The following is a 280758-nucleotide window of genomic DNA, read 5'->3' as shown; positions in this document are numbered from 1 at the left end:
ACTTCACTAATGGACTGACTTCCAGTTGGATTTCAGCCTGCAGACCGGACATTAAATGTCCTGCACAACTGGACAGCCACAACTGGACAGCCCTGATGGGCATGATCATTCTTTCAAAAGCAAGATAAAAACTGATAAATAAATAGAGGCTAGCAAGCTGGAGAAAGCTAGAAGCAAATAGCAAAGCCCTTACTCAAAAGTTTATAAAAATTTACTCAATTAGAAATTGCACTAAAAGCTCTTCATGCATTAATTGTTCAGGGACCACAAAAGAGCCATGATAATGATGAAAGTGTATAATGAATTTTACCTTTAGGGTCCCAGAAGATTCTGGACCTCCCCCCAAAGTCAAGGTGGAATGGCCGTCAAGGTGCTGGTTTTATTCTCCATCCCCCGAACCAGTATCCACACCACCTGTCCACTGCACACTCACGCTCCAAACATACCCTTGCAGGATCCTACTCCAATTCTCTATAATAAGTTAAAATTACAGTGTAGAAAAATCCTCTACTCTTTTAAAAATTTGTTCAGGAGAATTTAGGAAAAGCGTGTGTTAGTTACTCTCCTAGGCACTGCCTTTCCTCAAACTCAAGCCAAAGTCCTGAGAGTTCCAGGCCAAAATGGCAAGCTGAGAGGCTCCTGAACTCACCTCCTCCCATGGACACACCACATCAATAGCTGCACACAGTGCAATTCCCTCTGAAACCCCCCAAGCTCCCAGATGAGAGGAAGTGAGAAGAAGACTACAACGAGGAGGAACTGGATCAAGGGTGAAAGTGAAAGGAATGGACATTAGAGACAACAAGATGAGCAGGACCGTGCACCCCTGCCCTAGCCCAACAAGACAGGAGCATCCAGTTCTACATGTTTTCCCACTTCAAGGGGATCCCGCAAAGCTTTGAATAATGTTTGTTGCATGATACTATGGGCAAAGCCTGTGCTAAACTTCACATATTGTATCTTATTTAATCCTCCTGCCAATTCTCTGAAGTATGCATATTATCCCCACTTCTCAGAAGAAAAAACTGAGTCTTCAAAATGGATGAAAGAATTCTATACAACTGTCTAAAACAAATGAGGCACTATATATATATATATATATATATATATATATATATACACATATATATATATGGAAAGATCTCCAAAATATATTAAGTAAAAAAAAAAAATCAAGGTGCAAAATAACATGCATAATTTGATTCCTTTGTATATGTGTATTTCCTTGTAATTGCCTAAAGAAACACTGGGAGGATTGAAAAATGAATAATAAAAAAAAAATTCACACCTAAACAGGATGGGGGAACAGAGTAGAAACAGAAGTAGAAGCACTGATATCTTTTGCATCACTTTGATTTTTTGATTATATGAGTAGTTTACCTAGTTTTTTAAAATTAATTTAAAAAGGAATTAGTTGCACGGTCCTGCTAAGTCTTCTCTTGTCCAAGCTAAACCTCTCCAGCTCATCCAGTCTTTCCTCTTAGATAATAACTTCCAAGTCTTTCATCACACCATTCCCTCATCTTTTGGCCTCCTACAAACATTTCAATGTTCCCTGAACTAAAAACAGAACTCTAGATGAAGTGTAGTCAGGCTGGAGCACAATATGATTGTCGTTTCCTTATTCTGGATCATTAATGTAGGTCTCTATTAATGTAGGCAAGCTTGTATTAGGTTGTCATTGTGAGGGGTTTTTTGATAGTCAATAACATGCCTAAATTCTTTTCACAGAAAATGTTAAGTCTAGTCTCTCCATGATATGCCCTAGTAGCCCCATTTTAGCCCCCTCCACCACCAATACCAACCACCCAATAATGATCACCACAAATATTTTTAAACTTAAATGTAAAGTAAAAGTAAATAAGCACTCTCTACTATCTTCGCTATAATTCTGGAACTCTAAAACTAGGGGTTTTTTAAAGGGTTATTTTTAAAAAGCAGACAAACAATCCACCCTATCGTTATTAAAGTTTATTTAGTAGAAAATAACCTATTCTTCTGGCCTGGAAGATTGTTTTAAATATTAATTGCACTTTCCAACACGTATGCTGTCCACACATTTCCTAAATATAGCTTCCGTGTCTTTATTTTAGTTTTTGATAACAAATATAGAAACATTTTATCCATAACCTCCAATTTCAACGGCAATATTTCATAGGCTAGATGAAGCCTAGAGATTATCTAATCTAATAAACTCATTTCACAGCTGTGGCAACTGAAGCCCAAGGGGGTGAAGTAATTTCTGCAAGGTCACACAGTTACATTGTAACAAAGCAGAATTAGACGAGAGATGACCTGATTCCCAGGCTCAGAGTTTTTCTGGTCCTTTTGGAAGCAGATGACTCCATTGAAAACAAATTGGCTGGAGATCAAAATCAAAATGTTCCAAAGGACAGAATGATCAGAAATAGGTATAGCCAGTTACTGATTTTTTACTTTTCAGTCAAGTGATGAGTACTTTGCCTTTAGAAAAGTGACAAATAAGACTAAAAGAACAGCATTATACAATCTAATAGTGTATTTAGATTGCTTATGATTATTAGAATGCTAAATAATGATAAATGATATTTAACTCCTTTCACATTCTCTAATTCAAATAATATTAGAGCCTTAGCAGACATTTGAGGAATATCCAGCAACAAATGTTATACATTATTAATCTCTGTTGGAATCTTTTCCCATATGAAGATTTTATCAAACTGCTTTAATATAAAAGAAATTTACAGTAAAATGTTTGTTTTTTATTAAACTGGCTAAATATATCAAGTAGACATCAGTGGCAACCATAGAGATATCCCATCCCATGGCCCTTCAAGAGAACCAGCTGATTGACAGCCTCCAGCTGCCATATCCTGGGATGCACCACCTCATCCACGCAATCCATGATCCACATTGAACCTGGGCTGCTCCTGGCCCGTGACTGAGCACGACAGGGACTGGACCCAAGCAATGACCACTTCGTGCAAGATTACACTAATGGGCAAGTTTTGTTTGAGTATTTCCCATTGCCCCGCCCCACCATGAGTCTTTCACATCTGCACCAGGATCTGAAACTCTTCCTACCTGATCTTTCTGTTGTCACCTCTGCCTTTCACAGGTATGAGACCTGCATTGCAGTAGGAAGGCTCCCTCCCGCCTATTCCTTCAGGCATTTCCTCCAACACATCTTTTGTTCTACCTTGCTGTCTGCTTCTTGGAGGATCTAACTGACAAAGCATCAGTGACTGAAAAGCCACAAAATCAATTATTTTCATTATAATGCATCTTAAAACTCATAACATGTATTGTGTCCTTCATTGAAATAGTGAAACTAATTTCACTAACTCATATATTAGGAGAAGATAGGCATAAATAAGACACACGTAACAGAGCATGTTGGGAAAGTGCTACTGGAGGTGGCATCGACTCTCCCAAGCTCCAATCTCTTCCCCATAAAACAGAAGATAACATGTGTTCCTAAAGATTTAAAGACATAAAATATCCTGCAAAACACATAAAGGAAAAATATGTATTTCTATTTCACCAAAAAATATTAAACTGATGGTCTCAGAGAGGGGCTAAATGTGCTGAGGGGGTAGCGAAGGGAAGAAGCTTAGGCAACAGAAGTTGAAAATGTTCAAATCTAAGTGAAAAGTATGAGTTTAGCCCCTCTTCTGCCCAGAGACTGAGGCAGCTGGAGGAATGAGGGTTGCAGAATGAAGCATCCCAAGAGACAAGATATGCCTTACTGAGTCTTAGTAAGACACAAAGGTTTTTGTAAGAATCTTCTGACAATGCAATGAAGTGCTCTAAGAAACATCTCTAAGGACCCTCCAAGCAAAGAGCCTAAATCAAACCAATTCTTAACAGCACTACCATGTAGCCAGAGGAATGAGAATAAAGATGCCAACCACCATGGGCACAGGAGTAGACTCCTCCCCATCTTCTAGCCACAAGCAATGATCAGATTCTGCTTTGATAAAAAAGTGAGGGAGCATAAGCCACAAAGAGTTACTTAGATCGAAAATTCTATTGGCTAGTTGAGTGGTAGCTCCATGAAGAGTTATTCCAATTTAAAGAATTAAAGAATTGCGGATTCCTTATACCCAGGAGTCGTGCATCAAAAGTTATGGAAAGATAGAAAATGACAATTGACTAATGTCAAAAAGGAATTGGGAAAAAAGAGCAAAAAATGAGAAATAAAAACTAAATTAAAAAGAACACATGAATAGATGCCATAAATGCATAGAAAGGGAAAAGTGAAGGAACTCAAAGATAAAGTTGTTGTGTTAAGATTTAGGAGAAAGTACTAGAAATAGCCAGCAAACAAAGGAGATCTAGTATAAATGCAACTGGAGAACTGTAAGATAACATCTAAGGATTGTAACAAATAAAATATGACTGTAATTCAAGGAAAGTTTCCTGAAAATAAAAAGAAAAAAAGTTTTCCCGAATTTAAAAGTTCTTGGATCTAGATCAAGGAGAAATGCTGTATTAATCTATAAATGATATATTTTATTGGACATATCTTAGTAAAATTATTAAACTTCAAAGATAAGGAAAAAATTCTTTAGGTAGTCAGGAACAATGAAAATCAGATTGTCATCCCTTTTTTTTTTAAGATTTTATTCATTTGACAGAGAGAGAGTACAGTGCGGGGGGGCAGAGGGAGAGGGAGAAGCAGGCTCCTCGCTGAGCAGCGAGCCCGATGTGGGGCTCGATCCCGGGACCCTGAGATCATGACCTGAACAGAGGCAGACACTTAACCGACTGAGCCACCCCAGTTCCCCTGTCATCCATTTTCCAAGCAGCAATATTTTAAGGTAGAAAATAATTGGATCAACATCTTTAAGATACTCAGTGAAAGAAAATGTGAGCTAAGGATTTATATCTAGTCAAACTGCTCTTCAAATATAAAGACCACAGAGGTGCCTGAATAGCTCAGTTGGTTAAGCAGTTAAGCGTGGGACTCTTGATTTCAGCTCAGGTCATGATCTCAGGGTCATGATCCAGCATGCCTCGGGCTCCACCCTGGGCATGGAGTGGAGCCTCTTAAGATTCTCTCTCCCTGGCACCCGGGTGGCTCAGATGGTTAAGCGTCTGCCTTCGGCTCAGGTCATGATCCCAGGGTTCTGGGATCGAGTCCCGCATCGGGCTCCCTGCTCCTTGGGGAGCCTGCTTCTCCCTCTGCCTCTCTCTCTCTGTCTCTCATAAATAAATAAATAAATAAAATCTTCAAAAAAAAAAAAAAAAGATTCTCTCTCTCTCTGCTCCTCCCCACCCCTCTCACTCTCTCCCTCTCTCTCTCTCTCAAAATAAAAAACAAAAACAAAACAAACAAAAAAACCTAAAGGCCACAGACAAAGAGCTGTAAACACACTAAAGCTCTTCCTGAAGAAGGTACTAGAAAACAATCCAACCCAAGAGGATTGCAGAAGCTTGAGCATAAGACTGACAGATTAAGCAGTGAAAATATTCACCTGTAGAACAAAAACTAAAAGAAAGGGATAAGGGTGACAAAGTAGTATATAAATTCCAAATGTTCTGACAGCGTGTAAATAATCCATACAAAGAGCAAAAATGGGAAGGGAGAAAAGAATATAAGGAAAGTAGAGCAGAAATTAGGTATGCACTTCCCAGCTATACCTTTTAAGACACCCAATGAAAGAAAATGTGAGCTAAGGATATCTCCCGAAGCTGATAAGCCAAATAGGAGTCATTTAATTGTACTTCAGAATATACGGACTAAAATTAGATAAAGCTACCATGTTTTGTCTTTTTAACATTAAAGATCAAAATTAAGACAAAAAATGAAATTGAATGGTGAGAGGAAGAGCAGAGGAGAGGTAGCAGTAACCAACGATTTTAAGTACTGATTCTCACAGGAAGTCACCGGAGAGGATCTAAGTCAGAGAAGACTAAGGACAGTAGCAAAGAAGTAATAATAGAATAAAAATGAAAAGTATTCCTAATTACCACCAGACATTAAGATATATTTTACAGCCACTATAATTAAAACAGTGTGGTTCAGACAGACACATAGAACAAAAAAGAGAGTGTACAAATAGGCTCAAGTGTGCATAGAAACCCAATATCTGATAAAGGTGGCATCGCAGATTTTTGAGGAAAAAGATGAACTATAATAAACTGTGTTAGGAAAACCAGACATAAATTTGGAAAATAGAATAAAATCAGGTCCGTACTTCACACCCAGAAAAAATCAAGATAAATCAAAGTTTAAATGTGAAAAACTGAGAACATGGGAGAATTGCCTTATCACCTGAGTTGAGGGAAACCTTACTAATTCACAATCTAGAAGCTACGAGAGAAAACACGGATAGATCTAATCATGTTCCTGTTCCTTAAAATGTTGGCATGACACAACACAACATAAGGTAAAAGCTAAAGGTCAATGACAAATGGTAAAATGAGAAAACATATTTAGCCACTTAGATGGCTAATATGCTTAATATATTAAGAGTTCTTATAAACTGAGAAGAAACAGACTAATGACCTGATGGAAAAGTGGCCAAACATATCAGCAGCCATTCCGAAAAGAAGAAATGGAAATGGTGCCTAAACATATGAAAAGATGCCCAAACTCACTCTTATTCAGGAAATGCAAATGAAAACGACAATGAGCTACTATTTCTCATATATCAGATTGGCAAACATCCCAAAGTCTGCCATTGTGCTCTATTGGCAAGGTTCTAGCAAACAGCTGAACTCCCAGGCAAAGGAATTTGATAAGATCTAAAAAAAAAAAAAAAAAAAAAAGACTAGCAATCTATGTAGCGGTTTCACTTCTAGGAATCTACCTCCAAAATATTCCCACAAAAATAAAAAATGACATATAAAGAAACGAATATAACACTGTATCTTAACTAACTGGACTTAAAAACTTAAAAAAATGACTTATATGAAAAGTATATTCTTTCAATGGCAAGATACAGATAATCATATATAGTATGATATCATCTGGATAAGAAAAGAGCAGATAATTAATATATACATAATTTTGTTGTATTTGCAAAAAGAGAAACTGATCAAAATGGTTATTACCAGATCAGTGGTCCTCAAATATTACATAAAATTCACCTTCAGAGCCTGACTCCCAAAATTTCTGATTTAGAAGATCTAAGATGGGGCCGAGAATTGGTATTTCTAACAAGTTGTTAAGTGATGCTGAAGCAGCTGTTCTAAAACCACACTTTGCCTCCAAACTTAAAACAAATGACAACAAACTTATCAAATATCAAAATAATGACATTATAATACAGGCAATAGATTTATTTTAAGTGGTTTTTGAGGACTTCCAGTGTACATCTTAAGTGGAATGTGTTCTAATTAAAAACAGAGTACCAATTAATCTTAAACTTAATTCAGTATCTTTTAGTATCAGTAGTATTAATTTGGAACTAGTATACATACAAATACACACATACATTTAGGCATGAAGATAAATCAAATAGTTCAATGTTGCTAAGAACCAAAATTGTTAGTGTAAAAGAGTTTAAAGGAACTAAATGAAAATTCTATGATGTTAAATTTGAATGGAATATTGATATTCAATATGAGTATTATTTCATTATTTTTCTTTTCAAACTATGTATTCCTTAGCTCTACAACTGCAAAGATCTTGAGGACAGTGACCACCCAACAACAAAATAGCCCCCAGTGCCCACATTCTGGTGTCCAAGTAGAATTTCCCACTAAAAGCAACCACAGCTCTATGGCAGAATTTTGATTCTAGGTTTGGAGAAGAAAATGCATTAAATGAGTTTGTAGCAAGTTATGCCAGAAAACAAGCAGACAATCAAAGACTAATGGGACATATCAGAAGCAAACATAAACAAGCAGGAGCAAATATAAGGGAAGAATCCCATTGGCAAAAATATGCTAACAATGAAAAAAAAAATAGTAACTGAAATTAATTAATTAGAATTTATGATTTCATTCCATCACTTAAAAAAAAAAAAACCCAATGCATACACATACAAAAATCTAGTTGGTCACCATTGTGTTTAAAATATTTCCTTACTTTGAAAATTGACAGTAGAAAGAAAAGAATTAGGCATTTATCCTGCCTTCTCTGTTCTACGCAGTAACTAAATAGCCCTAGTTGAGTGACATAAAGTTCTTTTCCACAGAAAAAAATCCAGTTAAAGAAAGTGGGGGAAAAAAATTAGAAAATCACCATTTTGTCTAATGAAATAATTTGGGCAGTTTTCATCAGTAGATGAAATTTCTAGACGCAAAGTTGACAGGTAATTGTAGCATGTTAGCATCACAAAAGTGTGATGACTAAACACTAGCACCATGTGCTTTCTACGAAGCACCAGCACCACAAATGTTTGCCAATAGAGTTGAACCTGCATCTCATCAAGCACTGAGTGCCAGCCAACTTCAGTTAACAAGAAATACAAGGGATAGAGCAACAAGTTACATGTCACCAACAGAAAGCACAGAGACAAATCCAAAATATGAAACATTCTACAGGACACATAATCCAATCTTTTCAATAAATCAACAAGGAGGATGTGAAACCAGATCAAGAAATTTAACCAAATGCAGAGTGTGATACCTTGTGTGAACAAATCAAATGTAAAAAGATATTTTTGAAACATTTGGAGAACTATAAATATATTAGAATATATGAAGAAATGTTCATTTTGTTGGGGTGATAATGGTTTCATGACTTTTTTAAAGTCCATTTTTAAGCAGCACATACTAATATACGTCAGAGTAAAATAACACGATGTTCGGGATTTGCTTTAAAATATTTCAGCAAAAATTGGGGCGCCTGGGTGGCTCAGTCGGTTAAGTGTCTGCCTTCGGCTCAGGTCATGATCCCAGGGTCCTGGGATTGAGCCCCGCATCGGGATCCTTGCTCAGCGGGGAGCCTGCTTCTCCCTCTCCCTCTGCTTGCCACTCTGCCTACTTGTGCTCTCTCTCTCTCTGTCAAATAAATAAATAAAATCTTTAAAAAAAATATTTCAGCAAAAAAGAATGAATGAAACCAGTTATGCAAAATGTTGACAGCTATTGAATCTAGCATATGGGTATTCGCTATGCTATCCTTTTTTATGTATATTTTTATACATAAAAAATTATGTATATTTTTATGTATATTCAAAAATTTTTGTATATTCAAAAATTTTTATGTATATTTTTATGTCTATTCAGCACTCCAAAATACATTTGAGATAGTGGAATTGAAAAAGTGGACCCAAAGAACTCTGTCAGTTTTCTTAAAAGTATTTCATGTTACTTTTACAAAGTACAGAGAATCTAGATAACTAATAATTACTGCTTTCTAATCATTTAAGAATTTAATCTAGGGGCGCCTGGGTGGCTCAGACAGTTAAGCATCTGCCTTCGGCTCAGGTCATGATCCCAGGGTCCTGGGATGGAGCCCCACATAGGGCTCCCTGCTGAACAGAGAGCCTGCTTCTCCCTCTCCCTCTCCCTCTGCCTGCCGCTACACTTGCTGTGCTCTCTCTCTCTCTCTCTCTGTGTCAAATAAAAAAGTAAAAAAACTTAAAAAAAAAAGAATTTAATCTAAATTCCAGTGTAATAGAAAATGTCCTAGAATAAAAGTCCAGAGTGAAACCTGGGGCCAGTCCCTGACATTAATCTTTTGAATTTGGACAAGTCATTTAATCTTTTCAGATCTGGTGATATATAAACTTAGGAAATTAGACAAAATAACTTTAAGTCTTATTTTTTACCTCCAATCACCAGAAAGTAACATGAATGTACCTTTATGGGTAAGCAGAGGGCACAGAATGAGGTAGCCAAAAAAGCAGGAAAAAGCAGTTAACCAGAATAACTTCCTTGAGTTACCCTATGTGAAGTTAAGTGCGTTAGATTATATTTTTCTAAGATGTCTCCTAGTTCTAAAATTCTATGAAATGTAATAGCTGTAGCCATAGTCCAGAAAAAAAAAAAATGGAGAGTTTTGTATCAAATCCTAGTAGCTTATGTTAGCACTCAGTTTCAGCAAGCCTGTTCTGTACTCTAGATAACATGCTTATTTATCAATAGGATAGGAAAACAGGAATTGACCAGTTGGTTTCCAACTTTCTTAGCCCTAGATCAAAAAAAAAAGAAAGAAAGAAAGAAAAACGAGAGCCTATTAATGATGAAGAGGGAGGAAGTTAAGTTTTTTAGTTTTGTATGACAATATCTCAAGAGACACCTAGGTGCTCAGTACCCCAGATGAACATCCTTAAACATGGGCTCTCTTGGGACGCCTGGGTGGCTCACTTTGTTAAGTGTCTGCCTTCGGCTGGGGTTGTGATCCCAGGTTCCTGGGATGGAGTCCTGCATCGGGCTCCTTGCTCAGCGGGGATCCTGCTTCTCCCTCTGCCTGCTGCTCCCCCTGCTTGTGCTCTGTCTCTTTCTCCGACAAATAAATAAATAAAATCTTAAAAACAACAACAACAACAACAAACATGGGCTCTCTTGGACAAACAAAAGTTAGAATTAAGACAGAGATTGAGGGGCGCCTGGGTGGCTCAGTCAGTTAAGCGCTGGACTCTTGATTTCGGCTCAGGTCATGATCTCAGGGTCATGAAATCAAGCCCTGTATAAGGCTCCTTGCAGGGCATGGAGCCTGCTTATGATTCTCTCTCTCCATCTCCCACTGCCCTTTCCCTGCTCACATGCTCTCTCAAAAAAAAAAAAAAAAAAAAAAAAAAGACAGATTGATACTGAACTGGAGAGTGTAGAGTATCAGCACTCCAAACAGAAGATCAAAATTAAAGCGATCTTGGGGTGCCTGGGTGGCTCAGTTAAGCATCTGCCTTTGGCTCAGGTCATGATCCCAGGGTCCTGGGATCGAGCCCCGAGTTAGGTGCTGCACTCACAGGAAGCCTGTTTCTCCCTCTGCCTGTCGCTCCCCTTGCTTGTGCTCTCTCTCTCTCTGTCAAATAAATAAAATCTTTAAAAAAAAAAAAAAAGCAATCTTGGTAAATGATTGAATCTTAAAATATTACATTTGATGAGTTGTCCTAGTAGGTGGAAGGGGTGAGAGTAAGCTGTTGGCCATAACTGAGACTGTAAAGTTATAGGAGACACTATTCATTTTAAAGATTTTATTTGAGAGAGAGAGAGAGAATACAGCAGGGGCAGGAGCAGTGGGAGGGGGAGAAGCATACTTCCTGCTGAGTGTAGCACCCCACTCCAGGCTTGATCCATGACCCTGAGATCATGACTTGAGCTGAAGTCAGATGCTTAACCAACTGAGCCACCCAAGCACCCCTAAATTCACAAATTTTATAAATTGAATGATTCAGGCAATCATTCAACAAAGAGTTTTTGAAAGAAAACTATGAGCCAGACATTGGTAAATTTCTTGTTTTCATGGTGTTTGTATTCTACCAGTAGGAGTCAGTTAATAAACGATTTTTAAAATTACATGTCACATGATCATTATGTTGTACACCCGAAAATAATATAATGTTATATGTCAACTATAACTCAATAAAAAAAATAGGTCAGGTGGTAAGTTTTATGAAGAAAAGTAAGTGAATAGGGTGAAGAGGCAGCTATTTTAGATGGGGTTTCCAGGAAAGCATGTGTCATAAGGTGACACTTGGGCAGGAGCCTGAAGGAATTTGAGGAAGGGAACCACATGGATATCTAAGGAGAATGAAGATGGAGGATGGAAGAGCACACACAAAGACCCTGAGGCAGGATAGGGTTTGGTACTCAAGGACGGACAAGGACCCAGGTGTGGCAGGAGTAGAATGAACCTGAAGGAGAACAGGTGGAGACACGTCAGACAGGTAACAGAGCCACTCGGTGAGCCCAGGAACCCAGGGCAAGGACTCGGGCTTTTTACTATCTCTGCAAGGGAAGTCATTGTAAGGTTTTAAATGGAGGAGTGCCTTGTTTCAAAAGGATCTCTCACTTTGCTGAGGGGGGATCAGATACAGACTTATTAGGGTTATTAGAATCACCCATGATTTCCATATTGCCAAATCCAATTATCAGCCTCTCTTATGTTGGGCATATCAGAAGCCCTTAACATAGTCATCAGTCCCTCCTACTTGACACACTTTCTTCATGTGGCCTCCAGTTTTCCACTCTTTCAAGATGGTCAGCCTACCTCAATCTCCTTTACTGAATCTTGCTCATCTTCCCACTGTCTAAAGTTAGGATGCATCATGTATCAGTCATTAGACCTGATTTCTTCTCACTCACATCTCAGATGATTCATTTAATCCCATTTCACATTTGACATGTCCAAAATGGAATTTCCTCCCTTCAAACCTGTTCCTCCCACTCCTGACCGTGCCTGACTGAATTCCCCGCTACCCGCCCCCCCCAGTCCAAACCGCCATAATTTCATTCCTGGATTATTATCTTCCAATTTCCTCCTTCATTATTCCCTCGCCCCTTCACAGTCTACTCTACACTCAGCAAAGTGAGAGATCCTTTTGAAACAAGGCACTCCTCCATTTAAAACTTCTCAGAAGTTAGATATATGTTGCATGGGGAATTGCAGAACAGCAGAACAGGGGCACCTGGGTTGGGTGGCTCAGTCGTTAATCATCTGCCTTTGGCTCAGGTCATGATCCCAGGGTCCTGGGATCGAGCCCTGGATCGGGCTCCCTGCTCAGCAGAAGCCTGCTTCTCCCTCTCCCACTCCCCCTGCTTGTGTTCCCTCTCTCGCTGTGTCTTTCTCTGTCAAATAAATAAAATCTTAAAAAAAAAAAAGCTTTAAATAAAAAAATAAATACAGGATAAAATAAGTTATTTCTCTGATTTAGCAAGACAAAAGTACAAAAGAAATAAACTCTATACAAACAGGTTGCCCAAATGCTAGAGGTGGACCAGTGAAATTCTTGACATATGATTTAAAATAATTTTTTTAAAGATTTTATGTATTTATTTGACAGAGAGAGACACAGTGAAAGAGGGAACACAAGCAGGGGGAGTGGGAGAGGGAGAAGCAGGCTTCCCGCGGAGCAGGGAGCCCGATGCGGGGCTCGATCCCAGGACCCTGAGATCATGACCTGAGCCGAAGGCAGATGCTTAACGACTAAGCCACCCAGGTGCCCCTTAAAATAATTTTTAATGCTGACTGTTGTGTTTATTTTGATGAATAATTTTTTTCATTAAAAATATATAAAAGCAAAACTCACTAGATAGCCTGCGGGAGGAGACAGTAATGTGTATGATTAACATAAAAACATTAACTTCTGAGAGATAGCTACAGAAAGAAGTACCCTGCCTCCAGGGTGACCAATCAACCAGAGATCTCAGGGTAGACTTTCCAAATACCTGCTTAGAAACTGGCTGATTTTCCCAGATCTATTCCTGTGGTTTTAATTAAGTGAAAGATCATATGGCTTACTTTATGTCATTTCATCCTGGGAAGAGGTTTCACACCAATACTGAGACAACGGGGAAATGGGAGAAGTGAGGGAATGAGTACAAAAAACTGGATCTGAAAACCTGTGAAGATTTTTCTAAAATATCTTCACATGTGACTAAGTATGCTGAGTACTCTGAAAATCAGAATTTATATTTTGGCAGCATCAATCAATTAACAAGTATTTGAATGACATACTATAGGAGATACCGAGAAATATAAAAAATGATCAACTTATAATCACCTGATTGACAACAAATTGTACAGCTCACGTGTAAGTTGAATATAACTAACACCTGAGCATCTTACATAGGCTAGAAAGGAAAACAGAAATGCATAAGACCTTCCTACATCACCACTTTATGAAGTAGTGATTATTTTTTCCCTTACTCCAAGGTAAGAGCAGGTTAGTTGAAATTGCTGATTAAGGTGAAGGGAAGTTGAGCAATTAGGCAGCAAGTCAATTTTGAGGGTTAGGAAAGGCCTTTCTTGATACCCTGGAGAGAGGACAAGGAAGCAGCATTAGGTTTTGTGATTGACAGAATTAAGATAATAAAAGGGAAATGCAATGCATAAGGAATAATTAGTCTAATTTGAATACAAACTGGGTGTATAATTATTAGGAAATTGTTAATGTTGTTAATTGTTAATGTTAATAGGAAATGTTAATTTTGTCATACAAGACAATGATATTGTATTTATATAGAAAATTTATCTAAACCACTTCAGAAAATTAAAACAGAAGAAGTAAAATGTAAGTGTATCAGATACTTTTGCCTATTATAAATATTCGTTGGGGCGCCTGGGTGGCACAGTTGGTTAAGCATCCAAATCTTGATTTGGGCTCAGGTCATGTTCTCAGGGTTGTGAGTTCGAGCCCCACGTCAGGCTCTGTGCTCAGTGCAGAGTCTGCTTCAGATTCACTCTCCATCTCCCTCTGCCCCTGCTGCTCCTGCTCGCTCTCTCAAATAAATAAATAAACCGTAAAAAAAAAAATATTTGTCTGCTTCAATCCATGAAAATTGGAGGAATTTTGTCCCTGTTTCGCCATGCAACACATATCTAACTTCTGAGAACCAGTGTGGCAGGATACAATCACAGTTCAGCTGAGAATTAAATGTGTTTTTAGGCTGCTACTCACACTGACAAAACATGTCATATAAGCATATTTTTCTCTCATATTCAATATTAGTCTTTATGATGAAATAGACCTCACATTAAAAAATATATTTAACTTTTGGGGTACCTCGGTGGTTCAGTCGATTAAGCTTCTGACTCTTGATTTCAGCTCCCGTCATGATCTCAGGGTCGTGAGGTGGAGCCCTGCATGGAGCGTGGTTGGGTTGGGATTCTCTCCCTCCCTATCTTAAAATACATGTATATTATATGTTTAGTATTTATTTTATATTTTATATACTTATATTATTATATTTGGAATGTCCCTATTTTGAACATTATATGTCTCTCCTCTATATTTATATTTAGGCCTTGCTTTAATACCTTTTTATAATGTTTTATAATTCTCTACAAAATGGCCTTATGCTTCATTTGTTATATTTATTTCTAGGCATGTTAACTTTGTTGATATTGTTGGTGGTAATAATTTTTATTTTTTAATATTCAATTTGATGCCAACATATAAATAGCAATCTACACATAGATCTAGATCTATACATGTACCCAATATATTATATTTATCTTACATCTGGGAACAAGGCTAAGCTCTATTATCTTTAGATTCTTTTGAGTTTCTACATAAATGATCACAGAAACTGTGGATCTAATTCTTTTTTTATAAAGATTTTATTTATTATATAAAATAAGGACATCTTTTAACCTGTTGTACTTCACTTTCTTTAGATATCCTTTACAGACTAAGGAACAACCTTCTATATTTAATGTTAGATAGAGCCTGTATCACAAATAAATTATAGTGATAATGAAACTGTTCTCCTTTAATCTACTATATTACTATGGTGACTTACATCAATAATACTGAATTCCTAGAATACTCCCAATTTGGTCAAATTGTATTATTTCTGCTATACCTTGATGAATTTGATTTGCTAATATTTTATTTAGGATTATTGTATTGATGTCATGCATGAAATTGGTCGAACGTTCCTTTCTCATATTATCTTTATCCAGTTTTGTCTTCAAAATTATACCAGCCTCATCAAATGAGGTAGAGAATGTTTCCTTTTTTATTTTTTATTGTTATGTTAGTCACCATACATTACATCATTAGTTTTTGATGTAGTGTTCCATGATTCATTGTTTGCGTATAACACCCAGTGCTCCACGCAGAATGTGCCCTCTTTAATACCCATCACCAGGCTAACCCATCCCCCCACCCCCCTCCCCTCTAGAACCCTCAGTTTGTTTTTCAGAGTCCATTGTCTCTCATGGTTCATCTCCCCCTCCGATGTCTCCCCCTTCATCCTTTTTATAAGTGGTTGTAAGATTGGAATTTTCTGTTCCTGATGTGTTTGTAGAACTTGACAATAAAACCCACTGAGTATTTATGAAAGGATAATATTTGACTACTGATTCAACCTTTTAATGCCTTAGCTGCATCCTATAAGTTTTCAGATGTAATGTTTTTCACAGTGTTAAGTATCTTCTAAGTTCTTCTATAATCTCTCCTGTGAGCAAAAAGTCGGTTTAAAATGCTTTTAACTGGGCGCCTGGGTGGCTCAGTCGTTAAGCGTCTGCCTTCGGCTCAAGTCATGATCCCGGGGTCCTGGGATCGAGCCCCACATCGGGCTCCCTGCTCTGCGGGAAGCCTGCTTCTCCCTCTCCCACTCACCCCTGCTTGTGTTCCTGCTCTCGCTTGTCTCTCTCTGTCAAATAAATAAATAAAATCTTTACAAGATAAATAAATAAATAAATAAAATGCTTTTAACTTCTAAACATACATTAGTTATCTGTTTTGTTATAGACTTGTAATTCAATTATATTGGTCAGAGAATGTGGTCTCCACACCAGCTCTTAAATACTTGTTGAAACTTGCTTTATGGATGGACATATTTTCTACTTTTATAAAAGTTCAATGTGTGCTTAAAAAGAGTTCTCCTGTGGTTGACAGCAATGTTCTGCTTATGTCCGTTAAATTAAGCTTGTTGATTCTGTTTTTATTTTGTTCTTTTAAGTCTTCTATTTCCTTAATCATGTTTTGTCCACTTGATCCATCAAATGCTGAGAGAAGTGTGTTAAATTTTTCAAATATGATGGTGGATTTGTCTTGTTTCTTGTATAATTTTTTGGTTTTTACTTTACATAACTTGAAACAATGTTCATAGGGCATATACACTTGCAATTATATTGCAATTATACATATTATATATTACATATACATCAGTCCATTTAAATGGATTGTGACTAATAATATATTTGCATTTATTTCAAATATTTTTTGTTCTTTTTATTTATATTGTTTTACAATAATTCTTTCTCCCCTTTCTTGCCTCCCCCCGGAGTGATGGAGTATTTCCCTTCATTCCATATTTTCATTTTTCCTGCTTTGAAAGTTATAGTCTATTGTAGCCTTACAGTAAGAACCCAAAAGATGGCAACATGCTTATTTAACTTTTTTTTTTAAGATTTTATTTATCTATTTGAAGAAGAGAGATATAGCGAGAGCAGGAACATAAGCAAGGGGAGTGGGAGAGGGAGAAGCAGGCTTCCCGCCAAGCAGGGAACCTGATGCGGGGCTTGATCGCAGGACCCTGGGACCATGACCTGAGCCGAAGGCAGATGCTTAACAAATGAGGCACCCAGGCTCCCCCATATTTAACTTTTAAAAAAGTTAAAGTTTTCACTCTCCTTCTGAATAATACAAGTACCAAAAATGTTTTCACTCCAACCACCATCCCCCTCTACTTATATGGTCTTGTTGCTTGACTTATTCATGCTATTTATTTATTTACTGTGTCTCAGCACCAATGCCACTCTTTTCTACTCTGCTCTGTGCTGAGACTCCACAAACTGTATTTCCCAGACTTTCTTGCCTGCTGACTTCCTACTGGGATGTTAAAAGAAAGGCGAAAGATCAGGAGAGAAGAGAAAATCATTCCTTCCAATTTTTCAGTTCTGGGTGGCATCACCCATCAGCAACTTTGTTGGTCCAGCCCTCGGCTCTTCCCAGAAGTCCCAATACCAGCCTTGGCAGTCTCCCTCTAGCAGCATCCAGAGGGACTCCCTCTGAGAAGCCCAGCTTAATACAAATGGAAAAATTAGTAAGGGTGAAAATAAAAGGCAGGTTCCAAAATAAATCCGATGTTACACTGACACCTTGTGGATACTGGCAGTATAGCACTGACTTATCCGAAAAGTAGCATTAGATCTACAAAGATACTAGGTATTTTGTTGTGGTTTTTTTTTAAAGATTTTATTTATTTGAGAGAGAGAGAATGAGAGATAGAGAGCACGAGAGGGAAGAGGGTCAGAGGGAGAAGCAGACTCCCTGCTGAGCAGGGAGCCCGATGTGGGACTCGATCCCGGGACTCCAGGGTCATGACCTGAGCTAAAGGCAGTCGCTTAACCTACTGAGCCACCCAGGCGCCCAGATACTAGGTATTTTGGAACTTAAAAAACAAACAAACAAAAAAACATGTTTTAGTTAAACTAGAACAATGAAAAACAAAAATAGGACAATATAAAGTACAAGATTGTGAAATCATGTTTCTCTTCCTCATGCTGCACAACACTCCTTTAAAAGACCAGATGGCTTCAGTTTAGTTTACTGTCATTTTTAATTTCTCAAGTTTAAAGATCTAATTTTTTTCTTCAAATAAATCAATGATCCTCACCCTTTTCTCATAATTAATTTTTCCTATTTATTATATATTTTTTCTAGTTGTGTTCTGCAAATTTCTACTTTTTTCATTGAAATTTTCACCTTGTCCACAATAGCCAAACTATGGAAAGAGCCTAGATGTCCATCAGCAGATGAATGGATAAAGAAGTGGTATATATACACAATGGAATATTATGCAGCCATCAAAAAATTGAAATATTGCCATTTGCAACAAACGACGTGGATGGAACTAGAGGGTATTATGCTAAGCAAAGTAAGTCAGAGAAAGACAATTATCATATGATCTCACTGATATGTGGAATTTAAGAAATAAGACAGAGGATCACAGGGGAAGGGAGGGAAAAATGAAACAAGACGAAACCAGAGAGGGAGACAAACCATAAGGGACTCTTAATCTCAGGAAACAAACTGAGGGCTGCTGGAGTGGTGGGGGGTGGGAGGGATGGGGTGGCTGGGTGATGGACACTGGGGAGAGTATGTACTATGGTGAGCGCTGTGAATTGTGCAGGATTGATGAATCACAGATCTGTACCCCTGAAACAAAAAATACATTATATGTTAATGAAAATTTTTCAACTTGTCAAATAGAAAAACTAAACTTTTTAAAATCTATTCTAGAAAACTGTGTTTTTGTGTGAGATGAAGATATTACCCCTAATATAATCATTGTTCATCCATGAATTTTTCTAATTTTTCTAAATTTTCCCTTTCTTAAGTAACTTTCTGGTTTTTAAAACCATCTGGGGATGCCTGGGTGGCTCAGCCATTAAGAGTCTGCCTTCAGCTCAGGTCATGATCCCAGGGTCCTAGGATCGAGCCCCGCCATCGGGCTCCCTGCTCAGGGGGAAGCCTGCTTCTCCCTCTCCCACTCCCCCTGCTTGTGTTCCTGCTCTCGCTAACTCTCACTCTGTCAAATAAATAAATAAAATCTTAAAAAAAAAAAGAAACCATCTGTTACTGGGATATGTATGCCAGCTATCATTTCAACAGAATATAATCACTTTCATGTATTAAAATTAAATTAGAATGGAAAGAAGTTTAGTAGGCCATATTACATATTAGAAAGCAAGATACTGGGTTTGAGAAGACCTCAATTCAAGGCTAGCCTTTCCATTTATTAATCAGACCAGGGCAAGTTACCTAACTTCATTAGCCTCAGTATAATCATTTGTAAAATGGGGATTACAACATGACTCACAAATTTAACACTACTAAATAGGAAAATGTACATAAAATATTTATATATTGTAAACTGTTCTGCAGATTCCAGTAGTTGAGGTAATATGCATTATGCTCAGTATTTTTATTCACAAGAGTCTAATTATTTTAGAATTTTGTCTGGAAGAAATTTTAAGTAGCCCATTACATGCATCTGGCAAATAATCACCACATAATTACTGAGAGTCTATTTTTTGCAAGATACTCTGAGAGAGGGGAGGGGGAAAAGGTGGCGGAGAAGTAGGGGACCCTATTCCAACTGGTTCCCGGAATTGAGCTGGATATCTACCAGACCACTCTGAAAACGCACAAAATCAGCCTGAGATGTAAGAAGATCTGGATCTCTACAAACAGAATATTGCAGGCGGTTGGTTCCGAGGTACAGGCGGGGAGCTGTGATTCTGGGAGCAGATATTGGAGGATAAACGGCAGGGGGAGGGAACCTGGCTATGGGGATCCTACACTGCCGGTGAGTGAGAGCCTCCCGCGCTGGGGACCAGGGCACAGACTCGCAGACTAGTAGCAGTGGGGAAAGGATTTTAGACGGAAACCAGAGTGGCAGGGCTGCGTGTGCAAACTGGGGGCAGCTGGCGGTTTTAGAAGCACAAAGGGCAGAGATATGCCCCGATCTGGAGGTGAGGACTGGGAGCACTGCTGAGGGGTGCACAACCCAGGATGCTGCAGTTTAAAGCAGCACAGACAGAAACAGAGACAATGTGGCCTGGAGAGCTCACTGAAGAACAGACTGTGATGTCTCTGCTCTGAGGCAGAGGATTGGAAACAGTCTCTTCTGCTCTGACTCTTGGAAAAGACGTGGAAAGCCGCCAGGGAAAGCCACCAGAGAACAAAAGCCCCCCAAAAACAGTTCCCACCGAGCCCATCCCCTGCCACAGGGAGCAGGGCAACTCTGCCCAAACAGGGTTGCCTGAGTAACAGCACGGCAGGCCCCTCCCCCAGAAGACAGGCTGGGAGAACAAGAGGCCAGCAACCCTAAGGTCCCAAGAAAACAGGTGCATCTTCCTTGGGTTGTGGTCAATAATTTGGACTCTGTACATTCCCTCAACTACCCCTCAACAGAATAACTAGGAGGAGGAACACCCCAAATAGGAAAGGCTCAGAGATTATGACTTATGCCACAGATTTACAAAGGGATTCAGATATAACCAAGATGTCGGAGACGGAATTCAGGCTAGCAACTGTGAAGACAATAGCTAGAATAGAGAAATAAATAATGGCAACATAGAGTCTCTAAGGGCAGAAATGAAAGCTGAATCAGCAGAATTTAAAAATGCTATCAATGAGATCCAATCTAATCTAGATAATCTAACAGCTGGGGTAAGCAAGGCAGAAAGAACGAATTAGTGACCTGGAAGACTATTTAATAGATAAAAAGGGAAAAGAAGAGGCTAGGGAAAAACAACTCAGAATCCATGAAAATAGAATCAGAGAAATAAGTGACACCATGAAATGTTTCAATGTCAGAATTATTGGAATCACTGAGGGGGTGGAGAGAGAGAGAGGACTAGAAGATATATTTGAGTATATCGTAGCTGAGAACTTCCCTAATCTGAGGAATGTAACAAACATTCGTGTCCTAGAGGCAGAGAGGACCCCTCCCAAGATCAAGGAAAACAGGCCAATGCCCCAGCCTGTAATAGTAAGACTCGCAAATCTTAGAACCAAGGAAACCATCTTAAGGGCAGTTAGGGGGAAGAGATTCCTTACATACAGAAGGAGGAACATCAGAATAACATCAGACCTATCCACAGAGACCTGGCAAGCCAGAAAGGCCTGGCAAGACATATCAGGGTATTAAACAAGAAGAACATGCAGCAAGAATACTTTATCCAGCAAGGCTGTCATTTAGAATGGATGAAGAGATGCAGAGCTTCCAAGACCAGCAGAAACTGAAAGAATATGTGACCACTAAGCCGGACCTGCAAGAAATATTAAGGGGGGGTTCTATAAAAGGAGAAAGACCCCAAGAGAGATACAGAAAAGAAATTTACAGGGACAATCTATAAAAACAAGGTCTTCACAGGCAACATGATGACAATCAATTCATATCTTTCAATAATCACTCTCAACATGAACGGCCTAAATGCTCCCATAAAACAGCATAGGGTTGCAGATTGGATAAAAAGACAGGACCTGTCCATATGCTATCTACAAGAGCCTCATTTTGGAACCTAAAGATACATCTAGACTGAAAGTGAAGGGATGGAGATCCACCTTCCATGCCAGCGGACCTCAAAAGAAAGCTGGGGTAGCAATCCTTATATCAGACAAATTAGATTTTAAGCTAAAGACTGTAGTTAGAGACACAGAAGGACACTATAACATTCTTAAAGGGTCTATCCAACAAGAAGATCTAACAATTGTAAATATCTATGCCCCCAACATGGGCACAGCCATCTACATAAGCCAACTGTTAACCAAAATAAAGAGTCATATTGATAACAATACATTAATTGTAGGAGACCTCAATACTCCACTCTCAGCAATAGACAGATCACCTAAGCAGAAAATCAACAAAGAAACAAGAGCTTTGAAGGGCACACTGGACCACATGGACCTCATAGATATATACAGAACATTCCACCCTAAAACAAAAGGATACTCATTCTTCTCGAGCACACATGGAACTTTCTCCAGAATAGACCACAAACTGGGTCACAAATCAGGTCTCAACCGATACCAAAAGATTGAGATTATTCCCTGCCTATTCTCAGACCATAATGCTTTAAAACTGGAACTCAATCACAAGAAAAAATTTGGAATAAATTCAAACACTTGGAAGCTAAAGACCACTTTGCTCAAGAATGTTTGGGTCAACCAGGAAATTAAAGAAGAACTTAAACAATTCATGGAAACCAATGAGAACGAAAACACAACAGTCCAAAACCTATGGGATACTGCAAAGGCAGTCCTAAGGGGGAAATACATAGCCATCCAAGCCTCACTCAAAAAAATAGAAAAATCCTGCATTCACTAACTAACTCTACACCTTAAAGAACTAGAAAAAAAGCAACAAACGAAGCCTAAACTATGCATTAGAAGAGAATTAAGATTAGAGCAGAGATCAATGAATTAGAAACGAGAAATACAGTAGATCAGGTCAACGAAACTAGAAGCTGGTTCTCTGAAAGAATTAATAAGATTGATAAACCACTGGCCAGACTTATCCAAAAGAAAAGATAAAGAACTCAAATTAATAAAATTATGAATGAAAGGGGAGAGATCACCACTAACATGAAGGAAATAGAAACAATTATTAGAAATTATTATCAACAACTATATTCCAATAAACTGAGCAATCTGAATGAAATGGATGCCTTCCTGGGAACCTATAAACTCCCAAGACTGAAACAGGAAGAAATTGACAACCTGAATAGGCCAATAACCAGCAACAAAATTGAAGCAGTGATCAAAAACCTCACCAAAAACAAAAGTCCAGGGCCTGATGGATTCCCTGGGGAATTCTAACAAACATTCAAAGAAGAAATAATAGCTAGTCTCCTGAAGCTGTTTCAGAAAACAGAAACAGAAGGTAAGCTTCCAGACTCATCCTATGAGGCCAGCATTACCTTAATTCCCAAACTAGGCAGAGACCCCATCAAAAAGGAGAATTTCAGACAGATATCCCTGATGAATATGGGTTCCAAAAGTCTCAACAAAATCCTAGCTAATAAGATCCAACAATACATTAAAAGGATCATCCACCACGACCAAGTGTGATTTACCCCCGGGATGCAAGGGTGGTTCAACATTCGCAAATCAATCAATGTGATAGAACACATTAATAAGAGGAGGGAGAAGAACCATATGGTTCTCTCAGTTGATGCAGAAAAAGCATTTGACAAAATACAGCATCTCCTGATTAAAACTCTTCAGAGTATAGGGATAGAGAGAACATTCCTCTAGTTCATAAAAATCCATCTATAAAAAACCCACAGTGAATATCATCCTCAATGGGGAAAAGATGAGAGTCTTTCCCTTAAGATCAGGAACACATCAAGGATGCCCACTCTCGCCACTATTGTTCAACATAGTAATAGAAGTCCTAGCAACAGCAATCAGACAACAAAAAGAAATAAAGGGTATTCAAATTGGCAAAGAAGAAGTCAAACTCTCTCTCTTCGCATATGACATGATACTTTATGTGGAAAATCCAAAAGACTCCACCCCCAAATTACTAGGACTCATACAGCAATTCAGTAATGTGGCAGGATACAAAATCAATGCTCAGAGATCAGTTGCTTTCTTTTACACTAACAATGCAACTGTAGAAAGAAAAATTAGAGAAACAATTGCATTTATAATAGCACCAAAAACCATAAGATGCCTCGGAATAAACCTAACCAAAGAGGTAAAGGATCTATACTCTAGGAACTACAGAACACTCATGAAAGAAACTGAAGAAGACAAAAAAGATGGAAAAACATTCCATGCACATGGATCAGAAGAATAAACATTTAAAAAGATCTATGCCACCCAGAGCAATCTACAACTTCAATGCCATCCCAATCAAAATTCCAATGACATTTTTCAGAGTGTTGGAATAAACAATCCTAAAATTTGTACAGAATCAGAAAAGACCCCGAATCACCAAGGAAATGTTGAAAAAGAAAAACAAAGCTGGGGGCATCACATTGCCTGATTTCAAGCTATATTACAAAGCAGTGATCACCAAGACAGCATGATACTGGCACAAAAACAGACACATAGATCAATGGAACAGAATACAGAGCCCAGATATGGACCCTCAACTCTACAGTCAGATAATCTTCGACAAAGCAGGAAAGAATATGCAATGGAAAAAAGACAGTCTCTTCAATAAATGGTGCTGGGACAATTGGACAGCTATATAGAGAAGAATGAAACTCAACCATTCTCTAACACCATACACAAAGATAAGCTCAAAATGGATGAAAGACCTCAATGTGAGATGGGAATCCATCAAAATCCTAGAGAAGAACATAGGCAGTAACCTCTTTGACATCGGCCACAGCAACTTCTTTCAAGATACATCTCCAAAGGCTAGTGAAGCAAAAGCAAAAATGAACTTTTGGGACTTCATCAAGATAAAACGCTTCTGCACAGTAAAGGAAACAGTCAACAAAACAAAGAGGCAACCCACAGAATGGAAGAAGATATTGGCAAATGACACTATAGACAAAGCACGATTTCCAAGATCTATAAAGAACTTCTCAAACTCAACACCCAAAAAACAAATAATCCAGTCAAGAAATGGGCAGAAAACATGAACAGACACTTCTCCAAAGAAGACATACAAATGGCTAACAGAAACATGAAAAAATGCTCATCATCATTAGCCATCAGGGAAATTCAAATCAAAACCACACTGAGATACCACCTTACACCAGTTAGAATGGCAAAAACTGACAAGGCAAGAAACAACAAATGTTGGAGAGGTTGTGGAGAAAGGGGAACCCTCTTACCCTGTTGGTGGGAATGCAAGTTGGTGCAGCCACTTTGGAAAACAGTGTGGGGGTGCCTCAAGAAATTAAAACTAGAGCTACCCTATGACCCAGCAATTGCACTACTGGGTATTTACCACAAAGACACAGAGGTAGTGAAAAGAAGGGCCATATGCACCCCAAAGTTCATAGCAGCAATGTCCACAATAGCCAAAGTGTGGAAAGAGCCGAGATGCCCTTCAACAGATGAATGGGTAAAGAAGATGTGGTCCATATATACAATGGAATATTACTCAGCCATCAGAAATGATGAATACCCAAGTTTTACATCAACATGGATGGGACTGGAGGAGATTATGCTAAGTGAAGTAAGCCAAGCAGAGAAAGTCAATTATCATATAGTTTCTCTTATTTGTGGAACATAAGGAACAGCATGGAGGACATTAGGAGAAGGAAGGGAGAAATGGGGGTGGGGAATCGGAGGGAGAGATGAACCATAAGAGACTATGGACTCTGAGAAACAAACAGGGTTTTAGAGGGGAGGAGGGGGATGGGTTAGCCTGGTGACGGGTATTAAGGAGGGCACGTACTGCATGGAGCACTGGGTGTTATATGAAAACAATGAATCGTGGAACACTACATCAAAAACTAATGATGTATTGTAGGGTGACTAACATAATAATTTTTTTTAAAAAGTATCTATTTGTACATAAGTAAACTGCTGAAAGGGAAGATAGAAAAAATTTTTTTAAAAAAAGATAATCTGAGAGATATAAAGGCAAATAATACCCAGTGACTGGCTTTAAAGTTTTATAATTTTTTGAGGATTTATGTGCACCTGATACACTAAATTACAGAAAGAGATTTAACTATTCTTAAGCTGACATCACAAAAAATGTGTTCAGCTGGGTTTGGTAGAACATAGATGAAGAAGGAAATTTAATGATGGAAAAAAATGTTGTGAACAAAAGAATACTTTGATTTTTTCTATCTTAGCACTGCTCCAATATTTACTGTTAATAAATGCTATTATTAACTTTTGGCTCTTAACTATATGTTTCTTTAACATACAGTTTTGGTTCCTAATTATAACTTTGGCTCCTGTTTAATTTAGGATTTCTGCATGGGTGTTCAATTAACCTTGGTCAATGATTTCTTTCACTGTTCTAATACTGCATTGTTACCAATGTCACATTACCTTTCTTAAAAATGAATTAGTGTCTCATCTTTTTCCGTGTTCTCTAAAGTTTGTATAAAATGGGAATAATCAGTTATTTCAAGATTTAGTATCGCATGCCATTTGACAGTGGCAAAACTTTGCAATATCCACTTTCCTTTTGTGACAATTTCTCTATTCAGATTTTCTATTTCTTCTTAGGCCTATTTTGTCCAAATATATTTCAAGAAAATTTGTCTGTATTTTCTAGTTTTTCAAATTTATCAGTCACATAATATGCGAGTCAGCATACCTGCAATAATGCCAGGTAATAAACCACCCCAAATGTAGGGGTATAAAGCAACATTTAATTGAGCTCACACGCCTGCAAGACAGTTGGGCATTGGCTGATCTCTGGTTTGGCTGAGCTTGGCTCCATATCTGAGGTTATACCTCACATCTTTCTTGGACCAACTGGCTACCTAAGACATGTTCTTCTCACAATAATGGCAAAAGTACAGGGGGGATGTATAGAAATGTGTGATACCTCTTAAGACCTAGGTTCAGAACTGGCACATTGTTATTTCTGCCAAAGTAAGGCACATGGCCCAGCCCTGTATCAGGTGGTGGGTCTACTCTACCTTTACTAGAAGGAACTGCAAATTTATGTGACAAAGAGCAGTGATATAGGGAAGGATAAAGTGACAACAATTATGCAAAATACCATAGATCGTATTGTGTTTTGTGTTAAGCTGTACTTTTAAATTTCCTGTGCTTTTTTATTTTTTCTGCTCCTGTTCCTCTTCTTGATAAATCATACCAAAGATTCTTCTACATTATCAGACTCCATAAAGAATTAGCTTTTAATTTTGTTTATAAACTCATATTGGGGGCACCTGGGTGGCTCAGTCAGTTAAGTATCTTCAGTTAAGCATCTGCCTTCAGCTCAGGTCATAATCTCAGGGTCCTGGGATCGAGTCCCATGTCAGTCTTCCCACTCAGCGGGGAGTCTGCTTCTCCCTCTGCCTGCTGCCCCCCTGCTTGTGCTCGCTCTCTCTCTCTCTCTGTCAAATAAATAAATAAAATCTTTAAAAAATATATCTTTTGTTGTTGATTCCTTTTTAATTCCATTGAGGTCAGTGAAAAAGATATATATATATATTATGTTTGGGGTTTTTTTGGGCATTTGTGGAAAACTTCCTCTGTGGCTGATTTTCAAAGAAATTCTATGTTGAAAAGAACATGCATCCCCTTTTGCTGGGTGCAGAGTTACACATGTATATTACACTCTGCTTGCTAATTATCCTAGTTTTCTCTATTCTTATTTTCCACCTACCTAATCTTTCAGTGTTGGAGAGATGTGTAAAAACTCCCAGAAGGCTGTATTACACCATCTTTCTTCATACTTCTATCAGTTTTGTTTTATTAAGTCTCACACCATGCTGCTCCTGCATAAAGGTTAATGACTATTATGCATTCTTGGTAGCCTGTTGGATTTTTTTCCATATAAAATAACATCCTTCAGCCTTTTTATCTTGGGAGATTAAGAGTCCAGAAGCTGGTTGTTACTGAGAGGAGCAAATCCTGGTGCTCCTGGGCATCTGTACTGAAAGCTGTGTAGAATAAGGGAGACTAGAAGATGCCAAATAGTGACCTACAAAGTCAAGTAAGAAACCTTTCAAACAAATGGCAAAAAAATAAGTAAATAAAGATAAACCACCAAAGAGATTCAAGAGGGAAACAATTAAAAAAAGAGGGAAGAGGGAAACAACTGGAGAATTAGAGGATAAATCTAAAAATCTAATATGCAAACCAAATGTTCCAGGAATAAAAAAAGATACAGAAGGAACAGGTTATAATTAAAGAAATAATAGAAGAACTTTTCCCAGAGCTGAAGAAAGACCTTAAGTTCCCAGAAGGACTGATAAATACACACACGCACACACACACGCGCACGCACACACATGCACACACACACATGCAAACACGCACACACACATGCATGCGTGCGCACACATGCACACACATGCACACACACATGCACACACACACATACAGCCAAAGGTAAATTCTAGAAATTCCTAAACTCCAAGGATAAGGTGAAAACCTTGCAAGCATTCAGACAGAAGAAAAAGTTGCCTAATGAGACTGGAAATGAATGTCTCACTGCAATATTAGAAGACAAAATGGAGGGAAGATAGAGGGGTGGGAGGACCATATATTCACCTTGTCCCATGCATACACCTAGATAATACCCACATCAGTGTAAATAACCCAGAAAATGACCCAAAAACTGGCAGAACAGGCTCTCCACACCTGACTGTAGAGGAGAGGCCACATCAAAGAGGGTAGAAAGGGCAGGGACACTGTTGGGAACCAGGGTGATCTATAAGACCATCCATGAGAGGGAGGGACAGGACAAGCACAGAGGAGGGAGAGGAGCAGATCCCATGTCGGTCATCCCAGGCATGGGGGACCCAAACGCAGAAGACCAATCCCCACAACATTTGGCTTTGAAAACCAGAGGGGCTTAACTTCACCAGTTCTTACAACCAATGGGGCTTAATATCTGGAACTTTAATATCAGTGGCTTGGCTCTGGGAGAGCAGGGAGGAAGACAGGAAATAGAGTCCTCTCCCTTAAAGAGACCACACAAGAAACAGCCCTGTTAACATACAGTATAAGAGCAGTTTGAAAATTGTCTGGGGTATACAGGAGGGAGATTTGTTTACTAATCTCAGAGGATGTGCTAAAGGGGCAGAGATCTTTAGGAGACTTCTCCAAGAAAAAACAGAGCTGGTGGGCACCATTCACCTCCCCCACCCCCCTGCCTAGACACATGGACACCTACAGGAAATAGTGCAGCCCTGACACTCTCCACCTAGCTTGCTAACAATATGCCCAGGCCCCACGCCCTTCTCTGGACAGCCCAATCCAACCCACCCTCAGCAGGAGTTTTCCCAAGTGGCTCCAAGTCCCTCCCACAACAGACCTGTGCAAACCTTGCTTACACCCCAAGCCCTGTTCCCTTACTCTCCTGCAGACCCACCTCTCCAACCCACCCTCTTTGGGACTCCAAAGTGGGCACCTCAAGCATGGTAGTATACAAGCAGCCCCAACAGGTGCCAGCACCACTTCAAAGTGACTCCTGCCCTGGGGACAGGGAAAGATAGCCACACCTACCAGCTTGACAGCAGCCCCAGCAGTGGGCTTGGGGCAGACATTTGGTCTGACTGCAGGCTTCACTCATCAAGGAAAGCTTCTCAGGGGACAACACAGGGAGAACACTCTGCAGTTTGGTGCTACTGCAGCTCTGACAAACACCCGGTGTGACACAATTCAAACCCAAGTTGGCCCCATCCTGGCCTATTAACTGGACCAAACCCTGACCACAACAGGCAAAGAGAGCCACTGCGGACAACTAGACTGAAGGAAAATGCAGCTCAGCCACAACAGCATGGTGCAGGTAACACAAATAGGAAAAGTACCAAGTGCTGGTGAACAGGGGACATGCCACAACAGGACCTCTTCTTCACTACTTTCAAGAGCAGGAGACATAGCTGACTTTCCTAACACAAAGAAAAAGACACAAAGAGTTAGACAAAATGAAGAGACAGAAGAATATGTCCCAAATGAAAGAAGAGGACAAAATCATAGCAAGAGAGCTAAATGAAAAAGAGTTAAGTAATATGCCAGATAGAGAATTTAAAGTAATGGTCATAAAGATACTCAGTGGACTTGAGAAATGAGTGGAGGATCTCAGCAAGATGTTCAACAAAGAGATAGGAAACATAAAAAAGAACCAATCAGAGATGAAGAACTCAATAACTGAAACCAAAAGTACACTAGATGGAATACATAGTAGACTAAAGGAAGAAGGATGGATGACCAACCTGGAGGAGAGAGTAATGGAAAAAAACCAAGCTGAACAGGAGAAAAAAAAAAAAATAATAAAAAATGAGAATAGACTAAGGGAACTCAGTGATACTACCAAGCATAATAACATTTACATTACAGAGTCCCAGAAGAAGAAGAGAAGAGAAAAGAGGGCACAAAATGTATTTGAAGATAAAATAGCTGAAAACTTCCTGAACCTGGGTAAGGAAACAGAAATTCAGATCCAGGAGGCACAGAGTCCCCAGTAAAATCAACCCAAGGAGGCCCACAACAAGACACATAGTAATTAAAATGGCAAAAAGTAGTGATAGAGATTTTAAAAACAGCAAGACAAAAGAAACTAGTTATATACAAGGGAAATCCCATAAGGCTATCAGCTGACTTTTTAGCAGAAACTTTGCAAGCCAGAAGAGAATACATGACATATTCAAAGTGCTGAAAACTAAAATCTGTAGCCAAGAATATTCTATCTAGCAAGGCTATCATTCAGAATAGAAGGAGAGATGAAGAGTTTCTCAGACAAACAAAAGTTAAAGGAATTCAGTGCCACGAAACCAGCCTTACAAGAAGTGTTAAAGGGGATTCTTTGAGTGGAAAGGAAAGACCATAAGCAGGAGTAAGCACAAAAGCAATAATGCAGTAAAATTAAATATAGCTATAACAACAAAGGGATTTATATAGTCAAGGGATTCACAAAACAAAGGGATTTAAAGTATGACACCATATACCTAAAACATGTGGAGGAGAGGAGCAAAAGTTTAGTGCTTTTAGAATGGATTCAAACTTAAGCGACCCTGAACTTAATATAGACGGCTATATGTATAAGATGTTATATATAAACCTAATGGCATCACAAATCAAAAACCAATAATAGATGTGTCAAAAATAAAGAGAAAGGAATCCAAGTATATCACTGAAGCAAGCCAGCAAACCATGAAAGAGAGCAAGAGAAGAAGCAACTCAGAAGAACTACAGAACAACCAAACAGCAAGTATCAGAATGGCAATAAGTACACACCCATCAATAATTACTTTGAATGTAAATGATTAGGATCGAGCCCTGGGCTGGGCTCTGTGCTTAGCGCAGAGTCTGCTCAGGAGTCTCTCTCTCTCACAAACAAAACCCCAATCCAGTAGAAGGGAGGAAATAAAAACATTAGAGCAGAAATAAACAAAATAGAAAATGAAAAAACAATAGGACAGTGAAATCAGGTGCTGGTTCTTTGAAAAGATCAACAAAATTGATAAATTTTTAGCCAAATTTATCAAAAGAGATAAAGAAAGAGAATGGACTCACAAAAACAAAATCAGAAATGAAAGAGAAGTAACAACCGACATCACAGAAATACAAAGGATTATAAGAGAATATTATGAAAAATTATGTTCCAAAAAACTGAACAACCTAGAAGAAATGGATAAATTCCTAGAAACATATAACCTCCCAAAACTAAGTCAGGAAGAAATAGAAAATTTGAACAGACTGATTATCGCAATGAAAATGAATCAGTAATCAAAATACTCCCAATTAACAAAAGTCCTTGACTTCACAGGTAAATTCTACCAAACATTTAAAGAAGAGTTAATGCCTATTCTTCTCAAACTACTCCAAAGAATAGAAGACAAAGGAAAACTTCCAAATTCATTTTATGAGGCCAGTATTACCCTGATACCAAAACCACATAAAGACACCACAAAAACAGAAGAACTACAGGCCAATATCTCTGATGAGTAGAGACGTAAAACTCCTCAACAAAATACTAGCATAACCAAACCCAGCAATACATTAAAAAGTTATTTACCATGATCAAGTCGGATTTACTCCCGGGTTACAAGAGTACTTCAATATTCACAAATCAATCAGCGTGATGCACAACATTTATAAAAGAAAGGATAAGAACCATATGATCATTTCAAAAGATGCAGAAAAAGCATTTGACAAACGACAATACCCATCCATGATAAAAACCCTCAACAAAGTAGATTTAGAGGGAAAATATCTCAACATAATAAAGGCCATATATGAAAAATCCACAGTGAACATTATACTCAATGGTGAAAAGTGGAAAGCTTTTCCCCTAAGATTAGGAGCATGAGAAAAAGCTTCTGCACAGCAGAGGAAACAATCAACAAAACTAAAAGTCAACTTACCGAATGGGAGAAGATATTTTCAAATGACTTATCTGATAAACGGTTAGTATCCAAAATATATAGAGAACTTATAAAACTCAACACCCAAAAAATAAATAATTCAATTAAAAAATGAGCAGAAGGTGTGAACAGACATCTCTCTGTAGAAGACATACAGATGGTCAACAGACACATGAAAAGATACTAACCATCACTCACCATCAGGGAAATGCAAATCAAAATTACAATGAGATATCACCTCACACCTGTCAGATGGCTGAAATCAAAAGCACAAGGAGAAAAAAAACCACAAGAAATAACAGGTGTTGGTAAGGATATGGAGAAAAAGGAAGCTTCTTGCAGTGTTGGTAGGAAGGCAAACTGGTGCAGCCACTGTGGAAAACAGTATGGAGGTTCCTCAAAAAGTTAAAAATAGAACTACCACATGATCCAGTAATTCTACTACTGGGTATTTACCCAAAGAATACAAAAACACAAATTTGGAAAGATATCTGCACCCCTATGTTTACTGCACCATTATTTATGATAGCCAAGATATGGAAGCAGCCCAAGTGTCCACTGATTGATGAATGGGTAAAAATAGATAGATACACACACACACACGTACATATACATGTATGTATATTACTCAGAGTTGGTTAAGCGTCTGCCTTCAGCTCAGGTCATGATGCCAGGGTCCTGGGATGGAGTCCCATGTCGGGCTCCCTACTCAGCGGGGAGTCTGCTTCTACCTCTCCACTCCCCCTGCTTGTGTTCCCTCTCTCACTGTCTCTCTCTCTGTCAAAAAATAAATAAAATCTTTAAAAAGAAAAATGGGCCACCTGGGTGGCTCAGTTGGTTAAACATCTGCCTTTGGCTCAGGTCATGATCCCCAGGTCCTGGGAATTGAGCCCTGCATTGGGCTCCCTGCTCAGGGGAGAGTCTGCTTCTCCCTCTCCTTCTGCCTCTCCCCCTGGTTTGTGCTCTCTCTCTCTCACTCACTCTCTCTCTCAAATAAATAAATAAAGTCTAAAAAAAAAAAGAATGAAATCTTGTCAGATAGCTGAAGAGTATAATGCTAAGTGAAATAAGTCAGTCATATGTGAAATTTAAGAGACAAAACAAACGAACAAAGAAAAAGAGACAAACCAAAAGAGAGTCTTAACTATAGAGAATAAACTGATGGTTACCTGAGGGGAGGTGGGTGGGGGGATGGGTGAAATAGGTGACGGGGAGGAACAGTACAGTTATCGTGATGAGCACTGAGTAATGTACAGAAGTGCCGAATCACTATATTGTACACCTGAAACTAATATAACATTGTACATTCATTATACTGGAATTTAAAAAAATAAAATTTTAAAAGTTTTTTTTAATTTTAAAATGACGATAGAATGATATCATACACAGACCAGCGAGAAAAAAGAGCTATATTCCAATTATTCCATTATAACCATAGATTGATGGATATGCAAAATTTTAGAAAATACATCTGATTTAAGGAAAGATTTCCAACAACAAAAGAATGTGAACAGAGTAATCAAGATAAGAGCCTATGAAGAAGAGAGGAAAAGAGTAATGTGCAATAAATCTTCCAAGTAACTATCTTTAAATACAGTTAAATTTAAATCAATAATGATAAACTGAGGATATAGAAAATAAATAAAAACAAGGAGCACTGAAAAAGAAGAGACACAATGCCAGAGATATTTTAACAACAGTCGTGAACAGAAAGTACTAAACGTGCTCAGCAATTCCTCGTACCTGATGGTTGGGATAGGAAAGAAGTAAAGGCATTATAAATAGGACCAGAGGAGGCTGGTTGCAGAGCAAGGATGACAAATGATTCCAAAGATCTCATCGTACTGGGTAGAACAGTGAGGAAAGTGAGCATTCTGGTGGGAGAAAGATTGGTTATCATGTTTCAAATAATAGAAGAGAAACAGATGTCTAATTATAAGTGCTGAAAATTGAAAAGTGGAGTGGCGTTTACAAATTAATCAGGGGAAAAGAAACAGTAAAAATAAATCATAAGAATGATAGAAGGGATATCAAGAATATTGGTCAAAACATAATGCTCCTACAAATACTGGGGCACCTGGTGGCTCAGTCGATTAAGCATTTGCCTTCCACTCAGGTCATGATCCCAGGGTTCTGGGATAAAGCCCCACATCGGGCTCCCTGCTGGGGGGCGGGGGGAGTCTGCTTCTCCCTCCCCCTCTGCTGCTCCTCCGCCCCAGCTTGTGCTCTCTCACTCTCGCTCTTTCTCAAATAAATAAATAAATAAAAAATTCTTAAAAAAAATACTCCTACAAATACTATCAGGAAAGACACTCAGCCAGATTCAGTTGAAACAAAACCTGGCTGCAGGCTGTTGATAAGACAAAAACTAGAAAACAGGTAAAAAGAGGCTGAAAATAAGAGGCAGAAAGACACGAGAAAAATACAAATTAAGTAAAACAGGGGCAGGGCAGTCAATATTACTATTAGGAAAGATTAAAGTTAAAAGTGATACAGTGGTAGGTTATGTGTTCATATGTAAATATAGATATAAATATACATACGGGGCACCTGGGTGGCTCAGTCGGTTAAGTGGCTGCCTTCGGCTCAAGTCATGATCCCAGGGTCCTGGGATCGAGTCCCGCGTCGGGCTCCCTGCTCAGTGGGGAACCAGTTTCTCCCTCTCCCTTTGCCTGTCTCTCTGCCTACTTGTACTCTCCATCTCTCTGTCAAATAAATGAATAAAATCTTTAAATAAATAAATATACAGACAGAGACATACACAAATTCTTACAACTTGTAAAAAAAATTTCCAGTGGGAAAAATGTCAAAGGGTAGAAGTTGAAATTTTCACAAAGCAGCAAATGGAAACAGACTACAAACATTAAACAGTGTTTAAACTCTCCTAGTCGGGGAAATACAAAGTAAACTATCAACAAAACATCAATTCACTCCCATCAGATTCACAAAATGTAAACAGAACAATAGCACATTTCTATCAGGGATCTATGAAAACAGGTTTTTGGTTTTGCAGGTTTTTTTCCTAACAGAATGAGTAGAAACTACAACTTTTCTCGAAATCTGTCCAGCAAATCTCTTAAAATCTGAAATAGCCTTTGATCCTACAATCCTACTTGTGGGAATCTTTCTGTAGAAAGAAGAGTATTATAAGGTAAGGATATATGTACACAAATTGTTTATCATCACATCACATGTTAAGGCCAAGAAAGTTAATAAAGGAATGGTGCATTAAATATAGTATATCCACACCATGGAATATTATACACTTATTTTATTTTTGTTTTTTAAAAAGATTTTATTTATTTGACAGAAAGTGAGCGAGCACAAGCAGGGGGAGTGGTAGGCAAAGGGAGAGGGAGAAGCAGGCTCCCCTGCTGAGCAGGGAACCCAATGTGGGGCTTGATCCCAGGATCATGACCTGAGCCCAAGGCAGACGCCTAACTGACTGAGCCACCCAGGCGCCCCTCAAAGTATAAATTAAAGCTGTACTCATTTTGGTTTTCTTTCAAGGTAGTGTTGTTAATGAGAAAGGCAAAAAGCAGAAAAGTGTGCAAAATTCGATCCCACTAAAACACATGAACATTTAATCCTGTAAGTATGTGTACAAATATGATTATATGTATGATTATGCAAGCACGGATGAATTAGAAATAACAAAGAAACAAAAGAACTTTGAGTCCAGAGAATTAGATGGACATAACCCACACAGGCAGCTTCCCAGAACCTACAGGGGAGAAGCATCTAGAATAATCGCTTAGGTCAGGTCATTTGCAATGTTAAAAACGTGTGTGTTTGGGCTGGGGGTGGTAGGGGTGGTGGTGGTGAATCTCCCAAAGAGAAAGAAATCTAGAAGCAATCTCTCAGACTTTTTAAGTCCCGGGTAAAAATAGCAGAATCAACTTGTTTCTGCTTCACAACAGCAACAAAGAATAAGATTTTGAATTTCAAATTTGTGGGCTTGTAAGGGCATTTGCGTCTGGGTCAGTGGTTCTTATCTTGGGTGATTTTGCCCCCAAGGTACATTTGGCAAGGTCCGGAGACATTTTTGATTGTGACTACTGGAAGGTGGGGAGTGTTAACTGGTATCTAGTGGGTAGAGGCCATGGATGCTGCAAACATCCTACAAAACAGGACAGTCCCCCAAAATAACAAATTTTTTGACCCACCATGTCAGTAGTTCCAAAGTTGAGAAGCCTTCCTAGAGTGACCAACTATCCTGGTCTGCCCAGGACTGTAGAGTTTCTCAGAACTGAGGATTTTCAGCTCAAAAACCAGGGAAGTCCCAGGTTATTGCAAATAAAAATGACAGGCAAAATAAGATACACTTTTGGACACTCAAGATACTGATCTAAGTTGGACTCATCTCTATCTCTACAGATTGCTTCACAGCTCTTTTAAAGTAAATTTGTAGCTACAAATATAAAGAGTTTTTCTCCATTTAGAGGAAAATTTTCTTCTCAAATAAAAGCTGAAATCAAAACAAGGTCCTTATGATTTTTTTACATGGTAAACAGGCATAGAGACTAATCCATAAAGAAGTATACATTTGTCAAAATAAAAACTATATATTTAAAAAGTGGGGTTTTACTGTTTGTAAATTAAACCTCAATAAACCTGACTTTATAAAACGGAAGTCTTCTCTATATTTTTAAAATAAGTAATCCTAATTTACAGATTAATTCTTAGGTCTAATGTAGGTTTATTTTTTTAACAGATATATATAAGATAACTTGCCAATACCTAAAAAATAAAATTATGGTTTAGAAATATTCTGTTTCTTATGGAGGATGTTTCTATGCTGTAAGTAACATTTAATACTGACTCTGAAGTGTGACAACTTTATAGATGCAGTAACTCAGTGGTCTCCTTATGTGCCCTGAGAGTCTGTTGGTGGATTTATCTTCAAAATAATAAAATAGATGTAACAATTACAGACAACCATTTCTACTTATATCACCTTCTTAAAAGCAAGCAAACACTTTCTAGATGCCCCCCACATAATTTCCCTTTCAATCTTATTGCCAGAATTAGGTCATATGCTCATTTTTTAATTGTGGTTAAAAAAAAAATGCATACAGGGAAAAGACAAGGGTGCCCAGTCTCAACATTCCTATTGAATTAACATGGTACTGGAAGTCCTAGCTAGAGCAATCAGGCAAGAAAAAGAAATACAATGTATTAGAATTGGAAAAGGAGAAGTAAAATTGTCTCTATTTGCAGATGACATGATTTTAAATATATAAAATCCTAAAGACTCAACCAAAAAAAACTGTTAGATCTAAGCAATGAATTCGGTAAAGTTGCATGATACAAAATTAACATACAAAAGTCAGTAGCATTTCTGTACACTAACAACAGATTTTCTAAAAAAATAAATAAATAAATCTATACTATTTGCAATAGCATCAAAACAATAAAACACCTAGGATAAATTTAACTACAGAGGTGAAAGATTACTCTGAAGACAAAACATTGATGAAGGAAATTGAAGGAGACACAAATAAATGGGAAAGAATCCCATGTTCATGGATTGGAAGAATTAATGCTGTTAAAATGTCAATATTATCAAAATCCATGTGTAGATTCAATGCAATCCCTATCAAGACTCCAATGGCATTTTTTAGTAGAAAAAACACTCCTAAAATTTATACAGAACCACAAAAGACCTTGAATAGCCAAAGAAATCCTGAGAAAGAAGAACAAAGCAGGAAGCATCACATTTGCTGATTTCAGCAAATCTGAACTATATATATACATATATATGAAGCTTTAATCATCAAAACAGTATGGTGCTGCTATAAAACACACAAATCGACCAATGGAACAGAAATAAACCCAGGCATATACTAGTCAACTAATATTTGACAAGGGAGCCAAGAATACTCAAAGGAGAAAAGATCGTCTCTTCAATAAATAGTGCTGAGATGATTGTATATTCACATGTAACAGAATGAAACTGGACCCAGATCTTACACTATTCACAAAAATTAATTCAAAATGGATTAAAGATTTACATGTAGAGACCTGAGACCATGAAACTCTTAGAAGAAAACACTGAAATAAAGCTCCTGACATGGGTTTTGGTAATGAATTTTTTGATATGACACCTAAAACAGCACAGGTATGGTTCATGACTCATCACCTACACTGTGCCAGGAAGGCATTAAACACTTTTCAAGCAAGACTAAAACATTAACGATGGAAACTTTATTATCCCTTAAAAAGACTTACATAATTACATGATTAATTGAGCTCTTATTCTGGGCAGTGAGAGAAAAAGGGTGTCTTTTATTCTCAAGTGAAGATCCTAGTCTTCACATTTTTTCCCAACAATCTTAAGAAAATGTAGATAGTATTTATTGGCGCCCCATGTTGCTATCAAACAATCATTTCCACATTTTTTGAGATCTGAGTTCTGTCTAAGGCAGAGGTCTTTAAATCATGAGGTAATACACCCAGATTAGAGTTAAAAGAAAGTTGAGACCTTAACCCGGCAAATGTTATTGCTCATTTCTTCCTGATATGTTAGACGTGGGCTTAATCCAACTGCAGGAAACGGGGAAACAAGTGCATTTACTGAGCTGAAGTGTTTCTTTCACCCCTTATCTGAGCAAAGAAGTACCCCCTGGATGCTCTATGGAGTACTTTATTTTCTTATTAAAGTAGTTGACACACAATGTTACATTAGTTTCAGGTGTACAACTCAGCAACTGGAGTACTCTATGCATTATGCTGTGCTCACCACAAGCGTAGCTAAACACTGTTACAGTACCACTGACCCTGTTCCCTATGCTGTGCCTTTCATCCCTGTGACATATTCATTCCATAACTGGAATCTACACATGTACTTTATATTAAATTTTTTCCAGAAACAAAGAGAGAGTCCACACTGCCTTTTGTCTTGAAAACAGAATAAAGAAGCATCTTGGGCCAGTCCTTTACCTTTTCCCACCTTCTCCTACCCCTTCATCTTTTTCATGAAACAGCATGGTTGGAGATGATGATGGCAAAGGTATCTGTGATTGCAGTGACTTGCCAAAATGACGATGACCCATATTATCTATAAACGTCACATAGCTCTCTCCCTAACCCATGTTGCTGTCACTCCCCTCAACCATTGTGGTATAGCTGCCTAATTCCCACAGTCTTTTTCTAGCACTTAGTAAATTAAGCCCAGTAACAGTATTCTAGTTCCCCACACTGCCCATAGCAGTCAGGAACCCCTCTCCTTAAAGGAAAAAAAAAATACATATATATATATATATATATCTAGAGAGAGAGCATGAGCAGGGCAGGTGGGGCACAGGGAGAGGGAGAGAAAATCCCAAGCAGACTCTTCACTGAGTGCAGAGCCCAACTCAGGGTTCCAGAGATCATGACCTGACCTGAACTGAAATCAAGAGTCGGTAGCTCAATGGACTGAGCCACCCAGGTGCCCCAGGAACCCCTCTTCTAACTATATAGCTTGGGTGTTCTGTTGCTGAGTTTCTCTAAATAGCTTGGGGTTGCAGTGTCCATACCTAGGACTCTGTGATATGAAGGTATAAGGATGAGTTCTTATTCCACTGAGGTTTTTATTGGGTTCAAAATCAAAGTAGACACAAGGAACAGACTCGATTTCTCCAGGTTATATTTAGAAATGAAGGAAATAAGTTAAGCATAACTCTGATGATTTGTGTGGTTGTGCCCAAGGCTGACACTTATGACCTTTGGAGGGGTTTTCTACCTCTAAAAATTCTTTTCCTACAGTCCCTCCTCTACCCTAATTCCTCAGGAAGCAGTACAATGAGGGAAAAAATTGTGTTTGGTTTAATATCTTTGTAATTTTTCATATCTTAAAAGGCCCATGATTTTGAGTTAGGTAGATCAGAGGTCAGAGACGTGATATGTAACCTTGGGAAAGCTACTTATGCCTCAATTTCCTTGTCCATAAAATGTGAGTAATTGCATCTCCTTCTGAAGGTGATGTTCTTTAAGTGCAATACCAGAAGGAAGTATCTAGTACAACATTTAGCAAGAACTTCAAAAAGTTGCTTATTTCTCCCTCCACCTTCACCCCTTCCTTTGGACTGAGTGTCAAAACCATAAAAGTAAATTGCCTGTATTCACTTCTATTTTTGTAGAGTTCCTATTGAATAATTTTTCCTGATTTCTGGGGATATCTGACAATTCTCAGCCTATGAATAAAGGAACTCATGTTGCATGTAGAAACATTTAAAAGGTGGCTTTCCATCCAGTTTTGTCCTTGAACAGACCCACTAACTACTACTACACAGGGTGAGATTGACAAGTTGGGGTTTCACAGTGTTCCTTTTGGTCCTCTTGCTGGTCTACAGGGAAGACTCTGAAGAAGCCATTTTATACATCGGATCCTATCCCAGGGAGGTCATCATTCCTCAGTGTGACTCTGCCACTGCTACCCAAAGCTCTATCTTAAAAGCAGCAAATCATTTGCTAAGGTGCTATTCTCCTAGAGAAATAGCCAGAATCCTAGAGGGGTTCTTAGCAGTGGTTGGCAAACTACTACCCAAGGGCCAAATCTGGCCCACTTCCTGTTTTTGTATAACAGGAAGCTAAAAATGATATGTACATATTTTAAGAGTTAAAAAAAATAAAATGAAGAATAATGTTTCATGATACATGAAATTCAAATTTCAGTGTCTATAAATAAAATTGCATCGAAACACACCCATTCATTTGTGTATTGTCTCTGGATGCTCACATGCTACAATGCCAGCAGTGAGCAGTTGCTACGGAGACTCTACGGCCCACAAAGCCTATTCTGTTTACTGTCTGGCCCTTGACAAAGTTCGCTCTCCCCTAGTGTGGGGTACAGACTCCAGAGCCAAGATGGCCTGGCAGCCTAGCTCAGCTCTGTGTTCCTTCCACTTGGGCAAATTGTCTCATCTACTCTGTTTCCTCAACTGTATAATAAGGATGACGATACCATTTATTTCACGGGATTCCATGAGGATTAAGCAAATATATAAAGTGTTAGAAGAGGGTCTGGCACATATTAAGTACTATATGGGTCTGTTGTTATTATTAGTTGCCACAATTTTTTTCATAAATGAAAGCAGGAGCAGCTTACCAATTTGTTACAGTAATTTAGAGAATTTTAAGGATTTCACCTCCAGCACTCCATTAAATTTAATTCTTTAGCAGTAGAGTAGTAGGAAGAAGTCTAAAGATGACTAAAATGACAATTAGCATAGTTACTTAACCATAAAGCTCATCCTGCATACTTACAGATATTTTATATGCTATATGCTCTTTCAAACTTGAGTCTTGAGAGAGTTTACACTCAACTTTGAGTTCAGTCCTCCCTATCTATTCTTTCAAAACAGAGGTCAAATAACAGAGAGCCCCCAAATAAATCAATGCATATACAACTAACTGCTCTCCCATGAGAATGCCAAAAATACACAACTGAGAAAGGATGGTCTCTTCAACAAATGGTGTTGGGAAAACCAGATATCCCCGCACAAAAGAATAAATTTGGACTCTTATCTTACAGTATACATAAAAATCAACTTAAAATGGATTAGACTTAATATAAGACTAAAACTATAAAACTCCTAGAAGAAAACAGGGGAAAATCTTCATGACATTGGTCTTGGCAAAGACTTCATGGCTATGACACCAAAGGCATAGCCAAAAAAACAAAAACAAGTAGGACTACAGCATACTAAAAAGCTTCGCACAGCAAAGGAAACAACATGGAATGGGAGAAAAAAATTGCAAACCATATACCTGATTAGGAGTTAGTATGCAAAATATATAAGGAACTCCGACAACTCGATAGCAAAAAAATGACCCAATTTAAAAAATGGGCTAAAAAAGCCAACAGAAACATGAAAAGATACTCAACATCACTGATCATCAGGGAAATGCAAATCAAAACCACAATGAGTTATCACCTCACAGCTGTCAGAATGGCTAAAATCAAAATGGAAGAAACAGGAGCACCTGAGTGGCTCAGCTCGTTAAGTGTCCAGCTCTTGATTTTGGCTCAGCTCATGATCTCAGGGTCATGATATGGAGCTCTGTGTCAGGCTCCATGCTTAAGATTCTCACTCTCCCTCTGCCCTTCCTCCCCTGTTTGCGCGTGTTCTCTCTCAAAACAAAAACACAAGAAACAACAAGTGTTAGTAAGGATGTGGAGGAAAAGGAACCCTCTTGCGCTACTGGTGGGAATGTAAACTGGTGCAGCCACTATGAAAAACAGTATGGAGTTTCCTCAAAAACTTAAAAATAGAATTACCATCTGATCCAATAACTCCACTACTGGGTATTTATCCAAAGAATACAAAAACACTAATTTGAAAAGATACTTGCACCCTCTGCATTATTTACGATAGCCAAATTATGGAAGCAGCCCAAGTGTCCATAGAAGGATGAATGGATAAAGAAGAAGTGGTATATATATATATATACAATGGAATATCACTCAGCCATAAAATAAAATGAAATCTTGCCATTTGCAATGACATAGATGAAGCTACAGAGTATTATAACAAGCAAAATAAGTCAGTCAGAGAAAGACAAATACCATATGGTATTCACTCATATGTGGAATTTAAGAAACAAAGCAAATGAACAAAGAAAAAAGAGACAAACCAAAAAACAGACTCTTGAGTATAGAGAACAAACTGATGGTTACCAGAGGGGAGGTGGGCGGGGGGAATGGCTGAAATAGGTGAAGGTGATTAAGAGTACACTTACCTTGGGCGCCTGGGTGGCTCAGTTGGTTAAGCGACTGCCTTCGGCTCAGGTCAGGACCCTGGAGTCCCGGGATCAAGCCCCGCATTGGCCTCCCTGCTGAGCGGGGAATCAGCTTCTCCCTCTGACCCTACCCCCTCTCATGTACTGGTTGCTAGGGGCTGGAGGGAGGAGTAAATGGGGAGTAGTTGTTCAAGGGGTATAGATTTCAGTCACTCAAGATAAAAAGTCCTAGAGAACTGTTGTACCACACTGTGCATATAGTCAACAATACCATATTGTACTCTTAAAAATTTGTTAAGAGGGTAGACCTCATGTTTGTTGTTCTTATCACAAAAAAGAAAATAATAAGTAGGAAGAAAAAAAAAAACCCACAGAGGCCAAAGGGCTCATAAAATGTCTAATCTACCTTGATAATTGCTTTGGTATTTGAAAACAATAATCTACTTCCTAAATAAAATATAAGACAGGTAATCTATAGCTTTTTGATATGTAACAACAGGAACTATTAAAATTGTTCTCACAATCCAGGACTCTCATTTTTGGAGTCTGATTATCCAAAATGAGGACTTGGAAGGGAGTTACAATGCCCTTAGTGGGAACACAGCCCAGGAACGTGGAACGGAAGAACCGTGTCCCCCATGGTGAACAAGCGCATCACCACACTCTGCAGGTGCTCCAATATTTGTTAGATGTTGATGACTTTCAATTTTTCTGTGCAACCGCCATAGCAAAAACTGTGAATGTTGCTCCTCAGTGCATTTCTTAAAACGAAAAAATTCAGAAACAAACATCCTTTATGACTGAAATGACATGAGAGAAAACCAAACGAAAATCTCACACCTGAATTGCTCTCATCAGACTGTTCAACGAGGTGAAAAAGAAAAATGAAGAGAACCATTTTCTGAATCTAAGGGAATAGTTCTAACCTCTCACCTTCCTGAATAAATACTGAGCAGCACACTCTTAGCAATAAACTTTTCTTGTATAAAAAGGAGCCGAGTAATTTTGGAGAGAGCGATGGTTTCGCCTGAATCATCGAGATAATTCAAACAGCTCATTTTCTAAGAATCTGGACGGGGATGCCCTGCCAGGAAATGCCCTCTGTCTTCCCCAGGCCACATCACGCCCAGCTTAACCAGGAGCTGACCGTGTCGCCTAGCGAGGAAACACCCCGGTGCCGTTCAGTGAAATGTGCAACCGCAAGCCAAACGCTCTTCTGCACACAGTTCCTGAAGTATATTCCTGTTTTCCAAGGGCGTTTTCATATTTTGATTTTTCAACGTCTCCTTTCCTCAAAGGCATCTAAAAACGGCCCTACTACATTCGGCCCCCTTCCTCACAAAACCGCACCCAACTTAGAGCCGGGCGGCCCTGACTAATAAAGTTGTTTAAAATGTTTAAAAGTATCAGAATAGAGCGGAGTAGGAAGCGATAAAGAATCCCCGGGGCACCGTACCGGTGTTGGAATGTGCCATTCGTGTCGCGGGGAGGAAAGTCACCGGTGAGCACTGCGTCGCTGGTCCCAGGCGCTTGCGGCAGCCGGGCTTGCGCACCACCTGAGCCCAGAAGGCGCAGAGGCACGCCGAGCGCACGCAGGGGGCCGGGGTCCGAGCGCAGCGCGGTGCGGGGGGCGGCTCGGGCGCTCGTCCCCCGCCGCCCGCGTGGTGCGCTCCGGGGCGGCCCCGGCGGGAGGGCGGCGGCGGCAGCGGCGGCGGCGCAGTCTGCACCATGGCGTACCCGGGGCACCCTGGCGCCGGCGGCGGGTACTACCCAGGCGGGGTAAGTGCAGCCCGCGCGGGCTCGCGGCCCGGGCGCGACCCTGGGACACCGAGGATGCCGAGAGGCCACACTGGGCCGCCCCGCCGGGGCGGCTCCCCGGGCGCCTCCCGCCCCCGGCTTCTCTCTGCCAGCTGCCTCGCCCCTGGCCCCTGCCCTTCGGCCTCATCCTCGGGCTCCCTCTTCTTAGTCCTTTCGCCCTGCGGGTGGCTGCGTGGGGCCAAGGCGCGGGTGGGTTTTGACCCGAGAAGCCCACCCTGTGCCTGGGATGTGCGGCGTGAAATTGTGCGAATTGGGGATTGGCTTCCTCCCCCTCCCGGTTTCCCCTGAGAGCAACAGCCATTTTAATCTCGAATGGTCCGGAGATCCACCTCCCCTCTTTAAAAGCAAGTGAGAGGAAAAAACAAAAAAAAGTCGGGGAAAGACCGCGGGGTAGGGAGGGGGCGAAGCCCTCCGGGAGGAAGTCCACCTCTCCAGGAGCCTGGGATACGCGTCGTCGTGGGAACTGTTTCCGAGACGGAATGGTCCTTCTGCGCGCCTCCCCACCCAGGTGCTCGCCGCCGCATAGTCCAACCGAGACACCTAAGCCCGGCCTGGGCTACACCTGTCTCAGAACGCTTTGAAAAATACCATAAGTGCTGTGAAAGTAAAAGGAAAACAATTCCGAGCCCTGCGCTTAAGTTGCTTGCCTAGGTTTCATTTAATCAGTAACCTGCAGGCTAATAAGGATTTTTAAAGTTGCTTCACTTATGTAGATGTCACTTTCAGGACAACTCATTTTGGTCCAAGCTGCCAGTTAAATTCTGCTGGGGTGGGAATGGAAGAGAAGGGGAGGAATGATTGCAGTTAAAGCGTGCCCGGTGGTGGGGAGGTGAACCATCCGTGTGAAGGACGGGCAGTTGCCTATCTTTGCACAAAAGCATGCAGTGGTGAAAGAATAAAACTGGATTCAGCGAAATGATGCTTTTGTGTTTGTTTTACAGTATGGAGGGGCCCCCGGAGGACCTACGTTTCCCGGACAGACTCAGGATCCGCTCTATGGTTACTTTGCTGCTGTAGCTGGACAGGTTAGCTTTTCCCCTTAATATTAAAGAATTGTCAGAGTCTACGTTTGTGTTAGCTACTGTTAGAGTGGGATGGAAAAAAGCACTTTTCCTCTGGAAAAAAAATGCCTTTGCTTCTGTAAAAGAAAAAGGAGAGAAGGAAATGTATAGTCAGTTATTTATTTCTGAATATTCAGAACAAATTAGGACTGTTACCTGTATTTATGTAGGTCCACTTCAAAACTAAATTTGTGATTGAATTAGGGTCTGGTTAAATAGGAATAGGGGGCTTTAAATATACTGTAAAGATCTGTAAAGTAGAAAGATGTTTTTAGAACTATGAATTGTCAGGGTCTGTGGTGGTTTCCAGAGAAGAAATTCCAGATCTGGTGAACACCTCAGCTGTTGTTTGTGCAACTTAAAGACACCTACCAGTAATTATGTAGTCAAATTCTAATGGACACTTTCTTTGGGTTGAATCTGATTGTTAATCACTTACCCCCTAGGAAATAGGTACTTAAGTTAAAAACTTACCAGCTTCATAATAAGGAAGTTACTGCTCCTTTAGTATCAGGAAGTTAATCTTGTGAACAGTTTAGTTCTCTTTGATGCTGATGCTGTTCTGGGTCAGCTCTTCGTGTCCTTACAAGGTGTGGTGGCCTGCTGTCCGAGAGAGAATGAAAGTTCCCTCCCTCTCGAGACCTTTCAGTTCTCCACCTTGAGTTGTCGGACAGGTAGGTGGTGGTGTGCATTGCTGTACACTTCCCTAGCTCCCCAGGCCACTGTGTATGGTAAATCCACTGCTGGTATGACCCAGAGCTGTCCAGAAGCGATGTTTGCCCTTATGAATTCGAGTTAGCTTTGTGTTGAACAAAAGCAAGAAATAACACAGTCTTCAAGTGAAGATGTTGTCCACTATTACAGGATAAAAACCCAAGACCGCCTTTCAGAATAGCATTCTAAGAAATGTAGTTCAAGAAATTGAGTGGAAGGGTGCCTGGGTGGCTCAGTTGGTTGGGCGACTGCCTCCGGCTCAGGTCATGATCCTGGAGTCCCGGGATCGAGTCCCGCATTGGGCTCCACTCCCGCATCGGGCTCCCTGCTCGGCGGGGAGTCTGCTTCTCCCTCTGACCCTCTTCCCTCTCGTGCTCTCTCTCTCTCTCAAATAAATAAATAAAATCTTTAAAAAAAAAAAAGAAATTGAGTGGAAAATTGAGGCTAAAACTGAAAGAGCTTCCCTTTTAAGTATCTGCTTCATCTGCGAATGATCTGTATCTTTGAAACCACAAGACAGGGCAAAGCTCAAGACTTGAGTTCTTAGATTTCTTTGCCTCCCGCCCTGTAAGTGACCCCACCTGCTTGGCTTGCAGCGGTCCCGGCCTACATCAACATATCCATTGTCTTTCAAATTATCGATCCTGCTCCTCACTTAGAATTGAGGATTTGGGTGTTTTATTTTTAAGTCCCTAAAAATAACGTCTATCTGGTTCTGAACTTGGTCAGCCAATGAGTAGACCCTGGGAACCTGTATCTTCCAGATATAAGTGGTTCTGGAAAAACCATTCACCACAGGTGATCATGAAGGCCTCTCTTTGTTTCATCCAAGCGTATTATTTACGAATGTCAGCTCTGTACCCTGTTCTGCCCTCCCTCCCACCCCCCCCGCACAACCAAAAGCTAGAAAGAGGAATAAGACTTTTAAGCAACTATATAAATAATTTTAAGTGCTTAACGGGCAGTTTCCTAGCTCAGACTAAAAGAAGAGTAAGTTCAAGACAGAAACTAGGGGCGCCTGGGTGGCTCAGTCGTTAAGCGTCTGCCTTCAGCTCAGGTCATGATGCCGGGGTCCTGGGATCGAGTCCCACATCGGGCTCCCTCCTCGGGGGGAAGCCTGCTTCTCCCTCTGCCACTCCTGCTTGTGTTCCTGCTCTCGCTGTCTCTGTTTCTGTCAGATGAATAAATAAAAAAACCTTTAAAAAAAAAAAAGAAACTAATTTTATTCATACATTAAAAAATATGTATTATTGAAAGAAACTGAATTCACCTGTGTTTTATTGAAAAGAGGAACCTTGTACTCGAACATTTAATGCCAAATCTAATTGAGGAATTTAGAGGAAATGATGACAAGATATTGGTAATACTAAAGTATGGTGTAAGTGGCTTTCCGACCTTGTGAATTCTTATGTAATAATTATTTAAAATAGAGTCTGAAATTGCCGACTTTACTTAGGTATCGAGAAATGTATTTTTTGTTTATGGCTCTAATTATGCATTTGTGGAAGAGGACTTAACGATTTGTTTTTCTTTCATTAAATTATTTTTGAAAGTAGAACTGGGAAAGGAATACCTGTTTTTGGAAGGCATTCCTTTAAAAAAAAAAAGAATCATGCATGAAAATGCTCATTTTCTTTGTCATTATTGCTGAAATAATATACTGAAAGTAAACAAACAACTAGAAGGCACAAAGCACTATTAATGATTCTTCTCTTTTTTGTCCACCCCCCCCTCCGCCCCCGCAAAAGGATGGGCAAATAGATGCTGATGAATTGCAGAGATGCCTGACCCAGTCAGGCATTGCTGGAGGATACAAACGTGAGTTGACAGTCCCAAAGTTTCTCTAGAAGTACTCTTGTGTTTCATATTTTAACTGTTACTTAGGATGATAGCCTTCAAGGACACTGGGCTTTTCTGATCTAGCAAAAATTAGAATTTCCAAAGCTAATTTCGGTTGTTTATTATTATAAAATGTTAATTTGAAAACAGTTGTTAGTAAGTCGTGCCACACTACCTGCCCGCCAGTTGAGTGGGTCTCTTGGATTGGGGACGCGTGGAAGCCATGAGATGGTCTCTGTGGCCTCCCTCACAGAGGACGAGGTAAGGCGCTGAAATGAAATCCGCCAGGTCAGGTGTCATCAATGACAGGAGCTGTCATTTACGGCTATTTGCCAAAAGTTGACTCTGTCCTGAGCCTCCTGGCACTTAGGGTTTTGGGTGGCTGGTCCTGTGCAGCTGGTCCCTGAGTGATCTGCCCTGCACGCCTAGTTCTGAGTGTTTGGTCCTGACCCCCTTCCCCGCAGTGGCTGGTCCCCACCCCTGGTCCTCAGGGAGCCACTTTGCACTCCTGCTCTCTGAGTATTCTGCTGGCAACGTGAATGCTTGTCATGACACCGCCCCCCCCCAGGACTTGCTTCATTTCTCTTTCCACTTCAGAGAACGTGTGCGGGCTAAGTCGGAAGTACCCTTCCTAATTTCCAAACTCTTCGCACTAGTCTTCCTTCTCCTTTCCTCCTCAGTTCCTCACAGCCTGGATCTGCTGCACTTACACCACCTTCCTGCCTTTTGAAAGAGCTCTTTGCCCTGAGTTGCAGAGGCACTGTATCCGGACGGGGCTTCTCATCGTCCCACACACCACCACATGCTTCTTTCCAAATCAGATCTTGACCATGACAAACACGCAAGGTAGAGGATAGTGTTTTGACTTGCCAGCTTAGCCGTTGGTTAATTGAGACAGAACATCAAATCAAAGCCTTAGCTGTTGGTAAACTGTGGATTAAAATGCTCAGACCAGAAGTCACACCTGAAGATTTATAGTGGAATTTTTTAACTGTGTGACACGGCATACTTACTAGATGGCTCTCTTTTTAAGATTTTTTTTTTTTTTTTTTTTTATTTGACAGAGACACAGCGAGAGAGAGGGAACACAAGCAGGATGATGGGGGAGAGAGAGGCAGGCTCCCCGCCGAGAGGGAGCCCGATGCGGGGCTCGATCCCAGGACCTGGGATCATGACCTGAGCCGAAGGCAGACACTTAACCGACTGAGAGCCACTCAGGTGCCCCGATGGCTCTCTTTTTAAACTGTTTGCATTTCTATTTCAATCATCCTTTCTTTTATGTGACTTCAGTATCCTATTAATATTTCCTAGCTGGAGAAATTAATATGAAAGAGGAACTTTATCATTTCTCATTTAATTTGGTCCTTTAAAAAAGAAGCCCTTTCTAGATAGGGGATTTTTTTTTTCGTGTTGTAGGAAATAGATCTAAATTGTTCATTGTTAACCTCAAGCAGTTGGGGCTAGTGAACAAAGAATTCTGGTTTAATAGCAGCGTTTATGAAAATGAGCTATGTCCCAACATAAACTATTATTTTGTACCCTTTTGGTAGAAGAGGTGTGGCAGGTTTTAAAATCTGACTAACAAATGGGTTGTATATCCTTGGAGAATAGTCCTTTTAAACATTTCATATGAGGAAATCATGGTTAGTGATGGTCTTAGATCACTGAGTTCTAGGGAAGACATTTCCTGAGTCATCAGAACCATGGGATTAAATTTATTTGCTTATTGTTATCTGGTTGTGGAGGCGGTAATGAATCACAAAACCATCCTGCTTGTGAGGAGTCATGGTGAGTTTTATGATACAGAAGTTACACAACCATTGGTGTTTTTTAAACCCAGCTTCCAAACTAAAAAGCACAGATAGAGGTGAGGTGAGGGCGGAGGGATATTCCAACCTAGTACCTACAGGCAGCTTCTCCAGGTTGAAAGGAAGCAGTCGTACCCAGAGGTGGAGTTGATAAGAGAAGTTGCTCTAGTCTGTAAGAAAGTCATTCAGCTTCTTTTTTTCCCCTTGAGTGTAGTTGTTACTCTGGTAAGGTTGAGAGAAAAACTGAAGGTAGGGTTTTCCTGCTGGGTCCATTACACTGTGGATTTCTACTAGAAGAAAAGATGTATCGGGGCGCCTGGGTGGCTCAGTTGTTGAGCGTCTGCCTTCGGCTCAGGTCATGATCCCAGGGTCCTGGGATCGAGCCCCGCATCGGGCTCCCTGCTCCGCAGGAAGCCTGCTTCTCCCTCTCCCACTCCCCCTGCTTGTGTTCCTGCTCTCGCTGTGTCTCTCTCTGTCAAATAAATAAAATCGTTAAAAAAAAAAAAAAAGATGTATGAGCATTTTAGGAGAATGAACAGGAGAAGGGAGAGAGTAAAAGTAAAATTATAGCAAAGATTTTTCTAAAATTATTTAAAATAGAATTAGCATTAATAAAAGCTATTTCTGGGGGAAAAATTCAGCTAAAATTGAGCAGGAGTTTTCCCTATCCAAACTTATTAGACATCAGTGTTCTAGTTCATCAGAACTGTCTGGAATAGTGAATTTTCTGTTCATTCACTTTTGTTCACTGTGCATCTCATTCCCTCTCTTAAATCCTTCTCACAAAAGATGACCAGATTCCTGGGCTTCCTGGCACCACTGGGTGTGGTGCCGTGCATAGCCCTGGGACACAGGGAAGGTGTTTGCTTCATGGCCCCTCAGAACCGATGATTTAAAGTCAAACACAGGTGGGTCTGCCTAGTGGCTCTCAGGCCCTCTCAAGCACTGGTTCCTAAACTTTAGTGGCATCAGCATCACTGGATTGCTGACCCCTGTCCTAGAATTTTTTATTCAGAAGGTGTGAGGGAAGACCTGAGAATTTGCATCTCTGACAAGCTTCCAGATGATGGTGGTCCCGATTGACTAGCTTGTTTGTATGTGAATATAAATCACCTGGGGATCGTATTAAAATGCAGATTCTGATTTTGTTGGTTAAGGGCTAAGATTATGCAGCTCTAAAAGCTCCTAGATGATATTAACATGGCTGGTCCAGGAATCACACTTTCGGAAGCATCCTTGGCTGCTCACTGGAATCTTTTGAGAGCTTTAAAACTTTTGAGAAGCTTTAAAAAAATAGTCACACCTGGGTTCCATGCTCAGATATTTTGATTTAATTGTTCTGTGATGATGATGACTATATGGAATACTGTGTTGTGTACTGAAAATGTCTACGAGAGTTGATCTTAAAAGTTATCACACACGTGAAAAAGTTAACTGTGTGGGGTGATGGATGTGTTAACCAACCTAATTGTGGTTATCATTTTGCAGTATATATTTATATGAAATCATTACATTGTATACCTTAAACTTACACAATGTTATTTGTCAATTATGTCTCAGTAAAGTTGGAAAAAAAAAATTGTTCCGAGGTGCAGCCACGGTTATCAGAATCTTTTAAAGCTTCTGGGTGATTCTGATAAGTATTTCAGGGCTGAGAACCATTGGTCTGGATTAAAGAGACTTCATACCTCCACACAACTTAAAAGTCAGAATGAAGAATCAACCAGCTCTTTCTCAAAAGTGTGGAAAAGTGTTGGCTCCTGTCACTTCAGAGAACTGTATCTGTGGGTTAGATGGAGTCTGAAGGGCCAAAATAGAAATAGTTCCCCACCTTTTATTTCAGGTTCCAGGATATGTGAAACACAGGAACCTGTTAAAAGTGGAAAACCTATAGTTTGTACAGTCTGGAGACATTACAGTAAGAAGAGCTCAGGTGTGTCTTAAATTCAGTTTGGTTGGAGATATATAGGAAGCTAGTAAGAGCCATAAAATTGTTCTGTGTGCCTTTTCACACACCTGCAGAATTTATGCCAGCTTCGCCCACGTGACTCTGGTCACTTCTGCCTTCTAGCCTTACATCTTCTTTGTGCCTAAATATTTCCCCAGTCATCAGTTCCCATGAACACAATGTAAGCTGCAAGGAATTCTTTATTTGGAATTTGCTAATGCTTAGGTAGATCACCAGTAGGCCTATTAACCAATAAGTATATTCTACTTTAGTTTTCTAAGTGAGCTATAGAAATTCCTTTGGAATATGCTCGAGCTGTACATAAACTCAAAAGGCTTCTGGACAGTGGCCACCCCTGAATTGGTCATCGTATCTTCCTCCAGAGTGCTCTTATTTAGCACAGTTCTGGCAAGCATATCTGTCTGGTTTCATATATAAACTTACTGTATGTGAAAACAGGTCATAGGCTCTTCAGGGTAGGAGGTTACCATTCAGTGTGTGACATTAAAGGGGAAAGAAAGATACATGAACTAATGTAATAGAATTAGCAAAACCAGCTATTTATAGCCTGTTAGGAGTAGGAACAAAGTAGCCCTATCTTCTGACTCACCATGGTGAATTGAACTCAGTATATTACAGTTTCAACGGCAAGAAAGTATATAAAACTTTAAATAAAGATTATATTATAGAAAATGTTATGCATATCCAGGAACAGAGATAATGATGCGGTGAACTTCGATGCACCTGTCACCCAGCTTCACCAGTTAGCAGTGTGTTGCCATTCTTAGTTATCTGTAATCCTGTCCGTTTTCTTTTGGAGCAAACTCTAGATACCCCCCACCCCCGCCAACTTCAAAACCATTATCTACCTAAAAATATTAACAATACAATGTAGTACTTTTTAAAAAGATTTCTATTAAAGCTGTTAAAATCAAATTTGGGTTCTACAAGGAATTCTCTCTATCTGGAAAAAATCTTCAAAGCTCCATGTAATTTAGTTCCACATAAATTGAATAGCATATAAAAGTAGGAGTGTATAGTTACTTTTCTAATTAATTTGAATATATGCAATGTAATGTGAATTTTTGAAACTTGTATTGATATGCATGTACTTTTCTTAACAGCTTTTAACCTGGAGACTTGTCGGCTTATGGTTTCAATGCTGGATGTATCCTTTACCTTGATTGCTGACTGGAGGGTATTTTCCTGATCAAAAAAAAAAAAAAAAAATTCCTAAAAGAATCCGTCTAAGAATTAATACCCAGTAAACACAAGGTGACAAATGACCACAAAAAAAGTTTTCTGAAATCATTAGGTTTTAAGATGTAACTTGGTGTGAAAAAGGAAGGGAGCTTAGTAAATAGAGCATTTGGTTATTCAAGAATTCATGGAAGCATCGAAGGAGGGCAAGTACAGAAATCAGGGTGGTCAGGAAAGTTTTTTTGCCTTGTTGTTGTGACCTTCAAGCAATGGAATTTTTCACATCACAGTTCTTAGACTTGGTTTAGCTGGTGCTGACCCTGCACTGCCTTCCATCCCATCTCTTTTCCAAAAGTGAAAACCCTGGGTCTGGAAGGGCCTACCAAAAGGGAGTGTTGGGGTGAAGACCCCCCCAGCCCCCAGCAGCATAGCCCGGGGCCCCCAGAAAGTACAGCCCAGTTCCAGAAACAAGATTGCTTTTCACGGGTGGCTCACCCGCGGCCACCTTCCTTCCTTGTAATCACGTCACATCGATTCTCTTCCCACAGCGAAAATACGTCCCCAGAGCTTTTTCTCCATGGGCCCTTTTCATTACATCACACTAAGAAGAACATACAACATTTTTAACGTTTTTAGCCAAAAGAACATTAAATTCCTTTATCCTTCATCTTTGATTTATTCGTTAGAAAATGTTGCAAAATAAAGAAGTTCTAATCCTTGATGACAGTTCAGAGAGATATGTCAGGCACAATGGGTTTCAATGAATTTAAAGAACTGTGGGCTGTGCTGAATGGCTGGAGACAGCACTTCATCAGTTTCGACAGCGACAGGAGCGGCACGGTGGACCCTCAGGAGCTGCAGAAGGCCCTCACCACGATGGGTGGGTACGGCCGACTCCAGCCACCTGGCCGAGCTGGTCCTTTTTTCATTTCTGAAACTGTTAGGTGAAGGCAGTTTCTGTTGTCTAGAAGCAGTGTATATTCCTAACTAAACACATAATATATAATGCCTAGTGCATAGTCACAATTAAAATGAGTACTCCCAGGCTGAAAGAATTGTGATTATTTTTAATGGTCTTTTTGTTATCCTTTAACTGTTTCTTTTCTCAGGCTTTCGATTGAGTCCCCAGGCTGTGAATTCAATTGCAAAACGCTACAGCACCAATGGCAAGATCACCTTCGATGACTACATTGCCTGCTGTGTCAAACTTCGAGCCCTGACAGGTGTGTTCTTCGAGGTGGTGTCGTCAGGGCCAGGAACACACAGTTCGTGTGACATTTCATTTTCAGTGTTTCTGAACTTCTGTTGTCCGCAATTTCTCTTGTTTCCCCTAACTTCAGGGGCTTTCTAAACACTTCTATTAAACGTATCTAGCAGAATAATTGTGTTTTTTCCCAGAAATCCTTTCAGATTAGTGGTAAGTTGCTTTTAAAATAATCTTAACTAGGGGCGCCTGGGTGGCTCAGTCGTTAAGTGTCTGCCTTGGGCTCAGGTCATGATCCCAGGGTCCTGGGATTGATCCCCGCATCGGGCTCCCTGCTCCGCGGGAGGCCTGCTTCTCCCTCTCCCACTCCCCCTGCTTGTGCTCTCTCTCTCTTTCTCACTCTCTTGCTGTGTCTCGTCAAATAAGTAAATAAAATCTTCAAAAAAAAAATCTTAATTTCACAAGAACGTTCCAAAACGTGATCACCTAATTTGTGCACTTTTGGTCAGAGCATGAGCGGTTCTGTGATTTCTCCCTAGAATGTAAACTATTTGAAGAAAGCGAAATTACTCATTTGTAGCTCGCTCTCCTAAGTCCTCCTGTTGGAAAGTAATTTAAAATGGTCATCTGTTTCAGAGGTATGGACTTCTTAGATGAGGGTATATGAGTAATCTCTATTTTTCTATGCCCTCTTTTCTTTTTCTTTCTTTTGTATATTTTTCTTGTTCCATCCCTCTCTTTAGTCTTTTTCTGTCTCTTTGTTTTTTAAAGTAGGCTCCATGCTATGTGTGGAGCGAGGCTTGAATTCATGACCCTGAGATCAAGACCTGAGCTGAGATGAAGAGTCAGACGCTTAACCGACTGAGCCACCCAGGCGCCCCAATCTTTTACTCTTTTTAATACCTGGGTTTGTAATTTTTTTGCATTCTAACAAAAATATGAGGGCAGATTTTTTGTTGTTTTTATTTAAGTAAATCCTTTTCAGTAGCACAGAGCTCAGACAGGTGGAATATTTGATTACAGCCCATTTGCCATATTAGGGACTCCGTTCATCCATTTCCTAATTAAACACTATGTTATAAAGAAGTTTGAATTCTTCATTTCAACTAAGTAATGGCCTCAGAAGTCACATGGCTTTTACTGACTTTGGGATCAGGTGCTTTCTTCCAGTTGTACATTGAAAAAGACAGCTGTCTGTCTTTTGCATTGGTGTATTACTTTGTTGTATATTAAGTCTATTCACATTCATCTAGTTGCCTTCTTTGCTGTGGGCTTTTGTTTATGTTGGCTGGTTTTACAAGTTTTACAACTCAGATGTTAATGTGATTTGAACCCAATGCCAAAATAATTACCTGTTGTGAATTCAGGTGTTAAAAAATAACCATAAATTTTACTGTGGTGTTTTACAGATAGCTTTCGAAGACGGGATACTGCTCAGCAAGGTGTTGTGAATTTCCCATATGATGATGTAAGTCTCTGTAAATTCAGAACTGAGTAGATGAATAAGATGTGTGCCAACTGGGGATTCCCTTTTGAAGTTAGCCATTAAGAGCATTCTTAAGGATGCTATAATGAAGAATTAAATGATCAGGAGTTACCATTCAGAATTTATTAATTTCATTTATTACTAGTCTTATTCATAAACCACTGTTTGATTTGCATTGAAAGACTTGGTTCAAAGCCCAGCTGGTCCCATTTCCTGGCTGGGTCACAGAGGCAAGTTTCTTCATTGCTCCAAGACTGTTTGAGGAGAGGAAGTAGTAATGCCTTCTTCCCTGGGCTCTTGGGAGATGTCAGTCAGAAATGTCCTTGGAAAACACCATGCAGATGTTGTGTCTGTTTTTGCCTTCGTTGAACAAATACCCCTGTCACTTAGAAGTCAGTTGAAAAGCTCAAAGCTGTACTTGACACACCCATGTTCTTCATTGAGGATGTAAGGCAGAGACTTCAGCCACAGTTTAAAACAATGTATTTACTAAACCGTCACACTACATGAGATTGGACAAGGCCACATGACCAATGTGAATGTAGCCAGGTGCCATCTTGGATAGCCTTAGTTGGATATACACAAGAAAGCTGGGGAGAGGTTTAGTTGTTTTTCTGTTCTTTGCTCAGCCATGGATTTAAAAAAAAAAAACACGTTCAGAATGGAAAGCACTGCGGTAACTGAATGCACTAAAAGGTTTCTCTATTACAAACTGCAAGGGTGAACATATTTTCATTTTGGCAGCTGCCACAGTTCTGGTAATTTTAAAAGGGCGTGTGTGTAAATATGTTTATTTCTTCTGCTTAAAGGTGTGTTTTCATTAGTGTGCGTTAGCATCTCTGGTGACAGTCCTGGCACTGTTTCCAAAGATGGAGAGGCGGCCTGTGGAGTGGAAAGTGCCCGGGCTTTGGCCTCCCACGGGGTCCCGTAAGAAATTTTAAATGTCTTGATCCTCAATTCCCCTCTACCTGAAAGGGATGATCAGCTTGGCTTTGTAGGAGTGCTGTGGGCATTAGCACACAGTGCCTCCCTCGGGTCAGAAGAATGACAAAGAAAATTGATAGAAAAGCAGAGCCTATTGGAGCTTAGAGTGAAGCAGACAGTTCACAGCAGAATACTGATGCGTCTAAACCTGGGTTTCTGAATTGCCAAGAAAAGGTCATATATTCTGTTTCTGTGCATACATAGAGTTGCATGCTTAGGATTTATTTTAATAAAGCAGATTTTAAGGGAATAAACTGTTGAGGGTGCTTTGTGAGTGGTGGGATAATACTGTGTCGTCTGGAGGCCCCCGTGTGATGGAACTGTTAGTTCTGAGTAGGAACCTTTCACCGTGGCCATTTCTCGAGTCTGAGATATTTGGAATTTAAATAATTCTTTATCCACTGAAGTAAGATCTGCTTCCTGTAAGAAGAGGAATCCACTGGGTTTTATATTAGACGGCTTCCCCTACAAAATGAACCTTTCCGCCCATCATGTACTCTGGATTTTAGAAAGGGATCTCTCGTGATCCGAAATTCAAATTAGAGAAGCAAAACGTAAACAGCCTAAAAAGAAGCTACAGTTTGTTGCAATGTTTGCCGGATAACGTGGACCTTTCTTTCTTTCAGTTCATTCAGTGTGTCATGAGTGTTTAAATCAAGAGGAAGCTGTATAAACATAACCAACATTCCGACTGGAGTTCTCCTCTGCTCTTACCCTTTGCCTTCAGTAACGTGTAAACTTGCAGCGCTGTTTTTCCTTCATAGCTGTCATAAAGGTTTACTCCTTGATGTACAATGGAAGTTTTTAGTATTGATAATAAATTCTTTGGGATTTTTACGAATAGAAGATCAGGTCTCTTAACACCATTTGGAACTTCCTTGAGCCTTTGTCGGTGATGCCTTATCTTCTGGCTAAGCCTCTTTTATGTAAATTTCAGTGTGCAAAATGTTTAAGTCACGTGGTATATTTTTCACTGTAAGATTCGTAAAAATCTTTTCATCAGACTACAGCTCCTGTCTACCTAGAAGAGCTTTTATATGGTATTAAAAGCTTTATGCATGGAGTGTTCTTATCATGTAAATGATTTATACTCACTTGGATGTAGACAGAAACAAAAACCCATGGTAATCCACATCGGGGTTCGCTTTAGCAGAAACTTAGCACCGGCATTTTCAGGCTTACACATTTTTGATGGCCACGTCATTGTACAGGGAGCATAAGTGATTATCTTCTAAAAACCCACTGAATCAGTTGTGTGGCAAATACGATCTGTCACCAAGTTCTTCTTTGTCATCATCCACCTAGACCTTTGTTAACTCTACTTAAAAATCTTATAAATTATGAGCTTTGCTATGTAAAGAAAACTGATTTAAAAAAAAAAAACCTAAGGGAATATAGGAAAATATTAACTATGGTCATTTTTAGCTTATGAGATTCCAGGTGACTGTAATTTCCTTTATGGTTTTCAGTAGTCTCCAAGTTTTCTATGCTGTTTGTGCTTTCCTGTTAAAATCAGAAGATAATGTTTAAAATACTGATCTGTCCATTTCGATATGCCATGTGTTCACACTCACATTAAAAAATACTACAGAGCAAAAGGACCAGACTGAGAGGACCACGATGTTGGTGCCGCCACCACTGGGAGTCAGGGTCAGGGATTGATTTTCTTCCTTCCTCCTACTCTTCCAAATACTCTCTGATAAACGTATTACACTTGTAGTGGAAGACTTTTTCTTTTTTCTTTCAATTTATAAGCCATGTGCTTTTAAGATCTGGATTCTCATCCTGGCTGTGCCTCTTCCTGAATAATGTGATTTAATGATCTCAGATATTCTCAGAGCCTCGGCTTCCCCATCTTCGAGGAGGTTAATGCTTGCTTCATGGGGTAGTTCTCAATATGAAAAAATGTGTTGGTATAATAAGCACCAGTAATGTTTCTGTTTGTTAAATTTAAAACTGGCCTGATTTGCTCTTTTTTGCAAGAGCGTAACAGATGAAACCATGAAATTCACCTCTTTTCTCCCTGCCAGCAGATTGTGTGTCTTACTTCAGGACACAGTGTGAGCGTTACCGTTCAGATGATCATTTCGTTGTCAACCAGTGAAAAAATAAAACATTTCTGAACATCTTCTGCCTCGTTTCACTTGGTTACTTTTTTTCAAATATTGCTAAAATATATTAATTTCGTAAGTATTCAACTTTAGCGTATGTATCTGTTTCAAGTATTCACACCTGGGCTGCATTATCAGACCATGAGGCAGCCTGCTTTCTATTAGTGATGACTCTAGGTTTCATTCCAGATACACTGTTTGTGAGGCCACAAAACTTGCTTGAGCCTGAGAGCTGTCCCACAAAGGTCCAGAGAGGACTCGGGACAAGGAGGGAGGGAACTCACCCTCAGAGTTTTTGGTAAGGAAGAAGGCCCTTGCTAGCCCAATGTTATGGACCATATTTGAAATACCCTACCGCTTTGGTAAGTCCCAAGGTACGCTGCTGCATCAGTCTCGGTTCTGAATTGGCTTTTGGATAAATGCTGAAGTATCAACAAAACCGTGTCCCTGGAAATATTCAATTAATTCCATTTTAATTACTGATACCTCATAGCAAGGCTCCTTATCTCCTCCACTTCTGCTTTCACGGTTTCTTTCTCAAAGCATAGAGCCTAGTTTTCAGTATGTCCCTGCCCTTAGAAAGTTTCCCCCTTGACAAACTTGACATACCCATCCCCTTTTTTAATTACGGCCAAAGTCTTCATTCGGGTTGCCCCATTTCTATTTTATGTTGGGCTCTGTGTTTCATTCATTATATACTTTCAGTGCAGGCTCACCCAATTCTTAAAACTGTTTCTTGGTCTATTCTTAAAGCATCTAGCTGAAGCATGGTCAAGCTGTGAGCCCAAGCTGGACTACTTCGGTTATTTGGAGTTTTGAGTTCCTCAAAAATTGCCAACTCAAAGCTTTAATTTTGGAAATGTGTGCTTTTAGTCCTGTGTTGCAAGAGATAAAGAACCTATATGTAACCCTTTTCAAGCACTCCATAGGGATGTGGCTACAGGAAGCCAGGTGCTTCCTTGAGGACAACTGGCATAGATTTGCACCACAGCAGTCCTATAGGATTCATCACAGCCTGCACTCCCACTTAGCCAAAGTGGAGGGGGACTCCCTTTTCAGCATGTTCCAGGTAGTGCCTTTGGTCCAAGAGAGGCAACGTGAGCTAAAACTTCTATCCCATCTAGACTTCGCTTTTCTTAGCTGAGTGTCTTACTGTTTCAGTGTTTACCTGCATTATTCTATGCCTAAAATCTTATAAGAAATGCAGCTATATGTAATCATAAATTTTTTTAATCTCAAACATAAACCCTTAGTCAATGACTTCTTTTTCTCACGTTAAAACAAACAGTACTTTGATGACCTATAACTACTTTTGTCCTCAGCAGGCTGTGAGCTGAAGACAAGGAAACTAAGGGCCAAGATAAAGACCAGAGGATGAAACGGCTGTGTGAGAGGCAGACAGCTAGGTGGACCAGTTTTTTAGGCAGTGGACTCATGAAGCTAGGCAGAGTCCGCCCAAGGCCCGATGCTTTAGAGTCTGACACGGGTTGAGCCGCCGCCGGAGCTCTCGGTCAGGAAACGGATCCATCGGGGGCCCGGGAGGAAGTGCCTATGAGGCAAGGCAGGTGGCTAATGGGAGACTCCGCCTGCCACCCAGCTGAGGAAATTGTCCAACGGAGTGAGCGGCCAGCCTTTGCTAAAGGGTCTCTTGTTTCTCATCGTGCTGATGGGCCCCTGAGGGCAGTATGGACAAGAAAAAGAAGAAACAACCCCCTCACAGTACCTGACAGGCTTCCTAAAGACAAACAGTGACAGGGAGAACAACAGGATTGAAGGGAGCCTGGCATCAAAATAACATAAAATCTTTTATTGAAAGTCACTTTATTGGTGTTACAATGACAGTAACATAGAAAACTGGTATCTTTTCAGCTTCAGAAGTGAGTTGCTAATAAAATGGTGCCAGAAATCTGAACAAGTTACAGCGACCTTTAAAAACAGTAAGATTTTGTTTACCTACAATATAAGAACAACTTGATAACTTGAACAGCCATAAAACATATCACGCCTGCTCAGGAAAGCAGTTGCCATATACATTTCAGTTGGTGATTGCCAAAACCCAGTTACTTTTAAAATAGCTTAAGAACCTGAAGTGCAGAGGAGCAGAGAGAATATATTAAAATGAAGCCAATCTTAAGTATATATGCACAGGATCACCTGGTTACCAAAAGTGAAATCAGGCTGCTATTAACACTTGCCCACGAAGTGGCTTCCACTCTGTAAATGGCTATCACCCCTTAGAGATGACGGTTGTGGGCAACACTAGCGCAGACCTACCTTGGCTAACCTATAAACTGCTATGTTTAGGTAGAATGCCCAGTTTCTAAAAGAAGTTGTCTTTTTGGGGATGCTAGATTGGAGGGGCACATCTCTTCCAGCAGGTTAAAAAAGGACATACATACTTAGTTATCCTGAATAAGCCTTTTGTTAAGCACTTTTGAAGTTAGTGTTAAAAAAAAAAAAGTTTTCCATATAAAACAAAGGTGTTGGGTCGTTTTTGCCCATTAAAAAGACCAGCTATAGAATCACAGTTGGATATTGTGCTGCATTAGAAAAGAAAAGTGGGGTTTCTAATCAGGCAGTGACATACATGTATAATTTAGCAGGAACTCTTGTATTATTACTGAATAAATTATTAATTCATATCAGCACTTTCCATAATGTGTTATCTGGTATAACTTAGCACCGCTGTGTTTAAAGATTTGGGGGAAGTCACATTATTTTAGAACTTGAACATTAGAACACAAAAATCCACCTCTGAAACTTTTTAACTGGAGAGGAAAATGTCCTTCATAAACTCTTTGAAAACTTTATTGATTATTTTGTAAGTGCCTTACCTTAAGATCGCTCGTCTCATTGTATGCCTTTTTGTAAAAAACAAAAACACCCTACATTTTCCCTGGTTTTGATCTCTGAAAACATGAAATAATGATGCCGTGGAGCAAAACTCTGCCAGCCTTGCTTGAAGCACCTCTCAGTACAATACAGGTTTTATGAATAATGCAGCAGGGACGCACCAGGCAAGAATGACTGGCGCATCTTGGACCGGCCCGTTAAGTATTTATAGAGCCAACCACTCAGGAAAACTGCAAAGCTCACGGGTCTATTGCAGGCACTCGAGTAGCCCCTCTGTCCCCACCGCACCCCCAGTGACCACCTTCTGCACACCTGACTTCCGAGTTCATGCACGTCTCCATTCTGCTGCTATGCCAGGACTAAATGCCCCGTGACCTCCCAAGGCTTGCTTCCTATCCCCTCCCCATCCTGAAACACACCTGAGGACCAATCTCTCTGTGACTTCTGAAGTTGCATAATCCATGCCCAGTTGCCAAAGGGAGGAGACTAAAGGTGCCTCTCTCCCCGCTATTCTGCACCCCTGTGGTTCTCCCCAGTGTCAGTTTAGCTGGGAAAAAAGGGGACGTACCTCCATGACAGTGACAGTTCCTAGTCAGAAGAAAAGGGCTAACAAGCTACTGGTGGGGAGCAACTTGGGAAGTAGGAAGGGTCTCAAATTCCATAGGGAGGATGCTTACTGTTCGTCAGGCCCTGGATATAAAGGACAAAAATACTAGGCAGGTTCTTGTTTTTCAATGTTTTGTTTTTCTACTTATAAACTGAACCAGATGGCACTCCATTTTGGGGACTCTGACAAAGCCATGAATAAAATGTGAACAGAAATATTATGCCCTGATTTCTAAAGTCTGCATCCAAAATCAGAGTAGTTTTATCCATTCAGAAAACACCTGAGGGGAAAAGCAAAAAAACTGAACCTCAAATTAAGCTCTATTCCATACAGATGTTTGCTTCTTATATATATTTAAGCTAGCAGAATGAGAAATTCACCTTGACTTCACTGAACAACAAAAACGTGGGTGACGGTTTTAGGGGATCACCTAAGAAGTGAAAGGAAAAAGACCATTAGGACCCTGAAACGTAGACGGTACACCTGCCAATGCAAGTCAGAGCATTTCCTGGAAAACATGGGAACTTACTCACTGGTAGGGTGGCATTTCTAATACACTGCACATGGGGGCACCCTTGGCGGTGGCTAGCAGGGGTGTCCTGGTCAGGCTGTGGCTGCAATGGGCTGGCCATTCTTCGTCCCTTCACTCCCATCATGCGGTGACACATCTCTGTGCCCCCGGGCCACTTGGCATCCTCCCAATGAACTACCCTTCCTTCACGTAGAGGGAGAATAAAGTAAAAGAGTCTTCTCTTCAGGTAAGGATTTATTATCATGTTGAACAACACAAGGGAATATTTAAAAACACTAAATATATAGGTTAAAACAGAACTACATGACAACAGGAAATGAAGGATGGATGAAATAAATAAACAAGCTTGATTTCAAAACACTTAAAGTGAGTAAAAATACCGTATTTCCTCTGGTCCACAGGTAACTATAAGAAGTAAAGAACAAAATCTAAAAAAGCAAAAGGTAAAGTAGCCACAAGAGATCTGGGACAATGGGCGGGAATAAATTATGCAAATCTGCAAGGGAATCAACGGAAGGAAAAAAAAAAGGAATGTAAGGCTGTTATGAAATTCAAATATAAATAGTCCCTTTTTGGAAGTGCACAAAAGATCTAATTTTATCAGCAACTTCTTTTAGAAACCCTCTCAATCTTATGTTCAGAAATCTATACCAGACTGACCTTATATATAAAGACAATTCTAAAAGCCTTTTTAAAGCAAGGGGAAAATGAGAGAAACTGTAGTACCACTTCATAAAGCACCTATCTCAAACTAAAAAGTATGTTTGACAATTTAACCCTACATTTACTTTATTAGTCAATTTTTTTTTTTTTTTTTTTTTTTAAGGAACATCACTGGGTTTCTTATAGAGCAACGACACTAAATTGAAAACTCTCACTATGCTGCACTGAGTTTACTCCTTTCCACAGATTTGCAGGTGACCAGGGGATCACTTTCCAGTTGGGAGACTCCAGAGGAGGATGCCACTTCCTGACTAAAGAAAGAGTTGGCTGGACACAGACCAGTCAGTTGGACCCGTCTGTTCCTTCAGGGGCTCCCTCTTCCCCCGCATCCCCCTTGTTGGCATTCTTAATAAAGGGATTTCAATGTTGCTTTAAATCTGAGTTTGCTCTTCTGCAATGTCTATGGACAAATGGAACATCTCAGGCAGCAGGTTGTTAATCTGAAGTTTTTCTCTACGCACACAACTTTAGAAAGAGAAGAAAAAGGCATACAATGGGACAGAAAGGCCAAATAACTGCTCTCCTCTGTTTAGTAGAATGGTCCTATAGTTGTCTGGGGGCTATAAATATTAGTTGCATAATACAAACTGCTATGGTGACCGCAAAGTTCCTCTCCAAAAGAGATAATAAAAAAATAATATGCTGTGCTTCTGTTTGGTGCCTTAGGTCCATTTTCCCTGCCTCCATGGATGTAAAGTCACAACTATTTAGATTTAATACATCTAAATGCCAACCATGACTACACTTGGAAGTATTTCTCAAAACTACCCACTGAGATTATGAACTTGTCAAAGAATTCTGCAAATGGCTGTAAGAATGTTCAAACATTCTTCGACAGATACCCAGAACATTAAAGCTACTCTAAAACCATACTCTCCCTGCAAGTAAAACAAATGCTTTTCATTCAGTTCCATAGGAATGTTATTATCAAGGAGGATGACTATAAACACCCATGTCTCTCAAAAGGCATGTAACAATAATTTTCACTCGGAACAATAATTTTCATGTAAAAATAACTGAGAAAGCGAGGAAGGGGGGGAGGTGAGGGGATCTGTGCACAAGTGGCTCACCATTTGTGAATTCTGTCAAATGAGGGTTTGTGTAACCATAACTAAGAAGCATATTTACACAAAGTACCTTACATTCAAATCTATAAACTCTTTTATAGTCAAAATAAACCTTATAACATTAGCATTTTATACACTCAATACCAGAAAACATTCAGTGCACATGAAAGTGATCTTGGTCAAAAGCCACTTTATTTGCTACATTTTCAAATCTGTCTGCCCTCCTGTCCTTCACTTGAGCTATGTGGCATGGTCACCCAACACTCACCCAAATCTTAATCTGATGGATCATCTTATTGTAGAATTGACGATCACATCCCCTCCTGCCATGAAAAATGCTGTTTATACTTTACAGTTTCGAATGATTAAATTGCTTGTCAAACGTTTTTAAAGACTTTCAGAAGAGAGGTCCATTACAGAAGACATAAATAAAGGATCAAACGCTGCCTCTAACATGGCCCTTCAGTTCGGGCATCTAAGATGACTACACATGGAGATGAAGTGGATTTTGACCGTGGACACGACTGGGAGAGATCCAATTTAGAGGATATTTCTGAAATCTTGTCTGCAGATTCCATTCCTCTCAAGGAAAAAGGAGAGAAAATGAGGAAATTCAGAAGTACTCTTCACATCAAAGCGTCGGATTGATTCCCAGCAATTTCTGAGTTCACTAGAGTAGCCTCCCCAGGGAAGTTTTCTTTTAAAATGACAGAGCTGCATTATAACAGCTTATCGAACTTTGGCTTTAAAGAAGGGACTTGAACTTAGATTTCTTACTTTTCTAGGAATTAAAAAAAAATAAGAGTTCAAAACCTCGGATTCTTTTCCCTGCCAACTGTCGGGGTAACTTCACAGTTGCCGCACACTTATGTGTTAGGTTTCTTCAAACCCTCAGTGGCCCGGAGAGGCTTCCCAGCCCAGCCGGTAGAACTCTCCACCATCTTGCTTCCCCATCAGGGTGGAATGACCTGCCAGACTCCCACCCTACTGATGAAAAGTCTCCTTAATAAACAGTGTAAAAGTTGGTTGTATTAAAACAAGTCATTCATTTTACAGGTAAGGGTGGCTAAAAAGTTTTGTCAAAGAACAAAAATTTAGGCCACAAAGGGCTGGAGTATTGGCAAGTTGGAAGCTACCAAGGTATCAGCGGCCCATGGTCTCATGTGTCTTTGGTGCACTTGCTTCATCTCAGCAGGATGTGCTGCCGAGGGGCTCACAGGCCTCCAGGGTGAAACTAGCAGGGCTCTGGTGCTGCAAGCTAACAGCTGCTGAGGCAGGCACTGTAGCTCCCAGAAGGAGAACGGGGGCAGACTGCAGGAGTCCCGGGGAGAGGCCATCAGCATCGGAGTGCCTGGAGGCGGGCAGGAGAGGAGCCTCACCCCTCAACCCCTGCCCCAGCCAGCTGTGCAGGCTGGGCATTTTGTTCTCTGGTTCAATTAATTACTCAATAACACTGCCTCCAGACCGTGCACAGTTTAAAGGGATATCACATGGTTTGGATGCATACCAATGAGGGAGAGACACATTTACAGCACTGACCACTATATTTACAACATCATCTGCTTATCATTTTTAGAGACCATTTGGTGGATGATGATGATGTGGCTGTGACTATTTTTAGGCATTTGGCAAAATATACTTGTGTGTAACAGCTGCTTTCTTTTATTTTAAAAATGTTTACATATGTACAATTCTCCTTGTATGCTGATATAAATATGAGAAGTAAAAAAAAATAATAATAAAGATACATGTTCAGAGTTAGCATATGGGATATTGGCCTCTCAAAGCTTTAAAGTCCTGCAGACAAATCCTAGATGCCTTAGCCCTGCATGCTAGTTTCTATTACGGGATGTTGTTTCCTTAAATGTGGAAATTGCAATAAACAGAAGCTTCATGCACATAGCATTACTGTCTACAATGAGGATGTGCTTCAGAATGTCAGTTCTGAATCCACTATTGTCCCTTAGGAAACTTGCTACATTTGGGTCATGTGAGTTAACTTTAGTGATATTTCTACATATATCTGTCATGCGGATTATCCAGGAGCATACCAGTACCTTATTGTTCCCATGTTATAGTGTAACATTTCAGTAGTTCTTTTCAGGGTTCACTTAGATCCTAAGCCAATGACAAAAAGAAAATGGTATCCAGATGTGAGACTCGGCTTCCTCTCCTCTGGGGCATCTCAGAGGGTCTCTGTATTGTCTGAAGAGCAGATAGATTTGCAGTGATTCCGTGAGGCTGGGTTTCTATAAAAGTTGAAGTAAACAGTTTTGATGTATCACATGTAAACAGTGGATCTTAAATGGAGGTCTCCCATAGCTGCACAACAGAGAAAAGCAAAATTGCACACCGTGAAAGCAGGAAACAGGTATATTCTGAGCTATGAAGATGAAAAAGAGTTGGTGATTCCATCCATACTTACATGGTTATGGAAGCACACTCTTGTCAAGTCGAGTAAGTGGATACAATAAACACTCATTAAAGCTTTAGCTTTCTCTTTCCTCTAAACCTGTGTCTCAACCTTTTTAGCAACTGCCACCTTTTAATATAAAACCCCTCACATCTTCATTTAATGTTACTCAAGAATTTGAATAAATTAAATATTACATCACCAATGAAATAATTTAAAATATTATTTTTTAAAACCACACATGTTCTTCTCTTCCCCAGGATCCTGATAAAGCTCACTAGCGCAGTGGGTCTCAACCCCGCTGCACATTTCAATGATCTGGGGAGCTTTTTAAAAAATCCTACAGTCCAGACAGCACACCGGACCAGCTAAATCAAAATCTCTTTGGGTGGGACTCCGGCATTAGCATAGTTTAAAAGCCCTTCAGACAATTCCCATGTGCAGCCAACACTGAGAAGTACGACCTTGGGGAAGTGTGATTCTGTCAATTCCACCCCCAACCACTTAGAGAAATCTCTGCTGTGTGCCTACGGCCAGGCCATCCGCTCTCCAAATCCATCACTACCTCCTAGAAGACTCTCCTCTCTCGGGAGACCCATGAGAGTAGAATGATGCACCCAAGGCAGGGTGTCCATTCTTTAATTCCCTCACCTCTTGCCTCTGCCACCAGGTCTGTACCCTGGTCCTGTTCATATCTAATTTCTACAAGGTTCAGTTATCGCTTTAATGCACGGTAAACGACCTTGGCATGATCAAATATGAATGCAACTGCGTTCACCAGAGGACGGCCAATTTAAAAAAAAAGGGGGGGTGGGGGAGATCGAGCTGATAAAATTGTGTTTCCAGGCAATATGGTTTGGGTATACTTTTATAAACATGAACAAAGAAAGTCTACGACGGGTGTGACTTAAATTACATCCAAATTCCATTTTTACTGAAAATCTGGGGCATGTCATTGTATATCTGAGTTTCTGGGAAAGAAAAGGCAGAAAGAGCTAAGTGACTCTGTGGATGTTTCTGTAGAGGTTCCCTTAATAGGTTCTCTTGAACCTTCATGGAAATCCTGTTCTGCGTACCCATGTTGGCTACCCCACAAAGACTGTGGGAAAGCCGCCTGCGTTCTCACCCTTTGGAGACCGAACCCCTCAACGGTAAGGATGTTTGTGTGTGAGTGACCCCTGTTGGTGGAGACTAGTGAAGACGAATGGTTAAACAGGGCGTCTGCAAGGTGCCTCAGGGAAAGAGCATCTGGATCGATGCTCAGACGATGGTGCGGAGTAGTAAAGGGTTCAGACTTCAGGTTCAGTGAGCCCAGTGTTCTTACAAATGATTATAAAAATCAGTGACAGCTTGCAGAAAGGAGAAGAAAAGAATAGCACCCGGGGAACCAGAAGACCACCCTTATCCCAGGGCGGAAGAAGGAGCAAAGAACTGCCCAGCCATCACTTTCAGAAACGGACATGCCTGGCCATTTCTAGATGGAGGGGTTGCTCATTCAAAGATCTGCTTGTTTGCTTCTCCACAGCCCACAAAGACAGCCCAGAGACAGGGGCTGCCTACTCGGCAGGATTCTGCTACATGCTCCTGGGGATGTTCCATGGTGGATGGATCCACCTGACCTTTCCCACCACTGTCCCAGGGAAGAGGCCATGGGCCAGCCACTACGTCTGGGAGCTTACATTTTCATGGGCTTTCACGTGGGAACATTAATAACCTGCAGTCTGGCATGACATCGGCTGAGAGAACATCCCCCATTAGATAGAGCAATACAGCAATGTAGACAATTTATCAGAGGTCAAAACTGGGCTGTTACACTCTGACCGTTCCCTGAGGAATGCCATCAGCCTTGGATTTCATTACAACATACTCACGTCACGGACAACTGGACGCCAATTAACAATTGTGTTTTTTAAAACCAGAAAGCTGAGTGCTGGGAATCAGAATTTTCTTCTTCCTTTCCGTCTTTTACCATTACCCGTGTTAACACAGGAAGGTGTTTCTTCATATAATTAACAAAACACCACTGACTGGTTTTCAAGTCTTTTTGATTATAGTAATCTAGTCTGCTTTTAACAAGTTGTGTTTTCTTACTGACTAGGAGTTGATCGAGGTAAAATTTGAATGATATATGTTTACCTTGAACCCCATTATTTAAGTTCAGGATCAAAGAGTCACTGAAATATCTTTCAAAACCAAAAATCCTAGGAACCCAAGACCCACTAGCAGATAAATCTGCCCAGGCTTTTAAAGCTTTATTTTATCTTATTGCAAAATTATTTCCAAGAAGAACCACATTACACTGTAACTGACCACAACAGAGTCTGGATATCAACAAAAGTAATTATTCTTTAGTTATATCTTTCACTTAAGCCTCTGAGGGCTGGTCTGCCTCTCTAAACTCAACTGTATCTCAAATTTCACATAATGGATGTGTTCCGGGGACACTGTGAGGCCAAGTAGATCCATAATTAAAGTATAAAAGAGGACTCAGTATTTAAAGAAACTTCTGGCACACCTGAAACTAATACAACACTGTGTATAACATATGCTAAATTATATTACTATATTATACTAATATAATTCCTCAATAAGAAAATAAAATAAAAAGGAATTGGTTCTTCTATGTGAAGGCCCAATGACAAACTAAAAAAAGTAAGTAAATAAATTTCTGATGAACCATATTTTTATATAAATAACAAACTTTTACGTGTTTATAAATCTGGCTTTTTAAAATATAAAAGGTTGCTAAATTTTACCATACACTTTACCATATTTTTTTCAATATTATAGATTTTCATATGTATCCAAATTCATTGTATCCACATTCCATCCCATCTCCAAGACACTAGTCTAAATTTCTATCATAGGTTCTGGTTTCTAAAGTCCTATTGGGTGTTATTAGCCAGTGAGAGGAAACAAATCAGACATGGAAATGAGGCTAGTTTATTTAATTTCTGGCATTTCCAGGTATATTAAAAAACTGATAAAGCAAAATACATTCTCTGCTTTATTTATTTCAGACTGTAATATATTAGCTACAATGTATAATAAAATATATATAGCAATGAATGATTAAAACATACCAAATATCTCTAGCATTTCTCAATGCAGTAATTAAGCTCATTTGCAAAAATAAATCTGAGCCCCCCAAATCTTCCATTTTTCAATGGAATCTTGCAAATCTTCCTTTTTTTTCATTTTTTTATAAACAAAAAAGGAAAAATGGCTCTTTTAAACTATGAACTCAAAAATGAACAATAATGATCGAGGCTGTTAGCATACAGCAGTTTCCACGTACCCTGGCACTTTGTCGGTTCACTTTCTTCTCTTCATCAGGAAGTGGAGGCATTGGGTATGGGTATTTTCTGCTGGAGGCAATAGACCCAGTTGATGAAGAGGGAGACTTGGCAGGAGACAGAGTCCTGAGACGTTGAGAACACATGACATAAATATTATGTGATTGCCTAACATCTTTTTCATATATCTGAAAAGTGGGTTCAGAACAAACTCTCTGATTCCTATTTCCACAGGCCACTAGTGCAAAGGTTTGGCTACGGGGAGATTCTCTGCCCTTCACAACACAGGAATGCTGGAATTTTACTTTCCTAATGTCATAACTGCAATGGATTGTTCACATGTTAGCACACAGAATCAGACTCTTCAACTAGAAAGCCAATAATGAAGTTTCCTATACAAATAGATAAAAAGCTAAAATGGAGAAGGGATAAAATGATTCTAAGAGCTCATAATGGTAAATTAAGTGTACAACATATTCATATTCTGCCTTATTTTTATCACTTAATGTAAAAAATGTTTTAGTACAGTAATTCCAGTTATATTTTTAAGATCTGAAAATATAATACAACTGATATATTTATTAGTTGCTAAGTCACACACCAGTTCACACAAAACTCATGCATTCAGAGGCCAGTGTGTTAGTTGTGAAAGAACAAAGGCAAATATGGGGGTTTTAATAATAAATTAGTAAACATGCAAGCAGTAAGGAGTGCAGAGTTCCAGCCAAACAAAGAGTCTGATGAAAACATACAAAAATGGTCTGATTAGTCCCTACAACCACCATTTCTGTACAGGGGAGGATTCTGTGCCATCAAAGTAGATCTTAATAATGCATGGAGGGTATGCTCGTTTGTCCTGTCAATAAGGTAGCTACACCTTATTGACTGGAATGTTACTGAAACTAAAACAAAACACAACAAAAACCCTCCCTATTTAGATAACATCTCCGTCGTGAAGATATCACATATGAAAGATATGTGCAAGCTATGCTGTATTATGCTGTTCTTGTTTGATTCTGCACATGTAGCGGCAATATTTGTGACTAGGCTGAGCTCACAGGAAGAGCCCACATCTGTTACCTTGTCCTCGAGGTGGAAAAAGAAAAAAAAAAAAAAAACAGCCGGGAGCTTTTCACTCGCATCGTATCAATGGGAAATAGATGTGCTGGTTTTGGCAGTACCTACCCATTCACAAATGTTACCACTACACATCCATGACTGCTCCATTCTGCAGCAAGGTGGCTGTGAGCCAAATCGAGGAAGTGGTTACTTCCTAAAGTGGTCCTTATTGCAGGGGGATGCAGCTCATCCGCTGGGAGTTTAGGCAGGGGGTGCGCTGGGCAGGGGCAGAGCTACCGCGCTGCATGCAACAGCATCAAGAGGTCTCTTCTTGTTCCCCCTTATTTTAAATTTTGGTTCCCAACCATATGTTATGTTTTGCTCTAGTTCTGTAGTTTTCAAATCAGTTCCCACCTTATGGACATCAAATTCAAGCTAAGGTTTAAAAATATTTTTTCCTACAAGCCCTGAGATCCAAGTGAACGTTCTTGCTCAATTTTAAAAATCAATAGTGGCTTAACTGGCTTTTAATCTGTAACTCCTAACATTTCCTCTGATTTTGGAAAATGTCTAGGATGACTTCTTCGCATGGACTGTTAGAATATTACAGATATTTGACTTCTCTTGTGATAGTGCTCTCCAGCACAGAGCCGAGGGGTGAAACTAAGAATCTCAGTGCTTCAGGTCCTCCAAAGGGCTATTAAAGCAGTGTACTACTGCAGATTTTCCTAATTCAGAAATTAAGGATGTTTTTAATTTTAAGAAAACATTTCCAATATGACTGTGACCTTTAGGAAACAAATTCAGTATGTGTAGAATGAGGATAAACTTTTGTACTTAGATAGTTAAATACATCTTTCTAAAACAAGGGGTAGTAACCTGGCTTCAGATTTTTAGCCTCATCACTACTGGTTAAGATGTCCAAGTTCAGGAAAGCTCGTCGGGTACACCAACAAAGAACTAAATCTTGTTTACTTTAGGGGATCATGCAAAATGGGTCTTCTTTTTAATTTGCTACAGTGTGTATGTGTCCCTAGCACAGGCCGTAGTTGGCTTATAGCTTCCCAGACACGCCAGCCATTCACTTGGCCATGAGTCCAAATGACCAGCTTTGCACACATACCAGGCCATTCCAATGAGAGGTGCCGAGTTTGGTCTTTCCTCCAAATATTTTTTGCATGGCCAAATCCAATAATGAGTGAAAACAAAAGCAGGAGATATTCTCCAGACCTCCCCAAGAAATTTGCACATATACTACCTCTCACATGAATACACCGGTTAGCTGACACTTTGGACTGAGCCTGAGAGGAAGAGAAGGTAAGCAGGATGGTTTTGGTAGGGGTGAGAGGCATTGTGTCCTGGAGGTTGGGTGGTGTGTGACAGCATAACAGGGGTTATCTTGAGGGAATGTTCAGCCTCAGAATGAGAGTCAGAGCAGAGAAGAAAATAGAGTAAATCAGTTGAGGGAGATACAAACTAAAATTTGGTCCCAAATGTCTAAGAGAGTCATTTCTTGAAAACTGCCTCCAGGCTCTCTTCTGGCCCTGCCTACTTGCCTGCTAGTTCCAATCTGGCTTTCACTGAAAACCAGGCAAAGGCCCAGCTCATTCACTCACAGAGTAATCTTTGAACAAATGTTAACCATTGTCATTACACCACTTTTAAAAAAACCATAATAAGTATAGTGGGTGCCATTTAAGGTTACACAATGAAGGTGTGCCTGTGTGCCAAAGGATTGTGGCCTGTCCTGGGGCTACAACAGCCTTGCTGGGCCGGCCTTTTGCAGACATGCCTGGAAGGCCAAGCTCAGCTCCCTTCTGTCCCCCAGACGTGGCTGAAACCAGGCCCGTCACACGTGAGAGGCACAGGTCCCCCTTCCTCACTTGTCTGGGTTCAGGTGCAAATTTTACAGTAGCCTAATGCAGAAGGATTTATAAAGTGTCCCAGGATAGGATTTAAGTAGTCCATATCCACCCCGCTATTCTTAAGTATTACAGCGAAGCGGAAAGGGAATAGATTTTGGAGTCAGAGCCAAGCTGTTAATTCTGGTTCTGACACTTACTAGCTGTGCTACCCTGAGTTACTCTGTGTGCCTCAGTTTCCTCCATCCATAGACAGGGAGTAAGAATGCCTACATCTCATGAGGTGGTGAGAAATAAAGGTACGTAGTAGGCACTCAGTACGGGATAATAATTATTAGTTTCTTTTCAGAGTTACTGCATTTTCCATAAGATCATGGAAGTGGGACTCAACAACTTGATGAAGAGAGTAATCAAATGCATAATACTCAAGAGAAAGTTGAGTACTGAGCTGGTAAAGCACTGTCACCAACTGCTCCCAAGATCTAGGTGTGGGGAGATAATGCTCTTGCCTAGCTTGATGCGAATATATGCTGGCAGTCCTTTGAGCAACCGCTGTCTGATACAGAACTAGGCAAGGGAGCGAAGCTGAGGCACTATGATCACTCAAAACCTTTCGGCATTTGCTTTGCTCTTCATGTGGATATAATATTTTAAATGCTGGGCTGTACATTGGACCAGTTTACTGCAGTCACTATGTCGCCACTGCATTCTGATAAGGAGGCCACAAACCCCACACAATAGGGACAATTAATAAAATGGCCTTTGCCCTCATTGGTGGTTTTGGCAGGAGAGGTAATCCTGAACAACCTCGTGGCTGATGAAGCAGATCTGAGCTTAAGCAGAGGGTTGGCAAAGCATAAGCCAAGGTGCGGATACACTTCGGGCCTCCCTATGTAAGGACTGGCTTGGATGAAGGGTGGATGAAATTCTGTTGTGTGAGAATCACTGTTAAAAGCTCTGGGGTATCTTAATGATTCACGACTTTCACAGAAATTGTGTGTTGGTTTTCAAGTCTTACCAACATAACCCTGATTAATCCTAAAATGACAGTTCCCTTACAAACCTCCAGCAAATTCTATCTAGCCTTCAAATACAAATATGGATTTTAATAATTAATTCTTAATGTGATTATCCACTGTGGGAACTGACATCTCATATTAAAAGAGGAGATAAAGGAACCCTCTAAAACTGCCCTTGCAGCCTTGCACGTGCAACCAGGGGGGCTAAAGCATTTCCCCATCCAAATTGCGTTTAGTCATGCAGCTTCTGGGCAGACCTGGGTGCTGATTTTAAGAAATGTGAACTCTTCTCTGGGAGCCACATAAACTACTCAGCTGACCCAGGGGACGTGAAACAACTCTTCCGGGGTACCATTTCACAAATTACTGGTGCAAATTACTGGTCCATTGAGGTATAAAAGCCCTAGCCCCTATGGGGCCAAAGTCATTCTGTTTTGGTGCCATGGCTGATACAAATTACAATCTGCCCACAAGCCTGAGGAAGATAGACAGGAGAAACAGGGCGGCAGGTGAGCCAAGGTTCCAAGTAACATTCAAAATAATCTTACCTGTCTTCCTGACGCTGGCCATCTTGAGAGCTACAGGTGAGGGTGGGATGTTTGCATGTGAGTGTATGTGTGTGAGGTTCCGCGTGGGGAAGTGACAGAAGCAGGGGAACAGGGCAGGAGGGAAAGATGGGGTATAAAAGCAGGATATACTGTTGTGAGCAGGCAGGGTTATGCTTTCCTTGGGATATATGCAAATGTATGGATCAAATTAAAATGCAAATAGGTCTAATCATTTTCTCAAACTATACATGTCTAAACTAAATGGTACACTGGAAGAGAAAGTCCACCTTAAATGGGTGCTGAGAGTTAAGTACACATACATATTTTGGTATCTGTTGAATCCTGACCCAAGTCATGGCAAAAAGTAATCTGAAAGCTTATTCTGTTCAGAAGAGGTAGCAACTGAGTCCATATTTCTTCTTTACATTAGTTGTCCACAAAGTAGTCATATATAAACTGGACATTTGCCTCTAGGAAATCACTGGTATTACAGAGAGTGAAAAAATGCCATAAGAGCTCTTGGGAATGCTCTCTGACCTCTGAAGTTAGACTGAGCTACAGTGGATTGAGTAAATTCTAGAGTTTCTAAAATATAGGGATACTCGGTCTGCTCTTTTGTGAATCGAGAACATGTTTTCTCTCTGCTTCCTGCTCTGTGTCAAATGTGAGACAACAACCATCTTCCTGGCACAAAAAGTTCCTCAGATGTTTTGTTGAGAATCTGTAAAACACTTCTCAGCATAGCCCTTGTCTGGTGGCGCATGCTTGTACTGAATAAATAAAACCTAAACTCATTCGATCCCACTCTCTTGTGGTCAAGATTCTTTCAGTAATTTTAAGTTCCATTAAGTCACTGTTTTTACTCGAAGTGAGATCCTGCTACATTTCATTTGGTTTCTTTTCATGTTTTCCCTTAAGTTTTTTTTGTATTCACTATGCACTCTTAAGGCAGGAAGTAGGAAAAATGCACTATAAAACTGCTAAATTCTAGAAATTAAATTGTTCAGGTTAATAATGCTTCTTTATTAGTGGAAAGTATGTTTCATGCCCATAGAACACTACATAGCATAAAATGAAGAGAAAGCTACTAAAAAGCTCAAGATGGTGATGGGGGCATGCACTAAATGGTAACCCTTTCAAATGGCTTCATTTGAAACATTCAGAAAAGAACTAGACTTGCTCATGAAGCCAGAAACAGAGATCAAAAGGCAGCAAATAAACAAGGACCCTTTCCACTTATGGGAACTTGTATTTGGGAGATACAAGCTAGAGAGCCAGTCACACTACAGTATTTGTATGTGCTGGGAGAGTTTGAAAAGGATATAAAATTAATGTATAAAATACCTAAAGTATGGTCCTTCAGTGTTTTTATTCACATCTTCTACCCACTTAGCTACATTATAGTCTCTTTTGAACCATGGGTTTAAATACCTGCAGAAAGCAATGGAAGGAACAAAGAAAGCAGAACAAGATAGAAAATCTGAAAATACACAGCACAAGCTTAGCAAGGATGTTCTTCACCCTCCAAATGCAAGTGACTATGGCAAATAAACCAGGATGGATGCTGGGGGTTATGAGGCAGTCTGTACGATGACATGAGAATAAACTCAGCTACAACGAGGCTCGAGGCATTCTAGAATGTATTCAACATTTCAGGGAAAGCCTTGGCAGGGGTTTCCCCAAGGGAATCAGAAGCTGTCTTCCAATCATAGCACTGTCAGAGGTCCCATTCACCCACCTCCAAAGTGGCTTTTTCCAGGCCACCTCTCATTTGGCTCCTTGGTTTTCAAATGATAACGATGCTTTTTGAGAATATTCAGATGGCTGCAATTCCAACCTGGTGTTTGGGTATATAACACCCCAAGAACAATTAAAAGGAGCAATGTTCTCTTTCCAATATGAAAAAAAAAAAAAAAAAAAAAAGACTTTACATGGCTTCCGTCTCACTCCAGATAGCAGACCCTAGGCTGGAGTTAACAAGAAAGGTGCTCCGGTTGGCTATAGAGAGAGCAGAAAGGCTCCCGCTCTTCTGATCCCGGAGCCCCCAGACACATTAAGTGTGAGCCAAATAGGTCTCCAGGATCTTTAGGTTGGGTTCAGCAATTTAGTGTAGCTGCAATATTCCTTCTTCCTTTTATGCACTCCAGACTAACGTGTTTGTGTTTCCATTAGGAAATGGGCCTCAGAAGTTGCCTTCTGAATGTCTGATCATGAATTGTGTGAGTGACTGCCAGAAGATACAAATGACCTTCCTCAGCGTTTCCCTAATGGATCTGGCAAAGTCTCCATCGGAATTACTGCGCAAAGGAAAATTTAAAAGACGGTAAATTGGGAGTGCAAGTTGTTGTTGTTGTTGTTTTTCCCCTTTGATTTGAACCCAGGGAGCCAAGCAAAAACACATCCCCTTTCAGAATGTGCTCTTGTAAAATAAATACAGATTCAACAAATCCAATGGTGGAACAATTTGTAGGTTGTACTGAATTTTCTCATTTAAAAAAAGTAACTTCTAGAAACACTACAGATAACGAAGATGCAAGCTCTATCAAACTTTGCAAGTTATTTGGAAAGAAACCAGGGGAAAGATAAAATACACTATTCGTTTGGGGTTAAACTTTACTTCTTTCCACCATATTTGGTTTTAGTTTATAAATACATTTAAATCATGACCACATTTCTGGTTATATAAACAAAATTAGACTACTTTTTCCATAGCCCTTTCCCTCATTTTTAGCTATAACCAATGCAGCTCCCTCCTAAGAGAAGGGTTTAGATGCTTTTTATGTCTGTGAGACCATTTTTGCTAAGACAGTGTCCCCTGCCTCGGGAACAACTCGAGCTAGTTTTGCCTTTAGCCACAATCATTGCCAACTTGCACTTTTCACAGAGATAGCCAATTAAAACTTGCGTAAAAATCCCCACTGAGACTTTGAACAAAAAGAAAAAGTCAAAACGCAAGTGCAGCCAGAGATGAAGGCCAGTGAATGCTCCGGCCTGGGGAAAACCCAAGAAAAAGCCCATGCAGCTGTTATCAGGTGAAACATAGCCACACAGCAAACTGAGTCACCCACAGGCAGCTTCCAGGAGGAGACGTGTGTTCCTTTCACTGACAATCTTAGAAGCTCAAAGCACGGACGCCATGGCTGTTCCATGAAACCTACAGCTGCATGGCTTGGCTTGCATGTGTTGGACCTTTCCTTCTGTTTCGGGGAGCATCTCAGAATGCTGTGATCACTTCACTAGAGGTCACTGAAGAGAGCTCTCAATGGTGGTTCCTTCTGGGGATCTGCCCCTAAAAGTGTCTTCACGGTGGGCTTCCTAGCATCTCTAGGTGGTGGGGGCAGAAGTGATAGGATTTTTATCGAACCGCTCTAAACCTGCCTACATGGCTTGAGTTGGCTGGTAGCGCAACATGCAAAAAAAAAATGCGTTAGACAGGGGAGGAGAGCTCTTTCTGTTCTCCAGAATGGATAAGGCAGAGGAAAATTAGCTGGTGCTGGCTGGACCAGGACCATGTCCAAGCAGACGTTGGGGGTCAGTCAAAGATCAAATGACCCTGTTCTCAGCCAAGGAAGGGACTAGGAGGGAGATTAAGTGGCAGCCCAGAATGAAGGGGCAGGTGGAGACTGACCTGTGATCCAGACTCCCTGTCTGGGGGCTGTCAGAGCCCCCTGGGCTTATGCCTTGGGATGGGACTGTCTGGGCGAGGGAGTGCCCAGGCTCAGGTGCTTGGGGCTCCCTCCTGTAAAAACACAATATATAACACAAAGTCTAAGCCAAAACCTTTTTTTACATCATGTACAACAGTGAGGAAGATGCAAAAACTTTGAGTGGAAAAAACAATACAATAAACAAGGACACTGTAGGTTGTTAATTAGCAGAGTATGCATTTGTGGTGAACGTTTTAATTCATGTCCTGATGTTTCATCATCCTTTGGGATGATGGGTACTAAAGGGGATGTTGAAATAATGGACTCGATGATATCTTTTAATCTAAAAAATAAAAAAAGGGTCATTCTGCTTCTCTTATAGTCCCACAAATTATAATGTCCATATCTGAAGCAAAAGGGATTATTTAGCAAATATGGAAAGTATAAGAAAAGACTGTCAACATAACTCCTGATATGCTATATATTAGGATTCTTTTCAAGGAAAAACAAAAATATATAGATAGGTATATAGTGCCAATACAATAAGGTACGTGACAATAGTGGTCAACCTCACAGACTTGGTTCCATTTAATTAACATGAGTCATGTAACCCAAATCTGAAAAGTCTGAAAAATCTGAGGGAGTCCTTAATACTTCTTCCTCACAAAGACGATTCCACCATGACATCTTATTAAATACTATAGTGTTATCTCATAGGCAAGAAATTCCTTAAGGGCTATCTAGTATTATAATTTTTATCGTATGATATGAGTGGGAATTTTACATTAGAGTTTTAAAAAGTAAGTGACCGTGCTAGAAAATACTGTATGAATCTTGCTAAACACCAAGTGTTGTTTGGGTCCTAAATACATAGCTTTAATATAACACTGGTTTATTTTCACTCAGGAGTTTTCAAAGCCCTATTATATAGGAAATGCTGTTAAAATGCTAACCAGTACACCAAGGAAGTTCTGAAGAACATTTCGCAGTTTTATCTGTATTCTTGTGAGCAACTGAGATGACCTAAGGCGCTCTTTACCAGGTGACCTCATGCAAAACAAATCAAACAACATTCCAAGAGTTTATCCACAATGAGCCCTAAAGCATCCAAGCACTTTGGGAATGTAGAAGATAAACTCAAACAGATTAGTTATTTATGATGGAGTTCTATGATGTCATTCTGGACCATGCAATGGTTATCACTGAAACCTATCTATTGTTTCTAAAATAAAGTATCCTCTAGCAAACTTTTGACAAGCCACTTACAAGACAATACCATCAGCAGGAAGGTCCAAATTTCAGGGCACTGTTTTTATTCCTGGACTGAAAAAGGCAGGGTATACGATGGAAAAGCTAACATAAGTTTCGGACAAGCAGTTAACAAACACCTGCTATTCAGATTCTTTTTTTTTTTTTTAAGTATTAAGGCATGAAGAGGCAAAGGTGATCCTGAAAACAACAGCTAGCAATGTAGTGAGAAAAAAGTTAAAAAAAAAGTTTAGGTAGGTCCAAAAAGTATGGTTAATTAAAACCTGGTAGCAAGGTCCAGAAGGATACTGAGGGTGTGTTTGATTCCTCGACGTGGGATAAAGGTTTGAGGAAGCTTGGTTTTGCTGTACTTTCTTGAGTGAAGAAACAATAATAAAAAAAAAAAATGCATGGTGTTTACCTCATTAGAAATAACTTTAAATGTAATTTCTGATCCTACACCCCCCCCTTAAAAAAAAAAGTGTGGCTATCATTTAAAACAGATAGTGTTGCAATTAGTGACAATGATTCCGTTAAAGAGCAAGTTTTGGTTAGTGCCCTTTTAAATGTCCTCAGAAGGAAGATTTAAAAGGGAATACGTATTCCATTAGTCTGAGAGAATGCTTAGATTGCAGCCATGAAGCCCTCCGGGCGGTGGTTTCACACTGTGAGCAGTCTCATGCTCTAGGACGGCGGGAATTTTTGCCTGATGCTTCTAGGCTGTGTGAATACTGGGAAGAGGAAGGGTGACCCCTCTGAAATGGCTGGACCCCGGGTGATGAGAAGAAAGGAATGTTATCAAAATTCCCTTCGAAAGGAACCAAGACACCACAACGGCAGGTTACTGGAGGAAAAAGCCTGCAGCGAGGGTGGGACCCCCCACTATCAGTGAATATTGGTTTGGGCACAGTTGCGGAGATGCCTATGTAAAAGAGAAAAGCCATGGTTAATTTTTAAACGGCAAAAAGGAATTAAAAAGACAAAACCAAGACCAGAGGCATGGTTTACAGTTCTTTGATGATCTCTCGTTACTTAACCCTGCACACTAACTGCACAGGACCTTGAAATGCCTTTTTCCATTAGAGGTTTAGACTTACTCAGTTGAATTAGACCGAGGTCTAAATCGTTTGCCTCTGATTTTCTTTCTGTTGCCTCCCAGGTTACCTGAAAAAGACAGTTTATGGCTAGATTTGAATGTAAACAAACAACTGTCACATGGGTAATTACAGGGTATTTCAAGTGGTGTAATTCACAGCCAGCCCCTCCCAGAACCTAGGGCTACAAGTAGAGTACTCCGTATAGCCTTCTCTCACATTGGTGCTACCGAATCCCATCTTTCCCCACCCAAGAAATAAAGAAAGAAATAATAAATGCCCTCTTCTCTGTTGGGAGAAGAACTAAAGAGCATACATGAAGGAACAAATCTTTACAACCAAGAACCACAAAATAGAATTGGGGTTCTGCAAACAGATGCACTAGCTGTTCAGAAGTCTGCTGTATACCTTGCCAAGAGTTGCTTCGAGGTCGTCCGTTTTCACAGATGTCTGAAATGTGTTTTGTGTCCGGGATCCTTTCACTCCAAGAATGAGAAAGCCCATTCGACCTGAAATTGAAAAGGTGTGTATACTGTTCAAAACTACAATCAAGTGAACTTAGTTTTAAAATCAGTAAGCAAAATTTGTAAGCATTACTGTGCATTAAATAAATCAAGAAAGAAAAAAATCTGAAATGAAAGAATGAAGAGACCATGAAAGTCTTCATGAAGAAGGCAGAATTACACAACATTCAATTTAAGAAAAGTCAAATACAATGGAACCCCATTACAATAGTGTACAATGGAAAAGTATCAGCATACCGTGCAAGCCAATTACATTCCCAACAACCACATACAGCAAATTCACGTCATAGTTCAGTTATATAACCCGAGCAGAAGAGTTATAATGGGGTCCCACTATAGATGTTTCTTAATTGTAAAGCAATGGTTTTCATTCAGATATTATGAGAACATGGACTTCCAAGAGATTTCATTAAGATCTGTTCAATTGAACCGGTCAACCTTTATCAAAGTAATATTTAGGTTTTCTTAAACAATAAAACTATTTTCTGAGAATTGGCATTTTCTCCACAAATATGCCCCCCCAAAAAATGTAGTACTGTTAGTTAATTGCCCAGTAACCAAACTGAATCAAATGTGTATCATGGAAGTGTCTCTCACAAAGCCCATGTACCATTAAGCCCTTGTCCTGTGTCTGGCCATCTTAAATAGTCTACAAGAAGCAAAACTTACACACCTACCTGTACCACATAAGAAAAGTGTTTTGACAAACTACATGTATCTAGGAGGAGTCACATAATTTGATACCATTTTTAACTACTTAAAAGTCATAACCCACTCTTCTAATATCTGGGAATTATTCAAATCAGTATTTTAAGCTCTTCTTGAGGTACTTTAGACAAGAGCACTATATTTAAAATCTTTTCCACACATCATTCCAGTTAATCACTAATAATGTCTATTTTAAAAGGAGGCTTCTATTGATGAATGAAAATAAATGGAACTCAGCACAACTATTACACATTAATTCCCCAGATTAGGAGTTTTACAACATAATTTGCTAATTATAGAATGAATCCTATTTTGTCCAGAAGGACAACAGAAATTCTGCTGGAATCCATTGATTTCTCTATCTATTTACCATGTTATTTAATTTAAAATTAAATATTTGACCAAGAAAATATTTATATACAGAATTTAGATAAACCTTATTATCTTAGCCAAAAATACCCCAATAAAAAGAAAAAAAATTTTGAACATCCGTCTATAGATCTGTACTCCTTGTGCAAAAACTAATATTTTTATTTTTCTCTAAGCTATGTTATCTGAGTAAAAACAATCCCTCATACTTAAGACAGTTCCACATAAAGAAGAGTTCCCAGATATACTGATTCTTTCTTTTCTCCTTTGTGATTATTTACAGAGTGAGATCCATTGCAGAATTTTTACAGGTGATTCACTCTGTATAGAATTCCAGAAGAGATCACGTTTCTTCTAAATAAACTAGAAATTCCCCTTCAGTCTCCAAAGTGCCCACTGTGCCCAAAGCAATGTACTGGGCTATCAAATCTTTTTTTTCTGTACATTACACCCCTATCACCAATTTTAAAGAAACTTTTCCACAGGAACATTTTAGCTTTCTTCAATGTGAATGTAGGTCTCATTTCCTAAAACATTCCAACTATTTATTTCTTCTACCAGTTTATTTTATTAAGCAATTATAAAGCATGCAGAATTTTAAATGGTCTTATACACCCTAAGATCCTGGAGCAAGAATATAACATCAAAGTTTAAGACATATAAATAATATATTAACCCCACTTGTCCTATTATAAAATTCAGGCAAATATTAAATATATTTAATTTGGCAACCAAATTCTAAATTAGAAAGTCTAGAAATAATCATTCCAGGAAAAGGCAAAATCATAATATTCAAATATATGATTCACAGAGAAGCGATCTTTTTTTCACAGCAAGCTTAGCTTTGGTATATTTAAAATTTAAAAATATTCAACGCAGCATTTATAGTACCAATTTAACAACTGCTTTACTGAAGCATGACAGTAACCTTTTTCTTTGACTACCCAACATGACATAAAGCTCACCATTTAAAATGTTATAAGTTACTATGTATAGTTTCTTAAGCCATATAAGAGCAAGATTGAAAAACCCTAGGATTTCTATGTAGATTTAGGATTGTTATTGGTTTGGTTTAGTTTTGGTTCAATTTCTGGCCTGATTTGCTTAACAAGTGGTTCTGAGCATATGGCATTTGGAAGCGCAGTAATCAAAGAACAAAGGATACTATTTTTTAACATTCAAGAAAGAAGGAAGAAGTAATCAAACCTGCTGCAAAATAATGAAATGTTCTGACTAATGGAATAATGTGTGATGGAACAGGTAGAAATCTGAAAATGCGACAGAAAAGCAGACCTCTTCTTAGAACTAGATGCTGAGTTTGTGCTGACTCCAGGAGGAATGTCGCTATAAAAAGAGTCGCCATCTCCAGGCTTTTTTACATAATCTCCCTGGGGTAACTGTCTAAGGCATAATAAACATTTCAGAGTCAGAAAACAAGACACACACATGAACACAGACATATACAAATATTCTTTTAGGAAAAAAGAGGTAGGGATAATGATCTACATGAATCAAATCTATAACAACATGTAAGATTATATTTAATAAATGTGACAAGTTAAGTCATTCTAACTGTAGAGGTCAGAAATGCAATCAGTGAAGTCTATACAGCCTGGATGAATAAAGCCTTGCTTCAGGAGAAAAATATGGAAAGATGAAGTTTTTCATTGTAACTTTATAATACTTGGAGATGTTGACTGAAGTTTTGTCTTTAAAAAAAAAAAATGGTGCTGAAGGAAACATACTGGGACAGACCATCCTTGCCCCAGATAAGGCACAGTTTTTTTCACTGTGGTCAATAAACTATTCATGTTTTCCAAACATTATATAATGTAACCTCAAGACCAATTAAATCTTAAAATAACGGAGGGATTTCTAAGCCATTTTCTATAATTTAATCCAAATAAATTCTTATTAATCTGTTCAATCTGGAGCTTCACTGTTCATTTAGGAGAAATAGGAAGAAACTGAAAGAGATTCCAACACCAATCAATAATGTAATTCTATAACTACACAGTAGAATATGTAAAGGGAGATAATTCCGCAAGAGGAAGAAAGGGTTGAAAAATAAATGAATTCTTACTGAGACTATAGGAAGATATTTATAGGTAGTTGGTGGGTGACCTCGGTTCTCTATCTCTACTGTAGAAGGAACACAACAAAGGAAGATCCATTTAATCTGTACTATTATTGACCCCACTTGCTCTGATTTTGAATTAACTAAGGTTGGAACAGATTTTTATTGCTTTTCCTAAGGGAGGAGGGTAGAAAACTCTAGAATGGACCACCTAGTCAACCTCAATAGCTAATCTGATCACCTGCCAATGCCTGGCCCCCCAAAAAGCCACCTGCATCCAAAACTTGATTCAGTTCCATTCGGTACCCTTGAGGGAGGCACTGGATTGAGAATTTTAAAGAGAGTTACGCTTCAATAGGTCTCCAACAAAGGCCAAATTTGCTAACTCCTTTTTCTACTTGGTTTTTCCTTAGTAAGGATGCTTACCTTGGTTACTTGCTGATGCTAAATTCTATCTTAAAAAATGCCACTTTCAGATGTTTGCTTGCTTGTACCAATTCCTATTCTATTTGAAACGTTGACAACACTTGGTCATTTGTTCTTTTGAATTACTTGAATACCTCCCTCATATTATTTCAATCCTATATACTCACACATTTCCACAAATCTAAAAAATTTTTCAACCCATAGGAAGCACATAGATTAATTTGTGTGATCCTCCCCTTTGAAGAAAGTCAAATTTCTCATTAGATTTGTAAGACTAATTTTAGAACTCTGTGATACATATTCTTTTGAAATATTTTTAACCCCTTAAGTGGCTTCAGCTCATCATTGTAACTTTTTTCTTTTTCCCAGTATATTATGAAACATTAATTTTATACAAAAAATAGTACAATTTCCCCATATTCACAGTGTTAATAATACAGGACAGATGATACATATTGTTATGCAAGAGATCTTTAATCTCTGGAATCACATTTTCTGCCTTGCCTCCTATGAGTAAAACATTCTGTCATGCTTGAAAAAAAAAATGATCTCAAGAAACTCAGAGCTCTGTATGTCACCTCAGGGTGGAAACTTTCCTTTTGGATCATATTAATATTTATAAAAGAATGCCTTCAACATCATTTCCAACAAAAATCTTTATGGTTAACAAATCCTTTTTCTCATCATCACCTTTAATAATAATCTGTATAAGCTGATAAGATGTGTCTCACTGAATTCAAGTTAAATGAAGACAAATTCCAACTACATCTGGCCTTTCCCATTAATCTATCCCCCCCAAACCATTACGTGGTTCTGGCATTCAGGCATTTACCAAGGGCTTCCTTGGCTGAGGCTGCAGGTTTAAATGGACTACCTCTCACAAGAGATGGGCCTTGTTTTGCTGCTGGTTTTGTTTTGTTTTTGTTTTTTTTAACTTTGCACATTTTACCACTCCTTCAGTGTAATTTCTCTGCAGGGCATGGTCATCTTTCACACAATGCACAAAAATTCTAAACACCAAACATATCATAAACCACGGGCTTCAGTCAAGGGGTTGGAAGGGAGTTTAAGCTTAATGAACTTCTGGGGTGTGGCCTTATTTTTATTGTGATGAGCAGATTAGATTCTTAGCTATCCCTATTAAGAAGACTCCAAAATACAGAAACTACTCTGTATTCCCCTTAAAATCACATAAGAAATGCATGTAACTTTCTTCACATAGTAAATGAATAACAATGTTAATGACAGATTAAGAATTTTGTTAAAGATCTCTTAAGAATAATATTTAACATTCTTCACTGTCCAGTGAAGAATCATGTATCCATTGCAGATTACAACAAACTTATTTCTTCTTGTTTAAACTTTAGTGAAGATAGAGAATATCAGGTCCCCATGATCAATAAAATAACGTTTCATCATTTCTTATATGACTAAATGATTCTTTAAATTTTTTAATTAAATGTATTTTTCTAGTCTTTATGGCTTTCTTCTTAAATTTTTATCATCTCATGGAATTTTGACTCACGAAGTGATTACTACATTAGGTGGCCTGACCAGCGCCAAGTTTTGTCATGGGATCATTACCTCATATTTCCCACGTTATATGCAAATATTGTAGATACACACATGAATTTTTATAAATAATGACTAAAATAAAAGCTTTTTAAACTAAATTCTTTTTCCTCAGAAAGGAACCCTGTTATGAGGGTAGTCTGGTCTTTCCTTAAAGGGTCCAATGAACCATAATATTTAACTTTAATCCTTACACAGACTCAAAATGAGAATACAATGAAAAAAACTTAATTAAGTCTTAACCTTAATGCTGAAGGAGGCATTTCTCCAATGCTTTGTTGGTGTCTGGGCTGTCTGATATTAGAATTGTTACTCTACTGTTTTAAGAAATATCATATAATGTGTACCAAGTCACACTGACAGATGCATGAATATCACTATAATAATAATAATATAAAAACAAACTAAGATAGGTTTGAAAAAAAGGAGGGAGGGAGGTTCACAAGCAGAAAATAAACTGGCTAAAACAGGTGAGAGAGAAATGAAATGGGGAAGGGGGTTTCTGCTTAAGGTACAAATCAGGATGATATGATCTAATTATTTATTCTATTTCACATTAATCATAATGATGTGTGTTCATTTCAGACAAAGGAAGAGAATATTTCAGCTGAATATGGATGTTATATAAATTCAAGTTCAAATTCATGTTTTCTTATTCTATTGCTACTTACAAACCGATCTGAAAACTAAAGCTCAAACTTATAATTCTTGTATCAAAGTATACAGTTGCTGGGGTGCCTGGCAGGCTCAGTTGGTGGAGTGTGAGACTCTCGATCCTGGGGTTGTTAGTTAGAGCCCCATACTGGGTGTACAGATTGCTTAAAAATAAAGTCTTAAAAAAAAACAAACAGAGTATACAGCCACTAAATCCTAAAGCAATTATGATAGCATCAGCTGAAAATAATATGGAAGACTTCGTCCCTGAAAATTTTAAAGAAAAAGATCAACCATCCTTCCAACTACATAATGTATAAAGAACTCTCCATGGTTCCTAAGTTACCTGGTTCTCCCCTTCATAAGGTAACACTGGCAGGTTTAAAGTGATACTGTTCATGCATGGGGTTCTGCCTCTACTGTGTCCAGAACAGGGCTTCTGTTTTTATTAAGCAGTTTGTAAACAAAAAGAAAACAAGGGGTTGTCAGACTTGCAATTAAACCTATCATGCCAGGTTATCAAGCTCCTTCACAGAATTACTTGCCTGACTCCTCTAATAATTTGAAAGTTATGCCTAATGGCATTTTGAAGCCATTATATCATTAATAAGAATCTGATAACTGGCTATATGTTTAATATGGTCTTGCATTTCGTGTCAGAGCAAACCTTTACGTTCATCCATACTTGCACCAGGTCAACCAGTATGTCGGCCTCATTCATGTGGATGAATGCTGCCTTTCTCTGTGAAAACAACCACATTCACCTCCTTCATCTGAAGATCAGAGAAACACAAAGTCTTCAGAGACCACATACTAAGAACTTCCCTCACTATGATGCTTCACAGATTACATAGAACCTTATCTGATTTAAAAGTCGTGGGAAATTTAAGTGATTTCTCAAGAAATCACATCCTAGCAAGTGAATTTCTGATTCCTTGTCACTTAGTCCTCCCACCATGGAACCTCAAAGGAAAACCTTTAAATTTGAAGACAAAGACAACTCAAAATTCTTATTTCTATTTCCTAGCATCCTTCGGAACTGAACACATCTTTCTGAACATCTGAAAATATTTTTAAAGACGATACATTTCTTAATGCATGCTTTGGTCCACTGGCCTTTCCCTACCTGCTCTATCACCACTGACAAATATTCTCAAAAAGGAAAATCCTTCAGAAGATATTTATTAAAGTCCATTATTTGCTACTTCTTCATTTTGAGAATTATTCTACAAGTCTAAGACTCATTAGCTATAGACAAGGGCAAAAATAAATAAATATTGTAATGAAATATAGCAAAATACATAAAATAAATACCTGTCGAAGATGTGACCACTCTCAAAATATGAACTAGATTCCAAAATAGTAACCAGATTGATAAAATGATGACTCAGTAATGCCAGGAGGCATGAAATTATATCAGACACATAAAGGAAATTCTTAATGCAAAAAATGTTCTCAACTGTACCTATGTAGATATTGAGTTAGAATAAGAAGTTGGTACACAGTTTTGCATATTAATAATTTTTTGTAGTGTGGGCAATTCCCTTATTCTGGATAGTACTCCAGGTGAGAATGTGTCTTAGAGCACTGCTTTAGGTTTGCTTATGTGGCTTATATTTGTGACATTTTACTTTCCTTTTTATATGTAAGCAATATTAAATTACCTTATAGCCTTAGCTACTACGGAAATGAGGCTGAGTCATCAATATTTGGTCTTACTAGCCTAATTTTGTTTTTCATTGGAGAAAGCCACCAAACTTAGATTTCTGATATGACTGATCAAATTCTATCCAAGAGAAAGCTTAAATGATTCCAGCTCTTCTCCAGTGATTCTAGACACAAGAGTTTTAAACATGTCAAAAAGAAATGTAGTTGTTTTTAAGACTTAAGTCATTTTGTCTCGGGTTTACTTTTGCCACTAATGACGAGTTAGTTAGTTACCCCAGGACTGGATGAATATTTTCTTATATCTATGCTAAGGGACCAGGATCTTAGTTGGTTCAATATGAGCACATTTATAGAGACTGTAGACACTTATGGCTAAAGTCTTCTTACAGGAATTTTAAATTGCAACATGGAACGAAACAGAAAAGTAAAGTTCAAAATTTTAATTTGTGAAAAAAATGAAAGCTGGTTAGGGCCTGAAAAAGTGTTATCATGTTTATTACATCTTATTCTCAATCTGTCTGACATTTGATGCAACAGTGGGTAAAGTTAAGTATGAATCTGCACAGTTATCTTGAGTACAAAACTAGTATTATATGATGCATAAGACCCGGTCTTCCAGGATATTTTACATTTTTTGTGTAATAGCTAAGAGCATTAATAATTTTTTAAATGTGAAAAGTGAAGGGGATATCTCAAAATGGGTTAATTTAGATTTATAAAAAAATAGACATTTTTATAAAACTACATGAGTGCTCTGTACCTCTTTTTATGCTGATGGTTAAACATAGATTTTAAGGTTATGATGAACAGGGTGTCTGACTTTACGGCCTTTACACTAGACAACGTGAGATTCCAATAATGCAAATTATTTACCTACCCAATTACCTAATCAGTACAAAAATATTCTCTTATGCAGAGGTAAACAGGCCCATCAAGTACCAGGACATTCTCCTGATCCCAGCACTGTGCCCAAATAAATTTTATCATTTTTGTATGGAAGTTATTAATATAACAATAGTAACAAATAAAAAATAAATTCCTTCAGAAAGCACTAGGCAATAAGATTGCTAAAAAGATGAAGAAAAGCCAATTAACTAATGTAAACACAGGTGATTCCTTAACATAGAGGAAGTTTGTTTTAGATGGAAAAAAGTTCATTTCCATATACATTACTATACATTACTATAATAGTAGCACAAGTAACTTCTATTATTATGGTACTGTTGGATGAAAGAACCACTAAAATTAAATAATGATAGATCTATTTTTAAATAAATAATACATTCCACAGCACCATTATTAAAATTATCGTTTCAAGGTCATGAAAAACAAGATTGCTCTATGATCACAGAAACAAAGTCAACATTTATAACTTTTATAACTGCATGTATGAATTCCAAGGATGTTAATAGGATTTAAACCTTTCAGTTATGTGTTCAGATTATTCTCATCACATACCTCTGTTCTCGATAATTTCTTTTCATGGACAAGAAGAAAAGGAAAAAAAAGAAGAATTAGTTACCTATGGAAGTATATTCAGAGAGAGCAATAAACATGAAAGGTCTAGCATTCATTGAAAGGTCTCCACTAGAGGATTTCTGAATTGCAAAACTAAATGGGGAATACATGGTGCCTGGGTGGCTCAGTGGTTAAGCAACTGCCTTCAGCTCAGGTCATGATCCTGGAGTCCCAGTATGGAGTCCCACATCAGGCACCCCGCTTGGCAGGGAGTCTGCCTCTCCCTCTGACCCTCTCCCCTCTCATGTTCTCTCTCACTTTCTCTTTCTCTCTCAAATAAATAAATAAAATCTTTAAAAAAGTAAAGTAAAATGGGGGATACAAACACAGTCTCTCTCTCACACAATACACACACACACACTCTCTCTCTCTCTACTTCATCTTTAGAAGTGACATCAAAGGGTTAGTGACAAAATTTTCAAATAAATATTTTAACAGCATAAATAAGCTTCAGTTATGAAAGAACACCTGTTTTCCCAATATCAGTTGTACCATATGAAACATTTAGTTAGTAATGTTCTAAAGTCAATCCTATTCAAGTTACTTCTATAAATTAACCACTTTCATAGAAATAAAAATCATAATTCATTCCTTTTGGAATATACATCCCAAACTAAAGCTCTTCCTAAGAATTTCAAATGGGAAAACATGATTGGACATGGGACCATCTTATTTCATCAGGTAGGATATATCAGAGTGAGTTAATTCACAGCTGTTAGGGACCTTCTAAGTGATCACTACTTACTGAAACTTTACATTGGAAATACTTTGTTCAAACTTTAGTCTCTGTTTTTCATTTGGCCATACACTAAAACAAAATTACATGAGTTTTTAAAACAAACCGATATTAAAAATGTGTTCTAGAGGGTGTAATAGTAAGGCACCAGTGACTTTTAATTTACAACTCAAAAGACTTAATTTTTAACTTTCTATCGTGACCTAATTAAGTGTGAATATTCTGAAGACATGTTAGAAAGGTCAAGCAACTGAGTACGGGCCTCCTTCCTTCCCACATCAAGGATAAAGTTTCCATATCAATTTTATTTGTAGCACCTTCATCTGCCTATCTATTTCATACACCCTATAAGTATCTTGGTTTAATAATGAGCTCATGAGAGTAAAAGTGCCAATTCGTTATTTATATTTTTCATAGTTGAAACCATCAGATTGGGGAAGGGGGAGAATAAGTCCCAGACTCTTTCTATTCAGTATGTTTTACTTTTTATTCCCTCCATCTGATTACCTAGTGGTCCATCAGTTCCAAATAAGTATTCCTCTTTGCCTATTCCGCCATTCCCTCACTCCAAGGCTTGGAGAATGGTAGAAACTTTAATTGGAAGCATTAACAAGGAAGCGAGTTCTCAGGTGAATTTCATGAATTTAATTCCTGTATTAAAACTTCTACACTTTCGTTCTATTCTTAAACATACTCTGAATTAAGTTTAGTAGCACTAAAACTTTCATCACTCAGGTTCAAATTTATGAAGAGGATTCTGTGGTATAAATAAGATTTGTCTTTTTCCTTAGTGAATATGCAAAGTACATATATTCAGAAATGAAAAAAAAATGGTGAAATCTCAAAAGAATTTCATGAAAATAAGAAATGATAAACAGAAAGAAGTACTTTAATTCTAATCATTAAAACAAATGGACACAGGTAATTTCCTTAGCAAGAGAAGTAGAAGTTTAGATTTCATATTTTCTGAAAGGTAATTTTTTTCCAAGATTGCAAAAACAAGAAATACCAATTTGCATCAGTAGGTGGCAGAAAATCACACACAACAGAACTAATAATTTTGCCTTCCCCTTTTCACATGACCAATGAAACCACTGAGCTACTTCAAAAAGATCAAAGCTTGTGATGGCAATTACCACACAGGTCTTAAATCAGGAAAGTCGAGGAAATAGCGTAACTCCAAGATGGGGCTAATTCACCTGAGGTGTGAGGCGAGGTCAAATGATAAATATTCAGAAAAGCCTTCCTTTCAGACATGTAATTTTGTAACTGCAAACGTTATGATGAAATCAGCCCGTGCAAATGGAAGTATGCAAGAGAGCTAATGGCCTGCACATCAAAGAGGCTCATAGGTACTGATCATCTATGAGCTGGTACAGGGCTTAGGTACTCATTCAATCAGGGCAAAGCTTTCTGACTGCTGTGCCCTCTTTTGCTGCTCGATGCCATAGTTACCATGTTATGCTAAACTTTACTGTCTAGGCTGTCCATGTTACTTGTTAATAAATAGCCTTCCACAGATGCCCTCATGTATTTTAATGCTTTTAGCATACAAAGTTTATCTTGGCAGTAAGCTAACTGCTCTCTTTTCCGCCAAAGAAACTCTTTCAGGGTTCTGACTTCACAACAAACAACAGCCATATATACTTTTAAAGAGATTTTCATCAAATGAGTTTGTTTAAGACCACGTCAGGTAATAATAATAATAATAATAATAATAATAATAATAGCACATAATTACATAGTGCCTAGTCTATTGAACAGTTTGTGGTAATTTTGAAGGCTAAAATATCCTAATTCCCAAGTCTGTCAGTGAAGTAAGTCAGGTGTATTGGGGAGGGGGGGAATACTATAAAATGGGGTAATGGCCAGAATGCCTAGAAAATATTGTAGGCCCTTCAAATGGAGAAAAACCCTAGGGCCGGGGTACTGAAACATCATCATGAGAGATCAGCAGAACAATGATTTTAAGTTGAAATATTAAACAGAACTCAAGGTTCACCACATTTAAGTTTCAATTTATTAAACTTAAATAAGTTACTTGAATACTAAGGAAATTTTTTACATCATTAATACTGAAGTACTTCAAAAGGAAACTGAACATATTCAATAAATAAGTAAGTTTGGAAAGTCTGAAGTCATCTTCTTAGCTAAATGCTCAAGGGGTTTCAGTATTCAAAAGTTATGTAATTTGTAACTTTTTAAAAATTTATAAATAAGAACCCAAAACTTCTAAGCTGAACTTGAAGCTTAAGAATTACATATTAAAAGTAGTAAAAGTTGACTCTGAATGTGAACAAATGAAGTCTGAACAGTATTTTCTTCACACACAAACACCCAATAGTTAACAAATGATAGTGCCCCTTTCGTACTGGGTGTGAAGAGAAAGAGGTTCTGCCTCTGGCATGATGCAGGGCCACAGCAAGTACTCGGTCACAGATCCGCCGCTGCTGTTCCTGCTGAGAACTGATGGTGTCACTGCTGTTGGTACTGAAGCATTAGGCTCCCTACGGGACCATCTTGCCTAGATCTCTGGGCGTGGGTTTAAGTCAAGAGAGCCCGTGTCACTCAAGAGCAAACGAACACAGCCTTCGCATAAGACACGATTTAGATTGGTTTTACTTCACGTAACGGTTTTAAAACAATATTCTTTACTTTTAGAATAGAAGGGAGTTACCTCAAAATCTAAAAACATAGTAAATTATTATTACCTCTAATCATGCCAAGACTATTCACTGATTGCCTGTGGAACCAGACTGATTTTCATTGCAGGTATATTTATCCAATGATACACAACTTTCTAGGTGCTTAATTAATTTAAACAAAATGTTTTAAAGTCTATTTCGATAGTAACAATACTGAGACATTTCACTTACTTATAACCCCATGCAGTTATTCCTAATATGAGGGCCAGCACTAAGATGGTGCCAGCGATTATGCCTATTATGATATTGGTACCAGCGACACCTATGAGGGGAGAAAGAAAACAATGAAGATCAGTGAATATAATTGAAAGTTTGATATAAAATTCTTTCAGGAACATTATTTCCCATAGTTGTAATCGCCACACTAACAAAATTATTTGTTTTACAGAGTGGGTATTTTTTTCCTTTAAATCTCAATCTTAGAGAACACGTTTTTAATTTAATTTTCTTGAGCTACACTTGACATAAGGTTGTATTCGTTTCAGGCGTACAACATAATGATTTGATATCCATACACACTGTGAAGTAAAAAAGCGGGTGTTTTTTTAAAGGGATGAAAAATCAAGCATTACTTAGCAAATCCGCATCAACTGTTTGTTTACATAATTCTTTGTCTACATCCCCTTTTCATTCTTGTCCCAGTATATTTTGCACAGTTTTATTTCCCGTGTAATTTTCTGGAAAATAAGATGAGGTCACTGAACTACTAGAAGGAAGAGTAGAAAATAAAAAGCAAAGGGAGAGCCGACCCTACTACACTGCCATAGCACTCTCTGCATAGGGGCGTGAAGAAATCCATGTTCCTTTTGACCCTGACCTCTTGCTCAGGAATTCCAGAAATGTGACTGTCCATATCCTTCATCCTGACCACTAACGCAAGGTCCTTATCGCCCTCGGTTGTATGTGTGATATTTTGTTTCTCAAATATAAGCTCCTTGAGAGAGAAAATGTGTCTACGGATTTATATAATGAGTGCTCAGGTGATCCAAGCACTGGGCTCATAGTTCCCAGTTGGTAATGGTGGCTGTGACATCCTAGAGAAGGAAAGAAACCAAAGGAAAAGAGAGTGTGTGGCGAGGCAGAGATTGGTGCTGGCCAGGCACAAGAGCCAGGCAGCAGCAGACCGGCAGAGGGCCAAGGCGAGGCCGGCGCTCAGGACTCGGTAATGGCACTGTGTCAGCATCTGCTGTCAGGAAGGCAGAGATGGAATCCTTAGGGGGATCATAGCAGTGTGAGTGACCCCATAAGTCAAAGGCTCGGGCAAGAGACTCAAGGGAGGGCCCAGGAGCAGAAAAGGCAGATCAGAGGCCTGGCTGCTTTGCTGATAATGATTTATACCAGATGCTTAAATAACCCAGATCTGTTTCACTCAGAGCAGCTCAGGTCTCTCTTGGTCTGCGGCACTCCCGAAGCATCTTTCTAGATGTCAACAGTTTGTAATCACGGGCAACTAGGGCAGATCGCAAATCCCCATGACAGAAGCGGCCACCTCCCTGTATGGGAGGCCGCAGTAAGTCGTGTCCTACGGCAGGGCATCTGAGGAAACCGGCAGAGCCCACCCTGCGCATGCCCTCTGTGGGATGGGGGGGATGCAGATGCCAGAGGACCCACTGGGGCACTGGGGTTTTCTTACTCTAGGGCCTAGCATATCTGCCTTTTCTTCTTTTTCCTCCAGCGATTTTTACAGGGATCAATAAACTTGGAGGCTTAGCCTGGTTATTTCTAAGTAATGATACGACTTCTGACAAGTCACTTAAATCCAGGGACCTGAATAGCCTCATTTCTGCATTCACTGCTGAAAAAAGCTCCATACTACCCTTGTTAAGACTGAGGACACCAGAATCTTCATCATTCACTGACTTTCCTTGCTAAAATCATCGTGGCTAGTATTTTTAACCTGTCTGGATGATTACAATGAACAGGGATATGAATGGACTTCAGGATTTGAGCATTAATTAATACTCAATCATGAAAAATGATAAAATAGTTTAAAAGGGGACATCTACCTCCAAGGCATGTGTTCTTACAACTATCTGCATTTAATTTCTACCTCTCCATTTGGGCCACTGTACCTTTTAGATCTGCACCCATTGTTTATTATCTATGTCCTTAACCCCCTTCTAGACACCTCTGCCAAGGTTACTACTTCTAGAATTGCCTACAGTTCAGGCTAGAGAACTGGGGTTGAATAGAGATGGGATTCTATAATAAAAAAATATTAAAGCCAACAAGATATTTAAAAGTCAATTCTTCAGGGGCACCTGGGTGGCTCAGTCGGTTAAGTGTCTGCCTTCATTTAGCTCAGGTCATGATCCCAGGGTCCAGCCCCAAGTCAGGCTCCCTGCTCAGTGGGGAGCCTGCTTCTCCCTCTCCCTCTGCCCTTCCCACTCCCTGCTCATGCTCTCTCTTGCATAAATAAATAAAATCTTTAAAAAATAAACCAGTTCTTCAAATTATTTTTTTCTATGTATTCAATCCCAAAATATAAAATTCTCTCCTTAAATTCAGACAGTTAAGAAATAGGACTACTTTCTTCATTTAAAAGAAATGCTAGGGTTTGTTGTCACCATCCGCAAAACAGAATATTTGAAAAATCTCAGTCTGATGTAGGACAAGATAAGGTTAAATCAGTAGACTAAGTTATATTCAATATTACACATGATTATAATTTAATGGAAAATATCAATTTCATACTGTGGATCCCAGTTGTATATTATATTTGAGCTATAACAATAATCCAAATGAAACTCTCTGAAGAGCAGTTCTCTCTCCTTGTGTATAAAAACTATGTAATGGCAGTAATCAAGTACCTACCATTGCCAGACAGAGTTATGCCAGTCTTTGCATCATCATTGTGAGGGAAGTACGTGCTGCAGTCTGCACCAATCCAGTGTCTATTACAGACACACTTCAGCTCATTACTGCAAACCTGAAATCCAAAATCAGTCAAGAGTACAGGTCAACTCACTGATACAGAAGCATGAAAAATAAGCACTAATTTCTGTTATATGCCTAGAATTTGATGGTACTGAAAAATGATCAGTACTTTCTTCTAAAGACTAATTTCCTTATTTCTTTTTCAAGTACCTAAAATAATATTTTCTAGAGATCAGCAGTTAGACCCAAAGGGAATCATGAATTTTAGCAGGGGAAATGAATTTACAGTCTAAAAAGAAATCAATGAAATTATTGTTTTGAATTTCATTAACTTAAATTTTATAGGAGGGAGAGTTTTAAAACTGAGCAGAAATACAATCATTTGATAAAATTTCTTCCAAAGAAACGATCTTTATACCAAAGTTTTATTCATCTTTTAGGAAGCATATAAGATAAAGCGCAATCCAATGAGGAAGAGGGAAGGCCTGATTGGTCTAAGACGGAAGTTTCACAAAGCTACAAAGCTATAGCCCTGGCACCTCAACCCAAGTGACAGAGATGAACGACCTCCACGTCATGGAAACTGCGAACCCCTCAAACAAAATGTAAGGAAAAAAATTCACATAAAATGGCACCAAACTTTTAAAAATTATAAGACAATAATCTATCTTCACTTATACGTCCAGGAAATGGAATCTACACCTAGATCTTATACTTCAACTTTCAATGGAGTGGGAAATAGGGGAGAATTCAGCTAGGTTTAAGATCAGAGTTTTTCTGGGGCCAGGCTGTCAGTGGATAGCTTTCTGTCTTCTGTCTAATCTATGACACACATCCACATCTAAATATAACCATAGGGGCGCCTGGGTGGCTCAGTCGTTAAGCATCTGCCTTCAGCTCAGGTCATGATCCCAGGGTCCTGGGATCGAGCCCTTGCGTCGGGCTCCCTGCTCAGTGGGAAGCCTGCTTCTCCCTCTCCCACTCCCCCTGCTTGTGTTCCTGCTTTCGCTATCTCTCTGTCAAATAAATAAATAAAATCTTTAAAAAAAAAGTAACTATAAAATATGATTAAGAAAATGCAGATTTCAGATTAACAAATCTCTGCAGACTGACAAATATGCAGGAGGAAAAAGGTTGAAGTTTAAAGTCAAAGGGCCTGGGTGTGCGTGCCCATTTCACCGCTGTCTTATCAATGGGTTTTAAGCAGGTCCAACGCTCAGTTTCCACATCACACAACAGTGACACAGTGACAAGGACGGTGACACCAGTGTACAGGAATCACAAGAGAGTCCTAGAAAACATCTACCCAACGCTCACTATGCCTCAGGCATTGTTTTAAGTATTACATATAAATTACAAGTATTAACTCACTAATTCTTCACAACAATCCTGTAAAGCACACAATATTCTTCTTCTTCTGGTTTTACAGGGGAATAAATCGAATCGCACAGAGGCTAAATGAGTTGTCTAATCTCACTCAGTTAGAAAGAAATAGAGATGGGATTCAAACTCAGACTGTCTGATTCCAAGCCCATACTCTTAACTATACAATGTACAGTACATAGACAGTATCTACTGTATTCTCATTTTAATTTTTGTTGTATATATAGAGTTACTATGAATTAAAAATACATAGGATATAATGTCTCTGTATTATGCATAATTACTGCAAATGATTTGGATATTTGCCACCTGAATTACTTGTGTCTATCAATTTATTCATTCGTTAAACAAATATTTTATTAACAAAACTGTTTGGTCTCCATGTTATATACTTCTAGATGAAGAAAACATTGTTATCATTACCATGAATGATCAAGAAGTAATTCCACTGTTTTTGCCCTATCCCCCCAAAAAGCATTTCCCCTTAACATCTTCTCACTTATTCAAGAAAGAAGACTTAGCAGACCCCTTTGTAGGAGCAGAACTACTTACTATGTGCCTTCTCTATTTTCACTTGCCATAAGAACTCCTATCTTTTGGCAAAGAGTTACAGTTGGTAAGACCTCCCTAAGAAAATGCTTGGCATATCCCTGGAGGATCTAATGGAATGACCACGATTGAAGGCTTACAATTTTTGGACAGGGATCCTTTACCTCAACTGGATAATATGACCAGTTCAAGCCAAGAATATAGGTAGGGTTAAAAAAAAAAAATCATAGTGCATGCCAAAAGAAAAAGAAGCAAAAACTATTTTATTAGTATAGGAATTCCTAACAGAAAATGACAAGGGGCGCCTGGGTGGCTCAGTCGTTAAGCGTCTGCCTTTGGCTCAGGTCATGGTCCCAGGGTCCTGGGATCTAGCCCCGCATCAGGCTCCCTGCTCAGCGCGGGGCCTGCTTCTCCCTCTCCCACTCCCCTTGCTTGTGTTCCCTCTCTCCCTGTGTCTCTCTCTGTCAAAAAAAAAAAAAAAAAAAATCTTAAAAAAAAAAAAAGAAGAAAATGACCAAACTGTGATCACTATTGGGGCATGTTTATTTAACTTATAAACTTATTTATATAGGACCTACATTATCAGATATGTGACTGAAAAAATAGAATTTTGTCTTTTAAACAATGCTATTCTTTCTATTCACCTGTGATAAACATTTCTCTGACTTATTCAGTTTTTATTTCTAGGAGTTATCCTTAGCTGATACGTGCTTGGTGTGGCTACAGCAGCTATTTATGATCTGTTCTAATTGCTCAGTGACTGGACCATATCAGTTGTTAAATACTGTGGCCAATGCCCCTTTTTACACCCTTTTTAAAGTCCCATTAGAGTTTATTAAAACTTCTCTCCCAGGGGCTCCTGGGTGGCTCAGCCATTAAGAGTCTGCCTCCAGCTCAGGTCATGATCTCAGGGTCCTGGGATCAAGTCCTGCAACGGGCTCCCTGCTTGGTGGGAAGCCTGCTTCTCCCTCTCCCACTCCCCCTGCCGTGTTCTCTCTCTCTCGGCGTCTCTCTCTCTGTCAAATAAAAAAAGACAAAAACAAAAATACAAAAAAAACTTCTCTCCCAGATCACTTGTAGAAAACTGGCATTATATTATATGAGATCACATTAACATAATGAGAAAGAAAAATGGAAGAATTTGATTAGGAAGATTATACTTTTTCTTATTCCCAGGCTTGCACAGATTACACAACAGAAATATTCCAATGACTATGACCAAAGACCTGTTTACAAGCCAGCTAGAAACATGGATAAGCACATTTTCGATTTTTACAAAATAAGCAGGTTAGGGTCATATCTATTTCTGCGATATAAAAGAATAGAGGAGTTTCCCTATGGAAAAGTACTGAATACTTACTCCATTTCCTGAACAAACAGTGCCTTCTTTATTGCTTAAGCAAGTACTAAAGTTGAAGGAAGCCACAGGAAGACACCTGTGTTCTAAGCACATCATTTGGGGACCACAAGGTGTCCCATCTTCCACATAGCCAAGATCGACATCTTCTTCAAGCTTCACATGCCCACCACTAAAAACAGAGAGCAGAAAGAAAATAGGATTCCATTAATTCACATTCATTTTGAGAATCTGCTTAAAAACTAAAAAGTGGGTTAAGTGTCTGACTCTTGAGTTCAGCTCAGGTAGTGACCTCAGGGTTGTGAGTTCGAGCCCTGCATTGGGCTCTGGGCTAAGTGTGGAGCCTGCTTGGGATTCTCTCTCTTCCTCTCCCTCTGCTCCTCCCCCACTGCTAGAATGCACACACACACACTCTCTCTCTCTCTCACTAAAAAACACTAAGCTAAACTAAAAAGTGGGCAATAATACTTTCTCTGTTTTTCTATTTATCACCTAATAAAAACCAATAGCACAACCATTTTCAACCTCTAAATGGAGAAAGCAATTGAATCTTTTGATCTGATTCTTTCAGAGATATGGATATATTTTAGGATTTAAACATAATTATTATAACAAGGGACTGAACTGAAATAGCTTTATCATTTTGCCTTGGCTATCATGTACAAGTCAAGTGAGTCATTATTACTAGTATTTGGTTTGATAAGTGGGTAGGTCTCAAGATTTCAAACATGTTTCAAACAAGGATGAGAACTGGTTTGGGTTTACATTTCCCAAGAAGATTGCTAATTTAAAAATGATAATTGAGAATGGCTATATTATTAACTTCACTATTCAATATAGCATGCCTAAATATTATATAGGAATAAATAAAACAGAACACGGTTAAAATGTAAATCCTTAATTTAGTCATATGGTGTCACGTCAATGTCAGCACATAAATCTCCATTCTTTTTATTTATTTATTTTTATCAAAATGACACATGCATATAGTTTAAAGAGTCAAAGAGACAAATTGTTTTTTTTTAATGCAATAAAGTGGTTCAGGGCCCTCTCCTCCACCATATATCCCTCTTTGGAGGAAACCACTTTCTACTTTGATTCTTTTGTTATTTATGTACATATCTTTAATTAAGAGTTTGTGTTACTATTTTTTTTATTTTTCCATTTCAGATACTGACTCCAACTCTATGGAATTTGAAAATCTGTATCTTTCTCCTATCCTCCCGTAGTAAATTTTGTTTAATCACTACTCAAATCAATAATAAAAATGCACACTATTAGGACTATGTAAATGTTACTCAGTTGAGTGATACAGTATGCCATAATTAAGCCTTTTCTTTTCCTGTACAACTTTTCATTTTCCCTCAGATTAGCAAGTCTCTTGTTTGTTGTCTTTTTGCCTACTTTTCTAAGAATTTGTCACTAATACAAAACTAATCAAACTCTGTTGATCCCCAAATCCCCAAGATGTGTTGTCTGAGCATCAGTTCTTCTTCCTGCAGAAATCTCTCCCGGAGTTTCTATCTGGAATGTACCCTGCTCCTGTCTGATCTGGCTGTCCGCTGTACCTTGTACAGAACTGTAGTATCTGGGATTTCCCCTCACCGTTCAAGGGAGGATTGCCCTGACTCTTCACTCTACGTGGTGGGTCTCTTGTTTCTTATATGACCAGCCTTTCCCTTTCTTACCTTACGCTTTCATTTGAGTGGAACACAATTTCTAATAGCTTCCTGAGAAAGGGTATGGGGGAGTACATTTGCGGGGGAACCTGCATATCTAAAAGTGTGTCCATTTTCTCCCTTCACATTTGATTGATATTTTGCCTGGGTACAGAACTTAGTTCAGAAATCATGTTTTCCATTGTATTCTGGCTCCCAGGGCTCCTGCTGATAGATCCTAAGTCTGATCTTTTTTTTCACCTCTCTGAAAACATTTGGGATTCTTTTCTTTGTCCTAAGGTTCTGAAGTTGTATAATGATATGTTTAGATGTGCCTCGGAGTTCACTCACTCCACCTGCACTTGGTGAGCCTGTCAATGTGGACGCTCAAGTCCATCCTCTGTAGACAATCTAAGTCTCTCATTGACGATTTCTTCCCTGCTATTTTCCCTGTTCATCATTCCTCTTCCAACTTGGTGAGGTTTTCTCTATGTTCCACTCTTTTCCTGCTTTTGCCCTACTTTCTGGGAGATAATTTCAACTACTGGGTTTAATCTCTACCTCCATATTTTTAATTTCCAACAGCATTTGTTTCTATGAATGTTCTTCATTTGTTTAAAAAAATAGCACTCTATTCTTTTTCATGATAGAAGTATCTTATCTCTCATAAATATTGACAGGTGCCCTTTTTCTGGTTGTTTTTATCTCTTTGTGTATGTGTGTTTGAGCCTTTCTTCACATGTCTGATAAACTGCTCATATTTGTGGGTGCCTGGGTGGCTCAGTCGTTAAGCGTCTGCCTTCGGCTCAGGTCATGATCCCAGGGTCCTGGGATAGAGTCCCACATCAGGCTCCCTGTTCGGCGGGAAGCCTGCTTCTCCCTCTCCCACTCTCCCTGCTTGTGTTCCCTCTCTCGCTGTCTCTGTCTCTCTGTTAAAAAATAAATTAAAAAATCTTTAAAAAAAAAAAACTGCTCATATTTGAGTTATCAGATAAGTGATAGGAAATTTTAGGGCTTTCTGGCTGAACATCAATGAGGCTGGTCCACTTGCACACACCCTGGTATCAATATTGCCGGTTGTCCTTCAGTTCGGAAAACTGTTTGATTATGTGTAGAATGTAAAGTTCAAAATCTTCCATGAGAGGGTGAGCAATCCCCAGTTTAGGTGAGTCAGGAAGTAATCTGTTGGCAGACTTTTCAACTATCTTCTCTATTTTAGCCCTTCCCTGTCCCTGAATCCTTTTACTCTGTCTTCCAGAAGTAGATGATGCTGCCAGTTTTTGAGCCTTTGGGGAAATGACTTTATATACCAGGTTAGTTCTCCATTTTCCCCATTACTGACTTAGGAATTCAGCTTTCTTAGTTTTGACAATCATTTGCCACACATCCATATGCTCTCCACACTCCCAAATTTTGTTGCTGTTGTCTCCTCTCCCTTTCTCTACTGCCCTGTGGATACATGAATTCCAAAGAAGATCCAGTTACTGTCATTTTGGTGGGGGTTCAGAAGGGAGTAAAGGAAGATGCACATATTTAATCTACTGACTTTACCCAGGAGTTCTGACTCATTTTCCTTAATAGGAATGAAATGCAAACTAAACCCTACAAGATATTCTCGACCCATGAAACATAACTCCAGCAACCATAGTCAACTTATTCTTAGCTTCTTTTCAACCTTTTTGTGTCAGGATTTACTTGGTCACCGCTACAGGCTAGATTCTGTTTCAGCTTGCTAACACACATGGGAACTGAAAAAACCAAAGTAACTCTACGAGGCATTCCTCAGAAGTAAGATGACCAATGTTCTCATAGAATGGGGAAGATGATTACCTGCAGTTTAATGTCCTTCCCTGCTGCACAACCAAAGTAGATGTGATTTCACCATCAAGTTCTCCAAGCCTGGGGATATTACCAATATTGGTGCACAAAAGGTAACCACAAAGCACATCCCTGTGTTAAAAGATACCAATTATTTACTTCTTTCCCCAAATAACAAACCATGTACAGTTAAAACAGTAATCTTATCTCATTTTAGCATTTCTTTTTCATCCACTCTATTTTATTTACTCAAATTATAATAAGCCAAATAAGCCCAAGTTAGTTTGCCTCCTGCTTTAAAAAGTGTCTTCTCTGAAATTGTTATCCATGTACCAAAATCCCAAACTGTTTTCTAGATTTTCCTTTACTGTCCATTAGTTCAAGTATTTCTCTAAAGGAAATTATCCACCAAAAAGACTTCTTTTAGATCAGAATCTCCTTCCCTAGAACACAACACTGGATATGCTAAAACATTTTTTTTTTAATATTTGACAAGTGAATAAATGAACTTTGGATGAGTACTCTTTTGGAAGACAGCTTTCTTCAACCTTTTGCCCCAGAATTAAAGAATTTTATGTATATTTTATATATAGTAGATTTTTACTTTATATATATATACAGTAGATTCATATTTTATATATAGTAGAATTTAATATACATATATAGTAGATTCTCAGCCACATAGATTCACGATCCCTTTTTCAATATATTCCACTAATCCCCCAACCACTGCATATAATTCTAATTTAACATATGAAATATTTCCAGTGGTATTAATATTATCTGACATATTTTCTATATTTAGCACATTTTAATTACTAATATACATAATAATAAACACATACACTAATAAATATCTTGTCAAGAATGATTAGTAGACTAGCAAGATTATATATGAAAATATTAAGCTTCATCAGATAGAGAAAAATTAGAACTTATATCTATCATCAACATAGAAAAATGTATTAACTCATCCTTAAAAAATAATTTTTAAAGGTTATATCATTTTATCATAGCCATCACAAACAAAAATGCTTTCTTAACACAGAAGCGATATTCAACATTTTTATAAGCGTAATTTATGTGCATGGAGCTTACTAAGTACTTTAGGATATATAAAGAAAAAAAGACACGGTCAAGGAAATAGACTTGGATGAGAAGAGAAATCGCACACATAAACAACTATAAAACATGGGTGGGGGGAACAAGGGCCACAGTAATAGTACAAAAGGCTGTGGGAATTCAGAGAAGAGGGAAACGATTTATTTCTGGAGTAAATCCAGAAACAATTTATACAGCATTGTCCAAAGTGGGACTGTGACTGGTAATGGAGTGAGGATAAAGGGTGCTTTTGGAGGAATGAGCGCACAAGCAGAGGTACGGAGTGAGGAGAATAAAATGCGTGGACTAAGAATGACAAGGTTTGCTAGAATTTGGAAGAGTAGAGAAGAAAAAAACAAAACAAAACAAAAACATGAAGGTTGAGGGCAAATTGAGGAGGATGTAAAGGGTCAAGCTAAAGTTCCATTTTGTTCATTAAACAAGACAGTAGGATGTGCCACAAAGTGGTTAAGGGAGAGTTCTGAAATCAGACTGCCACATTCTAATTCTGCTTCTACCGCATCCTAGCTACATGACCTTGGTCAAATGAATTAACTGTGCCTCAGTTTTTCCTCCGTAAAATGAGGAGAACTGCCATAAAGACTAAATAACATAGCTTATGTAAACTGCAAGATAGTGTGCACAGTAAATGTTGGGCATTATTCTTACTATTAATTAGGTATGTGGGACCAGTGAAATTTGAACAAAGAACTGACAGTCAAAAGGATTCAGCAGATGAATATTCTGATGGCAGCATGCTAGAGAATCCTGGCTTAAGACACTCTTAAGAGGCCTTTGTAACAGTTGAAGAATTAATGTAGGTCTTAGTTGCAGCAGTGCCATAGGAAAGGAAATGAAGAGATCAATTAAGACAAATGGCCATGATTTGGTGTCTGGACAATGTGTCAGAGGGACAGTGGAGTCAAGGACCATTGAAAGGCTTCTAAACTGAAGGACAGTGAAATATTAAGATCTTTCACAAAAATGGTGATTCAGAAAAGTCAGAACCAGTTAATAGAGTATATATTCTGGTGGCTTTAATTTTTGTTGCTTTGAAATGCTAGCCAGCGCCTTCTAGGTGAGAAAGTCCTGAGGCAGCTGCAAGGGTGGCCTGGGCCTGAGGGGAGAGGTCAAGACTCAGGAGCCTTCTGCAGGGTGGAGCTGGAATGCTGGGAAAAGATGAGAGCAGGCAGCTGAGGCTCTGCAGGATGCAGAGAACAGGAACGTCCTGGTGGCTCTGAAAGTAACACCTACAATTAATTAAGGGATAAACTCTGCGCAAACTTCTCCATCTCACCGTTTGTTGCACTGTATCCACGTGTCTTTGTCTTTCCCACAGTTCCCCTTCTCCGTCCCTTCGATATTCAGTTTCTCATAGCAGTATTTGTCTGATGCCATCACCTCTGAAGCAGAAAAGAATTTTCTATCGGTGAGAGATTTAACACATGAGCTGCTCAAAGTGTTTGCAGTAAGGGAAAGTAGCCATTTAAGGACTCTTCTTCATGACAATGGTGCCAATTCCAAAGACTGTACCCATGGTTCTCAAGAGTTGTCCTTTACCACAGACATCCAGGACTCAGCTACATTCTTCATGACTGCTCATTGGAAATTTGGAAAACAAATCTATGGAGATCTTTGATGGGATTGAGGCTATAGGTTCTAAGAACAACACTCCTCAGAATGTGGCCAATAATTAGGGGAAGATGCTACCAAATTGTTCCTGGAATAAATACTCCACACTTTAATCTCAGTGCCAAATGTAAAGTACAAATTTCTCACTTGGCAACTTTTATTAATCATAATGACAAGTTTATTAAAATAACTATGCACTATAATTAAAGATTCAAGAAGCAGTAGTATAATTTCTACCTTGTTTACTAATTCTTAACAACTATTAAAAAACAATTTAATTTTATTCTGTTTTTAGACAAGCTTGAATTCACGCTAAATCTAAGAGAGTGAAATAACATTTTAAACCATGTCAGCATCTTTTTCAGGACTTTGTTTTGGCTAAAGCCAAGGCTGGTTGATGGAACTGTCCAGAAGTTAGATCAAAATGACCTCTGCAAACTAATCAAAAGATAACTGTTTGTGTATATTTTTAAAAAATAATCACGTTAAAAAAATAATCATTTTTTTTCCTACTTCTTGCTGTAAGCAACAGTTTTTCTCAAGTGGGGGAAACAAAAACTGTAACTCTTTGCTCAGAGTACAGTCTGCATTTCCATATTCTCCCCCTTTCTCCAGTCACCCAGAAGAGGGCGTACACTTGCCCTCTCAGAAAGAATGTAGCCACTATGTGTGACAATTAAAGATTATCTTTATCTTTATAGCTTATTTCCTAATACAAACTGTCTTCTGAAAGAGTTTAAAGCAAAAATTGCCTTCAAAAAATATATGGCACAATATTTAAATACACATTTAAGCAGAGATATAATTTAAATATGTTTTAGATATAAATATTATATACTTCCCTCCAAAAATCTGACAAACTTTGAAAGCAATAACATTAAAATTTTTTCTGATGTGGCATAGCTACCTCAGCAGAGGGTCACCTGTAATTAGGAAAGCGAGCTAGACTTTAAGAGAGATAGTTGAGGAAGAAAAAGCAACTCTAGCTAACCTGCTACAGTGCTAAGCCAAGGGCATCCTATCCAGGGTCCACGCCCATCCCATATGGTTGTACAGGTTTGGTTAAGGACATTCAGCTGAGGGAAGTGTAAGTGGAACTAAAATCCAGGTTTGCTCTATTCTCCAGGCTGCACAGGCTGGAGTGGACTTCATCTGCCTGGCAGCAAAGGCACCTTCTTTCTTGTCCAATGGCACAACCAACTAGCCAAGTGTCTTCTCAAAGGCCGTGCCTTTCTCTAATGTCTACAAAAGTGCCCCTACTAAGACCTGCAGTGTCTTTGAGAATCCCTCAATCATAAAGTGGTTGAAAATTTACTTCCAGCTCACAGCATGTGCTTTGACCTGATATCATACTTTGAAAAGGATCAAGCCACACTATTTACTTACTTTGCCCCCAGATGTATTTGCATTGCCTATCCCTGGTTTTACATCTTCCTCCAAAGCAAATCCCCTAAAATGGAAAAGCATATACCTATTAACGATGCAATGTCTGCTTATGTTGGATCACTGAAAAAAGAAAATATGACTGGGAAAACTAGTAGATGAGTATTATAAAACCTTTTATCTTCAGAATTGATTACAAAACATTTAAACTGATTTTCCTATTTGGTAAGATTTCAGTATTTCTTTCATGCTGGTACACATGAAAGATTTAGGTAAAGATGAAGTAACCTACCTGAATACCATCACATGAATATCCATCCATTTTATGAATATTTGGGGCACACTAGGAAATGAAAACAGAACTATGAACCAAGTGCACAGCAAAATATCCAGCTGAGCTAATCCCTGTAATGTTTTCTTTTTCTTTTTGAAAATAAAAGTCTGATAATATGGCTAAGTCTCTTAAAACATCTGAAAATAAAAACAAAAAAGATCAGGAGGAAGCAAAAGGAAATACAACAATTGGTGCACTTTCCCCTAAAAATATGGATCTACTAGAGGCAAAAACAGTTGATTACACTGTAGCAAATAAAAAGAACCTACAGCTATGACTCAGCCAACCCTAACATTTCAGAGCATCTTGCTTTACACAGATACACTGTTCCTCAGAGCAAGAAAAACAAGAGCACAAAACAAAAGCAAGGAGGATGCCAACATAAATGGAGCCAAAACTAGTTTCCTCTTTTTTACCATGAGAAGCACCACAGCCCTTACTCTTACAATGTCTCTTGAGCAGAAGTCCACCTTGGGCACATTAGAAAAAAAACATGCCTTATAGCTCCATTTTTCCCTTGTAGCAATTGCAGAAAATTGCAAAGCATTCTTAATAAAAAGTATTTTTAAATTTATTATACATTTTTTGTATCTTTATAATAATTATATACTCACTTCAGAAAACTTAGGGAATGTTAAAAAAGTAAAACAAACAAACAAAAAACAAAAGACAAAGTCTCTCATGTTCCCACCACCCAAAGACAACAATTTTTTATATTTTGGTATATTTTTTTCTCTACCTTTTTCTACAAAATTTGATTTTTTAAAATATAGGTATATAATCATGTTACGGACGATATTTTATATCCTGCTTCTCTTTACTTTTTCATCACGTGAATTTTCTCAGGTCATAATAAGCTTTTTTGTAGGTATCATCCTTAATAGCTATAATATACTGCATTGAGCTAACAAACCATATAACCAATGTACTATAATACTCACTTCTAACTACCTCCAGTTTATGCTGTTACAACTAATTCAACAAAAGCATCTTTCTACATGACCTTTGGATTCTGGATTTTTTTTTAAAACTCCTGCTTATGGTATAGTCACATTCCAAAGAAGTCACTCTAATATCCTTTCCCTCCAGGAACACAAGGCAGTCATTCACTGTATCCTCATCATCACTAAGTGTTAGCTTATAGAAACAATGCTAATTAGATAGTAAGGAAAGAAAATACTTTTACATGAAAGATCTCTAGTCTCTTAGGAGGACTACCTTTAAAACAAAACATTTTTATGATTAATGCAGGTATACCACTACTGAATCCCTCTTCTCTAGAGGAAAAACATGTAGGCTGTCCTTGCTCTGCATAGCTCCCATATACATGGATTTCAGATACCATGGTTTTGTGAAATGACATCAGTACCCCAACAACACAGTTCCAATTTCAGCTCCCACAGTGTATTAACTATGAGCAACTGCATAAGGCACACATTTGCTACTAGCCTTTCAGTTCCATGATCACTAGGTATCTAAGAGCTCCCCATCATGGGCACTTGTCACTTCTTACAAAGTCCGCCAGTGACTGGTCACTGCCCATGTTCATTCAGTTCATGAACAGACAACAGAAGGTGTGTTGACTCTCTCTGTCTCTGGGTAATAGCGTGTGTTGACTCTCTCTGTCTCTGGGTAATAGCATGTGACATTTTGCAAAACTGGATAACTGTTAAGAGGGAACTGGTCAGCAAAATGAAAATGCAGAAAAGAAATGAAAAAGGATGACCCTAGAAGTGAAATTCAAATCAAATATAAATTGAGTCACAGCAAAAAGTCACTGACTGGGCATGTTGATACTGCTATTTGGCAAAAAACCTCACATTCACACCTTCACATCTCCTGGAGCTATTTCATGACACTGAAAATGCAAAGGATAAAATGTTGAAAGCTGATCCAAACTTAGAAGGGAGTCAATTCAACAAGGCATAGAGAAGATGCTTACTATGGATCCTAAGGTTTGTGGCCAGAGGGCATGCACAGCCCAAACTGCTCCTGATGAGGATTTTACAAACAAATAAAACTTGTAATTCTCAATGTTTCTGTTTTTAGTGTGCTAAAAAAATGTTTATTTTTTCATTTCCCTATTCACTTAAATCCAAGGCTGACAATATTTTTTAAAGATCACGGAACAACTGTAATTTTTGCACTGATTATTAAGATGAATTACACGATTTTAACTTGCACAGTCATTGTTAGGGCCCTGCACTACACTGCAAACTGAGGATGGCCTGTATATACAATAACCATGGGAAATCTGTGAACCCTCACCAAAGTTTATCAGCTTCCTCATCTTCTCCATTCACAACCATATGACATTAAATTCAAGAGCAGTTATTAATGGGTGAGGTGACGCAGGTGGTCTCAGAAAAGCAAGAGTCAAGGCAAAAGAATAGACCCCTCCTCAGAACTCAGTGCTCTGTGGGTCTCTCTGCCTTGGCTGGCTCCTGTTTCCATCAGCTGGAGAGAAAACAGGACAAAAAGCAATGCCTTCCATTCTCTACTTAAAACAGAAACAAAATAGTTAAGGCACGCATGCAGTCTGAGGTTAGTTCAACATTGAGATAAAATGATGCTGCATATCTCTGCAAGCTTCGATTACTGAAACCGAAATCCCTGAGAAGTAAATAAAGAGAGAATGAGAACTGATGTGAAAAAGACATGACATCGTGTCCCTTTAAGTTTTGCCTGGGGGACAGTACACTATAGGTACCCCTACTCCTTCCCGTCAGGTTCAGACTAACGACTCTGTAAATTACCTGGCTTGAATTTCCTGAGCACGTCTCACGAATATCGCAATCGTTTACTGCTTCTCGGCACACGGTCCCCATGGGCTGAAACTAAAGTGAACAAAAATCAATGTGCAAAACTGCCGAAGGGGAAAAAAAAAATCTCTTGTGGCATCATCTCAAAAAAAGGCAAAATGACTATTTTTGGATAGGAATATTGCAAGCGATTTTAAGATGCCAGTCTCTGAAAACCCCATTACTGAATGAAATGTTCATTTAATAGTTTTCAGCAAGAGTTTTGCTTATATGAAAGAATCTGCAGAGTCATCACACATTAAGTCTTACGATAGCTACTAAAATAGGGTAGGTCTGGATGATCCATCTCCCCAGAAGGACAAGTCAGTCCAAGTTCTAGTAATTCTTCCTCCCAAAAAAGGTTTTGGATTTACACTTTACTCTTCATTCTTACTGGCATCTTCATCGTTTTGCTCTCTTTTGCCTCATCTGCCAAGATTCTGAATGTTGTTACATCGTAGGCTGAATTGCAAAAGTTAGATTTTCTGGCAAAGCGATTTCCTCCCATACTGTCCTTTATCTCCTGTCTCATTTTTATATATAGATCTATGGCATGGTCTTTTATTCTTGTCTAATGTTTCTATTATTTGTACCTGTGTATGGGAGGGGTTTTTCTCTTTTCTTTTTTCTCTTGCCTATTTTCAACCACCTCAAATATTTCTTGTAAGTGTAGGGAGTTACAAATAAAATTTTAAGCTCACTGAATTTATAAATTGCCAGGGTATTCATTATAAACAAACAAACAGAGATACACAAAGTCATAATCCTTCCCCTCTCTTCTTCAATCCCATTCTCTTTCATTCCCCAAAATACTATTATCAGGGTCTGGATCCTTCCATGTTTTTATGTCTGCTCACACAAACAGACCCATTATTCAGGACCCCTCTCCCAGACCACCTTTCATCTTCTCTCTCTTGCTCATAACCCTCCAGGCACCTGAGTTTCCTACTGTTCTGAGAACATGAACAGCACACTGCCAACTCCAATCGGGATTTCAACAGATATTTTTAAGAGATCTGAAAAAAATTTGTGTTCATTCATTCATCAAGTATTTATTAGGCACTTAAAATGTGCCGGGCACTTTCTGGCCACTGGGGACTCAGTGGAGAATAAAACACAAGAACCCTGTTTGCAAGGAACTCACATTTTAGTGGGGTAAATAGACCATGAAAATAAGGAAATAAGCAAGATAATTTAAATTCATATACTCTGGTTCTCTTCCTTCCAATTTCTTGGAATTGGGGTAAACTACAATTTTAGAAAGTCTGAGGTAGAAATATAAGCAGATTTAAGATGGAGTTTATATGAGAGTGTAAATGTTCAAGAAGTGCCAAGAAACTTCTGAAAGAAAGCATAGTGAAGGACGACTTGCTCTCAGTGCTGGGATACAGCAGTAGATAAACTGACCCAAATCCCTGCCCTCTTGGAACTTAGATACTAAAGCGTGAACAAAAATAATAAACAAGTCAATGAGCAATGTTTTACAGCAAGGGTTGGCAAATTATGGCTTGAGGGCAAAAAGTGGCTGGCCATCTGTTTTTATAAATAAAGTTTTACTGGAACACAAGCATGCTCATTTGTTTCTGTATTTTTGATGGCTGCTTTCAAAGGCAGAGTTCGGTAACTGAGACAGAGACCTCATGACCCACAAAGCCTAAACTATGTACTACCTGATCCTTTACCCAAAATGTTTGCCAACTCTGACTCACAGATGCTTTAATCATAAATACACATAGGAAAAAACAGAGATACGTAGGATTTCTCATCCTGTTTTTCTATTGCCCCTCCATTCATTCACTCTCCTGCCTCTGGTTCCTCCAGGGGTCTAGGATGGGCGTAAGAACTGGGGGCGAGAGACAGAGAAAGTGGCAAAAAGCTCTTACTTGACTGGTAGAGCTGCAGCTTATTTTGTGAGATAGTTAAAATCATGACATTTTCCTGTATATATTGTAATTCTATTATTTTGTATTTGTTCTTTGAAATGTTCATGTTCATATCACAAAGGGACCCTTTTTATGCAGGTGGAGAAGCTGACAGACTAAATAGATGATGCAGGGGCACCTGGGTGGCTCAGTCATTAAGTGTCTGCCTTCGGCTCAGGTCATGATCCCAGGGTCCTGGGATCGAGCCCCGCATCGGGCTCCCTGCTCAGCGGGAAGGCTGCTTCTCCCTCTCCCACTCCCCCTGCTTGTGTTCCCTCTCTGTCAAACAAAGAAAATCTTTAAAAATAAATAAATAAATAAATATATGATGCAACCCAAATCTTAAAATGTCTGTTTTGTATTTGATTTAATCCTCCTTTTTTTATTTTTTTATTTTTTTTAAAAGATTTTATTTATTTATTTGAGAGAGAGAGAATGAGAGATAGAGAGCACGAGAGGGAAGAGGGTCAGAGGGAGAAGCAGACTCCCTGCTGAGCAGGGAGCCCGATGTGGGACTCGATCCCGGGACTCCAGGATCATGACCTGAGCTGAAGGCAGTCGCTTAACCAACTGAGCCACCCAGGCGCCCCTCCTCCTTTTTTTAGAGAGTGCTTTCAGAGGTCTCTGCCAGTGCCTTGCTTGACTTAAAAAGCTGCCAGAGACATAGTGGTAAAGTAGAAACAACAGAAATTGCTGCCAGCAGATCTGGGATGTAATTTCACATCTATTCCTTAATAGCTGGACGAGCATATGCAGGTTGTATCACTTCCTTGAGACCAGGATTGCTCAAATGGAAAAATAAGGGTAATAATGCCTATCCCAAAATAACACATTTTCAAAACCAAAAGTGTGGTTGTGAGCTTTATCTATGACAGTGGTCTCAACCAGCAGTGATTTTGCCCCTGAGGGGACACTGGGCAATGTCTGGAAATATTTTTGGTTGTCACAAGTGGGAGGAGTTGTACTTGTATCAAGTGGGTAGAAGTCAAGGATTTGCTAAATAACTTAAAATACACAAGACATACCCTCAAAACAAAACAATCATCCAGCCAAAAATGTCAACAGTGCCAGGACGGAGAAACCCAGATACATGATGATATAAATTAAAAGTGCTTAGCACAATCTCTTGGCACTCAGTAGATATTTACTATGATAGATTCATGTCCCACTCTCCCTTAGCTCATTAGACTCAAGTTAGTCGATCAGCAAATAATCAATAAAAGAGTGTTGTGCATATTTATTTATCCACTTAACAAATATTTACTAAGGACCTGTACCAATTACTGGGTAAGTCCCAGACACTGACTCCATAAAATGTACATACTAAGGTGAATACTAAACCTCACAGCAACTAATGTAGAATATTGTACCAGATTTTATGAGAAGAGAAAAAGAAATAGATTTCTTTGAAAAATGTAAGCCTCAAATAACTTTTAGTCATGATGTTAAGGCTTAAATATTTGGGGACAGGTATGGGATGCTATCGGGAGGATGAAAACAATGTGCCTAAAGATGCATTCTAAAATCTCACGCATGGTAATACACGTGAGATGTTATCATGTCTAAAAGTATAGCTTCTGGGGCGCCTGGGTGGCTCAGTCGTTGGGCATCTGCCTTCGGCTCAGGTCATGATCCCAGGGTCCTGGGATCGAGCCCCGCATCGGGCTCCCTGCTTGGCAGGAAGCCTGCTTCTCCCTCTCCCACTCCCCCTGCTTGTGTTCCCTCTCCGGCTGTGTCTCTCTCTGTCAAATAAATAAAATCTTTAAAATAAAATAAAATAAAATAAAAGTATAGCTTCTCCTATACTTATGCAAGAAATACACCAAGCAGAGCAGCAAGAAAAGAAGAATCTCTTGAATATCCACTTGGCTTTACAAAGAAAGGGAAAACCTCATTTGAAGGTTAGGAACACCTGGCTTCAGTTAATGTGCATGTCCCTCAGGTAAGCAGTAATGAGAAGACAAACTGGGGAATTTAACAAGGTCCAGGACCCAGCTCTCTGACTTACTTGGTACAAGACCCTGGGCAACCACTTACCCACTGTATGCCTTAGTGTTCTCAACTGTTCGATAGGAATAAAAATAGTAACAAAACTTCACAAGATTTTATGAGGATCCTATAGAGCACCTGGCAACATAGTCACTTAATATATGATAGGCACTACTTTTGTTATTACATCATATTTGCCTAACCTTAATGATTTAATCAAATATGTCCTCGTCTCTGTCAATTAGTCATTACTCAACATTTATTTACCTTGCACTTTTTACAACAAAGACCATCACTGCACTGAGAATCTTGAGTCAAGGTGCATTTCTTACAACATTCTGCTCCTTCAAGGACACACTCCTAAGGAATACAAAGATTTTCAAAACATCAGAAAATGGTGTCATTTTCTAAAAGTACCAGGATATTTTTTTTAAATGAATGTATAACCCCACAATAATAATCTTTCTTCCATATATCCCATGAAATTTCCAAACATAACACCAGCTCTGTTTGTCTCAGTGAGTGGACCTGGAATGACCCTGGATAACCTAAAAAAAAAAAAAAAAAAAAAAAAAATCATCAAAACACCCAGAGACTTACTGCCGGGGTCCCACAGTCACACTCCTCTCCAGTTTCGATGAAACCATTTCCACACTCAGGAGGATCAAGAAGCTGTGGGATGAAACCAAAAGGATAAAATATGGATAAATCAAGATCAAAGACCTTATGAGAGACCATAAGTACCACAACCGTACATCTGGTATACCTTTCGGTCATTTCCAAGTATATTTTTATTTTCCTAAACTTGAAAGCGTAACTCTAGAACTTTAGAACTGGAAACTTGAGAACAGAAGTATCTACTTCCGTTTCCATTTCAGATTGGAAATTCAAATTTACATATGTAATATGCATATGGATTCCAGTAAATGCCACCGAAATAAAAGACCTAGCCATTGACTGAACCCAAGCCAGACTGATTCCTGAAATTTCATTTCAAGCAGGAAGCAAGGGATTTGGAGACAGAAAGTATGGGTTCAAATCTTGGCTCAGCTACTTTATCTTGGGCATACGGCTTGTCATCTCAGAGCACAAGTGCTTTAATATTTAAAGCAGGAATAATAATAATATTATCTGCCCATCTACATCAAAAATTGTTGGGAGGATCAAGTTCAATCATCTGTGAGAGCCATTTACTAACTATATATCCTTGTGAAATAGGAAGTTATTTTATAGACAATTAGGAAAACATCACAAAACTTAATAAATCCACTGATTTATTTAATATAAAATATAGCCTCTCCAATTAACATAGCTTTGCAGAACGCAGTAATAATAACTGGCCCCAGAGATGGAAGTAACTTTTAGCATGTACAAGAGTACATTTTAAGACTATTTTATTTTTCAACTCTCCATCAATTTCATTATCTTTTGAGCATAACTTATCTTACGGTGATAGGTAAAATTACCAAGTAGCTGTTATGTCCCAGTTATGTAATATTCAATTAGAAGTTCGTCAAAGTTTACATATTATAGAATGGGATGGAACACACACCTATCAACAGACACACGCCCACACACACACTTTCTTAACTAACTAGAGGGGGGGAAAAACCAATAAAAAAAGCAGCAGCAATGACAACAACAAAATCCCCACCTGATTCCAAATATTCTCTCCTCTCCTACAAAATAATCAACACATCTCTAGATTCTATTTTCAGCTGAAAGGGATCATAACAAATGAGACAGCTTTGAAAGCCAAAACTAAAACTTATCCAGATGAAAAATCCACTTATCATTTTACTCTGAGCTCAGAAAAATCAGTTATTTTTGTAAAAAGACTTGAATTGTTTTTCATTTATAGCAGCAGGGAGTTAGTTCAAATGTCCCTTCTGAAACTTTTGCAAAGAGTCTTTAAAATGGTCACTTTGCTTTTCAAAGCAATATGATACACTTTCTAAATTTCACTGGAATAGACAGGGAATGAAGTCAGGTAAATGATGATAAAGGCAACACCAGACATCACTGTGGTGAGGAGAAGAACATAACAGTTCACATAATTAACAAGAACCAAGAATTCTGCTTTAACATGCCGACTTCCAAATGCATGAGGAAGACCAGCTTTCAAGTCAGTAACCAGAGTTTGTTCTGCAAGTTGGAAAGGCCTCTGACAAAGTCTAAGTACACAAAGACTTTCTCCTTTGCAGCCTTGGCTTTCATACTGAGAAGTAATAGCAATTTTAATCATACTACTCATTCTGAAAGGCAGCACTGACAGGGAGTTATGAGGGGGAGAAATGCCCCCTTTCTATCAGTATGAGCTGTGATTACATATACAAACAAACAAAAAAGGAACCAAGAAAATGAAAAAGAAAGGCAAATGAGGGTGCCTGGGTGGCTCAGTCGTTAAGCGTCTGCCTTCGGCTCAGGTCATGATCCCAGGGTCCTGGGATCGAGTCCCACATTGGGCTCCCTGCCCAGCAGGAAGCCTGCTTCTCCCTCTCCCACTCCCCCTGCTTGTGTTCCTGCTCTTGCTGTGTCTCTCTCTGTCAAATAAATAAAGAAAATCTTTAAAAAAAAAAAAAAAAGAAAAAGAAAGGCAAATGAAACCATCTTTGCAAACTAATCATTTTTCAGAAAGCACACAGTCTTATTTCTACCTGCTTTCTATTTCCATCACAATAGCCCAAAACGTCAGGGTGCTTGGGTGACTCGGGATAGAGCCCTGTGTCAATTCCCCTGTTGAGCTCTGTGCTTGAGTCCGCTTGAGATTCTCTCTCCCTCCCTCTCTGCCCCTCCCCCAACTCACACACAAGCTCTCTCTCTCTCAAATAAATAAATCTTAAAAAAAAAAAAAACAATAGCCCAAAATACCAAAGATTAAAGCTGACTTCAGAATGCAGATATTTTGCATATCTAACATATGGACATAAAAGCCAAGTTGGAAAACTTTCTTTTTGTAAGATCCAATGGCTAGAAATTTACACTTAATAATACCCTAGAAAGATTAATAACTAATAACTCTGATCACACTTAGTACCTTAGAAGGTTTGTTGAAAAGACAGGCACCACCTCCACTATTCAGAAAGTCATGATACTCTTCAATATTACACTGGGTGAACTTTTTAGGAAGATAATACCTGTAAGGCAGAAGAAAAGCAGTAACTGGATATAATTTTAGTCCCCCTTGTCTGTATGTTAGTCTTAAACTTGAACATTGTTAAAATTGTAACATTATTCTTAAAAATGAAAGAATAAATTCCACATATGTACAGCATTTGTGTTAAATCCCTAAGACTTTGATTCTACCAGCATATTTCTAAATTCTCCATTTGGTGATTAATAGTGACTATGGGCTGTTCATTATTAGCATATGCATTCAAAAGAAACACACACATACCTATATTTTCAATCAAAGAACAGGAATAATGAGTCTTTCTTAAATATAAAAACTGGATCCCAAACTGCAGAAGATTTTACAAAATTACTGACTTATAATCTATGAATGTGCCAAAGTCATGAAAGTCAAAGAAAACTGAGGAACTGTTTCAGACTGAAGGAAGATAAGATTGATTCTGAACCATCTGTTAAAGTGGCATTTTTTGAAATACAGGGCTAATTTTGAGTGAGGGCTAAAAATTAGATAATTTTATTGGTTGCATTGTGGTTCTGTAGGAGAATGCACTTGTTTGTAGGCAATGCACACTGAGGTGTTTGGGGGTGATGAGGTACGATGCTAGTGACTTATGATTCAGAGGACAAAAAGGTTCTTTGTTACTATTCCTGCAACTTTTCTTATAAGATTATGTCAAAATACAAAAAAAAAAAAAAAAAGGTATACCAAAAAAAAAAAAGTATAAAAGGATCAGAAGAAAAAGAAATGTGGTGGGCGCCTGGGTGGCTCAGTTGGTTAAGTGACTGCCTTCGGCTCAGGTCATGATCCTGGAGTCCCTGGATCGAGTCCCACATCGGGCTCCCTGCTCAGCAGGGAGTCTGCCTCTCTCTCTGACCCTCTTCCCTCTTGTGCTCTCTCTCATTCTCTCTCTCAAATAAATAAAATCTTTTAAAAAAAGAAAGAGAAAAAGAAATGTGGCTAGAGAACAATTTGGCAATATGTATGAAGAACCTTCAAAATGAGAAATATCCTTAAATCTAGTAATTCTACTTTAAGAAATTTTTCTTGAGGAAATAACTAGCTATGTATACAAAGATGAATGAACAAAGGAACTTAGAGTAGCACAATTTGTAATAGCAAATGCCATGAAAATCATGTAAATGTTTAGAAGAAAACTGTTAACTGTTGATACATTAATAAAATAGAATACCATGGAATTATCAATAACATATCTATTATATTCAATGCTTTCTCAAAATTTTAATTTTTATACCTTTAAGTAGGACTGATTTTCATTTCAACATGCTTTCCAACACACAGCAGTGCGCAGAGACTTCAGAAAGTAGAAACGAGAGGGGAGGTGCCCACAGGAAATACAGGTCCATAATTAGTACTGTTGCGTGATGTCTGACACAGCTCAAATCATATAGAGCATCACGCCAGACGTTTTCTTTAAAAAGCTTTTCTCTTGCACACATCCATTTGATGTAAGAGGAGTTCTAATGCAAAGAGCTATGTACGTTTCTGAGTGTTGCCATTTGATTTTGCTACACATTATGCTTAGTCTAGGCAGACTGCCTATAAAATTTTGTTTTTAGTAATTAAGCAGAATAATCAACCATACTAAATAGCTTTTAAAAGACGAGAACCTCTAGCGTGGAATTTAGTAAGTGTTATAAAATTACAATTATGGATAAGGACTTTTATCATTCCCTTTTATTACTAAACAGAAAGTCCAAAGATATTTTGAAAAATATTTTAATACATGTTTGCATATACATTCCCTCTATCATTTATCTTCCTTTTCAAACATTTCTTGGGAGCTCAAAATGAAAATATCAATAAATATTTATTGAAAATCAAGTGTGTCAAGAGATTACGGTGTGAGGTCAAACAGAAATACCTATTAGTGTAGATGTAATCCTCAAAGATTCACAACTAATTGGTGAGGCAAAGCATAAGGACATACGGAATTAAATTACAATGCAGGAGTTAAAATTATAATAAATCTCAAATGGCTAGAAATGTGGTTAGAGAGAAAGAATTCCAAATGAAAAGAATATATCAAAGGAATCAAAAGAGGCTGGAAATTAATGTACATTTATGGTGAGCAAATTTTTAAGAAGCTTAAAATCCATGTAGGAGGGACACCTGGGTGGCTCAGTCAATTAAGCGGCTGCCTTCGGCTCAGGTCATAATCCCAGGGTCCTGGGATCGAGTCCCACATCGGGCTCCCTGCTCTGCAGGGAGCCTGCTTCTCCCTCTGCCTCTGCCTCTCTCTGTCTCAAATAAATAAATAAATAAATAAATAAATAAATAAATAATCTTTAAAAAAAAATCCATGTAGGATTATGGTTAGAAGATCAAAAAAGCTGGAAACCCCTGTATAACTATCATAATAAGCAAACCAACCATGAATAGCAGGGGAAAATGAGGTTATAAATGAGGATGAAGAAAGATTATGTATATCCAAGTATGGGAGGAAGAACTCTAAACCTTATTCTTCAGACAACAGAGACTCAACAAAAGTTCTGAGCAGGAAAAGGCTATGATTCATGTGCAGGAAGAGGAGAATGGAGGAATTTGTGCCTTATACATTCAATGAACTAGAACTGTATATTATCAGCATGGATAAATCTTAAAAACATAAAGATCAAAAAGAGCAAATCACAGAAGAGTACATATAGTATGACTCCTTTCATATAAACTAAAAACATGCAAAGCAATGCTATGTATTACTTCAACATACACATATAAACAATAAAAGTATTAAAAGGGGCTTGTGAATAATATGAACCAAATTGAAGACAGTAGTGACTTTGGCTGGGGTTGGGGAGCAACAAGAGAGAACAGAAGGGGGATTTAACTATGTAGGAAGTATTTTTTTAGGCCGGGTGATGGAATACAAGGGTTCACTCTTCTCTTTATGCCTTTTCAGTGAGGACGGAAATGGAATTCAGGAGGGGAGAGAGGGAGGCTGAAATTTGCCTGGGTATCTGGAATGTTATTAAGATAATAAAAGCTCAAGATGATAAAAGTTGAAAGTAAGGAGTAGTGATGATCTTGGCATGAAAGGAATGGTTGTACAATTTACTAAGAAAAAATAAATACAAGATTGGTGCCTGACAGTGTGTCGAAGGGTATAGAAATGAAAACCTGTCTCAGGAGAGCAGAGTATACACATCTCTTCCACACTCTGGCAGCTTGAAATCAGCCATTTTAGGAATACTTACACTACAAAAATCAGAGAAAGCTACAAATCCAGGTTCTTTTCTTGTTTTTTATTCTGAGAATCAGCTTACCAGCACACTACTGTTTACAACCCATTTAATTGGAATTGAAGACAAAAGAAAAGAAAATTAGTAGGTAAGCCATGAAGAACAAAGCTGTTCCTCACTTACATTTCTAGATGTAAGGCTAGATGAAAGGCTAACAAAGTCTTTGCTCTTCTATCTTAACTGACAACAACTGTTTTCATAAGTAAGAGACTATTTTATGAAAATATCTTATAATAGAGAGCCATTGAGAAGCTCTACATCCAATTTTCTTTTTAATGTCAATGGTGAGGTTCCACGCACTAAGCTGTTGGTGTCATATTCCTAAGGAGCCCACAGCACAGCAGAGAAAGGAAGTGAGTTATTTTCAAATAGAAGTGGCTTACCCAGTGTCTCCCATTATGCATCCAGACCATGTGTCCTCACATTTACACTCACCTAAGATAAAATGAATACAAATGCCTTTTTATAAAGTGAAAACAGGTGCATTAGAGTAGTTTTTAAAAGTATATCTTCACTTTATTCCTTAAATACCTTTAAGAAGTAATACCTGCTTTCTAAGTTTCCTTATATTTGAAGTTTTGCATGCAATTCATAATAACAAAAATCTACTTGGACCATATCAAGATTTTATAATTTTTACTAAATTAAAACCTTGATATTTTAACAAGTGGCCTTATTTTTAAAGCATTCATTAAAATGCTTTAAAATGGCTTAACAATCTAATACCATTGAAATAGCATCACTATAGGATTCTGGTTTCACAGTCCCTTATGGGAATTCTTACAATTTCTTGTCCAGTTTTAAAACCTCTGCACCAAAGCTGCTGATAGAAGGCAGTACAGTATATTGTTTAAGCAGAAAGGCTTAAACTACCTGGGTTCAAAACCTGGGCTTGCCACTTAATATATGAGTAATCTTGGAGGCATTACCCTTTTAACATCCAGTCACCTTATTCTGTAAAATGGGGCTAATAACGGGTATCTTGCAGGATTATCTTGAGGATTAAATGAGTATCTAGAAGTAGATAATACTGGCATTCAATTATCTGTCTTTTAATGGGCACTTCATAAATGGTAATAGTTATTATTAATATAAACAATCATTTATATGTTATTAAAATAATAAGATAAATATGATTCTAATCAACTTACTCCAAATACATGACTTTTGACTATTCCTGGTGAATTAACTTTACCTACTTGGGAAAATATATTCTTCCTAGATGCTAGTCCCAGCATAGTTTACCAGGTCCATATTTTACTGAGCCCTTTAGCAGGCAAACTCTCCTCTGTGGCCATACTAAGAGATGTTTTAAATAAACCATAATAAAACAGTATGCCTTGAACCTACACGCCTAGGATTCTCTACGAGACCATTTAAAATTACCAAACAGAGCTTATTTTGTCCTTTTTTAAATTCAACAATGAATTTATCATCACATAGCTTTAAATGTTAATTACACATGGAGACATTTTCACCTACAGGGCAAACATTATCTTGTATAACTTTTGAAGAAAATATTATATACCCCAGCTGTTTAACTTATACCATCACCCAAACTCGTTTGATTAAGCAACTGAATTTAAAATCTCATTCTCCAAAATATTTATAGAGAGTCTATTTTAAATACAACTAAACCACAAAGGTGAACTTACCACTTGCTAACTTTCTTTTGTCTGAGATGATACCAATATTATGGGCTAATGACTGGGCGAGTGTAACTGCCATTAAATCAGTTTTCCCAAACTGAAAAACAAGAGCAAAAACAAAATACGTGTAAATGGGAATTATTTTTTATTTAAGATGGGCCAGAAAAAAATGACACAACATAGTTGGAAATACGTAATTTCTAAGCCTCTTATTTAGTAGAGGTTAAACATACAGTAGCTAAAGCTGAACGATGGAGCATTTGAGAAAAAAGTTGTAAGAAATAAACCTATGTTTGATTCAATCTTATAGGGAAAACTAGAAGCCAGGGAATCACCACTTTTCGGGTTTAGAAAATTAAGTCTGAGTCCAAATTTCATTAGTGACATTTCTGAAAAACTTAATACTTGTAATATACATAAGTCAGTCTTTTAGAAAATAATAAAAGTAAATGTGTAAATTATTTGGAACTTGTTCATTTTTGTGTGTCCATTTGCATGCCCAAAATTTCCCCAAATTAAATAGAATGTGGCTTCAGAAAACAAATGGTATGAGTAACAGGAAGTGGTAATGATCTGTGGGCAAAAGAAACTTGAGACCTAAAGATACTTTTTTCAATATGTTGATTCAAGTATTTTTCTTTTAGATCACTTCCATCAGACTTAGTGCCTTAGGGGTAAAAGAAACTCTTTGGAAAACTTAGTCTATTTTTTTCTCCCAAACTTTGCCAAATATTGAAGAAGGAAGAATATTTCCAATTGGGTTGTTAGGTAGTCAGCCAATGCTTCAAGAATTACTCAGTTCTCCAGGAAATCAGCCAAAGCATAGATAGGGCCTTATTTTCAATAAGGATAAAAGTAAAGATTTTATCTATATAATTTGTAAATAGCTAAATTTGGAGATTATTCTAAGTAGAACATGAAAAGAATTATCAAATACTATCTTCCATTATTTTCCTATTCTCTGTCCTCCGGTCATTTATAGCAACCATATTGGTTGTGAATAAAACAACCTAACATCTAGAGAATAAGGAATATGAGAAATTATCTCTTAAATATTAGGAAAACATTTTCAGCCATCATACCACTTTGTATTGTACAGATGTTCACACCTACTTCATTCACGCCTCCTCCTTTCAGCAACGAGCAAATCCCACCAATATAAGCTGCCCCGCTCCGGCTACTCTCAAATTGACTTCCCCTTTTAGAAAAGGAAACGAAAAATGCTTACTGTTCAAAGTTCCAAGTATCACTGCACCTTTCATTATTAATTTACCACACTTACGTTCTCAATGCAAATACATTCCCATACTGTATACTTCTGAGGGAAGGGAGGAATGTGAATGTTATTTACACACATAACCAAAGAGAAGAGTTTCTGAGGGATGTTTCCCCACATGAGCAATAATACCTTCAACAGAACTATACCTGTTTTGAAAAAATCACTAATATGGTATACTCTGAGGAGGATACAAAATCACTTCTGTGGTATTTCTGACCAAAATGTCTAACTTGAATCTCTCAATGGGAAAACATCAGACATCCCCACAATGTGGAACATTCTATAAAATAACTGACCTACACTCTTCAAAAATGTTAAACCCAAAATAAACAATGAAAGGCTGAGGAAATCTCCCAAATTAAAGGAGACTAAAGGGACAGGACAATTAAATGTGATGCATGACCTTGTGTTGGGTCCTCAATGGGGGAAGGGAATTAGCTATCAAAGACATTGTTCAGACAACTGGAGAAGCCTGAATATAGGTTACTTAAAAGTATTGTATCACTGTTAAATTTTCTAGTTTTAATAATTTAATTTAATAAAAATTTTAATAAAATTTAATAAATTCAACAAAATTTTAATTAATAAAAATTCAATAATTTACTACGGTGATATAAGACAATGTCTTTTTATCTTTAGGGAATATACATGTATTTAGTAGTGAATGCCCAGTAAGTGAGTATCTCCAACTTGCTCTCAAATGGTTCAGGAAAAAAAAAATTGATAGACAGATAAATGGATGAAAGGAAAAAGGAAGGGAGGGAGGGAAAAAGGGAAGAAGGAAAGAAGGAAGAAAATCATAAACAAATGGGGCAAAATGTAAATAATTAATGAATCTGGGTAAAGAGCATATATTTCCTTGTAGTATTCCTGCAAAGTTCCTATAAATTTGAAATTGTGTAAAATGTAAAAGTTACCCAAAAATATACTCTTTTACTTCCATTTATAATTTCCTTCAACAGATCTTCCTTTACATAATAGGTTTTTTAAATGCTATAATATATAGTTTGCTATATATTCAAACTCAAATATATATTCAAATTCAAAACTAAACCTCTTATACTTTAATGACAACTTCAGACAATCTATACTTTAAAACTTCTTCCAAATGTGTCTGCCATGTCAAATCCTAATTGCATTATACTGGAGAAAGGCTACATCTCAGTTACAAGTAATACAGCATTCAACAGGGAACCAAAAAAAGTAATAAATTGTAAGTTACATACGAAAAAAGGTGAACTGCATCACTCTTCTCTTTGATAAAATCCCTCCTGTATTTCATAAACTCACGTAGAGTGATCAATGGATTTTCAGATATGGCGAACTTGTTGTCAGCTGCCCAGGTTTCCATAGCAACCAATACTATCCTTGTCTTCAGTTGGTCTTTATATATCTGGTATATTAACAAAAGGAATACACTAGCTATTGTGGTAAAATCAAATGATTTATGACCAGGATTATAAAGCTCCTCTTATGAAAACTCTTTGAGTTCTAGTTAAATGTAAAAAACTCTATTGTCCTTAAGGGAGATAATTATTTTTCTAATTCACATGCATTTTCCTTGAGTAACAGAGAGTCAAACTGTTCACAACTAATACCCAAAGAACAGAGGACTAATTAGAAATAAAAGATCACTTTTTTGCACCCTTTTTCAAGGATCTCCCTGAGTCTCTTTTCTGGCACCCTGGGGAAAGAATTCACGTATTCTTGGGTTTCCCAAGAGAAGAATGGAACAGCGAAGACTCCCCTAGGATATAATTTCTACATAACCCGACGGGTCCCAATTAAACTCATGGAGAAGGTACCCACATTGCCTTGTCAGGCAGAAAGTAAATATAGTAGGATTACTAGTGCATCATTCACACACAACCAGGCACTGTCTTGAAAATAGCTCAACCACCTGCTTCTCCAATGTTGGAAGTACACAATGAATATCTTCGTTAAGGACTGGGACTCAACTTTTTATTTTTCAGTGTGAAAAATATAAGGAGAAATTTCAAGCATCAATCCATGGGTAACTTTGACCACCTCCTTTTATCATCTTCCCAGCCAGAGATCAAAAACAATAAAGTCCACTGCAAGGTTACTAGGGACTTACATATGGGACACCTTGCCTAAAGTGCAATTCAGAGCACCGAAAATATAAGAACCATATTAACCATTCTGTTAGCAATCAGGAGATGAAATTCCTCTATGGCAATATTGAATCGATTGATACTTACTAAATCCGCCATGTTCACCACAGATTTCGCATATGTATTGGTATGTACAACTGAAAGCCGATGTTTTTTAAACTGAAAGCAAAACAAAACAAAACAAGTGAAGGGCTTCCAAATAATCACCTCAGCAGAGAAAACATAGTGTACCTGAAATATCTCTATGGCTTTCTGTAAAAAAATTATAAGAGCTGAGAACTAGTTCTTTACATGCTGTGTAGTCTGAGGAAAGGTTCTTAAGAATCTGAGGCCTCAGTTTACTTAACTGCCAGAGGAAGTAAAAAATACCTATTCCATCCATTTCACAAGTTTATTTTTAACACAGAATTGTTATTCAAAATGATAAAAACATATGAAAGTTGTCTACGAATTGCAAGACATACAAATATAAGTAAGGTGGATAGCCAGAAAAAGTGTATGTGAATAGTATGAAATATCATCACGAAATAGCATGTAAAACCTGATTTCTGGCTTCCCTTAAAATTAGCATCCCTGGTGATAACTAGCAAGTACTGAGAGGCAGCCACTCCCATTAGACAGGCCATGTATCTTTTCTTTTGCCACAGGCCTCACCCCCTCCCTATTGTTTTACATCTGGCTTACTTCATTTGTGTTACCTGCCTACAGATCTCTGCAGGTATCTGAATGTGCGCTATCTTAAAAAGTCAAAATAATATGTTCTTACAACTTATTCTGATCATGTAAAAATCTCAGGAAACAGTAACATTCACTGACTTCCAAGAGGTTAGAAAGATAAAACTTAGTTCTAGCCTGAACAAAGAAGAACTCAATCTGGATTTTATTATTATTATTATTATTATTGGCAACAATAGGTGATTGATGTTTGTTTAATCATATGCAAACAAATGACACATTTTCCCCCAAATAAATCACTCAAAGTAAATTAAAACGCACTTATCCCTGAAATTAAGTAAAATTCAGCAATGTGCATCACGGAACATGTTTAGTTTAAAACTCTGGTTACATAGAGCAATTAACATTATAACTCACTGCTGTGCTGTAAATGTAAGCTACTTCCTGCAACATGCCCGTGCACTGAATATACACACTCTGGGTCAAAATAAATGACTCAGCAAGAAGGAAGTTTTGCCAGATTCCTATCCTAAAATCTTCACTGCTTGCCTATATGTAAACATTTCCATATGGTTTGTTGCATAGCAGGCCAGAAATTGAAAAACTGCTTTTCTTTTATCAGCATAAGTTGTATGCTGCAAACTAAAGTGTCCCATTACTGGTGCCTCACTGATTTCATCAAAATACAAATATTCATTAAGCAAATCCAAAGGGCTGACTAACTCTAAATCAAAGAAATATTTCTGGAATGTCACAAAATACTGCTAGTTACTTCTACCTAACAATGTTTCCAATTTAAAGGTTGTTACTGCCTAACAAAATACATTTGGCTACATACACAAATGTCTTTTCCAAGTTACAATTTTCTGGGTTTCTTGTTTCTTCTAAACATATTTCTGCATCCACCAGTTTTACCCCTTGGCACACACAGGTTCAAACGACAAAAAATTTAGCACATCCTACCATTAGATGATCGTTGACAATCATCAGCTCAATATATTTGGTCTCCTCCTCTATGTTACGAGGATGTCGACGAAGCTGCAATATGGTAAAGGAAATAGCACCTACATAAGCCCCCTGAACTTGGCTGCGGAAAACTAAAAAATATGTTACATATTATGTTACATATTATACTGTACCCTTTTTCCAAACACTTGTGATTTCCAACACTCACAGCCCCTGGCAGCCACTTTTCTACTGTTTTGTGAGTTTGATTTTTTTTTTTTTTTTTTTTTTTGTTCCACATATAAGTGATACCCTGCAGTATTTATCTTTTTCTGTCTGGTTTATTTCATTTAGCATAATGCCTTCCAGGTTCATCCATGTTGTCACAAATGATAGGATTTTCTTCTTTTCCAAGGCTGGATGAAACTCCACTATATATATACACACCACATTTTCTTGATCCAGTCATTTGTTGATGGACACCAACACTGTTAACACTATATTATGTAACTGAAATTTGCTGACATAACTTAAATGTTTTCACCAAGGGGGAAAAAAAAAGGTAAATATGTGAGGTGATGGATGTACTAATTAACTCAATGGGGGGGTTTCCTTTCTATATAGATAGATAGACAGATAGATGATATACATATAATCATCCCATTGTATACTTCAAGTATCTTAACAATTTTGTCAATTAATTATACTACAATAAGGCTGAAAAAAGTGTTTTTAATTTAAAAAACTAAAACATGAGAGAAATAAACATTTCCACTTTTACTCCTTCAGAATTTTTTTCATTTTTGTCGATTTTACTCAATTTTTGAACAGGTAATAAATTCATATGATTCAAAGATTAAATAAAGAACTATAAAGAGGTTCAAGATCAAATTCTTCCTCTCACTTCTGTTCATCTACCTAGTTGCTAACCTTTCTCCCCACAACGGGTATAGCACAGTTACTGGTTTCTTCCAGAAATATTTATGGATATAAAATCGAACATAACATATATTTTATTTAGTACTTCTATTTATTTTACTAGCTTTTGCATCAGGCAAAATCAGGTTATTTTCATTTACCAGTTTATCTTGGAGATTGTAACACATGAAGTGCATTCTTTCTGGTTTAATTTAAGCTTCTGAGGATCTCAGAGAATACAGGGGGTGTCTAGTGGACACTTTTATTCTCTAATCTCCAAATTTGGGATTGAGAATGCCATTTCTTCCTCTGATATGGTTCATGGGATCCCCCAAATGATATAAGAGTTTTATTAAGATAGTTTCGAGAGCTTCCAGGCAGTTTTGTTTTATCTATTACAGCTATGTTATATCTGTCTGTTCAACAACGAATTTTCTCCATCTTCAAAATCATGATTAGTGGATGCTACTGGTAGGAGAAACTAAGGCAGCCATATGCCTTGGTTCCCTGCAGTTCATCTATAACACAGTCTTTAACAAGAGTTGTAAAATTAACTTTTTCCATTATGCCACACTTATCATATGATCTCACTTGTATGTGGAATTTAAGAAACAAAACAGAGGATCACAGGGGAAGGGAGGGAAAAATTAAACAAGAGGAAATCAGAGAGCGAGACAAACCATAAGAGACTCTTATCATAGGTAACAGACAGGGTTGCTGGAGGGGAGGGAGTTGGAGGGTGGGGTGACTGGGTGATGGACATTGGGGAGGGCATGTGATGTAATGAGCACTGGGTATTATATAAGACTGATGAATCACTGACCTCTACCTCTGAAACCAATAATACATTATATGTTAATTAATTGAACTTAATTAAAAAAATAAAAAATTTGAGGAAAAAATAAAATTATCCTATTCTCTGATCTCATAATTCATGAAAATAAACACTATTTCAAATTAAATCTTGTTGGCAATCTTCATTTATTTAACTGGGCCTCAATACATACATATATTCACAAAATACATAAAGCTCCTGGTAGCAATTCATGGAACCCAAAGCCTTCTGAGAGGCATGTATAAAGCATATATGGTTATAAGCATTTCTCTGAGACTAGACTTATTCTAAGTCAGAATCTGAACTCCACCACTGGGTAACTCATTATTACCCTGGGCAAGGTTCTTAAGCTTCTTACGCTTCAATGTCCTTAGCAGTAAAATGGGGATAATAATAATAATACCTTGTTCATTAGAGTGTTATGAGGATTAAATGAGTTAATACAATTAAAATTTTTAGAAGACAGCCAGGCACAGATACCTGTGCCTCAATAAAACAAACAAAAACCAATTATTATTCACATTAGAAATGTGCCTATAAAGTTATTTTATTTCATACTTATTGAACATATTTTAAACAGAAGATAACTGGTTTCTTACTAGAAATCTTACTAGAGATCCATTTCTCTCACCCTGTGTTTTTTATGCCAAACACACATACATAATACATGATATCTTAATTCTAATAACCAGGGTTCTGTTGTTTCCTTTTCTTTTTTGAGTATACTGGACACACGATGTTACATTAGTTTCAGGTGTACAACCTAGTGATTCAACTTCATACGTTATTCTGTGCTCACTGCAAGGGTGGCTGCCATCTGTCACCAGACAACACTCTTAAAATATCACTGACTATTCCCTGTGCTGTGCCCTTTACCCCCACGACTTACTCATTTCCTACCTGGAAGCCTGTGTCTCCCACTGCCCTTCACCCATGTTGCCCATCTCTCCACTCACTTCCCTCTGGCAACCACCAGTTTGTTCTCTATATTTACAGACCTGATTTTGCTTTTTGTTTGTTTATTCATTTTATACATCTTAGACTCCACAAATGAGAGAAATCATATGGAATTTTGATGACTAGAGTTCTTATTCTATCTCAACCATTTCCCAGCTCTACGTTTCTGGTCATTTTCACATTTCAAAGACATCATTTTCTTTTCCTGTGAAAGGGGATTAACAGTACCTATACTTCATGTGGTGTAAAGCAGGATACAAGGACTTATTATTTTTGCTAAGTCCAAGATCCACTGAACATTCATAAAGTGGACATCCTGAGTTTATATCCCAGACTCCAACGTAGCTCAAGGGTGACAAGAGCATTCTGTGGCTTTAAAACCTGATGGATTCCCTCTCAAGGGGGTATCTTTATAAGTAGAGTCCATGACGTGAAACAACCCAGGCAAGAAAAGAGGCCTATGATAGAAAGAACCAGAGATGCCATAGGTAGGGCCATAATCTGCCTTTATGATGAATAACCATATTATCAACACTATCATGAGTCCTTTTTGAGTCTATAAAACAACATGACCTCCCTCCACAGCTCCTACAGATCTGTCATCTTACTGTTTACCACACCCTGACAAATGCCTGAACTAAGACTTAACCTCTTATGGAGACTTAATGTAGAGTTAAACAACTGGCAGTTGCCAAGTGTTTTTAAAACGTCATGGAATATACCTGTGAATACATACCTGCCGTTTACTTCTTTTTGGTCTTGCCTTCAAAATAAATTTTGGTGGAGTGATGTGTACTTGCTGAAATTCTAAAAGGAAATAAAAATAAATGAATTTAGTGCATTTGCCAGGTTTCTTTCAGACAGGGCAAAGTTTTACTATCCCTTCGTCATATAAATTATATAATTATATTCAATTTAGTTATTAACTATTAGCAATTGTTATAGTAAATAATAATTAATATAAATCATAACTTACAAATTATACAATTATAACTATATGGTTATAAATTTTATAATGTATGTTACACTTAAAGATAATATAGAACATTAATCAAAAAAATTGTGTTCATATGAATACTAAATAAAATATATCATGAATGAATACAATTTAAAAAATTTATCTCCAAATTTTTCTCATATTTTTCCTATAAATACTACCACATTCTTTCTCAAGAATCTTCTGAATAGCCAGCCTAGCCTTCCAAGACTGACCCTTCATTAAAGAATGACACACCAAGTGCTGGTGAAGATGTGAAACAACTAGATCTCTCAGATAGTGCTGATGAGAGTGTCAAATGGTATAACCACTTTAAGAAAAAGGTTCAGCAATTCTCATACAACCGGAGTTCTCAGAGTGCAGTTCAAAAACTAAAGACATCAACGTTACCTGGGGACTTGTGGGAAATGCAAACTCTCATAACCCATCCATGATGTACTGAATCAAAAACTCTAGAAACTGGTACAGCCAGTTTGAGAGGAAGTTCCTCTCAAAAAATTAAAATAGAAATACCATTTGATCCTGCAATCCCACTTCTGGGTATATAGTCAAAGGAATTGAAATCAGGATCTCAAAGACATACCTGTCCTCCCATGTTCATTGTAGCATGATTCACAATAGCCAAGATATAGAAACAACCTCAAAATTCATCAGTGGATGAATGGATAAAGAAAATATGGTATGAATATGCAACAAAGTATCATTTGGCCTTAAAAAAAAAAAAAAGAAATCTTTCCATTTGTGACAACACGGATGAACCTGGAGGACATTACACTAAGTGAAACTAGCCAGACACAAAAGGACAAATACTACATGATACCACTTATATGAGGAATCTGAAATAGTCAAACTCCTAGGAGCAGAAAGTGGAATGATAGTTGCCAGGAGCTGAGAAAAGTGGGAAGCAGGGAGGTATTAGTTGAAGGGCACAAAGTTTCAGTTGTACAAGATGAATAAGTCCTAAAGATCTCCTGTACAGCAGAGTGGCCAGAATTAATAATACTATATTGCATATATAAATTTTGTTAACAGTGTAGATGTTACATTGTATTCTTTTCACTACTGCTACTAATACTACAATAACAATAACAAAGACAGTGGGAAGAAACTTTTGGAGTTATGGGTACGCTTATGGCATAGATTATGGTGATGACTTCATGGATGTACATTTATATCCAAACTCGTCAAGTTGTATGCATTAATTACGTACAGCTTTTCTCTAATGTCAACCGTATCTCAATTAAGGGGCTTGAAAAAGCCCTCTAGACATGGAGCCAGCAGCCTGTGATTCTCTGATACATTCTGCAGTTTGAGAAACACTATTATACAGTCAAATACACACCTACCTTAAGACCCGGTATTTCCACTGCCAGGTATTTGACAGAAGAAATATAAACACGTGTCCACAAAACAGATTTTTATTAGAAGGTTTAGAGTCCTTTTATTCGTAATAGCCAAAAACTGGAAACAACCCAAATGTCCATCAACAGAATGGATAAAAGACTGTGGTAACTTTAAACAGCAGAACAGGGGCGCCTGGGTGGCTCAGTCGTTAAGCGTCTGCCTTCGGCTCAGGTCATGATCCCAGGGTCCTGGGATCGAGCCCCGCATCGGGCTCCCTGCTCGGCGGGAAGCCTGCTTCTCCCTCTCCCACTCCCCCTGCTTGTGTTCCCTCTCTCGCTGTGTCTCTCTCTGTCAAATAAATAAAATCTTAAAAATAAATAAATAAATAAACAGCAGAACATACTCAGTAATTACAAAGAATGAACTGTTGCTCACCTCTCACAACATTAATCTCCTGGGCACATGCTAAGCAAAAGAAGCTGAACACAGTGTGTGATTCCATTTGCATGAAGACCTAAAACAGGCTAACCTAAAAGTCAGAAAAGGGATTGCAGAAGTGTGTGGTGCTGACTGGGAAGAGGCACAAAGGAAGGTACCAGGATGATGGGAATGTGCCAAATCTCACCAAGTGAGTGCACGTGTGCCAAATCATCTAATGCTATACAAGATTTATATATTTCCTGGTAGGAATTTTAAAAACAGACTGTGCTAAGGGGTCTGTAGGAAATAAATAAACTTTTCTCAAATGTTTTCTTAGGGACAGTAATCCTAAGAGATATGTCATATAAAACAAAACGTTCCACAAGTTAAACAAGTTTGGGGAACATCTGATCATATTCTATCTCTAGGAAATACAAAATGCATAGCAAGACAAAGGTATTGATAATCCAGGACCCAGGAAAACTTTATTAAATCTAAAATAAAAAAAGCTTACTCTTGAGCTTATTTCACTAGAATTTTTTTCTAATTTATCATAAATCCAAGCATCTAGAAAGACAAATAACACTCTTAAAATTGACAGTGCCAACTTCTGACAAGAAAAGAAAACCAGAAACTAATTGAGACAGACCTGAGTTTTGGAAGAAGACGTTGAAAGTTAATTTTAATTACAGCAAAACTGCCAAGTCATCTTTAAAGTTTCTGTGGGAAAGTAACCCTGAACAAAGTTTTTTTAAAAATTGTATGATTAGGGGCGCCTGGCTGGCTCAGTCGGTAGAGCGTGCAACTCTTGATCTCAGTGCTGTAGGTTCAAGCCCCACGTTGAGTATAGAGATTACTTTAAAATAAAATCTTAAAAAAAAAAAAAAGAATCCACTATGATGGAAAACATTTCATTCTAAAAAACAAATTGCACAATTGGATTACATTAAAGTCCTTATGGGGATCCTTATTTATTACTTTAAATATTAATTAATGTTCATTGCTTCCAATAAGACCTATTAGATTGTAGCTTTATTCTCAGGAACCTAGTCATGATTTACTTTCCTCCCACAATAGGGACTGTAAAAAGTTTCATACTGTCTGAAGGAACAGCCTAAAGTGTCTGTGTAAAGTAAGAGCATCTATATGCTTATTTGCAGATTTTTCAAAATAGTGAGTTCCGTAAAACAGGATCCTCTATCCCTTCTGCAGCTGGAGAGAAGAACTGGGCAGAAGATCAAGGAGTTAGAAAGCTACTTTAGAGAAGGGACCTTAGCAAACACTCATTTCATTTTCCAATGAGGAAACAATGTAAATTTTTCTTTTTTAAGTTTTTACTTAGGTAATCTCTACACCCAATGTGGGGCTTGAACTCATGACCCCGAGATTAAGAGTCACATGCTCTTCCAACTGAGCCAGCCAGGCACCCCAACAATGTAAACGTTTGAGTGGTTTTCCTAAGCAGTAGTTTATAAGGATGTGCTCTTAGTCGGATGATTCTACCACTTCCCCTGCGCCTCTCTCCAAGCACACATTCTCACACTGGCACGATCCACACCCTGCTCAGTCCCAGACTAGCTGTCGGACCCTGGAAAAGACAGGCTGGCTGAGCCTGTTTCTTCATCTACAAAATGTGAATAATTCTATCAATCTCACAGAGCTATAGCGAAGATAAAAATGAGATTAAAAATTAGAATGTACTATAGCCGTGGTCAGGGCTCACTAAGGAGGAAAGGAAGCTTCTCCACATTAGACATTCTGAGTGTGTTCTACCTTCAGTAGGAGAAAACCGGTTAAGTCCTGTAGAGCCAAAGACAAATGCACTCCATACAATCACTGCTCCACTAACGAGCAAAGTATAAGTACTCTGCCCTACTTGTGATGTGAAGATTTGGAAGCAACTCAAACTAAGATCTATAAATAAATGTAAACAAACACACATGAGAAGCAAAGACTAATTTCACAAAAAAAAGCACATAAAAATAAAAAGCATTAGGGGCACCTGGGTGGTGCAGCCGGTTAACGGTTTGACTCTTGGCGTCAGCTCAGGTCAAAATCTCAGGGTTGTGAGATCGAGCCCTGTGTCAGGCTCCGTGTTAATTGGGGAGTCCGCTTGAGATTCTGTCTCTCCCTCCCCTTCTGCCCCTCCCCCCTCTCTAAAATAAATAAATAGATCTTTTTTAAAAAATAATAAAAAGTGTTAATCTATAATCGTTCTTTCTTAAAATGGTGAGGCAAAAAGAGATGAGGAAAACAAATAGGAAAATGATTACAAGTTCATCCCTGTGTTAACAGAATCAGTATCTCATTGAAAGTGAAGTTTTCTATATTTTGTCTATGCAGACCAATTTTTGCCCTAACATTATTTCTCCACTCAGAAATACCTTGCTCTTTTTCTAATTTTAAAAAGTCTTCTTCAATGTGCTCAAACTGTATCTTTCCAAACTCATCCACTACAAACATGAAGTCAGTTTGCATTTTATTCTCCCTCTTGATGTCCTTGACTTGACGTCCCTTTCTCTCTAAAATTGTTATGAGCAGTCATGAGCTAAGGGTATTCCACATATAGATTAGCTCTAAAGCACTCAAATGAATTATTAAAGTTGACTTTTTTTTCAAAGTCATAATATGAATATCATACCAGATGGAAGATCATCCAAAGGAAATTCAAACAGTCTGGACTTGTAAACTGAATGAAAATGGAAATCCTCCTGAAAGAACACAAATAACCAAGATTAAGCACAGGCAACCAGTTATCTCCAGTCTCAGGCAATGAGAGCTGAAGAAGCTGAGACTCCTAAAATAACCACAGCCTGACTACGCACTCTCCTGGATTTGAAAAGGCAATGGGCCACCTCACAACCCTCTCCTGCTCCCAGATTCCCCCAGCACGTATTAGAAACAAAATGCCTCTGCAGACAGAGAAGCCAAAGCCTGTGGTAATGGAAAATAAATGAATGAACCTATTTCCCCAAGGAGAAGTAAGACATCTGGGAAAATGGGCTAATACTTTTTATAACTGGTCCCTTTCCATGGATCCCTGACCCACTTTTAGAGCCAGACAGTTTTGCCAGGCAAAGACTGCAGAGCTCACACTCGTCTCATATCAGGGAGTTAAGATGACTGGCGTAAGTAGATGGCCAAATGGACCTTGCTCCAAAATTCAAATGTCATACAAGTTCTGTGACAAACCAATAGACAAAAAGCCATGTTTCATCTAAGAAAAATTAATGAACATTCAAATAATTATTTCTGGCTCCTTTCAATTAAAAAAAATAGAATGTCATAAACAGTCAAGTTTCATGATATTGTTGTAAAAAATTTCACCTGTCCAGGCAAAGTGATATAAAAGTCAACAACAGGCATCTAGAAAATACAATACAATACAAATAGCTTCCCCTGGGCACGTGGGTGGCTCAGTCAGTTAAGCGTCTGCCTTTGGCTCAGGTCATGATCCTGGGGTCCTGGGATTGAGCCCCTCATCAGGCTCCTTCCCAGCGGGAAGCCTGCTTCTCCCTCTCCCACTCCCTCTGTTTGTGTTCCCTCTCTTGCTAGTCTCTCTCTGTCAAATAAATAAAATCTTTAAAAAAAAAATAAAAACAACAACAACAAAAAAGTTAAAAATAATTCACTTCCCTTTATGGGAGGCAAAACAGTGTATATTTTTAGAAATTACTTGCCTAAGTGAACAATGTTGAATACAAGGAAGAATATCTGTGTGCACAGAGCAAGAATGGAAGTGTATTATGTTTCTCTCTGCAGTCTACAATATAAACTCAATGCTTTTCTAATTTGTGGAAAATGCATGTTGCAACTAAAAGGAAGGAGAGAATTAAGAAAACTTAGATTTCCCTACATTTCATCAGCACAAGGCCCTACAGACAACAGGCAACAGAGAAAAATCTGAAATCTAGAAAAGAGAGGTGGAAAATAACATTTCTATTGAGTTGGTCTGTTAGAGACTGAATGTTTGTGTCCCCCCACAAAACTCATATGTTTAGGCCCTCATTCCCAATGTGACTGTATTTGGACAGGACCTATGAAAAAGCAATAAAGGTTAAAATAGGTCTTCAGGGTGGGGTGGGGCAGGTGCCCTTATAAGAAGAGACACCACAGCTCTGTCTCTCTGCTATGTGGACACACAGCACGGAGGAGGCCATCACAAGCCAAGGACAGAGCCTTCAACAGACACAGACCCTGCCAGCACCTGGATCTTGGACTTCCAGTCACCAGTGTGCGAAATATGTGCGAAAATAAATTTCTGTTGTTTAAGCCCCCCACTATGTTGTTATGACTGCCTGAGCAAACTAAGACAAATCATAGCACATTATGGTGGAGAAAGAACAAAAATGGAGGCTTCAGAACACCTCAGAAAGTATTTCCAATATACAGAGTAAAACACAGACTTAAAAAAACCCACTTGTGATTTTGACTTAGTATTTAATTTTATATATATGGATATATTTATATTTATTATCCTGACTCTAAAAATAAGAAAATAAAATAGAGACAAAAAGAGGAGGAAAAAAGAAGGGGAAAAGCTCCCAATCTCAATTTTTACATTTGCCACAGAAAACAGAAGGAGCACTTACTTGGGAGGTGTCATTTTCTTCTGGTTCAATGAGATAGGTGTGGTTCCCATCGTAGAACATCCCACTGCCAAGGACAAGAAAATAATTATGCATGGCTATTGACTCTTGCCTCAGAACAGGATCATTTTAAAATCAGCAGCTGCCAGAGAACTAATTTACTTCTCAACACTTACCTCCCAGTCCTACCCATCACCACCAGATACACACCACATACCACACACACACACACACACACACTGCATACAGATTACATACCACACACATCCCCAAAACTATACCGCACATATGCATACACACTGTACCATACCACACATGCGTGTGCATACACACACACACCACTAAGAGGGAAAGGCCCCTCCCTCTGACTCCGCATAATTCTGACCCTTCCCCAAGTTCAGGATCATCATTCTATAATTGTGGTCTGTTATCCTCCCTCCAACACATAATTCCAAAACTTTAATATGCAAATAGTCATCTGGAGAGCTTGCAAAAACGTAAAACTTTCAGGGCCTTCCTCAGATTTCTTGGCGAGGGCCCAGGAAGCTGCATTTTGAACAAATCCCAGGCGCTTCTGATGCAGATTGTGAGGGCTCTATTGAGAATTGCCTTCCTACCACACACCTAGAAGATGCTCTCGTAACAAGAGGTGACACATTTCAACAGCTTACCAGGAGCTGAAAACTTTACACTCGTTTCATCTTTTCCACAAATGTGTGAAGGAGTTACACTCATACATTTGCCTATACTCATTTTACAGGGAAGGAAACCAAAGCCCAAAGAGATGAAGTAACTTGCCCAAATTACATAACCAGGAGGAACAGAGGCAGGGAGAGAGAGAGGCCAGGCAGATTGGTTCCTGAATTGTCCACCTGCAATTGGCTACCTCTTCACCCACTCACTCATTCAGCACACATTTAAGCACCTACGATGCACTGCTCTAGGTGCTAGGGATACAGCAGTGGACAAAAGAGACCAATTCTCTGCCCTCATGGTGCTGATGTACATTCTAGGGTGGATGGACCAAAAAAAAAAAAAATCATCAACAACTAAATATATATGAGGTGGTGAAAAATTCTAGGGAGGAAAATAAAGGGTTAAGGGCAATAAATGGTACCAGAGGTGTAGAGACCAAGGAAAGAAGACTGTTGATTTATATAGTCTTAGAGAAAGGCTTTCTAAAGAAGATGGCACTTGAACAAAAGATCTGAAAGAAGTGAAGGGATGAGCCATAAGGATATCTGTGCAAAGACCATGTCAGACTCGAGCCCTAAGTGTGCTCCAGGAACATCAAGGATGCAGAGTGGCTGGAGGAAAGGGATGAGGGGAGGGCCATAAAATGAGATCAGAGGAAGAGTGGGGACCACACGAGGCAGGCCTTCTAAGGGCGGCGGCTTTTACTCTGAGAGACATGTGGAGCCACTGCAGGGGTTTAAGGAGAGGAAAACACAATCACTCTTAAATTTTAAAATAATTGCTCCAACTGCTATGTTACAATAGTCTTTTGGATGGCAAGGATAGAAATGGAGAAGTTATCTCGGTAATCCAGGTGAAAAAAGAGGGTAGCCGCCTAGATCATCGTGGTATTGGTGGAGATGATGAGAACTGGTTGAATTCTGGATACTTTTCAGGAGTAGAACTAACCAAGAGGAATTATTGGCAGATTTGAAATGGAGTATGCAAGAGTCATGTCAGTGAAGACTCCAAGGTTTTGACCTGAGCAACTGGTGAGAGAGAATTCCCAGTTAATAAAATGGGAAAAGCCACAGGAAGGACAGAACGGGCTAGGCACATGCAAGCAGGATGCAGGGAGGGGGCATCAATCTGGAGTTGGGTTTTGATCTCTTAGGCTGGAGATGACTATCAGCCAATTGAGGAATCCTCTGGAGGGCATTTTAATCTACATATGGCTTCAGCTCCACCCAGAGAGATCCCAATGAGCCACTCCTTTTATTTTTTTTTTATTTTTTTAAGGTTTTATTTATTTATTTGACAGAGAGAGATACAGCGAGAGAGGGAACACAAGCAGGGGGAGTGGCAGAGGGAGAAGCAGGCTTCCGAGCAGGGAGCCCGATGTGGGGCTCGATCCCAGGACCCTGGGATCATGACCTGAGCCAAAGGCAGACGCTTAATGACTGAGGCACCCAGGCGCCCCAAGCCACTCCTTTGAGAGCACGATTCTTCTACTGAGATCAAAACCCCTTGTAATGCAAAAGAAACGTGTCTTATCATTCAGGCATTTGAGCGGGCACAAGGTGGGATCTTCGGGAGTCATTTTTCAGTGTTCTATGGAAATGACTGCCTGAGACCCAAACTGTTAGGCATAAAATAGTATTTATCTTTCACTGACGGCTTAGTGAAATCAGTTGGTTTCCCTGAGCTATAATTATAATGGCCTCCAGCTCTGCCTCTCTCCAAATTCTTTCATTCCTGCTGTAACATCTTCCACATGTCCTCAACTTTCATATACCCTTAGAACGGCTACTCTCACATCTGTAAGATTTTCAACCAAAGTACACTTTTTGAATTTGGACAACACTGCATTCGGAATTTAAAGATAAACAGATGCACTCTGTAAGATATTACTGACAACACATGCCTAAGGAATCAGAGTTGGGGGGAGCCTTTTGAAAACAGTAGACCAAATACAACAGTAGACGTTCTCTCTGCCCTGCTAAGAACTGGCCAGACTCATCTAGAAAATTGTACAGAACCATCACCTTTTGCCAAAGTTCACATGGCTATGCTGATTAAGCGGCAAGCAGATTATTTTGTTTAAATAATACAGGGTATTATTTCCTCTTGCATTAGGTCAGTGTCGAATGTGAAAATCAGTGACTTTTATTGGTTTTTTTTTAAAGATTTTATTTATTTATTTGAGAGAGAGAGCGAGCACATGAGAGGGGGGAGGGTCAGAGGGAGAAGCAGACTCCCTGCTGAGCAGGGAGCCCGATGCAGGACTCGATCCTAGGACTCCAGGATCATGACCTGGTTCGAAGCCAGTCGCTCAACCAACTGAGCCACCCAGGCGCCCACTTTTATTGGGTTTAAACATCATGATTACACAGTGTAAAGAAAGCAAAATCTGACACCATATGTATCTAGAAGATTCTGGCTGCCTATATGACAATGTGCCATTAGTAATTCTTTAACTATTAAAAAGTATATGTTTTATTTACTTTGAGGATTGACACCTTTCTGTTATATTTATATAAATTCCAGTAAGTGCAGTGAGTCCACACAGGGCATATATTTGATAAAAACCTGTAGCTAGGACCTACTTATTATAGGCCAACTGAGCTGAAATTTTAAAAGGATGGATCAAAACAAGATTTTGAAAAGAAATAGCCATTCTTACAAATTGCCACAAGAGGGCAATAATCTTACATTTGATTCCATTCTTTTAGGTTTCCATAGTTACAGGATTTTTGTCATAACATCAAAGGTACCAGGACCAAAATATTGCATGTTAGTCCTTTGAATTTGAAAAACAAAATGTGCATTTGCAGGTTCTTTATGGAAAAGACATAGAAATCTGATTTTTTCCCTTTATGTTCTTTAACTGAATTCAGTAAATCAAGAAAAATGAAAAATCTCCATATGTACTTGGTAATTTATAAAAGATGAGTCATGAAATAATCTATTTCATATCCAAATCACTGTAATTGAGACAACATAAATTAATATTTAGTAATATCCTCTAAAATATTTCTGTCAACAATTTTTGTTCAGAAGGTAAAATCAACATAAGTAATAATTTAATAAATAACAAGAAGAACAAGAGTAAATTTATCCAACATACTCATTAAAGTCTAAGAACACCCAAATATGCTTATATACAATCCTGACAGTATTCCTAGACACACGGCGCATTTTTCTATTTGTTTCCTTTTGTTTAGTTTTAAATGAAAAGGTGTCTCAAGGCAGAGGTAAATTTTACTTTGTTAAAACAACTGAAGCTGGCTCTGGGTTCTACTCCTGATCTAGTCACTAAAGTTTCCTTATAGTTACTTTTCCATCCTCCTTCAAATGCCTATGCAGGATGAGTAGCAAGCTCTTGGTCTCAGGTTCTCAGGTCTGCCAGAGCCCTTGGAGGGCAGGGATGCCTTCTCACAAATATGGTGTCCGTTTGGAAAACTGGAAAGCAAAATGGACTACGTCCTGGGCAAGATGCTTACATGGTAACTTTGGGTTGAGATTTTAAGAGGAAGAGAGAGGGAAAAACGTCTCTTCTTTTTTCTGTCACTATCACACATTTGCTGTCACAAATGTCGATGGGCCCAGGGTACTCTTCTTAGCTGAAAGCTGCAATCATCTTGAGATCAGATAGAACAGTTTTATTACTGAAGGGCACGTCAATGTTTCCTTCTCCAGATAAGAAAACCAAGGCCCTCAGATATGAGGCATGGATTCCTGTTTGTAAAAATGTCTCCTTAGTCAAAGAATTTATTTAAAATAAGTAAAAGTCTTTTAGAACCAACAATAAGCGGATGGAGGCCTTTCACGCTCTCCGGCACCTGGCCTCCTTCCTCTGGCTATGTAAGTTTCAGAGTTCCCACACTTTTTCCCTTCTGCCTCTGACATACTTACTGCCCGAGCTTGACTGGAAGCACCACTTAGGCAGACTAGCTTGATTTTCCAGGCTGTTCCATTATTTCTGTTTCCTAGCTTTCTTGAAGACCTCTCTGCCTAGCCCTCTCTCGGAAGACTCTTATCAAAGCCTGTTCTAGGGCCCACTCTAGCTTCTTCAGGTGACATTTCTCTGGAGACCTCAAGCACTACCTCCTTTCTCAGTGCCCACTCTCTTCCTGCATTTTCCTGTTACTTACTCTCTCAAAGAAAACAAATACACCTATCACATTCCCTAGTAGGAAGCTGAGCTAGCTTTACCTGCCCCCCTGGACTCTGCCAGGGACAGGATTCAGGTGTCATGGCCTTGATTTTCCTAGTGACTGGCACACAGCAGACACTCAGTAATGGCTAGCTCCATGGAAAAGCCAGATCTCGAACTTAGGAGCTGACAGGATGCATTTCCAAGTTTCCAAACAAAAATTTAACAAAACTAAAATGTTGACTTGTTCTGTGCCCCAAAAAGTAAAACAAACAAGAAACAACTGAGATGATTTCACCTAAGTAGAATGCAGAGGAATGACATGGCAGCTTTATAAGGTGTTCACAAAATAAATAAGAGACAGCCACCTGTGTATCACCATTAGCGACAGAATGGAAGAAGTAGGTGTATTCCCAAGTTAAACATCAGCAAACATTCTTTGATAATGAAAGTTATGAGAAAGGAAGCAAGGCCCCGAGAAAGGATGAACTCCGCTCCTTGGAGATTTCTGAGAACAGACGGACCCTCCCACAAGCTTGCCGTGGGTTTTAGGTGGGATTCGGCTAGAACACATGAGCTCTTGAGGTGACTTACAGTCTGTTGTCTTTGTGCAAGGAGTCAAGAGTTTCCACCTACTGAAATTTCTGTTATTCCATAAAAACATAAAAACTAACATCAGGAAGGAGTAGGAGCAGAGCTGGTACCAAGGGGCTAAGCATCCAGAGAACCCACATTACCCATCCAAGTACTAACCAGGCCCGACCCTGCTTAGCTTCCAAGATCAGACGAGATCGGGCGTGTTCAGGGTGGTACGGCCGTAGAGGAGAACCAACACTACCCAAACCACTCTTGTCACAACTTGGATGAAACTACAAAAAAGCTTCAGACACCACTGTAGGGTATCATATCATAATTCCAAAGACCCTGGTCTGTTTCTGTGACTCTAATTTCAAAATCTGCTCAGCTTATAAACCTCAAAAGAGAGAAAGATCAGACCCATCACTGATTTAAAATTATTTCTTGGAGCGCCCAGGTGGCTCAGTCATTAAGCGTCTGCCTTCGGCTCAGGTCATGGTCCCAGGGTCCTGGGATCGAGCCCCACATCGGGCTCCCTGCTCGGCGGGAAGCCTGCTTCTCCCTCTCTCCCACTCCCCCTGCTTGTGTTCCCTCTCTTGCTGTCTCTCTGTGTCAAAAAAATAAATAAATAAAATCTTCTAAAAAAAATTATTTCTTGACATAAAGATTTTGATTACAGTGCATTAAAACTAACGGAAATAAGGGATTGAAAGAATGGGATGGTACAAAAAACTGGGGACACTTACTGGAGTCCGTGGCATGTGGACAATGCAACAAATGAAGCAGGACTTCCTCGGATGTGGCCCTGGTAGTAGCAGTGTTCTCCTCCCTGGAAACAGAAACAGAGAGCATGAGCCTCAGACATCACCAGGAGAATCCCAGCGTCATTTCACACGTTCCTGCCCATACCACGACTCTACGTATAAAGCTCTGCAGAATATTTCCTTATTCAGATTAGTGTTATCAAACCTGTTCTAACAGAATTATTCATAAACACTCCTGGTGAGCCAACTCCAAATCAAAAGCCGGGGAAATAAAAGTTGACTAAACTTGGCTTTTATGTAGGTGACGAGAGAAAGAACAAAGAAACAGATACTGAAAAACCCATGTGGCCCCTGCATGACGATCAACTGAATCCTCTATTCCACCCCACCCCCACCCCGCATCCTGAGAAACTCAACCTTGGGCAGCACCAAGATGATGCTCTTTCATATGAGCTAAGTAAAAATGTATATAAATCATTTGAGAGTCACTAAATTAAACTGAGGGAGGAAAATGCTTATTTTTATAGTATTTATATCAAAACTTGACAAGGTTATACTATTCTGTTCTCCAACCATGAACGGTTTTACCAGTAAGCAGTCCAGGTGGGGCTTGAAATTCCAAAGTTTCTTCTGGCAGCTGGTTACATTAATTCCCATGAGACTCATTTCTTTGAATTAAATGTTCTTGTAAGAGGTAATAGGGTAAATCCTCTGCCATCTCAGGGTGGTGCCTCAGTCTTTAAACACCTGCCACTCAGAGTGTGGTCTAGAAACCAGCGGATACTGAGACTCAGGAGCTGGTCAGAAATGCAGGCCCCACCTATCCACTTACCATAATCGGCATCTTAACAAGGTCCCTGGTGATTCATATGCACATTAAAGTTTGAGAGGCATTGTTCTAAATGGCCTTTTCCATTCCCCCCACTGATCTCCTATTTCTTCAGAAGCTAAAAGCTGGTAATTCAACTGACACTGAGATAGGAAAGAGTGAAATAGGAAGGAATAATAGAATGGGTGGTTTAAAGGGGCAAACGCGGCCAATTTTCCAGTCTGCCTTACGGATTAATCCTACCCCAAATATTCAGTGCTTGACAAGAGCGGAGAGAACAGGAGCAAACAGGATGTAACAAGGCTGAAGACGGTTTTTTCACTGGAATTCCAAGAAAGCAGCCTGGTCTGTGACTACTGTTTCTCATGAGATAAACCTACAGGATCGGGCGGACCCCAGTTCTGAGGAGGTGGCAGAGAACAGTGAAAAGGGCTCTGATCCTGTGACACCTCCAAATCCCCAAGGGAGTCACTTGAGCATCATGAACTGAGGACTGCAGGTGGATGTGATGGAGGGTAAGAAAGAACAGGGTGGTACTCCACCTGTAAGCCTGACGGGGTGTAACCCAGTAAACCACAGACTTCAGCACAGAAATAAAGCCAGGCACTGACTTTCTGGGTGGGGCTGGTTTGGTGAAGGTGTTAAAAGCATGAGCTATCAGCTCCTTCCTTTACTTGCTGTGCAATCTGAAGCAAGTTACAGAACCTGCCTGTGTCATCTGTCAAATGGAAGTAACAACTTCACAAGGTTATTCAGACGATTAAAAGAGGTAAAATGCATAAAGAGCTTAGAATAATGCTTGGCACTTAGTAAGCACTCAATAAATGTTGGCTACTATTTCACTATGTATAGGGCACCTGGGTGGCTCCGTGAGTTAAGCATCCTACTCTTGATTTCAGCTCAGGGGCTCAGGCCATGATCTCAAGGTCGTGAGATTGAGACCCTCCCCCCGCCCCCTTCCCCCCTCCTTGGGCTCTGTGCTGAGGTGGAGCCTGCGTAAGATTCTCCCTCTCCCTCTGCCCTTCCCCTCCTCGCCTCCCCAACCAGCTCACACACTCACTCATGCACTCTCTTGTGCACTCTCTCTCTGGCCCTCTAAAAAAAACAAAAAATTACTATGTGTTAATTACCGTTCTATTCGATTTACATACACAATCGCCTTAAATCCTTACATCAATCCTATAAAGAAAGATTGCTGTCTCTCTTCTACATAGGAGGTCACAATCTCCAAGAGCCAAGCTTGCCCACGTGGGAAGTTGCCAAGCAAACTTTTTGTGAATATGTAAATGCAAGGCCTGTGTCATTTCTCCTACACTACTTATGAGTTGGGCCTAGAACCTATGGGGATTTAGTGCAAATCTAAACTTTCCCCCAGGCTGATTCTTTGGGGGTTTTGTTTTATTTTTTGAGAAGGGCTGGGAGTAAATTTAACAGAATTTAAAATATCCTCTGTTGGGGTGTTGGACTGGTGAATTGTCCATAAGATTAGATTCTAAATTAGAGGTCATTATGTTTCAAAAGACCTTCCTGGAAACATCTAATTGGACCAGAAATCAACACTCCAGCTTTCTATTAGAGAGACATGAGGGGCCAACAGTCAATGAGGTAACTTGGATAGAGTAAGATTTCAGTGTGAAAATACTTCCCTCTACTGACTAACCAACCGCATCAGATCTCTTTCTGAAGTCTCAGACTCACAGTGGACAGCAGATATAAACATAGTAGCAACAAAAAAGATAATAGCAAGAATTATGGTACCAGATTATGGAACAACGGAAGTTGACAAGTCACTGTAAGTGGGGAAAATATGTCAGAAGCAAAGGTATATAAGAAATGTTTTATAAATTACTCAAATTTTCTTAAAATACCAACTTTGGAAACACGTTATATTAAATCATAAAAAGAACAAAGAATTCATGTTTTAAAACAATTGTCCAATATACCAGGACTAAATAGATGATTAAATAATGAAAAACAATCTTTCACTAATTTCTGATTCTGAAAAATAGGAGTGGATCCAAAAACAGCATATGATCAAGACCCATCTGCACAAAAGCCTAACACTGCAAATGAAGTGAGGAGTTCAAAATGGTTCACTCATTATCAAATGTTTCCATGACACTTCAAGAGAAGCATAAACAACAGGGGGATAAAAATCTCTTCAGTTGGGCTGTTAGAATTCCAATTTTGAGGCTCTCAACTGGTGGTATATGTAATTCTTCTAAATGATGGGAATTAATTTCTGTGTTGTGACTTTTTTAAGGGATTCACCGTATGGCAATAATTATTTAAACCATGAATTAAAGTAATGAAGTTATTACATTGAACTTATTGATTTATTAATTATTAAAATAAATAAAATTTAATGGATTGTGAGTTTATATAACTTTTTATCCAGTATTTTAAAAATAATAAATGCTTATGGAAACATTTCTAAGAATTCAGGATGCACATGGTGAAGAGTAAAAAATACTCCCTTCATACACATTGTACAGCCTGCAGCTGACTCCTGAAAAGCAAGCATTTTTGACAGATTCTGTGTACCATGTCAGGAAGAGTCTATATGGTATATTTAAGGAAATACATAAATACACAGGTATCTGTTTCAGTCCACAAATGGGTTTACACTGTACACACTGTTCTGCCACTTGATTTTTTTTCTTAAGGTAACCTTGACATCTTTGCATATCAATATCTCCTTCTTTCCATGATAGCATAATATTCTGTTATAGGGGCGAACCATAATTCATTTAAACATCCCTGTGCCAACAGACATTTAGATTATCTCCATTTTTTTGGTCATCATAAAGAATACTTTGAACATCCTTTCACATATTTTTGTGCAATTCTGTCGATACGTATGTAGAACACATTACTAGATGTGAATCTGGCAGGTCAAAAAATATGTGCCTTTTAAATTTAATACCTATTCTAAGAGACAAAGAAAATTATTTCTTGACCCTTATATCTGTTTTAAAAGATGCACTGCGTTTGAAAATAAGAAACTGCATTTTACTAAAAATAGTATACTGCAAAAAAAGATCACTACTTAAGCCAACTTTGTTGAGTCTTATCAACTTATAAAAGTTCTCCATATCTTCATACAACTTTCTTGAGGAACCAGATGCTTTCTGAAAGTAGGTATTAATATATAATAATCTAAGACAGATGTAGGGAAAGAGAAAAGCCAGCAGCACATCCTAATGGAGTTCAGCTCTTTATCTGACTGCCAGTCATAGCTTCATTCCTTAAAGTCTCTTTTGTTCCAGAAATAAACCTGCTGTCATTGAAACCTTCTTCATACTCCTTGATTTAATAATACAATCACCATAGTACAGATGTTTATTTTTAGCTAATTAGATAGAGTTAAAAAAAAATTACCCACCTCTCTAAAAATGAACTGTATGATAGTTCCAGTGTCTACTGGTTTATTTCCCTGGTGGACAAAAGTCTTATTGCAATTTTTATTCTAGGAAAGTTAAAATAATCATTTATTTGCAAAATTCAAAGACAAACCGCATTTTTATTAAAGAGCCAGAAAGATCTCAAAAGAAAAACAGAATTTATTACAAATATGATACACTGAAAGCACAAAGGAAGCTACACAGACTGGGTTATACAACTAGAAAAATCCAGTAAAGGGAACCAATGGGAGCACAGCAGCAAGGCCACAGTCATCTGCCCTCCATTCAGACCCTCAAAGGAAATTTATCAGTTCCAAGATGAGCCAGGGCCACAGCCTCCAAAGAGCCTGCTCTGATTCCCTCCTCCTCATAAATTACTTCTCATTAACCTCTCTTTCTCTGAATGTTCATATACTATCAGGTCTGTACTGTACTTCTTTACACTTGCATTCCTGTTTCTGTCTTACATCCTCCCCTAGCCTATGGTGTCTTTTCAGGGAAGCACATGTACCTAATCTATGTTTGTATCTCCAAGCGTGCTGTTAGAAAACTGTCAATCTCAGTTTCCTCATCAATAAAATGGGATTAATATCTACTCACGCTGCTAACAAGAGTACTCAAGGAATCCCATGAGATAACAAAGTCAAGTCGACCGTAAACTACTATATAAACAGGAGAGGGGTGCAGTCAGGGAATATTTTCTCAATGAGGGATTCTATCATGTCTCTTGAGCTAGGATTCTCTTAATTTATTTGCTAAGAGTAACAATTCAGGGCTATTGATGAATAATGCAGATTACTATGTTTCTAGCCCTGAAAGTTTGTTTAGGCAGCTCAGAAGTGAGACGGAGAATCTGCATTTTTACAAATACTTCATGTTTTTCTTACTCTAGGAATACACCAGAACGGCGGTTCTCAACCTTGGTTGCATATCAGAATCACCTGGGGAGCTTTTAAAATCCCAATGCCCAGGCCGACCCTCAAATCAACTAAATCATTATCTCTGGAGATGGGACACGGGCATCAGCATCTTTATAAATGCTCGAGATCATTCAATGGAACCGCAGAGATTGAGAATGCCTGCACTAGAGAATGGTTGCTCATAGCAGGGATTCCCAAAACTGCTCCCCAAGCTAGAGCCTCATCCTGGTGGGCTTTGTAAACCAAATGATTCCCAGGCCTTTCCTCAGATCTATGGAATCAGAATCTCCAAGGAGGTCGGGCTTCAGGGTTTTTAGAGTTGCAAAAATTCCCCCAGTGATTCTGAATACTGTATTTGGAATTACTAACCTAAAAAACACTCAGTCCAATACCAAATCATCTCCATGTAGAGGATACCAGAAAGACTGGGATCTTTCAGGGAATGAAAGTATCTACCATAACCTAGGCATTCTGTTTGGTGATCTTAGTGACTTATGAGAGAATTCATAATGACTGCTGAGACAAATACTTCACAAATGAGAAAACACGGATTAAGAGAGAACCTTCCTATTTACTTAAACTTGGGTAGGCCAGATGCCCCGTCAAGTCTCTTTACACTGGTGGTAATCAAAGAGCAGTTTCCAGCACAATAACATGCGCTTGTTAGAAATTCAAATTTGCAGGGCGCCTGGGTGGCTCAGTCGTTAAGCGTCTGCCTTTGGCTCAGGTCATGATCCCAGGGTCCTGGGATCGAGCCCCGCATCGAGCTCCCTGCTCAGCAGGGAGTCTGCTTCTCCCTCTCCCACTCCCCCTGCTTGTGTTCCCTCTCTTGCTGCGTCTCTCTCTGTCAGATAAATAAATAAAATCTTAAAAAAAAATTCAAATTCTCAAGCCTCACGCTGGGACGTGGTTCAGCCACTTGTGTTTTAGCCAACCCTCCAGCCGACTTCAATGCACTCTAAAGTTTGAGAGCAACTGCTTTACACCACCCCTGTCCCTGCATTCTAGAGCTCCTCACTGCTGAGCTCCCTGAAATCCTACACTGGTTCCCCAGCGGATTCTTAACAAAGCAGAAAGGACATAAACCGTCATAGCTCTTCTCCACACCTTTTCTTGTTGGACTCAGGCCAGCCGGCTTTATCAGAAACAATATGGAAGGCGAAAGGTGAGGCAAGACTATGTGAGAATTCTAGCATGGACAGAGCCATGAAGAGCGGTGCTACTTGTAGGTGCTGGCGTGCGGGACGCCTTAGCCTGCATGAAAGGGACCAGCGTGGTCAACCACCCGGTTAGCCTCGGACCAAGGGGTTTCACAGGATGCAGGTTATTCAGTGCTACATCCATGAAAGCCACAGGCCAATCAAGATGATGTGGTCACCATAAAAAGGACAGGGCCGGTGTGACACTTACAGACGAAATCCTCAACCCGGTAACCCATGTGTTCCTTCTCTGCTCACTGGGTCACAGCCCTCTCCTGCTCCATGGGCACCAGTCCCAGGACCAGCCTTCTGCCATGCAGATTGGGGTTTACACCAGTTATTCTCCTCCACGGGTGACATCCCTGGTCATTCTAGCACAGTAGTTCTGAGCCCTGGAATACCAAACTTTATTCCCTATCAGTTATATTAGAATCTCTAGGGGTGGGACCTGGCATTTTTAAAATCTGTCCAGATGATCCTAATATGCTCCCATGGTTGGGAAGGTATGCTTTAGCCGATACCCCTTTGCAAGAACTAAAGCGCTGCCCTTGACCTCTACTGTATACTAGATTCCTTCCAGGCATATGCACTGCCCAGACTTCCTTTTGTGGCCACATGGCTAGAGTCCATTCCACCAGGCGCTTGCCTGTAATAACCTCTTCCCAATGTCCCCTTGATTGACACTGACATGAGAAACCTGCCTTTTTCTAACCTTTCCCCTTCCTCCCTCCCAATGGTGACAAATGGCATTTTCAGGCATTACTGAGTCAGGAGTAAACCAAGTCTCCCTAGGGCCACTTGCATCAAGGAAATTCCTAGAAAAGCAAAATCTTATGTTGGAGAGGATCCACCAACCCACCCTGATTAAAACTCGTAACTTGAGATTACAAAGAATCAGACTGGATTCACAGAAGGGACATAGGCTAAACATCGGTTCAGGTAAAAGTATAAGAGTTATCTGATTCTATGAGCTCTCTAAGAAAAGTGGAGAGAAAGACCATCTCACCTCATTTTACAGTAAATTAAAATTAAATAAAGCTATCACATGGTGGTTCCCAAATGCCAATAATCTATAGGTTTATACTAATGTATGTCAAAATCTTTACGAGTTCATGTCAAAATGAGAAAAATAAATACAGTGTAGTCAGTCTTTCATAAAGCTAAATGTATTTCATTTTTATACAACTGCCCTTTGTTTTTGAGATTAGTTCTTTTCTTCTCTTTCATTATTAAAGTTATCCATTTTTAAATTTTTAACAGAATGGTTATTTTGGAGCAACGTTAGAGTCACAAAAAAGTTGCAAAGATGGCACACAGAGTTCTAGCATAACTAATCACCCAGTTTTTCCTCTGTTAACACCTTAGATTACCTGAGTACATTTCTAAAAACTAAGAAATTGACCTCAGTACATTACTATTTGCTGACTCTGAGCATTTAGATTTTAGCAGTGTTTCCATTAATTTCCTCTTTCTGTTCCAAGACCCAATCCGGGATACCATAAGGCATTAGTTGTCATATTCATTTTCTGTATGGTAACAATGGTAATTAGAATTTAGGTATTTTAAAAGGGTTGTTTCCCTATATGGTGAAAATGAAAAGACTGGCAACTCTGTATTAATCCCTAAAATTTGTTTTGTTAGTATACTGGGCTATGAAATATAACTCTATTCAAGAGTATAAGTGGGGGCGTCTGGGTGGCTCAGTCGTTAAGCGTCTGCCTTCCGCTCAGGTCATGATCCCAGGGTCCTGGGATCGAGCCCCGCATCGGGCTCCCTGCTCAGCGGGAAGCCTGCTTCTCCCTCTCCCACTCCCCCTGCTTGTGTTCCCTCTCTCGCTGTGTCTCTCTCTGTCAAATAAATAAATAAAATCTTTAAAAAAAAAAGAGTATAAGTGAATACTTCCTAAATTTTAATTTCACACTATAAATTTTCAAAAGAATTTTTAAAAACACCCTAATGTAAAAAGCTTTATTTAAGTGATTAGAAATAAATTCTAAAAGATTAGTCAATAACACTTCACTATAACAGAAATCTAGGAGTCCTTGTTTTCTGAGATTGCTCTGGACTAGCCTTTCAAAGATGTGTGTATAGTAGACAGCCTTGAAAAATAGAGATATCTCCCTCTAAAGCAAAAACCAAAGCACGTTTACTGCCTATTATAAAAGATTTAGGTTTCCTAAATTCAGAATTTCTCTCTAGGAACACAATACACTGTGTATGCAGGTGTCACCTAGCCCTTCCCTCTGTTTGCGACTAGAATCAAGGCCCGAGAGACAAGTATAAGAAAATGCTGATGTTCTGGCTACTGCTATGGCTATGAGTATTAAGGTCCTTTGTTTCTAACCCAGAAGTCTCCTGTCTTCTGCCTGCAAAGATGAAATTCCAGCAGGCTAACTTGTTAATTTGCAAATAAGATAAAATCTCAGACCTTCAACAGTTCTGGAAACTTGGATTTCCATCTTCCCCTGAAAATTAAGAGATTCGCTAAAAGTGAGCCTCTATTCCCACATTTCCATCTTCCTATAGGACAAAAATCAGCTGACGATGAATAAGTCCCATTTTATCACAACTAGCCAATCTTTCATTTATACTACTGGTTGATAACTTTGGATATTTGTGTTTGCTACCCTATTCAACAGTATAGTTTTTTAAGCAGCAACCAAATTATCAGCTTACTCCAAGATGTACAACTAAAGCATCATTCAAAATCTCTGTACTATTTCAATACTAACTGATAAGTGCTAGGATCTTGTAGCATAGTCATCAATCAAAAAATATTTTAAAAACAGACAAATCTAGTTGATAAAAAAAAAGAATGATTTCATTTAAAAATTGCATGGTTCCTGTTAAAGAGAAAAACATGTATAAGAATATTATTGTAGCAAAAGTTTCTACAAGAAAGGAACAAAGAGACAGAACTAGAAAGTCACTGGATATAAATAAAGGTGATAAGGAAGGAGTTAGTCCTAATGAAGATGGTGAACACCACAGAAAATGAGGGCTATCACTTTCTTATGAGCTCTCAGGTTTAAAAAAAAATCCCACCAGGGACCTAGTGAGCTTAAAATCTATTTTTATTGTTGTGCAGGAGTCTTTCCTTATACTGATTTCCCCTGGGTGATGTCACCTAAGGAAAACAAAGCATGAAAACTATGATAAGTTCCCAGGAGTTCCAGCTCACCAGCACCCTAAGTGAACAATTGTTAGTCTTTTGAAATGCAATGCATTTTCAAAATGTATAGACTTACTCCCTTCTCTTGTCTGTCAGCCCAGGCACCTCCAGCACATATTCTAAATGTTTTTACATTGGTTATAATCAAAATGCCTTCTGTATTAGTTTCCTAGGATGGCTGTGACAAATTACCAAATTACCTGGGTGGCTTAAAACAACAGAAATTGATACTCTCACAGTGCTGGAGGCCAGGTGTCTGAAATCAAGGTGTTGGTAGAGCCATACCCCCTCTGAAGACTCTAGGGAAGAATCCCTCCTCGATTCTCCCTCATTTCCAGTGGTTCACACCCCCTCCAATCTCTGCCTTGTCTGCACATTGCTTTCCCTTTGTGTGTTTGTGTCTGTGTCTAAACTTCCCTCTTATAAGGACACCAGCCATTGGATTAGAGCCCTCTTTGTAATTTGATCGCATCTGAAAAGATCCTATTCACAAGAAGTCACTTTCACAGGCAAGAGGGGACATAAATTTTGAGGGGACACTATTCAACACAGTACAACTTCTCATCAAGTGAATGTTTAGATTTCTAAATCCAGGGATTTTCTTCTAAGAAGATTGGCTCAGTGGAATAAACTGGAGGTGTCTAGCTTCATTCATCTAATAAGATTAAGGTCTATCTTAATTACCTCTAGCCAGCCATTCATTGTAGTTTCCCTTAGCTTCATTTAAAAATACTCATCATTATTTTTCCACAAATAATATGATAAATCTGACCTTCGGTTGAGAGCTTCCCAAATTGCTTATTTCTAACCAGAAAAGAGGCAAGAGAAACTATTTTTCAGCTGTCAGGTAATTATGACAAACCCATCAATATAACAATGTCTTATTAGACTACTAACAAATTTTAGGTTCCTACAAAGGAAGGGTACTTATCAGGTGCTCTGAGATGCAGTTCTAAACTGGGAGACTGGAAAATCAATGTGGCCCGCATACAGTGACTATATAATTCCAAACTCATGAAATTATTACTCTTTCCAGGAAATTATTACATCATTGTATCTTTTTACAAATAACGGAAGTTTAAATGTATTGCTCTATATGAATTTTTTAGCGTAAGAGATGTATATCATCTAAAACCTTATTCTCTAGTTGATGTCTGAACATTAACAGGGAGAACTATAATTGATCAGAAGATAGTTATACAAAAAGAAAGCATATCAGAAGATAGTTATACAAAAAGAAAGAGAGTTATACAAAAAGAATGATATTTCTATCATTCTCCCATCCACTCCTTTTCTGAAGAAGTGAAGATAAATAGGGAACACTCCTAGCTGCTGAAAGAAGACTGCACTGCAACATCTCCCTCCCTTATACCCTGAGCCTCACGCACTGTGCCCAAGAACTCAACACCAGTATTCAGTGTTCTTCCCTAGATGATTCTGAATTAGCCCAGGACTGATTTAAATGTACAAACAAAGGGTTGACTTTCTAAGGAGGAACTTCTCAAGCAATGCCCTTCAGAAAGACAAACTTGCATTTAAGGCTGTATCTGATAAAAACTGGGGTTTTTTTGTTTGTTTTTTCCAGCAACTGTTACAATGGACACAGGTTGGTCATTTGCCATTTTTTGTTACTTATTTTCTTAAAAAATGAAGGAGGGAGTTAAATTAAGTGGTATCTATGATTTGCAATCTATTTGTTGTTTGTTTTTTGCAATCTATTTTTACTTTCTTTCTTTCTTTCTTCCTTTATTTATTTATTTTAAAAAATCAAGGGTTACCAACTTTTTTCTTTCAAATACCAGGCCAACTTCCAAAAAATCAGTATCTTATACACAGCACTTAGCATAAAGCAACAAAATTGAAAACCAACAACAAAGATGCTCATATGTTTGGGAATTTTTAAATGTTTAATATAAAAATTTTAAACAAGTTATAAGTTATTTCTAAAATCTAAATTTATGAGTCATATAAAAATCATGTATAAATTACAGAAGAAATATATATGGACAACAACAATAAAAAATCTAAGTATCAGAACTTCATGGATGCTGCTAAAATACTACCAAGAGTAAATTTTACATTTCTAGATGCTTACAGAAAATAGAATTGATAATGAATAAGTTAAACATTTAACTCAATGAGTTATGAAAAGAACACAAGCAAAATGCTTTTAAAGTAAAAGGAGGTAAACGTTAGTAACAAAGGTAAGCTGATTCTTTGGAAAAAAAAAAAGTATTTAAAAAAAGTTACAGGACTGACCAAGTAAAAGAGTAAAGGCATAAATAAAGTAAACAGAAATGAAATAGGAGACACTGATACAGAATTAGACTTTAAAAACCTTGAGAAGATTTGAAGCAAATATAGCAAAAGACTAACATGTTAAGTGTACAAACGGATATAATGTTATATACAATTTTGAATGTTTTAAATATTTCAAAACTATAGAAATTTCTATTCACAGGTCATTTGCTGGTATTTTATGCCTTGAAATTTAAAATTAACTTAGATGTGGCTCTAATATACCTTAGAGAGAAGAAACAAATGTGAACATGAGCCTCAGCACAGATGATGAACTTAGTATTAGGTGAGCAGATGTGAGGCTCACTGGTTTTTAGATTTCCTGTTTATATTTACTGCATCTTTCTATGGCAGGGGGAATACTATGCTTTCTCAGACCTGTCCAAACTGGACTTCTCACCACACAGTGTTGGATGAACGGGAGAAACTACTCAATTTCCTGATGATAGGCTTAATTCATTCATTTTTTGTTGTTGTTCAGCAGATATTTATTGTCTTCTAAGTACACATAATGCTGAATGCTATGCACACAGTACAAATTTCCAAGAGAGCTTACTCTTGGAGTAACTTCTCATGGAATTTATAGTCTAGAGGCAAAGATGATTATTTTATTAGGAAGCAGATCGTGAAAGACAGCTTTTGTTGATCCTGCTGTGCCTCCTGTGTCTTCAGTAGGATCAGAAACTAGCAGGAAGAATGGGCAGAAGGCACCAAAGGCTTAGCCAGAAATTTTTTATAAACTGCCACTTGCCCTTAATAATAATATAAAAACTAACATTTATGGAGCACTTCCCATACCCAAAGCTCTGGGTACACTTAATAGATGAGGTCAATGAAACACAGAAGGAGTAAGTACTTCCAAGGCCATATAAACACAAATTGGCAGTGTCAGGATATGAATTCAGGTCTGTCTAACCCTAGCAGTATTGTCAGTCTTTATGTTTTCCTGCATCCAAACTACAGACCTGTCCTGGACTTGAAAACAAAACAAGTGCTCAGTGACATCTGTTAACACTACTCAAGAAAAATTAAAAAAAAATTTTTTTTCTTAATCAGAAAAGTAGTATGAAGAAGCTCAGAGACACAGCACTTAACTCTGCACAAAAATCTAATTGCTTATGTGGAATACCTATTGACCCCACTCAGAATTACCAAAGCAACTATTCTGCCTTCCAGAGACAGTTAGAAGTACTCTTCCAGATTTCTGAGAACAAGAAAAGAAGAAATCAATGTGTGAAGTCCAAAGGTGGGATTGGCCTGATTCCTGTAGGTCATACCTGATTTCTTTGAGTTGAGGCTCTGCTCAAATACCACACTCCTGCTTTGATCCTATCTCCACTTCTTATTCTGTCCACTCTCTCTGATCTCTATTTCTCTCACGCACCAAGATCCTGCAGCAAGGCCTCTGGACCCTTACACATACTCATTTCACTGCCTGAAAAGCTGTTCCCCTCCCACATACCATGCAAACTTCAGAATTAATATCATTTCCCTACGGAAGTCTTCCCTGACCAAGCGGACTAGGTCATGTCTCCCATCAAATGCATTCAGGACAATGTGGACTTAATTCCCTGTACAGCACTTTCATGACTGTCATTTAAAAAGCTCTTTTGGTAGCTATTTTCATTATGCCTATCATCCCTATTAAACTACAAGTTTTATGAGAGTGAGAATTGCATCATACTATTCATAGCTACCTCCCTAAGCTAATGGCAAGCATTCAATACACAGCTACTGAATGAAGGATGACTGAGAACACAAGTCGGGTATCTGAGAATTTAGGCTTTTTTCTACTCTGTCATAAATCTCTAATATCAGCTTTCCTAGTCATTTAAACCCCAGTTGCTTAAATTTTTAAAAGTTTTCTATAGGGATAATCAAGTCTACTTGCATCTACCTCTACCTCTTTTTCTACCTCTTACATGTAACAGAAAGGATGCTATGATAAAACATCAGTGGAGGCCTGAACATTACCCCCCAAAATGGCTATAAACACTCAAAGCATTCAATGCTGAGGTACTTTATACTCTGGTCTTTATTACCTGTTTTTTTGTTTTGTTTTTTCTGGGGGGGGTAGGGAGGGAGGGAAAGGAGAGGCAGAGGGAGAGTGAGAGAGAATCTTAAGCAGACTCCACGCCCAATGCAGAGCCCAACTCGGGGCTCGATCTCAGAACCCTGAGATCAGGACCTGAGCCGAAATCAAGAGTCCAATGCTTAACTGACTGACCCACCCAGGCGCCCCTACCTGTTCTTCTTTTTATAGTGGCCACTTATTCACTGGAAAATAAGAGTTTTTTTTAATAAATGAATAAGAAAATAGCACTAATACAATACCAAAGAATAATCTATGATTTTTTTTTGCTTCAAATGAGTTTCAAACTTGTCAAAAACACTTCCACAACTTCTTGTACAATCATCGTTACTCTAATAGTTCACTCTAATTTCAAAAAAAATTTGCAACAGTCAATTATATGACACGGTATAATGAAAAAATAATTCTATAATTAGAATTAAAGTAGGGACGATATTCTATTACAAAATAGTTCATTGGTTCCAAACATAGAATATCATTAGTTAGTGCCACTTTTAATTTTGTTTTAATTTATGGCTGAACGTGTCTTTTTAAGTTTATGGATAACACCCTGAATATTAACAGATGAAATAATTATTTTGATACTTACTTGGAAAAAAAATCTTACACTAGAAAGAAAATAAATAGGACTTTCTACTCAGATTGGCTACAGAGCTTTGAAACAGAACTCATGCTGACATCAGCTGTCACTTTTCATTTTTCCCTGCTCCCAGCACTAAGATACCTGACCTGTATAAACTGGTAATGGGCCAATATATTTTCTTCAGCCTACAGAGTTAAGACTACTTGGAATCTTAACAATGCCACTAAGGTAACTGATGCATTATACATGATGATGGACCTAGAGCAACCTTGCTTCAGTCCCAAGGGAAAGCAAAATTTACTTAATCCCCACAGAATTTTCTCCTGTAATGCAAAGAGAATCAAGTCATGAGATCTGAGACCTTCCTGAAACCACACTGATTACAAGATCGCAGAGGAGCATATATTTGCATAAGCCTGCCAAGGGGAAAACGCACACACTGTCCAGCTTGTTGAAGAGATGCCAAATAGATGACTAGCCATGGCTAAAAAATAATGCCAGGAGACATACCCAGAAGAACTATTACATGTGAGGAAGAAACAAACACTTTACCAATTTTTATGTGAGACTTGTGTAGCTCTTTTATTCTTCGTGTGTGGTGTGTGTGTGTGTGTGTGTGTGTGTGTGTGTGTGTGTGTGTGTGTACACATACTTGCACGTTGGGGAAGACAGAGGGATGGGTACTTTGAAGCACCTTGGCAGAAATACAACCAAATATCTTCTAGTCTGTTGGCAGGATGATGATGTGTTTTAGCTTAGTTACTCTTGACCATAAAACTTCACATTTCTTCCAGATGCAAATAAAAATACACATAGGCATAAGATGGGCATAAGAACTGAAGCATGTGTCTACCATGTGCAAAACAGCTACATGTTTCAAACAGTTATAGCTGAGGAGTCATGGCAATTCCCCATGCTGAACAATACTCAGTCCAGCCTTTATGAAGAACAAAGAAGGACTAAAAATAAACCCCAAGAGAAAATGGCTGAAAAATCAAGGCTTCCTGAGAAGGCATTTGGTTTTCTTTAGAATAACAGAAATTTTCTATTTAGAATAATCGAAACTCATCTCAACCAAACGATGGTATCTTTCCAATGTATATCTTACTAAAACAAACTGCTAATGGAGATGTAACTGCAAATGGTAAATTGGGGTGTTATGACTTAAATATGTGCATTCTGACTCCTCTGGTATTGTGATTGTTTCCATAGAGAAGGCAGACGATAGTGGATTAAAGCAGGAATTCTGGCACCAGAATGCCTGGCTTCAAGTTCTTGGGCGAGTTAGTTGCACACAAGTTCTTGGGCAAGTTAGCTAAACTTTCTGTGCCTTAGTTTCCTCGCTGCAAAATGAGGACAGCAATGGTACTACAGGAGGACCAAGTAATTTAGCATACGAGATGAGTACCCAGCACATAGTAAGTACCATCCCAGCATCTGCTGCTTCTCCAACTGCCACATGTACTACTACTCTTTTATTCCTCAGTCCAGTTACCAGTACTGATCCCATCAGGATATCACTAGGATTCAAAAAGGTATAGCATGTATGAAACAAGAGATCCCTGATGGTGAAATGAGCACTTAGGGGCTCATAATAATGAATTGGCAAAAATGCCAAATTTTGAGAATGATATATAACAGAAGCACAGCGAGTCATTTTTTTTTTTTTTAATTCCGTTAAGGTGAGCGCAATTAGCTGGAGAGAATATGCCACCGATAGCTTTAACAGGAGAATTGGTTAACTCTTCCAAGGAACGAATATTCAACCACCAGCAGCAGTTACGCGCCACGAAGATTTAGCCCTACAGACAGCAATGAAAACAGACATCATACAGGACAGCAACTCATGGTAATTGCCAATCAACCAAGTCAGCTGACTAGGATTCCCATACACTCCCCATCAAATGTATGGCTCTTCCAGCTACACTTTTGCTCATGATTTAAAATACTTTAAAATACTTACGTGCAGATATCATGGCTCTGGCAGTAACAGAGAAAATTAATGAGTCCTCATTCTGATATAATCCACTATTTAAAAATGGAAGTATTTAAAAATGAGCAGCAGCTCAAACCCACTGAACCAGAAAAACAAGGTTTCCTGGGCTGGATCTCTTTGCAACTATAGAATCATCTCTATACCAGGAGATCCTAGAATTAAATCCCACTACCATCCCCCATTATTCACTTCAATAATTTCTATGAAATTACTGGAAGATTAACCCTACACACACACACACACACACACACACACACACACACACACATAAGTCTAGAACTCATTCTTGTAGAATCCTTACATCCTGAGGTTTTTTCAAAAAATTATTTATGTCAGCAGTTAGAGGCTAATGAAGTCATTAAATATAATAAAATTTAAAACTAGTTTAGCCACAGTTAGTTACCAAATATTCATGGATAAGGAAAATACATAGAACAAAAAATTTTTAAAAGCCATTCTGGTTTTACTACTAGTCAGATTGATGTTAACTCATAATTCAACTAAACCGTCTCAGAGAATTCAGAAGAAATTTCTAGAAGTCATCTAATTTTAAAAATTGTGTATTTGTGGTGAACTTTGTTTTTATTAGTGTAAAAAGTTATCATGTCTGTAAATATGACATCTGAAAATGTTCCCTCTGGTAAAGAGAACCAGTGTGAAGTAACTGCATGCCCATCCCACAACATGTAACACCTGTACCTGAAACTGTCCTTCATTCTGCACCTGAGGTTCTGCTCCAGAACACAGGTGCAGTGGTGAGAGTCCTAAACCTAAACCTCCCAGGCAGTCTAGCAAGAAGAACATAAATACACATTCTGACATATGGGTAATGGCATCTGCCAAACATACTACCATTGCTTCATTAAATTGTCATAATTTTAATCAACTCTATTTATACACAACGAATTTAAAAATCTCCCTAATAGACAAAATAGAGACCAAAATCCACTTCGGTTTATGGCAAATGCACTGTATCTCAATAAAGCTGTTTAAAAAAAAAATCCCTATTACCATGGCAGCAGGACCATCCCCCCCAAAAGGACCAACTAAGGGTCTTTGATTGATAGTCTGCCCCTCAGCCATCCTTAAAATGCACATCACTGAGTTTACTTTACTAGATAAAGGCCTTCCCCATTTCCCCAGAGCCAAGGGAAATGCCTGAACCTTGGATTTGAAATTAAAGGCGATACAGCTAAGAGCTTACATGACAACTTCTACAAATAGATCCATTTAAAAAGAAATCCTCTCTAAAAGCATCTTTTCAGACCATGTGACCTGATTACTGTCTAGGTAACTAAGTATTATTCCCTTATCCAAGAGGCTCTGAAAAAGCTACTGTAGTGAGAATTCAAGATAGAGAACATGTTCCTCAAATGTAAGGGAAAGTTGTTAATAAGAAGCGCATTATGGATGAGAAATGCTGTTGGTGAGTCCTCCTAAAACAAAAAAAAGGAAAACTAGATTTTAAAAAGCTTCTGTACAGATTACTTGGCAACAGTGGCTGTTGCTTGCATTTCATGTCAAAGACAACCTCAAAATAAAGAGATTACCTAAAAGCTATTTGAAAACAAAAACACTAGTCTCCATTTCAGAAGACTCGTCACCGATGGAATGGCATGGATGGCCCTGTACTAATGCATGCAGCAAAATTTACTGCACACCCACGCCTGGTTTTCCTTTTCTTCTTAATCGCTTACTCTTCTTGCTTCTAGAGAAAGAACCAAGATTCTGGATGATAATGCCGTTCTGAGAATCAATAAGGAAACCTGATATCCAGGATAAGCAAAAGCAGATTAACCCCTTTGTGCATCTTCTCTGCTGCTATTAATAAATATATATAATGACACTTTGGCAGTTTCATAGCTATTCTTGTGCTCCGATGGCCAAAAAAAAAAAAAAAAAATAGTTCAAGCATTTATGTACTCTTCCGTTGTATGGAACGAATTCAAGAAAAATCTCTGTCATAAAAGGATATGTCAAGGTCTTGTCATTATAAAAAGTAGAGGATGCAGAATGCAGTCACTAAACTATAACCTATATTTTAAATAAAATAAATAAAATCACTAATGACAAACTGAGAACATTTTTTACTTAAGAAAAAAATCCACAATATTTTATACCACCATATAATTATTTGAGGGGTATTTTTTACAAACAAAGTAAGTTAAATGATATCTTAAGAAACATTATTTGTGGGGCGCCTGGGTGGCTCAGTTGGTTAAGCGTCTGCCTTCGGCTCAGGTCCTGATCCCAGGGTCCTGGGATCGAGCCCTGCATCGGGCTCCCTGCTCAGTGGGAAAGCCTGCTTCTCCCTCTCTCACTCCCCCTGCTTGTGTTCCCTCTTTCGATGTCTCTCTCTGTCAAATAAATAAATAAAATCTTTAAAAAAAAAAAGAAACATTATTTGTTCAATATGTTATATAACTTTTAAACCATTCAAGTGTTGAGCATTATGTTCATCATGGAGAAATCAGAAAATGAGACATGAGAAAGCTTGAATACAATTCAAGATAACAAGCAATTATCTATGGATACTGTTCAGGCTTATAGGAGCTACAAAGTTAGCATAAGCCAGGAAGGTCTCTGTTGTCCTGACAGTCATCACATTTAATATTTTGTAAGTGATCTCTTAAAGCTGTTCTCTACTAGAATTTTTTTCCTGTCTTTGACACAGTCATTGTAGAAAACAAAAAGATTAAGGCAGGATAAGAAGAAAAAAAAAGTATCTCTTTTTCAAGAAAGATGAATGAGCTAGAAATCTGTCTTAGAAAAATGAGTGCAAAAGGAATCCAGAGATTCTGCCTGTAGCACATGCACCTGCTGGTTAAGCTGGGAATCCTTCCTGGAGCTTCAACCCCAGGAAGGGAAGATGGATGTGAAGAGCAGGAGAAAACCTATTTGGTAAAAAAAAAAAAACTCAGGCTTTCTCCTTGCTTCTATATCAACTTCACCAACATTCTATTTCCAGAAGTAACAGTGGCTATTTCAATTTGCTTAGAAAACACTTTTAATGAAAATTACACCACCATTCCACTAGAGAAAAAGGTTCCCTGAGTCACAATAACTTCTCCCACCCTCAAGGAGGCACCATCTCCTCTGGCACCTGTACCCCAACACACAGCACTCTCTCCAATTCCTTTACCTATTTCTAGATTGCAACTTTGATCCATACTCCTTTGCTTTCTTACCATCTTTTTACTGCCCCTGTGGACATAATTTGAGACAATGATCCTTGAGTGCACTCAATTCACTTAAACGATGGGCAGTAACCAGTTGATCGCCAAAGTCAATGCTGTATAACGGGCATCTCTGTACACACCCATCCTCAAGGATTACGGTTTTGATGCAAAGACAAGCTAGGAGTGCTCACATACAGTAGATTAGAAATAATTTGAGCTTGGCAACTTGGCAGCTATTACTTTTGATTATTATCCTAAGACATCAAAAAATTAGACCAAAGAAAATACTGTTAGAACAAATGATACTGGTGATTGGTCATGGTCTTTCATTGGTAATAAATATAATAAACCATATCTCTACCAAGATATCTATTTTTACTTTTTCATCCAAAAGAAATCTGCCTCATCCCACATCTATACATATTCTTGGTATATATAAAGAATTTAGCCATTCCTTTCCTAATATTCTAAAACTCTTACTGCGGCTATTTTTCTGAGATGTAAAAAGTAAAACAGGCTTTGTACTGGATGTGTCTCTACCATATTTTGCCCAAAGCAACTGACATTACTGAAAAACTACCCAAACACATAACCAAATTTGAGAGAAATACATAAAGGGTCTTTGGGTAGACCACTACTTCAGCTTAAGGATAAGACTATAAAAGAGTAATTGCTACATACATCAAAAACGAATTAGGTATGCATAAAATAAGTCTAAATAAAATACATTCCAGTTTCTCTGGCTATCCTATCATATATAATATAGAATATATGGTAGATAATATGGTGTGAGAGTCAGCTCAAGAGTTAAGTAACCTAGATTTTAACCGTGGCTCTATTATTCCTTACTGTGTTATCTTCAGCCAATTATATAACCTCTCTATACCTCAGTTTCCTGTCAAGTCTCATAATAATTATATTTATAATCACAGGTCGTTTTGAGCACTGAATACATATAAATTCATGTGCCTGTCCCATCATGAGCAATAAATATCAGTGGTTACTATTATTAGTATTATAATACCGATTGAGAGCCTATATTACTGGCAAACAATTAAGCTGAAAACTGGCAGCCTTCAGCTCAAGACCAAAAAAAAGCTAGCTAACAGTAAAAGAGTGAACTGCATGGTTTATACTTATTTGCTGCTACTCATCAATCCCAGGTCACTTTGTCTGAAGAATCTAGATCCACAGTTTGTCACAGTCAAAATGAAAAGATTTTGTTCCCAAGATATTCTGATCAGTTGAAGCTTAATGTTACAATTCTTTTAAAAGTTCGTATCAAACACAAAAAAGTTCTTCCTAAACTAAGGAGCAAATTTAGAATTTAATTTTTAAATGAACTGGAAATAAATGTAAGTGAAAGAGGGAACAAAAATATCTTTTTTTTTTTCCGCTTAAAGCTTTTATCTTTGTAACCTTTGAAGAAAAGGTTTTAATAGAACTTTAAAATCAGGATTATGTATCTATCTGACTGGAATAAAACTACCTTCAACAGGGCATAGAATGTCCTTGCAGATAATACAAATCACTATCTTAAGGAATGATCACAGACATAAGATTTCATTTTACTCTAAATATAAAATTGCAGTTGACAGCAAAATCCCCACTGTGAGAGTCCACATAGGGTAAACAATTTATTTGTTGAAGAAACAACATATAAATTGCAAGGGAGAGGGGGGCGCCTGGGTGGCTCAGTTAAGCGTCTGCCTTCAGCTCAGGTCATGATCCCAGGGTCCTGGGACGGAGCCCTGCATCATCGGGCTCCCTGCTCTGCAGGAAGCCTGCTTCTCCCTCTCCCTCTGCCCTGCCCCCCAGCTCATGCACTCTCTCAAATAAATAAATAAAATATAAAATTTAAATTTAAAAAATTCTAAAAAAATAATAAATAAATTGCAAAGGAGAATAAAAAAAGAAAGACATGAGGAAACCAACAGATTAAAAGAGACTTTTTAAAACTCATTAAAAAAACTTCAAATAGGCAAATTAAACTGCAGGGGTACAATTTCAGGTGATAAGACAATAAACAAAAGTGAGGAAATTATAACCATAAAGGTCACAATACTACTTACAAGTCTGTAAGAGGAGGAGGGAGGGGCTCGGGTTTGGGAAGCAGCACACAGAAGAGCTGGTCAAGCTCTATTTCTTGAATTGGATAGTGGTTATAGGGTATTCACCTTAGCAGTTCCTGTGCCAGTGTTATATTTTACAACTTAAAAAGGTTTTAGGGGCTCCTGGGTGGCTCAGTCAGTTAATCCTCTGCCTTCAGCTCAGGTCATGATCCAAGGGTCCTGGGATCCAGCCCTGCATCGGGATCCCTGCTCAGCGGGGAGTCTGCTTCTCCCTCTGCCCGCCCCCAGCCCCCCACCCCCGTCATGCTCCTTTGCATGCTCTCCCTCTCAAATAAATAAAATCTTTAAAATTTTTTTAAATTTAAAAATAATAAATAAAAAGTTTTGAAAAAAATCACCATCTAAAAGTAGTTATTTCATATTTTTATGCAAATGTATTCCTTTTCCCACATTCATACTCACACCTTTAAATAAATGCATTGCACCCGAGTTTCACAAATAAAGGTTCCATGACACCTGAGCAGAGTCATTTACTAGATTGGTATCTAGCCATTGTTTAAATCTGGCCTTAATGATTTTTTTTTTAAGATTTTATTTATTTATTTATTTAAGAGAGAAACAGAGAGAGAGACCACAAGCGGGGTGAGGGGCAGAGGAAATCTCAAGAAGACTCCTCGCCCAACAGGGAGCACCATGCAGGGCTCAATCCCATAACCCCAAGGTCACGACCTAAGCTGAAATCATAAGTCAGACGCTTAACAGATTGTGCCACCCAGGCACCCCGATCTGGCATAATGATTTTGATTTTGATTTTATATCATCAAAAGAAATAAGAGTTTTGTCTTGATTTCATATACCCTTCATTTATTTTACTTCCAAAAGAAAAGCACAAGGGCACCTAGATGGTGCAGTCCATTCAGTGTGGGACTCTTGGTTTCAGCTCAGGGCCACGATCTCAGGGTCGTGAGAGGGAGCCCCGGATGGGGCTCCATGCTCAGTGCACTCAGCATGGAGTCCGCTTGAGATTCTCCTCCCCTTTCTCTCTGCCCCTCCCACATGGGCTCTTTCGCCCTCGGTCCCTCTAAAATAAATAAATCTTAAAAAAAAAAAAGCACTCTGGGGCGCCTGGGTGGCTCAGATGGTTAAGCGTCTGCCTTCGGCTCAGGTCGTGATCCCAGGGTCCTGGGATCGAGCCCCACATCGGGCTCCTGGCTCGGTGAGGAGCCTGCTTCTCCCTCTCCAACTCCCCCTGCTCGTGCTTTCTCTCTGTATCTCTGTGTCTCAAATGAATAAATAAAATCTTAAAAAAAAAAAAAGCACTCTTAGGAAAGGCATTATGGATTTAATTTTATTCCTCTGAAATTCTTATGTTGAAGTCCTAACCCCCCAGTATCTCCGATTGTAACTGTACTTGAAGACACAGTCTTTAAAGAAGTAATTAAGTTAAATGAGGTTGTTAGAGTAGGCCCTAGTCCAACATGAAGAATGGTCTGTTTAAGAAGAATAAATTAGAGGGCTCCTGGGTGGCTCAGTCAGTTGGGCATCTGCCTTTGGTCATGATTTCAGGGTCCTGGGATTGAGTCCTGCATCGGGCTTCCTGCTCAGCGGGGAGCCTGCTTCTCCCTCTCCCTCTCCCCCTCCCCTGCTCATGTGCTCTCTCTCTCTCTCTCTCAAATAAATAAAAAAGAAGAAGAAGAAGAAATGAGAACACAAACACACACAGAGGGAAAACCTTGTAAAGGTATAAGGAGAAGGCACCATCTATAAGCCTCAGAGGAGACCAACCCAGCTGACACCTCGGTCTTGGCCTTCTAGCCTCCAAAATTTTAAGAAAATACATCTCTGTTGTTTAAGCCATTCTGTGGTACTTTGTGATGGAGGCCTTAGCAAACTAATAGAGAAGGTAAAAAAATTTGTTTTGAAAAAGTAGTAGAAAGAAGAGAAAAAAATATGAAATGCTACAATTTTAGCTCCTAATGTATAGTGAAAAGAAAAGCTTAAGAAAAGTCTGAGTCATTGGTAAAGAAAAGAGAACTAACAGATTCCATGTAAAAAGAAACACCCCAAAGAGTGAAGCACAAAGGGCAAGACACAAGAGAACCAGCAGGAAAATAACTGGCTACTAACTGAATTGATGGGGCGGGATTCAGAGCTTTCAATGTGGTTCCTGAAAAAAACCCAGAGGAGAATTTTGAGTTAGATTTTTAAATGGACTAGAAACAAATGGAGGTGATGGGTGAGATCCAAGTGGTTTTCTTGAAGGGAGAAACGCCTTCTGGCCCAAGGGTTTGAATGAAGATTGGATTTATTATTTCCCTTGTTTAATAGGCTTGGGGGGTTAGGCAAACCATCAACCAAGAAAACGAAATTCTCAGACTAGAAAATTAGCAAAGACTGTGCAGAACATCAGAGCTCTAGGTGTTATATATACCCGTTTGTCTAATGATCTCAGAGTGGAGTAAGCTTTGTTGATGAAGTTCAAGTTTCCTGAAAAGGGATATTGCTGTAGCAACAGAAGATAGCTTTTTGCTAGATCTGCCCTCCACGCTCATATATACATTTCATTATTCCACTGACAGGCATAAATGGAAATTGATAGTGAAATGACTATTTCTTTTCCTCTTTAATTTAACAAAAGAATAAGATACACTCTGCATTCAGAAAAGCATCCTACAAAATAAGGAAGCGAAGCCAAATAAACAGGGAAGAGAACAGAAGCCCAGAGATTCTAAATCTCGGTAATTTTTTCCAACTCCAAACAAAATGGCACCATTCTCCTATGTCATACCTGGGAAAATCCTGACATCCTTTCTGCAGTAAGGCAGTGCAATAAATCAACCAACCATTCAATCAGCCAGTCTTAATAAATTTAGAGTAACTTTCTGGAAGTACTGGTATAATTATTATAATTAGTTCACTTATAAAAATTAACAGATTTTGTTTTAAGTCTTTATCAGTGATGTCTATACATGATATAGAAATCTTGCTTACTATAGTGCAGGTATGTATGAAAGCAACTATATAAAAAAAATTAAAATATAAATAGGTGCATAAGACAAAATAATACTAAAAGGACATGCAACAAAATGAAAACAAAGTTTACCTCAGTGATGAATTTAAGGATGATTTTTCATTTTTTCCCCCACTTTTCTCTACTTGTAAGTTTACTAAAATGAGTCTGTGTCAAATTTATATTCAGAAAAAGAAAGCAAATATATATAAGTGGCATTATAATTCTTATAAAGTAAAACAGGTAGTCTGAACACTGTTTAGAAGAAAATAAACACATGGTTAAAACATCATACTATACAACGGGCCTAAAGAAACCCCTGGGTGGGATTCAGTCTCACATGTCCTCAGATGACATCATCAGTAGACTGGACAAAAATATACATTCCTATGCCTATAATTGGAAGAGGCTTTTATTTACAAGTCACCTTTTCAGAGCTTACTTGAGAAGAACCAGTGTCCTGCGATTTCTCTCACCAGGGATTTAAAAAACCCCAGGGCTTTCCCTGTAGACCTAATAAATACCACTCTTCCAGGGAAATGTCTTTTTCAACTGAATGCAAAGTCATGTATCTACCCTGGACCCAAGATTTTACCTCTTGTTTCTCAGGGCTAGCCTTAAAGGCAAATTCAGAAATTATTTTCTGTGACATATTCTAAAAAAGAACCCCTTGCACTACATTAATCCCATAAAACCTAACTCCAACAATTCCTACAGTACACTAAGAATTCTTTCTCTGATAACTAAAGGTTTTTATTCACAAGTGGGTGATACACTTTCTTGAAGAATTCTGAAATATAAAAACCCCAAGACTGTACATTAGAAGTATTGATGAAAATTAAAATCAGAATCAGTATTTTAAAAATTCTCAAAAAATTTCCCCCAGAGGGAAACAATTTTACTTTTTTTTATTATGTTATGTTAGTCACCATACATTACATCATTAGTTTTTGATGTAGTGTTCCATGAATTATTGTTTGCATATAACACCCAGTGCTCCATGCAGAACATGCCCCCCTTAATACCCATCACCAGGCTAATCCATCCCCCCACCCCCCTCCCCTCTAGAACCCTCAGTTTGTTTCTCAGAGTCCATAGTCTCTCGTGGTTCGTCTCCCCCTCCGATTTCCCCCCTTCATTCTTTCCTTCCTTCTATCTTCTTCTTTTTATTTTTTTTAACTTATAATGCATTATTTGTTTCAGAGGTACAGGTCTATGATTCAGTTTTACTTACTTTAACTTCCACCGTCTTCCCTCCATGTTCAACGTGTCTCTCTACGTATTCAGAGGACAGCAAATAGCTGTAACAAACAGAAATGATGATTAAAGAGGACCTTGAAAATGTAAATCATCTGAAAATTGACAAGTTTACACATACCAGCTTTAGGGTCCTTTAGTTCATACTTCAAAACAAAAATAAAACTTTATAGGTCTCTTTCTCCCTCTTGCTCTGTCTCTTTTTCTCTCTCTCTCTCTCTCTCACACACACACACACACACACATCCTAGTACTTCCAAAAAGGTATGAGGTTAAGTCACCTGTCACCCCATTGCCTTATTCCTCTGACCTAGTTCAGTTCTTGGAAACTATCATAAGCTCACCATTATTTGCAAGACATCTCATTCTTCCCATTTTCACTTTAGCTTTTATCAAATAGTTCTGATTTGATATCACACTTTACCATTTTTAATGTGTGATATTTTAATCTAACAAAATATTCCTCTCCATCATGAAAACATTAAAAGGGGGCAAAGAAATGAGAAGGAATATGCTTTGAGCATTTTTAAATAATCCTTTTTGAAATCTCTCCTAAATAACCTTCTTGTATCATTTAAAAATGTTTACATTTTCTTAAATATGCTTCCCTTTAATTCCATAGATGTGAAAAAATTCCCCTTTTAATGGTGGTGCCTCGAGACACAACTTCCATAAAAGTCTTAAAGTCTTAAGATTTTTAAAGCATTAAAATATAAACATCATTAAATAAAAATAACTAATGAAGCTTACACGTTTCTTTTTTTAAGATTTTATTTATTTATTTGAAAGAGAGAGAGTGCAGAGTGAGAGAGAAACCAGCATGAGCAGGGGGTAAGGACAGAGGGAGAGGAAGAAGCAGGCTCCCCACTGCGCAGGGAGCCCGACACGGGGCTCAATCCCAGGGCCCTGGGATCATGACTTGAGCCGAAGCAGACTCTTAACCAACTGAGCCACAAAACTTAAATTTCTAAATTTACTCTGTCAATAGATGTTCAGCCAACTAAAAAATCTTTTTCACAGTGCTCTGAAGTTCACCATGCCAAAAGTATCCCAATCATTTAAAAAATGTGAATTTCTGGGGCACCTGGGTGGCTCAGTGGGTTAGGCAACCAACTCTTGATTTCAGCTCCAGTCAGGACCCAATGTTGTGAGATTGAACCCTGTATCGGCCTCCATGCTGGGTGTGGAGCCTGCTTAAGATTATTTCTTTCTTCTCCCTCTGTCCCTCCCCATACCCGCACCCTGCTCTTGCATGTGCACACGCTCTCTCTTTTTCTCTTAATCTGAGTGCATAGGCCTGCCGTGATAAGCACCATGCCTACCGTTGCTTGAAAGGTAAAAAGAATGATCGAGCATGTGTTATATTAACACAGGCACCATAATCAATTTCCTACAGTATCTGATCCCTACATTACTATTTAGGAAACCTATAATTATAGTCTAACTCCTTGTTTCATTCATCAAAGATAAATGTATCTTTGGAATACATTTTCCTAATGATGTTATGGGGGAGCCAGCTAGGATGCTCAAAGCTGCAAGATGCAGAAAACACAACTAAAAGTGGCTTAAATAATTCATAGTTTGTTTATAGGACATTTTTATCTTATTTCTTGTTAGAAATTCCAGGACAGGTGTAATGTGAATTTGCTTCTGCAAATCTCCAAGTCTGTTAGATGAATAAATTTGAAGTTTACAAAATATAAGCAAACACTTCTAAGATGTTTTAAATATAGATAAGTAACTAGTAAACAAAATTTTTTTAGATGTGGCAGAATGCATAGGATGGGTAAGTATAACTCAGAAGATCATGTATGCATTACACCTTAATAGAAAGGGATGGGTGACCAAATGATATCTAATATTCATGAAGCACCTGGGTAATAAATGTTCATGATATAATATACAAAAGATACTAATTATCCAGGATACACTATACATAAATAATATTTATGACTTTTTAATTCAATCACCTATTGGTGACACAGAGGGCTTCTCAACTTCCACAGTACTGACACTTTGGGCCAGATAATTCTTTGTCTTGGGGAGTATCTTACACACTGTAGCATGTTTAGCAGCATCCCTGGCCTCTACCCACCAGGTGCCAATTGCATCCCACAGACACACCAGCCATGACTATCAACAATGTCTCCAGACACTGCCAAGGTAGACTCGGGGGTAAAACTGCTTTGGTTAATAAACTCTGCTGACACCCATTTCTGCCCCATGTTTTCTTTACCCAAAAAACACAAATAGAATTCATGACTGTTCATCAAGCTAACCGGCAATTTACAGCTCCCGACCAAGCCTACTTATTTCTATGTAACTCAGAACCAGCAAATGGGTGTCATTAGCTTGAACTACCTTCCACCTATGGAGCTTGCCCAAACCTCCACTCTGGTCCTTGAAAGCACATCATCACAGCAGGGAAGGCAGATGCAGCAGAGAGAGAGGCAGAACTTACGAACACCACGTACCCCAGGTTTAGCTGGAGGGATCCTTCCAGCCAACTTGTACCCTATACTAAGGGTGTTAACCCACCCGTTTCTTTCTTCTTGCTTCTCACCATGTCTTTCAAATTAATTTAGCAAACGATGTGACTTGAGGATTTTAATTTGGTCTGTGGCGGGGGCTAGCTTGCCCGGTAGTATACTTGTGAGCTACTACCTATTACATCAAAGTAATTTCCCACCAGACATCGGGCAGTTCCAGAGTTAGTCAGTGTGCTGGCTCAGCACATGGATGTGACCAGGCATAAATTCATCTTTCTGCTCCTTCACTAACATGGTGAGTCACCTGTCCTCTTCACTGGCTCCTGTCATGACCCTAGCATGGCTACTGCAATTCTAAGTATCTTACATAGATAAAAAATATCCCAAGGTAGAAAAGCCCTGAATTTCCTTAAAAGAATCTGTAAACTCTTCACAAAATGCCCCTAGCATCCATCTTCTCAAGTACGTTTTGCCAGAATTACCTTACTGGGCCTCACCAAAACAAATCCTTCGACTGGGACGTTTGCCTTTGAACAATCAAGTTTTCCTTCTCCAGAGCCTTGCATGAACATCATGAGTACTCAGACAGAGCTGAACAATGTTTGGGGGAAGGAGGGTGGTGGAGAGAAGAGCTATTGTGCAGCCAACCAACAGTATTTTTTTCTTTTTCTTTCTTTCTTTTCTTTCTTTCTTTCTTTCTTTCTTTCTTCCTTCCTTCCTTCCTTCCTTCCTTCCTTCCTTCCTTTCTTCCTTTCCTTCTTTCCTTCTTTCCTTCCTTCCTTCCCTCCTTCCTTCCTTCCTCCCTTCCTCCCTTTTCTTTCTTTCTTTCTTTCTTTCTTTCTTTCTTTCTTTCTTTCTTTCTTTCTTTCTTTCTTTCTTTCTTCCTTTTCTTCTCATGAGGATATGAGATAGTATTTCACAAATTTCAAAGGTCTTCTAACAAAAGTGAAGCTGCATGACAGAAATCTGCCTTAAGCAAAACATGTCACAGTTCCAGCATCCACATCTCGCCCAGTTACCTGCAGCCATACCCTACACAGGAGAGGTATCAGCCAAATGTTTGCGAAGCACTGGCCCCCAACCTTGTATGGGTCTCAATTTCCCAGAAGTGGGGGAGGAAATGTGCCATACACAGTCAGTGTTTATTGGCAGAACCAACTATTATTCCCTGTCTTGGGAATCTGAACAAGTAAATTCACAAAAAAAATCATTCAAGAAAAGAGAGGCAGAAAGTAAAAAATGAGCAGACACTTGAAAGAAATGGAGGTGTGCCAGTGGGGAACACCAGAGGGAAAGCCCCCAAATCTCTGCTGCTCAGGTCCTGGGATCCAGAACAGCCCATCCCTGATGCTGAGTATCTGTGGGATCCTTTCTCTATCAGTCACATGAGTAAATCCCCATCATTGGAGCTAGTTTGAGTGAGATTAAAAGCAAACAGGTATAATATTTAGAGAAGTCATAGTGGTAGTAGAAATAACAACAATAATTTTTAAAAAACAACTTTTGAGTCTTCCAGGTTGGCAAAGTTCAAGGGAATATTTTCCTTTGAATTATAAAATCTAGGAATTAAGAGAGTATGAGTCACCACACGAATATAATTACAGCAAAGAAAACCCTCTGCTCAGGAATTATGCAGCTATTTTGATCAAGCCTCTCTACCTATAAGTAGTGTTGGAAAGGGCTCCATGTAATTTAAACTAAAAACAGCCCAGCCAATTGGGTTTTGTTTGTTTGCAGTATTGTGGAAGTCTGCTAAGTATTGTTGTTTTAATTATTAGGCTGAACAACATTCCATTTAAAATGTCACTTTTCCTCTACTGAAGCATAAAATCTTTACTACCATCTACTTAGAACCTAAGCAAATTTTCTTGAAGCCTCCTAAGGTAGAGATAATCAAAATTACCTTACATTCTTTTCCTTAGATTGTCATTGTTTATTGTTTAAGTAGGGATCTACTTAAATAATTTCAAGTGTAGGAAAATGGAGGATGATCTCCTTAACATTGAGAATTTTTATTTTACTGTAAATTGATAAGGTAGAATTTACTCCATGTTAACTAACAGCTTACTCAAAACTGATGTGTGAATCCTAACTTGTGAATTTTCAAAGATGAAAGTGAAAATCATTTTCAAATTCTAAAGGCCATTTGTTTTATGAAGAAAGTAAGGAGATGTTTTTAAAATTAGAAATGTATTCTGAGGCCTTTTTTTCATTCATATGCCACAATAAGCCTGGTGTAAGCAAAACAAACACAATGTAAACATTCTCAGTCATAATAATGATTACTCTTTGTCTAGCGGACAACTGTCATGAATCAGAGGCAGCTGGTTTAGTACAAAGATGCTGGAGCTTAAAAACAAAACTAATTATTTTGATTTCCTATCCAAATTCTGCCATTTACTTGCTGTGTGACCTTGGTCAAGTTATTTAATCTCTATGACATAATTTGCCCATGTCTAAAATGGAGATAATATGGAGTTGGTAGGTATTAAACCAGAACGTAGATGAAATCCCTCCCACATCCTGATTTCAATCACTCCAACCCCCATTCACCATCTCCTATCCATCTTTCCCTAGAACTTTCACTATAACTATTTGAAGACTTTTAAACCACGAACACTACCTACCACTTTTTCACTGTCTTTCCCTCCCTCCTGTCTACCCAATTGAGTTTATCTTCCATGCCCTGTCATGATAATCACTCCCTTGCATATACTCTAAACTTCCTTACTCCTCTCTCCACTATGCTCACTTGGCCAAACCTCAACTATGAGAAAAGTTAACTCTTCTCATAATCAGTCTGCCCTCAAAAAGCAGAACATTCTAAATGGTGACACGATGAACTTATGACAAGTATCAAGTGGTCCCTCTTAGCACAACACTGCCCATAAATCCACTAAATTTTCCTAGTCAATTTACTCTAAGAAGACCTTTCCAAACTTTTCCCCTCAAAGTATTCCTTCACGGTCACTGATGTTGATGATCCCAATTCTGTACTCATTGAGAAAATAGAAACAGAAAAAGACCACTTTATCTTTCCAACTGACACAGCAACTTGCACCCCTGTTTCTGAACTAGTCTCTCCAAGGATGTGAAAGAGGCATCTTAAACTCAACAGGGCTAGTGCATAACTCTCTCAGCCCAATCCCAATATTCAATTCTGCCTTCAAAAAATAGTAATACATTTACAGTAAAGAAAACTGGGGCACCTTAATCAAGGGATCAGTGAACATCATCAATAATGGAAGAAACCAAAATCTTGTGCTCCTGAAGTGATACACTGAGAAGGACACATCATTTACAGTATCCCCACGAAAAACACCAAAGGAAGAAACAAATGAATGAAGAAACCTGAACCAACATTAGATTTTCAAAAAATAGTCTCACAGCAAAGATCTAATTGAAGGTACTGCCAGTAAAATGTGACGTTGGGGTCAAGATCGAATCAAAGGATGTGGCTCTAAGACCCTTTGTTAAGACCTCAGAAAGACATAAGGCTGTTTTGCCTGGACTGTATCATCTATACAAAAGAGTTTCTAAGATTCTCAAAGGCCTGCCTACCAGGTCCTCAGCTACACAAAAGAGTTTCTAAGAATCTTAAAGGCACTGTCCCATAGCATCTTACCTCAAAGTCCAAAATAAGAAGGGGCCTATCCCAAAAAGATGTGTGGCTGTGGTTTTGTTCAAATGGGGTAAATCCCAATGAATTCACAAGAGAACCCACCAATGGAACAGCCACCAGCTTGAGTCAAAATGGACAGTCAACTCAAATTTTTTACAGTCAGGAAGCAGACCTAGAAAGATACTTACATTAAGGCCTAGCCCCATGTCTTAGGGAAAAGCAACGGTGACTCAAAGACTACAGCCAAGAACCACAGGCAACCACTCCCAGGAAGCAGAACAGAGCCTTAACCACATACTCCCTTTCCCCAAAACAGGGGAAGCTGGTGACATACACCTGGCTGAATATCAGAATTTCAATGGACCGGTGAAAGCTAGGTTCCTCCTACTTCCTCCCCTTTGAAACAACTGCGGTCCTCCTGTCCTTATCTCTTTGTAACTCGAGTGTGTGTAGGACGTAACTTGTCTTCCTAGTTCAAGAGTCTGTACCTGAGTCACGTCATCTAAGAAGTGGCCTGAACCCCAGGACCTGATTCAGAGGATGAGAACCTGAGTCCCGAGTTTGAGCCTGATACTATAATGGAATGAGATTTTTCAGGAGTGTTTGGAGGAATTTACCGCATTTGCATTTGTGAGAATTATAAATAATTTGTGGTCCAAGGATGGACTGTGGTTATTTAAAGATGGCGACAAATTCTTTGTCACTCCTCTTATAGCCAAGGGGAGACCGTTTCTCCTCCCCTTGAATCTGAGCCGGCCCTGTAGCAAATATAATGAGGCAGAAGTGATACTGTGTAACATGTGAGATTCCCAGCTTCTACTTCCATGCATGTACAATTCTCCATTTTTGAATCTCTGAATCCAGCCGTCACGCTCTGAAGAAGCCTAAGCAAGCACATAATAATATGCTTGTAGAGAAGAACCAGAGTCCCTGCCCCAGCTGAATTCCCAGCCAACACTGGCACCAATTTCCAACCATGGGATTGAGGCCGTTCTGGATTCTCCAGATTTAACAGCGGCCCCAGCTATTACTACAGGAAGCAGAGCTTCCCAGTCAACCGAAAGAATTATACAAAATGATACACTAAGGCCATAGGCTGGTCATGTCTGCTTATTCTAACCATTCAGTAATTGTTAATGGTGTACAAAACTAACATCATGTTTTCCTTGGAACAGGCTCCAAATGAGCCCACGGTAACTTACTTTGGATAATATAAATACAAAAGTATCATAAAAGTTTCAAATATGAGTATAATCCATCCAGTAAAATAGGGAAAAGCTCCATCGAGTCACGATGGAAAATTAGAGATTTTGTTTCATTTCAAAACTTTTCAGAAGAACAGAATTGGGAAAATGGAAGATTTAAGAATTCAAATTTCAGGGGCGCCTAGGTGGCTCAGTCAGTTAAGCGTCTACCTTCAGTTCAGGTCATGATCCCAGGGTCCTGGGATCGAGCCCCGCATCGGGCTCCTGCTCAGCGGGAAGCCTGCTTCTCCCTCTCCCACTCCCCCTGCTTGTGTTTCCTCTCTTGCTGTGTCTCTCTCTGTCAAATAAATAAATAAAATCTTTAAAAAAAGAATTCAAATTCCATTATCTTATATAAGAGGTATAAGAAATTACAAGCTTAGAAAAAAAATGCTCTTCCAATTCTCTTCACTTTATGCATTCCTCCTCCCATTTCATCTTCTCTTTTGTTTTCTTACTCATGTAGCCAAAAATTAGCCTCCAGATCCTCTTTGAAAACTAATGTCTTTGCTGAGAATCCTCACTACAGAAAATGGATAAATGTCCTGGCTCTTCATATCAGTGAGAATTAATCATCCATTCTTCAGCCCCAGTTTGTGCCAGAACTGTTGTCTATATCCTCAATATGTAATAACTAGTATTTAAAATTCTTATTTTGTTTAAACTAAACTAAAGGGAAACAACAAAAATAAAAGCTTACTTAAGATCTGCCTTTTGGATGAAAGATTCATTTTGCTCCTTTCCAAATTATAAATATGACAATTCCTTCTTGCTTATGAACATACAAGGGATTTTCTTTCTACCCTGTGCCTAACGGTGAGGCTATTTTAGTTAGGCTCTACTGAGGAAGTCATAATCTGATGAAAATTTTCAAGCAGCTTTCTGTGTATATCAGGAAAAAGGCATTTAGACTAAATGTGATTAGGTGACAGTTGAGTTGGGCACTATTATTAATATTCCTCTTTTTATAGACTCCTTATTCCTACTAAGGCAAAGGTTTCCAGGCAAAGCCTGGCTTTGCCCCAGAATCACAGAATTTTTGTTTTAAATTGCCTGGGAACCACCCCCAACCCACCTACCAAGTCAAAGTCTCCTAGGTATCTCCTGACATACAAAAAATGTTACCAGGGCATAGAAGTATAATCAAATTAAGTCTACAAATAGTCTAGTAAAATTCTATTAATATAACAGTATGTTGGTATATTCTGATCATTGTGACTCATTACCACACTGGAAGTCAAAGATACTAGGGAACACATTGCAGCAAAGCAATAAAAAGCAATCTCTGGTGAATCTTATGGCACATTATCAACAGAGGGAGACATGTTCCTCTCCATGAAAGCCAAATCAAGAACTAATTTTTTAAAAAGAAAATTGACAGAATTAGTCCAAAATTTACTTAGATTTCCTACGAGCATCCTAGAAACGAAAGGTTTTTGTATTTTTAAAAAGTTGTAGTTCTTAGATGTTGTTCAAATAAAGTATATTAATTAAAGATTTCCATTTTTATAATATTACTTGAAAATCATACTCAACAAGGTAGAGCTTGCCTCAAATTCTCTATTGCTATCTGCCTAATCAGCATTCTTACCATCTCTGTCACCGATCCTTACAGCAATTTATTGATTCCTGGTCACTTTCCCTCACTCCCTGAAGATTTTAGCATCTAGTTTATGATCACATACTCAAACACTACTCCTGTTGCAATTATTGGTGATTTTGATATTTACCTAGGTGACCCTTATAATTCTCAGCTCCTTGACCTCATCTCCACTAATGAGCTTCTCCGTTCTTTTGCCTACCATATTCTCAATTCCAAGCCTCTCACTCTCTGACCAACTTCTATCCATTCTAGCTTTCTCCTTCAATACCCCATTTCAGTTCTTTGACCCCAACGAGACCCAATCCACTGAACTTGCTACCATTTCACTGTCCCTCACCTCCCTCATGTCTCATACCTTTCCTTGCTCAGCTTCAATTCAATCTTAATATTTACTGCTTTGTAAATTTCCCCACCCATCTCCTAACACGTGATTCTTTCTGGGCTAAACCAGTGCCGGTTTAAACAAGCTCTAGAGGCACCAGGCCTACTCAGTGCAACTGAATGAAGCTGAAGAACAGTCTTTCATCATGTAGATTGTGTTCACGTTACAGTGATGAACACTAACCTCAATGGGTCCCCTAAAACACTCTGGCAATCATATTTTATTTTCCTAGGACATTTTCTCTCCCAACTGTGCCACAATACCTTTTCATACCTTCTCTCTTTCTCTTTCAAACCTTCAAAGTCTATTTTGAGAAGATGACTTTGCTGCCTATCAAAAGATAAGTTCCAAAGATTCCCACCACATCTCTGCACCTACTACCATCCGTACTCATGCTCAGCCTTCCCTCCTGTTCTAAGGATTAGCTGGCCAGGTAATTATCCAAAGTCAATCCCCCTATTCACGCACCACAATCCATCCCTTCTTGCCTACCCAGGGACACGGCACCAGATATTATTCCCTCCTACATCATCAAATTCTCCCTCTCTATTAGATCTTTTCCATCACCATATAAACTTTGTTAGTTCTCCCATTTACAAAAACAAACAAATGAAAGAATTCTTAACATCATTTCCCTGTCCAACTGCTGCTACATTTCTGTCAATTAAGCCAAACCACTCAAGAGAATTACCCATAGTTAATATCTTCCTTTCTCCCCCCCTTACCTCATGAACCCATCTAATCAGATTTTTACCCCCCCCACTTCACCAAAACTGCTCTTATCAAAGTCACTCATTACCTACCCCCGTCTTGTTAAATCTAATGGTTGATTCAGTCTTCATCTTACTTGACCTGTAAGTAGCATTTGACACAGCTGATCACCCTTCCTCTTGGAAATACTTCCTTAGATTTCCTACCAGGCACCACACTTGCCTGGTTTTTCTCCTACTTCTCTTGCTGCTTCTTCTCAATCTTCTTTGCTAGTTTCTTCCCATTTCCACAATCTTTAAATAATGTAGTGGCTCCAGGGCTCAGTCCTTGGTCCATTTTTCTTTTTATACTCACTCCCTTGGTGAGCTTATCTAATGACCTCTGTTAAATAACAAGTATATGTTGATGACCCTCAGATTTATGTCTCCAGTTTAGAATTCTCCTCTGAACTTCAGAATCATATTTCTAACCACACGGTCAACATTTCTTCCTTAACAAATAAGCATATCACACTTAACTATATCCAGATTTCAGTTCCTGATCATGCTTGACAAATGTGATTTTCCTATAGTCTTCCCATTTTCATAATAGCTACTTCATCTTTCCAGTTACCCTGGCCAAAAACCGAGTGTGATCACTGACTCCTCAATTTCTCTTGTATCCCATATCCAAGTGATTACGTCAACTCTGTTTTCAAAATATATCCAGAATATGACCACTTCCATTGCCACCACCCTGGTCTGAATCACCATGATATCTTGCCTAGATTACTGTAATACTTAAGATCTATCTGTCAACCTGTCAATATTTTCCTAATCATTTGTGTGAAGAATATCACAGTCCCTTCTTTAGAGAGAACACAGATTAATAGGCTTTAATATCCACTGGTAAGGATGGTCAATTACTGCCCTCCTTTTTAATTGAAGTATAATTAACATACAGTGGTATATTAGTTTCAAGTATGCAACATATTGATTTGATAACTTGATCTGTTACTCAATATTCACCACGATAAGTGTAGTCACCACCTGTCATTATATAACAGTGTTATAATATTATTCACTATTTTCCCTCTGCTATACATATCAGTTCCATGACTTATTTTATAATTGCGGTTTTGTACCTCTTAATCCCCTTTACCTATTTCACCCATCCTCCCACGCATCTCTCCTCTGGCAACCACCAGTTTGTTCGGTTTTTAAGAGTTTGGGATTTTACTTGTTTGTTTTGTTTTTTATATTCCACATATGAGTGAAATTATATATTCTTTGTCTTTCGTTCTCTGATTTATTTCCCTTAACATAATACCCTCTAGGGTCCATCCATGTTGTCATGAATGGCAAGATTTCACTTCTTTTTATGGCTGAGTAGTATTCCACTGTATGTATGTGCTGCTACTTCCTTTTTTTTTTTTTAAGATTTTATTTATTTATTTGACAGATAGAGACACAGTGAGAGAGGGAACACAAGCAGGGGGAGTGGGAGAGGGAGAAGCAGGGGGAGTGGGAGAGGGAGAAGCAGGCTCCCCGCCGAGCAGGGAGCCCGATGTGGGGCTCAATCCCAGGACCCCAGGATCATGACCTGAGCCAAAGGCAGACGCTCACGGACTGAGCCACCCAGGCGCCCCTGCGCTACTTCTTCTTTATCCATTCATCTATTGATGGATACTTAGGTTGCTTCCATATCTTTAATCACTGCCCTCTTCTGAGAAAGCAATCTTTCAAAATTTAATAAAAGTCTTAAAATTCTGATACTCTTGGCACACAAGAATCTAATGAAGGAAAACAACTATAAATATAAAAGGTATTTTGTGCCATTTAAAAAATAGTTATTACTTAAAAACTTAGTGTTCACAAGGCTATTAGGGAACCACTAACACAAACACCGTGAATGCAGTTTTTTTAAAAAACTTTCAAGGAAGGCAGTCAGACAGTACATACTGAATGTGTATCTTTTTGAACCTGCAATTTTGTTTCTAAAAATTTAACCTAAGGAAATAATTTGTTACTGTGCACAGATGTTTAGCCATAAAGAATGCCAATACAGTATCATCATAGAGAAACAGAAATAACAAGAGAAGTAATTAAATACCATAGGGTACAAAAACTTACCACCGAACACTGCTAACGCTAACATGTTATTGAAGATGATAAAAAATGTTCATAGCGTTCATATTAAAAGATTTTCAGGGGCACCTGGGTGGCTCAGTTGGTTAAGCGTCTGCCTTCGGCTCAGGTCATGATCCCAGGGTCCTGGGATCGAGCCCCACATCGGGCTCCCTGCTCAGTGGGAAGCCTGCTTCTGCCCCTCCCTCTCTCCCTGCTTGTGTTCCCTCTCTCGCTGTCTCTCTCTGTCAAATAAATAAAATTAAAAAAAAAAAAAGATGTTCATAACATACCTACTTAAGAAAAGCTCCAGGGGCACCTGGGTGGCTCAGTCGATTGAGCCTCTGCCTCTTGATTTAGGCTCAGGTCATGATCTCAGAGTCATGAGACCGAGCCCAGCTTCAGGCTGCCCACTCAGCATGGATTCTGCTTGAGATCTCTCTCTCCCTCTGCTCCTCCCCCTACTCCTGTGTGCGTTCTCGCTCTCTCTCAAATAAGTATATAAATCTTTAAAAATAAAAAATAGGAGTATGCTCAAACTTATATTTCTCTATTGCTCTTAGTATTAATAGTAATAATAAAAATAGCAGTTAATAATTTTGGGTCTGCACACGCATTAATATAATCTTTATAACAATTTTGTTAAGTAGGTATTATTATTATCTCCACACAGGTGAGGAAACTGAAGCACACACAGGAAAGTAACTTAGTCAAGGGTACAAACGTAGTAATAAGCGATAGAGCCAAGATTCAAACTCAGCCTGACTTCAGCGCTCAGGCCCTTGACCAACGAAACCCAACCCAACGTGTACTGTCCCTTCTCCCATCATTTTCCTCTCTTCTTAATTAGTTTTCTATACATGTCACTAAATTAGCCCCAAATGTCCCCCACAGAACTACAGAGCCTTCAATATGGTCAAACACATCAGGTACTCTATCAATTTCACTTTTTTCTTTGCTATATCCTTCCTGTGGCCTTCTGTCCCCTGCTCCTACCTGGACTAACTGCACTCCAGGCCTGTGGCCCAGATATAATCCTGGACTTTCTCTTCACCACAATCCTGAGAATTCCCTTTGATTCTCTCCTTATTGTAAACCTGTTTCCTATTTCTCACATCTTCATCTTTCTTGATGTTCTCTCATTTATTGTGGTAGGATTCAGTCTCCTGTACCTTCCAAAGAATGCGTCATATGATGTTCATTTATTTTAGACCTTGCCTGTACATTTTTTGAGAACTCGCCTTTGATTGATGGTTTGGATTTGCAAGTACAGAAATCCTTCAGAATTTATATAGCCTGTAGGGCCTAGCATTGCTAATGAAAAATCTGATGTTATTCTGATTCTGATCCTTCCAATGTGACCTGGTTCTTCCCTTGAGAAGCTTTTTGGACCTTCTGATTCTATTCTAAAACTTCAAAATTGTATGTCTTTATGTGGGTCTTCTTTCATTCACTGACCTGGGCACTCCATATTCTCTCCCTTTCAATCATGCCCCTCAGCTATGAAGAATAATCCTTGCTAATTTCCGTTCTCTGTTTTCTCTCTACCCCTTTATGGAATTCCTGTTACTCAGCTGTTTAATCTCCCGGATTGACCCTCTTACAGTTTTTATCTTTTCTTCCCTACCTTCCATTTATCTTTTGTCCTGTTTTCTCGCATTTTCCCCCCAATTTTATCAGTCAACCCTTCTATCATTTTTTTATTGTTTCTCATATTTTTTCTAGCTACTTTTTTCTGGATTTTTAATAGCATTTTCTTGTTTCCTAGATGCAGTATTTATCTCTCTTAATAGATTTTAAAGATTAATAAACTTAATAAATTTTAATTTTAAAGATTAACTTTAAATTTTAAAGATTAATAAAATTAATAAATTTAAAAAGATTTTCTTCTATTCCCTACAAATTTTTGTTTCAGCTGAATTCTTTACATTTGTTTGTTCTGATCTTTCTTTTTCTGTTAGTAGTTCTCCTCAAATATCTGGTAATCCATATTATAAGCTTCATGCTTTTCCAAGCCTGCTTTTTTCCCTAACTATTGGAATTCCAATACCTAGTTTTGACAACATGGGCCCATCCAACAACAGCTGACCCTTCAACAACACAGGTTTGAACTGCATGGGTCCACTAAATTTGTGGATTTTTTTTTTCAATACATGCAGGGCAATACTGTAAATGTATTTTCTTTTTGTTATGATTTTCTTAACACTTTCTTTTCTCTAGCCAATTTTATTATAAGAATCCAGTATATAATACATGCAACATACAAAATCTGTGTTAATCGATTGTTTATTTTCTCAGTAAGGCTTCCAGTCAACAGTGGGCTATTAGCAGTTAAGTTTTGCGGAAGTCAAAAGTTATAAGCAGATTTTTGACTGCGTGGGGGGTTAACAACCCTAATTCCCATGTTATTCAAAGGCCAACAGTATTGGTGAAAAAAATTCTGTCAAGATAAAAAGAAACATTCCCTCTTCTATAGTAGCAGGAAAGCAAATACTAATCTATGTTATAGAACAGTTCTTGGAAACATTATTTCCAATAATAGATTCTTATCCAGAATCCAGACATGAAGAAGTGTTGTATGTCCTATGAAAATAATTGCAACCTCTCAGAAGTCTGCAATTCTATTTGGTTTCCTTACTTAATAAATGTTATTCTATTAATAATATTTAAACAGACTGTTTTTTTGTAAAGCATAAATAATTGTTAAGCCAAAAGAGTATTTTGTTGTTTGCATTTGTACTTTCTCCCACGTTAGAGATGTAAAACAAAGTAAAACTGTGACTGTCTGATTTCCCATTATAAAACAGTTTTAGAGTTTAATATATTCTTAAGTTAATAAAATCTACCTTTTCTCTAGGCACCACACCATAGTCCAGTTTCCCAACATATCTGGTGCTTCCTTTTCCAGAGCCCTTCCCAGGTTCTGCTTCTTACTGCAATTAGAAGGCAGGTTTCTTCACGCAGTTATGTCAGTTGCGCTTTGTCCATTTTTGTGACAGCTTCCAAATTTTTATTGATGTCACTCATCTACTTTGTTCTTGTGAGTTTATTATGCCCTCACTGTCATTTTAATGGAGGAAAGATGCATGTGAGGATTCAATCTACCATATCTAACCGGAAATATGGAGGTCATTTAAAATGTTTATTTTCCAATCATGATCATGTAATTTTTATGATGGAAAGTTATTAGATTAAACCTGAGTCAAGGAAATCTAAGGAATATGGGCATGAAATAGACACTGGAGAGTAGATAATTACATCTCACCATTTGTTTCAAAACTAGCAATACTGCCATAATGGGTGCCCTTTCTGCTCTCACACCTTCCCTTCTACCCCATTAGCTGTCACCTCCATCTATCGTTCAATTCCAAGGGCCATTTCCAGCTAGTGTCAGCCACTTACAATGATTTTGTTAGGAGAAAATGGTAATTGCACCAAGTCAAACTATCTTGTTCGCACTAAAATGTCTTTGTTTCGTCACAATGCCAGAATGCTACAATAACGAGTGGTTTTTAAAAATTATAACAGAACTAAATAGCCGGCTGAATTTTGTCACTTTCAAAACCATCATATTGAGGTCATTTTCGCCTATGACAGTGATACTGCAATTGCTCAAAACTCTGTTAAAATGTTTCCTTTGGAATTTCCTTCAGAGACAATTTATGTGATACATAAGAAAACCAATCTCATTATTTCTTAACCATATCTTCTAAATAATAAGTAGGCTCATTACCCATACTAGTAAAAAGATGATGGTGAATGGCTGTTGGCCACGTCCAAAACTCAAATACATACTGATGTTATGCCAGTATTAAAAAGGTTCCAAAAATGTGCTATAGACTTTGATAGAAATCCTCCTGAAAAGATCTAAGATTACCTTGAGCAATAGAGCTGTTACTGTAAAAATGCAACGCCCTCCTACAGTGACAACTTTGAAGGGTACAACTCACTCGGTTGTACAAGTTTTAAAAAGTTTGTTTAGGGTGGCTGGGTGGCTCAGTCGTTAAGCGTCTGCCTTCAGCTCAGGTCATGATCCCAGGGTCCTGGGATCGAGTCCCACATCAGGCTCCCTGCTCGGCGGGAAGCCTGCTTCTCCCTCTCCCACTCCCCCTGCTTGTGTTCCTGCTCTCACTATCTCTCTGTCAAATAAATAAATAAAATCTTTAAAAAAATAAAAAAATAAAAAGTTTGTTTAAAGCGAGTTTCATTACCTCATCACTGCTACTCAAACTAGCTTAAATGAGTAATAAAAAGAAAGAAAACTAATTAAGATCCTGACACTATGACCTGACCCCAAGTTAGTTTCTACATTCTAAAAGCTAATAATCAAAACATAAAACTGCAAACATAAAAGTTAAATAGGCTTTGCTCTCATAGCCTCTTAGATTTTACAAAATTAGCTCTAGGAAAACCTTTCTTGTGGAAAATTACTGACATTTTTGCATCTGAAAAATCTGCAAAAGCAGCCAAAAGGAAAAAAAAAGAAAGCATCCTATATATTAGTGGTATCTACACTCCAGACACAGAGGATTGATTATCTAAGGCCTCTGTGTGTGGCACCTCTTTCTATAATTATCTGATGAACCATTGTATTCCTCTCAATCTAAATTCAGCCACCAACCCAGGAAAAGGGAAAGCAGTGTTTTCACTGCTGCTTTTCAGTCATAAATTTCAAATTATGTTTTTACAAAAAGAGAAAGAATGCATAATGTAAGGCTTCATGTTTAGCTACTGGGAAATCAGCAGAGATCCTGAAACAAAATAATCTCTATTATTACAAATATCTAGGGACTCAAGATATATCTACATGACTTGATATTCCTCCTGATGCTACCCAAAATATGTCAGGCTGCATACTGATTATTTTGAATTAAAGCTACTTAAGAAACAGCCAGTGCAAGAAGGTCACTCTGACCCTCCTCTGTCTCCCTAAAAGTAGGAAATAAATCTTCCATGTGAAAGGTACCTCTGCTGTACCAGAAGGTAAAGAGACATCCTCATCACCAGATGCAGGGAATTTAGGAATGAAAAGGCTCTATAAACAAACCCGGTTACTTCTGGGTTAATTTACTACTCCAAGCCCAAACTTCTTTGTCTTGTCAATTCTTCACAAATTTATTGTTTCTTTGTCTAAAAGGTATAAAAACTGCCTGCTTTGGTCACTTGTTTGAGTCTCATATTTCTATGAGCTCCTGTATGTACAAAATTAAAACTTTTTTTTTCTGTTAATCTGTCTTGTGTCACTTTAATTATTAGAGCAGCCAAAGAACCTAGAAGGGAAGAAAGGAAATGATTTCCTCCCCTACATTTCCATGGCTCTCTCTGGGTTTTGCTCTAACTTTAGGTTTTGGTATCAAATGAATTAGGCATTCAGGGGAAATGTTTTAATAAAATCTAAGCATTTCTCTTGCCTACTAAATAAGGAGGATGGAGAAGAAAGAATCTATGAATATTCTATGTAGATGTACCAAGAAGGATAAAACCATGAGAGTTAACAGGGACTCCATAAATATTAAAAAACCTCAATGAAATGAAATGAAATTGAAGTGGGGACTAGGGATTGTACAGGACTAAAGTAATATTTCCCCAAATGCTGTCAGTCATAGATGGTTGTTCTAATGTGCAGATTTCTGGGCTGTGATGATTGAAACCAGGGCTGGGAAAGCCTAAAATGATTGGCAATCCAATCAGCAAGTGAAACGCTTGTCATGGTCATGGCAGGGGGTTGGAGACTAAGAAGCCTGGGTTATTACAGTTCAAGAAGACAGAACCAAAGGATGTGGGGAAGAACACAGAACACCTAAAAAAGGTATGTGCAAGAGACAGAGCATACAACGGAACATGGGAAAGCTTATGAAAAATGCAAGAGGGAGCCTCTTTCCATATAATACACCTTGTTTTCATGTTGGAGGATTGGCACTGGATTCTTTCTTGGATTCTTACCCTTCTCCCTGTCTGAAGGAATGAGCTGACCTGGTCAGGAGCAATAACTGGCCCACGTTCCTGAAAGGGGTACAGTTAATCTTTTAAAAGTTTGTAAACACTGAGGACTGTCTCTCTTTTCCTCCCTGCTCCAGACGAATGTGAGTATAGAGATTACGAGAAACTGTATCTGCGCTACACACCCAGTGTTCCCTAAATACCAAAGTCTAGACTTTACAGGGGGAAATGGAGACAGGAAGCACAAATAGGATCATTTGGCCTTCTCACAAAGGCATGATGTTTTTCAACTGTCTTATCAGTAAAACAGTAATCCTTTGCTCTCCAAATTTCTGTCTATCTCTCAGTGTTTCCATACTTGGGCAGGTCACGGGAAACCCTACAAATCATGGACTGGAGGACTGGAGGACTGATTTGAGCCCAGAGAAAGAGCTGTAAGTGAAAAAACAACTGGTTTTAATTTTTTTTTAATTTTCCTTAAAAAACAATGAACTGCCTATTTTTTTTTAATGGGGCATGGAGCCCAATGCGGGGCTCAAACTCATGACCCTAGGATCAAGACCTGAGCTGAGAACAAGAGTCAGATACTTAACAGACTAAGCCACCCGGGCACCCCATGAATTGCCTAATTTCTAATTTAGAACATTAAAATTAAGAACGGTATTTCTCACTAATAAAGTGAAAATGTTGGATGAAATGATCACTAAAGTCTCATCCAACCTAAACTTCTGACATTGATTTATTTTAATTCGTTCAAAAACACATTTACTGAGCTTCAACTACATGTTGGCATAGCAAGGTGGTTTGGACAAAGAGATGAAAATGGCAGAGTAGAGATCAGCTAAATGGAAGTACGAGCAAAGAACCACTAAGGACAATTCTGGGTGACGAGCACTGTAACAGAAGTGTGTTATGTTTACAAAGCAATCTTACACACACAAAGAAAAGGGCACCAAAATGGGTCCAGAAAGTTCTAGGGGAAGAGAGCAGAACAGTGGTAATGGAGCAAGGATGTTTCCAAGAGAAATTTATGGTAGAGCTGAGTCTGAAAGGGAAAGACAGACTATAGGAAGGGAGGAGGCTATGGTGGGGCAGGGGTAGCTTCCCAATGGCTTAAGAAAGAGCAAACTGAAAAGAAAAGCATGAGAGGACATGACCCTCTCAGAGTCCTCCAGGAAACTCAAAAACAGCTTGAGTAAAGCTGCATGTGATGGATACTGGTGTGAGGAAACAGGGACTCTCACATGTTTCTGGTGAGAATATTGTATATTCCCTTTGACTCAGAAATTTTACGCCCAGAATTTATCCTATTGAAATAATCCCACACGTTCAAAAGAATATGTTTACATGACTTATCACAGTAACATCTGTAATAATAAAAAACTGGAAACAACCTAAATGGCCCTCAACAGAGAACTATTTAAGAAATTACAGTAGGGGCACCTGGGTGGTTTAGTCAGCTAAGCATCTGACTCTTGATTTCAGCTCAGGTCATGTATGATCTCAGGGTCATGAGACTGAGCCCCCTGTCGGGCTCTGCACTCAGTGGGGAGTGTTCTTGAGATTCTCTCCCTCTCTGCCCCTCCCTCTGCTCACACACATACACTCTCTCTAAAATAAATAAATCATTTAAAAAAATTACAGTAAATCCATCAAATGGCAAACTATACAGCCCTTCAAAAGAATGAGGTAGCTCTGTCTATATATATATATATATATATTCATCCGGAAGCATCTCCAAACATATTGCTAAGTGAGGAAGGAAAAGTCAGGATACATTTAATATGCCAACAACTATGTAGAAAATATGCAATTATATATGTAGGCATATCTCCTTTTCATATGCTTTAGAGATACTGCATTTTTTACAAATTTAAAGTTTGTGGCTACTCTGCATTGAGCTAGTCTACCCGCTACATTTTCCAACACCATTTTCTAACTTTGTGTGTCTGTGTCACATTTTGGTAATCCTTACAATATTTCTAACTTTTATCATCATTATTATTTGTTATGGTGATCTGTGATCAATGATTATGTCTCACTGAAAAGCTCAGATGATGGTTAGCATATTCTAGCAATAAAGTATTTTTTTTATAGATTTTATTTATTTATTTGAGAGAGGGAGACCGTAGGGGAGGGGCACAGGAAGATGGAGAGAGAGAATCTCAAGCAGATTCTCCACTGAGCGGGGTGTGGGACCCAGAGCTCAATCCCACAACCCTGAGATCATGACCTGAGCTGAAATCAAGAGTCTGACGCTTAACCGACTGAGTCATCCAGGTGCCCCTAAAGTAATTTTTAGTTAAGTTATATACCTTTTTTTAAAAGACATAATACTATTGCACACTTGTGAGACCACGATATGCTGTAAATATAATTTTATATATACTGGGAATCCAAAAAATTCATCTGACTCACTTTATTGAGATCCTGACTTTATTGCAGTGGTCTGGAACCAAACCCGCAATATTTCTGAGGTCTAGGTAGAGACCTGTATGTGTGGATGTGTGTTAGTATATGCAGGTATGAATAGGCTACCTTGGGAAGGACACACAATAAATGTAATAATGAATGCTGCAGAGATGGTTAACCAGCCAGCTGGAGAACAGGGACTTTCTTTTAAATTCTGCACCGTATGTCTGTATCATCTATTTAAAAATAAATATATTTTAATTCATAAAATAATTTAACAATAAAGTATAAAATTAAAATCCAAGTATGATTTAAAAAAATTTTTTAAATAATCCCACATATTCAAAAGAACATGTGTACGTGATTTATCACAAAACCATTTCTATCAATAAAAAACTGGAGAGGGCACATGGGTGACTCAGTCAGTTAAGCGTTTGCCTTCAGCTGGGGTCATGATCCCAGGGTCCTGGGATTGAGCCCGGCATCAGGCTCCTTGCTCAGCGGGGAGCCTGCTTCTCTACCTCTGCCCCCTGCTTGTGCTCTCTCAAACAGACAAATAAATAAATATAAATTTAAAAATTAAAAAAAACGAAACAACCTAATAAATAAAAAAGAAGCTCTCAATAAAAAAGGAGCTTTTCCATGAATGATGGCAGCTGAGGAGGAGTCTGAGGAGAAAAAAAGTGTTCAGTGAGGAGAGATCTAAAAGAGCCAACCCAAGCAAAGAGCAACAGAGTTTAAAAGCAGAGTTTAAGATGGAGGAAGGAAATGCGAAAGTTAACTTTTTTCCTCAGTTAACCACAAGGAAAAGAAATTACACATGAGTGCATGAAAGAGAGAGTAGACAAAGAAACTATCACAGAGGGCCTCAATCGGTTTAGAAAAAACACGCAACATCTTCATAGCATGAAACTCGTACTGAAATTTTAGGTATAGTGCTAAAGATTCTGAAATTGTGCAATATTGGATAATCTGGTCAAATGGCAGCATTTAGGGGTTGCTTTTTTGTTGTTGTTTCTTTTTTGTTTTGTTTTTTTAGTAGCAAAGACCCAGGATCTTTGTTTTCTTCATGGATACTCAGCTACCTTCCAATGTTCACAGAGTGAAGTGAGCAATGAGGACACTTCAAACGATGGGCAGTAAACGGCCCAAATGAATGATGAGTGAAATGAAACACATCAAAGTTGCAATAAATGATATATTTGGAATAAGCTCAATTAAGAGAGAGCCTCAAGCAGTTTCACAGCTAGCAGGTTAAACCTAGCCCAAACTAATATTCTGAGTTTCGGTGGATATTTGCCAATCTCTTTTTGAAAGGCAATGGTAAAAATCTAAAAACTGAGCATCTATATCAAAATAAAAAGAACCTTACCCCATGACTCCCACCCACTAGGCACAATATGTCTGGTCAGTTCCTGTCATTAGTCAACAGGAAATGACGTTGTAAGGACCAAATTCAAAGCCAAGATTGAGTCAATCTTGTTAACAAATAAAAAAAAGAAAACAAACTATTGGAGATCTAGCCACATTCTTTTTATATAAAAATCAGGTAAGGTTTTCTCCAGCTCTGACTTCAATGACCATATCAAACCATTTAATCATCTTCTTTGCCCAATTCCTTTTTGCTGTCATCTTATTATGATCTCTAGGACAGACTCTGGTCATTTTCTCTTCTGTTTAATGCTTTATAATTTTCTCAAATATTTAAATTATATTTAATAAGTAAAAATCATTTGAAAACAAGAGATTTTTAATTTTTTTAAAAGATTTTAAGTATTTATTTGACAGAGAGAGAAAGCACGAGCAGGGAGAGGGGAAGCAGGCTCCCCGCCAAGCAGGGAGCCCGATGCGGGACTCGATCCCAGGACCCTGGGATCATGACCTGAGCCGAAGGCAGACACTTAACCATATGAGCCACCCAGGCGCCCTGGAAACAAGAGATTTTTAAATAGAAACTCAAAATTAAAACTGTTCTATATCTGTACTTGATCTATTTTATTTCTGAGATGATCTTTCCTTGTATTTTTTTTGTAAAGTACACATTACTATGTCCTCTTCAGAGAGCACTTCATATTTCAAAGTTTCTATTATAAAAACCATTTTATGTAAAATACCATATTTCATCAGTTTAAAATAACATCTGCTGGCCAAAAATAAAAGTTATATAGCACTCACCAACTCTAACCTTAGATTTCACAATTTATGATCAATGTTACAATAAACAAATCACATTCACCCCAAAGAAGTATCCCAATGGCACATGGAAGACTATACACAGAGAAGTTCTATTACAGATCTAATAAGATGTCAAACCCTGGACAAGTTATTTAATCTCCATGGGTTGAATAACTTCAATTTGAGATGAGAAATAATTTAACTCCCTATTTCATAAATAAGAAAACTGAGACTCAGAGAAGCTAAGGGAAATGTATCCCGCTAGTAGCCATTAAAACTTTAGGTAGAGTCCTATACCCAGAACAACTGACAGGCTTTTTGGAAGAATTAAACTGGAACCTTACTTCACACTAATACTTATGTAAATTCTAAGTGGGTTAAATCATCAATTATTAGAAATAAAATAAAAGTAGTAGTAGAATATTTGGATGACTGCTTCCTCAATAATAGGACCTTTATAAAACCAAAACCAAAAGTGAAAACAAAACATTTAACAGATTTGTTGACATAAAAATTTCCAATTGTCCCTTTGACAAATAACATTAAACTTAGTTAACAATAAGTGACACACAAGGGTTAAAGAGTGAAGGGAGAATTATTTGTAGAATAGATAGGGTGGCCATAAATATGGAAACATAGATAATATAATTTGATCATTAATTATAATACCTATAAGTCATTTATTATATAATCTCCTCTGTTTCCAGACTTGATAATGACCTGTATATCAGATAGCTAAATGGCATGAAAAAGGCAAACATCTCAATAGAAAACGGTTAGAGTACGTGAAGAATTCATAAAAAATGCCCACAAATGGCCAATAAACATTTCAAAAGATATATTCAACCTTTCCAGAATCAAAGAATAAAGAATATTAAAATTAAAAACTTTTAACTTATCATAGGCAAGGATTTTTAAAGATTTTATTTGTTTATTTGACAGAGAAAGCGAGAGAGCACAAGCATGGGGAGCAGCAGAGGGAGAGGGAGAAACAGACGCCTCCCCACTGAGCAGGGAGCGCAAAATGGGACTCAATCCCAGGACCCCAGGATCATGACCTGAGCTGAAGGCAGCCACTTAACTGAATAAGCCACCCAGGTGCCCTTCATAGGCAAGGATTTTAAAAGATTAATGAAGGTATAAAAACAGACTAATCTTGAAAGAGTAAGCTGGTATAAACGTTACAGAAGGCAGTCTGACAAAATGCATCATAAACCAAGGTTGTATTATCAATCGTCCAAGTGCCCCTCCTAAGAAGAGGTACAAAAAAAATAAATGCCCAAGAACACTAATATATATAAACAAGGGTAGTCATATTAGAAAAAATCTAAATATTCACTAAGAGGCAATTAAATAAATTATAGAGCAACTATATACTGGCATACTACATACATTAAAAATGATAATATGGATATACTTATTAACATGAAAATATTTATAAAATTAGTGAAAAAAAAAAAACAGGCCGCAGATCAGAACAAATACTATCTCGTTTTTTATGTGTAAAAGGGAACACAATTATGTTTTCTATAGTTGGTAGCAGACCAGAAACAGGGCAGGGCATGAGGAGGAAACATGGCCAGAGAAAAATTCCAGGAGACAGAGATGTTCAAGGGACTTCCATTTTTACTTCTGTTAAAATAAATATGAAAAATATCTGTACTCCCATGTTCACTGCGGCATTATGTACAATAGTCAAGACATGTAAATAACCTAAAGGTCCATTGATGGATGAATGAACATGTGGTATATACACACAATGAAATATTATTTGTCCATAAAATAAAAATGAAATCCTGCCATTTGCAACCACATAGAAAGTCCATGAGGGCATTATGCTAAGAGAAGTCAGACAGACAAAGACAAAGACTGCATGGTCTCACTTCAATGTGTAATAAAAAAAAAAAAAAAAACAAAAAAACAAGTTCTTTTCTTCCCATTTTTATCTTTTCATCCTTTTAAAAATGCATTTAATTTTTTCTTATGCATATGTACACATAAATAATTTTAAGTGCATACAGTTGATACATTTACATATTTGACCTATTTATTTATTTATTTATAAATACACAGTGCCCTAAATATGGATAATAAAATATTTTACTTTTTTAAAGATTTTATTTATTTATTTGAGAGAGAGAGAGAGAGAACACAACCAGGGGGAGTGGGAGAGGCAGAGAAAGAAGAAGTAGACTGCCCGCTGAGCAGGGAGTCCTATGTGGGGCTCAATCCCAGGACCCAGGATCATGACCTGAGCTGAAGGCAGATGCTTAACCAACTGAGCCACCCAGGCGCCCCTAAAATTTTACATTTAAAGAAATCTTTGCAAAAGACTCTGTCAAAAGAAATGACAAGAAAACATTTCTATCTAAATACATTACAAACATATATTCTAATAAAAGTGTTAACAACTAAAATATTTAGTAGAATAGTTTTCATTTGCAAATACATGCAGTTAATGATAAATAACACAAAATCATTAATAAAGAAAAAAGTTCAACTCACGCTTTCATGTTCAATTCTTAGGAAGATGTGAGAACTTAAAGGGCACGTGATCTGATGGAATTCTGAGTCTTGTTTTGGAAACAAGAAGATAGAAAGGACAGAGCTCAACACAGTGTATGACTGAGAACCACAATGAAAGGAAATGACAGTACGCACACAGAATCCACAAAAAGAAAAGACTCTGTGAATGAGAATAATCAAGTCAGGTTCATGAAGGTGTAAGACCTCACTCTTAGAAGACAGATAGAACATCCCCAGGTTGGAGAGAGGCAGAGAAGGCATTCTTCAAATGATAAGAATAACAAAAACATAGCTGTAGCAGGGAAAAAATTATAAGTGACTGCAGAGGTAATGAGAAGATAAACGTGCCTAGGGCTGAGGGTTCAATGTGAGGGAATAATACCAACAGCCAGCATTTGTGGAGGGTTCACTGTGTGCCAGGCACTGTGTTAGGTACTTTAAATGCATTAGTAGCTTACTGAAATACACAACCCACCACTAAGTAGGCATCAACATGATCCCATTAGGCAGACAAGAGAAGCCTAGAGAGGTCAACTGACAAGCCTGAAGTTACCCAACTGGTCAAAGAGAGTGGCAAGTTCCAAGTTCCCCAGCTGGTCAATGACAGCACCGGATTCATTCCCAGGTAGATCCTGAGTCCCTGCGCTGAACAACAACCACATCCCTCGATTACTAGAAAAGGGTAAAAACAGACTGCTGAGGATTGTAATCTATAACAACAATATGGCCAATATAACACAGAAGGACAATTCAAGACGAAAGCCCTACTAAAAATAACCAAACTACAGTAGGTAGAAAGGATTAGCAAGAAGATTCATGATAAAAATGTCTCCATTACATGAATGTAGAATGAATTTCTCCAATTCAGAGTAGATTAGTGGACAATTCTACAAATACATTCATCTGTATACTAATATGAGAACATCTAACAGAGTAGGTAACATGACAGTTATGAGCATTCTAAAAAAGCCATCAACCTCATAATCACAGATGATATGTAAATGAAATATCCATAATACAAAAGGGAAGAATAACTTCTAAGTTAATTTTAAATCACTTTCTTCAAATAACTCACTAATTGCTTAATAACAAAGTTCCAGTGTAATATCTGAGAGTTGTAAAGGGCAAATAATAGAACTACAGTTTTGACAAACATTTAAAATATCTACTTTTTAATAGATTGCATATTGCTTTGCTTCCCTATTTTAATTTCAAAAAGAAGTACTTCTCTTTGGATTTAATATAAGCCATATTGTAGTGATGAAAAGAATGGTGTATTTGATTTATATAATGCACATACATTAAGTAGATGAAAAGAAATACCTTTGATGCTAAGAATGAAATTATTTTTCCTGAAATCTCTTGTACTTTTAAATAGTATGCATACTGATGAAAATCTCTCCACAATTTTCACCCACCATATCAACATGTGTAGATGGGCATGGATGTACTTGTCATCATGTAAATGTTCTACTTTTCGGTATTTTGCCTATACCTTTATTCAGTGTTTTTATTTATTCAAATAGGAAATGAATGTAAATATCTAAGTGTACTTTTTTAATAATACAGAATGCTATAAACTTTACCAGGAAGAGTAGAACATTCCTTATCCATATGTTCAAATATCTGTGCTAATGTACATATTTAATAAAATAATGACCTGAATCACTCATTACTTTTCCAGTGATTACTTCCCTGATATCTATGTTTCAGATAAGAAAAGGCAATACCATTTGAAACTAAAGATTGGAAGTATGCAACTAGCATCAAAACATTCATGAAAAGAAAAAAAAAAAAGGTAAGCTACTTGAAAAGTGACCACTGTGCAGAGAAAGGTGTTTTATTCACCTTTCTGCTACTGACAGCAACAAATTTATACTTCTACAACTGTGGTATATATATTCCTTTCCTTAGAAGGCTATGAATATTGTCAAAATTAGATCTGGTATACCCAGCAAGTAAGAAGAAACACTGATGGATGAACAAGGTAACTATGGTCTAAGACACATCAAACACCTTAAGATTAGGTTAGAAGCACATTTTAACGATACTCAAGAACAAGACATTATCTTGTGAATTCATCTATCAAGGCTCCCTTAATTGAGGCAAAAGGTCAACCTGACCAGAACAAGTTTCAAGAAAGATTTGACTTGAAAGATGAATACAAATACTGACTGAGCCATGAATCTTTTTTTTTTTCCCCTAAGACAAGAGATACACTAAGTCAATAAGAGAAATGAGGACTGAATGCATAGGTAGGCAGAGATAAGCATATTAAATTTCCAATTTCATGTTAAACTCCTTCAGATCAAGCACAGTGCTAGGGGTCTACAACAGATCATCTATGAATATATATGTAAAAGACTATTCCACATAATGGTCTTGATAGCTATAAGCAGCTCCAAATTAAACAAAAAACAGTTAAGTCTTCAAGTGTCAGTATTTAATGTTATATCAACTAAATACCATAGCAACATAACCCACCGATTTGAAAACAAACCAAAGTTTACTTCTTCCTTTTGTTTCCTATAAAATCCTCTAGCTAATATACCATATTTGTAAGAAATCATGAAAAGTTTTGAATCCCAGCCTCTGTAAATAGAAGATTGATTATTTCTCCTTCCTACAGCCGATTGAATAAATAAGCAAAAATTGGGAATAGGCTCCAATTTATGCAAAATGAATGAAAAACAGTGGCTCCCCTAAATAGACACTTTCTTTTTAGACTAGGGAAATGGCTTAGGCATTAGAGCATATAATACAAAATAGATATGACTCAAAGAAAAGCTCTATCAATTTTAGCAACACAAGCAGAAAATAATTAACAACAAATCTCTATATTTATGTAGCAACAGATGCTATTTATAAATATATTTTAGGAAACCAGAACAGAAACACTATTCTCTTTATTCAAATAAGAAATCTACATTTTTATTTCTTTTAACAGATTTGTTCCTAAGAAAAGCAACATTCCAGATGCAGTTTGGTTCTCACACACACACAAAAGCAACTAAAAATAAGAGGAATGCTGTTCCTCCAAAGGTCAGAGGGCAAAATAGGATGAAAGCCATAATTTGATTATTCACCAGGAGCAATTATCCTTATATAGGAGGATTGATAAATACAGTCACCTCATATTACACCTTACCTGGGCTAGCTAGGGGGAAAAAGCATGTATAATTGCGCAGAATTTTATAACAAAGAATAAGGGCAAAAAGTACTCACATATATCTCAATAAAAACATAGTTCCAAAAATAATCTTAAATTTCACATTCAAATATGGTTGAGTTGTGGGATATATTTACTAAAAAGCATCAAAGACAGATTTAAGATACAATTAGTGTAATGTAGATGAGTAACTACTAAAACAGTTTCTAGGTATGTTCTTTAAAATATCTACCAGTATAGGTATATGATCACTATAATTTTTCATAAGCACACATACACATATACTAATGAAATTTATTTTATTTCATTTATTTATTTGAAAGAGAGAGAGTGCAAGTGGGGGGGAGCGGGCAGAGGGAGAGGGAGACTCCCCACTGAGGAGGGAGCCTGACAAGAGGGCTCCATCCCAGGACCCAGAGATCATGACCTGAGCCCAAGGCAGCTGCTTAACTGACTGAGCCACCTGGGCACCCCATACATATGCTAATGAAATTTTAAACTGGTATTCTATTAGTACTACCTATGTTAGCATAACTCCCTTAATGTCATCACTTAAATAAAGATGGCACTCTTATGTTCCTTGCTTCCACCTATCTTGTAGTAAGCTAAGTCCCCAGGATTCCCACCCCATGGTGTATACACCCCACACAGTTCCTTCACCCTGGGTGTGGGTGGGACTGTAAATATAATGGGATATCACTCTCATGATTATGCTACCTTGTATGGAAAAAAAGAATTTTGCAGATGTAATTAAGATCCCTCATCAGCTAGGAAAAGGAAGATTCTATCGAGCAAGTGGGTCTGACATACTCAGATGAGCCTTTATTCAGGTCAGAAAGCATCAGCAGAAGCTCTCCTGCAGGCCTAGAAAAAACATGTTAAGAACTGCCCGTGGGAGGGATTAGGTAGCCAGTACTTGGGAGTGACCTCTAGGAGTCAAGAGGAGAGAAAATAACAGCTAGCAAGAAAACAGGGACCTCAGTCATATCATCACAAGGAATTCTGAATTCTGCCAACAACCTGAATGAGCTTGGAAGAGAATCCTGAACCTCGGATGCAATCGACTTCCCACCCAGCACCCTAGGAGAGAACGCTGCTAATCTGAAAATGGTCCCCTGACCTACAGAAACAATGAGATAATAAATCTGTGTTGTTTTAAGCCACTACATTTAAGGTAATTTGTTAGACATCAATACAAAACTAACCCTAATCAAAATTCTAACTTTCTCTTCACCACATCATCTGCAACAGATACATAATAAGCCAGGATGTCTGTGTAAGCAGTAGAGCCATGTAGAGATACGTGAAAATCTTGAAAAGACCTGTGCAGGGGAAAAGCTGATGAGTTTAGCAACAGATGTGTTGATCTTGAAGTGACTGCAGAACACGTGTCCGTTGAGACGGATGCAAGAGAAACTGGAGGTGTGGGGAGAAGACTCATGAAAGAGGTCAGGTTTAGGAAATATCCACAGAAACAGAGTTGAGCTCTGATGGTACATGGGAGAATAAAAAGGGCATGGACTCAGGCTTGGATATGCCCACATTCAGAGAAAGAAGTTACATAATTTTTTTAAAGATCCATTTATTCATTTTTTAAAGAGAGAAAGAGGACAGAGTAGGGGTGACACAGGGAGAGGGAGAGAGGGACTCTCCAGCAGACTCCCCGCTGAGCACGGAGCCCAAGTCAGGGCTCAATCTCACAACCCTGAGATCATGACCTAAACTGACATCAAGAATCAGACACTCAGCTGACTCAGACATGCAGGCGCCCTGAGAAAGAGGTATATAGTAAACAAACCGAAGGATGAATCAGTATTAAGACAAGAGTTTTGAGGATGAGATAATCAACTTTTTTGAGTACTGGCAGAGCAACCAAGGACTAAAAAGGTCATTAAAGTTGAAGGTAAGTAAGTAACTGGTAATGTGGGTAAAAGCAGATTCAGTAAAATAACACTGGCAAAAACCAGATAGTAAGAAAGTAAAAAAATAGTTCATTCTCTTGTCTTTTTTTTAGACAGGTAATAAATACTGGATGATAATCACCAGTGACCATTCTAAAAACAGAAAATACACATACACACAAAGAGAAAAAAAAACCTTTCAAGTATAATCCGTTATCTATTCACATTCTTAAATTCTTCATTTGGAAACAAAATCAGGTTCAGATTATAGCTACCCTGTGGGAAATCATTTGTCTTCTAATTTAGAATTCCTTCTCATAAACTTGACTGTGGCTACCATCCTTTGCAAATCCACGGTCCTGGGAAAAAATTTGGAACTGTCCAGCTGGATTAGGAAATGTGTTAACACAATTACTGGGTAGAAAAACAAAGATGCATCTTTCCGTTTAAGTGACGTTTTTGGAGCTAGCTTAAGAATGGAAGTTTTAGTCTAGGTTTTCATGCAGCGATTTTATAGTTCACGGTCAATGACTATGTCTGGCAATCATAAGCCAGTATTTTCTGAAATTTATACTGTATGTTAAAATTTTTGGCAGAATGAACTAATTTTTTGGTAATATTTTATCCTAAGTGAAAATAAGCCAATTGTTCACGGACCTTGTCCCCTTATGGTCTATATTCTGTCCCATAGAATGCAATGGAATTTACTCATCTCTCCATGAGATGTGGAGAATGCTAAGTCACACTTGCCAGCGACTGAGCTAGGTCTCCAGGACACACACGAACACACAAAAATATAAAAGGTTACCTGATTTCCCAAAACTGAAAATCAAGTGGCTCACAACTCCTGAACAATTCCATGACAGCTGACATATATCACAATGTCCAATGGCCACAGGGTGAAAAAAACTACTAATGCAGTACAATGTTCAGAATTAAGCCATTACTTTTGGTTTTCCAAGCTGTCCAACAGGCCTTTAGGACTTCTCTGAATACTGACACAAAGCTTACCACTGAAAGTGTTAAAGAGATGGTATGTACGATTATACCCATCATAGAAAATTAAAGAGATCTAGTTTTACAAAAAATTCCAGAACAGAGTGTGTATGTGGAAGGCGTGGGAGTCGGGTAATCATCCAAAAGCTTCTTGTAAAGGGAAAGATGGTAGGGAAATATCAAACCATCATTCTTCACTAACCATGACTGAGTTTAAAGGTTAACACCTACAGTCATGAAATAAGCTCTTATCAATAGGCAAAAAAAAAAAAAAAAGCTTATAAAAGAAATCAAAGTAGACCTAATGGAAATTAGGCAGCAGGTAGGCAATGGAAATTAGAAAGCAGGTTGAAAAGAACATCAGTACAAGTCCCCTCACCTTTCTCTCTCCTTTCTTTCTTTCAAATATGAATCTATGCTTTAGGTTTTCATTTTTTTCCCCACATAACAAGAGTAAAAAAAGGAAATTTGGTAGAACATATGGGATGGAGCCAATGAATAATGAAAACTACATTCATATAAACTTCAATTTTAAAATATACTACTATAACATTGTAACTACATATTTCCAAATTTTGAAAATATCTCAAATTCACTGTAAGATTATAAAAAATTATTCCACTCTTTGATCCACTAACCCCATTACTTAGGTTTTTTTCAATAATGTCAAGAAAGAAAAATTCTAATAAATATATATGGGCTTAATAGCAACATCCAAGTTCAAGACCAAAATTAACATAAATGTCCAATAAAATGTTAATTCTTTTGCAAGTTATGGAATAAGTTACATAAATTAGATTTTATGTAGCCAAACGAGATGTGCAATACATGGAGATGTTTATGACAAATGTTAAATGAAATGGGTAGAATACAAATGCTAACTAAGTATGATGACAATGACATAAAATACGTACATCCCCAATAGGAAAGCACAAGAAAGAAACGAAAAGGGAAAAATCAGTTGTTTTCTTTGGATGGTAAGACTATGTAGAAGGATTTTTTTTTTTATTTCTGTTATTGTTGCCATAAATTGTGGATACTTTTTATAAAATAATCCTTCAAAATATAGGTGACTAAATCAAGAGGATTTTTCATTTTATCCTAATTTACTTCTCATCCTTTAGGGGGAGAGGAGAGATGAGGAAGAATGGTTATTAAAATCAAAAGAAACTAAGGATGTGTTCAATTTATCCGAAGATTTTTACATCAAAGGAGAGGAAACAGCTATTCTAATGAACTGCTAAAGTCATGGTAAGGACACTTTCTCATACCTTAAGCCTGCGGTGGTTGTGAATATGGCTGATTGTACTGTTAATGTATTGTGGGGTTTTTTGGGGTTTTTTAGTTTTTGTTTGGTTTTTTATATATATATTTTTAAAGATTTTATTTATTTGAGAGAGAAAGGGAGCACAAGCCAGGAGAGGGAGAAGCAGACTTTCCGATGAGCTGGGAGCCAGATGTGGGGCTCGATTCCAGGACCCTAAGATCATAACCTCAGCCTAAGGCAGATGCTTAACTAACTGAGCCACCCAGGTGTCCCCCCCTTTTTTTAAATTTAAATTCAATTAACCAACATATAGTACATCATTAGTCTCAGAGAGTGTTCAATAATTTACCAGTGCTCATCACATCACGTGCCCTCCTTAATGCCCATCACCCAATTACCCCATTCACCCACCCAACCTCCCCCTGTTGTTGTTAATGTGTCACAAGTATAATAAATTACAATAATGTGGTAATAAAATAAATTGCTATATTAAAACTGGGATTGTAAAAAATACTATGGATCTTTATTCCTTCTAGCATCTGTACCCAGCCCTAATTAGAATGCTGCAGAGAAGGTATTATTATTTTTTCCCACCAAAAGAGTTTAAGAATGAAGACATTCACCCTAGAGGATTTCTGAATTTTGGCAGGGGCACCAAACCTTGCAACAATTATAACTCTTGAGTCTTCATTCTTCAGTGATTTTTTTTAGCAATTTCCAAAAGAAAAAAAAAAGGGATTATATGGAGAAATGAGCAGTGCCTTTTGTATTCAAAATACCCATGCAAAAATTATTTCCAAACGTGTCAGAAGCATAAAACATAATGTGCTACTTATTTTTCATCTGTATTCATATTTAATTTTACCAGCCAGTGAGCATCTTAAAAGCCTTCTGCAACAATAAAGATTATATGGTGATTATATTTAAGTATTATCTACTTGACATTCTTCTATGGAAAGACCAAGACCATGTGGAGATCAAACACATCCATATTTTTCCAGGCTTTGTCTGTGCCTTTATAGTTAAAACAGAACAAGCAGTTTAATTCTTAGCTTATAGAGTACAGAGGATGGTATTCTAGTTACTAATTCAGCCCCAGGATTTTCTGACACATGTATACACTAATTGATTGTGCTGGATACGCCAGCCCAGCAACCTTGCCCTCTTACTCAGGTAAGAATATGCTTCCCCTTCCTTTGGGAAATGGCCCCACCACTTAATGAATCCACCGGTAATCACGGGATAGGCAGCTGATGTTACCCCATGAGCCAACAATTGGACATATGACCTAAGCAAACCCAATCAAGTTGATTTCCCCTGGATTTTTATACATTTTTAAGTGAGGAAAAAGATGTTTTCTTCCCACTTGTTTGCTGGCGGGAATGTTATAAATCTGGATCTTCCTATAACCATAGTGTCTTCTCAGCATGAACAAAAACTGAATTAAAAGAGAATGAAGCCGACACAGAGAGAAGAGCCAAGAAATAAAAATGAAGACACCTGATGTAACTGAGATCCTGGATCAAGCCATGCCTCAGGCCAGTCCACCTCCACTGTTATATATATAATTCATATAAATAAAAATAAATAAATTCCCTGTTTTGTTTACATTAGCTGGGCTTCACACATTTGTAACCAGGGTCATAAGGAAAAGAAAAGTGAAATGAGTATAAGTAAAGGATTGACTCATCGAATCTAGCCTAACAATGCTTTAACACAACGCAACAGGAATTATTTTGCTCCAATAACTGGTTCAGGATTTTGTGTATGCCTTACGAGAGAAAAAAATTCCTTTAAACGCTGTCAGAAAATGTTATCTTGAACTCACTCAGTGATTTTTAATATTAAATTAAAATTTTTTTCTTAGAAAAATATTTGGCTAGAGGACAGAGTACATGAACCAGGAATGCAAAATTTGGTAAACCTTTGAAATCATTCACATAAAAGAACAATAATTTAATGATAAAAATCTTAATAATGAGTGCACTTAGCTTAATTTCTCAAGTCTAATTATGGGTATGATAAAAATCAATGACAATTTTCACACACAGAACATACCATAAAATTACTGGACAATTTTATGTAGAAAGAAAAACAGTATACAACTTTTTCATTGATCCAAATCTTCTCTCCTATTACTTAACCAAAACATTTTTCTCCTGCTTAAATCCCAATGAAATATTCTCATTGAACATAAATCATCTTATTAGCTGGCCATAAAGGGATTTCTTGACCAGGATCACACTGTTTTGTATTTCCAGGATCATTAGCACATATTAATCCGTCACACTGGAGAATTTTCACTTGAAAGTTACTGAGAGCATTTTTTTTAAAGATTTTATTTATTTATTTGACAGAGAGAGAGACAGCGAAAGAGGGAACACAAGCAGGGGGAGTGGGAGAGGGAGAAGCAGGCTTCCTGCTGAGCAGGGAGCCTGATACAGGGCTCGATCCCAGGACCCCGGGATCATGACCTGAGCCAAAGGCAGATGCTTAACGACTGAGCCACCCAGGCGCCCCTAGTGAGAGCATTTGAATCTCAGTGTCATGAACATCCGGTATCATTCATTTTGTCCAGGCTACTGAACCCTAAAAATGCAAAGGTCACATTAAAAATATGTAATGGGAGGAAGAAGGAATTCCAAATGAATCAAATGTCCTTTTAGACCAATGTTTTTAGTCATCTATGAAAATTTGATGAAAACCATGGCTCTGCTCTCCTAAAAAATTCATGCTATATGTAATTTCAGGGGTTCCTAAAATTTAGGATCCATCCATGAACAGCAGGTTAGGAAACTGTGTTTTGGATCCACTGAAAGAGGCTATTTAAGGCAAAATGCTATAATCACTTGTCTGAAAGGAGCCAATATATTTTTACATGTTTTATTTCTAGCCAGATCACTAATAAGAAACACAAGGCAACAATATAAAAACTTAACCTAAGCCAAAATGGACCATACGAAGCACCCAGAACCCAGGAACAGGATATGTGTCATATTATTGTACATGACCCTCAGCAAACCTTTGGTACACATCTGGGGAGCCTTCCCAGTAACAAGATTTGCTTTAGGCAAATTTTGAAATCTGTGAAAATAATCCGTACCCTCAGATTACTTACAGAATAACAAGACTTAAGATCTCTGGAAGAGGAGCCCTGGTAAATGGTTGCTTTTGCAACTGGGGAACTGAGTGCTGGGGCAAGAGTCTCTTGCATGTGTCACCCTGCCCGTGCTGCGGGGAGGCTGACCTATGTGCTTGGCATCAAGGGTCTCCTGCCCTCTGGCTGAGTTGGACAATGAAAAGCAGAACAGAAGATCAGTGGGAGGGGGAAGAATGAGGACAGAGTATTTATCTCAATCCAAGGTCCCTTGGAGCTGGCTGTCTCTCTGCAGGAGGTTATGGCTTCTCTCAAGGGCAACTCTACAGTAGGACTTGCCCCCTTAGTTCTAGTACCCACTCCCTCCCCTCAACCCTAACTGGGCTGGTACTAACAGCCAGGTTACTGCATTAGCCCTTGGAGTCTCCCCTACCCCCATGCTTTTGTAAATGGTGTCACTGTAAATAAACCCTCCTGGAATAATCCTATTTTTAATGCCATCTGTTCCCTTCCAAGCCCCTGACTGATTCACTCTCTTTCATATTCTGAATTACATACTATATGAATACAAAATAAATAAATTTTAAATTTTTAAAAATATATGTTACCTCGTAGTAAATATCTATCTGCAGGACTTGGTGGCTACCTGAGCCTACTGCATTGGGAGGCTATGGAAGGAGTCAAAGATTTAAAGAGAATTCACCTGCTTTCAGAAAGCAGTAAATTTCAGCAATACTGCTACGGTAGGCTGGGTTAGTGATGGAGGAAGTGAGACCAACATCGACACAAAATGGAGGAAACAAACCAGGACAACGGTGTTACCTCTACTCTCCTAAGGGCAGCCCAATGACAGGAAGTAGGAATCACTAACTCATGCACTTGGCAGGCAGGAGTACTCCTTTAATAAAGGGCGGATGCATGGTGAGGGACAGCGCCCCAGGAGGAGTGTTGCTACATGTGGTTATGGCACTAGCCTCTCCCTTTTTGGCACACCATGGGTAGAGCCATTTAAAACCCACCATATCAGGGTTAGGCAGCCATTACCAACTTTCAACTGAAGGAGACTACTCTGACATAAAAGAGGCCCCAGGAGAAAAGATACTAAGAAGTCTGTCACCTTCATTGTCAAGTTCTTTCACACTGGCAGTTAGAACACCTTGGGTAATACTTAATGTCTGCTCATTAACACCACACCAGTACTCAAGAGAACGCGGTAAGTCACAGGTATAAGAGCAGAGCCTTTTCTGATTATCATTAGTGTTCCCCAGAAAAAAAATTTACTATCCATATAAAGAGACAGCTTTCATTATTCTTTGTGAACTCTTATACAGTTCCAGGAACTTAACAATTATTTCATTTTCATCAGTATTATGGAAGATGATACCACTAGTTTTTCATGGTTTAATCGTTCAAAGAACAAAATATATTTAAAAGTGAGTTTGCTCCCTTAAAAATTTCAAAATCAGTAAGTTAAACTTTAAAAAGGTTTAGTGTCACTATGGAAAACTGTATGGAGGCTCCTCAAAAAACTAAAAATAGATGGGATGCCTAGGTGGCTCAATCAGTTAAGCATCTGCCTTTGGCTCAGGTCATGATCCCAGAGTCCTGGGATGGAGCCCTGCATCAGGCTCCCTGCTCAGCGGGGAGCCCGCTTCTCCCTCTGCCTGCTGCTCCCCCTGCTTGTGCTCTCTTCCCTCCCTCCCCCTTTCTCTCTCTGACAAATAAATAAATAAAATCTTTTAAAAAAATTAAAAATAGAAATAGCATTTGACCCAGTAATTCCACTTGAGCATTTACCTAAAAAAAAAAACCCAAAACCAAAAACACTAATTTGAAAAGATATATGCACCCCTATGTTTACTACAGCATGGATGCAATCTAAGTGTCCACCAATAGATGAATGGATAAAGAAAATACGGGATGGTGTGTGTGTGTGTGTGTGTGTGTGTGTGTGTGTGTGTGTGTGTGTGTGTGTGTGTGTGTGTGTAATGGAGTATTACTCAGCCTTAAAAAAGCATGAAATCTTGCCATTTACTACACAGATGGGCCTAGAAACTATTATGCTAAGTAAGTCACAGAAAAAGACAAATACCGTATTATTTCACTTATATGTGGAAATTAAAAAAACAAAGCGAATGAGAAAAAAAAAAAAAACAGAATCAAACTCATAAATATAGAGAACCCATAGTTGCCAAAGTGGAGGAAGATAGGGAGATGGGTGAAATAGATGAAATGGATTAAGAAGTACAAACTTCCAGTTATAAAATAAATAAGTCATGGGGATGAAAAGTATAGCACAGATAATAAACTCAATACATAATATTTTAAAAACTTTGTATGAGAACAAATGGTAAATACACTTAACATGGTAAACATTTGCTAACGTTCTGTTGCATTACTATGTTGTACACCTGAAACTAATATAATGTTGTACGTCAAGTGAACTTCAATATGAATAGATAGATAGTAGAACTAATGTGTCTTGTCCCTAGCTCAGTACTATATTGCCTGAAGAGCTACATTTTTTCCCATCATATAAAAATGGAATGCTATTGAAGTTAATCATTTCTAGTTTAGTAGTTTACACATTTTTAATAGAGTTCAGAACAAAAATCCATTAGGTATGACATATCATGTTCTATAGTACACCATGATACATATTTTGATATTATAACTAAGCTCAATCTTTTTTACATCAAAAAAGGCAACAGGGCTCATATCCTAGCTACCAAAAGGCATGTGCACTGATACTACCTTTGTCCAAAGCTTTATGTAAGCACTATTATATTCTATCATTCCTTGCAAAGTAATTATGCAGTTCGCTTTCTAAGATTACTATGTTAAGAATCAGAGATAGTTATTGCTAAGAAGGCATTATTCACTGCTAAGGAACCATTTAAATAACATTTGACCTCCAGGGGTTTTCATGTTCCAAGTTTGTGTGCCTGTAACAGGAAAACAGGAAGTGAACACACCACTGGGAGTCTTAAAAAGTGAGTTCAGTTGGAAAATCTTTTCGGATTTTTTTTCTTTCTTTACAACGAGGCTTATTGTCAATGCACGTTTGCGAATAAGGAAAAAAAGCAATGCTTTGTATTTCTACCCAAATCCCATTAACATCACTTTATTCTAATAGATTTGGTTTCTTTTTTATATACACACATACCAGTGTTTTTCTGTTAGTGTAATTATGCTAATTCGATAGAATAGTCTCATGGGAAAAAATCTAAAATACCTAATAGAATTTACTTATAAAATAGAAGGTCCCTTATAGAGGAGTTTATTAATGACACTGCTCTGTAATGATTTTCGACCATGTTTTAAGGGGGAAAAAATGATACAAAAAGTCTGTGGCATTTAGAACAATCTGAAAAAACAGGTAAAATGGTGGTGTGTGGGTGGTAATCTAGGTCCTATACTTTCAGAAGACAAGAGGAAGGCAAAATTCTTTTTTGGGCACCTGGCATCAATACCGTTTGGATAATCTACGTATGAGTTATCAAACAAACATAATACATGGTGTTATTTCTTAAGTACTTTCCTATAACACAGAGTAGCAAATACCAGCCCTGGACAACAATTCTTTATTAAAGAGTCCAGTCTAGATACCTGAAACAAGAGAACAAAATAAGCTATAAGCTCCATGGAACCAGCTCAGAGTCTTTGGGTAGATGGGAGAAAGTAGAAGTATATGAGGCTTCTCCATGATATTCAGTATACAGGGAGGGGGAAAGTGTGGGAAAGAGATGCAGAGCAAATGTATTTTTTATTTTTTTGTGAAAAAAAATCAGAAGAAACAAGAATATATACACTCTACACTTGATTTTATAAAAACAAACAATGAGAGGAAAAAGAAAAGGAAAAAAAGCCAAAAATTAATAAAAATGATTACGGTATATGAGGAGAGGAGTTGGAAACTGGCAGAAGGAACAGAGATGTAACTGCAACTTAGCTCTGAGTATACACTTTATATATTTTATATAGCTTTGAACACATATATGCCTTACATGTTTCAAAAATTAAATAAAAAAGAAAATATGCTGGCCTTATTTAAAAACAAACTGAAACAACTAACCTACAGATATACCAAACTGGTAACATAACTAAACAGAGAAAATAAGAAAAGCGAATTCAGAGTATAGTACTTTGTACTTCCTTCATAAAAATATTCTAGGACCCAAAGAAGATATAAAGATATAAAGAAGATATATAAAGATACCTTAAACATCATTAAGCAGTTTTATGACTAGCAGGAAGTAACTGTGTTACTATTTTTAGGAACTATGAATTTTAGCTTAAGAAAAAAATACATATATATAACACACGGTAGTAAACCTATTGCTATTTCTAATTTAAAAATAACTCACAATTTTTAAGTCTGCCCACTAAAAGGGCCTTGAAGCAAGACCCCAATAGCAATAACACTTCTAGGACACAGATTTCAGTCTTGAGAGCCATTCCCCACTGTTGTAGGAGTGAACTTGCTATTTTGTCCTGTTTGTATTAATATCATTTAAGTTATAATCTTTGTTAGGCAGGATGCTAACCACCTGACAACAAGTAGGAAGACAGAAATATAATCAGAAAATGTTATAGTCCCAGGGCACTGGGTGGCTCAGTCGGTTAAGCATCTGCCTTCTGCTGAAGTCATGATCCCGGGGTCCTGGGATCGAGTCCCGCACCCGGCTCCCTGCTCAATGGGAAGCCTGCTTCTCCCTCTCCCTCTGCTTCTCCTCCCTGCTAGTGCTCACACTCGCTCTCCCTCCCTGTGAAATAAATAAAATCTTTAAAAGAAAGAGAAAGAAAGAAAAGAAAGAAAATGTTATATTCCCTGGCAAAAATCAAGAAGTTTTAGGAAAGCGACTTTCAAACTCTAATTTGCATCAGGATCACTTAAAAGGCAGTTTAAAATACAGATGCCTAGGCTACACACCCCAGTAAAGCAGACTTATTAGGCCTGGAATGGGACCCACCACTCCTCATTTTTATCAATCATGCCAGCCAATTCTGATGACAGTGATCAGAGAACACATTTGGAAAAACACAGCTTTAGGGAAAAGCATAATAGACATTCTCCAGTTATACCATTCCTTCTATAGTTATTACATATGTGGAAAAGTAAGAAAGAGTTGACAGGGGTTGCCTTGGGAAACCTGGGTGACTCAATTGGTTAAGCATCCAGCTCTTGATTTCGGCTCAGGTCATGATCTCAGTGTCATGAGATCAAGCCCAAGTCAGGTTCCCTACTCAGTGCAGAGTCTGCTTATCCCTCTCCCTCCCCCTCTGCCCCTCCATCCACATGCTCTCTCACTCTCTCTCTCTCAAATAAATAAATAAATAAAATCTTTAAAAAACAAGTAGTTACCTCATGGGAAAGGAAAGTGTACAACTACCAAATTCATTTAAATATATATATATTTTACATAACTTTGATCAAAAATAAAAACTCAAGGGTACCTGGGTGGCTTAGTCAGTTAAGCGTCTGCCTTCAGCTCAGGTCATGATCCTGGGATCCTGGAATCAAGCCCCAGGTTAGGCTCCCTGCTCAAAAGGGCGTCTGTTTCTACCTTTCCCTCTCTCCACCTCCCACTCAAGTTATCTCTTGCTATCTCTATCAAATAAATAAATCTTTAAAAAATAAAAATTATTTTAAAAAATTAAAACTCAAAGGGAAAATCAAATACCTCTGCTCCAACCACACAAATTTCACTAGTGCAAAATGAAGCACCGATTTTTAGATTATTAATGAAAAAAATAATACACGAGAATACTAAACTTTAGCATTTCCTGAGACATGGTGCTTGCAGAAAAATCCAACCTGCCTGCTTCAGAAGTCAAGCCTTTAATATTTCCTGGGCTTTGCTTGGCTTTGGTAGGAAGACATTTAATGTACTGAGATGAAATGTGATGGTTGGAGGTCTGGTTCCATTTCCTCCTCCAGTTTCATCATGCAGCTGTTTTATTTGATCCAACTATATTCCTTTTACCACTTAGCTTCTCTGAACCTCTTTTCTGAAACCAAATGCTTGCAGTTATGCATGCCTGTGATGACCAATTCCACATGTACAATGAAGGGTGTCAGGGATGGTGGAGACAGCCTAATTACACGGACAGAGCCAGAATCTACAGTTGCTTTACTCTGCTTGATACCACATAATATGGAAATTATTTAGGCATTTTATTACTCTCTTTCTACCTCTTTAAAAACAGAACAAGACTTAACCTACTTCATAGTGAATCAATGTTGAAGTACTTCCCAATGTCTTCCTTAGTCTGCTCAAGCTTCCTTAGTCTGCTCAACAAAATACCACAGACTGGGTGGCAAAGACATCTATTTTTCAGTCTGGGAGACTGAGAAGTTCAAGATCAAGGATGAAAGTTGAAAACAATTTTTCCTGGCTGGCAGATGGCCACTTTCTTGCCGTATCCTCATGTGGCAGAGAGAGCAAGCTCTGGTTTTTTCTTCCTGTTATGAGGGCACCAATGCCATCATGGGGGCCCCACCCTCATGACCTCATCTAAACCTTATTACCCTCCAAAGGCCCAACGTCCTATTACTATCACATTGAAGGTTAAGGCTTCAACAAATGAATTTGGGGAGACACAGGCATTCAGTCTATATCATCATACCCAGAAAACATTTATTAGGGTGCAAATCAACTCAAACAACTTTAACCCCTAACTCCTTCTGAGATAGTTTTTAAAGTTCTTTTGACCTTCAGAAGAATGGTATATTCAGTACCCACAATCCATTTCTTTTTCTTTTTAATTAAATCCTTGGTACTTACTTTATTTAAAAGGAGAGGAAAAGAGTGTCACAGTGTATGTTGAACTACTGGACGAAATCTCTACCCCGTTCCAATGATCACTGCACAAACCAGAACATACATAGTCATAGCTCTATATCAGAATCACCTGGGGAACTCTACAAGTCTAGACTCCCAGGTCTTCCACACCAGATGTGCTGACGTGGAATCCCTGCGGGTAGGACTTGGACTGGGAAGCATTTCGCCTAAAGTCTACACCATGCCTTAGCCTCACCCACTGCAGTGGACAATGATCATTTTGTCTTTCCAAAATGACACTCTGCTTCTCCGGGGGAACCTGTTCCTCCCACAATCACATGGCAATCACAATGCCCCACACCTTGCTAGTCCATGGAGAGGCATAAAAAAGTCACTGGTTCAAGAAGTCCTTGGCCTCCTGGGCCCCAGAACCTTATACTGCCTGCAATCATTTTTCAGAAAGAGGCTATGTTCAGGAACAGAGAATGAAACTGACATAGAGAAATAGAGATGGAAAAAGAAAGAAATCAAGGAACAGATATGAAGCTGTTCAAATCCCTAATCCAGGTGACCCTCAGGCTAGCTCCAACCTGCTCACCTTCAATAGTTTGTTACCTGAGCCAACAAATTTTTTCTACTAAAGCCATGACCAATTAAAATTGGGGTGTCTGTCACCTGCAACCAAAAGAGTCTTGAACCAAATTCAAAAATGTACAATTCAGACTAGAAATCTCCTGTAATTTCACTTGAAACACATTTGAAATTAGGCCAGTTTCTGGCATCCTCTAGCCAGGGTCCCATGATGTGTCTCCTCACTGCTCCCCTACATGATCTGTCCCAAGTGAAGCGCAGACAGAGGCAGGTTTACCCTGAACCTAAGAATCCCTTCCAAGCACAATTCCCTTTCAAGTACTACAGGAGACCCTTGTAGTATGTTCACAAACTGCAATTTAAAAAGACATTTCAATAAAACAAGTGAAAAGTTATGATGCCTGATTTGGATATATATAAAGAATACCTTCTTTTGTCATTTTTAAATTCGTTAAACAACTAAAAGGAAACTCAGATTAAAAAAAATTTATGAATCTGCAGCAAAAGAGACAAAGAACAGTCATGTAACCAATCTGAATTGTTTTGACATTGAGAAACAAATGTTACCATTTTTTTCAGATTGTACCAAAAGCAGCAATCCATCAAAAAGAAATAAAAATAATGAATAGGCTCTTGGGCTGCTTAAAAATCTAATTACAAAGAGGACTTAATCATATGATCATACTAGAAGAAGATTTAAATTTCTTACTAATTTGACATGAAATAGTGGTATCAGTAAAGGTAACGCAAAGCTCACAGTGTGCCACTGAATGAGGACACCGATGGCAACACATTTAACAAGGGTTATTAATGCAGAGTATTTAAGATGAGTCACCGTCCCTCCAAAGCTTGAAATGCCATAAAATCTTACAGCACATTATAATAGAGATTTTCCCAAATTTTGCCAAAAATCCCCCAAATTCACAAGGCATTATTAACAACAAAATGAAATGCTGTAAGTAATTTTTCTAAACAATCCATAATTGAAACTAAATTCCAATCAACTATACTACAGGAAAGACTGAATTATCTCCATTTCTCTCTACAGAAAATTATATTTCAAAATGATTATCATATTAAGAGAGGTAATTAGAAAGTACACAGCCAAAATATGGTGACTAAAATACAGTATTAAAGTGGCCTGCTGGAGAATTCATTTTTTAAATGTTATTTTCCTGGATTTTATGAAATTTGTTAGCTTTTTTAAAATGTATAATTTTCTTTTCTCATCCTATATAAATATTCATATCCATACCTAATTCTGTATTTATGATTTTGTATTTTTTTCTTTAAAAGGGCCCACAAAATTATACCTACCTTCCCAGGACTTGCAGAACCAACCATGGATGACTTGCAGAACCAACCATGGATGACTTGGCCCTGTGTCATATTAATAAAAAGACTTCCACATGAAGTCAACATTAGTCAAATATAGTTAACATGGGGCACCTCAGTGTCTCGGTTTGTTAAGTGTCTGCCTTCAGCTCAGGTCAGGATCTCAGGGTCCTGGGACAGAACCCACGTCGGGCTCCCTGCTCAGCAAGGAGTCTGCTTCTTCCTCTCCCTCCACCCCTCCCCACTGCTCATGCGCTCTCTCTCTCTCAAATAAATAAAAATCCTTAAAAATATATGGCTAACATGGCAGCTTTAGCATCCCTCTCTGCCTGATCCCTTCACCCACACACCCACACACATCTGCATATAATAGGAATTCACTGGCAACTATGAGGTCATGTCCATCTAGTCCTAGAACCAAGATCTGAGCCTGTCAACCAGTATACTGATACAAACCTCCATAAGAACAGGCTGGGTCTGAAAAGAGTTCTATTCTAGTGTCTTAAAGCTGCACTTGTTTGAAAGCACTTGATCCCATAGTGATGGTAACAGCACTGGGCCCGCAGCCTCCAAATCTGCCTTCTCAACAGGAACTGTCTGCTTATTCAGACACCTGCAGACTTCTACCACCCCTGCAAGGCCCCAAATGCCCCCCACCTCCCCAGGCTCTGATATCAAGAAGATGGGCACAGCGTATTCCTGTAGGTTAAAGAGCTGCTCTCTTCCCATCTCCTTCCTCCATGCCCAGTCTCCTTGACACATGGTCATCAACAACTTCCTGGCTAACATCAAATTCTCATTCAATCTGAGCCCACTATCACAATCCCCAAAGCCTTGAACTGTACCCTCCTGGTTAAGGACTTTCATTGAAGATGGGAATGACCTACCCAAATATAGATTTGGCTTTCTCACCAGAGTGATTTTCTGCACTGACATTTCCTTAGAACATGCTGATTCCCTTCCCTTACTTCACCAACCTGGCCACTGGCTCAGGCAGTCTCCTATCCTTATAATATATAAATTTAATAGGAAGTGAGTAGGTGAACAGAGGATACAATTATTGTTTTATAGTAATATAGCATAAAATTCTCACATTCAGTGTTGGGGTATCCAAAAGTCAAACTACACTGGTGCTTAGGGCTCTAAAAAATCAAGACCTTCCCCAACAAAAAAAAAAATGATAAAAAAAGATTTTTTAACTAAAAAGCATCCAAGTTATTAATCCAAGAGGCAGAATTTCATTGTTTAAGAGCACAAATGCTGGCACCAAACTGCCTCATTTTGAATCTCAGTTCTATCACAAACTCCATAGGTGGCATTATGCAATTTACTTAATCTCTCTGTGCCTCAGAGGACTGTGGTGAGTTTTGAACACATTTATGTATGTGAAGTGCTCACTTGGCATGCAGTAAGTGGTAAATGCTTTCATCATTTAGAAAACTAGAATTGTGTGGGATTTCCTTAACTTATTTTATAGCTTGGTGTTTTTATTTTGGGTTTGTCTTTTTTTCTTTTTTTTTTTTTTAATTTTAAGTAGGCTCCACACCCACCGTGGAGCCCAACATGGGGCTCAAACTCACAATCCAGAGATTGAGACCTGAGCTGCAATCAAGAGTTGGATGCTTAACCCACTGAGCCACCCTAAGTGCCCCTCAGTGTTTTTATTTTAAATTACATTTCACAAGGCCACTATCCTTCAGTGCTTCAGGCAACAAAGCTCATAATTTGACCCTAGTCATACCTTGGGTCTTTAGTCCCTTAACTGTGATCAAGAAAATATTAATAGGTGTTTTCACACACACACACACACACACACACACACACACACACACACACATACATGATCAAGGAAGTTTGAGAAAAGCTGAGTTAAGCAAGTTTCTTTACCTCTGGGCTTCTCAGAGCCTGTACCATGTGGCTATTTGTCACCGAGCTGACAGACAATCAGAAAAGTATAGGAAAAAGACTCCGGGTCTCCACGTGTAAAGAGGCTTCTCAGGGCAGGCTACACAGCAGCATTCTCAGGAAGAGAAGTCCGCCTCCCAGGCCTTCAAATCCGCTAAAAAGCCCCAGCTGCTGGAATTCCCCCTTAAATAAAGATTCATTCAGGTTTTCAAGTCTTTTTTTAATAAATTTCTTTCTAGACTCTTAACTGTTCTAAGTCAGACCTTGTGTCTGCCTGTGTGCTAGGAGCAAGCAACCAGTAACAAGTCCATTTTGTTCCTCAGTGCTCCCTTGAGACTCCCCAGAGCAAGAGTGACTTCCCAGGTGCTACACGCTTAATCTACATATGAATTCAACAGGTGGACATAAGGCAGAGCATTTCCCAAACTTCTCTGATCATAGTAACTTTTCTTAGGAACGCTGAAAATCATCTCCAGAAACAATAGTTATCTTTTGGCTCAGAGTTCCCTTTTCTTTTTTTTTTTTTTAAGATTTTTTATTTATTTATTTGAGAGAGAGAATGAGATAGAGAGCATGAGAGGGGAGAGGATCAGAGGGAGAAGCAGACTCCCCGCTGAGCAGGGAGCCGATGCGGGATTCGATCCCGGGACTCCAGGATCATGACCTGAGCCGAAGGCAGTCACTTAACCAATTGAGCCACCCAGGCGCCCCAGAGTTCCCTTTTCTTAAAGAACAAGATTTCTCTACGTGTGGAGACTATATTCTGTCCTCTATTCACTTCCCAAATTTGAAATAGCCAAATATTTTGTAATACCTTAGTTAACTGGGCATGCCACTCTGTCTTTTTGGAAAGATTTTTAAAGTGACTCTCAGGATATATCTAATCTGAGGGAACGCAAATGAATACAGTCCGTTCTAACTCCTAACAAGCTATACATAATACTTGAGTCTCAGCAGGACCACCACCCATCTATCTAATTGCCCCACCTCTAATACTAAGCAACTGTAGATCCTTGGGCAAGTTATTTAACTTTTCTGAGCTTGAGTTTCTCCATATGTAAAAAAGAATTATCATGAGGTTTAAATGAGATAATGAATATAAAGTTTCTGGAAAAAAGAAGGCCATTTTAAATGGTCGATTTCCTTCCTGAGTTAATAGTTGTTGAACTTTCTGTCTCTTGAAGTCTCCTTGAATTTGTTTATTCCAGATTGTTGAAGACTCCCCGTTCTCCACAACATGCCTCCTGCAGCTCTCTGCCTTTCCCCAACAAAATTTTGTTTGAGTTTTCATAATTTTTCCTGTTTCACCTCTTTTCATTTTGACCCCGCTGAGTCACTGAAAATCAGCATCAATTTTACAATTTGTGCAGCTACTTTTCTGGCAATAACGTGTACACTTCTGACAAAGGATTGGTTGTTCTAACTAAAGGTTCCAACACTTGACAAAGTACATCCTCCTCTTATTTCAGCCAAGGATGAGCTTCTTCTAACCCTATTCCTTTGGGCTGAGCCCAACCTCTTTAAAACTGAATTGTTTCTTGGGTTAGGATCAAGAAGGAAGTAAAAACAGTCTCATAAAATGGCCATCCAATAGGATGGAGGGCCATTCTCACTAGGTTATGATGCTTCTCATCCAAGTTGCATTAAAGGAGGGGGTTCTCCCTCACCCATATCATTGTACTTCTCTGTCCTCAATACATTTCTGGTCTTTTTTCCTCTCTGGTTCATTACAGAAAAGTTCCCTTTGAAATCTGGTTTGTTCTTGACTTTTATGAACACTCATCAATTCTTTCTTAATTTTCAAGCCATTAAATATTCTTCTCATAGAGAAGAAAATAACAGTATCTTGTTCAGTGGCAAGTTGTTCTCCTGACACAGTATACCCTGAATATGGTAAGCGTGCCCTGGAATCCTCCACCCTCCCTACATTGGGGCCATGTGCTTTGAGAGAGATCAATTCCACTCCCCGTTCCAGGGGTAGGTCCAGACTGGCCTCAGCTACTGGATACGTCCTATTTCCTGGTTATGGTGCCCTCGTTCAGAGATGGGCATGTGACTCAATTAAAGCTGGTGAAAGACAGTGAGACTCACTGGGATAGAGGCAGGCAGTCCTCCCTACTGGACTGAACTTGAAGGCACATCATCTACCATGGCCAGAGAAATAACGCTGGGTTAGAAACTCAACATGGAGAGGAGCAGGGCTGAGATGTCCAGCAAGCGAGCCCTGAGACAAATCCAGGCCTGCCCTTGGTCTTCAGTAAATCCCTTTTTCCTTTGCAGAGTTGACTTAAATTTTTGTCATTTGCAAATGAAAGATTCCCAACTGATACACATCATATTTGATAAGGTGGCAAAGTTTGTAGCATAAGCTCTTCACAAAAACGCTCCCAGATCAAGCAGAACAAGAACACTCATCACTTTAAGGAAACTGACCTCCAGAGAGATTATACAGCATAGCCGAAGTGACCTAACTAGTACATTACAGAGCTACAGCTCAAACCTGGATCTTCTGAGTCCCTGCTCTGCCGTAATTTTTACTTTTCTACAAATATAACTACAGACACTTCCAATGCATTTGCTGCTGCTTGTTTTACCTTGCTAGATCTTCACCTAAGTGTTAGAGCCTAGAAGACTCACCTGTTGGTAATTAAGAGAAACACAGACATTGTTAGGCCACACAGGGGAACCAATGGGGAATTGATCACTGTCTTCTATACCAAAAGCCTGGCCTTGAAAACACAAGGTTACTAAGCGGCAGCACATAGTGTACCACATGTCAATTCTACCATTAAAACTCAAAATGCTACCTCCTCAACCCCCGCCCCTGGCTTTGGACTGAGCAGCAGACTCCCCAGGTATAAACACAAGCCTATAAAATCAGGAAATCAGAGGGCCTTGGTCCCCTGTCTAAAGGCACAGGGAAATACTGGATCTCTAAACAAGAGAGAATTATTTATTCCCAAACATCTTAGCCTTTGAGTTTTCAATGTCTTTCATGCATACGTTTCTATACCTTCTGGCTGAAAGATAGGACCCAGAATATAAAGTGTCTTCTTTAGCATCTGATGAATCACTGAACTCTACCTGAAACTAATAATACACTATGTGTTAACTAACTGAATTTAAATAAAATAAAATTTAAAAAAATAAAAATAAAGTATCTTCTTTGGATTATACCACATAAAATCTAACCATCAATTTTTCTGAGCCCAAAAATGACAGAAGCAATTCCAAGATAATACAATTGTACCACCTGACCTGGAATTTTGTCTATAAAACAAAGACAAATAACAAATGGCAAACAAAAGAGATGGTGAGTAACCTTCCTCAAGACCAAGGTTAAAAAAAAAACCTAGTTCTCTTCTCATTCCACTTCTTAACTTCCCAAAATATCACAATTAAAACTGTATTTATCCCTACTGAAAAATGAAAGAAATATTTCCTAAGCTTTAGTCTAAATGGATATTCAAATAATCATACTCGGTATAGGCATCTATCTCAAAGCTTCATTTGTAAGGTAATATTTTTGTTAAATAATCCATGTTATGTAACATAAAATTTATTTTGTTGAATCATAAAGTTGGTCCTTAGCCAAGATTTTAAAAATTTTATCATAATAAATCATGCTACTAAAATATTTTCTTTGTGGATATAAAAACAAAATAACAGGAACAGAATGAAAACATTACGAAAATCTTTAGTCTGTTTGATACTTATTTTTCAAAGTAATGCACAATCGTGAATATGCATGCCTATTCCAGTTTTTTTAATCCCCTGGGACAATCATAAAACGGAAAATAAGATTATTTTAGTAACAATTTGAAACAAATTCCTACTCAGACACTTATTACAGCTGTGTTTCTTGTGTCTTAGCTAAAATACTTCACTTGAAAACTACCCTGTGATTTGCTGTTCTAATTGATGCATATTTTTATCTCTCTGTACAGTTGCTTTCTGTCAACACTTTACTACATAGAGAAAACAGAGACCAAAACAGTGAGGAGAAGTTTAAAGAGAATCAGTAGGGGAGCTGTTTACTTTTCAAAAGAGAATATTTTATAGAAAAAGTACAACAAGCTGGATATCTAAACTTAACAACATCAAATGTTATGAAATGTTCCAGTATTGGAAAAGTATATTATTATTTCTAGCACTCAATAATGACTGTTAAATTGATAAACAGCATCATTTTGAGAGATGGCAATTTATGGCAAATAATTTTTAATAAAGAATTCATCTAAGAATAAAATACTCAAGAGACTCTACTCTTAAGGTTTAACAAATAATAAAATGATCCTAAAATACTGGAAATTTGTAATCCTATATAACTGGTACCCTAAATACAAATTAATTTTGGTAATAAGACAAACATTCTAAATTGCCCTGAAGTTTCAAATTTTTTTAAACATTTCTAAAAAGCACTTGTAAATCTATAATTATGAATTAAAAACAACTATTTTAACAGGGTAGGACAGAAGGCTAGTGTTCAAATCCCAGATCTCCTTCCAAATAGATGCTTCTTTGATGAATGGAGAAAGCAGATTTGAAGTCAGAACCAAGTTCAAATTCCAGTTCCACACTTGACTAGCCATGTGACCCTGAGCAAATTAAATTACGTGTGTGTGTATGTATGTGTGTATGTTGTGTGGCTATGTAAAGTTAATAGTATAATGTATGATAAACATTATTATCTCCCACCCTTTTCCTTCTTATCTATAATATTCATGCCTCCTTCTGAAACTTTAAAATAATGATTTTATCTTGAAAATCCCTTTAAGTATGAATCTTAAAAACACATTCATTTCCCTGTTCTCAAGTACCAAGTGTTACATATGTACCATCCCATCACATTTCAAAATATAAATATAAACGCTTTTCAAAATATCTTTCACTAGTAACTTTTTATTATAACTCCATAATCTCTTCAACAACCCTGAGGCCAGCTGTGTTTTACAGTTGAGAAATTTTTTTAATTTTAGAAAGGTAACAATGTGCATATATTGCCTAATTCTCCCAACAGGATCAAGGACAGCAAGCTATAGTCAAACATATTGATATTTCTGCACCAAATGATAGTCACCCTATAAGAAGGATAAATAAAGACTATTCAATAATTTAATGCATTGGGCAGGCACCGTTCTCATGATGTCCCCCCAAGATTCCCATTCTCCGGTTGGACAATCAAATGCTAATCTAGGTCATGAAGAGACTTTGCAGATGGAACTAAGGTTTCTAATCAGCTGACTTTAAAACAGAGAGATTATCCTATATTATCTGGGTTGCCACAGTGTAATCACAGGAGGGAGCTCTTAGGGGCAGAAGAGGAAGGCAGAAGAGTTGGTCAGAGATATGTGATAGAAGACAATGGCAGAGAAAAGTTAAGGCAGAAAGAGGAGGTCTGCGTGATTCAAAGGCTGAGAGGCACCTGGCTGGTATTGCTGCTTCTGCGGCTGGAGGAAGGGGCCACTAGCCAAGGAACATGGGCAGCCTCCAGAAGAACAATCCATGGCTCCTGGCCAGCAAGGAAGTGGGACGTTAGTTCTACAATCTCAAAACACTGAATTTCGCCAACAACCTGAAGTACTTGGAAGTACATGCTTCCCCAGAGCACTGAGGAAGGACCACAGCCCAGATGTCATGCTGACTGAGGCCTGTGGGGCTGAGCAGGGGGATCCAGGTGGGCTGAGCAGTACCTGCACATCTGACTCACGGAAACTGTGAGATAATCAAGTTGTACTGTTTTAAGCCACTGCATTTAGGGTAATTTGTTAAGGCAGCAATACAAAACTAATATGTGTATGTTCAACTGAGGTTTTAAATGCCAAATGAGTTACTGCAAATTTACAAAACCTTTCTGTGTTCAGAGTTGTGGAGTTTCAGAACAGTACATGAGGATTCAGAACTCTTTCTGTTATTTAAATATGTTCAGTGAGCTAACCAAGTCAATGAATACTAATAAGGCTTTGGAACTTTCATTAAAATCTGGTTCATTAGTTAGTTAGACAGTGGCGGGAAGGGCAGAGGGAGAGGGAGAAAAAGTCTCAAGCAAATTCCGCGCTGAGCACTGAGGCCGACACGCGACTCAGTCTCAGGACCCTGAGCTGAAACCAAGAGGCAGATGCTTAATGGACTGCACCATTCAGCCACCCCATTGTTATTTAATCTTTAAAACAACAACAAACAAACAAACAAACCTTCAACAGTAACCTCAGCTCCTAACTCCCTTTTATCCTGAAGTTTAAATAAAAGTTAGCCAGTCCTTTCAAGACAGCTGACTTCATAGCAAGTCTTTAAAAGAAAAGTGCCTGTTAGCTAAGAATAGTTAAACATTGACAGAGCACCTCTATGTGCCAGTCATTGTTCTGGGATCTTGGTATGCATTAACCCATGTAATCTGCCAATCACCCAAGAGAAAATACTATTATCATCCCTGTTTTACAGATGGAGAAACCCAGGCACTGAGCAGTTAACTGACTTGCCAACACCACACAGCTAGTAAATGGCATAGACTTTAAACCCAGGCAGTCTAGCTACAAAGTCTATGCTGCTAACCACTTGACCATATTGCTTCTTTGTTGGTACACATACCATTTAATCAAACACCCACAATAGGCACAATAAATATAGAGTACCTGCTACTCCAGAATTTATAGGTTAAATCGTTTTCTATACAAACTTGTGCACTGATCCCTCAAGTCCTTCAGGAAACACAGCACATTATTAGCCAGCCAACCAGCCCCATCTGCTACCCAGGGTTTCCCACTGTGCTACCTTTTCTCTCCTATTACATCATGGACTTCTGGAATGTCCTGTCTACTCCTAGATCTAAAATCCCAAAAACTTAGTCTCATGGTCATGTCCCTATTACTGCAAAATAAACACATTGTTTATTGTGTTTATTGACTGACTGAGTGGTCAAATCACCATTTTCCAGCTCAATATATTCCCTCAGTCAGAACAAGCTACACAGAGCCCAGTAGGGAGTCTTCTTCAAACTAATTTGTAATAGCCAAGCTGTTAAAAAAAAAAAAAAAAAGTAAGAGCAACAACAAAACTGGTCATAGTTTTCAATAGAATTTATCCAGAAGACATTACCTTTTTTAAAATATGAGTGGAAACAGTTTTTAATTACTGAGAAACTTCACCAAAAAAGTTCCTCTTGGGATATATGTAAGGGGGTAAGAAGCACATAAATACAGGGTTGGACTGGGGTCTGGACTATATCAAGATCATGAGAAAAAATTAATGGCATGAGGTGAATGTCAGAGGGAAAAAACACTGGATCAGTGGTTCTCAAACTTGAATGTACATCCAAATCACCCAGAGGGCTTGTTAAAATAACAGTTTCCTGGATCCCACCCACCAGAAGTTCTGATTCGGTAGGTCTGGGTAAGGACCCTGAATGTTCCTTTCTAACAACTTCCTAGATGATGTGGATGCTGTTGGTCCAGGGACCACACTGAGAAGCCACTGAATACTGAACCCAGGTACTGGTAGCCTTTCAAACTCCCCAGGTAATTGTCATATGCAGCGAGAGCTGAGATCACTGAGCTTCGGAAAACTGTTAATGAGGAAGACAGTAATTCAGAAACTGATTTCGAGTAGCTGGGATAACCTTGGAGGTAAGATGTCCTTGGGAGGGGGGTTTGCAGGCTAGTTTATGACCTGTGTGAGAAGTGCCCTTTCGGACATCAAAAGGAGAGCTCTTCTGGATACTGCCCAGTAGCAATCAACAGTGTACGTGAGGGAAAACCCTAAGCCTCTCCATCCAGGCCCTGTGATTCCCAAGATCATTTCCGCAGAGGAAGGAATAAATGCACATCTGTTATTTCTCTAAAATCCTCTGGTATTCATCTCCATAGCCATGTGTTACTAGTTAACTAAAAGGCCTTTAAAAACCTACTGCCAAAGGGCTGCTTCTGCTTCAGAACCATGTCCCCACTTAGGCTCTGAAGACTTATCTATGCACATGGTAATTTTTAATTAGCAAGTTTGTGTGATTATGCACTTTAAACGCAGGGTACATAGCAAAGTGAGAACTGGCATTTTCTGTGACGTCTACTGAGCTTTGTTTTCTGCTACAATCTGAGCCACAAGCTTTAGAAGAGGAACCAGAATAGGATCAGAGTCAGAAAAAAGATATTTTTTTAAGAGCTATGAGTTAGATCCACATACCGAGAGGCAGAAAGAAATGGGGCCAAAAGATTACCCAAGTGACAAGAGATACTTGATCTCCACAAAGTCTGGCTAAAGAATGACAACCATTTTCACTGTGAAATTCACTTTAGTTAATAAAAAACTACTCAAATAATTTTTGTAAAAAGAGTTTTCTTAATATGTTATTGTATATCAGAAAACTTAGAAACTTCCATTATTAAAATGGTTTTCTGTTCTTCCTCTAAATGATTATCGTGTGAGTGTTCGGAATCTCTCAGTGAGGTGTGGTGTAAATCAGGGTTCATGGGCTCTAACCATCCTTTGAATTGGGCTATTTCTGTGCATATCATGCTTTTTGTGCAGTAAAATTTAAGAGATATCACAGTGCTCAAAATTGTTCCCTGTCTTCCTAGCTGGCCTGAAACACCAACATTTAGAGTCAATCCTTTGAGTAACCCCACAGAGGCAGGAACACCTCTAAAAAGTCACATGCATGGACCAAGAATGGAACTAGAACCAGCCAAAGCACAATCATGGACTAATTTGTTGGCGAACAGGTGATTAACAGGACCAAGGTAGCTGGATGACCACCCAACAGGGGCAGGACATATTGCATGTGACCAGTAAGGTAGTGGAAGGGGCTGTAAAGCAAGGCTGTAAAGGCCCAAGGCATCGTAACTTTCCTATAGAGGGAAGCTACTGGCTCAGGCAGGGTGCCCAGCCTGGAAGCCAGAGGGCTAAATTTCACAGCATGCCTAGAACTATTCTTGGGCAACTTGACATTCAATACCTCTAATCTGATTATTCAGCTACTTAGGCAAAAATTACTAAAATGAGAAAAAAATTAAAGCAATTTATTACAAGGTCTCAGGTCTGAATAATAAGATATACATGGGATTACCAAAACCAATGAATAAAATTCAGTAAGGATTCCTAGGTTTTACTGTCATGTGACGTATTACTTTTTTTTTCCATTTGATAAGATATTTATTTGTTTTTTTTTTTTTTAGGGAGCTCCTCTTGGATCAAGTATAAAAGCGTGTGCATTTAGATTGGAGGGTTCTCATTTCAGCAAGCCTGTGGAATGAACTCAGCAGAAGTATTACAATAGCACTGCAATCTATTATTTGAAGGTCACCTTCAACAAAGAATTCTTCGGCAGACCCTGTTGGCTATCTCTCCAAAACCTACCCCGTATGCCACTAGCTAACAGAACCCAGAATGGGTCAGATATTCTACCTTCTCCCACATGGCAGGGGGAAGATGAACTCACCCTATCTCCAGGGGGATCCTGATTAGTATCAACTAATCACAGAGATACCTTTACCTTTGCCAAAGACCAGTTAGCAAAAGGTTTGACGCAATTCTGGCCAAGAAGACTTTGGAAGTTTCAGTAAAAGGTTTCCTGGTTCCCTACAGTGAAAAAGAGGGTGAGGTAGTCTTTTTGTCTTTTCCAAAGCAGCGAAGCTCGAACCACAAGGGTGGGGCTGCCCAGCCTTTGGGTTTATGGTTATGTGAGATAATCTTCTACTATGCAAATCTTTGACTGTTTTTTTCTTTCACTTTTAGCCCAAAGCATCCTAACTAATCCATTATCAAAATGTGCCAAAGGAAAACAGTTTCATAGCACAATAAGTAAAATCACCACCTATGGTGTACCTAAAAACTAATATGACCTATGGGAGTCAGGAATTATTCTAAAAATCAAAACCACTACTACAAGAAAACTTACTGAGTTAGCTCAAAACATACTGGGTTTTTGTTTTTATGATTAATGAAATTTCCATACTACCATCAATGTTTTCTTTCATAGTACTGACTTTCAGACTCAATCATGTAAAAACCTGACAGTCCTCCATTACCAATCAGATCAAGTCCCTAGGGTAGCAATTCTGATCTCACTTAGTGAAGCCCCATCTAACAAAGCAGTTTGGCCTCCTAGCCCTCCTCAGTTCCCTGAGCTGGATGCAACTCTGCCCAGAGGACTCTGACATCAACATATCATTGTCCACCTTTTCTCTCCTTTACATAATCCCTGTCCTCCCAAAATATTGCACAGCTTAAAACTCATGAAAAAAATTTCCTTTTTTTCTGTGAAGTTTTCGCAGAAACCCTTTCTGGGCAAGATTGTCCATTCTCTCCCTGGGTTGACAGCACTAGAAACGGCTTTGATCATCTTGCACTGTCCATCACTGGATAGGTCTCTGCTTCCTCCACATGGTCAAAGGTACCCTGAACAATAAAATCATTTCTCTGATCTGAGTTAAAACTGACTAGGGTGTACAGATTTCTAATTAAATCTCTTTTGGTTGGAAGAGAAAAAGACATTAAGAATTTCACTCTGGGTCGGGAAACGAATGTAGTTCCTTTTTAATTGACTATTTCAACCTTGGGGATACTAAGAACTTAGTCCCTTAGAACTCCAATGTTTCTTCAAAATCCTATCACTTCAACCCCCCCATATGATTAACTACCATGACATTATGAAATAAAAGTTATATCTGAGATCCTTTCTTTTGCTTAATTTAATTATTAGGTGTAAGGCAGTCCTCCCCAAAGACATGCCATTGAAATGCTTTTGTCATTGATTCAGGTGTTGGTTCAATATTTGATTAAAAATAAGAATAAGTGATAGCTGTCACTCTTTGGCTTTTCTGTGTAATAAGATGATGATAACATACAATCAAAATAGCAAAATGAAGGTAAGTGTCAGTCCATAAACCAGTCACCATAAAAAAAAAAAACAAACAGAAATCTGTTCTAAAGTTAAAATGAACCTGGTTGTACCATAGGCAAGAAAGCTTTCTTCTTGTCCCAGGGGGCAAAGGAGTCCTTAAAAATTATGGTCATATCAAAAGGATATTGGAGCCAAAATGAAAGGGCTCCCACTAGCCAACTTTGGGACAATTTGAGCATCACAAAGAACAGTAACTATAACTGAATGTAAACATTGCATAAATAAAAATCCACAAGTCCATCCTACTTTCAAATTTTTTTAAAAAGAGAGATGTACCTTTGTGTTTAGGGATGCATAAAGTGGTGATAAAACTATAAAGAAAATCACTGAAATGATTATCAGAAAAGTCAAGGTGGTTGTTTCCACTGGTGGGGAAGGAGAAAGTATGCTATAGGTTTGGGGAGCACTGGTAACATTCCATAACTGGGTAGTGGTTAAACTGCTATTCTCTTTATAATATTTTTAAATTGCTTGATATATGTTATTTGGACTATTCTAGTATGTGTGTTACATTTCAATATTTTAAAAGCACTTAAAGTAAGTAAAAGTTTTAATCAGTCACAATGTAAAAACATGAAACTAGCCAACAAGGGTTGGTGTCTGTAGAAAAATTACCAATAAATATCTCCAGCAAACAATATCCTTCTGTTCAATAAAGTTCTGTCACACTACCATTGTCACTGTCCATACCTGTGTCATGCCCTTTCATACACCGTCCATCACTGTCTGCATCTGCACCCAGCCTCGTCTATCAGGTTCTTGAGGCCAGGGTCCTTAACCTTCTCATTTCTCTATCCCTAAAATCTAAGTGTCCAGCACGCAGTGAGTGAAATGCTGGATGGACACATGAGTGAATGAATAAATAAGTGAATAAATGAGCAAACAGTATAAAACAAATTCTCTTCTGATACTTTCAAGCTTCAAGTCACACATACAAGTAACAATCAACACTGATACACTGGAATAGAAAGTTCATTTTTTTAAATGATGTATTATCTCTGATAATGATATTAATAGCAGCAAAGAAAAATAAATGTAATTAGTTTTCTATTAACCAGGGAATAGCATGTAAAGAGGAGTAATACTATATTTAAATACACTGATACTTAAACATAGAACAGTCTGATTTTTTGGGTTCTGTTTCTTTTTTTTTTCAAGATTTTATTTATTTATTTGAGAGAGAGAGAGCATGAGCTGGATGAAGGGTAGAGTGAGAAGCAGACTCCCTGCTGAGCAACAGGGAGCCCACTTCAGGGCTTGACGCTGGGTCTCTGGCATCTTGACCTGAGTCCAAGCCAAAAGCTTAACTGACTGAGGCACCCAGGTGCTACTTGGGTTCTGTTTCTGAAGAGATTTCAGGATCTTAGAGTGCTCCAGGCCAAACATACGATTAAAAATTATCACCACACAATGTTATAAATATAAACTGTTTAAAAGATTGTGCCCAGGGGCGCCTAGGTGGCTCAGTCGGTTAAGTGTCCGACTCATGGTTTCAGCTCAGGTCATGATCTCAGGACGGTGAGATGGAGCCCCGCATCAGGCTCTGAGCTCAGTGCAGAGTCTGCTTGAGATTCTTGCTCCCTCTGCCCCTCCCTCGATCCCATGCATGCTCTCTCTCTCTCTCTCTAAAATAAATAAATAAATCTTAAAAAAAATAAATTAATTAAAAGATTGTGCCCAATCCATACTGGCCCTCTAGATATAGATGTTACTTTAGTTAAATTTAAATTCTTTATGTCAACTGTCCTTTCTTTCCTTTCCTCTTTTTTCTTTTTTAACTAATCATTTGGCAGAAACGAGCCAGGATTAAAAATTAGTTAAGAACACCGAGTGATGTATGGAAGTGTTGAATCACTATATTGTACAGCTAAAACTAATATTACACTGTATGTTAACTAACTGGAATTTAAATAAAAACTTAGGGGCGCCTGACTGGCTGAGTCACTAGAGCATGCAATTCTTGATCTCGGGGTTATGAGTTCAAGACCTACGTTGGGTGTAGAGATTACTTAAAAAAATTTTTTTAAATCCTAAAAAATAAGTTTTAACCAAAATTAATTAATTAGTTAATTAATTAAAATTGTGAGGGGGAGCTGGTCTCAGTCAGTAGAGCATGTGACTCTTGATCTCAGGGTCATAAGTTCAAGCCCCATGTTGAGCACAGAACCTATTTTAAAAAAATTTTTAAAATATAAATAAATAAATAATAAATTATGAGGCATACCATATTGATTCCTTGTTCATGTTTCATAAAATAAATGGCTCATAAAACACAAAATTGAATGGAATAATTGTTTTACACATGATAGGAATAATCTCAGCTCTAGATCTTGTGGAAATACCTACTTCACACATGGGTAAATCAAATATGGAAAAGATGACATGTATGTGTGAGTGATTATGAAACACAATGATGATTTAAATAAAGTTCATTTTAAGATTTTATTTATTTATTTGACAGAGAGATACGCAGCGAGAGAGGGAACACAAGCAGGGGGGAGTGGGAAAGGGAGAAGCAGGCTTCCCGCGGAGCAGGGAGCCTGATGCGGGGCTCGATCCCAGAGCCCTGGGATCATGACCTGAGACAAAGGCAGACGCTTAATGACTGAGCCACCCAGGTGCCCCTATTTTTTGTTTTTTTTTTAAGATTTTATTTATTCATTTGTCAGAGAGAGGGCACGCACAAGCAGGGGCAGTGGCAGAGGGAGAAGGAGACTCCCCACTGAGCAGGGAACCCAATGCAGGACTCGATCCCAGGACCCTGGGATCATGACCTGAGACAAAGGCAGACACTTAACGGACTGAACAACCCAGGTGCCCACAACTTTAGGTGTTCTTATATATGCACTGAAAAAAATGAGTTACTTAAGCTTTCCATCTGTTTCTGTTTAATAAGACATGCAAACTTCCCATAACTGTTGTTTTTTATCCAAAAGATGTTTTGATTAAAGAGCCCACTCATAGGGGCGCCTGGGTGGCTCAGTTGGTTAAGCGACTGCCTTCAGCTCAGGTCATGATCCTGGAGTCCCGGGATCGAGTCCCGCATCCGGCTCCCTGCTCTGCAGGGAGTCTGCTTCTCCCTCTGACCTTCTTCCCTCTCATGCTCTCTATCTCTCATTCTCTCTCTCTCAAATAAATAAATAAAATCTTTAAAAAAAATATAAAACAAATAAAGAGCCCACTCATAAATGATAGCCTGATTGTATAAAAGTTCACTGAAATATCCTACATCATACACTTCTCCTTAAAGAACCAAACTTAAAATCTCATGTGGAAATGCATCTGATTAAGGTGTAACAGCTTGACTGTTTTTAACTTTTGACTCTGGTAATAAAGCATAAGCAAAGAGCAGGATTAATCATTCATTTGCTGGGGCACCTGGGTGGCTCAGTTGGTTAAGCGGCTGCCTTCGGCTCAGGTCATGATCCCAAGGTCCTGGGATCGAGCCCCGCGTCAGGCTCCCTGCTCAGCGGGGAGTCTGCTTCTCCCTCTCCCTCTGCCTGCCTCTCTGCCTACTTGTGCTCTCTCTCTCTCTGTCAAATAAATAAATAAAATCTTTAAAAAAAATCATTCATTTGCTAATTCTTCTTCCCTCGGAACATAAGCAGAGAGAATACAATAAATGGATTTATTTTAGGGGAATCTTCCATTTTTGTTTTTGCACCACAGTTTCTCTTTTAAAAGAATCAGGGAAGCTAAATTCTCTAGGCTAGGACTAAAAAGAAGTTATCTGTAACACCTATTTTATTAAGTCTCCTGGAGAGCGATATGTATATTTGTGAATTGAAGAGGCCCATCTGCTGTTTCAACCATGGCTAAAAAGAACTGTTGACCCTCTGAGAAGCAGAGGAGAAGAGCAAGGCAGCACCGAGAATAACCTCCAGAGAGACTGCCTATGTCCTGTGCTTCTATTGGTCTCACCTCTCCAATACGCCTGAATTGGATAAAATTGAAGTTAATGTGAGCTAATGATCACCGTATGTCATCATAAGGTTTTCTTAAAACAAAAGATGTAAAGATTACCTGAATTTAAATATGGAATGCCTATGTAAACACTTTGCCATACACACTAACCTAATACGTATCCTACTACATGTTTCTAATCTTCTTCCCTGAGAGCAAGGGACACGGCCCAGCCAAAGGTCCTGCACAGGGTTATTCCAGCGTGGGACATACAGAGGTGCACTCCAGTTGCGGGAGCGCTGACAACACTGACTCCATCTTTGGCCCTCCGTCTTGTTCATGCCTCTGCAGGATTAAGGTCTGGACGTGGAGGAGAACAGGGGTGGAGAATAGCTGTATACTGCCTGGATCATCCATCCACCCGATTTCCCCCATCAGTAAGTTACCCTGAATAAAACTATGTAAATGGTATGGAGTGGCTTCCTTCATTTTTCAGTCTCAAAGTGCCTTCTCACTTTGGAGGATACAGTACGGACCCTCCTCCACCTTCTAACACCAGGGCCTTTCTCTCCAAATCCCCTAGCTTTATAACAGGCACCCATAGTTCCTTCCAGCTACTGATCATATGACCGCAACCAGCCACCACACTACAAAAGTATTCATGACCCCTTCCTATCATCACACCATGAGGCCATCCCTTGCTCCCTGTGCATACTTATCCTACGATTCTGGGCCATTTCCTGGAAGTAAGTTCAAGCTGATCTTTATCTTCGACCAGTTTCCAAGGAAAGCCTTAGCCTCTGTAAAACTTTCAGTAGCCAGGCTATTAACATTTCTTTGTTTTTTAGGATAGCATGCCTACCACTATCACTTCTACACTACTGGAGGTCAAAACTATTCAGTTTTAGACTAAATAAAGGAATCGCCAAAGAATTACATGGCCACACTCCCTGAGAATGGTTATAGTCAATCTCATAGGACACAAGTGTACAGTACAACCTTCCACATCAGATCTCATTGGCTGAAAACTCAGGCCAACAGCTGAAGCATGAGAAAATACATGCATATTCACAGTGAGTGATAACAGATTGATATATACTTTTTGCACCTGTGAGAAAGCTATTTCAGAGACCAAGAGCAATAAGCCAGTTCTAAGCAGATGGCATCACCTGGGGTAAGCGTACCTTATACCTCAACCTAAAATACAGGCTTTACATAAAATAAATATTGCTCTTACAGAGCAAGTGTCTGCTTACTCAAATTGAGTCTTTCACCTTGCAAAGATTTTGTCCACCCAACATGTTAATACCTGTATCATAAATTTAAATTTATATTAAATATGCCTAGGGAACCCAATTTGTTGTGCCTGCAAAGTTCTCTGTTGTTGGACTATATACCACTATCACTGCTAGATAATTTAGCAGAGTTCAATAATTTGGCAACTGGGAGAAAAATAGCAGTGAGCTGTGATTAAATTTAATCTTCAACGTCTCTCCAAATCACTGTAAAAACTCCAAAGAGTTTTTACGCAATTATGCAAAAATATCTATTACAAGTTTCACTACTGCACTTTAAAAGTATTTACTATATCAAACAAATTACATAAATCTATAACAGAGAAATATACAGTAACCATTTTAACTATAAAAATAGTACTTATATGGTTATTTCCCTTGAGAAACTAAGGGCCATAGTCTTGGTTATATTGAATAATTCTGTGATTATTCTATCTACAATTTAAATAATATACTCATAAATGTGTTGAAATCTCAAGATCCCCCTATTAAAAAGAGCAGGTAATGCTAAAAACATCTCAAGGTCATATTAAACAATCAGATGAAAGACAACAAGTCTGCACTAAGGCTGTACTTTTAAAAACAAACCAGAACACGGAAAGCTTAAATAGACCAGTAATATGTAGGTGTATAGGGATCTGACCCCCATCTGCTCAGCTCTGATCCATTCTTGTAAAAGGACTAACTTGAGCCTTGCACAGCCTTCTCCCCACCCATGAGTTTGGCCTTCTGAACCCTTTAAAAGGCTCCAGCCCTTGGGGTCCTGTCTCCTGTGGTCTCTAGAATTCCTTCCAGATGCCCCCTCCAAAACAATTTCCGAGGTCTCAGCTTTAGTACCGGATCACTTTCTAGCTCTTGGCCAGGCATATCTAATGCCCCCTTTACTCCACCCACCCAACCATTCTCCTTTGCTGTGGGCTCTGCAGCCAAGGTCTGTCCAACTAACAATCAAAACGATTCTGGACTAAGCCCAGGAGACTTTCCACCTATGAAAGAAAGTTATAAAGTCTAGTGTTAGAAGTCACAGTTTAAAACTACCATTTTTCAACTTAGAACAAAAGAGCAGAAATGAAATACGATTCAGCTGTGGTATAATAAATATGTGGTCTATATAAAGTTCCTATATAAAGTACTAATGGTAGAATCTTATACCTTAAAAAGTGTCAAAAGTTCAATATGTATTTCAAAGGTAGCGTTCTATTATGAATCAAAGAGCATAAGATCATAACCATAAGAAGTGTATCTCTTTCCAGACTTGCAATGGATATGGAACTGAAAACCAGAAAGCTTAGCAACTATTTATACTGACACCACCCCTCTTGCAAAATAGAACTTATAGAAAAACAGCTGCTACTGTGCCATTAAAAAACCAAAAGTCCACTTTGAAAAACAGTTCAGCATTTCTCAAAACAATTAAACATAAAACTAAATGAAAATTTAAATCCACAAACGACTTCCACGACTTCTATGTGAATGTTCATAGCAACATTATTCATAATTGCCAAAAACAACCTGCGTGCCCATCATCACGTGAATGGATAGACACAATGTGATATATCTATAAATTAAATAATACTCAGCACTAAAAAGGAATGAACTGTGGACACACGCGACATCACAGATGTACTTCAAAACATATCAAGTAAAAGAAGCCAGAATGAAGAATGCATATTGTGTGATTCCCTTTATATGAAATGTCCAGAAAAGGCAGATTTATAATTACAAAAAAGTAATTTTTTGTGCCTCGCCAATCACTGGAGACAGGAATGGGGATTAAGTTCACATCAGAATGAGGGATCTTGATGGAGAATTGAAAAGTGTTTTAAAAAACTGATTTATGGTGATGGTTGCACCACTCAGTAAAGTTACTAAAAAAAAAAAAAAAAGATCCTTAAATTGTACACTTGAAAGGAGTGAATTTTATTACATGTAAAAATGCCTCAATAAAATTGTTTTTAAAAACCATGTCATTTAGGGGCGCCTGGGTGGCTCAGTCAGTTGAGGGTCCAACTCTTGGTTTTGGCTCAGGTCATATCTCAGAGTGAGACAGATCCCTGCATTGGGCTCCACGCTTAGTGGGGAGTCTGCTTGGATTCTCACCCTTTCCCCTCTGCCCCTCCCCCCACTCACGGGCACCTGCTCTCTCTCTCTCTCTCCTCTCTAAAATAAATGGATAAATCTTTTTTTTAAAAAATCATGTTGTTTGGGGTGCCTGGGTGGCTCAGTCGTAAAGCGTCTGCCTTTGGCTCAGGTCATGATCCCAGGGTCCTGGGATCGAGCCCCGCATCGGGCTCCCTGCTCGGCGGGAAGCCTGCTTCTCCCTCTCCCACTCCCCCTGCTTGTGTTCCCTCCCTCGCTGTGTCTCTCTCTGTCAGATAAATAAATAAAATCTTTAAAAAAAAAATGTTGTTTAATTTATGTGGTAAATATGTTCCAAAAAGTTTGTATACTTGAGGTTATACCTGATAAGCACAAATAAAAGTAGCACTGTGAAAGAGGATATAATAGGTACAATAGAAATTTTAAAAGTTATTTTCTAAAAGGCACACACAAATATACACCCATTAAACTCAAAACACTCCATGATGTGCACAATTCTTTGGTAAAATATAATCTTCCAAAGTTGGCTTAAAAACAAGTAAATGAATACATCAATATCCATCAGAAATTATTGTTTATCAAAGACCTATCTTTTAAAAGTTTGCTGGACTCATCAAAATAAGGACTTTTAAACACTAAAAAATATAGATGTGAGTCGTACAGTCCAGAATATAATGTTTCAAGGAATTTTGCTGTAAGTAAAAAAAAAAAAAAATTCATTTTATACAGCTCTTTTTAACTCTGATACAATCTCATTCATTATTGCCGATATAAAAATTCTAATAACATAACGGCATATCTATTTTAGTAGCTAGTAATGGGGTATCTAAAGAGACTGGATCTTAAAATTTGAAACTAGAAACTGTCTTAAAATCAGCTGTCACATTCTAAAATAAAAACCAGAATTTGTAATTGGGCAATCCTCCCTTTTTGGGGGAGCAGAGCCCCCCCAGTAAATCCTTGCCATTCTGTGAACTCTTCGGAAGGTTTGAACCAACAGAGAAAAGCAACTACACTCTCCTCAAGGTGTTAATTGCAGAGCTGTGCCACAACATGTTTGCTATTTTTCAGCCGGCCCCATTCCTGAAAACTGTCTATCCTTGTCTAAGCACTGGATCAGGGAAAATTAGGAACCAGAGCTAATGCAGGAGGGCTGTACAATACTAATTTATTCTTCACCTTGTGCAGGAGGGAAGACTGTGACAAGGAAATGTACTTGGTGTTCTGGGCTATAGTCATCACGCACAGAATACTGTTTAAAGTTGAATAAGCCATACTTTGGCAAAGACACTATCAAGCCATGGCAGTCAGGTCAGATCATAACTCTGAGAGTAGGGGGTCCAATTTCACTTTCTGAGAATGGACGTCCCGGCCTGCTTTTCATGCTGAAATAGAACGTCAAGTGCCTTGGACCAGAGAAAGAAATAATGTGCCCTTTTCTCTGCCTGTGCCTGAGCAGAGGCTATGTCTGTGCCCTCCCACTGGTGGCACCAACCCTCCACAAGAAGGGCCTGTGGATGGGGTTGGGGTTGTGGGTTCTTGGAGTGACCGCTTCTGGCCAATGTGAGCAGCCATCGCTCGTGTGCCCAGCAAAGCAGCCCTCATGAGGCTCACTGCAGGGGATCTATCAGAGGTAGAAATAAAGTGGCAAGGTAACAGACAACAAATCTCATAAATAGCTGAGAGACACACTTGGAGATGGAGGTAACTTAGAGCAAAAAAGCCAGCAAAGGCTTGTGCTGTAATAGTTCAGATAAAAACAGGAGGTGTAATTCCATTCTGTAGTCACAACTAGAAAGGCCAGCAACATATGGGCTACAACAATGAATTATGCAACATGACACAGTTATCAAATAAGAAAATCAATATGTTCACTCAAAATGGCTAGAAAGGGATTCAATAAAATCTAATACTCATTCCCTTAAAAAAATTATTAAACAAGATTTGGGATTGCTTTATCATGATAAACACTAGCTCTTAAAAATTAATAATCAACATTCTACTTAACAGTGACTACTAGAGATACACCTATTACCAAAAGAACCAAGACAAAAGTGCTATTATCACCAAGTAATAGAGTTCAGGAACTTCTAGAAAAAGCATCAAGGTGGACAACAGTAATACGAAGTATCATTTTGGAAAGAAAAAAAGAAAGCTTTCATGATTTTCTAGTCATGTTACTGTCAAACTAGAAAACTCAACAGAAATAAAGAAAAACCACTAGCATTATTAAGGAAATTAATAAAGTTCAACACAAATCATTGACTTTCCTTATGTCATCAGTAACTAAATTATAAAATATAGAAAAATATCCACAGTAGCAACAAAAATTACAATTCCCATGAAAAGGTTCCACATGAAATGTTCATATAAAAACCAAAGTACTACTTAATTTTACTGAAAGACAAAATCGATGCTAAAATTTATTTTTTTTAAAGATTTTATTTATCTATTTGTCAGAGAGAGAAAGAGCGCAAGCATGGGGAGCGGCAGGCAGAGGGAGAAGCAGGCTTCCCGCTGAGTAAGGATCCCAATGTGGGACTCGATCCCAGGACCCTGGGATCACGACCCAAGCCAAAAGCAGATGTTTATCTGACTAAGCCACCCAGGCATCCCATAGATGCTAAAATTTAAAAGAAAAAAATACACGATGGTATTGGATGGAAAGACTCAGTACCTATAAAAACATGTACTTTTCCCAAATTAAAATATAGGTTTAGTGAGAGTCCAGTTAAAACTCCAAAAGGAGAATGACGAAGTTATTCTAAATTTCCATATTAGAAAAGGCAAAAATATATAAGAAATTTTACAAACGAAAACTAATGAAGAAAGAGTTTTCCATGCTAGATATTGAAACACTTATAAAGCTACAATAAATAGTATGGTGGTACCAGGCCAAATAATTAATGAATAGATCTTCAGAAGAGATTGCTTTGGGAAGACACTAAAATATATAGTAACTAAATATGATGAATGCAGGATGACAGGTCAGTGGGGAAAGGAGTAAACACTACAAAATACGGTGTAAGGGAAACCAGCAGCCTCTGCTTGGACTATCATCCAAAGTCTTTTCTGTGGCCTATGAGGTCCTACATGATCTGGGTCCTGCTACCTTTCCAACCTCATTTAATAACTACCTTGACTTACCGTGTTCCAACCTCTTATGCCACCTTCCTATCTTTTAAACATACTAAGCTCATTCCTGCCTCACAGCCTTGACACTTGCTATTCTCTCTGCCTGGGGGCCCCTTCAGTTCAAACGTCATCCCTTCAGAGATAGCCTGTCTCTGACAACCACTGCTCAAATAGCACCCTCACCTCTAAACCAGGCACTTACTATTAATGGCGTGGTCACCCTGTAAAATTTGTTTGTTAACACTGTCTTTCTGACTAGAATACAAGCTCCCTAAGAGTAGGGTGATTCCTTCCTTGTTTCTACCAAGTCCTCACAGTCTAGAAAAACTCTTAGCACTTACTAGAGGCTTAGAAATTTACATATATGTGCGTACATATGGATGCGTGTATACAGGTATGTGTGTGTCTATATTGTGTACATACATATAACGTGTGCGCACACATGTTTAAATACATATATGGTACGTTTATAAGATGAAGATAAGGACCCTTATTGGCAGGGACCATTCAATACAGATTTATCTTCTACAGAATAATTTTGCTTTAAATGTACATATAAACAAATATTTGCCATAATGAGTTTAGTTGAAAGAGTAAGATATTAAATTACAGATTTATTAATAATAGTGAAAGACATATTATGTTATTTAGTATCATCACATAACATCATCATTTAATTATAATCTAATCCCCATCACTTATTTTTATCCACACTATAAACAGAGCAGAGTTAAGGAAATGAGACTTCCAGACCTAAATTCCAATTCCAATTGGAGTCACCCCCTATCTTTTGCCCACTGTGATTTCTACTTTTCCTGCAAATTCAAGAGTGATAGTACAAAGCAATCAAGAGGTGACTAACTGGCAAATGATTCTGCTAAATGAGAGAAGACAAAACTGGACTCACCCAGTTGAACAGAATTTGGATGCTTCTCGTCTGATCTTGTTCCTGCTTCGGCCTCTCCCCCCACCCCAACCCTACCTCTACACCACCTCCCATTCGGCACGGGCAACCCCATCTGCTGACAGCTGTCGTGTTTGATCCCTAGCTGCCTTCCCCATCCCTCCCTGTGAAATAGGGAAAAAAGACACTGACATAAGGATCCTAAGTTAGAGAAACTATTTTTGTTCTTATTGGAATAAGAAGAGGGAGAGAATGTGTAAAATATAATCAAAATTTAGGAGGATCATCTAAGATCTCTTGACTGTACCACAGGCTCCCTTACCAAAAACAGGCTATGAAAGATGGGCTCTTTCTTGCTAATTATATGTTTCACATCCTAAAATAACTAACCACATCCATGTGGAGTATCTGCTTCTTTGTGGGGTGTGTGGGGATGGGTATGTGGGGGTATGGGTATGCCCACATGTTGTGTGGTTTGTCAGGTCACATGTTGTAAAAGGATCAAGGAGATATTGAAAGGAAACTTTTTCAATATCTGTGCATCACTCTGGGCAGTTTAATTATCCACTTGTTGAAGAATGGGAGAGAGATTTACAGGAAAAGAACTGCTCCAATAATATATACATAATATATATATTATTATATATGGAGTATGTGTATAATTATACACACACACACACACACACACACACACACACACATATATATATATACACACAATAAAAACATCTTCATTGAGTCTTTCTCTTTCTCAGGAATGTTTCACAATAAAGTATAATACCAGTCACTGATCTCTGAAAAGGTCCAACGTGGCCTTGGGACTAGTTTGACAAGGCCAGGCCATATGTTTGGATTTTTTAAATATCTCTCTCCTAAAGAGTGAAATTCCACAACTCTGTGACCCCATGAAAGAACTAAAAATCGCTTGACAAAACAGGAATTGGCTGTGCTTTTCATGTGTAAACATTCCATATTCTTTATCTACCTTCTGTAGAAATTACAACCCAAAGGTTGAACTTATATAATTTGGTTATAGATAATTTTGTGTACTGAACACTCAGAAGGAATATTATGTAATGATACTTTTCCTTCCATTTCAATCTAAAAATATATATTACTGAGTCCATTCTGCAACTGGAATCCAGCTACACATAGACTTACTTAATTTGCCTCTGGTTTAAAACAAATAAAAAAACTCTACCAGTTCCACAGCCCTAGAATTGCTTCATAAGAAAAATAGCTTTTAAAGAATATATTCAGGGGCGCCTGGGTGGCTCAGTCGTTTAAACGTCTGCCTTCAGCTCAGGTCATGGTCTCAGGGTCCTGGGATTAAGCACCACTTGGGGCTCCCTACTCAGCAGGGAGCCTGCTTCTCCTTCTCGCTCTGCCTGCCGCTCCCTCTGCTTGTGCTCTCTCTTTCTCGCTCTCTCTCTCTAATTAAATAAATAAAATCTTAAAAAAAATAAAAAAATAAAGAGTACATTCAATTTTTCACCTTCCTGCTCCTTAACTAACACAACCCCAAGACTATAAACTGAAACCATGAAATAAAAACATTCTTCACAAAAATTAAAAAAAAAAAAATCTTTGTATCAAATCATCCTGGCTCTTAAAGCTTAAAGAAACCAGCTACCTGCCACCTATGTGTAACAAAGATCCCAGGCAAAAAAAAAAAAAAAAAGTACTTTGTATATTCCTCAGCCCAGCAACCTCCATTTATGTTATTATTTTATACTCTGCTTCTTTTTATATATATATATGTTCTGTACTTCTTGCAATTTCAAATTTTCACTGCAATAAGAGGAAAAATGCGCAATGGAGGTTTTTGCCAGTATTTCAAAAGAAATTCTGCTCTACCCTTAGTATTCCAGAGTATCCATGCTCTGATAAGTAAGCCCACATGTGTTTCTCCTTAGGAACAGAATGTTTTGGGGCTGAGATTTCTCCAAAGGAATGAGGTGGTTTAGAGTAGAATGGACATGAATAAATATCCTTTCTTTGTTTGAGAACTGAAAATCAAGGCTTTACAAATGTCAGGAACCAGAAAGCAAGGCTGGGCTATCCACAGGAATAGTGATTTAAAGGAGGGATGGGAGGGAATTTCCAAGTGCGGACTTCCCCTATTTATGCTATTAAATTTGATTTTCTCCTGTTAAAAAAATTAAATAAAATTTAAAAAATAAAGGAGGGATAGGAAAGAGTCAATGAACTAGAAACTTAGGAATCTGAACTTTCCAAATCACACCTATATACAGATGCTCAGCTTTTGGAAGCTAGTCCCAAACACTTATCCTGTTTCTTTTTTGCTGTTTGCCTTCTCCCCAATTGACAGCCTCCATCTTTATCTGGTCTTCTCTGTGTCCTGGTGGATTCCGGCCTCTGGTTTCTAAGTTTATATGGCTTCCCAGGCTGGAATTTAGTATCTATTCTGCACAGCAAGGAAGGAAAGAAAATCTCTGCCCTCAAGGTGCTTATATTCTAGTGGGAGGAAAAAGATAATAAACAAAATAAGTAATTAAAATATAGAATATTAATTGACCATATGACAACACTGGTATATTTGAACTTTTTGACCTGCAAAAATGGCGATTTCATATGAGTCAACCTCTATATTAAATGGCGATGAATATTATTTTAAAAATGAAGTAGGGGAGAATAAGTAGTAGGGTTGATGAAGGATGAGGGCAGAGAGGGTTACAATTTAAAATAGAGCAATCCAGGGTCCCTCGGTGGCTCAGTAGGTTAAGAGTCTGACTCCTGATTTCAGCTCAGGTCATGATCTCAGGGTCCAGAGATCAAGCCCCACAGCTGCTCTGCACTCGGCATGGAACCTGTTTAAGATTCTCTCTCCCCCCCTCCCTCTGCCCCTCTCTGCCCTCCTGCTCATGAGTTCCCACTCTTTCTCTCTAAAAAACATAAAAATAAAAAAATAAAATAGGGCAATCCATTCCTATGGGGCACAATTATGTGAGACTGTTTTTGCTACTTTATCATTATTTTTCTAAGGAGCATGCATTCCTTTATAATGAGTTTTTTAAAACTTTATAATATCAAGCTTGCTGAAAAACCGCAATGAGTCACTTAAACATGTAAATTTTAGGGCACTTACATCAAGTAGGAATATAAGATACAAATCATATTAACACAGTCTTACGATCTATGAAATTACATTAAATACTGTGTGGTACAAAGCATCTAATTATATATGTTTTTAAGCCATTAATTTTAAAAACAAGCAACAAATTGTATTTTAATGAGCATAGTAGAAATACAGTTTACTTTTTCTTTTTTTAAAGATTTATCTATTTTAGAGAGAGGTAGAGAGTATGTGCATGCATGCATGAGCCGGGGGAGGGGCAGAGGGAGAAGGGGAGAAAGAACTCCAAGCTTACTCCCCACCAAGCACGGAGGCCGATGCGGGGCTCAATCCCATGACTCCGAGATCATGACCAGAGCCGAAATCAAGAGTAGGCCACCCAAAGAATTTAGCCATCCAGGTGCCCCTATGTTACATTTTTTAAAATTTATGTTACATTTTTAAAATACACACAAAGAACAAACAACTCCTATTAATGGATCACCCAAATAGTTTCCACCTAAAACAATGCATTTCAGCATTTAAATGGTGAACTACAAAAATGTGAGGAGAGGGGAGAAATACTTACAAAAGGTATCTATGAGACAGCTTAATTAAAAAATAAACTAGGAGTGCCTGGGTTGGCTCAGTTAGTTAAGCGACTGACTCTTGGTTTTGGCTCAGGTCATGATATCTGGGCTGTGAGATCGAATCCCGTGTGGGCTTTGCGCTCTATGCTCAGAGCATCTCCTGCTTGAGATTCTCTGCCTCTCCCTCTCTGTCTGCCCCTCCCCCACTCTCTCTCTCAAATAAATACATAAAATGTAAAAAATAAAGAAAAAATGAACTAATACATGGCTTAAACATTAACATAACACAAATGGCATTATAACACTTTGTAAATAAATTCCATAAAAACTAGGATACTAGTAAGACTAATTATTAAATTAATCCATTGGACATGGCCTGGAATCTAAAAGGAAGATGTGAATTCTCCTTCCAAATACTGACTGACCCAGCTCAATAATCTATTCATATGTGCCCATTCCCCAAAAGAAATATAAACCAATACTGCTCAACAGAACCTTTTGCAGTGATGGAAATGTTCTGCCTTGTCCCATAAGGTAACCACTAGCCACACATGGCTAATGAACACTTAAAAGGGTGGCTAACGAAACTGAAAAACAGAATTTCCAAAATTACATCATATTTACAGAATAATCACAGTACCCTAAATCTCAAAAAAAAATGACTCTCAAATCAATGCATCTAATGCCATTTTTAGGGGTCGCACATCATGCAGCCAATCCTCTGAATCATTGAGCAAAAAGGGTAACTCTTTTCTGCCGTTCTTAAGAAAGACATTTTAATACCCAAAATATTATATTCCCAATTTACTGCATTCATAGGAACTTAGGTCAGATATATTCTTATGCAAAACATTAGAGTAAGTCTTGCCCTCCACATTAGCTTCTTAAATCTGTTACAGCTGTTCAATTTCAAATGGATATCCATTTCCTGTTATTTGCCAGACTTTATAACTTACAATCAATAGATACAAAAGTTTTAAATGTAGTCATTTAACGGATAGGGGAAGATGACGTAACATATAGTAAGAAAACAAAACCTTACAAAAGGTTATAAAAGTGGATTGAATGTGTATCTGACAAAATGAAGTACAGCTGAACCAAGACTTACTGGTTTAGCACGACATCAAGAATAAAGGATGTTCCAAAGGCATCAACCTGGAAGCTTGCCTGGTCAACATGAGTTAACTGCAATATCAAAAAGATAAAAGGTACTTATTATTCAGCCATAGCAATCAGACAATAAGCATTTCTTATGATGATTCAGAAAGGTTTATAATATTATAAATTAGAAAACCGATTCAACATGGTGATTAAATGAAGAAAAAGTAAAATCCACACCTTCTTATATGCCAAGCATTCACCAATCTGAAGTAAAGCACCACCTCATCCCAGAGGTTAAGTACCCTACCTTTCTGGTTTATCTCAAATGGCTAAACAGTTCATTTCCAAGAAGACTACATTCATTTTACTCTATATTAAATGACTGGCTCCCTTTAAATTTAAACTTTGTACATTAAAAAGGAGGGAAAAATATGTTCAATTCAAGAGTAAAATAATAACAAGGAAGATATCTAAATCTCCAAAAAAAATTTTTCATCCTACCTGAAATACATACTTTAATATTTCAGTTCTAATTTGCCAAACATAATTTTATAGAGGTTTCCACATCTTCCTAGAGCAAAACTGAATCTCTGCTATCTACTAAAAATATCGCCTATGAAAATTTGTTTGGAAAAAAAATCACTATTTCTTATGCTAGTCTAGGAACTCCCAGAGAAAAATCACAAGGGACTCTAAAAAAAAAGTAATGTTACCAATAACACTAATATTAACATATTGAATAATCATGTGCATTAACTGAAGAGAAGGGAACAAAACCATTTATTCTGCTTGATTCTCCAAATATTAACTGTAGCTACAGCTAAGCAGTAGGATTATGAATTAAGTTTTTTGTTTATGTTTCTCTAGTATCCAAAATTTCTAAAATAAACATGTACACTTCCAACATGAGAATAAAAGAATCTATTTATCTATTATCTATTTTATAGATAAAAACCATCTGAGCAACCGTATTTAAGTAGTATGTGAGGTAGATGGTGTTACTGTTCCCAGAGAACCAGCACATCTTAAAAAAAGAAACATCCTAGGATTCTGAGGGCCATTAAGGGCACCTCAATCATCCCTGGGATTTTCACACATAGTAAGTTTATGGTATTAGGTGAAAGGAGAGAGAGAGAGCTTAATTAATAATAATAAAGCTTTCTGGAAAGAAAAAACAATTCTTATCTTTAAAGTATTTGAAAGAAGTAGGGGTAAGAGAATGTCATACCTCAGTTGCTAATACATTCCAACTGAATCCCAAGAATGAAGAACTATTTGGATACCTCTCAGCCTCATTATTTCATTAACCATTCAACTTTAACTCTTGGTTCTTCCCAGGTTAACACCCAGGCTATCACCAAACTCTGGCTTTTTTTCCTTTTTATAATTTTTGAAGCCACATCTTACTCTTTATTCCCATATCTGCCACAGATCATATTCTTCCTGATCTAAAATTGACTCTTTACCAAAACCCAAATGTAAGCCCCAGATTTTCTACTGTACCAAATACAAACTTTCTCTCCCTGGATATCAAGATCCTCCACAGACACCTCTCCCCACCCCAGACAGAATGGCACACAAGTCCCCAAGGACCCACCCGTACCCTATCCATGGTCAGTTCTCCCTTCTCTTTAATTCATAAAGCTGGGTGCATTCCAACTTTTTTTGTGGCTTTCATTCATCACTTCTGTGGAGTGCCTTTCTGAACCAGATCCTTGGATAATGATCTTCACTAAGGCCACTTCCCAGAAATGGCCCCTATCCATCCTTCAAGATGTAGCTCAAGCTCCTCTTTGTATCAACCTCTTAGGTCTGTCCTAACAAAGTACCACAGACTAGGAGGCCTCAACAACTGAAATTTACTTTCTCATAGTAAGGCTAGAGGCTGGAACTACAAGATCAAGGGGTAGGCAGATTTGGACTCTCCTGGGACCTCTCTCCTTGGCTTTTCACTGTCCTCACGTGGCCTCTTCTCTACACCTGGCCCACCCTAATGACCTCATTTAACCTCAGTTATGGCTGTAAAGGCCTTATCTCCAGAGTCACAGCAGGGGTTAACGCTTCAACACAGGAATTTTGGAGGAGACACAGTTCAGTCTAAACACTCCTCTTCCTTGAAGTCTTCCCAGTATTTTCCAATCTCCTTCTCTCCTCCTCCTCAATACTGTTCACTATGATATGAGGGCCTCAGGACTGACCAGCATCAGGTACTCAGTAAGTATTTCCTGATTGACTCATTTGAGGGTTTATTTTATCAGTCACCTGGATACCTAAACAAACAACAATGGAACAGCTATAAATTACCTGCTTACAGAAATGCACTCCTTCCGTCAAGGTTGTTCTTAACGCCACGTCAGTGGATAATGTCTTTACTTTTGTCTAAAAGCTTTCTGAGTTTCCAGAAGTGCTAACAACCATGTTTTGGAACAGCCTGAGGAAAGCGCTGCTTCCCACCACTGATGTCTCCATGAAAACCTCTCTTCTCTCCATTCTTTCTTGGTACTTAATGGGGTTGAACCGGGCAGAGGCCCCATGTTACTCATCATGGTATCCTGATTCAGTGTAGGGATCAAGATAACATTACCATTCTTTTTCAGCAAGATACTTACTGTTTATATTAATTTCATCTAATTCTTACATTTTGTTTTTCCTGCAGCTTCAGTTTTAAAACATCTAATATCTTGTTTTATTGATCTCGCATGTGTCCCAAAGAGAAACACATTACTTAAATTCAAATCTACTGACAGCAATGTTTAACTGCTGTTTAGTAAAAAAAGTTCGCATTATTGATAGTAATAGGAACAACAGTATATTAATATTGTTTTAATCTAAAGCAAGCTTCCTTAGTCTGTATACAGAGTAATTCACTCAACAAATATCTTCTGAGAGTCTAGCAAGTGCTGGGAACTATTCTGATTTGGTGAAGAAAATAGACCATGTTTCTCTGTTAGTGGAGCTCATTTTCTAGGGGCAAGAGACAGAAAGTGACAAACAAAATGACAGAAGATGAACAATAAAAAATAAACTGAGAAAATAAATACAGTATTCCCAGATTTAAAAAAACAAGGTAAACAGGAGACCAGGGTGGATGGGATTCTAGGTGGTCCTGGAAGGCTTTGGAAGGAACTGGCATCTAGGTGACACATGAATGACTAAAAGGAATCTGTAGTAGACAGAATAATGACCCTACGGATGCCCACACTGTAATCCCCGGGACCTATGAACATGTTACCTTACATAGCAAAAGGGAATTTGCATATGTGATGAATTTAAGGATCTTGAAATGGAGAGATTATCCTGGGTTATCAAGGGGGGCCCAATTTATAAGACCAGAGTCTTAGAAGGGTCAGAGAAGGAGATGTGATAATGGAAATAGAAATTAGAATAAGGTGAGGCAAAAGCCATATGTCAATGAATACTGGGAGCCTCTAGATACTGGAAAAGGCAAGGAACAACTCTCCCCTAGAGGAACACAGTATTGCCAACACCTGCATCTTAGCTTTGTAAAACCCATTCCAGGCTTCTAATCTCCAGAACTGTAAGAAAATTAATTTTTGTTGTTTTATAATTTAAGTTTGTGGTAATTATTACAGCAGCAATGGGAAACCAATACAGCATCACTGGCAATGTTCCTCAACATTTAGAAAAGCAGTTCCCATAAAGAGCTGATTTCACCAGTGGTTCAATGTCATTCTCCTACATGGATTGGTTAAAACCAAGGCGCTCAGAGCTGTAGCTCAGACATCCACGAAGGCACAAGGATCAAACTCCAAACACAAGGCTGCCCAGCCAAACCAAACTTGCAGTGGTGACTGCTAAAATAAATGTTAGCATGGCATCCTTGCATTCTGTGTGGCCTTCTCTCTTTCCAGAATCTGCCTTCCCCATGTTTGACTTAAAAAGCAGGCTAAAGAGAACAAACATGTTTATGTCTTTAGGTTATCCTGGAGGAACAATTAAGTAGAATTTAACTGACTTCATGCTATATTAACAATCTAGCTTCTTAGCCAACACCATCAATGGGAGCCAGGATGGTTCTCAGAAAGTTAATCCTAGATCCTGCCTTTTTAGTTCAAAGGAAAAGGAAATGTTTGAGAAGAGAGAACTAATATATATCAGGATTTTCCTCTTTTGGGGGAGGAGGTATGCTAACATATATTGCCAAACAAAAATTCTAATACTTATTAACTTTCATTTGAATGTTAAAAGGTAGTAATGGCTCTCAGAGATATGTAAAAAGCATAATTTTGCAGAAATGCATTCTTTCAAATTACTACATAAGAATGATTTGCGATTTTGGGGGCATCTGGGTGGCTCAGTCGGTTAAGCATCTGCCTTCAGCTCAGGTCATGATCCTGCAGTCTGGGAATCGAGCCCCGCATTGGGATCCCTGCTCAGCGAGGAGTCTGCTTCTCCCCCTGCCCCTTACCCAGCTCGTGTTCTCTCTCTCTCTCACTCTCTTTCTCTCAAATAGATAAAATCTTAAAAAAAAAAAAAGACTTGCAATTTTGAAAACTATTAATCAAACGCTTCAGTATCATACAATAATATGGAGAAAACTCTTAAAGCTCATATAATACAACATCTTTATCTTACAAATAAGGAAAGAGGCCATTGTGGGCAAATGTCATTTGCAAAGTCACACTTCTTGGTAGAAGAGGCTGTTCACAGCACGCTTCATCCCAGCTTTCATTCTGCAACTTGGAGGTGCTTGCAGGTTTTACTGAGTTCTTAGGAGTAATATTATAATAGGAACATTTTTAGAGTCATTAAAATGCTCTAAAGAGCATTTTTAAAGCATAGGAAATGAAATTAAATGATGAAAAACAATGTTTAGAACTCTGTTTTCACCAGAAAAGTCAATAGCGTTACCACATCTGACACAGAGCATATGTTCTGAGGCCAGTTTGATTAAAACCTACGAAATTAAGAATTAGTTTAAAAGTAGACATGGAAATCCATCTTTTAATGAAAAAAAGTTACACAGACATGGTAAAGTGTGTGAGTGTATACGTGTGTTTTAAGGACTGAGGCTGACATCGAAAGGAGCTGTGAAACAAAAGATTGAGGGAAAAACATGGGAAGATATAAAATAACTATCCAGATGGCAAGAAAACTTAATAAATGAATAAAATTATGTAAGGATAATTTTAATTTCAAATTTCAAAAATGAGTCACAGAATTTTAGGACCAGAAGAACCTGCTATAAATTCCCAGATTGAGGCCTATTTATTATTCATGGTAACAGCTGAAATTTAAATGTGAAGCTCACATAACTCCATGCTCCTGTGCATTTTGCCTCCTGGCAGCCTTTTTCTCCTTGCATCTCCTAGGGCCCATGAACCAGGGCCAACCTACATATCCCAAAGATCAAATAAGTACAATGAACTTTTCAAGACTGCATTATTCACAACCATTTTTTTAAAGCTAAGTTGACACTAAAACTTTCATGGGAGAATCAGAACTTTGACACAGAGAGAAAGACAAGGAAGTTTGGGTTTTTAGTTAAGCCCAGCTTGAATAATGAATCAATGAATACCAATGGGTGGGAGTATTACCAGTCAAATGGCATTGTGTAACCCAGTAACTGTGAAAGTAATTAACATTATTAGAAAGAAGTCTTTTTTTTTAAGATTTTATTTATTTATTTGAGAGAGAGAGAGAAAATGAGAGATAGAAAGCACTAGAGGGAAGAGGGTCAGAGGGAGAAGCAGACTCCCTGCTGAGCAAGAAGCCAGATGTGGAACTCGGTCCCAGGACTCCAGGATCATGACCTGAGCCGAAGGCAGTCGCTTAACCAACTGAGCCACCCAGGTGTCCTAGAAAGAAGTCTTTAATGCATGTAACAGAATCTTTAGCTTTTCCGCATCCTAAATACTTCTTTGCTCTTTGATTGCTTCAAGTTAGTTAAAAAAAAAAAAATACAAGTGTACATCTGAGCTCAGTAAAAAACAAAATACCAATGATCACTTGCATATATTATCCCTTTTTTTTCTACAACAGAAAAGACCAATTGAAAAATCACCATAATTTCACTGTAATTACTCCACGGCCTTATGTGAACTTCTGACAAAGGAGCTCAAAGAGACACATCTATTAACACTAAGATTCCTCATTCTACAATTTGTTGGGGCCACATCAGCAGGATAGTGTTTCCCTGGCTAAGGGGTTAAGATAGGAAAATAATTCCATGAAGTGGAATTCTGTGCAGAGCTAACATGTGTGAGCCTAATGCGTAACCAGTTCCCATGGTTTTCCCCTCTAGTTGAATTTGCTCTCCAACTCAAATGCCAGTTCTTGCACTGACTTTATTTGATGTGAAAAATTTTACAATTGAGGAAAATATGTTCAACTGATGGGACACACCCTTGTTTTGGGATGGATGACCCAAGGGCAGATATTATGCCATATAAATCTCTGCACCTAGGAACCTCTAGGTGAAGCCATATACATCACAAAAAGAAAAAAAAAAGAAAAAAGACTTACTTTAATGAGTTCTTGACAAGCACTCTCTGAATTCGCCTGGCTGACGCTTCCAGTTCTGGTGGCACTGGAAGCCCTAAAGGCTGTGATTCCCTGGTGGCCAAGGGTCCTTATCTCCAGTGGCCCCTGCTCCCACAGCTAGAGGCAGAGAGACTGTGCTGACACAGGCACCAGCTCTGATGGTCTCATCTTCATTCAGGAAGTCAGGCAGCCTCATTACCTATTTATGCTCCAGCTATCTTCTGAAAAATCTGTCTCTCCATCATCTTGGCCATTAACCGCCCATTACTAGGCCTTCATTTAAAGCCTGAACAAGAAATGCTTACTCGTAGCAGGCCTTTAAGATCTTTAGTAGCCTGAGAACAATATAATATGTAGTGCTATTGAGCTGTAATTAAATCTGAGTGCACGGAACCCCAACGTTTGGTTGCGACAAAATCAGCAGACGAAAGATGAATCAGCCCTGGACAAAGGATGCTCTTCCTTACTGCAAAAAAGTTGGGGAGAAAGATGACAGGTCTTCCTGGCCCCACTAGCGACTCGATATTTAAGAGTGAGTTATGAAACCTTCCTATACTTTATCTTGCTTTCCCCCACATGTGAACTGAAAAGAGTATTAATTATAGAATGCTATGAGAAAAACACTTTAAAATTGTTGTTTATGGTGAAAGTCTATAAAAGCTTGTTACAAAGAATAATGTAACTACTGAAAGCTAAGTAAAAAGTAAAAAAGAGCAGAGGAGGGAAAATCAGTAAACTGTTAAGCTATTACATTATCAAAAGAGTAACTAGTCAGTTCGGCTCTAAGATCATTTTAAAAGCAGGCCTCGAAATAAGGGTTGTCTCTTGCCAGCTGGGTCACAGTCTCTCCTGGAGGCAACATCGGAAACAGGCCAAGTCCAAAGAATAAAATTAAGAATGGTGAGTTCTTCACATCAAGATTCACTTCACTCAGTGCTGGCATGTCAATGGACTTTTGTTTGCTTGCTTGCTTAATTTCATCTCTTTTACAAAGATATTAGAGACGTCGAGAGCTATGACTCATTTCCACTAAAGGGCCAGCTCCAAGCATTCAAGGAAAGAAAAATCAGAAATAACACTGAACAAAATCCCATGATGAATAGCTGGCACATAGGAATTCCATAGCATTTTCCTTGGGAAGCAAATTCACATGGGATAAAAAGGATTTTTCTCTCCTAGAACTAAAGACTAAAACTACGTAACTCTGGAGGGCTTTCTGCTTACACATAAACATAAACTTATACATACATACACTAAACTTCAAGAGGACCAGATTCCTAACTTCCTAACATATCTCAACTGTCCACAAATTCACTATGTCCAAGAACATAGTGAAGAAATAATCCAGTAAAATATTGCAAGAACAAAGCTCCCACTTAAAAGAAGAAAAAAAAAAGGCAGTAAGTTTCTAATGGCAAAGATATTCAGAAGATGTTTTTCATCTATAACTTGACAGTCACCCACTAAGGGCTTTCTTCATTAGGACACCAAATGAGAAAATTTGAGAGACAAGAACCCCTGCAAAAACATTTCTTTTTTGTTTGTTTGTTTCTCAAGTAGCTAGAATGAAGATTGATATGAAGAACACACTAGCTATCTGAAGACAACTAGGAATGAAAGGAAGAAATGCAAATTTGTATGAAAGAGAGAAAAAGAAAACATTACCAGCCATCTCGGAGGAAACCATGTCTCAAAACCATGGAATTTTCCCAGGCACTCATAGGTCAGAACACAGCAAGAAGCTGTTTCAAAGATTCAGTATGACATGAGTCTGCCCCCAGGTTCTTAAACCGAAGGGCTTTCCATATACTACCAGCTGACATCTCCAAGGTGCTTTGAAGAATAACTCCTTGCCCTTACATTACAGGAAAACTTTCAGAATCCATCCATGATGCATGTTTGAGAGAAAACACAAACACCCCATAAGAAAATTTTTGTTATGTGTGCTGACTTACATGTATCTAGTCTATAGTCAAAAGCATCAAAATCTAAAGAGATTAAGTAAGTACAATTTTTCAAACATGTTACTAGGAAAAATCAAAGAGGTAACAAAACAATGAAATTATTCTGTTGAAGAAGGGTAATGAAAGAAACTCCAGAAATTTTACTTGCACTTTTTTCATTTATTGGAGCCAGTCACTATTAGCCCTAGCAATAAATAGATCATTCTTGTCACCTAATCTTTAGCACTAAACACTTTCCCTAGAAAAGTGAAATGCCTTCTATAAATATGTTGACTGTAAATAATCTCTGAAAGCAAGAAATTCTAAAAGATACTGTTATTAGGAGAGACAGAAAAGCTCAACAAAGCAAGTCCTATTATCTGCTGTACATCCAATAAGGTTTGCATGTGCATTTCTGTGCATGTCACGTCATGGCAAGGAAAGTTTGTAGCCAACTGTAACCTAGAAAGTAATTACTACTAGATACAAGCAAAGTCTATAAGTTGGTGAGTCTGACTCCAAAAAGCCTGAATAAAAGGAATACCTGCTGCCCTACAAGAGGGAGATAAGACACAGATCATCACTAAAGGGTCTTCGAGACTAGGACAAGCACACGGTGTCTGATGATATAAAGTCAGAATCAAGCACAGAGTATCCTTTGGCCCTGAAACATAAATTCATGCAAGAAAAAAAAAACAACATAATATTGGAGATATTATTTTTATGACTTTGTGTCTAAATATAAAAAGAAATAAAATTCTTAGTCCCACCACTCTTTTCTTCACTGGCATACATTCGGCCCTTGCTAGAAACAACTTCATATCAAAGGCATGAGTGGCTCAGTTGGTTAAGCAACTGCCTTCGGCTCGGGTCATGATGCCAGAGTCCTGGGATGGAGCCCCGCATCAGGCTCCCTGCTCGGCGGGGAGCCTGCTTCTCCCTCTCCCTCTGCCTGCTATTCCACCTGCTTGTGCTCTCAATCTGTCAAATAAATAAATAAAATCTTAAAAAAAAAAAGGCATGGTAGAATGTGACTCTCTCTCTGTAAGAACAGAAAGGATAAGGAAGCAGAGTTACAAGCAGCCATGGCCTCCTTAGGGTGGGCTGGTGGAGCTGGGGAGCCACCAGCTAGAGCAGAGCCATTTTTTCTTCCCTCTGTTTAAACTCTTGGCCTTAACAAAGGAGCACACATGCAGGGGCCCTGGATGGTTTTTGATGTTCCATAAATGCCCTGGGTCTCTGTGCTGCGGATGTGTTTTGATACGAAGCTGAACAAACTCTCTAGCCGTTGCCTCTACGGAGCACAAATTAGAGCTTAATGAGGGCTTCGTACATTTGACATGCTGGGTTAAAGAAAGGATTCCTGCAAGACATCTTGATTCTCTTTTACAAAGGAAACAACCTGGGCACAGCCTTTCTGTCCATTTTATGATAGTTTTTTTAATGGTTGTTGCTCGGAAACAAATGAAGCAAATGTTCCCCATTGTCAGCATCCTCAGAGAACTGCCACGGAGCCATCCCCTTTCTCCGTCTCTGGCCTTCCCTGCAAGGGTCTACCATCTCCATACCGCCACCACCTCCCGAACCCCTTCCATGGGCAGGGGACTCCAGGAGAACCACAGAAGACTCAGAGGAAATACAGTCTCTGTCCACAGATTTTAATTGTCTGCAAGGATACTTTACTATTATATAAGGGAATAATCCAGCACTAACGTGTTTTATCCTAAAGAGTTTCCCTCTGTTTTGTTGTGTTTTTTTTAAGATTTTATTTTTTTATTTGACAGAGAGAGAGAGAGAGATAGAACAGGAACACAAGCAGGGGGAGTGGGAGAGGGAGAAGCCGGCTTCCAGCCGAGCAGGGAGCCCGATGCGGGGCTCAATCCCAGGACACCAGGATCATGGCCTGAGCCGAAGGCAGACGTTTAATGACTGAGTCACCCAGGTGCCCCAAGAGTTTCCCTCTGTTTTAAAACTGTGCGTAGTTTCTTATGAAAAGCTGCAGAGGGTACTAGCTAAGACCCTAGATTCTACAGCCAAATTTCCTGTCTCAAATTCTACCTCCACCCCTTCCCCAAGTTAATGATCTTGCACAAGTTATTTAAACTCCCTGTGCCTCAGTTCTTCCATTGCGTAAATGGGAACAACAGTCCCAACCTCAGGACTGCTGGGAAGACTGAGTATGTGTAAGGTGCACAGAACAGTCTCGCTCCATCAGTGCTGTCTATCATTGTTATCACATGGGTAGCACAAGTCTGAGCACATGTAAATCGAATTTTGTTTTACATCCAGGACTCAGAATTGTTCTCGAGCTTCCCGTTGTCACTTCCAGATGACAATTCCTCCATCCCTCTCTGAGGTCCATGCCTTACGGCTACATCACCCTTCACTCTCTGTACCAACTGCCCATGTATTCCCAACACTTAGCACTTTGCTTGGCACAAAGTATGTGCTCACTTACGAGTTTAAAATAAACACGATAACTGTTCTCTGACAATAATATAAATAAAAGTTATTTTGCAAGTTGGAATTAGCTGAAAACAGGAAGGAGCTCTCAGGAATATAACCATAATAAAGGTTGCTTTCATTTAGTTTAAACTATTTTATTGGCTTCTTTTAGTTCTCTAGTGGTTACAAACACTATCGTTGTTAAAGAGGGTATAACCATTCTTAGCACGTGCATTCCACTGATGGTCCTTGAAAATTTCTGACCCGTATTCCATGCCCAATTTATTCAACCGATATTTGTTAGTGAGTGTGGTAGTCATTTGTCTACATGACTTGAAATACACATTACCTACAGGACAGAGGGAGAAAGATGGGACTTAAGAGTTTTAGGGAAACTCAGTGACTTAACTGATTCATTTCCCACCTGTTAGGAAAAAAGTATCTATTCAAAACTATTTTGAGGTGCCCCTGGGTGGCGTAGTCTGTTAAGCAACCAACTCTTGGTTTCAGCTCAGTCGTGATTTCAGAGTTGTGAGACTGAGCCCCTCATTGGGCTTGGGCTCTGCACGCAGCACAGAGTCTGCTTGAGATTCTTTCCCTCTCCCTCTGCTTCTCCTGGTCATGCTCTCTCTCTCTCTCTCTCTCTCTCTCAAATAAGTAAGTAAATAAATAAATCTTTAAAGGAAAAAAAAACTATTTTGAAAAAATGATTGTTGAGCCTATTCTATAAGTTCTTTTTTTTTAAAAGATTTTATTTATTTATTTAAGAGAGAGCGAGAGAGCACGAGAGGGAAGAGGGTCAGAGGGAGAAGCAGACTCCCCGCTCAGCAGGGAGCCCGATGTGGGACTCGATCCCGGGACTCCAGGACCATGACCTGAGCCGAAGGCAGTCGCTGAACCAACTGAGCCACCCAGGCGCCCTATTCTATAAGTTCTTGAGACAGTGACTCAGCCCTATTTGTGGTCTGTTCCAATGCTGACTCATCTTATTTTCCCTCTTACATAGTTAACAAAACTCTCTTAATGCAATTTAGGCCTATTGCCTCCATTTGTGAAACAGGATATGTTCAAAGATCAGTTGGAAGCATGCCTCTCATCTCTTAGGCACAGCAGAAATTATGTACTACTTTGTAAGTGTTACGGCAGGCTAGCACCAAAAATATCTACCAACCACACAGAATAAAACATCCTGCAAAGAAAGAAAACCATAGCCATGCATGTACTTAAACATAAGAGAGAAGTACATTTAACTGCACGGAAGTAATATTGTCTTGCAAAGAAGAATCCAAATGCGTAATATTGTGGGGAGGCGGAGGGGGTATATCTGTAATCGTTATGTTCTTCTTTGTTGAGAAAATGCAATCCTTTGAGAACACAGGATACAACTGAAAATACTGCCAGACACATGGATAATTCCAAATATTTACCCCAGTACAGTTTTCAATGAGACCTTCCAACACAAATCTTTGGAGTAACAGCCCTGTTACTCATAATTTACAGACACACTAGTCTTGGGGTCATTGTACTGGCTGTTCTTTCATCCTGGAATGCTCTTCCTGATATAGATCCCTGGCTTACTCTCCACTTCCTTCCAGTTTTTTCCCAATGTCACTTCTCTGTGAGACATAGTGGACTACCCTATTAAAAATTATAACCTATGATACCCACACACCCCTGTACTCCCAATCCCCATTACCATGCTGTATTTTCCTCCTTTTCCATAGTACTCACCACCTTGTACTACACCATATAATTTATCATTTATTATATGTTTACCTGCTAGAATATAAGTCCCATGAAAAAGCAAATCAGGTTTTTTGGGTTTTTTTTTTTTTTTTAATTAACTGATGTATCCCAAGGGCCCAGAACAGTGCTTGCCATGTAGTAGGCCCTCAATATTTGTGGAGTGAATTTTTAAAATGTCAGTTCACAAATATAATCACACGAAATAATTCCATCTCTCTTTTCCTCTCTCTCTCTCTTTCTCTCTCTCTCGTCTAAACACACACACAAACCCGTTATTAAGCCTTAATCTGAAAAAAAAAAAACAACAATGGAAAAATTTTAATTGCAAAGCTGGCAAGTTTAAACTTCATAAGAAAAGGAACAAGAATCAAAGACTATTAAATATTTACAATCTTCTCTGTTCCCTCATTATTCAAAGATAGGATGACAAAAGGAGAAATCAAGAATCTCTAGTTCTAGTGAAAACACACTGCAGAGAACAGGAGCTATAAAAAGTCATGATTAATAGCTCAAACATAACTAAAATACCCAAGTGCACCAGGGCTAGAAGGTGCAGAGACAAGCGTAGCTGTTTCTCTCATCAAGTAGAATGTGAGAATGAAAACTGACCCACCGGCCCCATGGAGACGGGATGGTCTGCAAAGACTCTCCACACAGACACAGACAGACAGACAGACAGACAGACAGACACACACACACACACACACACACACACACACACACACCATGCTACTACCCCCGGCAACAATATCTGCACTTGGAGTTCTTCTCCCCCTGAACACTTTCTGCACTGAGCATATGATGCTAAAATAGAAGCATACGGACTTCTTCTAACCTAATTATTTCCTGAGAAAGAGAAATAACACAATCATCTTTGAAATAACAGATTCTGGAAAGACTGTTTGTTGAAAACTGTTGGAAATTGAGAAACACATGGTTGACTGATTAAGTGTTAAAATATTTATTAAATGTGGAAATCCACTGCAAGAAAATGGAAGTTCTTCCATTGCGCTGAAGGTTATGTCCAAGGCTGGGCAGAATCATCTCAACAAGAAGCTCAGCAAAGGGGCTTATGATCACAGCTTATGTACAATGGGACCCAAAACAACAGAATGATAAAAAGGTAAGAGCCAGAATATAAGAAAAAAAGAGAACTGAGAATGACTAAAAGTTGCATTAAAAGCCACTGCTAAAAGGTACATGAATTTTATAGCCTGGGTGGCTTTGTTGGTTCAGCGTCCGACTCTTGGTTTCAGCTCAGTTCATGATCCAGGGTCGTGAGATCGAGCCCCACGTCAGGCTCGGTGCTCGGCACGGAGCCTGCTCATCCTTCCCCCTCTGCTCCTCCCGCTGCTTGCATTCTGTCTCTCGCTCTCAAATAAAATCTTCAAAAATTTTTAAAAATAAAGTATAAAAACTATATTAAAAATTAGGATTGTTGTCATAAACGCATTGCAAATGCAAAGTTTTCACAGAAGAAAAATGGACTTTGTTATAAAAACTGCTATTTTGTATAAAATTTTGGGAGCCATTTCTTCCTCAATGGTCTGTTCCTTTAGATTTTTGCCTTCTCAGGCTCTTCTTGGGTTTTTTTTTGTTTTTTTTTAAATTTTTTTATTGTTATGTTAGTCACCATAAATTACATCGTTAGTTTTTGATGTAGTGTTCCATGATTCGTTGTTTGTGCATAACACCCAGTGCTCCACGGAGAACGTGCCCTCTTTATTACCCATCACCAGGCTAACCCATCCCCCCACCCCCCTCCCCTCTAGAACCCTCAGTTTGTTTCTCAGAGTCCATCGTCTCTCATGGTTCGTCTCCCCCTCCGACTTACTCCCCTTCATTCTTCCCCTCCTGCTATCTTCTTCTTTTTCTTTTTTCTTAACATATGTTGCATTATTTGTTTCAGAGGTACAGATCTGTGATTCAACAGTCTTGCACAATTCACAGCGTAAAACATGTTTTTTAAAAAAGAAAATAAAACAAGCTATTAAAATAGAGCATCTTATCCTCTCATCCAGTTCTATATACAGATTCCAACACTCAGCCTGGTTTAGGAACCCAGAGTCCGACCTTTAATCCCACTGCCTGTTAGCCTCTTCGTGTCCTGCTTTCCCTTCAGGCCTCCCATCCCAAAGTAAGGAGGCTGCACTGTTACTCATTCAATTTTAAGAAAACAAATCCCACCTGATGTCTGAACTAATATTATGGAAACAAAATCACACAGCACAGAGAATATAGTCAATGATATTGTAATAGCCTTGTATGGTGACAGATGTTAGTTACCCTTGCAAGATGTTAGCTACCCTTGGGGTAAGCACAGCATAGTGTATAGACTTGTGAAATCACTATGTTGAACACTTAAAACTAAGGTAACATTATGTCAACTTTAATTCAGTTTAAAAAAAAAAAAACAAGATTAACTTGTTCTGTTAAATTCCCTGGAAGAATTCAATGACGCCAAAACTGGAACCCAGCATTACCACCAGGGTCCAAACTGTCCTACCCTCCTGGAACAGTTGAAAGGAACCACAGCTCTCGTGAAACAATCCAAGAAACCCAGTGATTTCTGTACACAAGAAAGTGGGCACTGATTTCATACCAAGAAATAATCATTATGGAAGCTAAAAAAAAAAAAAAAAAGGAGCTAACCTTTACTGAGCTCTTCCTATATGCCAAATGTTCAGCCACAAGCTTTATGTGTATTATCTCCTTTAATCCTCACAACAACATATGAGCTAAGTACTATTCTTAATTGGTGTAAAAAGTTAAATGTGTGCCAAGTTCACACAGTGAGCTGGTGGCAAAGGCAGGTTTTGAAAGCATGCAGCCTAATTCAGGCCCTCCAACTCTTAATCACTATCCTATAATATTTTAAAAACTATATAGGGAACGGGACACCTGGATGGCTTAGTCGGTTAAGCGTCTGCCTTCGGCTCAGGTCATGATCCCAGGGTCCTGGGATCAGGTCCGGCATTGGGCTCCTTGCTGAGTAGGGGGCCTGCTTCTCCTTCTGCTGCTCCCCCTGCTTGTGCTCTCTCTCTCACTCTCTCAATCTCTGACAAATAAATAAATTAAATTAAATAAAACTATATAGGGGCTTATTTCACTAAAAATTAAGACATGTTCTTAGAAAATCGTGAATTTTACAGTAGTAAAGTAATACACAAAGAACCATAATGAACTGATATGCATAACAAAAAAATTCTTAATTTTGCAACAAGATACCATGAGAATGGCTAAGCCATAATAATTTTTAAAAGTATTTGCAATAACCAATGATAGAAAAGAACCCAGAATATATTTAAAATGCCATACATTAGTAAGAAAAAGACAAATACCCCAAGAGAAAAATGGGGGAAGTATATAAATAGACTATTTAGAGGAAGAAATATGATCACCAAAGGCACTCAATCTCATTAGTCATCAGGGAAATGGAAAGTAAAATAATTAGACACCATTCACATCCATGTTTATAAGTTTTTAAGTCTTAGGGTTCCAAATGATTACGAAGATGGAGAAATTCTCATGCACTGCTGGTGGAGTATAAACTGGTGTATCACTATATAATCTGGCATTATGTCTCTACATAATGTTGAGAATGCACAAACCCTAAGAATCAACAATTTCACGTCAAAATATATGACCCACAGAAACTCTATCAATGGCAAACACTGCTTATAAGAGCAAAAACTTGAAAACAATCAGTAAATACTATTAACATAAAAAGAAATAAATGATGGTAAGTTTATAACACAGAAAGGCAGACAAGAATAAAAAGGAAAAATTCAATTATTTTACCTGTACCAGCACAAGAAATTGAAAAACCAATGTTGAGAAGTAGCAAAAGAATATATATGATACCAAATATGTGCATGTACAAAATACACAAAATAGTAATATATATTGTTTATGGATAAATATTTATGTAGTTAAAGTATAAAAAAGCCAGGAAAGATGCACACTAATTGCAAGATAATGATTTCCCCTGAGAAGAATGAGGAAATTGAAGGCAGGAGAGTATCAACTGAATCTATAATGTTTATTTCTTTAAAAAAAAAACTATTAAATTTGTGTTGATTCTGTACAGTGAGTACAAGAGTGTCTATCACATTATTCTATCTACATTTTTTGTATGTTTGAACTATTTCAAAACAGGAGCTTTTTTTTTTAAGACTTTATTTGAGAGAGAGAGAGCACATGAGAGGGGGGAGGGTCAGAGGGAGAAGCAGACTCCCCATTGAGCAGGGAGCCCGATGTGGGACTCGATCCCGGGACTCCAGGATCATGACCTGAGCCGAAGGCAGTCGCTTAACCAACTGAGCCACCCAGGCACCCAACAGGAGCTTTTTTAAATTAAAAAAATAACAAAAGTTGTCCTAAAGAAATTTTTTTTAAAGATTTTATTTATTTATTTGTTTGACAGAAAGAGACACAGCAAGAGAGGGAACACAAGCAGGGGGAGTGGAAGAGGGAGAAGCAGGCTTCCCGCCGAGCAGGGAGCCCAACGTGGGACTCGATTCCAGGACTCTAGGATTGTGACCTGGGCCGAAGGCAGATGCCCAACGACTGAGCCACCCATGCGCCCATGTCCTAAAGAAATTTTCACAAGCACCTTCACATGATCAATTTTGTAGACGCCACATTAACAGCTAAGGGATGAATAACACACATGTGGAAATGTCTCTACTACTGTGGCCAGAAAAACTACAAGAAATAAAAATTAATGGCTGAAAGCTGCAGGGAGGTTCATATTGACTCAACTTTCTAAAACCTTGTAAAGGGGTTTCTGGGTGGCTCAGTGGGTTAGCGCTGGATTCTTGATTTTGGCTCATTCATGATCTCAGTGTTGTGAGATGGGGCTCCATGCTCAGCACAGAGTCTGCTTGAGATTCTCTCTCCCACTCCCTTTGCCCCTCGCCCCATGCTCCTCACACACTTTCTCTTAATCTCTCTCTCTCTCTAAAATAAATAATAAATTATTTAAAACCTTTTAAACCAGAGCTGTCCAAATGAAGAGTCCAGAGAGGAGGGGCAAAGAGAGAGGGAGATTCTTAAGCAGACTCAGCTGAGCACAGAGCCCAAAGCAGGCTCAATCTCATGACCCTGAGATCACGACATGAGCTGAAACCGAGAGCTGGGACGCTTAACCGACTACACCACTCAGGTGCCCCGAGATGATAAAAATGTTTTAACACTGGGGCGCCTGGGTGGCTCAGTCGTTAAGCGTCTGCCTTCAGCTCAGGTCATGATCCCAGGGTCCTGGGATCGAGCTCCGCATCGGGCTCCCTGCTCCGTGGAAAGCCGGCTTCTCCCTCTCCCACTCCCTCTGCTTGTGTTCCCTGTCTTGCTGTGTCTCTCTCTGTCAAATAAATAAATAAAATAAAATAAAAAAAGAAAATGTTTTAACATTGACAGTGCGGGTGGCTGCATGACTGTGTGAATATACTAATAATATTGTGATTTGTAAACCATTGCTAAATGGGTGAATTCTGTGGTATGCAAATTATAACCCAATAAAGCTCTTATTAAAAATATATATACAATTAAAATATACACAATTTTGTTCCTGAGATTACAATGGGTCAGCTGAAGTCATGAGAACTGCTAGAGTTCATTTCTACAGGCCAGCTACTCGATCCTAAGATTTTGATGTGGGACTTCTTCACCATCCTTTTTTTTTTTTTTTAAAGATTTTATTTATTTATTTGAGACAGAGAGAATGAGAGAGAGAGAGCACATGAGAGGGGGGAGGGTCAGAGGGAGAAGCAGACTCCCCGCTGAGCGGGGAGCCCGATGCGGGACTCGATCCAGGGACTCCAGGATCATGACCTGAGCCGAAGGCAGTCGCTTAACCAACTGAGCCACCCAGGCGCCCCTTCTTCACCATCCTATGCCTTCACTTTCCTTTCTGGTCTTAACCCTTTCAGATCCTTCATTCACACTAACATGTATGTGCTTCAAAACAGCTCAGAGTGCCATCCCTCCCTGGGGTCTCTACTTACACTAAAGGAACTATTCGCTAGCGGTGTTTTTGCTGATTTAAATCAGATGTGGGGGTCTTTTAGCACCATGGAGATTTCATGGAGTAAGAGTCCTATGTAGGTAATATCTACTTCCTAATAAATAAAGTAAATATTTTATATTGACTTGTTAGGCCATAAAATGGTGGCAAAAACTGGAGAAAAAATGAAAAAATAGACAAGAAAGTATCTGGGACTTAAAGCAAAAAAAAAAAATATTGTACTTAGTTTAAAACCCCAGTTTAAAAAAAAAATCAAAATTCCAAGAACAAATATCAAGGGAACCCCTTGTTTGAATTTGTCATCTGAGTTCATATCCATCAAAAATACTACATGTCACTCTCCCAGAAGACAAGCATCATTGTCTTAAAGAAAATGCAGCTCCAGGCACCAAATGGCAAACTCTGGTGAATAAAGTCACACACAAGGGTTAAATAGCTTGGATTTATTTTTATTGCGAGAGATGAGGCTATAAACTGACATGAGTGATTTTTGTCACAGTGATTAAAATGGCAGAGGGACTGCAAGGCGGCCTTAGGTGGTGGAATGTCTGTATGCCAACCAGCGTCCGAGTTCCCACTGCTATCTCTGGTGTTCTGCCTCCTCACCATCATGGCCCTGCCTTTCCTAATAAACCCTGCCTCAAACCTAAAGCAAGAGGGACAGCTATTTTAGTTCAGATGCTCACAGTGATGGGATCCTCACAGAAGGTGGGCATACTATATACAGGTGTCTCTGATGGGTTAACAAGAAGAAATGGGGGAAGAAGACGTCACAGAGAAGGCAAAGATGTGGAGGGAAGCCCATGCTGTCCCAACAAAACATTTTAATAATCTGAAAGAAAGAAATACTGTAATCGTTGGAAATACATCGAAAGTACATAAAATTAGGAGCACCTGGGTGGCTCAGTCAGTTGAGAGTCTGACTCTTGATTTTGGCTCAGGTCATGATCTTGGGTTGGTGGGACTGAGCCCCGTGTTGGGCTCTGCACTCAGCACAGAGTTTGCTTGTCCCTCTCCCTCTGCTCCTCCCCTCCACCCTGCTCTCTTTCTCAAATAGATAAATAAATAAAATCTTTAAAAAAAAAAAAAAAGTACAGGGGTGCCTAGGTGGCTCAGTCGGTTAAGTGTCTGCCTTTGGCTCAGGTCATGGTTCTGGGGTCCTGGGATCGAGCCCCGCATCAGGCTCCCTGCTCAACGGAGAGCCTGCTTCTCCCTCTCCCTCTGCTGCTCCCCCTGCTTGTGCTCTCTCGCTCTCTCTGTCAAGTAAATAAATAAAAATGTATTTTAAAAATAATAAATCTTTAAAAAAAGATAAAAATTAAAATTAAAAAAATTTTTTCAAGTACATAAAATCAGTAACCCACAGAACTTTTTTTCATCTTTGAGACAGAAAATTAAAACAAAGGCAGACCATAAATATTTGCTGAGCATCAAGTATGCATCAGGCACAGCACTAAGCAGTGAACAAAGAACAATGAATTTGAACAACAAAGTCGCAGCCCAAGGTTACAGAGTCTCTCTCATGCGGATACCTTCTATTAACACACCCAATTGTCAGTTGCTCTAATCCCTCCCGCTCCAACACACATGTACCCAGGAATAATTTTATGGCAAGCCTCTGAGGCAAGTTTTACTCTTATTATACCTGTAAAAGTGCCCCATCATTTCTTAAGACTGGGTCTGAATCCTGGCAATATAGTTCTGGATCACTCAAGAAGAGTGTGAGAAGGGAGATGCTCAGCAAGTGCAGAGGGTGGACTGAGCACATAACTCAAAGTTTAAATCCAGGGAATGACAAGCAATGAGAACAAAAAGAATGATTTTAGGAAGGCAATTAGTCTAGCAGTAAAGAATGGAAGGGATGCCTCACTCCACATCCAAAAAAGAGAAGGAATGAGGGACAACTGAAGGGAAACAAAAGAAACAAACAGAAAAAAGAAAAACCACACCAAAAAAACAAAACAACAAGAACAAAAAAAGAAACAGGTTTAAAGGTAAGTAGTAAAATGGGAAAGCTTGTTGAACTCGAACACATTTTCCAAATGGCAAAATAATTAAGTCCAGCAATGTGCACAGAGGATGGTTTCCAACACTGAACATAAAATAACCTTTCAGAGACTTGTTTTATTCTTTAGCTACTGAGAGAAAAAGAGGAACTTGACAGAAATAGAGTGGGGGAAAAATATGACAAAATAAACCAAGGGTCATAGGGAAAGTGAACAGAGCAAGACGATGCTCATGGGAAAACAACAAATGGAAAGAGGTAACAGGAAAGGGATAGAACCTGTACTGAGAGATGAAGAGAAAAGAATTGACCAGGGAAAACCTGACCTTGCAACAGGGGTCTGGGGACATGAGAATAGAAAAGGGCTCTGTAAAAGTCAGGGCATCAATGACTTCACCGAGTCAACATTTACTTGTTGAGCACTTGCTATGTACAAAGCTCTGGGTCAATGCTGGGAAGAAATGAAAATGAAGATGAGGATGCATGCCTTCACTCCTTGTTTCTCCATACAAGTAAAATAAATTAATTTTTACCCCATCATCCTAGGAAAACTGCAAACTTCATGATTTCATAGCCAGAACATTCAGGAAATGTCCTAAACAACTCATTGATCAATAACCTCAAGTAGATTTCACATGAAATGGTTAAGCTACAAATTAATAGCATTCACTCTCCCTTCATTAATCATGAGACCCTTGTCTAGGCAAGATCATTAAGAACTATAAGAACATCATGCTAAGTCATAAAGTGGGAGAACAGTTTTGGGGTCCTGAATAAATTCCATCACCTTCAGGATGTTGAAGTTTCTATCAAAGTCAATAAAAATCTTCCTAAGAAACGATGACTCAATTATTTAATATTAAGGTAAACTTATAAATGCATCTGTAAAAAACAAATTCCCATACTTCTTATTAAATATTTACCTAAAGTTTTCTCGGGAAGCACTTGAAAGTACTACTAACTACATATAATCCTAAACTCACCATGAAAATAACCCGCTATTTATGGGAAACAAAGACTGATACTGTCACCAGCAAGACCCTACATGATTGACCTCAAGACCTGACCTCTACTGCATGGACCCACCAACCTTTGTCCCACATTTTCCTTAAGTTTTTTCCAGTTTATCTTTTAACTTAGGCAAAAGACCCAACAGGCAACTGAAACTATTCTCTCAAGCAGCAGCAACTGCCCGAAGACCTCCAGCTGGCCCAGACCATCCAGATCAGTTTGAGCTCAACCACTGGCTCACACCTGTGCACACAGACCATGGAGTGAGTGATAGTTACCTCTATCTCATTACACTGCTAAAACCTCTGTCCAAAAAGGAGCACAAACCTCACTAACGTAACACACAACATATGTATAGGCATGTTTCCTTAAGGTGCATGTGCGACCGTATGCCTGCCTCTACAAATGAGGACAAAACTCCCCTTTCTGGTATTTATCCTAACCCTAAACAAAAGGAACCCATTCACCCTTGCTCGGGGGTCATGGCTTTGAGAGTTATTCCCTGTGACCTCCTTATTTCTGCAAGTCAACTTTCCTTTGTGTAACAACTCTACCCGGTATGGCTCCTATCTATAACTCACCAAGGGGTGAACTCATGTTAGTTCAACTACAATACCAAAATTACCCATCTAAATAAAACAAATTTTCCAAATTCCTACTTAAAAGGACTCTTCAACCATTAACATACCTTTATTTAATGAACACAACATGGCATTCAAAGTGAGCCTGCTGCTCATTTTGTACAAAGTGTGATTTTTCAGAGCATGAAAAGCAACCAATCTCGTCTTCTGACCCAGGAAAGGCAGAGTCTACAGTCCGAACTACATAATGGGGCAAAGAGTGGGCCCTGTGAAGTCCTCTACCACCAGCCTGCAGACATTTAAAAATGACCAAGAAAGAGGAAGACGGAGGAAGAAGAAGGAAGGAAAAATAAGGAATAAAGAAGAATAAGAATAGGAAGAAGAGGAGGAGTAGGGGGGAGAAGAAGAAGAGATACGGTTCTTCCCTCTGAAACAAACACTTAAAACTCATGGGAGGATGGGGCGCCTGGGTGGCTCAGTTGGTTGAGCGACTGCCTTCGGCTCGGGTCATGATCCTGGAGTCCCGGGATCGAGTCCCGCATCGGGCTCCCTGCTGAGCAGGGAGTCTGCTTCTCCCTCTGACCCTCCCCCCTCTCGTGCTCTCCTCTCATTCTCTCTCTCTATGTTCTAAAGGCATTAAAAATCCACTAGTGAATTCACAAAAACCTACAGAACCTGGTTTTGTGAAGTGCCAGCTGCATGTGCGGCATCTTGCCATCTAGTTCAAAGAAAGAGAAACCACTTAAAGAAAAGCTTAAGCTGCGACCAGGAGTACCAAACCGCGTGGACCAGCCTGACTCCAGCCTCCTGACCTCACTAGTGGGAAATGAAGGCAACTTCTCCCAACCCAATCTATTTAAAAGGCAACCTGAAAAAAATAAAAATAAGAACAGCAATTGACCAACTAGAGGTAAAGGCTACAGACGTGAGTCAGAGCCAAGTAGAGTAAGTGGTCTAAGAAGATTGTCAACCAGGAGTTCTCCTGCCTCAGGTAGAAAATTTTAAAGCCACTTGCAAAATGGGAGCTCTTGAGGCCCATCTTCAGGAAAGCCTCATTGATTTCTCATCTTCAAACAGTTATCTAATGTTCTTGAGTTGGGACCAAAAAAAAAAAAAAAAAAGGGCAGCAAAAGGGCAACTACTGCTTAGTGCTAAAATCCCCTGGTACAAAATTGATTTTTAAAAAGGAGAAAAATGTTGATTTACCCCTGTTGATACACGCATGTGATTCTGAAAAATTTCTTCAATATAAACAGACAGACTGCCGAGGGTGGGGGTCAGGGGGTGGATTAAGTTGTTTATTTTTTCCCTTCCCAGTGATAACTGCTGACATTTCTGGGTCGTGGTATGGCACTTTTTTATTTTCTAAATCAAATTACATATAATAGTCTGTTCTAGGAAAAACAAAACAGATTTTGATCTTAAAAGCAAATCAAATGATGAAATCAGAAATAGAGGACCACTAGAAGTCTAAAATCATTGTTTCATATATGAAGTATTTATATTTTTTAAAATACAGCATATTAAAAAATAAGTAAAAAATAAAAATACAGCACACTGAACTCTATTTTATGTGTAAAATAATTATAATTATCAAAAGGCACTATAAACTCAATATTTGAAGACTAAAATTTATGCATGTATTCATCCTTTTAACCCAGTTCCAAAGAGGACTTTGGGATGTTTATATGGACACTTACAAGATAAAATATAAATTTTAAGCAGATAAGGAAACTGGGGAGAAAGGAAAATTTATCACTTCAAGAAATATTTATTAAGTACATACTCTGTGCCAGGGTAGAGATCACTTTTCTCATATACTAGTCTGGTAGTTTTATATTCTAGTGATGACACATTGGAAGAAAGACAATAAGTCAAACGTTAAAGAGAATGTCATCAAGGGGGTTCAGTCAGTTAAGTGACTGTCCGACTCTAGATTTCAGCTCAGATCATGATCTCATGGTCATGGGATCGGCCAGTGCGGGGCTCCTCGCTCAGTGCTGAGTCTGCTTCAGATTCTTTCTCCCTCCCCTTCTGCCCCTTCCTGCTCACACTCACTTGTACCCCCCACCTCTCTCAAATAAATAAATAAAATCTTAAAAAAAAAAAAGGATGGCAAGTGCTAGGAAGAACAGCATAATATGCTGTGATGGGGGTGGGGGGTGGGAATACTTCAGAAAAGTAGATGGAAGAAACCTGAGATTACTTCTCCCATGCCTGAGTATTTATTTTAATCCAAGGATAGCATGCATAATGAAAATGTGTACAGGTATGACTTTTCATACTGATAAATTAACACAAGTCAAGAGATATTTCAGATGACCCTTGAGCTGAAATGGGGATGATGAGGAATACGCTGATGAGCTAGGATGAAGCTGCTAGGAAAACTCATGTTGTGACTTTCGCTTTGGAGGTGGGCACAATTTGCCTCTAAACTTCTGGCATCCAACTCAAGGAAGGAAAAAAATTACATGACAAATCTCTCCTCTTGGTCCTGATAAGGCACCACCCATAATGTTCTCCAAGACTTCAATTAATACTGTAACTGGTTTCTCAGGAATATTTCTTACAATGTCCTTCACAATATTCTTTAGAAAAAGTCTGGTGAATTATTGAAGAGGTCAGGGATGCAAATGAGAAAACTGGTATCAATTCAGATATAAAACTCTGTGACTAACTTAAATCCAGAAAGATGTAAGACATTAAAATAAAAAATCTCTTAAATCATAAGGCTACACAGAGCTCCCCAACCCTACATACAAATTGGAAATCCACTGGGGAGATTTTTAAAAAATACCCCCACCCCAGAATCTCAGTAGGTAAGGCAGGCACTCTATGGAGGAATAGATGATAATTCCCCATAAATTGTTTCTCTTTTTTCCCCCACAAATAGTTTCTTGTGAGTTTCTGGCAGATAAAACTCCAACAAGCACTCAGAGTACAGATACTCTCTGCTGCCATTTAGATGTAGATTCAAATATTTCTATGTAGTTAAAAGAATAACTGAGGTAGAAATAGAAATGATAACCATCTCTAGAAATGAAAACATAAAACAAGTGCTAAACATGATTATCAATTCACTCCTGAATGAAGTTTGCAACCTGAGCAGGACCAAGAGTTTCTCAAAGAAATGTCAGGTTGATTCCAACAGAGATGAATGGGTTAAATGTTAAATAAGTAGCATTTATTACAAAAGGATTATTTTATGTGGATCTCTAACATTCTCTTTGAGAATTCTTTTCCCAACTCTACTGCTTATTGGTTGTATGACCTTGGGCAGGTTAATTAGCTTCCTTACGCCTCAGTAGCCTCAATTATAAAATGGATATAGCAGCTACCTCAAAATGAGAGATTATACATGTAAATCACTCAGGACAGCACCAGGTACATGGTAACTATTCAACAAATACTAATTCTTATTTTTCAATTCTTTCTCTCAATATTTGCTTTCTAGGGTTTTATTACCAAAAGTAAACACATCCAACTAGATGTTCACAGAAGCTATCATTTTGGTGATTACTGATTATGTATCTCTTTCATCCTAGGGCTTTGACATTTGGGACTCCAGAGCTACTTGCTCTAGGAAGCCACAAAAGATATTCTGTATCGTTTTCTTTTGAAGAAAGGTGTATGGATCCCCATTTAGCATTTAATGTTTCTGGTTTATGAAACTTTGAGTATATATAATTTTGGTATTGGCTGTTGAATATTAAAATCTTCAATTTACAAAGAAAGATTATAACAATAAGTATACACATCCAGTTCCCAAAAACAGAACCCAGGCCCTTCAATACGTGTTTTTCACATTTTAAATATTAAATATCTTTAGGTAGTCCATTCTCATTCTCAAGTTAGTAGATATGATGCATTCCTCCTGTGTTCTGCAAGCTGCAAGAAATATACAGTTCCAGTGGGACAAATGGAAGAAATCTTTGACCTCACTGCCATTGAATGACATCTAGAGAAATGTTCCTGGCCTCCTACCATAAGGCCAGTTGAGCACAGAGTTTAAGCCCAGGCAGTGCCGTGGAGTTAAAGTGCCAGGATTCCAATCCTTTCTCAACTACCTACCAGCTTTGTGGTTTTACAGCTGGTATTTCCTGTCATATAATTCTTGTGGGACTGCAGTGAGTTAATGTGTACCAAGTACCAAGAAAACTGTCGGGCACATAAAAAGTAACCACAGAAGTTACTGTACATTAAGTATTTTAGTGTATACTATCACATATATGGTAACACTACTATAAGCACTTCACTCTTTCCTGTTTTCTGTTTCCTTCCTCCTTCTCGTCACACACTTCTTATGTCCCTTCTTCTTCTGCTCTCCCCCCTTCCTTTAATTAGCATTCTTTTTCCCTTTGAAGCTTATTCATGAAACTTAATGATAAATGTGGCCTGATCTGAGCCCCACTGGAGCGACTGAGTACTTACTAGTGACCTTACAGATTCCTGCTCTCAATGAGCCATGACAAGACAACTTTTTGAAGTCTTTTCTTCTGAGTTATCATAGCACATAAATGAAGTGTGTCATCACCAAGGGCAGTTATTTACAAGAAGCTAAAATAGATTTTCTATTTCCAAATTTATACACTTTCTGTACTCTAAAATAATTCAATTCAATGAACTTGGAAACTGTGGTAGACAGATATTAAATAACTAAGAACAATAAAACAAAAATGCTTCTCAAAAAAAAAAAAAAAAGAGCCATGACAAGAAAGCAGGCTTCCCTCCATGTACTTTTAGGAAGGGTCCTGTCATTAAAAATGATAGAACACTGGCATTCTTTGAAATTTGAGAAAGCAAATAAAAGTAAGAATGATTTTTATCAACCCATAAGCTCTTAGAGTCATTCATAGTTTTCCAGGAATAGCTGTGAAGAAGTGATAAAAGATGGGTTCTTTTCATACACAGTGAGATCATTAAGCAGAACTCCAAAGATGCCCAAAAATATATATATATACAAATTGGGATCTCACAGAGTAAAACCAAGACCTAAAGAAAATTTCCACAATCCTGAATATCATCTTCTTTTAGCTATTTAATTGTAAGAGAAGCATGTTGATAGGAGAATAAAAATATGCTGGAAAATGTCTCCTTCCTATTTATAGCAGAACAAAGTTTTGATGGGTGGCAAAACTTTATCAATATTGAGTTACTTAGGTTTAACAAATGCACATTAAGAAAAAAAATTGTGCTATCCTTGCAAAATACTTCTAAAGCTATAATTCCTAGGAGCCCTCTTTCACCAGAGAAGCAAAGCAGTACTGCAGACAATTTACCATGAAGCTGACTCAGTGCTCCCAAGTGAAACAGCACAATTTTAAGTACAGCTCATCCAGGCTTAGGCATATGTATAAATATAGTCACAAAAATGGAGCACATTACCACTTGCCATCTTGCTACCAGCTTGTATTACTGATTATCAAAATTATGATAAATTATAGATCTATGTTTTTGGTACCTGACCACTTGAGAAGCTACAACACCATCCAGGGAAAGAGACAGAGAAATAAGTAGCCCATCTATTCACTGACAGCAAAGACTTCTGACAAAAAGAGATTCTGCTATTTGCAGAGAAATATAATCAATGGGTGAAAAACAAGTAATCAAAAATCTATGAAGTGAACACACAACAAAATAAACCACCAAATAACCTATCTCTGATGCTACAGTAAATCTGTCATGCTTGGTTAGCAAAAAAAAAAAAAAAAAAAAAAAAGTAGCCATTAAGGTGCTTTTTCTTAAAAATAGCAATTAAGTGACTATCAGTATCAAACTATCAATAAGGCTCAGTAGGTACTATATTGCTCATATGGATGCCCAGTTAAAAATGTTTTATCCATTGATCTGCAAACACACAATTCCTTCAGCACAAATAACTTCAAGTCAGAAGAAAGAAAGACTCTGGATAATTTAAATACTCTAGTTCTGAGTGCTATTTTACAAGACTGAAATTACTTCAGAATAGGTAGACAACCTTGAGGATAGCAAGGTTACCCACAATCAAATATGATTTCTTTGACTACCATTTCTAGAACTTTATGGCAAAATAACTTTTCGTTAGGGGCTGATCATCCCACTTAGGATAAAAATAAAGTATGCATTCAAGTAACTGGCCACGTAGTAAAGAAATCTTTTATAATATGGACTATTATCAACAGAATTATTATTTCACCCCAAATGTATTTCCCCAGAATCATAAGAAAAATTTCTTCCAAAAGTATGAGTATTCTTTCCCATTTAGTGATTGAAAACTGAAACAAGGACACATTAAGAGTAAAATTAAGGTGTTTTATATCGTCACAGTTCTTGTGAGCTTTCTGAAACATTAAGTAATACACTGCTGGTTTCCTTACTCTGGGCCAATGGCTTTATCTTACCAGGTGAGAAGTAATTCCTGAATTACATTAGATGACCTACAAGGTCTCTTCCATCTCTAGGACTGTTAGCTTCCACTTAGTTGTGCAAATTTTAGCAATTTGTAACTTACTTCTGGGAATGTGTTAAATTCAGGTAATTAGAGCAACATACTGCATTAAAGTGATGTCATAAAATTTCTAAATAGTACTCAAGCAGCCTGAGGGAGTAAATGTTTGGGGTTTTTTTTAAGATTTTATTTATTTATTTGACAGAGAGAGACACGCGAGAAAAGGAACACAAGCAGGGGGAGAGGGAGAAGCAGGCTTCCTGCTGAGCAGGGAGCCCGATGTGAGACTCCATCCCAGGACCCTGGGATCATGACCTGAGCTGAAGGCAGATGCTTAACGACTGAGCCACCCAGGCGCCCAGGAGTAAATGTTATTTAACAAAAACTCATATAGTGCTTACAATATCCCCGGCATTGTTCTAAGTGCTTTATAAACTCATTTATACAGTATTTTCAGTATACTTCGTAACTAAATTCTTATGAAGCTTAATGAGTACGTGAATTAGCATTCACCAATAAATTAAAGTGAACAACCACTTTCACTTACCCTTTGAAATTAAAATTAATTCATTTCTAACAATTAGGATGATCCTGCAATATTATGAATCTAGTCAGTTAACTCTCCTTACTAAAGTCCTTCAATTGCCTTCAGGACAAAGTCCAAATTCCTCCACCAATCATGAAGGTACTGCGGCATCTACACTGCTTTCCTGTTTTGGCTCATATGTACCTTAAATCCTAACTATTTGCACTTAACAAAAATATGTCCTGATTCCCACCTGCCCATGTAATTGCTGCCCCTTCGGTTTGATATGCCCATCACCTTCCTTTAATCTGGCCAATTCCCAGTCACCCTCAAAACACAGCTAAGACAGCACCTCCCCATGAGAGGCCCCCTGACTGCTCACCTGGCTTAAATACTCTGTTTTCTCTGCTTCAACAGCTTTCTGTGATCACCTCCTAAAAACCACACAGAAGGGCAGAGTATAACTGCTTATCCATTCATACATTTTCCCACTTGTCTGTAAATTCCTTAAAGGCTTGAACTGTGTCTTTTATCTCTAAATCCCCAGAGCCTTGTACAAAAATTGGTGAGCCCAAGTAAATAAATGCCTTTTAAATACACAAATGAACAAATGAATATAGAAAGGCATCCCAATTTTATTTCTGAAGAAGAAAGGAAATTGCTAAAAGTATCTATGAGTAGCTAAGATGCCATAATTTTATCTATTTAATTACCAAAGAAATGATAAGGGCCATATATAATCAACGTGAGTTTTTAGGTCCAATGCCAACTCTCAATGAAACCAAAAATGCAAAAATGCAGCAAAACTCCTTAGTTTCCTAATTGCAGGAAAATTTGGCATATGGCAACTAAGTCTTTACAACTGTAATTGGCAGATTCAAGACCTAGTAGTCAGCAATTTCTAGTTTAAAGAGCATGTAGTTTAAAGAGCACGGTAAACTTCAGCAGCCTCCCAGGTGATCCAGACATCCAACCAGATGTACTGTGGTGTACCTCACTACGTGCCAGGCACTGAGATAACTGCTCATAATAATTATTTTGATGAGGAGTGCCTGAGTGGCTCAGTCGGTTAAGCATCCGTCTATTTTTTTTTTGACTGTTCTGTGTTAGTGTCTTATTACATGTATTTCCATATTTTCATATACATATACGTATCTTTTCACTAAAACAAGATCATAATGTTGTAAATAGTTTGCTTTTCATAATCTTTCTCTTTCCCCGTCAATAAATTTCCATAGCCTCTAATACCTCAATCATACTGAAATTACCCTAAATGTCCCACAACGATTTTCCCAAAGCTAGTTTATCCAAATCACGTTTTAGGTCTGGAGGCTGCATTTTATCCAGCTTGTATATATCCCTTAGGTGTTTTCAATCTAAAACAGTCCTTTTCTTCATCTGTTAATTTTCCTGCTCGATGTTTGTCTGATCACTTCCTCATGCTGTCACTTAGCCTGCTCCTCTGTCCCCTGTATTTCCTATAAATCAGAAGGTACATCTAAGAGCTTGATCAATTTATATTGATAAACTTTGTCCAGAATACATTTTGGGTGCCACTGTATGTTTCACATGGCTTTTCTTCAGCAGGCACATGCCATGTGGTTTTACCATCACTGAAACTCGGACTGTCCTCTGGGTCTCGTAATGGTTGCCCGAACTGGCTGCAAGACAGTGATGTGATCCCCCTGTGACCAGAAAGTATTGGGTATGGAGTTCCTTTAATACCACGCAGATGTGCGGTTTCCCCTCAGCCATTCACTGCATGGCCAGTTCCATTTGACAGTGCTTGCCTGAATTAACATTTGTTAGAAATCACAAAATGATGATTTTTCTAATGTTATCATTTCTCCTACGTTTATCAGCTGCCACTCCTTAGTGAAGAAGAGCTTTCCTGAATCAACTAGATCCATTTGTTTACTCTGAAAACCGTTCAAACAAGCAACCAAGTCTGGATTTCAGTTCAGGTCATGATCTCAGAGTTGTGAGATGGAGCCTGCATAGATAGGGCTCTGCACTGGGGCATGGAGCCTGCTTAAGAGTCTGTCTCCTGTGATTAACATAACAATAAAAAATAAAAACAAATTTAAAAAAAGAGTCTGTCTCCCTCTCCCTGTGCACCTCCCCACCACTTGCAGCATGCAAGTGTGCTCTCTCTAAAAAAAAAAAAAAAAAAAAAGATATTTAAAAATAATTACTTTGATGGTAAGACAGCATTTCACTTTCAATCCTGATGTGAATAAATAATCTATTCATGCTGTTCAACCTAAATCCTACCAGTTCATCCATACCCCACCAAAAGCCAGTCATTCTTCTCAACTGTGAGGTTTATTATTGTGAGAAGTAGGAATGCAGAGGTCCAAGGTATCTTCTGCCCCAAGTGGAAAGTCCTATGATCCAAAAACTGCCGAAGTCCTGCTCCATAAATGGAGAGAAAAGAAGGAAGACTGGCCTGTTTTCCAAAGGTGGTGGTCTTTCACCAACACAGTGACGGGCAGGGGGTACCTGAAGACACAACCAGCATTAAGGCAGAGACTTGGAGCTTCCAGGTTCAATTCTGCAGTTTTCTTTTTCCGCATTTCTATTTCCTTCTGTTGCCCTTCCTCTCTGAGAAAGTCTTCGTGATTTGTTTTAAAGCACTGGCTCTATCAGCAAAAATTCAGACTGTAAACTATAGGATGAAAGACCCCCTGTCTTTGATGAATAAATTGCAAAGAAAAAATTAAGGAAATGGAGAGGAGGAAACTATGCATTAAAGAGACTCAAAAAATGGGTGCCTGGGTGGCTCAGCTGGTTAAGGGGCTCAGGTCATGATCCTGGAGTCCCAGGATCGAGTCCCACATCAGGCTTCCTGCTGAGCAGGGAGTCTGCTTCTCCCTCTGACCCTCTTCCCTCTTGTGCTTTCTATCTCTCATTCTCTCTCTCTCTCTCAAATAAATAAATAAAATCTTAAAAAAAAAAAAGAGAGACTCAAAAAAATAAAGTATTTGCAGTCTATAGACACTATTTGGATCCTGGATCAAATAGATTTAAATATATATGTATTACATTTATATATATTTATCAAATATACTTACATATATTTAACATATTTATATACTTAATTTATATTTATATGTTAGGTATAATATCATGGTTACATTTTTAAAAGACTCCTTTTAGTAGTGCAGAGTGAATTTTTTATGAATGAAATCATATACTTGCTTCAAAATAATATGAGGAGGGAAGAAAATAGGTAGGAGATAGATGAAACAAAATTGGCTCTGAGTTGCTAATTGTTGAAGCTGGAGGTTCATTATAATATTCTATTTTGTGTGTGTTTGAAATTTTTCATAACCATAAGTTGTAAATGTGTGTGAGAATATTCCTCCACAGAAATAACTTTCATATACTAAAAAAGAAGAGTGTCCCCTACTTCTACTTCTTCAGTTTTACTATGAAAACAAGTCAGAATGAAAGAGGAAAATAGGTATTTATCAAAAGTTAATTCAAATAATGGGATCCTTCATATTAAAGCTTGGCATATCAGATTTTCTACTACAATAATCAAACGTTGATGGATATTACTGTAGCCCTTTAAATTAATTTCTTACACAAAAACTTCAACAGAGCTAAGCCTTTGGCTACAAACACAGATTTAAATGGCATTTTTCTATTTTTACATATTTTACACATATAGATCAAATACTATGACTTTCACAGCATCAACGTACATCTTAAAGTATTAATAAATATATTTGCACATGTGAAAATGTTCAGCCTGCCTTTAGGTCAGTGAACTTTACAACAATTTCAACCACATGAACAAGTTCTACCTTAATATGTACTTACAGATGAATGAACTGTTTTACCAGGCTGATGTATATAAAGACAAAAACTGTTTACAGAGCCCCAAAATAATTACCTAAATTAATAAGTTCAAAATACTTTTCAGTCATTAGCTGTGGATGTGTGTTATTGATCTAAATATGGGTAGAAGGCAAACTTAGGTTTTTTTGTTAAACATAGTTTATAAATGCCCAATAAGCAATACGGCTCAAATTACACTAAAGGACTGCTACCAACGAAGAAATGGGGGAGGAGACGCCTTTTCTGAAAGGTGGAGGTGAATGGATATATCTCTGGTGTCCACAAATTGAGTGAGCTGAGAACACTGCAGTTGAGCTTATTTTTACAGTCTGAGTTTAGTTAGGGATGTCTAGGCTCGTCTTTTCATTTTTTCTAAAGTACCAATCTTGGTTTAAATCACGTATAAAGTCTTTTGGAGGATTAAAACAAGCACCACAACGATTTTGATGCAAATCCTGCCAATATTAAATCCCTTCTTTCTATGCAAGGCACCTGACAGAGGTGAGAAGGGCTCCGGCCCTTCGCTCAGGATGCCGCACTGCCGAAGACATCCCGCACAAACTCCTCTCTAGCAAAGCTCCGGCCTGTGCTTCTTTGGGGGGGGGGGGGTTGTGTCCCTCCACCCACCGCCCCGCTCCCTTCTTTTTTGCACAGAGAGCGCCATGCATGACTCGCATTAGGACTGCGCTCATTTCACCAAAGACACTGCATCTCCAGGGCGACGGAGAGCAAACGCGGGGTAGGGTGGGCCAGGCCGCGCCCAGGCCCACCCCCCGGGCCCCGCCTCTCACCTGCCGGCCGCCGGGGTGGCCCCGCACCCGCGTGTCGAGCGCGTCGTGTCCAGTTTCGTCTTCGCCGCCCGAGCTGTAGAGGAGCCGGAGTGGCACGATGCTCTGGCGCTCCAGGAAGCGGTTTTCGTTCCTCCTCTCCAGCTCCGTCAACGAGGCGTCTCCTCCAGGCAGGAAAAGGGTAAGGAGGGAGTGGGGAGAAAAGGAGAAAATAATGACCCTGACCCATACTCGTGCCTTCTGCGGTCCGACGTCTCCTCTGTGAAAATCCTGCCGCCCCCTCCCTCCCTCCCGGCCCCTATCTGAGAAGGACGCAGAGACACCAGCCGGAGAGCCCTGGACCAGCTCCTCTGAGATCATCCAGGATCGGGGCCCAGAAGCACAGCACCCCTTTCCGATCCTCCGCATTCCTCCTCTTCAGAAGAGGAAAAACAGGCATTTGACCGAAGGCTTCTAATGCATCCGCGCGCCCCCACACATGTATTTTTGCTTCACTTCTCACCACCCTTCTAAATAAAAAATCTCCCCGCGCACTCGGGAAACGGGGATGCCCGTTTCCAGTGCGCTTGAGGCTGCAAAGACTCCCGGAAAATGGTACGTCCCGAAGCCACAGAGGGTGGCGAACTTACCTGCCCGGCCGCAGCGCGCCGGGGGGCAGGTCCCCAGGGCGCAGAGCAGCAAGAAGGGCACCGACGCAGCCGCCGCCGCCTGCATGGTGCTGCCGTCAGCCCGCCTCGTTCGAGACGCTCAGCTCCTCATGCCCGGGCCGCCGGGTCCGCTTCCCTCGGCCCGCGCCCCCGGGCTCGTCTCGTCCGCCCCCTCCCAGCCCCGGCCGGTGCTGCGGCGGCCGTGGCGCTGCAGCCTCCACCGCGGCGCTGCCTCAGTGCTGCATTGTGCTCCGCGGGCGCTTCCGCTGGCGGGGGGAGCGAGCGAGTGAGTGCTGCATTGGGCGGTTGGCTGTAGCTAAGTGGTTTCTAGCGCCTCCCACCTCATCCCATGGCAAAGGCCCCGGCGGGCGACGAGCGCTCGGCAGGGAGCGAGCGCCTGGTGCACTCGCCCCCCGCGCGCGCAGAGGCGCGCGCGCCGGAGAGTCAGCTGGGAAATGTAGTTCTCGCTCCGCATCCCGCTCGTCTCCACGAAGGTGCGGACTGCCGCGACCTCGTGACGACGGAAGACAGGAAGGGGGAAAAGGGCAGAAGAGAGGTCATCGCTGGTAGGCCTCCTGGGCACCGAAATAGCCCAACTGTGGCGCGGCGACAGCCAGTATTCCTTCACTCTGTACGTCCTCAGAGAACCGTAATAATGTTTTCCACAGATTCAGTAGTTACTTAAATTATTGTCAGGGAATCACACCCTCAAGAGTACGTGGTAAGTTAATCATGCATCAAATACTGACTGAGGACCTACTGTGTGCCCGGTGGCTAAGCAGGGGGACACAACCGTGAACGACACGAGTGTAAGAGGCACGCGCTCTCGGAGTAGAGGAAAAACTTTTTACATTACAGTGTGAAAGTACCCTGGTAATGCTTAGAGGAGGATCATTAACTCAGCCAGGCGAGTCGGGAAGGAACCTCAAGAAGGTCAACGCAGACACTGGAAGGATGTCTTGGATTTAGCCTAAGTGTCCAGGATGTTTTGTCCTTTCTCTGATCTCTGCCTGTCTCAAACCTGTTTCTGAAAACCAGACGTGAAGAACTCGACCTTCTCAGGCTGCTAATTCCATTTTTCTGCAATTCCAAATGTTAGAAACTCGAGGATAAGACAGTAGTACAATTATTATTAATTATCACCATAATTAACACTTATGTAGCATGATACAGTTTTTTCTGAGGTCACATATAATGCCGTTTGAACTTTGGATCAGCAATTTGCTAAGTATTATTATCCCCATTTCAGAGAGGAGGAATTTCAGGCTTAGAGCAGCACCTTCCAAGTACTGTAACCACCAGCCACATGTAGCTATTTAAATTTAAATTAATTAAAAGTAAATAAAATGTAAAATTCAGTTTCTCCGTCACACTAAACACATTTCTGTACTGCCTATGACTAGCAGCTACTGTATTGTAGAGCAAAAATATAGAACATTTCCATCATTGCAGACAGTTCTATTGGACACAAGTGGCTTAGAGAATTTAAAGGACTTTTCCTAAGGTTCCATGGCTAGTTATAGAGTAGACTGGATATCCTGCTTTCAGATCTGAGTCTTTTTCCACAGTTCCCTGGTGGAACCTGTGTTTTTATAACCTCCATCCTGATTCTGGTCCTGTAAAGCATGTAGAAGAATCTTACACATGATGCTCTGTGGAGATGTTTTTTTCCTTCCCCACTGGAAAAAAAAATTGTTTTTTTACCCCTACCTCTTGTGACATGGTTTCAGGTTTCCATCATGATGATTTGAAAATACATCCAGTATGTCAGTGTCCCAGCTAAAGTGTGGTATTCAGTATTAAATACAACTTAGACATGGTTTTACAAGCAAACAGTAGAGAGGGACTCTTTTCTCCCTTGAAAGAACATTCTATCATATTTCAGTAACCACATCTCATTGATCTTATTGTCATTTCAGAAAAAATTTCCCCAGATTTTCAAATAAATAAGACACTTAAGAATTTTATATATGACACGCAATTATAGCCTGAATAGGGGCTAAAAGATTTCAGTGGTACACTTTACACCTTGATGCAAGAGGTTTCATGGTAGCTACAGTACAAGAGAATTAAAACCCAAGGGCCTGGAGGCACCCAGGTGGCCCAGTCGGTTAAGTGGTGGACTCTTGGTTTCGGCTCCACTCATGATCTCAGGGTTGTAAGGTCCTTGAATGGTATTCGTGGTATTTCTGTTGGTTTTGTATATTTTATTAGAAAGCACTATAAAATAGCCACACCGACACTTTAGTTCTACAGTATGCAAATACAAATAAGTTGTAATATTAGGAAAACTTTTGTTTTAATGTAAGAATGAGCATGTCCAGTTTCTGCTGTACAGTATTGAAATTAACAGAGCTAAAAAAAATTGCATGTGTTCTTTGGAAGTTTCTGTTCAGTTCCTCTGCCTATTTTCTAATAGGATTGCTTGTTTTGCTATTGATTTGTGTGAGTTAGTTATATATTTTGGATATTAACCCCTTACCAGAAATATGATTTGCAAATATTTCCTCCCATTCAGTAGGTTGTCTTTTCATTTTGTTGATGGTTTCCTTTGCTGTGCAGAAGCTTTTTAGTTTGATATAGCCCCACTAATTTATTTTTATTTTTGTTGCCTTTGTTTTTAGCATCAAATCAAAAAAGTGATTGCCAAGACTAATGCCAAGGAGTTGATGTCAAGAGTTGTGGAGTTGGTTAATAGAACATGGTTCCTTTAGGAGCAAAATGGATAGAAAATAACAAGGTAATTTCTCAACATGTATCATTAAAATAAATCAGCCTCAGGAGGCTGTGGGAAGTTGCTCCAATCAAGAATCATGACTTCTATTTCCAGATTTGAGTCAGTTTTTCAACCCAGAAACCACCAACTGAAGAAAAGGTCATGTTCCCAGGAGAAGGACCCCGCATCACATGTCATGTACACATGGTAACTATTCCCTTAGCTCTTCCCCAAAGGGAATTATCTCCATTTACCTGGGTAACTGCACGGGAGAAAGGGGTAAGAATACCCAAATAACTGTTGGATGCAGGG

General features: G+C 38.6%; 2 protein-coding genes and 1 long non-coding RNA gene across 4 annotated transcripts; 2 read left to right on the top strand and 1 right to left on the bottom strand.

The window, feature by feature from the left end:
- Positions 1 to 44438: 44438 nt before the first annotated feature.
- Positions 44439 to 58959, top strand: SRI (sorcin). Its single transcript, XM_028118567.2, has 8 exons — positions 44439 to 44545; positions 45526 to 45609; positions 48108 to 48177; positions 53079 to 53122; positions 53887 to 54034; positions 54264 to 54377; positions 55768 to 55826; positions 57455 to 58959. The coding sequence occupies exons 1-8, from the start codon at positions 44495 to 44497 to the stop codon at positions 57479 to 57481; spliced, it is 597 nt and encodes a 198-aa protein (XP_027974368.1). The 5' UTR covers positions 44439 to 44494; the 3' UTR covers positions 57482 to 58959.
- Positions 58960 to 63201: 4242 nt separating this feature from the next.
- LOC114221699 (uncharacterized) lies at positions 63202 to 64030 on the top strand. The gene is made up of 2 exons (XR_003611794.2): positions 63202 to 63374; positions 63841 to 64030. It is a non-coding gene; the product is annotated as an uncharacterized LOC114221699 (long non-coding RNA).
- Positions 64031 to 66901: 2871 nt separating this feature from the next.
- On the bottom strand, positions 66902 to 277812 carry ADAM22 (ADAM metallopeptidase domain 22). 2 transcript variants are annotated; one of them, XM_088018611.1, is made up of 32 exons: positions 277713 to 277812; positions 277087 to 277247; positions 243244 to 243320; positions 169961 to 170027; positions 143955 to 144037; positions 137805 to 137868; positions 135854 to 135923; positions 131188 to 131258; positions 127760 to 127834; positions 126209 to 126280; positions 125213 to 125379; positions 123821 to 123905; positions 122714 to 122804; positions 121442 to 121493; positions 117706 to 117805; positions 115269 to 115340; positions 114936 to 115028; positions 110713 to 110793; positions 107915 to 107965; positions 107626 to 107689; positions 105905 to 106010; positions 103519 to 103638; positions 100034 to 100202; positions 96679 to 96793; positions 94036 to 94126; positions 90364 to 90381; positions 81316 to 81416; positions 80911 to 80977; positions 78547 to 78657; positions 74919 to 74948; positions 70433 to 70556; positions 66902 to 67043 (listed from the first exon to the last, which is right to left on the bottom strand). In XM_088018611.1, exons 1-32 carry the CDS (start codon positions 277795 to 277797, stop codon positions 67023 to 67025), a joined length of 2754 nt encoding a protein of 917 aa, XP_087874737.1. In that variant the 5' UTR covers positions 277798 to 277812; the 3' UTR covers positions 66902 to 67022. The 2 variants fall into 2 exon arrangements, with proteins under 2 accessions (XP_087874737.1, XP_027975579.1); XM_028119778.2 differs by lacking the exons at positions 74919 to 74948; positions 78547 to 78657 and having other exon boundaries at positions 277713 to 277797.
- Between the last annotated feature and the right edge of the window lie 2946 nt (positions 277813 to 280758).

The sequence above is a fragment of the Eumetopias jubatus genome, unplaced genomic scaffold (genome assembly GCF_037043125.1).
Source record: "Eumetopias jubatus isolate StellerSeaLion01/CBP00866 unplaced genomic scaffold, mEumJub1_p1.0 scaffold_14, whole genome shotgun sequence".
NCBI lineage: Eukaryota > Metazoa > Chordata > Mammalia > Carnivora > Otariidae > Eumetopias > Eumetopias jubatus.
This window is presented reverse-complemented; position numbering and strand designations above follow the sequence as displayed.

Excerpts from the sequence above, each read along its gene's own strand:
- ADAM22 (XM_088018611.1), bottom strand. The coding sequence starts at position 277,797 with ATGCAGGCGGCGGCGGCTGCGTCGGTGCCCTTCTTGCTGCTCTGCGCC. Across the intron at positions 115,341-117,705 it reads TTTTCAACAAACCTTCTAAG|CTTCTTGATCCTCCTGAGTG; the intron begins GTACTAAGTGTG and ends TTCATCCCACAG. Across the intron at positions 110,794-114,935 it reads TTTGTTGTAAAAAGTGCAAG|TTTCAGCCCATGGGGACCGT; the intron begins GTAAATAAATGT and ends TGTTCACTTTAG.
- SRI (XM_028118567.2), top strand. The coding sequence starts at position 44,495 with ATGGCGTACCCGGGGCACCCTGGCGCCGGCGGCGGGTACTACCCAGGC. Across the intron at positions 44,546-45,525 it reads GCGGGTACTACCCAGGCGGG|TATGGAGGGGCCCCCGGAGG; the intron begins GTAAGTGCAGCC and ends TTTGTTTTACAG. Across the intron at positions 48,178-53,078 it reads CATTGCTGGAGGATACAAAC|CTTTTAACCTGGAGACTTGT; the intron begins GTGAGTTGACAG and ends TTTTCTTAACAG.